Here is a 288,358-nt window from a genome sequence, read left to right as displayed (position 1 = left end):
TCCTACACATCCCCTCCACATCTATCCCTGCACACCCCTCCCTCACACCTCTGCCCCTATTCCTACACATCCCCTCCCTATCTATCCCTGCACGCCCCTCCCCCACACCTCTCTCCTATTCCTACACATCCCCTCCCCATCTATCCCTGCACACCCCTCCCCCACCCCTCTGCCCCTATTCCTACAGATCCCCTCCCCATCTATCCCTGCACAACTCTTTCCCTTCCATTTCTATATGTCCCATCCCGCCATTAATGTGTTTTCATTACATCCTCCCATCCTAATCCTGTGATTCTGCCACATTCCTGTGACATCGTCCTATTCCTGTGTCACTATCCTATTCCTATCGCTGTGACACTGTCCTATTCATTCATCCCCCCCCCCACATCTCTGAATTTCTTCTCCCCACCCATGTCCACAAGCCCCTCCCTTCACCCATCCTTGCAACAGCAATATAATAACATCACAAAGATGCACAATAAAATACAATATAAAACACATAATAATACATTCCCAAAATACAAAGTAAAACATTAGCCCAGAAATTGTCCCAGCCTATTGTAACCCCTCTCTCAAAGAGAGACTGGAACAGGAAGTAAGACATTATAAACCCAATGAAGAAATTCTTACTGCATCACACTAATGTCCAAATAATACACCAATAATACAATAATACACCAATAATACACCAATGTACAATAATACACCAATAATACACCAATAATACAATAATACACCAATCCGCAGGCCCTCAAATGTCCTCGGGACTCCCTCATGGCCCAAACAGGGATATACCCCCTTAGTTTGTCCTTTTCGGGGACCCGCTTCTGGCGATCTGCTCATCACCAGGAGCACAGCCAATGTTTCTGTGCCTGCAGAGGCAAAGGGAGAGGGGCCTTTTCCATTCAGCCCAGCAACATCCTCCTCTCTCTCACCCCCACCCCTGCCCAGTAATGCATCTCATGTCCCCTTCACTATTCCTCCAGCAGCATCCATCTGTGTATCCACTGACACAGGAATGGGGCAGTGTCACAGCGACAGAACAGGGTCACAGGAATAGTACAGGGACATAAGAACATAAGAACATGCCATACTGGGTCAGACCAAGGGTCCATCAAGCCCAGCATCCTGTTTCCAACAGTGGCCAATCCAGGCCATAAGAACCTGGCAAGTACCCAAAAACTAAGTCTATTCCATGTAACCATTGCTAATGGCAGTGGCTATTCTCTTTGGGGCGGATTTTCAGAGCCCTGCTCGCGTAAATCCGCCCAAAACCGGGCGGATTTACGCGAGCAGGGCCCTGCGCGCCGGGAAGCCTATTTTACATAGGCCTCCCGGCGCGCGCAGAGCCCCGGGACTCGCGTAAGTCCCGGGGTTCTCCAAGGGGGGCGTGTCGGGGGGCGGGCCCGGTCGTCGCGGCGTTTTGGGGGCGTGTCGGCAGCGTTTTGGGGGCGGGTACGGGGGCGTGGCTACGGCCCGGGATGGTCCGGGGGCGTGGCCGCGCCCTCCGTACCCGCCCCCAGGTCGCGGCCCGGCGCGCAGGAGGCCCGCTGGCGCGCGGGGATTTATGCCTCCCTCCGGGAGGCGTAAATCCCCCGACAAAGGTAAGGGGGGGTTTAGACAGGGCCGGGCGGGTGGGTTAGGTAGAGGAAGGGAGGGGAAGGTGAGGGGAGGGCAAAGGAAAGTTCCCTCCGAGGCCGCTCCGATTTCGGAGCGGCCTTGGAGGGAACGGGGGTAGGCTGCGCGGCTTGGCGCGCGCCGGCTATACAAAATCCATAGCCTTGCGCGCGCCGATCCAGGTTTTTAGCAGATACGCGCGGCTCCGCGCGTATCTACTAAAATCCAGCGTACTTTTGTTTGCGCCTGGAGCGCAAACAAAAGTAGGCTATTCGCGCGCCTTTTAAAATCCGCCCCTAAGTGAACTTAATAGCAGGTAATGGACTTCTCCTCCAAGAACTTATCCAATCCTTTTTTAAACACAGCTATACTAACTGCACGAACCACATCCTCTGGCAACAAATTCCAGAGTTTAATTGTGCGTTGAGTGAAAAAGTACTTTCTCCGATTAGTTTTAAATGTGCCCCATGCTAACTTCATGGAGTGCCCCCTAGTCTTTCTACTATCCGAAAGAGTAAATAACCGATTCACATCTACCCGTTCTAGACCTCTCATGATTTTAAACACCTCTATCATATCCCCCCTCAGCCGTCTCTTCTCCAAGCTGAAAAGTCCTAACCTCTTTAGTCTTTCCTCATAGGGGAGCTGTTCCATTCCTCTTATCATTTTGGTAGCCCTCTCTGTACCTTCTCCATCTCAATTATATCTTTTTTGAGATGCGGCGACCAGAATTGTACACAGTATTCAAGGTGTGGTCTCACCATGGAGCGATACAGAGGCATTATGACATTTTCCGTTTTATTCACCATTCCCTTTCTAATAATTCCCAGCATTCTGTTTGCTTTTTTGACTGCCGCAGCACACTGAGCCGACGATTTCAATGTGTTATCCACTATGACACCTAGATCTCTTTCTTGGGTTGTAGCACCTAATATGGAACCCAACATTGTGTAATTATAGCATGGGTTATGTTTCCCTATATGCATCACCTTGCACTTATCCACATTAAATTTCATCTGCCATTTGGATGCCCAATTTTCCAGTCTCACAAGGTCTTCCTGCAATTTATCACAATCTGCTTGTGATTTAACTACTCTGAACAATTTTGTGTCATCTGCAAATTTGATTACCTCACTCCTTGCTTTATTTTTGGTGCCTGCACCAGGGGTCCTGGAGATTAACTTCTTCCCCGATCCGTGGCACCCCTGAATGGTGTTTGCAGCTACATAAGGCAAAGTGACATTTCCCACCTCACACTCACAGCCTTTAAACTGACTATAAAAGGCATCCCAAGAAAAAAAATCCCAAGTCACTTCTATGCAATACACAAACCCCCAGGACAGTCTCAACTCACCCTGTAAAACTACTTGACAGCATCATTTAACCCAGTCTTACATACTGGAATGAGGTCTGGAGTCTGTGCAGGATGGGACACAGCAGCTACGTCCGGCTAACTCTGAACCTCCCCGGAATCCCCTACCACCCGCTCCAGGAATGCCCCTGTCAAATCCGGCTTAATTCTAGTAAGAATTTAGGGAGGGAAGTTGCCAAATATCTCAACTAAGCTTTTCAGTTATCCATCTAAATGGCTTTTGAATATCTACCCCACTATGCATCCACAGAAATATCCCCAACAACGGATGGAAAGCAGAGCTAGGATATTTACCCTTACAACTCTCCATACAAATATATATACTGTATTCACATTCTGTTGTCACCTCAGTAACTGCAATACAGCAGCATCCCTCCACTGTCAGATACTTTGCAAAGTAACAGAAAACCCTGCAAACGAGACACTCAGAAGCAAACCTACCATGCCATAATGGCACCAACTCCCAGGATTCAGACAGTAACAACCCAACCTAGGAAAAGGCAGGCCCTAGAACACCAGCACACCTCCTATAGGAAAACAGAGCAAGTCAGACTCCCATAGATCTCTACATGTGGCAGAATTCCTCCCTTTGTCACACACACAGAAGACCCTTACCTAATACAGGAGAAAGGACCTCAAACTGCAGAGGAAAACTGAACCAGAAGCACTGAGAAGCAGTGCAGTACCAGAAACAGAAATGCATTCCTCCTCCACTGAGGAAAATAAAATGCACATTCCCACATTCCAATCACTAAAAGGCATTTTCCTACCCCTTTTCAGCGTTTTATTTGTGTAATCCGGGTGGTTCCATTGGTCTTTGACATCCTTTCCATTTCCTCTATCTTCTCTCCTGTCCTTCCCCACATCTTTCCCATTCATCTCTTTCTCTGTTTCTTTCTTCTCTGCTTCTCTATTTCCTCTCCTCCAGTTCTCAGTCTCCCTCTCACCTATCCACCACTCATCCCCTCCCCAATCCTCCCATTCCCCCTTCTCTCCCTCTCCAGCCTCTTTACCCACTTCCTATTCCTCTGTTTCCTCCCTCTATGTTCACCCTTCCCTAGCCTTCATCACTGGTCCCCTCCCCAGCTCCCCCTCTGACCCCCTTCATTCACCTGTCCCTCTCAGCATACGAAGTGCCCGGCTGGATCAGAGCAATGGCTCGTCCTGCCCCGCATCCCAGCTCTGACAGTGGACGGTGACGGGGTCACTTGGAAATATCAGAAATATCTTGTACGTTCCCAGATTCCCTCTCAATCCCTCCAGGTCCTTCCCATCTTCTCTCCACTCCTCCTCACACTCCCAGCCCACCTAACACATCCCCACCATGATGCCTCTTCCTTGCATCCATAAGCAGCCTCTTCCACCCAGTCCCTCACGCCACAGTTTTCCAAGCTCCCATCCAATCCCTTCTCATCTCTCCCCTCGCCTTCCCTCCTGCCTCTTGCCTTCATCCTCCCCATTTTCTCCTTCTCTCACCTTCCCCTCTCCTAACTTCTCCTAACTTCTCCCTTCTCCCTTACTACCAACTCCTTCCCATCTCTTTCCTCCCCATCCCCCTAGCAGGCCCCCCCACCCTTCATTGCTTTCATCCCTCCCCTTCCTCATCCTACCAACCCCACCTCCCACTCTTTCATCTCTTTCTCTCCTCCCTGTCATCCCCTCCCACTCATCCCCTGTTTCCCCCCTCCATTTTTCTCAGTGTCTCCTTAGCCACTGCGAACTCCTGACCCCTGCACGGGGGGGGGGGGGGGGGGGGGTCACCAGCGCAGGCAGTACTAGCGGCCCTCCCTACTGCCTGCTCTCCAGCTCTATCGATGCAGTGATCGATTGCACAACTAAGGTCCAGGGAGAGCTTTTCCTCCAGGGAGGAATCCTGAGACCTCAGATTATTCTTGTAGTGAGAGTGGCCGGGGCCCGAGAGCTCAGACTGATGAGGAAGAAGAGGAGATCCTGTCCGGGAAAGGTGGGGGGACCAGGTGTTTGGGAGGAGAAATGAATGAATGAATATAATTCATCTGGTTCCTGAGAGAGTTCTTCAGGATTTGGCCTTGCGAAAAGAAAAGCTTCCCACCCGAGGAAGATCCCCAAGAATTGCCCTGAGTGTCAGAAGAGTCAAAGTGAGAGACACCGGAGAGCTATAAGGAGAGCCGCTCTACTGGTGAGAGCCAAGGGAGGAGGGTTCCTGCCCCCTAGAGATGACCTGCCTCTCGGTGCTGTTGGAAGAGTCAGATTTTGTTTTTGTGCGTTTGGACGTTGCCTTGCTGTGTGGTGCATCATTAAGTGGACGGTGTTTGATCCTACGATCGGTGCCAATGAAGACGTAACAGTGCTGATGAGCAGAGTAGCCCCAGAGAGAAGAAACGCTTAGGGCCTTGAAAAGAAGAATCCCAGGGAGGTCATGGGCCCTGCCCTGGATCGGGGGCCTCCCTGCAAGCTCCTGTACCCTAGACCGTATCGGGACAGGGCTACAGGTCGGCAGATGTGATTATAGGGTGTAGGGTACCTCCATTGCTGGGACCACCCCTTTCAGCAGCAGAAGCTCAAGCCTGGATAGAAAGGATAAGATCTACTTAGTTTATTTATAAACGGTCAATCTAAAATACAATCTTGGCGGTTTACAATAAAATAAAAAAAATTACAAATACATAAAATCTATTTATACATAAAAGCTAAAAGAATGACAAAATCATGACAAGCCAATCATTTCGGTTTTCCAGAATCCTTCGAGCTGTTTAGATCCGATTATTAATCTTTGTTATTGACTGAAAATGCAATGCCAAATAACCATGTTTTTAAAGCCCTTTCATATTCTACCAAAAGAGGTCTCGCCCCATGCACCATGCACCATGGACCAGGCGTAGCACCCAGCAAACTTTAGAAAGTTAATCTTCATATTCTACCAAAAGAGGTCTCGCACCATGCACCATGCACCATGGACCAGGCGCAGCACACAGCAAGCCTTAGAAAGTTATGCTTCATATTCTACCAAAAGAGGTCTCGCACCATGCACCATGCACCATGGACCAGACGCAGCACACAGCAAACTTTAGAAAGTTATGCTTCATATTCTACCAAAAGAGGTCTCACACCATGCACCATGCACCATGGACCAGGCGTAGCACACAGCAAACCTTAGAAAGTTATGCTTCATATTCTACTAAAAGAGGTCTCACACCATGCACCATGCACCATGGACCAGGCGTAGTACACAGCAAACGTTAGAAAGTTATGCTTCATATTCTACCAAAAGAGGTCTCACACCATGCACCATGCACCATGGACCAGGCATAGCACACAGCAAACTTTAGAAAGTTATGCTTCATATTCTACCAAAAGAGGTCTCACACCATGCACCATGCACCATGGACCAGGCACAGCACACAGCAAACTTTAGAAAGTTATGCTTCATATTCTACCAAAAGAGGTCTCGCACCATGCACCATGCACCATGGACCAGGCGCAGCACACAGCAAACTTTAGAAAGTTATGCTTCATATTCTACCAAAAGAGGTCTCGCACCATGCACCATGCACCATGGACCAGGCATAGCACACAGCAAACTTTAGAAAGTTATGCTTCATATTCTACCAAAAGAGGTCTCGCACCATACACCATGCACCATGGACCAGGCGCAGCACACAGCAAACTTTAGAAAGTTATGCTTCATATTCTACCAAAAGAGGTCTCGCACCATGCACCATGGACCAGGCGCAGCACACAGCAAACTTTAGAAAGTTATGCTTCATATTCTACCAAAAGAGGTCTCGCACCATGCACCATGCACCATGGACTAGACATAGCACACAGCAAACTTTAGAAAGTTATGCTTCATATTCTACCAAAAGAGGTCTCGCACCATGCACCATGCACCATGCACCATGGACCAGGCACAGCACACAGCAAACTTTAGAAAGTTATGCTTCATATTCTACCAAAAGAGGTCTCGCACCATGCACCATGCACCATGGACCAGGCGCAGCACACAGCAAACTTTAGAAAGTTATGCTTCATATTCTACCAAAAGAGGTCTCGCACCATGCACCATGCACCATGGACCAGGCGCAGCACACAGCAAACCTGAGAAAGTTATGCTTCATATTCTACCAAAAGAGGTCTCGCACCATACACCATGCACCATGGACCAGGCGCAGCACACAGCAAACTTTAGAAAGTTATGCTTCATATTCTACCAAAAGAGGTCTCGCACCATGCACCATGGACCAGGCGCAGCACACAGCAAACTTTAGAAAGTTAATCTTCATATTCTACCAAAAGAGGTCTCGCACCATGCACCATGCACCATGGACCAGGCGCAGCACACAGCAAACCTTAGAAAGTTATGCTTCATATTCTACCAAAAGAGGTCTCGCACCATGCACCATGCACCATGGACCAGACGCAGCACACAGCAAACTTTAGAAAGTTATGCTTCATATTCTACCAAAAGAGGTCTCACACCATGCACCATGCACCATGGACCAGACGTAGCACACAGCAAACCTTAGAAAGTTATGCTTCATATTCTACTAAAAGAGGTCTCACACCATGCACCATGCACCATGGACCAGGCGTAGTACACAGCAAACGTTAGAAAGTTATGCTTCATATTCTACCAAAAGAGGTCTCACACCATGCACCATGCACCATGGACCAGGCATAGCACACAGCAAACTTTAGAAAGTTATGCTTCATATTCTACCAAAAGAGGTCTCACACCATGCACCATGCACCATGGACCAGGCACAGCACACAGCAAACTTTAGAAAGTTATGCTTCATATTCTACCAAAAGAGGTCTCGCACCATGCACCATGGACCAGGCATAGCACACAGCAAACTTTAGAAAGTTATGCTTCATATTCTACCAAAAGAGGTCTCGCACCATGCACCATGCACCATGGACCAGGCATAGCACACAGCAAACTTTAGAAAGTTATGCTTCATATTCTACCAAAAGAGGTCTCGCACCATACACCATGCACCATGGACCAGGCGCAGCACACAGCAAACTTTAGAAAGTTATGCTTCATATTCTACCAAAAGAGGTCTCGCACCATGCACCATGGACCAGGCGCAGCACACAGCAAACTTTAGAAAGTTATGCTTCATATTCTACCAAAAGAGGTCTCGCACCATGCACCATGCACCATGGACTAGACATAGCACACAGCAAACTTTAGAAAGTTATGCTTCATATTCTACCAAAAGAGGTCTCGCACCATGCACCATGCACCATGGACCAGGCACAGCACACAGCAAACTTTAGAAAGTTATGCTTCATATTCTACCAAAAGAGGTCTCGCACCATGCACCATGCACCATGGACCAGGCGCAGCACACAGCAAACTTTAGAAAGTTATGCTTCATATTCTACCAAAAGAGGTCTCGCACCAAGCACCATGCACCATGGACCAGGCGCAGCACACAGCAAACCTGAGAAAGTTATGCTTCATATTCTACCAAAAGAGGTCTCGCACCATACACCATGCACCATGGACCAGGCGCAGCACACAGCAAACTTTAGAAAGTTATGCTTCATATTCTACCAAAAGAGGTCTCGCACCATGCACCCTGGACCAGGCGCAGCACACAGCAAACTTTAGAAAGTTATGCTTCATATTCTACCAAAAGAGGTCTCGCACCATGCACCATGCACCATGGACCAGGCGCAGCACACAGCAAACTTTAGAAAGTTATGCTTCATATTCTACCAAAAGAGGTCTCACACCATGCACCATGCACCATGGACAAGGCGCAGCACACAGCAAACTTTAGAAAGTTATGCTTCATATTCTACCAAAAGAGGTCTCGCACCATACACCATGCACCATGGACCAGGCGCAGCACACAGCAAACTTTAGAAAGTTATGCTTCATATTCTACCAAAAGAGGTCTTGCACCATGCACCATGGACCAGGCGCAGCACACAGCAAACTTTAGAAAGTTATGCTTCATATTCTACCAAAAGAGGTCTCACACCATGCATCATGCACCATGGACCAGGCGCAGCAGACAGCAAACTTTAGAAAGTTATGCTTCATATTCTACCAAAAGAGGTCTCGCACCATGCACCATGCACCATGGACCAGGCGCAGCACACAGCAAACTTTAGAAAGTTATGCTTCATATTCTACCAAAAGAGGTCTCGCACCATGCACCATGCACCATGGACCAGGCGCAGCACACAGCAAACCTTAGAAAGTTATGCTTCATATTCTACCAAAAGAGGTCTCGCACCATGCACCATGGACCAGGCGTAGCACACAGCAAACTTTAGAAAGTTATGCTTCATATTCTACCAAAGAGGTCTCGCACCATGCACCATGCACCATGGACCAGGCGCAGCACACAGCAAACTTTAGAAAGTTATGCTTCATATTCTACCAAAAGAGGTCTCGCACCATGCACCATGGACCAGGCGCAGCACACAGCAAACTTTAGAAAGTTATGCTTCATATTCTACCAAAAGAGGTCTCGCACCATGCACCATGGACCAGGCGCAGCACACAGCAAACTTTAGAAAGTTATGCTTCATATTCTACCAAAAGAGGTCTCGCACCATGCACCATGCACCATGGACCAGGCACAGCACACAGCAAACTTTAGAAAGTTATGCTTCATATTCTACCAAAAGAGGTCTCGCACCATGCACCATGCACCATGGACCAGGCACAGCACACAGCAAACCTTAGAAAGTTATGCTTCATATTCTACCAAAAGAGGTCTCACACCATGCACCATGCACCATGGAACAGGCGTAGCACACAGCAAACCTTAGAAAGTTATGCTTCATATTCTACCAAAAGAGGTCTCGCACCATGCACCATGCACCATGGACCAGGCGCAGCACACAGCAAGCCTTAGAAAGTTATGCTTCATATTCTACCAAAAGAGGTCTCGCACCATGCACCATGCACCATGGACCAGGCGCAGCACACAGCAAACTTTAGAAAGTTATGCTTCATATTCTACCAAAAGAGGTCTCGCACCATGCACCATGCACCATGGACCAGGCGCAGCACACAGCAAACTTTAGAAAGTTATGCTTCATATTCTACCAAAAGAGGTCTCGCACCATGCACCATGCACCATGGACTAGACATAGCACACAGCAAACTTTAGAAAGTTATGCTTCATATTCTACCAAAAGAGGTCTCGCACCATGCACCATGCACCATGGACCAGGCGTAGCACACAGCAAACCTTAGAAAGTTATGCTTCATATTCTACCAAAAGAGGTCTCGCACCATGCACCATGGACCAGGCGTAGCACACAGCAAACCTTAGAAAGTTATGCTTCATATTCTACCAAAAGAGGTCTCGCACCATGCACCATGCACCATGGACCAGGCGCAGCACACAGCAAACCTTAGAAAGTTATGCTTCATATTCTACCAAAAGAGGTCTCGCACCATGCACCATGCACCATGGACCAGGCATAGCACACAGCAAACTTTAGAAAGTTATGCTTCATATTCTACCAAAAGAGGTCTCGCACCATGCACCATGCACCATGGACTAGACATAGCACACAGCAAACTTTAGAAAGTTATGCTTCATATTCTACCAAAAGAGGTCTCGCACCATACACCATGCACCATGGACCAGGCGCAGCACACAGCAAACTTTAGAAAGTTATGCTTCATATTCTACTAAAAGAGGTCTCACACCATGCACCATGCACCATGGACCATGCGCAGCACACAGCAAACTTTAGAAAGTTATGCTTCATATTCTACCAAAAGAGGTCTCGCACCATGCACCATGGACCAGGCATAGCACACAGCAAACTTTAGAAAGTTATGCTTCATATTCTACTAAAAGAGGTCTCACACCATGCATCATGCACCATGGACCAGGCGCAGCACACAGCAAACTTTAGAAAGTTATGCTTCATATTCTACTAAAAGAGGTCTCACACCATGCACCATGCACCATGGACCAGGTGTAGCACACAGCAAACTTTAGAAAGTTATGCTTCATATTCTACCAAAAGAGGTCTCACACCATGCATCATGCACCATGGACCAGGCGTAGCACACAGCAAACCTTAGAAAGTTATGCTTCATATTCTACCAAAAGAGGTCTCACACCATGCATCATGCACCATGGACCAGGCGCAGCACACAGCAAACTTTAGAAAGTTATGCTTCATATTCTACCAAAAGAGGTCTCGCACCATGCACCATGCACCATGGACCAGGCGCAGCACACAGCAAACTTTAGAAAGTTATGCTTCATATTCTACCAAAAGAGGTCTCGCACCATGCACCATGCACCATGGACCAGGCGCAGCACACAGCAAACCTTAGAAAGTTATGCTTCATATTCTACCAAAAGAGGTCTCACACCATGCACCATGCACCATGGACCAGACGCAGCACACAGCAAACTTTAGAAAGTTATGCTTCATATTCTACCAAAAGAGGTCTCACACCATGCACCATGGACCAGGTGTAGCACACAGCAAACCTTAGAAAGTTATGCTTCATATTCTACTAAAAGAGGTCTCACACCATGCACCATGGACCAGGCGCAGCACACAGCAAACTTTAGAAAGTTATGCTTCATATTCTACCAAAAGAGGTCTCGCACCATGCACCATGCACCATGGACCAGGCGCAGCACACAGCAAACCTTAGAAAGTTATGCTTCATATTCTACCAAAAGAGGTCTCACACCATGCACCATGCACCATGGACCAGACGCAGCACACAGCAAACTTTAGAAAGTTATGCTTCATATTCTACCAAAAGAGGTCTCACACCATGCACCATGCACCATGGACCATGCGCAGCACACAGCAAACTTTAGAAAGTTATGCTTCATATTCTACCAAAAGAGGTCTCACACCATGCACCATGCACCATGGACCAGGCGCAGCACACAGCAAACCTTAGAAAGTTATGCTTCATATTCTACCAAAAGAGGTCTCACACCATGCACCATGCACCATGGACCAGACGCAGCACACAGCAAACTTTAGAAAGTTATGCTTCATATTCTACCAAAAGAGGTCTCACACCATGCACCATGCACCATGGACCAGGTGTAGCACACAGCAAACCTTAGAAAGTTATGCTTCATATTCTACCAAAAGAGGTCTCACACCATGCACCATGCACCATGGACCAGACGCAGCACACAGCAAACTTTAGAAAGTTATGCTTCATATTCTACCAAAAGAGGTCTCACACCATGCACCATGGACCAGGTGTAGCACACAGCAAACCTTAGAAAGTTATGCTTCATATTCTACCAAAAGAGGTCTCGCACCATGCACCATGCACCATGGACCAGGCGCAGCACACAGCAAACCTTAGAAAGTTATGCTTCATATTCTACCAAAAGAGGTCTCACACCATGCACCATGCACCATGGACCAGACGCAGCACACAGCAAACTTTAGAAAGTTATGCTTCATATTCTACTAAAAGAGGTCTCACACCATGCACCATGCACCATGGACCAGGCGCAGCACACAGCAAACTTTAGAACGTTATGCTTCATATTCTACCAAAAGAGGTCTCGCACCATGCACCATGCACCATGGACCAGACGCAGCACACAGCAAACTTTAGAAAGTTATGCTTCATATTCTACCAAAAGAGGTCTCGCACCATGCACCATGGACCAGGCGCAGCACACAGCAAACTTTAGAACGTTATGCTTCATATTCTACCAAAAGAGTTTCACACCATGCACCATGGACCAGGCATAGCACACAGCAAACTTTAGAAAGTTATGCTTCAAATTCTAGCAGTTCAGCAAGCAAAGGCTCTGAATATATCTCTAGATCTCCCCTCTCCCCAAAACCTGTTCAGCCCAAGGTATCCACAAAAAGATTCTTTTACCCTTATGGAGCTGACAGTTCCTTTTCTAGTCTCTCAGTTCTAATGCACTACTGGACAGATGCAGATCACAAATGACCATCCTGCTCCATGGAGCTTTCAACCTAGTCAATAAGTTTCAGGAAATTATGTTATTACAGTGAACACGGGTAAAGTTGAGAAGACTGAACAGGAAGCTTTTCCTTTCTAAGAAGAGAAGGTTAAACCAGCTGAGATTCATTTTGCCGCATTCCCATGTGGATAGTTACTATCAACGCTGTGACAAAAGGTATGTGATTCTAGCTGCAGGAAGTTGATTTTCTGCAAATTGAATAAAGCCCCTACACATAAGAACATAAGAACTTGCCATGCTGGGTCAGACCACGGGTCCATCAAGCCCTGCATCCTGTTTCCAACACAGGCCAATCCAGGCCACAAGATCCTGGCAAGTACCCAAACACTAAGAAGTTCCCATGCTACTGATGCAATTAATAGCAGTGGCTATTCCCTAAGTAAACTTGATTAATAGCCATAAATGGACTTCTCCTCCAAGAACTTATCCAAACCTTTTTTGAACCCAGCTACACTAACTGCACTAATCACATCCTCTGGTAACAAATTCCAGAGCTTTATTATGCGTTGAGTGAAAAAGAATTTTCTCCAATTAGGCTTAAATGTGCTACTTGCTAACTTCATGGAATGCCCCCTAGTCCTTCTATTATTCAAAAGTTTAAATAACCGAGTCACATCTATTCGTTCAAGACCTCTCATGATTTTAAACACCTCTATCATATCCCCCCTAGGCCGTCTCTTCTCCAAGCTGAACAGCCCTAACCTCTTCAGCCTTTCCTCATAGGGGAGCTGTTCCATTCCCTTTATCATTTTGGTCGCCCTTCTCTGTTCGTTCTCCATCACAATTATATCTTTTTTGAGATGCGGTGACCAGAATTGTACACAGTATTCAAGGTGCGGTCTCACCATGGAGCGATACAGAGGCATTATGACATTTTCCGTTCTATTAACCATTCCCTTCCTAATAATTCCCAACATTCTGTTTGCTTTTTTGACTGCTGCAGCACACTGAGCCGACGATTTCAATGTGTTATCCACTATCATGCCTAGATCTTTTTCCTGGGTGGTAGCTCCTAATATGGAACCTAACATTGTATAACTACAGCAAGGGTTATTTTTCCCTATGTGCAACATCTTGCACTTGTCCACATTAAATTTCATCTGCCATTTGGATGCCCAATCTTCCAGTCTTGCAAGGTCCTCCTGTAATGTATCACAGTCTGCTTGTGATTTAACTACTCTGAATAATTTTGTATCATCCGCATATTTGATAACCTCACTCGTCGTATTCCTTTCCAGATTATTTATATACATATTGAAAAGCACCGGTCCAAGAACAGATCCCTGAGGCACTCCACTGTTTACCCTTTTCCACTGAGAACATTGACCATTTAATCCTACTCTCTGTTTCCTGTCTTTTAACCAGTTTGTAATCCACGAAAGGACATTGCCTCCTATCCCATGACATTTTAGATTTCGTAGATGCCTCTCATGAGGGACTTTGTCAAACGCCTTCTGAAAATCCAAATACACTACATCTACCGGTTCACCTTTATCCACATGTTTATTAACCCCTTCAAAAGAATGAAGCAGATTTGTTAGGCAAGTCTTCCCTTGGGTAAATCCATGTTGACTGTGTCCCATTAAACCATGTCTTTCTATATGCTCTACGATTTTGATCTTGAGAATAGTTTCCACTATTTTTCCCGGCACTGACGTCAGGCTCAGTGGTCTATAGTTACCCGGATCGCCCCTGGAGCCTTTTTTAAATATTGGGGTTACATTAGCAACCCTCCAGTCTTCAGGTACAATGGATGATTTTAATGATAGGTTACAAATTTTAACTAATAGATCAGAAATTTCATTTTTTAGTTCCTTCAGAACCCTAGGATGCATACCATCCGGTCCAGGTGATTTGCTACCATTTACTTTGTCAATCTGGCCTACTACATCTTCCAGGTTCACAGTGATTTCGTTCAGTTCATCTGACTCATCATCCCTGAAAACCATCTCCGGAACTGGTATCTCCCCAACATCCCCAAGTGGCCCACTTGGCAATAATAATCATAACATGATCAAATCTGACTTGATAACTGTAGGGAGGTTACTAAGGATTTCTACTGCAATAGCATTTAACTTTCAAAACTGAGACTGTGATAAAATGATGAAAATGGTTAGGAAAAACTGAAAGGAGCAACTACAAAGATTAAGAGTTTATATCAGGCATGGATGTTGTTTAAAAATACCATCCTGGAAGCCCAGACCAGATGTATTCCACACATTATAAAAGGTAGAAGGAAAGCCAAATGAGTACTGGCATGGTTAAAAGGTGATGTGAGTGAGTCTTTTCTAGCCAAAAGAACATCTTTCAAAAAATGGAATAGGGATCTGAATGAAGAAAACTGTAAATAGCATAAGTACTGGCAAGTCAGATGCAAAACAATGATATGAAAGCCAAAGACAGAATATGAAAAGAAGCTTGCTGTGGAAGGAAAAATGCATAATAAAAACCTGTTCAGCTACATTTGAAGCAAAGAAACCTGTGAGAGGTAAAAGGGACATTAAAAGAGGACAAGGCCAGAGCAGAGAGATGAAATGAAATCTTTTCTTCAGTCTTTACTGAGGAAGATGTAAGGCGAATACCTTGCCAGAAGTGATATTTAAAGGTGATGATTCAGAGGAGCTGAAACAAATGTCAGTGAATTTGAAAGAAATAATAGGGCAAACTGACTAAAGAGTACCAAATCACCTGGACCAGATGGTATATATCCCAGAGTACTGAAACAACTGAAAAATGAAATTGCTGACCTACTATTAGTAATTTGTATACTATCATTAAAATCAGCTACCATACCTGAAGATTTTCAACCGACATATAAGCCTTAATTAACACATAGTCTTTTCTTATTAAAATATGTTACTGTTCTATGTTGGCACATGTATAATTTGTAATCTATACCAATTATAGTTTTTTCTTATTGTGCCTTTCTGTAAACTGTTGTGATGGTGAATTAACTTAACGACGGTATAGAAGAGTTTTGAAAATAAATAAATAAATAAATAAGATTTGAGGGTGGCCAAGGTAATGCCAGTTTTTATAAAGGTTTCCAGGGGTGATCTACATTTTTTGAAGGCGTAAATAAACATGTGGATAAAGGTGGTAACACTGAGGGAAGCGCCGAGGGAAGTGCGTTCAACAGAGCGGCCAGCAAGGCAAACAGCCTTCACCGGCTGCCCCCACAGCAGCAGCATGGAGGATGCTTCCTCCGGATCAAGCAGGAACTCTGGTGCTACGAAAACTAGGACTCTCCAACGCCTGCCCACTGACGAAAGAACACTGTGGCAGTGACACCAAAGGCGCTTGCACCATGAGGTGTGCACACAAAGGAGCACAACAAAGGAGCTTGCCCCTTTGTGCGCCCCTCATGCAGGCTCGAAGTGCTTACTCCTTGTATCCTAATCATTACAGCTACAATCATGAATGAGATGCGCTTCATTGAGACTATGCTAGAACGAGGAACTAATGGAGATCTAAGAAGTGCCCCAAGAAAGAAGCTCAGAATGTTGTGATTGACCAATCCGGAAGTGGATCCTTGGGCCGACCGCCGGAGGGAGACGGACGGGAGGCAGACTAGATGAAACGATGAATCTTCACCTGGGAACCCGTGACCCCTCCAGAGGAGCTGTGGAGGCCCGGGTCACTAGGGCTTAGGAGTCTTCGCCCTGGAAGTCCGAGATCCCCCCAGGAGGAGCCTGTAGGGACCCGGACCGCTGGGTCTTAGGTGATAACAGAAGAATCCAAGGAAGCGATACGAACCGGGGTACAAGCAGGCAGAGAGCGGAGTCAGGCAGGCAGAGATCAGGAACCAGGCTGGCAAACGATATCGGAGTCAGGCAGGCAGAAGTCAGGAACCAGGCAGGCAGATAAACGATACCAGAGTCAGGCAGGCAGAAGTCAGGAACCAGGCAGGCAGATAAACGATACCAGAGTCAGGCAGGCTGAAGTCAGGAACCAGGCAGGCAGATAAACGATGGCAACTAGCACTCCGAAGAGAAACCTCGTTGCAAGGCGAATTGCAACTTCAAAAGTCCCGGCTTAAATCCCCTGCTCAATCAGCTGACGTCAAAAGAGGCGTGTCTGCACATCCGGGTGCAGACGCCTTAAAACACGGCTCTTCGCGCGCGCGCGTACCAGGGCTGGGGGGAGGAGTTTCTGACGACGTCTCCACGAGGAGACGCCGCTGCCATGCGGCCCTGGAGGCCAGAAACCCGGCGGTTCGCGGCGCCACGGAGGAAGGTAAGAGCCCGGTCACTAGGCTAGTGACCGGGATCGTAACAGTACCCCCCACTTTACGCCCCCTCTTTGAAGGACCGGGCCTTCCAGGGTTGTCCAAGTGAAATTGGGACAGCAGAGTCTTATCCAGGATATTCCACGCAGGTTCCCAGGAATCCTCCTCAGGACCACAGCCTTCCCAGGCTAGCAAATATTCCCACCGACGATTGTGAAATCGTACGTCCCGTACCTCGTGTACTTGATAGACCGGATCCCCAGGAGATGATGCTGAGACATCATCCGGAGTGAGGTGATGATAACGGGAGTGGACCACAGGTTTTAACAGGGACACATGAAATACATTGTGAATGCGCAATGATGATGGCAGTCGAAGTCTGTAGGATACCAATCCAATACGTTCTGCTACTGGAAATGGACCACAGAATTTAGGAGCCAACTTGCGAGAGTAGCCTGAAAGGTGCAAATTTTTGGTACTTAACCATACTTTAGTACCAGGTAGTAGTGTCGGAGCAGCCCGTCTATGACGATTCGCTGTTGTCTGTGCTTTCCGTGCTGCAGAAGAAAGACGATGCTGAAGAGATTGCCATAGGTGACGAAATTGAGTCGCTGCTGACTGAGCCGCAGGAGATGCCACCTCCACTGGAACTGGGACAGGAGGTTTGAGATGACGACCAAAAACCGTTTGAAAAGGTGATTGGCCCGTGACAGAGTGTTGCTGTAACCACGGTAGGCCAAGAACTATAGGATGTACCGACTTTTCCAAGACCAGGAAAGAGATCACCTCGCTGTGGAATAGGCCGGTCTGGAGAGAAATCGGAGCTGTAACCAAGGAGATACTCCCGGCCAATGGAGTCCCTTGAATGGAGGTGACTCGCAAGGAGGGCTCCCGAGGTTGAGTAGTTATTTGCAGGCGCTCAACCAGAGACTGAGCAATGAAGTTCCCTCCAGCCCCTGAGTCGATCAGAGCCCGAGTTTCAAAAGACTCCTCGGGAAATTTTAAAGTTACCGGTACCGTACATTGAGGAGCAGCGTTCAAACAGCCCAGGGGACACTCCTCCCTTACTCCTAGGCGTGGCGTTTCCCGGCCGTTCCTTGCAATTAGACAGGAAATGTCCTTTCCCGCCGCAATACAAACACAGACCTTGTGTCCTGCGGCGGCGCTTCTCCTCCTCAGTCAGGGTAGTTCTTCCCAGCTGCATTGGCTCATCAGAAGATGGTGTTGCGGTAGCCCCCGTAGACCGGGGAACAGAGGCAAGAGGTCTAGATGAGACCGGCGCTAGTGGCGACATGCGCCGTAGTGGGCGTAGCTCTCTAGCCCGCTGTTGCAACCGCTGATCAATGCGTCCAGCAAGCTCTATGAGAGCATTGAGATCTTCAGGGAGCTCTCTGGCAGCAAGAATGTCTTTAATCCGGCCTGCTAGACCTTCAAGAAAAACCCCCCCGAAGGGCATCATCTCGCCACCCCACCTCAAGCGCCAGAGTGCGGAACTCCAGAGCGTACTCTGCCAGTGTACGTGGTCCTTGGCGAATTTGCAAGAGCTCCGAAGTCGCTGAAGTTTGGCGAGCAGGCTCATCGAACGCGGCTCTGAACTCAGCCACAAAGAGGTCCAGACTCGAGAGAGCGGCATCATTCTTCTCCCACATAGGAGATGCCCAATTCAGCGCCTTGTCATCCAGCAGGGAGAAAATGTACGCCACCTTGACTGCATCAGTAGGAAACTGATTGGGAAGTAGAGCGAACCGCACATAGCACTGATTGAGAAAACCACGACAAGCTTTGGCATCCCCAGCATAACGAGAAGGAGCAGGCAGCTGGGTCTGAGTCTGGAATGTGACTACTGGAGCCGGAACCGGAGGCGGAGCCTGTCCAGGAGGTTCATTGTCCATTCGAGTAGCCATGCGCTCAACCGTGGCTACTAACGAATCCAACACCTGTTGCTGCTGCACCAGGCGTTGTGCCAACCCAGGAATGGCCTGAAGCCCAGCGAGATCTGCCGGATCCATGGCCTTGCAAACTGTTGTGATTGACCAATCCGGAAGTGGATCCTTGGGCCGACCGCCGGAGGGAGACGGACGGGAGGCAGACTAGATGAAACGATGAATCTTCACCTGGGAACCCGTGACCCCTCCAGAGGAGCTGTGGAGGCCCGGGTCACTAGGGCTTAGGAGTCTTCGCCCTGGAAGCCCGAGATCCCCCCAGGAGGAGCCTGTAGGGACCCGGACCGCTGGGTCTTAGGTGATAACAGAAGAATCCAAGGAAGCGATACGAACCGGGGGTACAAGCAGGCAGAGAGCGGAGTCAGGCAGGCAGAGATCAGGAACCAGGCTGGCAAACGATACCGGAGTCAGGCAGGCAGAAGTCAGGAACCAGGCAGGCAGATAAACGATACCAGAGTCAGGCAGGCAGAAGTCAGGAACCAGGCAGGCAGATAAACGATACCAGAGTCAGGCAGGCTGAAGTCAGGAACCAGGCAGGCAGATAAACGATGGCAACTAGCACTCCGAAGAGAAACCTCGTTGCAAGGCGAATTGCAACTTCAAAAGTCCCGGCTTAAATCCCCTGCTCAATCAGCTGACGTCAAAAGAGGCGTGTCTGCACATCCGGGTGCAGACGCCTTAAAACACGGCTCTTCGCGCGCGCGCGTACCAGGGCTGGGGGGAGGAGTTTCTGACGACGTCTCCACGAGGAGACGCCGCTGCCATGCGGCCCTGGAGGCCAGAAACCCGGCGGTTCGCGGCGCCACGGAGGAAGGTAAGAGCCCGGTCACTAGGCTAGTGACCGGGATCGTAACACAGAAGGATCACAAATTTAGTCTTCCCTATGATAAGTAACAATTCATCTGCTATTTCTTCTTTCCATTTGTTAACTCTGTTCCTACTAAATGTTCAGTCTCTGACAAAAAAAAGAGCTAAATCCCACTATTTTTTGCATCTCTGAAACTTGTCTAAATGAAAAAGATAATGTGCTGCTAAACCATATTTCACATCCTAACTATGAAGTATTCCATTTTCCTAGACCTAAACGAAAAAGAGGGGGCTTATTAATAATTAGTAAAAAAAAGAACTTAAGCTATTTCCTTACAAAATACAAATGAATCCTCCCAACATAAGAACATAAGAACATAAGAACATGTCATACTGGGTCACACCAAGGGTCCATCAAGCCCAGCATCCTGTTTCCAACAGAGGCCATCCAGGCCATAAGAACCTGGCAAGTACCCAAACACTAAGTCTATTCCATGTTACCATTGCTAATGGCAGTGGCTATTCTCTAAGTGAACTTAATAGCAGGTAATGGACTTCTCCTCCAAGAACTTATCCAATCCTTTTTTAAACCCAGCTATACTAACTGCACTAACCACATCCTCTGGCAACAAATTCCAGAGTTTAATTGTGCGTTGAGTGAAAAAGAACTTTCTCCGATTAGTTTTAAATGTGCCACATGCTAACTTCATGGAGTGCCCCCTAGTCTTTCTATTATCCGAAAGAGTAAATAACCGATTCACATCTACCCGTTCTAGACTTCTCATGATTTTAAACACATCTATCATATCCCCCCTCAGCCGTCTCTTCTCCAAGCTGAAAAGTCCTAACCTCTTTAGTCTTTCCTCATAGGGGAGCTGTTCCATTCCCCTTATCATTTTGGTTGCTCTTCTCTGTACCTTCTCCATTGCAATTATATCCTTTTTGAGATGCGGCGACCAGAATTGTACACAGTATTCAAGGTGGGGTCTCACCATGGAGCGATACAGAGGCATTATGACATTTTCCATTTTGTTCACCATTCCCTTTCTAATAATTCCCAGCATTCTGTTTGCTTTTTTGACTGCCGCAGCACACTGAGCCGACGATTTCAATGTGTTATCCACTATGACACCTAGATCTCTTTCTTGGGTTGTAGCACCTAATATGGAACCCAACATTGTGTAACTATAGCATGGGTTATTTTTCTCTATATGCATCACCTTGCACTTGTCCACATTAAATTTCATCTGCCATTTAGATGCCCAATTTTCCTGGCTCACAAGGTCTTCCTGCAATTTATCACAATCTGCTTGTGATTTAACTACTCTGAACAATTTTGTATCATCTGCAAATTTGATTATCTCACTCGTCGTATTTCTTTCCAGATCATTTATAAATATATTGAAAGTAAAGGTCCCAATACAGATCCCTGAGGCACTCCACTGTCCACTCCCTTCCACTGAGAAAATTGTCCATTTAATCCTACTCTCTGTTTCCTGTCTTTTAGCCAGTTTGTAATCCACGAAAGGACATCGCCACCTATCCCATGACTTTTTACTTTTCCTAGAAGCCTCTCATGAGGAACTTTGTCAAACGCCTTCTGAAAATCCAAGTATACTATATCTACCGGTTCACCTTTATCCACATGTTTATTAACTCCTTCAAAAAAGTGAAGCAGATTTGTGAGGCAAGACTTGCCCTGGGTAAAGCCATGCTGACTTTGTTCCATTAAACCATGTCTTTCTATATGTTCTGTGATTTTGATGTTCAGAACACTTTCCACTATTTTTCCTGGCACTGAAGTCAGGCTAACCGTTCTGTAGTTTCCCGGATCGCCCCTGGAGCCTTTTTTAAATATTGGGGTTACATTGGCCATCTTCCAATCTTCAGGTACAATGGATGATTTTAATGAAAGGTTACAAATTTTTAACTAATAGGTCTGAAATTTCATTTTTTTGTTCCTTCAGAACTCTGGGGTGAGGTGGCAATTCTAAAATCTCCTCTGCTAAACATAGGACTGGCCTATTGTTCTCTAGGGATACTACAAAAAGACTGCTCATAAGAACATAAGAAATTGCCATACTGGGTCAGACCAAGGGTCCATCAAGCCCAGCATCCTGTTTCCAACAGAGGCCAAGCCAGGCAGGGTTCCACATTGGAAGTCACCACCCATGGAAAGGATCTAGGTGTTGTTGATAAAACACTGAAATCCTCTGTCAGTGTGCAGTGACAGCCAAGAAAGCAAACAGAATATTAGAGATTATTAGGAAAGGAATGGAGAATAAAACAGAGGATATCACACTGCCTCTGTATCACTCCATGGTGCGACCTCATCTTGAGTACTGTGTGCTGTTCTGGTCAGCATATCTCAAAAAAGATATAGCAGAATTAGAAAAGGTACACAGAAAGGCAAATAAAATGATAAAGGGGATGGAACAGCTCCCCTATGAGGAAAGGCTGAAGAGGTTAGGGCTGTTCAGCTTGGAGAAGAGACAGCTGAGGGGGGATATGATAGAGGTCTTTAAGATCATGAGTGGTCTGACCCGCTCTGACAATTTCTTATGTTCTTATGAATGGAACGAGTAAATGCTAATCAGTTGTTTACACTTTCAGAAAGTACGAAGTTAGAGGTACATTTGCTAAGCCATTTATTGTGTGTATGGCCATCTCATGTGTTATTTAGGTCTCAAACATGCCCTATTACAACTAGATGCTTTGGAAATCCATGCAAAGCAGCTAATTCATAACTAATTTTATGTAAATAAATAGTGCAGCTAACTTAAAAAAGGTTAGCCCGGTTATTTTATGGCGTATGAAGGTATAAATATTTTACCGAGAGATCATTGGGATGCTAGTGCGGGTCCCCTAGCTCCCACAGTAAAATTTTAAGGGCCCTGAGGCCTGGAATTATATCCCTCAAAGTTTCAAAATAACTTCCAAGACCCCTCCCTGCCTGTCGAGGCAGAATGGACCCTGGAAATTAAAAAAAAGTACACATAGTCAGAAGGCGACACCCCCTTCACAAACCACCCTCCCCCCCCCCCCCCCCAGCTCAACAAATTACCTCCCTTCAAACCCTCCCCAGCATCTGACCCGGATCCCCCTTCCCAAAATACACATAATCCCGGATGCCTGTTGGGTGCTTTCCCCTCCATCATTACATAAAAAAGGGCCTAGGAGTGTAGAGGGATCCCCCAGACCCTTGTCCCCGACCCCACCCCCCCCTGCTCAAAGAAGGCTCACAGGTGGTATAGGATTGGTTCGAGCCACTCCCTAGCTCCGGGCTGGTCAATGTCATCTTCCAAAATGGCGTCGGCTGAGCCTTTGCTCCTGTCACCTGCTGTCTTTTTTGTCAAAAGGACGTGGAATGCAAACCCGAGTACCATAAACTCAGTGCACCTCAGTATCTGGTCGGTCCTAAGCGATTCACGGACACAGCCTGGAGTGAAGCCTGGTTCAGTTCCTCTGTTTGCACCTTCCTTTCTGTTCATGAGTATTACAGAACCACTCTAACCTCCCTTCCCAGCAATGATCAGGGAGTGGAAGGATCAGACACGAGGAGGGTGCAAAGCCCACATCTTCTTTCCTTCTACCATGTTGTATTATGTTTTGCAAAGGATTTGTTCTGCAAGTTGTGGAAGGAAAGTTGTGGAAGCAGAGCCTTGTGTAAAAGTGCGGTGGGAACTGTTACCTCACGCTGCTCCTTATGGACGGCTTTGATTTCGTATTTTTTTTTCCTTTCAAAGGTTACAGGAAATGAAAGCCTTGAGGAAAGACGAACAAACTGACTTTCATCCTTACATCTGGCCCTGATCAGACAAAGTCGGCATCAGTTCTGTAGAGGGCCTGCACCTTATTAACTCAGAGAGCAAGGGCTGAGACCTGGGCGGCTGCCCCTCGAGGATTCAAGAACCTTGCAACGTCCCTTACCTTTTCCAGCTCATTTTTAACTTCTTCACCACCTTTTTCCCCACAAAGAGAACCAAAGGCAGTTTACATTGCACAAATAACGTGACACATCACGAAAAATACGATACAGCAAAGCAACAGAATAAAACGAGTTACGGAGAATTCTTGCTAGCAAGCAGGAGAAACGTCTGAAAGCCGTTGAAGTGAGGAGAGAATGAGAAGCAGCGCACGGTGCGGGTGGCGGGAGGGAGAGCCCTGACTGTACCTGCTCGGCGAGGGGAGCCGCCTTCCTGCGCCGCTTCGTGCGACGTTCAGTCCGCCAGCCCATGATTCCAGAGCGGGCGGCTTCGCAGGCCTTCGCGATAAGCAGCAGCTGCTCCCGACGGGCGACCTAAAAGCTGCTCCCTAGATCCATGGTGAACAATCCGCACAGTAAGGGGAGAGAGTGCAGGGCTGCATTACCTCGGCGCTGACAGGCACAGGAAGCGCACAGCGTTGCCTGGAAACGCCAGGGTAAAGTGCAAATCCTCAACAATATAGAATTCATGGCCTTTTTATTAAAACAAACAGCGGGCTCTGCCTTCTGTACGTTAACACGATTGCAGGGATGCTGCTTCACTTACAGTGCCCTCTCTGCCACGGCTGCAGGACGGGGCACAGGGTTGTCAGGGGCTGGATTCAAAGCAATATACGGCATCAGTTTGGGCTTTTTCCTGTCGTTTTAGCACTTGACTGTAAAAGTCTTTGTGACCAAAACAGCTTTAAGCTCGCTAACTTATACAACATTTCCAGATAAGTGACAGAACAAGACCTCTGTGAGGGCACATTCCTCTACGGAGCAGGTAAAAAAGTAACTTAACAGATTTATGGCCTCAACAGGAACTCAACAGAGAAATCTTCTTTAAAAGATTCTGAAGAAGGGTCTTGTGTTGCTCTGAAAGTCCATGGGTTTGTTGTGTTCGTGGACCCTTAGACCAAGGCGGGGGCTGATGGAACCTGCAGGCACCCTCCACCGTCAGCAAGAGACCTGGACAAAGCAAAGTCCCAGCTGGAGTTTCCCCCCAGGTCCAGGTCTTAGGTGGAGGCCTCTGCTGATGGCGGAGAGATCCGTGGAGGTGGCTGGGTCACAGTGGGCATAGGTGAGGCATATCTGGTGGCAGGCAGCGATCAAAAGTATCCAGAGGTCAGGCCAAGGTCAGTATCAAGCATCCATACACAGGGAAAAGCAGGAGAGATAGGCAGCCAGGGAGGCGTGGAAGGACGGAAGAACCGGATTCAAGGAACGCTGGAACTGAGACAGGGCCCTGGAGCAAGACGCACTTCTACTGGAGCAGGACAATCCGTTGCCGAGGCAAGGACGCGAAGGGCTGGAGGGCTTTTTATAGGCCTGGCTGCGTGAGGTCATCAAGGTGCCAGGGGGTGTTTTCCCGCCGCAGGCTCTAGAAATCTGGCGACGTCGGCCGCATGCGCGCCTAGGGGGAGGCGCGGCAGCAGGCGTGTTGCTGCAGAGAGGAGCGAGGCCTGGCGCAGAGGAGAGCAGCGTCCTTCCACAACCAGGGTCTAGCCCGAGAGGAGTGGGTGGCGGTTCACGGAGTTAGCCCGCGGACCACCGCACCTAACAGGATTACAATATGGTTTCAGTAGTCCAATTTATACTATTGCAGCCTACAAAATTTCCCAATAACTCCAGGCCCAATATGCTATACATCTGCACCTTTATTTATTTATCTATCCACTTTTTGGATACTGATATTCGTGGAGCCTTCATATCGGTTTACACAAAAATCAAACAGTAATACATAACATAATAGGTTCCTCCCTAGAATATCACCCCTTTTACAGAGATGTATTTCTGCAAGCTGTTATTCATATTAGTTTAATTGTACCAATCATATTGAGGAACCACTCACCTCAATACGCAGATAACAGGTTTTCAAGTTCTGTTAAATTTTGTCCATCTCTTATGCTTTCTTAATGTGCAATAATTAATACACCTAGAGATATTAGTCCATTAATTCAATTTCATCAAATAGAGGTCCATGAGAATTATTCCTCTAGTTAATATAACATTGCCTTTTAATTTGGTAGTTTTCTTGTATTTAGCTTTCTTGTATGAAGTTACCTTCCACCATGTTAATCCCTTGCATTTATATGGATTTGTCATTACTCTCTTAAGTTTGAATGTTGTCTGTAAAACACTGCTGCTAATACCTATATTTATATAGCGTTATTGTGAAATATTGTTGAATGTGAACCGATGGGATGTTACTAAACGAACGTCGGTATATAAAAACAACAAATAAATAAATAAATAAAATAAATAAAAATAGATAATATAAAATAAAATAAAATAAAACAAATCCAGGGAATGAGTCTGACCTAAGAACATATGAAATTGCCATGCTGGGTCAGACCAGGAGACCATCAAGCCCAGCATCCTGTTTCCAACAGAGGCCAAACCAGGCCACAAGAACCTGGCAATTACCCAAACACTAAGAAGATCCCATGCTACTGATGCAATTAATAGCAGTGACTATTCCCTAAGTAAATTTGTTTAATAGCCGTTAATGGACTTCTCCTCCAAGAACTTATCCAAACCTTTTTTGAACCCAGCAACACTAATTGCACTAATCACATTCTCTGGCAACAAATTCCAAAGCTTTATTGTGGGTTGAGTGAAAAAGAATTTTCTCCGATTAGTCTTAAATGTTTTACTTGTTAACTTCATGGAATGCCAGGTTCTTATGGCCTGGATTGGCCACTGTTGGAAACAGGATGCTGGGCTTGATGGACCCTTGGCCTGACCCAGTATGGCATGTTCTTATGTTCTTATTATTCGAAAGTGTAAATAACCGATTCACATCTACTCATTCAAGACCTTTCATGATATTAAAGACCTCTAACATATCCCCCCTCAGCCATCGCTTCTCCAAGCCAAACAGCCCTAACCTCTCCAGCCTTTCCTCATAGGGGAGCTGTTCCATCCCCTTTATCATTTTGGTTGCCCTTCTCTGTACCTTCTCCATCGCAACTATATCTTTTTTGAGATGCGGTGACTAGAATTGTACACAGTATTCAAGGTGTGGTCTCACCATGGAGCGACACAGAGGCATTATGACATTTTCCGTTTTATTCACCATTCCCTTCCTAATAATTCCTAACATTCTGTTTGCTTTTTTGACTGCCGCAGCTCACTGAGCCGACGATTTTAAAGTATTATCCACTCTGATGCCTAGATCTTTTTCCTGGGTGGTAGCTCCTAATATGGAACCTAACATCGTGTAACTACAGCAAGGGTTATTTTTCCCTATATGCATCACCTTGCACTTGTCCACATTAAATTTCATCTGCCATTTGGATGCCCAATCTTCCAGTCTCACAAGGTCCTCCTGTAATGTATCACAATCCGCTTGTGATTTAACTACTCTGAATACTTTGTATCATCTGCAAATTTGATAACCTCACTCGTCGTATTCCTTTCCAGATCATTTATAAATATATTGAAAAGCACCGGTCCAAGTACAGATCCCTGAGGCACTCCACTGTTTACCCTTTTCCACTGAGAAAATTGACCATTTAATCCTACTCTCTATTTCCTGTCTTTTAACCAGTTTGTAATCCATGAAAGGACATCGCCTTCTATCTCATGACTTTTTAGTTTTCTTAGAAGCCTCTCATGAGGGACTTTGTCAAACGCTTTCTGAAAATCCAAATACACTACATCTACCGGTTCATGTTTTCCACATGTTTATTAACCCCTTCAAAAAAATGAAGCAGATTTGTTAGGCAAGGCTTCCCTTGGGTAAATCTTTGTTGATTGTGTTCCATTAAATCATGTCTTTCTATATGCTCTACGATTTTCATCTTGAGCATAGTTTCCAGTATTTTTCCCGGCACTGAAGTCAGGCTCTGTTCTATAGTTATCCGGATCGCCCCTGGAGCCTTTTTTTTTTATTATTTGTACTTTATTATCTTTTTCAAAATGAACATCAAAGTATTACACTTTGTACAGAAACATGGCATCATAACGCAATAATTATAATTATACATAAAGTAATATTTACCAAGCAATCTTCCTGTATTGTTACCCATTAGACCACAATCAAAGTGGGGGTGTGTGTGTGGAATGAACAGTAGGAATATATAGGTAATTATTTTAAATTCTAAAACAAATAACAGGGGCCCTGTATATTTATTTATTTATTTATTTAAAGACTTTTTTATACTGAAGATCATGTACAAGTACATATCGCTTCGGTTTACAGCGAACCAGCAGTTGGAAATTACAGCGAACAATATGAACATAATTTAACAATATGAACAATATGAACATAATTTAACAATAATTTAACAAAAAATTGAACAAGAATAGAATTAGAATTGATCAAGTATTACGAGAGGGGATTATGGGGAATAGTGAATAGGTAAACATGAGAATCAAAACAAGGAATACATGATAAGGAGTACGGGGAACTTCGAGCAGTTAAACACGTCTGAACCTAAGTTCTATAAAGTAGGGTCCGGTAAGGAACTTTAAGTAAATGCTCTTGAGAAGAGCCAAGTCTTCAGTTTTTTTTTGAACGTCCGCAGGCAAGGTTCTGTGCGGAGTTCCGAGGGAAGATTGTTCCATTGTATGAGTCCAGCAATTGAGAAAGCTCGTTTCTTGAGAGCTGACTTGGCGGGGGGAACATGAAGGGTACCTAGGTATGTTGTTCTAATTGGTCTGGAGGCTGAGTGATGTTGAAGAGGGCAGGATAGTTCGAGCGAGGTTAGAGAGTGAATAGTTTTGTGGATCATGGTTAGCACTTTATACTGAATTCTGAATTTGATAGGAAGCCAATGTAAATACATAAGGACGGGGGTGATGTGATCTCCTCTGCTGGTATTGGTTAAGATTCTTGCTGCGGAATTCTGTAGCATTTGAAGTGGTTTGGTGGTGATAGCTGGGAGGCCGATTAGAAGGGAATTGCAGTAATCTATTTTTGAGAATAAGATGGCTTGGAGAACTGTTCGGAAGTCCTGCAGGTGAAGGAGGGGTTTCAGATTTTTTAGAATAAGTAATTTATGGAAGCATTCTTTTGTTGTGTTGTTGACGAATCTTTTTAAATTCAGCCGATTGTCTATAGTTACTCCCAAATCTCTTACATTTGTGGTAGTAGATATTTGGAGTGAAGGGAGGTTGTGGAGCATCTGAGCATGTTTGTTGTCCTCTTGATCGATGAGTAGTAGTTCCGTTTTAGATGTGTTGAGTACTAAATTAAGGTTGGTAAGGAGTGCGGTTATAGACTGAAGGCAACTGTTCCAAAAAGTGAGCGTTTTAGCGATTGATTCTTTGACTGGTATCAGGATCTGAACATCATCTGCGTAGATGAAATGAATAACCTTTAGCTTTGTGAGAAGCTGACAGAGCAGAAGGAGGTAGATGTTGAATAAAGTGGGGGATAGAGAAGATCCTCGGGGGACTCCGAATGTGGCATTGACAGGGTGCGATTCTTTGTTGCTAATTCTGACCTTGAATTTCCTGTTATTGAGGAAGGACTTGAACCACTCCATGGCTGTTCCTGATATACCAATGTCTGAGAGGCGGTTGATGAGGATGGAGTATAACCCCAAATATCTAAAGATGAGATTCCCTTAATTCTCTAGCATCGACTGGACTCTCTTTGATTGTATAAAGTCCTTTAATTGTTCTGGTTGAAAGAAAATATAACTGTCTCGATTATACTTTACTGCACATTTGCAGGGGAATCTTAGAAAAAATGAAGCTCCCAACGCCAATGTTTCCTGCTTCAAAGCCAAAAAGCTTTTTCTCTTCATCTGTGTAATTTTCATCAAGTTCGGATATATTCTCAATTTTGCCCCCATAAACAATGATTCCATTTTTTTGAAATATGCTCTCATTACATCTGTGAGATCTTTCTCATTATAGAATGTTATCAATAAAGTACTTCTTTCAGTTATTTCAAATCCTGAAGTTTCTAGAAACTCCGTCAAATTGGCAAAGTCTCTTGGGATTTCTTGCACATTCTGTTTATTCCTACTTGGCAAAAAGTATACTTTGTCTAGGGGTGGGGTTTCTTGAGAAGGAAATTCCAAAATCTCAGTGAAATACCTTTTAATTGTACCACGAGGAAATTCCCCCACTATCCTAGGAAAATTCAGTATACGTAGATTTAGATGTCTTAAAGCATTTTCAATCATTTCTATTTTCCTATTGATGTTACCACAATCTTGAATTATCACATTTTGCACAGATTTTACTTGCTTGATCTCATTTTCCACTTTTTCAAATTTCTCAATTACTTCCTGCTTTGCATTTCAAAATTTTTATTCAACAAATCCATTTGTTGAGACAAGTTATTGATTTTATCAGAACAATCTCGACATGATTTTGCTATAGCAGACGTTAGATGCCAGAGAGCGTCTAGAGTCACCACCTCAGGCTTTTCTAAGCCTATCAATACTCCGGTGGAAAGAACGGGAGTTATTGCAGGCCTACCTTCACCACCTCCTGCCTGCACTTCTCCACCGTCCTGATTACACTCACTGGACTGTACCGCCTCTAGGTCTAAGAGGCTAGCGGCTAGAGGATCCTGCGACGCAGCTCCCTCCTCCTGCGAGTGATTAATCTCCACTTCGGAGTTCGTCCTCGAGCGCGGGGTCGAAGTGCCTCTAAGCTCCGGTGGTGACCTCTCATCAGGTGGGGATAATGATATTTCGTCCGTAGTTAGCTCCGCTCCTCCTACCGCGGGTCCAACAGCCGAAGCATTATTCCCCTGTTGTGCGGGGGTTATGGCGCACTGTAAGATGGTTTTTTGCCCGGGAGGCAGAGTGGTCACGGAGGGGTAGTTCCTCATCCTGCCCTTTCTTTTTGGCGGCATTTCAATGCAAGGAAACAAATTTTTAGAAGAAATCGCACGGAGCAAACAAACAGTGCTGCCAGTCAGGGCGCCATCTTAACTCCACCCCCGAGCCTTTTTTAAATATTGGGGTTACATTGGCCACCCTTCAGTCTTCAGGTACAATGGATGATTTTAATGATAGGTTACTCATTTTAACTAATAGATCAGAAATTTCATTTTTGAGTTCCTTCAGTACACTAGGATGCATACCATTTGGTCCAGGTGATTTGCTACTCTTTAGTTTGTCAATCTGGCCTACTACATCTTCCAGGTTCATAGTGATTTTGTTCAGTTCGTCTGACTCATCGCCCCTGAAAACCATCTCCGGAACTGGTATCTCCCCAACATCCTCATTAGTAAACACAGAAGCAAATAATTAATTTAGTCTTTCTGCAATGGCCTTATCTTCCCTAAGAGTCCCTCGGTCATCTAATGGTCCAACCGACTCCTTCACAGGGTTCTTGCTTCGGATATATTTTTAAAAGTTTTTATTATGAGTTTTTGCCTCTATGGCCAACTTCATTCTCTCTTAGCCTGTCTTATCAATGTTTTACATTTAACTTGACAATGCTTATGTTTTATCCTATTTTCTTCAGATGGATGACTTCAGCTGGATGACTATGAGAACGCTTGTTCGAATAGCCATGTCTTGAGTTTTTTCTTAAATGAATGTGGGAGTGACTCGATTTATAGATTTAGAAGCTGAAATTCAGCACCATTTAACCGAATAAGTGGTGACTTATCTGACTAAGTGGTGGGCTACTTATCTGGTTAACTTAGCTGGATAAGTAGCAATATTTAAACCTATCCAGTTACATTAACTGATTAAGTTAGACCTGCTCAATAGCAGGTCTAATGCTAACAGGATATGACTTATCCAGATAAATAGTGATTTTTACGGTGATATTCAGCAGTATAGCTGTGCTGCTGATTATCCCTTGTAAGTTAGCCAGATAAGTCTTGGGCATACAATTCTGCTGGCAATATATCGAGGAGAATATCACCTGCCAGATTTTCCAATTGATATGTGGTTCATGTCATTCCAGCCAAGGAACACCGAGAACGAGAGAATGTGGTGCTATGATGAGATCAAAGACTTTCCTGGTGGTTGTATATTGTTGTTAATACAAAAGGTTCTGTCTTAGTGGTTATAGGCGCCAATGATGAGGGTGAGCCATCAATGGTCTCTACCATGATGCTTAATCCCTTCTGTTATATGGGGACCTGGTGTTGCTGAGTAAAAGTGAGGTCCAAAAAACAAACCGATGTTCCAATCATGGCTAGAGCAAGAATTATTTTATTTTCCCAGGAAAGTTTGACTGGAATAGTAACAGGAGAGAGACGTGTCCCCAGAGCAGTGTTGATACTCATCGGGATAACTACCTCCTGACCTATTGTTCTCTGTAGTGGGACCAGGAGTCTGTGTTTCCCTGCTGGGGAATTTTGAAAATGCCCTGAAACACCACAATAGAGGCACAAACCTTCTTGATGGTGCCATTATTTTTCTTCCTCAGAGAGATGGTGTTTCATGGGCTCTTGAGAGGTTACCTGCCTGTTCATGGGGGCATCCTGTCCTTTCAGGGTTTGCAACTCTCTTTCCCTTCCTTGGCTCCACTTTCCAAGCATCTCTCAATTCTCGTGCATAAGGTGAGCAGGGCTTCTGTGTTGGTTGAGGGGCTCTAGACTGGCTTGATGTGGACCACTAAACCCCACCAGAAGTGAGCATGCAGGGCCAGTTCATTCTAGTCCAAATCATTTGCCAACTGCTTAAACTTCAAGGCATACTCAGTGATACTGCGCCAGTGCTGATGAAACTCCAGACTCTTACCTTCTGCCAACTGAATGAAATCTGGATCACTGAAGGCCTGGGAGAGGGCATTCATGAATGAAACTGCTTGGTTCAGGACTGGATCATCTGGCTCCAGAAATGGTGATACCCATGACAGGGCTTTCTTTATAAGGGGGCTGATCATAAAACCCACCTTCAATGATTCTGAGGGATAAGAGTGTGGGTGTAAATGGAAGCACAACATCCATTGATACAAGAATCCCTGCAACTCACCCCATTCCCATTAAGCTTCTCTGGAAGTGGTAATCAGAATTCCAGAGGTGGCAGATCCAGTGAGTCCCACCTTTATCTGGAGGTCATGAAACTGAGCCCACAACCCTTGTACTGCCTTCATAAAGTCCTTTATGCAAGCGTGAAGCTGCTCCACTTAGACCAACCACTGTTTTGGGCACGGCCTGCTCTGCTAAGGACAGAGTGAAGGTGTGATGGCTAAGCAAAGGTGCACCTTGAGACGCTGGGTGGTCTAGAGCTTCTGTCTTCTGCTTAAAGCAGCCACAGTTCCCCGTGAGTTGATCCCTTGGGTGCATCTGGCCGTCAGGACTTCCACGTAAAAAGAAGGAATTGGAATGGATGGAACACCAAGACTGGAGTAGGAGGCAGGAACGTAATCGAAGGCCAAGACATTAACAGGAACCAGGAACATATCCAGGCAACAGGACAACACAGAATAAATTCAGTATCGCAAGGTTCCACATGAAGTGTCACCACTCAGGAAAAGGATCTAGATATCATCGTTGAAAATACGTTGAAATCTTCTGCTCAGTGTGCAGCAGCAGCCAAGAAAGCAAACAGAATGCTCGGGATTATTAGGAAAGGAAAGGAGAATAAAACAGAGAATATCATAATGTCTCTGTATCGCTCCATGGTGCGACCTCATATTGAGCATTGTGTGCAGTAGTTCTGGTCACCACATCTCAAGAAAGATATAACCCTATAAACAAAGGCTAAAGAGGTTAGGACTCTTCAGCTTGGAGAAGAGATGGCTGAGGGGAGATATGATAGAGGTCTATAAAATAATGAGTGGACTGGAACGAGTAAATGTTAATCAGTTGTTTACTCTTTTGAAAAGTACAAAGACCAGGGGACACACAATGGAGTTAACGGTAATACATTTAAAACTAATAAGAGAAAATATTTTTTTACTCAATACATTATTCTCTGGAATTTGTTGCCAGAGGATATGGTAAAAGCTGTTAATGTAGCTGTGTTTAAAAAAGGTTTGGACAAGTTCCTGGAGGAAAAGTCCATAAACCATTATTAAGATAAAGTTGCAGAAATCCACTTCTTATCCCTGGGATAAGGAGCTGGGAATCTCTCTACTCTTGGGATCCTGCCAAGTACTTGTGACCTGGCTTGGCCACTGTTTGGAACAGGTACTGGGCTTGATGGACCCTTGGTCTGACCCAATATGGCAAGTCTTGTGTTCTTATTGACTGTTGGACCAGCAAAGGTGTGGCAGACTGGGGATCCTTCTATACTGCTCTTTATTAGGATCACACTAATGCTGGTCCAGTAGGGAGCCTCCAGAGACTGCTCGCTCTATCGTTGCTTCGCTTGATATTTAACAGAGGATTGGTGCTGCTTCAGAGTTCCTGTGGCGCCACTGCAAGATCCACGGGCCTTGAATACCAAGGGCCACAGATTTGATCACTGCAGCCTCTGACAGCCCATCCGTGCTACAAGTGGTTCAGTGCTCTGCAACTAATTCTTTCTAGCTGAAGTGTAGACCCTTTCTTGCGAGAGCTCAAACAGCAAAATTCAACTCAAACATCAAATCAGACTGAAGTGTCATCTGCTCAGTAATAGAGGGAAAGGTGTAAAATCCTCACAGATGCTGGGGGCACCTTATACACTAACAGATTTATTAAGGAATAGGCTCTTGAAGACAAGAGCTCACTTTGTTGGATGCAACATTTCAGTAATACACTGTGTGCTGTAAGGTAAACTCGCCTGTCAAGACGTTATAACAAAGGAGACGTCTTTATAGAACTTTACTCAAGTTTTATTTAATGGTATAAACCTGTAATTGAATTAGTAACTGGAGAAGAGAAAGGAGTGAAAAAGAAAATGAAATGGAAAAGGAGAGAAAAGAAACAGATGAAGGTGGAGAGAGGAGAGAGATAGGAGGAAAGAGGGAATAGACAAAACAAAAGGAGAGAGAAACCAACCTTCTCTTATCTCTCTGTAGCAGGGACTTGAGATATCGGAGTTTAATTATTTCCCTCATCACAGTGAATGGCCATCTGTTACCAATTTAATTTTGGTGCAATAATAACTCTCCAATATCAAGCACTTAAACAGGCAGCAGTGCTGAGAGAGCCTCCTCCTCTTCCCGGACTTTGCCTGAGCACTGCCAGGCTGCTGCAGTGCAATGCCTCTGTTTGGCCAACAGAGGGAGACAGTAACAATACACAGTAATTCTGCAGGCAGTTCTCTGCTTGCAGATCTGCATCATGGGGAACATTTTTATTTCTCCTTTAAAACAGGACAACTAAACATAATGCCTCTCTAGTTCTTGTTCAGCCCAGCTCTCTAGTGCTGAAATGTGCTTGCCAGTGGAAATAAGTGTGACTGGTGGATGGACATGAGAGGAAGAAAATGTCGCTACCCAATATCCGGATCAATGGGAGGAAGGTCCTGGCAGGCCATTTGGCCTAGGCCTCAAGCTCATAAGGGCCTCAACAGCTTTGTTGTTGGCTGAACCCTCCAGTCCTAGAGGTGACAGGCTCTGTATCCCTGCTCCCATCCCCTGATCCCTCCAGTCCTAGAAGTGACAGGCTCTGTATCCCTGTGCCCATCCCCTGATCCCTCCAGTCCTAGAGGTGACAGGCTCTGTATCCCTGCGCCCATCCCCTGATCCCTCCAGTCCTAGAGGTGACAGGCTCTGTATCCCTGCTCCCATCCCCTGATCCCTCCAGTCCTAGAGGTGACAGGCTCTGTATCCCTGCACCATCCCCTGATCCCTCCAGTCCTAGAGGTGACAGGCTCTGTATCCCTGCTCCCATCCCCTGATCCCTCCAGTCCTAGAGGTGACAGGCTCTGTATCCCTGCTCCCATTCCCTGCTCCCTCCAGTCCTAGAGGTGACAGGCTCTGTATCCCTGCACCATCCCCTGATCCCTCCAGTCCTAGAGGTGAGAGGCTCTGTATCCCTGCACCATCCCCTGATCCCTCCAGTCCTAGAGGTGACAGGCTCTGTATCCCTGCTCCCATCCCCTGATCCCTCCAGTCCTAGAGGTGACAGGCTCTGTATCCCTGCTCCCATCCCCTGATCCTCCAGTCCTAGAGGTGACAGGCTCTGTATCCCTGCTCCCATCCCCTGATCCCTCCAGTCCTAGAGGTGACAGGCTCTGTATCCCTGCTCCCATCCCCTGAGCCCTCCAATCCTAGAGGTGACAGGCTCTGTATCCCTGATCCCTCCAGTCCTAGAGGTGACAGGCTCTGTATCCCTGCTCCCATCCCCTGATCCCTCCAGTCCTAGAGGTGACAGGCTCTGTATCCCTGCTCCCATCCCCTGATCCCTCCAGTCCTAGAGGTGACAGGCTCTGTATCCCTGCTCCCATCACCTGATCCCTCCAGTCCTAGAGGTGACAGGCTCTGTATCCCTGCTCCCATCACCTGATCCCTCCAGTCCTAGAGGTGACAGGTTCTGTATCCCTGCTCCCATCCCCTGCTCCCTCCAATCCTAGAGGTGACAGGCTCTGTATCCCTGCTCCCATCCCCTGATCCTCCAGTCCTAGAGGTGACAGGCTCTGTATCCCTGCCCCCATCCCCTGATCCCTCCTGTTCTAGAGGTGACAGGCTCTGTATCCCTGCTCCCGTCCCCTGTTCCCTCCAGTCCTAGAGGTGACAGGCTCTGTATCCCTGCTCCCATCCCCTGATCCCTCCAATCCTAGAGGTGACAGGCTCTGTATCCCTGCTCCCATCCCCTGTTCCCTCCAGTCCTAGAGGTGACAGGCTCTGTATCCCTGCTCCCATCCCCTGATCCCTCCAATCCTAGAGGTGACAGGCTCTGTATCCCTGTACCCGTCCCCTGATCTCTCCAGTCCTAGAGGTGACAGGCTCTGTATCCCTGCTCCCATCCCCTGCTCCCTCCAGTCCTAGAGGTGACAGGCTCTGTATCTCTGTGCCCATCCTCTGATCCCTCCAGTCATAGAGGTGACAGGCTCTGTATCCCTGCTCCCATCCCCTGCTCCCTCCAGTCCTAGAGGTGACAGGGTCTGTATCCCTGCTCCCATCCCCTGATCCCTCCAATCCTAGAGGTGACAGGCTCTGTATCCCTGCTCCCATCCCCTGATCCCTCCAGTCCTAGAGGTGAGAGGCTCTGTATCCCTGCTCCCATCCCCTGATCCCTCCAGTCCTAGAGGTGACAGGCTCTGTATCCCTGCTCCCATCCCCTGATCCCTCCAGTCCTAGAGGTGACAGGCTCTGTATCCGCTATGCCAATTCCCTAAGCTCTCCAGTTGATGGGACGGTGCAGGATTCCATGAAGTAGAGAAGAAGTCACTCTGACTTGGCTGTTTTACAGCCTGGATGCTGTTTGCAGATAATGTGGAATAGAACGGACTGTTTAGTCTCTTACAGGAAACCATATTTCATAACATTAGTAAAAAGCTCTATAAATGGTACTTCCTAGATTTAACTTTTATTCTGTATCAGAAAATGTGAATGAAAAGTTGTAATAAGGAAATAGAGACAGGATAATAATGTTTGCTAAATGGAATAATAGTTTTACCTGCTGCTTTAAGCAATGGAGTCCCATTAATATAACTTGATTTGACAGTGCGAAATCTCTTTTGTCAGATATGAAGGGAACGTGCAGTGCCTCTTCCCGTTCCTAGGTTAGGCATTTTCTTGTAAAGCAGGATTAGCGTTTGCTGTTTTAATGTTACTCACGGACTCTTGGTTCTTCTCATTTTGCCCTGCATTTTCTGTCTCACTGGCTTGATAAGATCCCCACATTGTGGAAGGCCGGAGGGACGTTTCCCCTTCAGCCCACCCAGGTCAGCTTTGAGGTGCGCAACCAGCCCCGCTGCATGAGCTGAACCCCCCAGCACCGGCACATTAAAGTCTGGACTCGCGAGGACATTCAGATAAAGATAAAGCAGGCATGAACTGACCTGGCAGCCTCTGAGTCCTCGCCGGTGGTCCCATTCTGAGTGCCCCATCAGCTGCAAGGAGAAAGGGAGGGTGGTTGAGAGGCCCTGCAGATATCCGTGAGGACTACTCATTGCATGCAGGAGCCAGGGCGCCATCCCTCTGAGACATGGAAAGGGAGCCCCGATACCCAGAGCAACGGGAATGAGGATGGAGTGGGAGAGAGGAAGAACGAAGGAGGAGGCTCTTCTGGAAGGTTCTTACCCTTATCTAGAAAGCCAGAACCCGTTTTCCCCCTGCTCATTAACAATAAAAGCTGAAATGAATCTCAACCTGAAAACGAATCAGCCTTTCTGGACATTAAGTACCATCCCAACATAGAAGCAGAGACATAAACGGATTATTTATTTTATTTTATTACTCCCAATCTGATTACTCACCTTTCCCATTAGCATCAAGGCGAGGCACAGTAACAACCAATCCATTCCATACCATGAAAAATACTCAATACACCTACGCCAACGGAAATTAAAACTAAACTCATGTAAAGCTTGAAAGATACCCCCCAGAAAAGCAGTCCCAAACCACTCATCCCCCAAATAATATAAACTCTGCAAGCCCAACCCAGTACAACCTACCAGCACCCCACTAAAAATCATTACGCCCCCAGAAATACACAATCGTAGAGCGAAGCCTTCACGCTCTTCCTAAATTTGAATTAGTGCAACTCATCCACAGCCGTGTGGGAAAATAACTGGGGGATCTGCGCTAGACGCAGCTGATCTAGCAATGGCCAACGATGGGGACACTGGAAATGGCCGATGAGAAGACCGCAGTGCCCAAGCTGGCACGTGGCTGCAGAAAAGGGTAGCCAAACCTCCAGGCTCACCCCGGCAGATACACGTAAAGCCCAGGGAGAGCGCTTTGAATTAAACGCTGACTTCAGCGCCATGACCTCGCTTTTTACTCACTACCAGCAGCCTAGTGGTAATGTTCTGAATCAACTGCAGACGCCAAAGACTTAGCTATGCTTTCAACTATTTCCCCCGGTCTCTGTTAAATTTTGCCTGAGAAACTCATTATTTGCAGATAAAAAAAAAGAGTCAGTGGTAGGAATTCCACTCAGCACAATCCAGAGTTAGTTATTCATAAGGTAGCAGGCAGAGAGAGAGAGAGAGAGAGAGAGACTAGCCATAATATCCTCTCCCTAGATAGGTATTTGTATCCCTATGGGAGGCCCACCTAGTAACTCGAGGTGAGGTTTAGGTATTAGAGTAGGGGTTAGGGGCCACTTTGACATTCAACGTGAGATGTACGAACAGGACAGTGGTCTCTTGTGAAGATTTGATGACCCTCGGAGTGAGGAAACTCACCCAAAGATGAGATTTGTACAATGTTCTCTCAACCTAGCTTGATGTTACCCAGGTAGAGAGTCCATCAAGCTAGGTTGAGAGAACATTGCCCAAATCTCATCTTGGAGGGCCATCAAATCTTCACAAGAGAGCACTGTTCTGTTTGTACATCTCACGTTGAATGTCAAAGTGGCCCCTAACCCCTACACTAATACCTAAACCTCACCTCGAGTTACTAGGTGGGCCTCCCATAGGGATACAAATACCTATCTAGGGAGAGGGCATCATGGCTAGGCTTTCCCTCCCTCTCTCCCTCACCATAACAGTGGTCAAATGCAAGAAATACAACAGGTATGGCACTTATTGCAAAGTCTGAAAATGTTATCACAATTTGCACTAACTTAGCTCTTTGCATAGGTAATTAGTGCAAATTGCAATAAACTGTATATTAGCATAAAACACACCCCTTTTACTATCGCATGTTGATAAATCCAGGCCTCAGTAATTATGGATGGATTCAGGCCCTACAAGGGGAGAGGCATGGATATTTCTCACACACATTCTCAGACTCGCACACATAGGCTCCTTCCTACATATACATGTTCACACATGCTCCCTCTTACATACACACACACAAGATCCTTCTTTCTCACATATACATGTTCAGACACACACACACTCACAAGATCCTTCTTTCTCACATATACATGTTCAGACACACACAAAGAGAACACCCTATGCTTCAATAACTCAACCTTTCTAATATAAACTGAAGAATTTACTGCTGAAACAAAATTTACTACTAGTATTTAGACCTCTTATTCCATTATCCCTAGAGCTAGCATCTGTCTCAGTTCTCTCTCTCTCTCTCACACACACACACTCCTCTCACACACTCTGTTTCTGCTCAGACACACACACACACAAACCCACATATACACATGCTCAGACACACACACACACACACACACACACATACACATGCTCAGTCGCATACACCAAGGCCTCTCCCAGCAGCCCTGGCCCTCCACTTCTGCTGCGGGGCAGGTTGGGAACTGCCTCATGTTTTCCTTCTGTCGCCTGGGAACCACTTGGTCCTGCAGGCTGCAGCTTCTCATCTTGGCCGCGTGGCATGCTGGGAACCACTGCGTGACCAACTGCCCTGCAACTCTCTTATCTTTGCCGTGTGGCAGCTTGCAAACCGCCACATGGCTTTATGGCTCCTCCTCTTCCTCGCCGCGCAGCCCTGCAGCTCTTCATTGTCATCGTGTGGAGGTTTGGGAACTGCCGTTCCGCCCTGCAATTCCTTGCTCTTCATTGCGGGGCCTTTGGCTCCTCCTCCTTGCAGCGGTGCCAGCAGCTCGGTGGCGACCCTCCGGCTGCCGCCCTGTGCCATTGCACGGCTTGCACAGTGGGTTGCACCGGCCCTGATCAGGGACTAGGAGGAGGAAGGGCATGGATACAGGGACTACGAGGGGGAGAGGCGTGGATACAGGAACTACGAGGGGGAGAGGCGTGGATACAGGAACTACGAGGGGGAGAGGCGTGGATACAGGGACTACGAGGGGGAGAGGCGTGGATACAGGAACTACGAGGGGGAGAGGCGTGGATACAGGGACTACGAGGGGGAGAGGTGTGGATACAGGAACTACGAGGGGGAGAGGCGTGGATACAGGAACTACGAGGGGGAGAGGCGTGGATACAGGAACTACGAGGGGGAGAGGTGTGGATACAGGAACTACGAGGGGGAGAGGCGTGGATACAGGGACTACGAGGGGGAGAGGCGTGGATACAGGGACTATTGTAGTCTTTACTTTACTGTTCCTCTTGTTATTGGCTTGGATTTTCTTTTACAAACTAAATTGAACTTTTGTTTTCACACCAAGTGGACTCCAAGACTTGTTTGTTTTCTTGGACTTGGGTTGTTGGGAGGAAGAGAGAATGTGTGGTGTGGTGTTTTGTTTTTTCTTTTGATTATTTTGGGTCTTTGGGCCTCTCCTGTCTTATCCATTGGAGGGGCTCAATCCAGCAGAGCAAAGTCCAGCTCTGTCCCTGCTGGATGACTCCTGGCAACAAAACGCCGGGAGTGCAGCCAGCTGGACCTGGCTGGACCTGTGCACGAGCATTCGCACCTCCTTGTTCTTACTGGCTTTGTCTCTGTCTGTACAGCTCACCCTCCCCTCCCTCTGGCTTCAGCTATCTCCCTGTTATATTGCTTTGCTGCTCAGCCCTGACAAACTCATTTAGAAGGAGATTTTGGGCTAGCAGTCAGCAGAGAAAGGCTAAGCTGTGTTTTCTCAGTTGATGGAAGATGTTTTACAATAGGCAGCAAGATCAATAAGTACAGTTTATCATCAGGGAGCCTGCAGCACTGTGAAGACCCTTTCTCCCTCCCACTCTCCTTCCCCCTTTCTATCCCTGGCAGAATACCTTCCACTCAGGGCCCCTAGCCTCCCACAAAACCTGCAAACTTTGCTTGTTGCCACTTAATTTACAATCTGCCACAGAATCAACATTCCTGAAAGCTTTCACACCTCTTAATTCAATCCTTTGCACAGGGAGTCTGCCTTCCTTCAGTATCAGCTTTGCTACATAAACTCCCCTGGCAAACAATCTGCAGGGACCCTTCTTCTATTTCCCACCCCCACCCTCACTTCCTTCTATTCTGAAATATAAGGGAGGGGGAGGGGGAGTGGGAGTAGGAGTGAAGAGAGAAAGCAATCACAATGTTTCAACCTCAAATATCTCTTATATCCTCCTTATCAAATCAAAGACACATTTGATGTAATTCCTGGAGGGAGTGAAGTCCCTTTAGAATAATTTCACCTTTATGCAAAGCTTCTTGCACCTTCATGTGTGACCAATCATAAACCATTTACAAAGACATGGATGTGGGTTGTTTTTTTTAATCTAAATACTGCAAGCGCTGGTGTTTCACAGCGGGCAGAGAGGGCGTTAGTTTCAGTTCATAGAAGCCTTGATGGCTGACTCTATTACTGACAAGTTTCACACTTCTGCTAATTTAGCCCCTCTCTGTCTCTCTTACCATTTATCCAATATATGTGCAGATATCTTTCTGTGCAGTTAACAGCAGGGCAGGCCGCCAGTGCAGAGGGCGTCTGTAGCATGCATGAGCTCGTGAACGTGGAAAGGAAAGGACTTTTTCAAAAACATAAAGATCAATTCAAAGGTGAGATTTCACAGTTAAAAGTTTGTAACTTATGTCTTACCTTCATAAATTGTTGACTTTTTCACTCTGCACAATGTTTTATTGGTATATAGTTCAAATATTGTTTAAAAGCAAGCGATATGGAGGATTCTGGCTGTTACCTTGCCCGTGGCCTTCCGAGGTTCTTCTGGGACATTGAGAGACTGGGACGGCACATTGCAACGACATCATCCTTAATGCCCAAGCAAAGATCTCAAATTCAGTTGGCGTGTGGCTTCACATCGAGGAGTTTTGGCTGTTACCTTGCCCGCGGTCTTCCAAGGTTTTTCTGGGAGATTGAGAGACTGGGCCAGCGCATTGCAGTGACATCATCCTTAATGCCCGAGCAGAGCCTTCAAATTCAGTTGGCGTGCGGCTTCACATCGAGAATTTTAGCTGTTACCTTGCCTGCGGCCTTCCAAGGTTCTTCTGGGAGATTGAGAGACTGGGCCAGCGCATTGCAGCAACATCATCCTTAATGCTTGAGCGCAACCCTCAAATTCAGTTGGCGTGCGGCTTCACATCGAGGATTTTTGACTGTTACCTTGCCCACAGCCTTCTGAGGTTCTTCTGGGAGATTGAGAGACTGGGACGGCACATTGCAACGACATCATCCTTAATGCCCAAGCAAAGATCTCAAATTCAGTTGGCGTGTGGCTTCACATCGAGGAGTTTTGGCTGTTACCTTGCCCGCGGTCTTCCAAGGTTCTTCTGGGAGATTGAGAGACTGGGCCAGCGCATTGCAGTGGCATCATCCTTAATGCCCAAGCAAGCTCTCAAATTCAGTTGGCGTGTGGCTTCACATCGAGGAGTTTTGACTGTTACCTTGCCCGCAGCCTTCCGAGGTTCTTCTGGGAGATTGAGAGACTGGCTGGCACATTGCAGTGACATCATCCTTTGCGTCTGAGCACAGCCCTCAAATTCAGTGACTTGCGCCATGCTGCCGCCATGGATAACCATATTCATCGCCCTGCTATTATTACCTCTCAGGTAAATGTTTCTAATGGGTCTGGGGATGTCTCTCTAAGTCCACGGTTTCACCCTCTACCTATTTTGTCCCAGATACAGTCGCCGGTGGAGGTGGAGGTGAAGGTGAAGGTAGAGGTGAAGTTGGTCCCATGCTGCCTGGTGCTATAGAAGATTTTCCATCGTTTTCTACTAATCCTCTTCCTGGAGCCCCTGTGACTGCTAATTCAGAACCTACTGCCTTGCCTCTGTGCCTAATTTTCCTGGAACCTCATGTATTTCCAGGCTTCCAATTCCTCACTCTGTTTCTTTTGGAGTTAGACCACATAATGCATATTTGGAACCAGATGATGTCTCCCTAAAAGACATCTGTAAAGTTATTACTTGTAGGGAAGCTTCCTTAACACATACTGTTTCTCAGTTAAGTACTTATTCAATAACTTCCTCTAAATTGTTGGAATTTGACCAAAGATTTGAGAATATCGAGACCAAGGTTCAATCTTTCTCTTTTTCACCTCCTCTGCAATTAGAACCCATAATTAAGGATAATTTGTTTTTACATTCTAAATTAGAGCAATTGGAGAACAGGACTAGAGTTAAAAATATTAGATTTCTTAGTTTTCCCAAAACTAGACTTCTGTCAGGTATTGAATTATTTAAAATATATCTAATTAAACACTGCAGTTTTCTCCAGAAAAAGAGTTTCTTTGATCTAATTGGTATTATATTCCTGATGGGACGGCTTCTTCTGATTAGAAGTTCTGAAGTCATCCTTTTTGCAGAGATCCAAGAACTTATCCAAACCTTTTTTGAACCCAGCAACACTAACTGCATTAACCACATCCTCTGGCAACAAATTCCAGAGCTTTATTGTGCGTTGAGTGAAAAAGAACTTTCTCCAATTAGTCTTAAATGTGCTACTTGCTAACTTCATGGAGTGCCCCCTAGTCCTTCTATTATTCAAAAGTGTAAATAACCGATTCATATCTACTCGTTCAAGACCTCTCATGATCTTAAAGACCTCTATCATATCCCCCCTCAGCCATCTCTTCTCCAAGCTGAACAGCCCTAACCTCTTCAGCCTTTCCTCATAGGGGAGCTGTTCCATCCCCTTTATCATTTTGGTTGCCCTTCTCTGTACCTTCTCCATCGCAACTATATCTTTTTTGAGATGTGGCGACCAGAATTGTACACAGTATTCAAGGTGCGGTCTCACCATGGAGCGATACAGAGGCATTATGACATTTTCCGTTCTATTCACCATTCCCTTTCTAATAATTCCTAACATTCTATTTGCTTTTTTGACTGCTGCAGCACACTGAGCTGACGATTTTAAAGTATTATCCACTATGATGCCTAGATCTTTTTCCTGGGTGGTAGCTCCTAATATGGAAACATCGTGTAACTACAGCAAGGGTTATTTTTCCCTATATGCAACACCTTACACTTGTCCACATTAAATTTCATCTGCCATTTGGATGCCCAATCTTCCAGTCTTGCAAGGTCCTCCTGTAATGTATCACAATCCACTTGTGATTTAACTACTCTGAAAAATGTTGTATCATCCGCAAATTTGATAACCTCACTCGTCGTATTCCTTTCCAGATCATTTATATATATATTGAAAAGCACTGGTCCAAGTACAGAAACCTGAGGCACTCCACTGTTTACCTTCTTCCACTGAGAAAACTGACCATTTAATCCTACTCTCTGTTTCCTGTCTTTTAATCAGTTTATAATCCATGAAGGGACATCTCCTCCTATCCCATGACTTTTTAGTTTTCTTAGAAGCCTCTCATGAGGGACTTTGTCAAAAGCAATTCCAGTCATGGCTTAATATCGACACCTACTGGCCAGATGCAGTGTGCACAGGTGCTGGGTTCCAGAGGGAGTCCTTGCTGTAAAGCCTGGCAGGCAATGCATGTTATCCTGCCAGTTCTAACATGGATTAGTACAGACCTCAATATCAAGGTTTCTCAATCCTCTCCTGGAGGCACAGCTAACCAATCAGATTTTCTTGATATCTGTAATGACTTTGCATGAGATAGATTTGCATGTTTAGTTTATTTTAATTAAAAACTGGTATACCGGGAGATTCAAGATGGCCGCTGCCTAATCAACACGCAAACGCTGTCTCTCCAAAAGATTTCCTCATAGCTATTTCTATACCGTTATTATTCTTATATATTGCAATGCCGCATACAAATAGAAAAGCTAAGGTGAGAGATTCTTTGACATCATCCCCGATTCCTGATTTAAGACAACCTCAGATGGAAACGCTGTTTGCAGTTCTCCTACAAGCTACACTGGAGGGAGGGGCCGCAGGAAATGCCGGCGAGGAGCGAACGCCGAGCTTCCAGGCCGAAGAAACATCTCTTAGTCCCAGTGCGCCATTAGCCCCACTGCCGCCGTTTAAAACTACTGAAGTTTTTGGATGATAAAAGTACCAATCGGGGGAGGAGCAAATCGAATTTGCAAGGAGTTTTGCCCTGAGAAGGAATGGTGAGATACCATTACCTTCGGCGAGTCCTGTTATTCAAGGCTCCACGCGCCCCTTGGTGTTAAGACCTCCGGACCTCCGCCAAGAACCCTGCCTTCTGCTATTCAAAAAGAAGCTAAAGACTTGGCTATTCAGCCAAGCGTTCCCTGAGAGCTAAGATCTGATGAATCGAACTTTATAGACGCTGGTCCACCTACCCCACTGTATATATTTTTTGAATTTTTTGAATAGCTAATCGTGTTTGGAATGTTTCACTGTAAGTTCATTTTCAACCTGTTCCAATGTATTCCGCCCCAGAGGTGACAGTTCAGTTTCTCTGTAAACCGGTGCGATATGTATGCTATACAGGAACATCGGTATATAAAAATTAAAAATAAATAAATAAAGACAACTTCATTACGCCGGCAATGGAAACCCCATGGAAGAAGGAGGAAAAGAGCCAGAGGTATGTGTGACTTTTCAGCCTCCGTTAGTTAGACCACAAACTATTACCTTAGATACAATCTAGACTGCTTTAGTATCGATGGAAAAAGCTCTAAATTCCTTAACATGTATGTTGAAAGAGAATACCATCAGATCTCAGAATCTGGAATCTAAGTCCTCTCTATAGACTCTCAAATGAAAGATTTTGATACAAGGATTTCTCAAGTCAAATCTGTTCAGAATAACTTAGGGCCTCATTTTCTAAATGGATCGCACGCGATAAGGGACGTTTCGCACGCGAAATGTCCCTTATCGCGTGCGATACCAAAATGGGGGCGGAGTCGGCCCCGGAAGAGGAGGAGTTGGGGCGTCACCAGGGCAAACTCCGCGAAGACGCCGTGGACGACGAAAAGGTAAGGCTCTTTTCGCGTCCGAGTTCGCGCCCAATAGCCACACCTCCTATGGTGGCGCTATTGGGTGCGAAACCGGCAGCAACCGTGCGATCGCTGCAGGCTAGCACAGGCCCGCCCCCCGTTTTGGCCCCCACACCCCTCATTTCCTGCGATACTTTAGAAAATGAGGCCCTAAGTGCGATAGGAAACTATATTCCTGAACAAAATGGAGAGTTTAGAGAACGCATGAGAAGGCCTAATTTAAGAGTTCTGAATTTTCCTATTTTGAAATTGTTGCAACCAAGAGATTTATTTAAGAATTACCTGACGAAAATCTTAAAATTTCCAGATGAAGCAATACCAGTTATTACCAGGATATACTACCTTCCTGCATCTAAAGAAGTGAAGTCAGCTTTACAATCTCATGAGCAATTACAGGCCACTTTGAATATTTCAGAGGTTTTGGAATTAACACAAGAAACTGATATTCAAACAAGAGGTACGCTCTTGGTTACTTTCACATTTACTTCAGAATGGGATTCAGTACTGAGATTATATTTTCGAAACCAGTCTCAACACTTTTATGGCCAGAAAATATGGATATTTCCGGATATTACAAGAAACACCCAGGAACGAAGAAGGAAAGTCCTAATGATGAAGGCTGAAGCAATCTCGCGGGGGGCTAAGTTTAATTTGCGTTATCCGTGTAAATGCCTGTTAATATATCAGAATACTAAATATTTGTTCTCTGAACCTACCCAGCTCCGTTCTTATTTGGATTCGCACTCCTAAAGTTATGTACATGGGGGGCGCGGCAATTGGAATGAATATGTATGGGATTTCTAGGCAGTAAATATGGGTTTAATTTTTCTTGTTAGGATCGCTCTAATGTAACTTGATCTCCCCACTGTATACCTAAAAATAATTGAGATACGGTTTACTTATTTTTGGAAGCAATTTATTTTGGGAATTAATATTATACCTGCTATAAGCATCTAAACGTTTCTGAACAAGATTTTGTTTGTTTATATTTGAAAATTCAATAAAAAAAATTATAAAAGAAATAAATGACTGTTATACCACATGCATCATAAATGTCGAAGGAGTTAACAGTTGTGAACATGCAGTACATAATAAAACCAAAACAAACAGATTCAAAGTTCATAAGGCAAAGACAAAAACATAAGGAACAGTAGCACTGTGTTCACTGCTCTATAAAGGCGCTCTTAAAGGAGGACGTTTTTAACTCTTTTTTGAAGGACTTTACACATGGCTTGGTCCTAACTTCATTTGGAAGAGAGTTGCACAGTATTGGACCCATTGCAGAGAAAGCTCTGTCTCTGGAGATGCTACGATGAACCAGCTTTTCTGATGGAACTTCCAGCAAGTTCTCTTGGGCAGATCTTAGTGACCTAGACGGTTTATAGAGTCTCGAGGTAGAGCTTACCTTGCTGAGATGGTCCAAATTCAAAAGGTTAAAGATAATTATGACAAGCTTGTATAGTATCCACCATTTAATGGGAGGCCAATATAAATCTGCCAGGATTGGTGTGTGATATGGTTGAGCATTTTAGAACCTGACGAAATACAGACAGCGGCATTTTGAAGTTGCTGGAGTGGACGAATAGAGTTAAATGGAAGACTCATGTACGTGAAGTGTGTTACAGTAATCCAGGCAGCTAAGTACCAGTGACATAAAGACGGTACAAAAGTTGGCTTAACTTTTTCTTTTCTTTTTTTTATATTTTTGAGGTAACAATGTGATATAATAAAGGTCAGTGGTTACAGAATAATGCTATGTACTTAACCAGCATTCAGGCAGTAGTTAACATAACAATGGTTATTGATATGTACTAATACATTCTTGCTGGGTCAAATTTTCCTCATGTCGTAAAATCTCCTGCTCACTAGAAATCGCTGTATGAGGAATACAAATACAGATAGCCACTGATACACTACAGCAAACATATAAAATATGTAATAATGGAAACCATAGAATCAGATATAACAGTAATAGCGCTTAACTTTTTAACCATTTGTAACTTGAAAAACACGGTTTTCAGTCACTACAGCTTTGAACAATAGTTCAGAATCAAGAGTTACCTCAAGGCTCCATACCTACTGACTTATAGGAATATTATAGTTACTGAAGGAAACATGAGAAGGCACATTTTATTTTAGAGAGAACTTGCTCATGATGAGAATCTTATTTTTTTCAACATTCAACGTGAGTTTATTGTGGAACAACCATTTGTTTATCCATTGCAAACAGAGGGAAACATACTTAAAGGTATCTGACCATGAAGAGGAATACGGAATAAGAAACTGAAAATCATCGGCATAAAGTTTGTAATTTTCACCGAGTATTGAAGACTTTTTATGAGAGAGCAATGTAAATGTTAAAGAGTGGAGCAGACAAGGCATAACCTTGTAGAACACCTGTTGATACAGGTTTCCAGTTTGAGTATGCTTTACCCAGACATATCTCCTGAGATCTGATCTGAAGAAGGGATTTCAACCAACTAAGGACAGCTTAGATTCTAATCTGATGAGAAAGACATTTTGATTAATGGTATCAAAGTTTGTAGAGATGTTGAAAAGACTCAAAACATACTCTGCGCCTCTATGGTATCCATGCTAGATAAAACAGTGCCTGGGTACTATGCAATTTCCTGAATCCAAACTGAATTTTATCAACAAAAGCAGATAGTTGGGAGTGTCCAATAAATTCAATGAGTTTGGATAAGAAAGATAGGGATAAGATTAGCCTACCTAGCCAGTATGGTTGGATCAGCATTAGGTTTCTTTAAAATTGGACGGACAGATACTTGCTTTAAAGACTGAGGGAGAGAACCAGCTTAGAGGAGAGATTTACCACGTTGGTTAATGTTATCAATGAGATCTTCTATTAGAACTTTCACCAGTGCAGTTGAACATGGATTCATTCTGGCTACAATCTGAACAATCTCATTCCTTGAAAATTGTTCCCAGGAGGTGTCGGCCGATGAGATAGAGATTTCTGGGCCAAAATTACTACCAATATTAGAGATTTTGTCAATAAATAAAGGAGCTGTGGATGTGCAAAAAAAGAAAATGAGCATGCACTGTGCAGCTCATCCAGTATTTCAGAGCTCTTACAAAGATGATTGTCAGGAGACAAGACGAGGTGGTCTTAAGTGAGCTCTGTCCCTTTTCAATGTGCAAACTGGAGAGTAATAATGTTGTGTTTGTTGTGTTCAGGGCAGTGAGTGTATTTTTCCTACAGCAGACGGTGCACAATCAGAATCGTTCAAGCTTGATAATGCACAAAGTCCTGCAATAACACACTATTCCCCAAATGTCAACAGCAAAGTCCAAGCTATAAATACACCCTGCAGGGAATTCTCCGCTAACTGCTTCCAGTCCGTCTGCTCCATGTTCGTACCCTCTTTCCTGCCACTCTCCCTGACCCTGGTTGAATGCAGTCACTCTTCTGGCACACATCTAATGCCACAATCCAGGATCAGAGAGAACGCAAAGCTCAGCCAGGCACAGATACTGACACGGTTGTCCCCAGCTTGAGGGACAGTCAGGAAAGGGACTTCCTATTACACAGACCCTGAACTGAGGATTTCACTTCATCAAGGTAAAAAATCTTCAGCGGGATAGTTGTGTTAGCAAAAAATGACAGAAATTGAGTGGCACCGTATAAACTAAGCAATTTATTAAAGCCTGAGATTTCAAGGACAGAGTTCACGTCGTCAGATGTGAACATTATAATACAATGAAGGTGCAGGCACAAATAACGACAATAAACTCATGCAAAATGAGCTTTAAGTTTTTTTTTATGAAAAAGGATGTAATTGGACATTAAGCAAAGCATTTCACAGAGATGGACTGCGACTTTTGCTTGCAAAATCCTTCAGCATGCTGTTCAGCAGCTCGGTCTTGATTTTATTTCATCTCAAGCCATTCGTGATCCACTTCGGTCTGGTTTTCGCCCTCTACATTGCAAAGAAACAGTCACTGCCAAAGTCTCCAATGATCTATTAATGGCTAAAGTCAAAGGTCTTTCCTCCTCGACCTGCCTGGTGCTTTTCACACTGCTGATCACCACCTACTCCTAGATACTCCGTCCTCACTTGGATTTCAGGGATTCTCTTCTTCCAAGCGTCCCAAGGTGGCATCTGTAGGGCAGACAGAGAAGGAGGGTCCTGTGCCATCCTCTGTGTGTTTAATCCAAGACTTCAGCCCTCCCTCTTTCATGCACAGGACGCATTAGGGCCAGCTGAGGCCACATATGGTTCATTTGATAGTTGGATGCTTGATAACTTATTCTCCATTTGTAAATGAAGCAGCGAGAGGCTGCGACTGTTTGCCAGGGCCTACACAGTTAGAGAAGGAGCACTGCACGGTGGGGAGCCTATCCTTATCTGTCCTCCCCCCACTCTCCTCTGATCACTGGAGAGTTTAAGATCTATTCAAGTGCCAACCTGCCCAAGAAACAAATTACAATAGATTCCATGCAACAGAGACAGAGAAATAAGCCTCTTAGGCTTATTTCTTATTTCTTATTCAGGGGGACACACAGGCCGATAGAGTACAGTGCGCTCCGGCAGAGCGCACTGTTAACCCTCATTTGGACGCGCGTTTTCGACGCACTGTTACCCCTTACTGCATAACAGGTGAAATGATGTCTCAGCTGGCTGTTATGTATAAAGGGGCCCATGGGTGGGCTGCTCTGGTGCTGCCAGGCTGTACATGCACAGCTTCAGGAGCCTTGCACGGTTGTGTGTGCGAGCTCACTCGCCTCTCCCATTCCATGCCTGAGAGAGAGGAGGGGAGCTGGAATAGTAGAACAGGTGAAATGATGTCTCAGCTGGCTGTTATGTATAAAGTGACCCATGGGGTGGGCTGCTCTGGTGCTGCCAGGCTGTACATGCACAGCTTCAGGAGCCTTGCACCGTTATGTGTGCGAGCTCACTCGCCTCTCCCATTCCATGCCTGAGAGAGAGGAGGGGAGCTGGAATAGTAGAACAGGTGAAATGATGTCTCAGCTGGCTGTTATGTATAAAGTGACCCATGGGGTGGGCTGCTCTGGTGCTGCCAGGCTGTACATGCACAGCTTCAGGAGCCTTGCACCATTATGTGTGCGAGCTCACTCGCCTCTCCCATTCCATGCCTGAGAGAGAGGAGGGGAGCTGGAATAGTAGAACAGGTGAAATGATGTCTCAGCTGCCTGTTATGTATAAAGTGACCCATGGGGTGGGCTGCTCTGGTGCTGCCGGCTGTACATGCACAGCTTCAGGAGCCTTGCACGATTATGTGTGCGAGCTCACTCGCCTCTCCCATTCCATGCCTGAGAGAGAGGAGGGGAGCTGGAATAGTAGAACAGGTGAAATGATGTCTCAGCTGCCTGTTATGTATAAAGTGACCCATGGGGTGGGCTGCTCTGGTGCTGCCGGCTGTACATGCACAGCTTCAGGAGCCTTGCACGGTTGTGTGTGCGAGCTCACTCGCCTCTCCCATTCCATGCCTGAGAGAGAGGAGGGGAGCTGGAATAGTAGAACAGGTGAAATGATGTCTCAGCTGCCTGTTATGTATAAAGTGACCCATGGGGTGGGCTGCTCTGGTGCTGCCGGCTGTACATGCACAGCTTCAGGAGCCTTGCACGGTTATGTGTGCGAGCTCACTCGCCTCTCCCATTCCATGCCTGAGACTGAGAGAGGAGGGGAGCTGGAATAGTAGAACAGGTGAAATGATGTCTCAGCTGCCTGTTATGTATATAGGGACCCATGGGGTGGGCTGCTCTGGTGCTGCCAGGCTGTACATGCACAGCTTCAGGAGCCTTGCACGGTTATGTGTGCGAGCTCACTCGCCTCTCCCATTCCATGCCTGAGACTGAGAGAGGAGGGGAGCTGGAATAGTAGAACAGGTGAAATGATGTCTCAGCTGCCTGTTATGTATAAAGTGACCCATGGGGTGGGCTGCTCTGGTGCTGCCAGGCTGTACATGCAAAGCTTCAGGAGCCTTGCACGGTTGTGTGTGCGAGCTCACTCGCCTCTCCCATTCCATGCCTGAGAGAGGTGGTGGGCAGCTGGGGTTTCAGGAGTGGATCGCTGCTGCAGCCCCCAGCCTGGTGCTTGCGTTCCTGTCGTTCATTTTCAGCAGAGATTCAGGCCCAATGCAGCTGCGCATCCTGCATCTTCCCAGCTTGCTCGCAGTTTTCTTTCTCCCTTTCCCTTTTGTATGGGGAGGGAAAGATGTTTTACACAATCACAGCCTGTGTCCGGCTCCCATCCTTTCCTCCTGATGTGGGAGGGAGGGAAAGATCCCATGGTGCGAGGCTCCAGAGAGCCTCACAGTTCCAGCGAAATTCTTCCGGAAAGTGTTAGGAGTAAATCCAAGTTTCCTCCCTGCTGCATGGGCCTTCCAGCTCAGATGGATCCGGCATCCTCAGCCTTCATTCACAAAGAGCTGGGCCCGTTTCCCTGCTTCACATCCCCTCCTAACTCATGACAGCAGCGGGCTGCAGGATTGCTAGGAACGTCCTCTCCCCAGGGCTGTGAGCGCTGCCTCCGCAGCAGGGCCGACCTGGAAGAGTGAAGCCGCCGGGCCGGCCCACAAATCGGAATCTTTTACAACTCCTTTTATTGATCTCGGGTACCAATTATTCAGCAATTCATAGAAACGCGACACAAGGAATGAGAAAACCTGGGCAGCCCAAGGACGGCCTGACCCTTTCTAAGCAGCTGGAACATGCTCCTTTTTTCCTGTTTCATCTCTGTCAGTGCACATTAGCTTGCAATTAGTGCACATTAAAGAAAAATAAAACAAAAGTGGGAAATTTAAAAACAAACCGAACATTTTTCGACCGCACAGGGTTACGCCAGCGGCTTGTATGGGCCCGGCTGGTCTTTCACTGTTGTCATCTACTGCGTTGCTGTGCCACAAAGATAGAAACGTGATGCCCCGTAATATTTTGGTTTTCTATCATATCACAAACAAGGGCACAGGGACAACACTGGCCATCAGGGAGAGCGTGAGATTCACCCCCAGCCGTACCTTTAATGCATTGGAAAAAACATCTGTTCATCAGGGAAGATTTCAATTGCTGGAACGTGAAAACTAGCAGAGCTGCTGGGATGTCACTGACGGGCAGTGCCTCTCCCTCTCCCTCTCTCTCTTGCTCGCTGGTACTGTGATGTCCACTACTCCCACTTAGTGGCCCCGCTGCAGGCCCATAAAAGCTTAGAGCAGTAAATAGATCCTGGGAGCTGCTGCTGGCTGCCCGCCCCCACCTGCAGGAACTTAGCTCACCTCCGGTTATGCTGCCAGGGCAGGGTTTTCCTTGTATTCTTGCACATTTAATACGTAATCAGCTGAGAGACACGCAGGAGGGGCTCTGTCTTCTTCTTATTGCATTCCTGTGGCTGACATCTGTTTCACATCTGGAGAGGGCCAGCTCCACCTCCTAGGCCTCACCTTGTATTCAAAGCGATACAGAATATGGACCAGATAGGCTGAAACACAGGATATTAATCACCTAAAAGCGCTCCTGTCCCCAGACATCCGTTCAAAAGATGCGCTTTAACCACTCTTTTTTTCCTTAAAATGAAAACATGATATGCCATACTGGGTCAGACCAAGGGTCCATCAAGCCCAGCATCCTGTTTCCAACAGTGGCCAATCCAGGCTACAAGTACCCAAACATCAAATAAATCTCATGCTACTATTGCATATTAACTAATAGAGGTTTATGGATTGATCCTCTCTAGGAACTTATCCAAACCTTTTTCAAACCCAGTTACACTAACTGCTGTAACCACATCCTCTGGCAATGAATTCCAGAGCTTAACTATGCACCTAGTGAAAAATAATTTTCTTTGATTTGTTTTAAATGTGCTACTTACTAACTTCATGGAGTGCCCCCCTGGTCCTTCTGTTATCTGAGAGAGTAAATAACCGATTTACATTAACTTGTTCAAGCCCTTTCATGAGTTTGTAGGCCTCTGTCATATTCCCCCTTCCCTTTATAGCCTTCCCACTTCACCTTTTAAATGTTGGCAAGAAACAGGTTTAGACTGTAAACTAAATTTAAAAAGGAGGCTTAGGGGGATGATTAGAGGTTAGGGATCTAATTACACAACAGAAGATGAGAGAAGACGACCGACCGGCCTATCTAATCTGCCCTTTTACTGCTGCAAGGATACATCCCTACTGCCCAGCACTCCTTATCCAGGGCACTGTGCCCTCCTGAGATCCATCCAGCAGCCACCCCCACCCCCTCCATCTCTAAGCACGAGGTCCCCAACACCGCATTTACACTGGAGCTTCTGTGAGAAATGACCTGCTCCTCGCCCCTTCCCTCCTCTTCTGAGCACCATCTTCCCTTTCTCCACATCCCTCTGGAAGTACTGGCCACGGTATTTATGTAAGGATAAGGGCAGGGATTATCTCGTGCGTAGCTTCGAACCCTTACCAGACCGGAGCTCTCTTCCTGGAAGGCGCAGGGTTTCAGACTGCGCTGGCTCTGCTCAGGACTGAAGGGAGATTTGTGCTGGCAGAAGTGCTGGTGCTTGTTTTTCTATTTTTCCGGGAGAGGAATTCTTTTGGCCTTCACGTATCTGTCCCCCAGTTCTGAAGCACTACCTCCCTTTTTCCATCTTTTGGGAAAAGGACACTGACTCAGGCTGGGAGTCCTTATTCTCTTGTTTACTGATTTTGCTAGCCTTGCCTGCACGTAATAAACCATTTTCCTTTTGGGGGTTTCTTGCTGTAGCTGCCATTTGAGATCTGCTTGCTGGAGACGGCCCACGTGAGTACCATGTGGACGAGGAACGTGAGGAGTGAGAGACTGCACCCCCGGACGCTCAGATCCTCCTCCCTGCTGGGGCAACCCTGACACCCAGGGTCAGAAATCTGATGCAGGAGCAAAGGATTAGAGGGTGGGCACTGCTGGAGCCTCTGGAGAGTTACAAGGGTTTCAGGCATTTCTTGTCTAAAAAGCTGGGGATGTATAAATAATTCTTGCACTCCCCTGGTTGGCTGCTGGAAGGGAGGGCGTCTCCGCCATCGCTCAGTGAGGACACACAGTGGCCATGGTTAGGGTTCACATTAGCAGGATTTGTGGGTCCTGTCCAAGCACCCATACCATTAGGGAGGGGATATAAAAGTGAATAAAAACCACCCCAACAACTATTCTCTCAAGGCCCCTCCCAACAAATCATCAGTTCACAACTCCATCCACAAGCGAGCTTTTTCAACAGCAGGTCCCCTACATTGGAATTCGCTTCCTCAAGACTTACGCCAGGAACAATGCCATTTAACCTTCAGAAAAAAACTTAAAACCTGGCTGTTCACACAAGCCTATCGTTGAAGGATTCCATATTAACCAACTCTCTCTCAACCTCCAACCCACCCCTCTCCCTCCCCCGCACTCCCAAACTTTTTCACTTTTTTCCCTTTCCACTCGCAACCTCAACCCACCCTTTTCCCTTACCCCCGCCACTCCTCCCATCTGACATAACATGTATATTCCAGCTGTATATATTCCATATATATATATTTCCATGTATATTTCCGCTGATTATAATCCATGTTTTCTGTATTATTAATCTATTGTTTTATGTTAATTTATAGTTTGTAATTTTGTTAACTTATTGTTCAATTACTTAATTCTGTCCTATCTTCCGACATCCATGTTTTTACTCTCCCTGTTTTAATGTAACTTCTCTTTTCCACTTATACGTTAATTGATTTTTCCCCTTGTTCTAATGTAAACCGGTACGATAAGACCTGGTCTTGAGTGTCGGTATAGTAAAAGAAGTTAAATAAATAAATAAATAAATATTCAAACCCCGCACCCTCACAGGCCTCTACCCCTGGCACCTCCACCTCACCTTGCTCCCTCCAAGCACCTACCGCCCCTCTCCACACCTCTTATGCTCTCCTAAAGCAGCAGAGTGCGGTCCCTACAGGAAACAGCAGCATCACCTGGGCACTCTCAGGTAGTGTGAATCACACATTTGGGGACCGGCCAGCTACACGCAAATGTGGGACCGGGAAAGGGGCCTGGAAAAACGCACAGACTCTTTCCATGCAGGCCATGTCAGTGGCACATCATTCAGTTTTCGATGTGTGCTCTGCTTGTTAATTAGTCTACTTTGTGGGAGGATTGTTTTATCAGACTGACAAAATAGTCTGAATCAGCAAAGCAAAGCGAGCTCCAGAAGGGACGTCAGAATGACTTTTACAACCAGTTCTTTACTCCGGGGTTTCCACAACCCAACAGAGTTGGCCCTTCAGTGTCATTAGTCATCACAGGTTAATTAAACCCGCCGGCAGATTAATTATAAATAGATAAATCATTGTGAGAAGGTTTTCTGTTTTTAGATAAAAAGACATCCTATCTTGCTTACATTCATCCCACATTTACAAATGTTCTCCATGGAATGGCATCGCCAAACCGCAGTCAGACGCACAATATTAGGTAGCGTGCCAGCTCCCCTCTGCCAACGCAATGGCGCCTGCGCGCTGTATGATGCCGTCCTATGCTGACAGGGCACCCGGGCTGCTAAAGGGATCTCAGAGAAACACGAATACGTCATCTTCCTCCCTCCCAGGGAACAAAGACAGGACCAGACCCTGGGCGATGGCATCAGTGTGCTGCCTTTTCATTCAACTACTCTGAACAATTTTGTATCATCTGCAAATTTGATTACCTCACTCGTCGTATTTCTTTCCAAATCATTTATAAATATATTGAAAAGCACCGGTGCTAGTACAGATCCCTGAGGCTCTCCACTGTTTACCCTTTTCCACTGACAAAATTGACCATTTAATCCTACTCTCTGTTTCCTGTCTTTTAATCAGTTTGTAATCCACAAAAGGTCTTCATCTCCTATCTCATCACTTTTTAATTTTCTCAGAAGCCTCTAATGAGGGATTTTGTCGAATGCCTTCTGAAAATCCAAATACACTACATCTACCGGTTCACCTTTATCCACATGTTTATTTGTGAGGCAATACTTCCCTTGGGTAAATCCATGCTGGCTGTGTCCCATTAAAACATGTCTATTTCTGTTCTGTAATTTTGTTCTTTAGAATAGTTTCCATGATTATTCCTGGCACTGAAGTCAGGCTAACCGGTCTGTAGTTTCCTGGATCACCCCTGGAGCCCTTTTTAAATATTGGGGTTACATTTGCTATCCTCCAGTCTTCAGGTACAATGGATGATTTTAATGATAGGTTACAAATTTTTACTAATAGGTCTGAAATTTCATTTTTTAGTTCCTTCAGAACTCTGGGGTGTATACCATCCGGTCCAGGTGATTTACTACTCTTCAGTTTCTCAATCAGGCCTACCACATCTTCTAGGTTCACCGTGATTTGATTCAGTCCATCTGAATCATTACCCATGAAAACCTTCTCCATTACGGGTACCTCCCCAACATCCTCTTCAGTAAACACCGAAGCAAAGAATTCATTTTGTCTTTCCACAATGGTCTTATCTTCCCTAAGAGCCCCTTTAACCCCCTCGATCATCTAACCAACTCCCTCGCAGGTTTCCTAGTTTGGATACAATTTATTTATTTATTTATTTATTTATTTATTTAAAAGCTTTTACTATATCGACATTCGTAGGACACATCACGCCGGTTTACAAATAACTGAAGCAGGCAGAAATTAAAATGAACACGTTAAAAAGTTTTTATTATGAGTTTTTGCCTCTAAAGCCAACTTCATTTCAGATTCTCTCTTCGCCTGTCTTAACTTGACAATGCTTATGTTTTATCGTATTTTCTTCAGATGAATCCTTCTTCCAATTTTTGAAGGGCATTTTTTGGCTAAAATAGCTTCTTTCACCTCACCTTTTTACCATGCCGGTAATCGTTTGGCCTTCCTTCCACCTTTCTTAATGCAAGAAATACATGTAGACTGCACTTCTAAGATAGTATTTTTAAACAATGTCCATGCCTGTGGTACACTCTTAACCTTTGTAGCTGCACCTTTCAGGTTTTTTTTTATAACTATTTTCCTCATTTTATTTTCCTACTTTAATTTTTTTGGCTCACACAAGCTTAGTGCTGTCTTGGAAGCATAAATGCCAGGTACAAGTAACCAATCATGAGAAGCAATCCAGAGGAGAAACAGTACCTGAATGTAATGCGCTCTGAAGTGCCTGAAAAGCAGAATCTAAAAGAAAGCCATGAACAGAGGACGCCCTCTGACCCTCGTGTATAAGGAGCATCGGAGAGAGCGGTGCTGGAGGCTGCCAGCCCAGCAGGCTCAGTGCAAGGGGATCGGGCACCCTAGGCAAACCCTGCACAGCACCCCCCTCTCTCACCCCAGCATCCACCTCTGACTCTCTTCTCATCCACACAGCCCAGTACCTCTTTTATCTGTCTCCCTGCTCAGCACCCCCCTCTCTCACCCCACTCAGCACACCCCTCTGACTCTCTTCTCATCCACACAGCTCTGTACCTCTTTTATCTGTCTCCCTGCTCAGCATCCCCCTCTCTCACCCCACTCAGCATCCCCCTCTCTCACCCCACTCAGCACCCCCCTCTCTCACCCCAGCATCCACCTCTGACTCTCTTCTCATCCACATAGCCCAGTACCTCTTTTATGTATCTCCCTGCTCAGCACCCCCCTCTCTCACCCCCCTCAGCACCCCCCTCTGACTCTCTTCTCATCCACACAGCTCTGTACCTCTTTTATCTGTCTCCCTGCTCAGCATCCCCCTCTCTCACCCCACTCAGCATCCCCCCTCTCTCACCCCACTCAGCACCCCCCTCTCTCACCCCACTCAGCACCCCCCTCTCTCACCCCAGCATCCACCTCTGACTCTCTTCTCATCCACACAGCTCTGTACCTCTTTTATCTGTCTCCCTGCTCAGCATCCCCCTCTCTCACCCCACTCAGCATCCCCCTCTCTCACCCCACTCAGCACCCACCTCTCTCACCCCACTCAGCATCCCCCTTCTCTCACCCCACTCAGCACCCCCCCTCTCTCACCCCCCTCAGCACCCCCCTCTCTCACCCCCCTCAGCACCCCCCTCTCTCACCCCAGCATCCACCTCTGACTCTCTTCTCATCCACACAGCCCAGTACCTCTTTTATGTATCTCCCTGCTCAGCATTCCCCTCTCTCACCCCACTCAGCACCCCCCTCTCTCACCCCCCTCAGCACCCCCCTCTGACTCTCTTCTCATCCACACAGCTCTGTACCTCTTTTATCTGTCTCCCTGCTCAGCATCCCCCTCTCTCACCCCACTCAGCATCCCCCTATCTCACCCCCCTCAGCACCCCCCCTCTCTCACCCCACTCAGCACCCTCGCTCTCTCACCACACTCAGCATCCCCCTCTCTCACCACACTCAGCACCCCCCTCTCTCACCCCACTCAGCACCCCCCTCTCTCACCCCAGCATCCACCTCTGACGCTCTTCTCATCCACACAGCCCTGTACCTCTTTTATCTGTCTCCCTGCTCAGCATCCCCCTCTCTCACCCCACTCAGCATCCCCCTCTCTCACCCCACTCAGCACCCCTCTCTCTCACCCAGCACCTCCCTCTCTCACCCCACTCAGCACCCCCCCCTCTCTCACCCCACTCAGCATCCCCCCTCTCACCCCACTCAGCATTCCCCCTCTCTCACCCCACTCAGCATCCCCCTCTCACCCCACTCAGCATCCCCCTCTCACCCCACTCAGCACCCCACTCAGCATCCCCCTCTCTCACCCAGCATCCCCTCCCTCTCTCACCCCACTCAGCATCCCCCTCTCACCCCACTCAGCACCCCCCCTCTCTCACCCCACTCAGCACCCCCCCCTCTCTCACCCCATTCAGCACCCCCCTCTCTCACCCCACTCAGCATCCCCCCTCTCTCACCCCATCAGCATCCCTCTCTCACCCCACTCAGCACCCCCCTCTCTCACCCAGCACCCCCCTCTCTCACCCCACTCAGCATCCCCTCTCTCACCCCACTCAACACCCCCCTCTCTCACCCCACTCTCAGCATCCCCCTCTCTCACCCAGCACCCCCCTCTCTCACCCCACTCAGCATCCCCCTCTCTCACCCCACTCAGCATTCCCCTCTCTCACCCCATTCAGCACCCCCCTCTCTCACCCCACTCAGCATCCCCCCCTCTCTCACCCCACTCAGCATCCCCCCTCTCTCACCTCACTCAGCACCCCCCTCTCTCACCCCCTCTCACATCCCACTCAGCATCCCCCTCTCTCACCCCTTCTCTCATCCCACTCAGCATCCCCCTCTCTCACCCCTTCTCTCATCCCACTCAGCACCCCCCTCTCTCACCCCCTCTCTCATCCCACTCAGCATCCCCCTCTCTCACCCCCTCTCTCATCCCACTCAGCATCCCCCTCTCTCACCCCAGCACCCCCCCTGAATCTCTTCTCATCCACACAGCCCTGTACCTCTTTTATCTGTCTCCCTGCTCCGCTTCTCTCTTCTCGTTTCCTGCCTTCCCCAGCCACAGCCCAGTCTCTTTCTACCCCCCCCCCCCCCACTGCCAGTTTCACCCACAACTCTCCTACCCCTCAGGCGACACTTAAAACCTTCTGGGGGTTTTTTGCTGCCCCCCCCCCATGCATATTTTGGCAGCCTAGGTAAGTGCCGAGCTCACCCAATGGGAGACCCAGGCCCTGCAGCCCATGAGAGAGAGGAGAGAGTTGCACTGCCGATTCAGATCCAGGGGTGGGGGGCTCACACTGCGCCTCTCCCAACAGGCCACAGGCCAGTAACCCCCTCCCAGGGGCCTCCAGACTTGAGTAATACTGACCAGCGTGCCAGAGTGACCGTTCCAGTCAGGACCTCTGTCCACTCTCTCTTCCAAGGAAATGGGCTGTGCCTGTGGTTTCCTTATTACACATAGTGGATAACACATTGAAATCGTCGGTTCAGTGTGCTGCGGCAGTCAAAAAAGCAAACAGAATGTTAGGAATTATTAGGAAGGGAATGGTTAATAAAACGGAAAATGTCATAATGCCTCTGTATCGCTCCATGGTGAGACCACACCTTGAATACTGTGTACAATTCTGGTCACCACATCTCAAAAAAGATATAATTGCGATGGAGAAGGTACAGAGAAGGGCAACCAAAATGATAAGGGGAATGGAACAGCTCCCCTATGAGGAAAGACTAAAGAGGTTAGGACTTTTCAGCTTGGAGAAGAGACGGCTGAGGGGGGATATGATAGAGGTGTTTAAAATCATTAGAGGTCTAGAACGGGTAGATGTGAATCGGTTATTTACTCTTTCGAATAATAGGAAGACTAGGGGGCATTCCATGAAGTTAGCATGTGGCACATTTAAAACTAATCGGAGAAAGTTCTTTTTCACTCAACGCACAATCAATCTCTGGAATTTGTTGCCAGAGGATGTGGTTAGTGCAGTTAGTGTAGCTGGGTTCAAAAAAGGTTTGGATAAGTTCTTGGAGGAGAAGTCCATTAATGGCTATTAATCAATTTTACTTAGGGGTAGATTTTCAAATAGCGCGAATTGGCCTACTTTTGCTGGCGCATCAGGCGCAAGCAAAAGTACGCTGGATTTTAGTAGATACGCACGGAGCTGCGTGTATCTGCTAAAAACCTGGATCGGCGCGCGCAAGGCTATCGATTTTGTATAGCCGGCGCGCGCCGAGCCGCGCAGCCTACCCCCGTTCTCTCCGAGGCCGCTCCGAAATCGGAGCGGCCTCGGAGGGAACTTCCTTTTGCCCTCCCCTCACCTTCCCCTCCCTTCCCCTACCTAACCCACCCACCCGGCCCTGTCTAAGCCCCCCCCTTACCTTTGTCGGGGGATTTACGCCTCCCTCTGGGAGGCGTAAATCCCCGCGCGCCAGCGGGCCTCTTGCGCGCCGGGACGCGACCTGGGGGCGGGTACGGAGGGCGCGGCCACGCCCCCGGACCGCCCCGGGCCGTAGCCACGCCCCCGTACCTGCCCCCAAAACGCTGCCGACACGCCCCCTAAACGCCGCGACGACTGGGCCCGCCCCCGACACGCCCCCGACACGCCCCCCTCGGAGAACCCCGGGACTTACGCGAGTCCCGGGGCTCTGCGCGCGCCGGTAGGCCTATGTAAAATAGGCTCACCAGCGCGCAGGGCCCTGCTCGCCTAAATCCGCCCGGATTTGGGCGGATTTAGGCGAGCAGGGCTCTGAAAATCCGCCCCACAGGGAATAGCCACTGCTATTAATTGCATCAGTAGCATGGGATCTTCTTAGTGTTTGGGTACTTGCCAGGTTCTTGTGGCCTGGTTTTGGCCTCTGTTGGAAACAGGATGCTGGGCTTGATGGACCCTTGATCTGACCCAGCATGGCAATTTCTTATGTTCTTATGTAAAATTCGTATCTGGTTTCATCTTTATTTCTACAGCAGATTATCCATTCTCCTCTTCTAGGCATATTTGGGGGAAAAGAGAAGACCTTACATAGAACCGTGTCTTGTGCCAGTTTATTGTGTACTCCAATGTATGCATTGCTCTTTGCTTCTGTAATGTGACGCATGGGTGTCTGTCTGTGCTGCTGCTTAACTCACTGTTCCTAGCTGCTGAGTAAGAGTTTGGCTTGTAATGGTGAATTTGATTACAAACTATGGGGGTGGGGGAACTGGGATCAGGGTATACTGGGTTAGAGGCTGCTGTTCCCTGAGAATCGCTATTCCTAGGGGCACATTAAAAGTATGCACTGAACTTGAGCCCGTGCTTTCCTAACACACAGGCTAAGGCTAATGCACCGGGAGTGAAAACATGTGCACAGAGAAAAGGCTTTGTGCACAGGAAAACAGGATTTACGTGCTCAAAGCATAAAATCTTCAACTACAGGTCCTGAAAGTAGGATGCCTGCTTAACCCGTAAACTAGAAATAGCGCTGCAGCATTACTCCCTCTCTGAGCAGGAGTAAACTTTCCTCTGCTAAGAAAACACGAGTTAAGCATGGGGAGGTTAGAATAAACAATCCCTTCATTACGGGAGATTTCCATGCAAAGGTGCCGAGCACACTCGGGGGGTGCACAGAAAACACGAGTTAATTATGGGGAGGTTAGAATAAACAATCCCTTCATTACGGGAGATTTCCATGCAAAGGTGCCGAGCACACTTGGGGGTGCACAGAAAACACGAGTTAAGCATGGGGAGGTTAGAATAAACAATCCCTTCATTACGAGAGATTTCCATGCAAAGGTGCCGAGCACACTCAGGGATGCACAGAAAACACGAGCTAAGCATGGGGAGGTTAGAATAAACAATCCCTTCATTACGGGAGATTTCCATGCAAAGGTGCCGAGCACACTCAGGGGTGCACAGAAAACACGAGTTAAGCATGGGGAGGTTAGAATAAACAATCCCTTCATTACGGGAGATTTCCATGCAAAGGTGCCGAGCACACTCGGGGGGTGCACAGAAAACACGAGCTAAGCATGGGGAGGTTAGAATAAACAATCCCTTCATTACGGAAGATTTCCATGCAAAGGTGCCGAGCACACTCGGGGGTGCACAGAAAACACGAGTTAAGCATGGGGAGGTTAGAATAAACAATCCCTTCATTACGAGAGATTTCCATGCAAAGGTGCCGAGCACACTCAGGGATGCACAGAAAACACGAGCTAAGCATGGGGAGGTTAGAATAAACAATCCCTTCATTACGGGAGATTTCCATGCAAAGGTGCCGAGCACACTCAGGGGTGCACAGAAAACACGAGTTAAGCATGGGGAGGTTAGAATAAACAATCCCTTCATTACGGAAGATTTCCATGCAAAGGTGCCGAGCACACTCGGGGGGTGCACAGAAAACACGAGCTAAGCATGGGGAGGTTAGAATAAACAATCCCTTCATTACGGGAGATTTCCATGCAAAGGTGCCGAGCACACTCGGGGGGTGCACAGAAAACACGAGCTAAGCATGGGGAGGTTAGAATAAACAATCCCTTCATTACGGGAGATTTCCATGCAAAGGTGCCGAGCACACTCGGGGGTGCACAGAACTCCTTGCTGCATCAGACACTGCGAGTAATACCGCGCCCTCTGCAGAGCGCACGTCCTGACATCCTCCCCTGGCTTGTGGGTCACGGGAGGCCCCAGACAGGGCCATGCAAGGGGATTAGGCACGTTGCGGTCACAAACCCCCACCCCCACCCCCCCGATCGCGGCCCCGACTCCTACCTCTCGGTTTTCTGGGCCGCGAGCAGTGAGCGGCCCACCGAATCTCCACTCCTCTTTGCTACCGCCGCTTGTGGCCCCACAAGGCTCGCGCCCCCGGCCCAGGCCCAGCTCACGTAGTGTGTCCGCTGACCCTGGCCCCAGAAATGAACTTCCTCTTTTCTTATGCTGATCTCCCATCCTTCTGGTTAAAGATAGGACTGAATTTTCAAAAAGACATCCTCGTGTAAAATGCCGTATAACTCCCGCGTGGAGGCCCCGGGGCACGTGGAAGTAATTTCACACTCATTTCTACCCAGGGTGCGTGCGTGCAGATTTACACTTCCAGGTCACGTGGGCGTGAGTGCGCGTTTGTGTGCGCCGTGCAAGGATTCGCACACGTGCAAGTCTGCTTTGAAAATTAGGGTTCACGTGCACGTGTACGTGAGCCCTAAGCACGGATGTTCTATAAGTGCAATGACTGCACTCAGGCTGCTCCATAAAAGGTGAACTTTCAAAGGAATTACGCTGGTAAATGTAATATCCTATCCCAGAAATTTTCAAAAGCCAATTACTCGCATAAGTGCACTTAACGCAGGTAAAACCTTTGGGCAGTTCAATGGCATCTATTAGAGCAATTTTCAAAGGCCCACTTACACGTGTAAAACCCAGTTTTAAACATGCAAATGCTTTTTGTTTCTTTATATACTGCTTATGCAAAGCCCTAAGCAGCGCACAGCTAAGCATCCATAATATGAAGAAAACAATAAAAGAAATGCAGGCCCTGATGCTTCTTGGATGCAACCCATTCTGAAGTGTCCTGAGAGGCAGAATGTAAATAGGAAACTTTCCTTCTCTCTCTCTATCCCTCGGCTCATGCTTTGCTCTCAGAGTTCAGAAAGGGAGAGGAGCTGCGAGAGACGAAGGCGAGGAGGGGCTGGAAGTTGGAGAAGGGGACAAAGCACTGGAGTTGAGGTATTGCTGCTGGGCAGACCACCTGCTCATCTAAAAGTTAGGAGATCCGGCGGACGGCACAGTCACACTTATGGGTTCTTCATGCTTCTCACACAGGCCCCTAAGTGGCCCATCATTACTGCAAAATCTGCAGAGAGAGAGAAGCTTGCTGGAAATACTGCTTGGATTGCATTTAACCAAGCTGAAAGATGGTTTCTAAGTGATTAAGGAGTCATTTCCTAAAGGTTTTCTCCCATTTTGTGTCTATGGGAAAAATGTTTAGTAAGTCCACCCTAAGTAACTAAGTTAAGCTGCTGATACTTCTTGCATAAGAGGGATTTCCAGCTCGAACATGAAGCAACGATGTTTCCATGGCTGAACAGGGTGGCCAGGTGGCTCCAGATTTTCAGGACAGGTTGATCCAGTCCTGGTTTACTTCCCTGCACACAAGTACTTCTAGCCTTGATTTTCTGAGGGAATGCAATAGGTAAATCAGAAGAAGTCCCACCATGCAATGGGGTAAAACCAGGGCTGGATCAACCCTATGGCTGAACTTCCCACTTTCTGTTACTTACAGTAAATTAGATAGCGAGGTCCATAGTCACTCAGTCTCGTGACCAATTGCAAAGCTGGCTGGAGAAAGATATCTGGTAGTGATGACCATAGAGAGCCAGATAGGTTTATTCAGCTAACTTTAAGCCTGCTCTACGGCATGAGCAGAGGTTGCCAGATATGTTACCTGGCTAATTCTGAATATCAAAGTTAGCTGGATAACCTGACTCTGCCCAGAAATGCCCCCAGGACACGCTACATTTTAGCTGGATAAGAGCCCAAAATATTCAAAAGTTGGTATTTACTTGGATAACTCACAAATTATCTGGTTAAATAGCACTACATATGGACCCCATAAACTCACATAAGAACATAAGAAAATGTAATACTGGGTCAGACCAAGGGTCCATCAAGCCCAGCATCCTGTTTCCAACAGTGGCCAATCCAGGCCATAAGAACCTTGCAAGTACCAAAAACTAAGTCTATTCCATGTAACCATTGCTAATGGCAGTGGCTATTCTCTAAGTGAACTTAATAGCAGGTAATGGACTTCTCCTCCAAGAACTTATCCAATCCTTTTTTAAACACAGCTATACTAACTGCACTAACCACATCCTCTGGCAACAAATTCCAGAGTTTAATTGTGCGTTGAGTGAAAAAGAACTTTCTCCGATTAGTGACAAGTTTGCATCCATCACCATACAGGTCCATATTCAGTCTGTCTCTGGATAACAAGGTTAGCTGAATACATTTATCTGGCTAACATTTGAGATACATTAAATAGTGCAGCAGCACTAAAGGCTAACTTTATCTGGCTATCTGTGGGACAGCTTTTTGGTGTGACTAGAATTAGCCGGATAAGTTATACTGCTGCTAACTCTGAATATCGGAGCTAATGCCCTTAAGTTAACCTGCTAAATATTAACCGGATAATAAAAGAGCCAGAAACTCCCCAAATGTTCATTTACCTGCATACGTTTGAGTTATTGGACCTCGAGGACATTATGGAGATTTCCAAACATGAATGAGAAGTGTCCAAAATTACAAGCCCCAGAATTGAATCAGATGGAGCTAAAAGATGAACTGACAGTTTCATTGTCACTGATTTCCCAGAGCCAGGTAGGAGGGCCACATCCTGGGGTCATCTCGCCTGCCCACAGGTCAGCAGAATTCCCCCCAGTACTGGCCAGCTGGACCCCAAATTCCTTATCTCAGTACAAAGTTTATTTCCAGTTCTCAGCAGCTGAATAAGTGCCTAATCTCCTGCCTCTCTGCATTGGAACATCAAGGGTCAACGGCTGGTTTAGAAAAAGATCAGAAATATATTAGAAGTTATCGGGCCGAACTCTTATCAAAGTGCAACGCAATCATACACGAGGAAGCCTGCGATCAATAAATGTAAACGGTGATGCTGGGCTGGGACAGTGCTCATAAGTCAAGCTATTGATAAAGCTATTTCTGTCCCTGGATACTTCCATTAATCGCTTTTCACATTATGCTTACAGCTGCACTAGCCTTGCATGCTAGATTGTGACTGTAGTTAGTTTTCACCGAAGCTTCTTACAGAAGTGACTTTTTCAACCAATTCAGCAGCTGAAGTATTTTGTGCATGAAGTTGCTGCCCAGTAATAACTATTAAAGTCTAATGAGAATTGTTTTAAGGGCAACTGAAAGGTCTGTGGGACGCTGGCTAGGCAGTAATGATTTATAAGGAGGAGGATTTTGGAGCAGGTTAGACTAAAGAAGCTGATTCTGGGCCCACTCGGATACAGAAAGCCAGAGCCACAAGGCCCATGCAGGCAGTACTCCCTCTGCTTCTGGCCACTGCCTAGTCTGGGATCCCCCCAAATTACCCTTCCAGTGATCCACCCCTCAGAGCTGCTCTACTGCAAAACTTTGCTCTTTTTATGAGTATCAGTTCTCTACTCCTCAAGCTTTTTTTACATCGCTCCTCGTATTTCCAGTCTATCTGGAGTGCCCACTCTGTCACAGATCTTAGTATCAAGTGCATGAAGGCAAATCTTTCCTAAAAATAATGAACAGAACTGGACCCTGAGCAGGCCCAATGATTTTCTGGATCATGTTCTCCTACCTTGACTCACAGTCCCTCAAACTTCAAAGGAAGAGATTCTCTCCTTCCATCCTGGACATCACATTAAGGTGTGAGTGGCCACGTCAAGCTCATCCCAAAGTACACCTTATTCATTTGATAACTGATTCCCAACAGCCAGGGCCATCACTGAAAATGCCTAACAAGGCCTCACTAAGGAACCCTCTTCATGGGAGCACAATCAGTGACTCGGGGGTACATGGGGATAACTTATCCAGAAGATAACATGGGCCCAGCCAGGTAGGCCTCAGACCACAGACTTTCTTTGTGGTTTGGGAGGGGGAAGAGTCGTGGAGGCCCCCAGTTGTATTTCTTAGGAGCAGAGGGTGCTGGAAGGTCTCAGGGAGGCCTTGCTTCTTTTTTTGTTTTGGGGTTTGTTGGGGGAGGGATTTAATGTTTCTTCAGTTTGGTAAATGAACAAGAAAAAAATATTAAATGAACTGAAAAAAACAAACCAAAACAAAAATCTTGGGCCTGCATATCCCTAATAACTAGCCTTGAGCTCAGATTTGCAAAGGTGAGTAATTCAATCCAAACTCCATATAAAAAAAATCCTCCTAGCCAAGTGATAGGAAGAGAATAGTGTAATTCATGTGGAAGTGCACATTAATAGGGAAAAAATATTAATAATCACCTACGACTGTTCAGTTATTATACCAAGAATTCTGCCAACAGACCTTCACCAAACCTCAAGGTTCCTCACTTTCCGCCATCTTGTTCAATGTTTACTTACTTCACCTCTGTCACCTGGCTGGTCTAGGCATAGACTTCAAATCATTGATGACATTCAATTTTTCATTCCATATAATATTTCTTGGTCAAAACACATTATCCATTGTTACTCTTTACATTAAGTCTATTAGGGCTTGGCTTTCTCATAATCGTCTAAAACGTAACACTTCCAAATAGAAATCTTACACCTATCAATCATTCCACACTCCTCGAGTCGCCATCCATCTCATTTAATCTTTGATACCATTTCCATTCCCATAATAACCAGAGCCCGCAATCTCGGAGTCACCTTAGATTCAGAATTATCCATATCTTGCCATATTTCATCGGTGGTAAAAAGTTCATTTTTCAAGTTTCACTTACTAAAACATCTAAAGCCATTGCTATTCCCCAACGACTTTCGCACTGTTTTACAAACCCTAATGTTTACTGGGCTAGATTACTGCAATAATCTATACTTAGGGACTTCCGATACTGCTCTCCACCCTCTCCAATTAGTACAAAATGTTGCTGCTTGAATCCTTGTCAATGTAAAATCTAGAGATCATATCTCTCCAGTTCTTAGCTCATTGCACTGGCTCCCTGTGCGATTACAAATTCAATACAAAGTCCTTTCGATCATCCATAATCTTTTACTTAAGACTTCTGCTATCTGGTTATGCTCAGCCCTGCAGCTGTACCAAGCTACATGTCATCTTCGCTCTATAAATAAAAATCTTCTAGACGTTCCCACCACCAAAATGGCAAGGCTTGATCTCACCAGAAGGCATGCTTTCTCAGTTGCAGGCCCTATTCTCTGGAACTTGATTCCCGATTCCCTCAGGCTTCTGTCTAATTCTAAAGAGTTCAAGAAACACTTAAAAATTGCATTGCTTTTAATTGGTCAGCAGCTGACTGATTCCATCTAGTCCCCTTTATGAGGACTTATAGTTTTCCAGTATTTCTATGTTTGTTATGATTTGATTTGTTTGACTTTTTAATTTTGTTTTATGACTTATGTTTTTATTATGAATGTTTTTATCTTGTAAACCGCTTAGACCCACTCCCATTGTATAAGCGGTATATAAAACATTTTAAATAAGTAAATAAATAAATAAATAAATAGAGACTGGTTCCAGCCAAGAGATAACTTCCAGCATCAGCTGTGCAAAGCTCTAGTCTAGAGAGCACAAGAGCAGCAGGGATATCCTCATGAGCTTTCACTTCGGCAGGAGGGCGACATCCTGTCTTTTTCCATTTTAGACGTTCTTAGATTGGCAATTTTCTCCAAAGACAATGTCTTACATTTTTACATTTCCAGAAAATGAAGGTACACATTTGATGCCTATATTCCCTGCTCCTGAGGGCCGCCCAGTTATCGGCATCCTCATCGTTAATATTGGTCCCTAAGTTTGAGATCTCATCCAAGGGGCTGATTTATGCCCTAATTCAAGGACAGGCAACGCCTGTCCTCGAGGGCTGCAAGCTGGCTGGGTTTTCAAGGTCTCCGCAGTGAATATTCATGAGATGCATTGGCAGTCACTGCCTCCATTGTATGCAAATGCACATCAGCATATTCATTCTAGATATGCTGAAAACCTGCTCGGCTCAAGGTCTCCGCAGTGAATATTCATGAGATGCATTGGCAGTCACTGCCTCCATTGTATGCAAATGCACATCAGCATATTCATTCTAGATATGCTGAAAACCTGCTCGGCTTGTGGCACTCAAGGACCGTAGTTGCCTACCCCTTCACTGACTCCTCTGAAAACTTCTCTTTCACTCACATTTCTATGACATGACTTTTCCCTCACTATCTTATATATTTTGGATATTAAATCTTTGGTTGAAGAACATTTAGTAGAGATGTCCTTAAGTGCAGATCTGGAAGAGAATAAACCTCCTTAATTTCTGTACTATGCCTCACTTTCAGGCCGATATAGTACAGTGCGCTCCGATGGAGTGCACTGTTAGTCGGCATTTGGACGCGCATTTTCTACGCGCTAGCTTTACCCCTTATTCAGTAAGGGGTAATAGCGCGTCCAAAACACATGTCCAACCCCCCCCCCCCCCCCGAACCTAATAACGCCCGCAACATGCAAATGCATGTTAATGGCCCTATTAGTTATTCCCGTGTGATACAGAAAGTAAAATGTGCAGCCAAGCCGCACATTTTACTTTCAGAAATTAGCACCTACCCAAAGGTACTCGTTAATTTCTCCGGGCACCGGGAAAGTATCATGGCGATATTAAGTCAGATGTCCCGAAAGTTTAAAAAAGTAAAAAAAAAAAAAAAAAAAATTTGAAATAGGCCCGCAGTGGATGGGTTGAAAACCCGACGCTCAATTTTGCCGGCGTCCGGTTTCCGAACCTGTGGCTGTCAGTGGGCGCTTGAGAACCGATGCCAGCAAAATTGAGCGTCGGCTGTCAAACTCGCTGACAGCCGCCGCTCCTGTCCGAAAAGAGGCGCTAGGGACGCGCTAGTGTCCCTAGCTCCTCTTTTTACCGCCAGGCCTAATTTAAATAAATTTATTTACTGTGTGCGCGCCAGGAGAGCGGGCACTCACCCGCTCTCCCGTGATTTTTACTGTATCGGCCTGTTTGTAAGTAGGGCAAAATGGACTGATTGCAATAAATTAAACGTTTCAGCCAGCTTGGAGGCACTAATAACCAAATGACCATCTTTAAATCGGTTTAGTACCTTCAGTGCAGCGCTGCTGTTCTGCCGGGTCACACCGGGTCGGGACAGAGGAGGAATTCTGGAGGAGAGGGGGCTTGGGGGCTTCCCCCAGTGGGACATTTTAGACATTGCAGGAAGAAGAAAGATGTAGGGGGCTGGCCACATTTTCAGCCAAGACTAAGCCCCTGCTAATGAAAATAAACTGAATAAGGTTCAGGCCAGCACCAAAATAATCAATTTAAGCAGCCTAGAACCTAGGCCACGAAAACCAAGGAAGAAAAGACCTGGTGACTGGAGGCAAAGAAACTACAAGCAGCACTGCAAGGGCAAGACGAGAGGTCACAGCCCTCCCGCCAGGTCTAGACAGGACACCTCTCAATGCCACGCTCCTCATCCCCCAACAAGGATCCCTCTCCCAGCCCCTCCTCCCTTCCAATGATCCCCACAATATCCTCACCACCACCAGCAGCCAATTGCTTTTTCTTTTGCAGTACCACGAAGCCTTTAGTGTGAGCTGTGCATTGTTTCAAAGCCTCTCACGAGTACAGCAAGGAGATTTGGAGAATACGCACCTCACGCGCTCTCAGAGAGCCGGTACCGGGATAGGAAAGGAATCAGTTGTTCTGGGGCTTCTCGGCGGTTAACAAGAAGACAGACGGCTCCTGGTCCTGGTACTAATAAGGCACAAGAGGGCCTTTGCCACGTCACACCATCTGTATGGGCAGACTGGGCAAGCCCTGCGGACAGCTTCCCTGTGCCTATTTACTTCACCGGGTACGTGAGGACGTCGCCATCCAGACACCCAACACCAGACAGTAAAAGGCTCTGAAGCATCCGAGTCTCCTGCTCATAACTCCAGGGGACTGGAGATTCAATTTGTAGAGTCTGGTTTTCTCCCATGGGCTTATTGCTTGCACTTTCCTAAGGAAAGAAACGACAGCAACGCATGCAAAAAGCAAAACCAGGTCTGGCTCGCCTGTCATTGATGAGTTGGGACCATTTGGTAACCAAAAAAATCAACTGCAAACTGTGAAAGATGGAAAATCCTTAGAACTGTACTGTTATAGTTCTGGTGCTGCCGTTCATTACAAGTGAAGGAAATCGTACGCTGCTCTCAGCCCCTGGCTGACTGCATCAGTCCATCTTTAACGAATTAGGAGCAGCTCCGCACGTAAGGAGCCTGCCAACCGGAGCAGTGACGTCACCAGAGTGATTTACGGGCGGCACGGTTCATGTTTTGATTAGGAGAATTTACTAAAGATGGACAAAATAAACTCTGCAGGCTTCGCTTAGGATCCCTTCGTTTATGAAACTGTCTCATTAGAAATAAACAGAAATGTGCTGATACAATCTGTTCAATGCAAAGTTACTGAAGTGCCACAGAGGTACTGCCAGGGCCCGCTCAGCTACCTCTTCCTCCCTTTCGTTTGGAAGATTTCAGAAATAGGGTTTCAGTGTAACTGCATGAGCGGCTCCTCAATGAACTCCATTAGGTGAATCTCAGAAAAGGCCGACGATCTGTCAGAGTCCTTAACACGAGTGCAGGGCGAAGATGAACTGAATGAGGCCCTGCAGAGAAATTCAAACTCTGCCTACATAATCATCCTGGCATTGACTTTCAAAGAGACTTATGTTGGGGGTTTTTTTTTTTGCATAAATACCACTCTGAAAATCAACTGAGGCATTATAAAAGTACAAGTAAATCCTGATTTAGGAACGCAGACATCATGGGGGTGGGGAGCACATGCATGCAGACGTTACTCCTGCTACGATCAAGATGTAATTTTCTGTGTCTGTGTGCAATTTGGGACAATCTGCCAATTTTAAAAGTGGACTTAGGGCATAAGCATACTTTGAAAATCTGGGCTAATGTCTGCAGATCAACAGTACCCACTCTGAGAGCCCAAAAGCCTAGGCCACGAAAACCATGCTCCTACCATGTGACAGGGGCTGACCAATGGCACCAGTAGCCCCTGTGACATAGTAGGTCAAAGGCTATTGGCGCCATTTTGATGCGAGGCAGGCCCAAAAGCCCGATGGCACGGAGGGAGAAATCCCTCGCGGGACCCCGCTGGACCACCAGGGATGTTAGTAAGTCTTGAGGAGGGATCGGGATGGTGGTGGTGGGAGGGGGGGGGGGGGGGTGTTGTATTACAGTAAATTTTAATGCTTGGGGTGGTTTTTATTTAAAAAAATAAAATGTCCCCCTCCCCCCGTACAAACCTGAAAAACTAATTTTCCTCGTAGTTCGGGGAAAATCAGTTTCAGGGTTCAGGGCTCCCAACCCATGACGAATTAGGCAATTTTGTTGAAATTGCCTAATTCATGATAAACGAATGCACATCTCAAGTAAATAACCAATTTACATTAACTTGTTCTAGACCTCTCATGATCTTAAACACTTCTATCATATCCCCCCTCAGCTGTCTCTTCTCCAAGCTGAAAAGTCCTAACCTCTTTAGTCTTTCCTCATAAGGGAGCTGTTCCATTCCCTTTATCATTTTGGTTGCCCTTCTCTGTACCTTCTCCATCACAATTATATCTTTTTTGAGATGCGGCGACCAGAATTGTACACAGTATTCAAGGTGTGGTCTCACCATGGAGCGATACAGAGGCATTATGACATTTTCCGTTTTATTCACCATTCCCTTCCTAATAATTCCCAACATATTCTGTTTGCTTTTTTGACTACCGCAGCACACTGAACAGACGATTTCAATGTGTTATCCACTATGACGCCTAGATTTTTTCCTGGGTGGTAGCTCCTAATATGGAACCTAACATCGTGTAACTACAGTAAGGATTATTTTTCCTTATATGCATCACCTTGCACTTGTCCACGTTAAACTTCATCTGCCATTTGGATGCCCATTCTTCCAGTCTCGCAAGGTCCTCCTGCAATGTATTACAATCCGCTTGAGATTTCAACAAAAGGGACTCTTAGGGAGGACAAGGCCATAGCAGAAATACAGAAAACCTAAATGAATTCTTTGCTTTGGCTTTCACTGCTGGAAATTTTGGGGAGAAATGCACACCAAAACCATTCTTTGTAGGAAATAATTCAGAGTAAGTGAAACAAATTATTGTGAATCTGGAAGCAGTAGAGCAAACTGACAAACTAATAGTAGCAAATTACCAGAACCTGATGGTTTTTATCCCAGAATTCTGAAGGAGTGCAATATGAAATTACCGACCTACTACTGGTAATCTGGAATGTATCATTCAAACCTATCACTGTACCTGAGGACCGGTGAGCAGACAATGCAACAACAATTTGTAAATAGGGCTCCAGGAGTGATCCCAGAAACTAAAGACAAGTGAGCCAGACATTAGTGCTAGGTGAAATGGTGGAAACTATTATTAAGAAGAATATTATGTGGTCATGTGATGTGCTGAGAGAGCAAAATGCAGACCGTAAGGGCTCCGAGGGGTCCTCGTCTTTAAAAAAAGTTTGGGGTAAAAGTTTTGGATCTTGTTTAGTTTGGTGCTCATCCTTTTCCTCATAAAGACTTGGAGATGAGAAGCACTGTCTTTGTGGCTTCTTCTTGTGTCATGATCAGAAGATGAACAAGAAAGAGAGAGAGAAAGGGAAAACCATCCAAGATGGCTGACGCACTGGAGGACGAGTCTGAGTGAGCCCCAGGTGAACGAGATGGTTGCAGTGAGGGCGCTGGCACTTGAAGGTAAATTTGAAAGGATAGATGAAGAATTTGAAGGGATTAGTGGGCAGTATTTTGAATTTACTTCGCAGATGTAAGAGGCAGGTAAAAGAATCTCGGAGTAACTGGACTGGAGGCTGAAGTGCACATAAAAGTTTCTATGTCTGAGAAGCTGGAAGATTTGGGAAACGTCCCTGAAACAATTTCTGACTCCAGCCTTGGAGGTATTTTGGAAACTTGGAGGTCAATATTCAAAAGGCATTTAGAGAGATAACTCACAAGTTATTCATCTAAATGGCAAATGTGACTTAGTCACTTATCCATGTAAATGATAGGCAGATATCAAAGGGGCATTTCAGGGGCTGAGATATCCAGCAAACCTGGCAAATGTCGGGTACATCCGGCTCGTTTAGTCAGATATCAAAAGCTGGAAAATAAAGGGGCCAGCAGGTCAATCCCCCCCCCCCTCCTCTGGGGCTGGGGTCTCCTCACCACCAAAATCTTTTAATGGCTCAGATGCCCCCCCCCCCTCGCCTGATTTTAAAAAAATTGGCATAAGAACCTGCCCCCTCCCTTCTCTTCCCCCCCCCACAAGGAAGCTTAACCAGTGCAGATCCCACCCTTCCTCCCCGACCCTCCCCACCCCCCTCGATACCTTCTTTTGACTTGCCGGGAGCGAGGGACCCTCTGCCCGACCTCGGCGCCTCCAGTGCTGCTCTGAGAGAGGCCAGAGAACTAAAATATCTGCCCGGCTACTGTCAGTCCTACCCCGTTAGGTTATGCGGACAACTTTAGGCTGCATATAAGGGACAAGCTAGCCGGCCTCCTGAATGGCTAGCAGAGGTTACTTACGGCCCTCCAAGGCTGGAAACAGGCCACAGATTTGGGCACGAGTTGTGACTGCAACATTTTAAACTTTGCCCATAAATCTGCCACTATGAGAGCCTCCCAGCAGAGAGCAGGACTCACATACGGAGCCCAAGGATTTTAATCTTTCAGGATTGCTCAGCATTTGCACCACTTCCTTTGTTTGTCTCTTTTCTTAAGAACATAAGAACATAAGAACCTGCCATACTGGGTCAGACCAAGGGTCCATCAAGCCCTGCATCCTGTTTCCAACAGTTACCAATCCAGGCCACAAGAACCTGGGAAGTACCCAAACACTAAGAAGATCCCATGCTACTGATGCAATTAATAGCAGTGGCTATTCCCTAAGTAAATTTGATTAATAGCCGTTAATGGACTTCTCCTCCAAGAACTTATCCAAACCTTTTTTAAACACAGCTACACTAACTGCACTAACCATATCCTCTGGCAACAAATTGTGCGTTAAATGAAAAAGAATTTTCTCCGATTTCTCTTTCTGTACTCTTTGGTTATGGGTGGGGGAGGAGAGCATCAGAGACCTGGTTTATTTAAATTGTTAAGGGGGATGGCCCCCTTTGCACTGTGACTGTGACTGGCACTGAAGGTTGGTGGATTTAGTTTTAATGGAATATAAATCAAACAAATAAATAAATGACGGTGTTTGGGGATGCACCGGAGGGAGATTATAATGCGTAATTTTTAATTGTTTGTGGGGAGGGCGTGACTTGGGGGGGGGGGGGAGTGAAGCTGGCAAGCCACATGCTGCGATTTCATTTTGAAATTCCTGCACGTGCTTTGTGGTGTTGACTTTGTATTTGCAGGAGCAAAGTTTTTGAGTGTGCAAGCAGCGCCGGGTCCAGGTGGCTCCCAGGTTTTCGTAGAGAAACTTCGTGGGCAGTTTCCCAGCCTCTTACATTATGCACAATGAATATACCTGATGATACTGAATCCTCTCATCCATCCAATAAATACAAATACAACCCATGCTCATTATTCCAAACTTAGAATCTGGCTCATTTCTATATGGTGACAATATTTTATGTGTGTCTTGTTTGTGAAGCTTTTGATGGTTTTAAGTACTAATATGCATGGCGTTTTGTACCCTGCCTAGAACTGTAGATAGAGCAGGTTATACATTTTTATAAATAAGGCTCCTGGCACCGGGATCCCCATACTGGCTCTATTGAGCTGGAAGCCCAAAGGAACAAGAGGAATCCGCTGGGTAAAATTAGAAATTAAAACACCCTACATTTAACAGAGTCTCCCGGCTCGTGGTGTTGTGTGCTAAGAGTGAGAACGCTCTTTTTCACTTACCCATGGGTGCCAAATGGCCTGGCTATGGCTCTGCCACCTTAATAATTATTTATATACTTTTTCTTTAGAAACGTGTCCAAATCTTTTTTAAACCAGCTACAATAACAGCTTTCATCACATCCTCTGGCAATGAATTCAGAGTTTAATTATGTGCTGAGTAAAAGAAGATTTTCTCCTGTCTTAAATGTATCAGCTAGTAACTTCATTACATGTCCCCTAGTCTTTGTACTTTTTGGAAGCGTAAACAAGCAACTCCCTTTAGATATTATTTCTATCACTACTAGAAAATGGGGAGATGTTCACAAATCTATTTAACATAGAAGACTCTATGAGGGATACTTTATCTGAGTTTAATCACAAACTGAATCAGATATAGCCTTTGAGGCTTTATTATTTTATTTATTTAGGGTTTTTATATACCGGCATTCATGATACAATCACATCATGCTGATTTACAGATAAACAGGGGGGTGAAAACAAAAAACTGAAAATTGGAACCTGTGAGAGGAAAGAATGCAGTTACAATGAACAAGGATGATCAAAACTGGGAGGAGAGAGAAAGGCTGTAGAAATTTAACATAAGCGAGAAGGATTATTTACAGTGAACTGCAATAGCTGCACTATAGATGTTGATGGAAACGAAGGTTTCTTGATTCAATGTTTCCGGCAGATTTCTGCGATTACTACTAATATGCTGACAAGAGAGATAGAATAGTAAGTTTAGAGAAGATATTAATTCTCAGAAAAGCGTGACTCAGTCACGTCTTGCATTAAATGTGAAAAGGAGATGGGAAACTTGGGTCATTTCTTCTAGATGTGGTCAGAAGTTTTGGGGATAGAACATTGCATTTTTGCTGGCTGTGTTGTGGGGTTCCCAGCACACTATTTATTCTATAGATGTCTTGTTTGGGGCTCCGTCTTCTCTTCCACCTGGTAACAGCAAAATTAGAGTTTGGTTAAAGAAAGGCTCTCTTTTGGCAAACAATTCAATTTTACACGGCTGGTGTAGCAAAGATTCCCCTAACCTGTTACCCTGGGGAAATGCTGTGCGGAAGATGTTAGTAATGGAAAGGATGCGGTGCCAGTACTGGTTCTTGGCTTTTTGGGATTTACCACACCGTTCCAGGGGTTTGATCTTAAGTGATGTTCATTCATAAATCATGGTGCGTACGGTAAGAGATGGGCTGGTGCTTTCTTAGTTGACCTTGTGGTGGTGTTTCTTGTAATATATCTGAGTTTATAAAAAGTTTGAAGAAGGTTCTGAAGGACAGGTAGATACCTGGATCACCATCTCACTCTTCCAGGAGAGAGCAGCCTGGCTCTTCAAGGTACTTCCAGTGCTGGAGAGTGGACGCTGGGCGCCATGGACCTTGCATGTCCTTCTCCTGTTTACTGATCATGGGTGGATTAGAGAGCATGAAAGGTAAAGCCACGGTTTTCTCTTCTACAACAACAATGGATAGATGATTTGTTCTGGTCCAAAACTTAAAATCACTGATATAAAAGCCCAATAAAATGTAAAACGTTTGATTCTCTTCATCACATAAGGTAAATCAGTTGAGAGCTTTTTCATTATAGAGATGCCTGCATGTCCCAAATCCCTCTGTTACAAATCTGCCTTATAAAGTTAAGTGAATTATAAATGCAGCAGAGGCGAAGATTTGCACGGTGCAATCTATCGTTATGTGTGGAGGGGGAAAAGAGAGTGAGCCATCCTGCAGGAAATAATCAGCTGCGATGGCCAGCGGCAGCCCAGTACCCAGAACTAAAACCAGTGGAAGCTTCGGAGAGCTAAACTGGAATGCGTGGCAGGTGAGGGGAAGGAACGAAACCAGGAAAACATCATTTAAAGCCTCAAATGATTCCACCTCTGCTTGCTGGAGAAGGGAGCCTGAATGAAAGACGGTGGCGGGAGGGCAGATCTGCAGGAAAAGGAAATGCCCCGACAGCCCTGATGCTGCTTTGCCATGCGGGAAGCCTGCTGGAGCTGCATTCTCTTTCTGAGCACGAAATGTAAAAGCACAAATCAAATAATTGCGCACTTGTTTTATGACAACTTTACGTAGGTAATTTGCCAAAACATGGCCATGCTGCATGTATTTCGCTCCTTAGCTTTCCACGAGAGTCTGGTTTCTCAGGCTTTCTATTTTGGTTTTGTGTGCATGTTTCTATTTCTAAATTGTGGTCCCTTATTTCTGGATTAGGTAAGGGCCGGTCTCTGTTTTGCCTGTGTGTGTGTGACTGGGGTGCAGTATTTCTGCTTGCGTGTAGTTTCTCTGTAGTAGTCCAGCTTGTTCTGTTATTCCCAGTAGGCGGTGTATTAATGTTCTAGGGCCTGGTGTAGTATTTGCATTGCTGCTTTTTCATAAGGTTGCTGTTACTCGAGTCCTGAGAGTCAGCGCTGTGACTGTATGGTATGGCAAGGTTCTAGGCGCCTTTAGGTTTTTTATTTGCAGGGGTTTGTATTAAATCACTAAATGTTTAGCAGTAGAGGGGATCTTTTCTTTCCTTTTTTTTGGCGAGGTGACCCCAGAATTTGAATACAGCTTTTTTTGATGTTGGGTTGTAATGTGAACTGTCGTAGTTTTGATCTGCACCTGTTCTCATGATTATTGCTGTTTTATTGCAGTTATGGTGCAGTTATCACCACATACATGTGGGCTGCTAAACATTGCTACATACATGTGCTCTGCTAAACACATCTACACACATGCACTGCTAAATATCACCTCATACATGTGGGCTGTTAAACATTGCAGCACACGTACTCTGCTAAACACATCTACACACGTGCACTGCTAAATATCACCTCATACATGTGGGCTGTTCAACACTGAAACACAGGTACTCTGCTAAACACATCTATACACATGCACTGCTAAATATCACCTCATACATGTGGACTGCTAAACACTGAAACACATGTACTCTGCTAAACACATCTACACACATGCACTGCTAAATATCACCTCATACATGTGGACTGCTAAACACTGAAACACATGTACTCTGCTAAACACATCTACACACATGCACTGCTAAATATCACCTCATACATGTGGACTGCTAAACACTGAAACACATGTACTCTGCTAAACACATCTATACACATGCACTGCTAAATATCACCTCATACATGTGGACTGCTAAACACTGAAACACATGTACTCTGCTAAACACATCTACACACATGCACTGCTAAATATTGCTACATACAGAGAGGCTGCTAAATATTGATTTGCACACACAGTCACATAGGTTTCAAGTACAACCATCCCAGATCCTTAGCAGATTATTGGCTAATGATATTATCAGAGAACACAGCATTGGCTTCACAATCCATGTTCACCAGGCAGTAAAAACAAGGATGAGATGGGGAATTTTCATCCCTGTACTAAGCAGGTTGTGACTCGTCCAAACCTGGCTGCTCCTAAGGTTCAGAGTATCTGCAAGGAAGCAGTTAAAAGTTTTCAATTTTAAGTAATACCGGGTGAGTGTTAATATTTGCCATATGTGCTTCTGAAACCTTACACTCTGCATGGACCTGGGCCTCCTCCCACGGCAGAGGGAGCATCTCTTACACTATGGAATAATGTAAGACCAGGAACCCGAGCTGTCAAGCACCTTCTCTCTCCTCTCGCTCTTCAAGGTGCTGAGGTGGCCACTTATTAGGAAAAGCAGGGCCTGGCAGCCTCAAACGTCCTCCGCAGGATCCTGCTTCAGACCATCCTGGGAACGAATGCTCTCCGCATCCTTCCTGGAGATCAGACAGAGGCAAAAACACAAAACCTGCGGTGGGAAGCAGCCAGAATTTGCCTTGTGGTCCTGCTGCCCTGAAGGGTCGGGCTGCACATTCCCGGCCTCCCTTGCAGCAGTGAATGCATTGCCTCGGTTTCACTCCTTTCTCACTGCAGTGCGTGCTGACTTCCAGAGCAACCTGGCAAAGAAAATAGACTCAAAGTGCCCCACTAACAGGGCCACCAAATCTTGCGCAATGACCCCCAAAGGAGGTTTGGTGCGAGCGAGCGAGCGGACACAGGGCGCACACTGTAAGAGGGAGAACATGGCTGTCTCCATGTCTCCCACTGTGAGAGGGAGAACATGGCTGTCTCCATGTCTCCCACTGTGAGAGGGAGAACATGGCTGTCTCCATATCTCCCACTGTAAGAGGGGCACTTTCAGCTCAGGGTGGGTCGGGCGAGAGGCTGGGGTAGTGGGACAGAAAGTGGGTTGCGTGGCTGTTACCTGCTCTCCTCCTCCCCGCTAATCCTGAGAAACCTCAGGGTGAGCAGAACTGAAAGGTTCCCAGGTAGGATCAGAGCTGTCTCAGGGGTGCAGGCAGCTGAGCGCTTTTCCTGCTTTCCGCTCTTGTTCCCTGCAGGCTGCCTGGGAGAGGAGGGGAGGTGCTGGATCAGGAAGTCAGGGGCAGGTTTCCTGCTGAAAGAGATTCAGCACTGCTGCCCCCAGATTTCTGCCCTCCTGGGCACAGGGCCTAGTGTGCCTGCTGAGGAAGCCAGCCCTGCCGCAGACGGAAAATCCGCCACCCCTCCGCAATCATCGCTTGCGACTCGCTGATGGGAAGGACATGGCCCAATGACCCGTGCTGAATGACAGGCAGGAGAAAGCAACAGGCAGGGAACAGCACAAAATCCCCCCAGGCTGTCAGCAGACAACTGTGCCGTGAGCTTTCTGTGTGCAGAAGGCTCGGCCGCTGGGCTGCTGGAAGGCACGAGGAGGGCAGGGTTTCTGCTGCTCTCGTCCCCGGATTGCACCATTTTCAAGGCATGTGGATACTAGGAAGAGGATTTTGTAAATAAAACTCTTGGTATGTGGAGGGGAGTAGAGTGTGCATACATCCCCTGCAGATCACAAATGAAACAAGTCTGCCGGATCTCAGCACCAGGAAAGTAATAAGTAGTAGGAGTCACAAAGTCTCCAGCGTGGCTGCTGCTTCTGCTCTCTTTGCTTTCCAGACTTGCTCAGTCACCACATTTCCAGGATTCCCCAGAAACATTGTGCTTTCTTCATTTCTACGAAGCTGTGCTGATGGTAACTTTTCACAAGTTATTGTGATTGGAGCGGAGTTGTGGGGTCTGCAATAGGAACCTCCGCCCCCAAACAGGCACTGCATTATTTTCTAAGATAGTTGAAGAGACCTGGAGTAGAGGAATAGCCTGGTGGTTACTTCCGCAGGCTGCACTCCAGGGTTCAAATCCCACGACTGCCTCTCTTTACTCTCCATTACCTCAGATTGTGAGACCTCTGGGGACAGGGAAATGCCTCCAGTACTTGACTAACTCATAATGAGCCTGGCTTTGGAAAGGCAAATAGTTACATTTGCAAATCCAGATACATACGTGGCATTCAGAGCGGGAATATGAAAGACTCTGGTACCCCCCATCTGCACATAACCTGCCTGATCTTGGATACTTTCAGCAGAATGTTTCCAACTGCATTCGGAAAAAAGGAGAAAGCAACATTTTAATCATAAATTAAGGCTGAATACAAATGCTCTTTCAAGAACCGTAATTGAAAAGCTGCACTTAACGATACAGGTTCTGGTAAGGTCAAATCCCCTCTAGGTGAAGAATCCCAACAAAACACATGATGCCGAGATATCGACAAATGTCAGACATAGAGCAGCCAAATACGGAAACATTGATTCAGTGTCGGGCCACCACAGAAGAGTAACCGAAGCTTTCACTTCTGAGATAAGGTTTTTATCTGCATATTTAAAAATAAACTAAAAGAAACAAAGAAGATAACACCTTACTCATATGACCTATGATTGTAAAGTTTGACGCATTGAAACTTGACTTCAGTCACTCCATTTGAAGAGTGCAGTCTGCGTCTCTAACGATATGAGGTCATGTACATTTTTGTAAAGTGTGTTTGATTATTAACAGGTGAATTTATAGTTAGTTTTGTTAGGTTATACTTAACAGCAACATAGCCATGTCATGCCATGCTGTAGCCAAATTATATTCTCTAAAAATAAGAAGATTATTATTCCACCAGTAAAAACCTATAGCATATTGTAAGATATCCCTTCCACATGGTAATATAACCCTTCCATGCAGCACCGTATCTGTTCCCTAAGATATTCCTTCTACGTGGTATGATAACCCTTCCATGTAATGTTGTGTCCATTCCCTACGGTATCCTCTTCTACGTAGTATGATAACCCTTCCATGCAGCACCGTATCTCTTCCCTAAGATATTCTTTCTAAGTGGTATGATAACCCTTCCATGTGGTGTTGTGTCCATTCCCTACGGTATCCTCTTCTACGTAGTATGATAACCCTTCCATGCAGCACCGTATCTCTTCCCTAAGATATTCCTTCTACGTGGTATGATAACCCTTCCATGTGATGTTGTGTCCATTCCCTACGGTATCCTCTTCTACGTAGTATGATAACCCTTCCATGCAGCACCGTATCTCTTCCCTAAGATATTCCTTCTAAGTAGTATGATAACCCTTCCATGTGGTGTTGTGTCCATTCCCTACGGTATCCTCTTCTATGTGGTATGATAACCCTTCCATGCAGCACCGTAGCTCTTCCCTAAGATATTCCTTCTACGTGGTATGATAACCCTTCCATGCAGCACCGTATCTCTTCCCTAAGATATTCTTTCTAAGTGGTATGATAACCCTTCCATGTAATGTTGTGACCATTCCCTACGGTATCCTCTTCTACGAAGTATGATAACCCTTCCATGCAGCACCGTATCTCTTCCCTAAGATATTCTTTCTAAGTGGTATGATAACCCTTCCATGTGGTGTTGTGTCCATTCCCTACGGTATCCTCTTCTACGTAGTATGATAACCCTTCCATGCAGCACCGTATCTCTTCCCTAAGATATTCCTTCTACGTGGTATGATAACCCTTCCATGTGATGTTGTGTCCATTCCCTACGGTATCCTCTTCTACGTAGTATGATAACCCTTCCATGCAGCACCGTATCTCTTCCCTAAGATATTCCTTCTAAGTGGTATGATAACCCTTCCATGTGGTGTTGTGTCCATTCCCTATGGTTTCCTCTTCTATGTGGTATGATAACTGCTCCATGCAGCACCGTATCCGTTCCCTAAGATATTCCTTCTATATGGCTTGATAAACCTGTGCAGTGCCATGTCTGCTCCTACACTAACTGTGTACCACCGAATCCGTTCCCTAAGATATCCTTAATACATGATATAACTCTTCTGGGCACACTTTATCTGCTCCCTGCGTTAATCCTTCTGTAATATAACCTGCCCCAGTCTGAGCCAGTTATGTAAGTACTGGCAGAGAGGAGTGTTGGAAATATTGTAAAAAGGGAGGGCAGTATTCAGTAAGGCGTTGCGTTAGGTTAGGTTTTCAGCTGAAGATTAATCGCCTTAATGTAGCCAGTCAAAGTTTTCCCGGCTAGATGCCCTGCCTACACTTAGCTCATCAGTGCTGAAAATCAGGCATGAACTGAGTAAGTCTTCTTCTTCCCCAGACCGTAAACTAAAACATGCCCATCCCATGCAACCCCCTCCTCTTCCCTCCCTCCCTCCCGGCCATGGTAACATTTTAAAAGTTGCCCCCGCAGCAAGCTCGCCCCCCTGAAAGAACATTTGAGGGTACCCTGAACCCCCACTTTCCCATCCCCTAACCTAAATGAAATGCAATTGGAGCTCCAAGTCGTCGTCCCCCCCCCCTTGGAGCTCCCCAAATTGTCCCTGAAGCCGGCAGGAGGCGGCGAGACTCTTACAGCACCCAGCACTCAGTCCTGGCTGAACAGATCACTCAGCTTTTCTTCACACCACTTAAAATCTGTTATCCAGCGCATGGACTGTCCTTGTAAGAACCATTATATTGCTAGGATTTAGATTAACCGAACCCTGGAGCGGTCTCTGTACGTCCATGGTCGAGCCCTGTATCCTAATGAAGATCTTGCAAGGCTGGGCAAAGACCAAGTGCTTGTGGTTTAGGGAGCTGAACAGACCCTTGAGGGTCTCGGTACAGAGATGATTGGGACATTTTCCTGGATTCCTCTCCTTACAGGCAGCGTAAGAATTGCATTTATTTATTTATGTAAAGCTTTTTATATACCGGACAGTACTAGTGTGAAACATCATATCGCTTTACATCATAACTGCAGACTGAAATTACATAGAACAGGGCCAGGGAGGAAACGGGGACTACGTAATAGATGACAGAGTAATTGGTTATAGGAAAGGAATGGGACAGATAATGCGCGATATGTAATAATAACAATAATAATGATGATAAACATGGTGATATCGTTACATGGAACTGATAATGCACGATATGTAATAATAACAATAATAATGATGATAAACATGATGATATCGTTACATGGAACTGATAATGCACGATATGTAATAATAACAATAATAATGATGCTAAACATGGTGATATCGTTACATGGAACTGATAATGCACGATATGTAATAATAACAATAATAATGATGATAAACATGGTGATATCGTTACATGGAACTGATAATGCACGATATGTAATAATAACAATAATAATGATGATAAACATGATGATATCGTTACATGGAACTGATAATGCACGATATGTAATAATAATAATAATGATGATAAACATGGTGATATCGTTACATGGAACTGATAATGCACGATATGTAATAATAACAATAATAATGATGATAAACATGATGATATCGTTACATGGAACTGATACAGGTAAAACTGACAGCAGGGGTAGTACGAGTGCTGGCAGAGGTTTAGGGAAATAGGACTTGGAGGGAGGAAGACTACTTTACGGGGGGTAAAAGTGTAGGAGTAGCATGTAAGATTAATGTAAGGTAAATATCACAAGTGGGATGATCAGGGGGATGCAGGGGATAGATAGGGGGTGGTCCTTTTCAGGGTCTGCTAGTTTAAAGAGCCAGGTCTTTCATTTTGTCCTGAATTTGTTGTTACAGGGCTGAAGGCGGAGATTCACAGGTGGTTTGTTCCATAGTGGGAGGGGCCTGCAGTGGACAGGGCGCGGTCTCTTGTAGAAGACAGGGTCTGCCTTTCTGAGGGAGGGGGTGTGGAGCGCGCCGTTGCGGTTACTTCTGGTGGGACGGGAGGATTGTATGAATTGAAATGGCTCATCAAGCCAGTTCGAGTTGTGCGTGTAAATAGATTTGTGAATGATGGTTAAGGTTTTAAATAGAATACGGGACGGGATAAGAAGCCAATGAAGGTCTTTTAATAATTGTATATGACATTTCATTTAGAAGATCATTAATCACTGTAAGGTTTGTTTTTTTTAAGTAGATTACATGTTTTAATGAATGTATTTTTAAGATAATGGAATCTCCAGCTTTACTGATAATTACACAATAGTAGTAAATGGCTTCTATACCAACGGGAGACAGGATGTTACCCACCAATAGGAATATAGCTTATGATGTTGCAACACAGGATTGGTCCCTTTAAAACAATACAAAACAATTTCCCTGGAGAATTTCAAGATATAATAAACCCTAAGACTTGTAAAATATATGTAGGACCATAACCACAAAGCAGTCTAATTATACTGAAATAGGACTGCATACAAAAATGCAGCCCAATTTACTATACTTTGTATAGTTTGTAATTCAATGCACTTAAAATGGATGAAAAACACAATCCAGACTAGAAGTCAAAATGCAACATTTAAATCCCAACAGACCCAAAAACTGATGGCTTCCTCCTAAACAGGCCGATACAGTAAAGTCCGCGGGAGAGCGGGCGAACGTCCGCTCTCTCGGCGCTCGCACAGGCCACTCACCAGTACGCGCAATGCAGTATTTAAATTAGGTCCGGCAGTAGATACGGGCAAAAGGAGGCGCTAGGGACACTAGCGCGTCCCTAGCGCCTCCTTTTTGACAGGAGCGGCGGCTGTCAGCAGGTTTGACAGCCAACGCTCAATTTTGCCGGCGTTGGTTCTCGAGCCCGCTGACAGCCATGGGCTTGGAAATGGGACGCCAGCAAAATTGAGCGTCCGGTTTTTGGCCTGACAGCCGCGGGCCGAATTCAAATTTATTTTTTTTTTACTTTTTTTTTACTCTTCGGGACCTCCGACTTAATATCACCATGTTGGGCACTTAATATTAATTTATTCACTCCTTCACTTATTGCCAATTGGTCCCTTTACTGTCACATAAGAGTGAAAGGACCAATCACCTTTCAGAAGGCTTTAAAAAAAGGGGGAGGGCCGTGGGCTGGCCGGGTTAGCACCATTAGACACGGTCCCGGTGAAGCGTGTGCTGGCAGCTGGCCGGCCCACACAAGTTACTGCTGCTCAGGACAGCAGGTAAATAAAGGGGGGGAAAAAAACCCTAGCTAGAGGGTTTTTAGGGGTCGGGGAGGATAGGGGAAAAGACAGACAGGGTTGGTAGGGGGTTAAGGAAGTTCCCTCCTAATCCATTTGTTTATTAGAGTGGACTGGGAGGGAACTGGAAAAAGGCCCTATTACGTCACCACACGCATGTAGCAAAATCCCCTCGCCGGCGTGTGAGAATCTGTACTCGGGCGTGCATGTGTGTATGGGCAACAGATTTTATAACATGCGTGCGTCGGCACATGCATGTTATAAAATTGGCTCATGCATGGACGTGCGCTAGAAACTGCGTGCACATGGATGCCCTCACTCAGGTCTGAAAATTCACCTTTAAATGAAGTCTCTGCTTCTGTGTTTACTAATGAGGATGTTGGGGAGATACCAGTTCCAGAGATGGTTTTCAGGGGTGATGGGTCAGATGAACTGAACGAAATCACTGTGGACCTGGAAGATGTAGTAGGCCAGATTGACAAAGTAAAGAGTAGTAAATCACCTGGACCAGATGGTATGCATCCTAGGATTCTGAAGGAACTAAAAAATGAAATTTCAGATCTATTAGTAAAAATGTGTAACCTATCAAAATTGGGTTGGACTCACAACAAGGCCCTTGAAGTCCCTACAGGGGCCACATTTACATTGGCACAGCCTCCGGAACTGTACACAGCACTTTTCTGCCGATGAGGCCTCTGCTTAGGAACCCAAGCACATTGTTAGTTTCCCCTGTTGCTTTATTATATTGACCGGCTAACTTCAGAATATTTGAGATGATTATGCCAAGATCTCCTTCTAGTTTCACAATTTCCCATTTTTGTCCTTCTAATTGGTATGTGGCAAATGGATTTTGCATCCCAAGTGCATGATTTTAGACTTTTTATCATTCAGGTTTAGTCACCAAATGCTTATTTATTTATTTAAAATGCTTGTATCTCACAGCTTCCAAATACAAACAATGTGTCCATTCTTCCAGTTTTTTTTATCACTTCTGCTGAGTCTCCTTTGCTACAGATTTCTCTATCATCTTCAACATCATATTTGTCTCTCAAGGTTTTCAGCAAAGTTACTAATAAAGATATTGAAAAGAGCCGAGCCCAGTACCAAGCCCTGAGGTACCTCACTCACCAGAGCGGGCTCCATTTACCCTATTCTCTGGCCTGCTACTCAACTAGTTCTTTGCCCAGTTTATACATTCCTGCCAACTTCTCATACTTGCTTTCTAGTCTTTTATGCCAAACACTGTCCGTCCTCAGAGTGGGCTCCATTTTTGACTACTTACTGTGGCCTGATAGAAATTGGCTTAATGACATGGACAGCAGGTACTTACTCTGAGGAGGGAAGGTGATAAGTGCAGTGCGTCAGGGACCTCGTTTCAATATCTTCCATCAAATCTCTAATTAATCTTTTACTATCTTAAGGAGTTTTCCCAAAATCTCTTAAGAAAACCTCGGATAAACCCCTTTTAAATAAACCTAGTCTTGATCCAAGATATTTAAACAACTATCAGCTGTTTAAGCAGGCTTTTTAACTAAACTATGGCACTATTGCAAGCATCTCCTGATTCGGCTGGTGCCTGTCCATGTTGAAGTTTATTTATTGATATACGTATGTAATGTATATTTATTATTTTATGTATGTTTTATGCTGTACATTGTCTAGGTTATTTTTTTAGGCGATTAATAAATTTAAATAAAAGATAAATACAAAATAAAAGATAAAAAATCTTTGTGAGTGATATTGCAGAAGGATTAGAAGGACAAGTTTGTCTTTTTGTGGATGATACTAAGATCTGCAACAGAGTAAATACGCCTGAAGGAGTAGAGAGAATGAAAAGTGATCTAAGAAAACTTGAGGTCTAAGGTTTGGTAGCTGGGATTCAGTGCCAAGAAGTGCAGAGTCATGAACCTGGGGTGCAGTGATCTAAAAGAGCTGTACGTGATGGGAAGAAAATGTCTGATGTGCACGGACTGGGAGAGAGATCTTAGGGCAAACGTGTCTGACAAAGCGAAGCAATGTGAGAAGCAGGTGGCTGCTAAGCTGCAAACAGAGGCATAACCAGAAGGAAAACAGGATGTGATAATGCTCCCGTACAGGTCATTGGCGAGGCCCCATCTGGAGTAAGGTGATTAGTTCTGGAGACCTTATCACAGGAAGGATAGAGACAGGATGGAGACGGGCCAAAGAAAGGTGAGCAAAATGGTGTGGATTCTTCACCAAAAGAGTTATACGATGAGATTTAAAACCTAAATATGTATACACAGGAAGTAAGGAGGGACAGACTTCCTAATTCCTGAAAAGTATTAATGAACAGGAATCAAGGGAAAGAAAACTGTAGAACAAGGGGTCGAAATCTGAAACTGAAAGAGGTTCGAGTCAGGAGCAATACCAGGAAGCATTTCTTCACAGAAGGGTGGAGTCAGGAGCAATACCAGGAAGCATTTCTTCACAGAAGGGTGGTGGATGCCTGGAATGCCCTCTCGGTAGAGGCAGTGAGGACCAGGGTGGTAACGGGGTTCGGAAGGGCATGGGGTAAACACACAGAGGAGATGAAGAAAAGAGTAACCCATGTTGACTAGGGTAACCTGCACAGAGCAACAATTAACCTAAAAAGAAAAAAAAGCATAAAGCTTGCTGGGCAGACTGGATGGATCACTTGGGGCTTTTTCTGCCATCATGAACTATGTCACTGTGAGGTCCAGACAGGCAACATCGACCACTTGTGTCACCGCATTAAGGAAGTCAATCAAAATCTGACAAAATCTTCCCTTTGTCAACCCGTGCTGTCTGGGGTCCTGTAATCTACTTCTTTCAAGGGGCTGAATCCTCCTTTTTGTTGTAAGCTTTCATAGTTTTCTCCACTATGGAAGTTAGACTGACAGGTTGCCCGTCCCTTTGTCCGTGCTTGCCCGTCCCTTTGTCCGTGCTTGCCCGTCCGTGGTTGCCCGTCCGTGCTTGCCCGTCCGTGCTTGCCCGTCCCTTTGTCCGTGCTTGCCCGTCCCTTTGTCCGTGCTTGCCCGTCCGTGCTTGCCCGTCCGTGGTTGCCCGTCCGTGCTTGCCCGTCCCTTTGTCCGTGCTTGCCCGTCCGTGCTTGCCCATCCGTGGTTGCCCGTCCGTGCTTGCCCGTCCGTGGTTGCCCGTCCGTGCTTGCCCGTCCGTGCTTGCCCGTCCGTGGTTGCCCGTCCGTGCTTGCCCGTCCCTTTGTCCGTGCTTGCCCGTCCCTTTGTCCGTGGTTGCCCGTCCGTGGTTGCCCGTCCGTGCTTGCCCGTCCGTGGTTGCCCGTCCCTTTGTCCTCTGCTCTCCTCCAGCTCCTCAGACCCTCCCCCGACATCAAGGGCCAGGTAGCAGAGTCCTGAGGGGCATGGGAAGCACAGCCGTCAGCTCCCATCATCCGCCTAAGCACTCCCCTCACCAGGGCCCTTTCTCTGAGTGTCCCCATCAGTTACAGCGCAGTCCTCGTAGACGGATGTACTGATATACCACACATCCATATAAACATGTAGGCGGTTTACAACTTAAAATGTGCATAATATAAAAACAAGCATCTGACAATTCATCAACAATAAAACTTACATAATAAAACATAAAGACATCTGAAATTTCACCAATAATAAAACAAAACCTACATAGCAATCCAATCATCACCAATTGTAAAGCTCCAGCTATCGGCCTTGGCTCACTCAAGTATCTTTGTCAATCATCAAATGCCTGAGTAAATAACCAGTTTAGTTTTCTAAATTTTAAATAAATAACTTCAGTGCGGATGTCAAGTGGCAATACAGTCCGTAAATACTGCGCCTGAGGAGTATACGTGAGCCTCATCTCTGCTGGGAAGGGCAGAGCACTCTGCGTCTGATAAGGGGTTAACAGATTTGACAAATAACTTGGAAGAAACATCCGTACAATTCCAAAAGCTAAGCAAAGGATCTTTAATCGTTTTTTATTGGACATTAGCCAAGTGGTACTGGTGCTCTCTGAGGAAACAAAAGACCAAAATAAGAGCCAGGTGCGCGAAGTATTTTCCCATAGACACAAAATGCGCGTAAGGCCCTTTGGTGCCTCTGCCCTAAGAGCATAGGATGTTTTTGGCTTTCTGTTCCAGTTTGCTGACATCCGAATCCTGAGAAGGTGATGGAAGCAACTGGAAAGATTTCACCCTTTTAGAACATCTGCACAGCACCTTCTGCGACACGAAATGCAGCGTTGCAGAGACTGCGAGAGAGGAGAGGCAAGAGTTACCGAAAGGCATCGCACATGACAAACCTTCCTTATTCAGATGTCTGTAAGGCGAGGGGAGACGAGCGAAGGAAAAGTGGACGCACTGGGGGTGGAAGGAGCGCTGGGGCTCAGCCCTGTAAAAGCAGATGGGACACGAGCAGGGAAAGCTGGAATTGCCGCAGACGCCAGCTCCTTGCCTGCCGGCGCGTGATCCCCCGGCGTAGCAGCCAATGGCCACGGTACCGGCCGCCTCCAGCCCCGCCCCCTGGACCGCCCCTTTTCTATGGCCCGGCTCTTGTGTGGGTAGCGAGGGTTACGGGCGCAGCCCGTCCCCTTTTAAAATGCACGCGGTGCGCGTAAGGCCCGTTTTTTACGCTCGCCGGGCATTTAAAATCGGGCGGATAGTGTATGCTATAGGAATCGTTTTCCTGCCCCTGAAATCTCCCTCAGCAGGACTCTCACTCCCTCTTCTGACCGGGGGCTGTTTCTGTGGGTTACAGCAGAAGGAGGCTGCCGAGGAAGGGCAGAGGAAGATTTTATTAATCCAGAAAGTGAGGGTAGGAGGGAGATGCAAGCAAGACCCAGGCTGAACGTGCATCAGTGTCAGAGCCAAAAGTAAGGTGGGACAGAGAGGGGAGAAAAGTCTCTGAGAGCCAGAAATGAAACAAATACAATCCAGTGCAGGAAAATGAATGTGGAGTCCTTAGCTGCCGACAAACGTCCCAGCACAGTCAGAGGAGGCCGAGTGTGCACTGCAAGTTCCTAATAATGAGAAGCAAGGCTCAGCTCTGAGTTTAGTATTCAGTAAGTTGATGGCACTTGACCTGCCATTCGTGCAGGATCAGCTGCGTCCCATGATCAAGCGCTGTTTCCTGACACTTTCCGCCGAGGAGCTCACACACAGGGCTAACGTTTTTAGCATCACTGGACAATCTCAGTTCTTACATACAGGGGAGGGAGCGTGGACAGCACGGACTATTAATTACCAAGAACGTACCCAGCACTGTACAAGATCAATTCTACACTACTGGGCCAAAACCGTTTAGGTTTGAGCAGGTTCTGAATCTTGAAGGAAAGAGGTCACATCATCAACCAGCAAAACAAGTAGTTTAAGTGCATTAATCCCTGGGGTTCATGGGTGCGCGATACACAGGTGTGGAAGGACCAGAATCAGTTTGCAGAAATGAAGGTAAGCAGGGCAAGCTCTCCTGGGCTGCAAGAGGGAGGCTGCTGCTCCCAGCACAGGGGACGTGGCTTCATCTTCTGCACCCCCAGCTTTCCTTTCCTGGAAGCAGCCTCACAAACTCTCATTCCTGGTGACTTTACTTACATAAATCCTTATTATGAGAAAACCACTTAGAGATAAATTGGCCGTCCCAGCTCCAGATCCCCCCAGACAGCGGAAAAGCGGGGAGTAGCTGGCTTGTTACGGCGGTTACTACCCCAAACCAAATGGGCCTGATACTTCACTTTCGATGCACATCCAGCATGGCTCTATGCTTCAACGGCATGGGAGAAGACTTATACGTCACGCATATCCAGCATAGCTCCCTGCTTCAACGGCAGGGGAGAAGAAAAACAACCAATAAGGGCTAATAACATAGTCTGGGTAAAACAAATAAGCATGGGTGCAGCATGGGGGGATCAGTACCAGGAATGGGTTTATAGAGGTGAAATGATGGATACATGATAGAGTGAGTCAATAAATATAGTGAGTGATAAATATAGAAATATCTCAATCCGGGGCCGGCAGGCACTTCCCTTCCAGATTCCTGCAGAAACTCCAGTCCTCTCTTTCCCCCGATGCAATCAGCACCAGGATCAGTCTCTGTGCCACCAGCAGGATGAGCGATGCAGAAACCTGCAGGCAGAGGTGTAACCCAAAGTGCCGCATCCCACAATCTACAATCCTTATCCATAGAAACAAATCCCCGCCCCTAAGCTGAAGCAAGGAAGGCAGATATAAAGGTGCAAGGATTTTAGGGTGAGAGAGAGACGCAGAGATAGAGGAATGGATAGAAAGATCATGCACAACGCATGCAGGAGGACATGTAACATGGCAGGGAGACTGAGAGCAGTCCAACATCGCTGACTCCAGGCCGATGGATCGTCTCAGATAAAAACAAATCCCCGCCTCTAAGCTGAAGCAATGAAGGCAGATATAAAGGTGCAAGGATTTTAGGGTGAGAGAAAGACGCAGAGAGAGAGGAATGGATAGAAAGATCCATGCAGAACGCACGCAGGAGGACATGTAACATGGCAGGGAGACTGAGAGCAGTCCAACATCGCTGGCTTCAGGCCGATGGATGGTCTCAGATAAAAACAAATCCCCGTCCCTAAACTGAAGCAATGAAGGCAGATATAAAGGTGCAAGGATTTTAGGGTGAGAGAAAGACGCAGAGAGAGAGGAATGGATAGAAAGATCCATGCAGAACGCACGCAGGAGGACATGTAACATGGCAGGGAGAGTGAGAGCAGTCCAACATCGCTGGCTCCAGGCCGATGGATGGTCTCAGATAAAAACAAATCCCCGCCTTTAAGCTGAAGCAATGAAGGCAGATATAAAGGTGCAAGGATTTTAGGGTGAGAGAAAGACGCAGAGAGAGAGGAATGGATAGAAAGATCCATGCACAACGCACGCAGGAGGACATGTAACATGGCAGGGAGACTGAGAGCAGTCCAACATCGCTGGCTCCAGGCCGATGGATGGTCTCAGATCCATGTCAGATGCTAAGCCTGGAAATGGGCCCTCCTGGGGAATGCTGCTCAGTCACAGCCTGATTTCTTTAAAGGCAGGTGCTATGTACACAGGGCACAGATTAGATTTTCATTTCCTGAATCTTCCATCCCCGCCAGCCGGCTCACTCACTCACCAGACGTTGCCGCCGCCGCCCGTTCAGCCTGCCGGATCTTCAGTCTTCCCTTCGCCCCCTTGGACTCACCATGGCCTGTGACCTGACCCCGGGACCTCCTGCGGCCTTCACCACAGTCACTTACTTAAGTCTTGCCCGTGGGGAAAGGGGCTGGTGTAGGTGACGCTCCAAACGGGTCCTGCCTGCTGGCGCTGAGAGGCTGTAGGGATCCTCCATGCAGGCAGATCCAGTCTCATCCCACCCAGAGCTCCACAGCCCAACGATTTCTGCTGCAGTAATTTCTCTTACAACAGCTTTCCCAGCCATTCCCTCTTGTCCTGGCCTTTCATTTTTTGTGACATAAACAACCAATGTAAATTTCCTTGCATTCCTGTCAATACTTACCCACAGCATTTCTACAGGGAGAACCCAATAGAAAATTCAGAGCCACAAACCTGTTTCTGCATTTTTTAGAGAAATCCTTTCAGTGTCCCCAGAGAAATTCAATGCATTGAAAGCAAATAATTGTAAAGTATTGCTCGCCTCAGCAGAACAGCCTCAGCCCCTCAGTATAGGAGCTGGAGGTTATACGAGGTTCAGCAGAACAGCCTCAGCCCCTCAGTATAGGAGCTGGAGGTTATACGAGCCTCAGCAGAACAGCCTCAGCCCCTCAGTATAGGAGTTGGAGGTTATGCGAGCCTCAGCCCCTCAGTATAGGAGCTGGAGGTTACGCGAGCCTCAGCAGAACGGCCTCAGCCCCTCAGTATAGGAGCTGGAGGTTACGTGAGCCTCAGCAGAACGGCCTCAGCCCCTCAGTATAGGAGTTGAAGGTTACGCGAGCCTCAGCAGAACGGCCTCAGCCCCTCAGTACAGGAGTTGGAGGTTACGCGAGCCTCTGCAGAACGGCCTCAGCCCCTCAGTATAGGAGTTGGAGGTTACGCGAGCCTCTGCAGAACGGCCTCAGCCCCTCAGTATAGGAGTTGGAGGTTACGCGAGCCTCTGCAGAACGGCCTCAGCCCCTCAGTATAGGAGTTGGAGGTTACGCGAGCCTCAGCAGAACGGCCTCAGCCCCTCAGTATAGGAGTTGGAGGTTACGCGAGCCTCAGCAGAACGGCCTCAGCCCCTCAGTATAGGAGTTGGAGGTTACGCGAGCCTCAGCAGAACGGCCTCAGCCCCTCAGTATAGGAGTTGGAGGTTATGCGAGCCTCAGCCCCTCAGTATAGGAGTCGGAGGTTACGCGAGCCTCAGCAGAACGGCCTCAGCCCCTCAGTATAGGAGTTGGAGGTTACACGAGCCTCAGCAGAACAGCCTCAGCCCCTCAGTATAGGAGTTGGAGGTTATGCGAGCCTCAGCCCCTCAGTATAGGAGGTTATGTGATCCTCAGCCCCTCAGTATAGGAGTTGGAGGTTACGCGAGCCTCAGCCCCTCAGTATAGGAGTTGGAGGCTATGCGAGCCTCAGCCCCTCAGTATAGGAGTTGGAGGTTACGCGAGCCTCAGCCCCTCAGTATAGGAGTTGGAGGTTATGCGAGCCTCTGCAGAACAGCCTCAGCCCCTCAGTATAGGAGTTGGAGGTTATGCGAGCCTCAGCCCCTCAGTATAGGAGTTGGAGGTTATGCGAGCCTCAGCAGAACAGCCTTAGCCCCTCAGTATAGGAGTTGGAGGTTATGCGAGCCTCAGCCCCTCAGTATAGGAGTTGGAGGTTATGCGAGCCTCAGCAGAATGCACTGCAGAGCGCTGCGGGTTACCGGGCATTCGCATCTCACAGAGGGAGCAGCAACGCATTCCCCACTCCTTGCTTCCCGGTCGCTGAACCAGGACAGCACGTGCTCTGTATCTTTCTGAAATTTCTTTGGATTTTGTTTAATTAATGCCTTTTGATTCTTTTTCCCTATTATCATTTTTAACCCCCCTTCATTAGAACTTTTTGCTCATGTGGTTTTCATTCCTAATTCTTTTTCTGTGATGATGGTTTTGGGACTTTATTCCTTGATTGGGTTTTCCACATCATGTGACTTACTGATTAAGAACATAAGAACCTGCCATACTGGGTGAGACCAAGGGTCCATCAAGCCCAGCATCCTGTTTCCAACAGAGGCCAATCCAGGCCATAAGAACCTGGCAAGTACCCAAAAACTAAGTCTATTCCATGTAACCATTGCTAATGGCAGTGGCTATTTATAAATCATGTTTCCAAGTATTACTTTGCAGTATTTATTGACCCCAAAATTGCATCGATGTTGATTTATAGGCTCTGAATGTCCTCCAGACAGTATTAATGCTTTCTTTTTCATGACAGGTGGTGAGGGTTAACTGGATTTCTTCTTCTTATGCTAAATGTTTTGGCTTGGCTCATGCAATCTGTGAGATTTAAGCTTCTTTCACTGTTGCGCTGTACTGGAAGCTGCATGGCTGCTTCCTGTTTAAATCCAACGCTTGCACGTTCCTTTCCCACTGGGTACAAGAATCGGCCCCTCTGTGTTTACTTTGCAATGATCCAAAAGTGAAAACGACTGCAAAAATAGCTAAAAATGTTACTATCAAGTCACGAGTTTTACAGTGCAAGCAATTCATCAGATTTCTTCCCTGAAGTTCTCCTGGACCGCTGGGAGCGGCCATCCTAGCAAGAGGGGCACAAAGAGCTGAGGTTTCCACAAGCTGATGCATCACGAATGGCATCATTCATGCACAAGGTTGGAAGAAACCCTGCCTACAGATGCAATAAGACGTGCATTGAAGACGGGCCCTCGTATTTTCCTCACGTGCGGCAGCCGCATCTCCTGGGCACCCCATGCAGTATGTAAATGAGGGGCCGTGCCAGGGGAGAACTGTGCGTCTCGGGCACTCAGATGCACCGGGTGCTGAAGACCAGCGTCTGCTTTCTCCTGCTTCTTCATGCCGATCTCTTTGTTATTTTGCTGCGGTGGCTGAAGATGCCCATAGCTAAGCGCCTCTTACTACAGGCGTCTAAATTGTGCAGCCCTAAGAATGTATTTGTTTAATCAAGCAAACAAATATACATTTATTTTTTGACAACGCAACCAGTTAATTTAAGTGTCAGAACTATACTAAGGAGGATTCACGGAGGACCGTATTTTTTTTTTTTTAAATTTCTCATGAACCCTTCCTCGTGAATTGACTTTATGCCACCTCTGGGGCTGGAGTTACATTTGCTATGTTAAAAAGCATGCGCTGGATGCTCAGTGATTTTGTGCATCCAGGGAGTAACAGCTAATATCCTCATCCTCGTGGACTTTACATGGGATGAGCGCTATCCGCTACGCATTTGTTTGGATGCTCATTTGGGCCGCACTAATCTCCTTATTGCATCGGGCGCTAGTCTAGCACATCCAAAACGCACGCTCGACCACGCGTAGACCCGTGCGCCAGGCTGAGCGTCCGCCCGTGAGTGTCTCCTATCAGGGTGATCATGATAAATCTCACCTGCTGGGAAGCCTCCGAGCTAAGCGCTCTCTGACCCGTCTCTAGAGCCAAGCAGGTCCCAGTATAACCTCCTGCTGGGATGTCTGACGCCAGAGGAGGCTGGAGAACAGGGTCTGCAGCAGCAGGGAAAGGAATAGGGGGAGTTTGTAACGCTGGGGCAATCCCCAGACTTTAAATCGAGAGGCTGGGTCATGACGGAGTGCATATTGCTGCATGCACGCTTACCTGCAGTGAGGTTTGCAGTGCACACACTCGGTAGCAGGTGCAAGGATCCTTATTGCACTGCAGGCCTGCCCAACCTGTCAGCAACATGAGCCAATCAAATTACTGCATTTCTTTTCCCCATGCCTATTGCAAATACATTTCCCAGCATTCAGCATAGGAAGTGTTGTAAAAGAAATTCATTCTCAGGTAAAATACTGATTTCTTAGTTCACAAATTGCTTCTTAAATCCATGAACATATTCCAAATAAGGCTGGGGCTACGCCTCCATCTCCGGTTGCTTTGGTCTTCCTGACAATCTCATTTATATCCTGCTCCAGCTGGATTCATGCATTCTTCTGCAGCAGTTACCCCAGTGACCTCGGCGGGATTTATTGCCAGGCTAGATGCAGGCATAAAAAAAAAGAAATTAACTGCTCTGATAAACCTGTCACTTTGGTATTAAATAAATCAGGCCCGTAAAGGCGTGGGCGTCGGTGAGAGTGTCCCTGCTGACGCCGAGCAATAGCACATTCTGTCCATTCTGTCCGGCAGGGGCTTGTATGCCAGGGCACTGCCCAGGGGGGGCGGGCACGGGAGGAAACCTTTCCGTGCAGAACTGCAAGGGGGCCTAGCATGCAGCCGGCCTTCCAGTCACAGGTCGCACGACTGATGGGAAACGCTGGACGACGAGCTGCAGCGCAGGGCTCACGGGGACCATTAAGAGGAACTGGAAAACACACAAACTTTTAATAGTCCTTTAAAAAAATAAACATGAATCCTTCCCTGACTTGACTAGGTTTCCCTCCTGCCCCCCTCCAACAGATGCTGCAAGATCCAGTTTAAACCAGAACCAGTCTAAAGACTGAGAAGGGGCTGCTAGGCCTGGCTCGCTGCTCTGGGCTAGGATTGTGCTGCAGATGCACCACAGCCAGAGAGAAGCCAGGGCTGCAAAGCACGGGAAGGGATGCACGGTTACATGGCCAAGGTACAGGGCAGGATGCACACACCTCTGCTACACCTAGGGCAATCCAGGGGGTTCGATTTAAAGTGAGCTAAAGGCCTTTTTTTTAACTTATCTCTGCCATGTGCCACTTCTTTTTATGAGTGAGAAGATGCTCCCTTATTAAATAAGAGCTGTGACCTGCGGTCAGTCACTGGGGGTCTTTGCCACTTCTTTTTATGAGTGAGAAGATGCTCTCTTATTAAATGAGAGCTGTGACCTGCGGTCAGTCACTGGGAGTCTTTGCCACTTCTTTTTATGAGTGAGAAGATGCTCTCTTATTAAATGAGAGCTGTGACCTGCGGTCAGTCACTGGGGGTCTTTGCCACTTCTTTTTATGAGTGAGAAGATGCTCTCTTATTAAATGAGAGCTGTGACCTGCGGTCAGTCACTGGGGGTCTTTGCCACTTCTTTTTATGAGTGAGACGATGCTCTCTTATTAAATGAGAGCTGTGACCTGCGGTCAGTCACTGGGGGTCTTTGCCACTTCTTTTTATGAGTGAGAAGATGCTCTCTTATTAAATAAGAGCTGTGACCTGCGGTCAGTCACTGGGAGTCTTTGCCACTTCTTTTTATGAGTGAGAAGATGCTCTCTTATTAAATGAGAGCTGTGACCTGCGGTCAGTCACTGGGGGTCTTTGCCACTTCTTTTTATGAGTGAGAAGATGCTCTCTTATTAAATGAGAGCTGTGACCTGCGGTCAGTCACTGGGGGTCTTTGCCACTTCTTTTTATGAGTGAGACGATGCTCTCTTATTAAATGAGAGCTGTGACCTGCGGTCAGTCACTGGGGGTCTTTGCCACTTCTTTTTATGAGTGAGAAGATGCTCTCTTATTAAATGAGAGCTGTGACCTGCGGTCAGTCACTGGGAGTCTTTGCCACTTCTTTTTATGAGTGAGAAGATGCTCTCTTATTAAATAAGAGCTGTGACCTGCGGTCAGTCACTGGGGGTCTTTGCCACTTCTTTTTATGAGTGAGAAGATGCTCTCTTATTAAATGAGAGCTGTGACCTGCAGTCAGTCACTGGGAGTCTTTGCCACTTCTTTTTATGAGTGAGACGATGCTCTCTTATTAAATGAGAGCTGTGACCTGCAGTCAGTCACTGGGAGTCTTTGCCACTTCTTTTTATGAGTGAGAAGATGCTCTCTTATTAAATAAGAGCTGTGACCTGCGGTCAGTCACTGGGGGTCTTTGCCACTTCTTTTTATGAGTGAGAAGATGCTCCCTTATTAAATAAGAGCTGTGACCTGCGGTCAGTCACTGGGGGTCTTTGCCACTTCTTTTTATGAGTGAGAAGATGCTCTCTTATTAAATGAGAGCTGTGACCTGCGGTCAGTCACTGGGAGTCTTTGCCACTTCTTTTTATGAGTGAGAAGATGCTCTCTTATTAAATAAGAGCTGTGACCTGCAGTCAGTCACTGGGAGTCTTTGCCACTTCTTTTTATGAGTGAGACGATGCTCTCTTATTAAATAAGAGCTGTGACCTGCGGTCAGTCACTGGGGGTCTTTGCCACTTCTTTTTATGTGAGAAGATGCTCTCTTATTAAATGAGAGCTGTGACCTGCGGTCAGTCACTGGGAGTCTTTGCCACTTCTTTTTATGAGTGAGAAGATGCTCTCTTATTAAATAAGAGCTGTGACCTGCAGTCAGTCACTGGGAGTCTTTGCCACTTCTTTTTATGAGTGAGACGATGCTCTCTTATTAAATAAGAGCTGTGACCTGCGGTCAGTCACTGGGGGTCTTTGCCACTTCTTTTTATGTGAGAAGATGCTCTCTTATTAAATGAGAGCTGTGACCTGCGGTCAGTCACTGGGGGTCTTTGCCACTTCTTTTTATGAGTGAGAAGGTGCTCTCTTATTAAATGAGAGCTGTGACCTGCGGTCAGTCACTGGGGGTCTTTGCCACTTCTTTTTATGAGTGAGAAGATGCTCTCTTATTAAATGAGAGCTGTGACCTGCGGTCAGTCACTGGGAGTCTTTGCCACTTCTTTTTATGAGTGAGAAGATGCTCTCTTATTAAATAAGAGCTGTGACCTGCGGTCAGTCACTGGGGGTCTTTGCCACTTCTTTTTATGAGTGAGAAGATGCTCTCTTATTAAATAAGAGCTGTGACCTGCGGTCAGTCACTGGGAGTCTTTGCCACTTCTTTTTATGAGTGAGAAGATGCTCTCTTATTAAATAAGAGCTGTGACCTGCGGTCAGTCACTGGGAGTCTTTGCCACTTCTTTTTATGAGTGAGAAGATGCTCTCTTATTAAATAAGAGCTGTGACCTGCGGTCAGTCACTGGGGGTCTTTGCCACTTCTTTTTATGAGTGAGAAGATGCTCTCTTATTAAATAAGAGCTGTGACCTGCGGTCAGTCACTGGGGGTCTTTGCCACTTCTTTTTATGAGTGAGAAGATGCTCCCTTATTAAATAAGAGCTGTGACCTGCGGTCAGTCACTGGGGGTCTTTGCCACTTCTTTTTATGAGTGAGAAGATGCTCTCTTATTAAATAAGAGCTGTGACCTGCGGTCAGTCACTGGGGGTCTTTGCCACTTCTTTTATGAGTGAGAAGATGCTCTCTTATTAAATGAGAGCTGTGACCTGCGGTCAGTCACTGGGGGTCTTTGCCACTTCTTTTTATGAGTGAGAAGATGCTCCCTTATTAAATGAGAGCTGTGACCTGCGGTCAGTCACTGGGAGTCTTTGCCACTTCTTTTTATGAGTGAGAAGATGCTCTCTTATTAAATGAGAGCTGTGACCTGCGGTCAGTCACTGGGAGTCTTTGCCACTTCTTTTTATGAGTGAGAAGATGCTCTCTTATTAAATAAGAGCTGTGACCTGCGGTCAGTCACTGGGGGTCTTTGCCACTTCTTTTTATGAGTGAGAAGATGCTCTCTTATTAAATAAGAGCTGTGACCTGCGGTCAGTCACTGGGGGTCTTTGCCACTTCTTTTTACGAGTGAGAAGATGCTCTCTTATTAAATAAGAGCTGTGACCTGCGGTCAGTCACTGGGGGTCTTTGCCACTTCTTTTTACGAGTGAGAAGATGCTCTCTTATTAAATAAGAGCTGTGACCTGCGGTCAGTCACTGGGGGTCTTTGCCACTTCTTTTTACGAGTGAGAAGATGCTCTCTTATTAAATAAGAGCTGTGACCTGCGGTCAGTCACTGGGGGTCTTTGCCACTTCTTTTTATGAGTGAGAAGGTGCTCTCTTATTAAATAAGAGCTGTGACCTGCGGTCAGTCACTGGGGGTCTTTGCCACTTCTTTTTATGAGTGAGAAGATGCTCTCTTATTAAATAAGAGCTGTGACCTGCGGTCAGTCACTGGGGGTCTTTGCCACTTCTTTTTATGAGTGAGAAGATGCGCTCTAACGGCCGGATTTTAAATCGGCCACGCACGTAGAAATAGCCACTTAAGCGCATAAATGCTGGGCCCTGACAAATGGGCCGGCCGGGGGGTCATGCAGGGCAGGCCGGGCAGCACCATTCTTCGCTGTACCGGAGCCTCGCACACCGGCCGGCTGCCGGCGTACGCAAGTTATTTCAGGTCGGGCCATGAAGTAATTTGAAGAATAAAAGGTAAAAAAAAAAAAGGGGGATTTAGAGGGTGGGGAGAAGAGGGGAATGGAGGTTAGGGTAAGGGGTAGGAAAGTTCCCTCCCATTCCGCTGCTCAATTGGAGCGGACGTGCAAATCTGTCGAGTACACTCCCCTCCTGCACTCCTCGACTGCAACCCCTCTCCCCTTATTGAATTCATTGTTGACTCGATCAATGCTGATATCCCCTCCATCATCCTCGGAGACTTTAATCTCCATGTAGACTCCCTACCCCCCTCCTCGTCATGTGAAGCCTTCATAAAGTTCCTCCACGCAATAGGATGTCAACAAATGATTACATCTCCCACCCACAAAGCAGGACACACACTGGATCTGATGTTCATCAACTCTGCTGTCCTCTCCACCACTACCCCCACCTGCACCCCAGTTCCCTGGTCCGACCACTATCTAATAGAAGGCCTTCTCTCCATCAAAGCCTCCCCCCCTCCCCCCCTCGCAACAATGCCCACTGCACTACTATAATATCCAGAAAATCTTGTCCCAGCGATGAACTAGCTGCTGCATTATCAACCGCCCTACCCAACCTAGTTTGTTCTGATCCTGACTCAGCGCTAGAATCCTGGAACAACCTCACGGCTGACATCACCAACAAACTCTGCCCTATCTCCAAACGTGTCATGAGCACCTCCTCCAAACACGCAAATCCATGGTACACATCTGAGCTAAAAACCCTAAGAAATGAACTCAGACAAAAAGAGAGAAAATGGCGTAAGCACCCAACTATTTATTTATTTATTTAAACATTTTTATATACCGGCATTCGTTGTGGACATCATGTCGGTTTACAATAAACAGGTTAAGATTGGAAAATTACATTGTAACAGGAAAGTCAAACTGGGGTGGGGGGTAACGACAGGAAGCTAAAGAAAAGATAGTGCAAACAAGAACAAAACAAGGTTATATATATAACAAGTCGTAGTTCCTCAATATGAGAAAAGGCAGTAGACGTATTGTGGTCTACTTTGGCATGGGTTGATGACTTTTATTCTGGGTAGGCTCGGTTCAGCATTCTGCCATCTACAAAACGGCACTACACTGCTACAGACTCACAACTCTAAAACACAAACGTGATTTCTACGCTATGAAAATCCATGATTACAGATTCAATCCCAAAGCGCTCTTCTCGTATGTCTCAAGTCTCACTAAGTCCATCCCTCCCACTATACCTGACTCTGCAGCCTCCAAATGTGAAGAACTTGCTACCTACTTCCAGAGCAAAATAACAAACCTCCTCTCCAGATTCCCCGCCTCCCCCAACCCGCCCCCCTCCTCCCTCTCCACCTACCCTGCACCCTCCCAGCCCACAATGACTGCCCTCGACTATACTTCTCCCAAAGAAGTAGAAACCATCCTCAAAAAACTCAAACCTGCCTCCCACCCCAGTGACACCATCCCCCCTAAAGCACTATTGGCCATCCCTAACTCCATAGCCCAAGCCATAACAGACATCATTAACTGCTCACTCTCCCATGGGACTGTCCCTGACATACTCAAACATGCAGTAGTTAAACCTCTCCTCAAGAAGCCCTCCCTAGACCCGAAAGACCCTTCCAATTTCTGCCCTATCTCAAACCTCCCATTTATTGCCAAGCTTATTGAAAGAGTCTACAACTTATGGACTATCTTGAAAACCACTCGATCCTCCACGTCTCGCAATTCGGCTTTCGGAAACATTTCAACACTGAATCGCTACTTCTCACCCTATCTGACCACCTCCTGAGAGGAATGGACCAAGGTCACAGCTACCTCCTCGCCCTCCTTGATATCTCTGTGGCTTTCGACACCATCTGCCATAATCACCTCCTTACCCGTCTAGAAAGCACTGGTATCTCAGGCCTAGCCCTTGCCTGGTTCAAATCCTACCTCTCGAACAGAAAGTTGTCTGTTAAAATTGGTAATGCCTTATCCGCCCCCCCATGCCCAACAAGGAACCCCACAAAGTTCATCACTCTCATCCACCCTTTTCAACATCTACCTCACCCCACTCTGCCAGCTTCTCTCTGAACTCAAACTAAAGTTCTATCTATATGCAGATGATGTCCAGATCATCATACCTATTCACAACTGTATCTCTGACGCCCTGAGGCACTGGGAAAACTGCCTCGCGGCCATCAACTCTCTACTCACCAACCTCCACCTCGCACTCAACACCAACAAAACTGAACTTCTACTTATTTCCCCCCCACTCTCCCCCTTCCCCCTCCTGTCTAATGACCCCAATCTCAACATCACCACAGCCCAACCCTTTGTAAGGGACCTTGGAGTTCTCCTTGATCAACAACTCAGCATGAAGAAATACGTCAGCTCCATACTTAAAGAAAGTTTCTTCAAACTCAATGTCCTAAAAAAACGTAAACCACTACTCTACACCCAAGACTTCCGCACAGTGATCCAATCCACTAACTCCTCTAAATTGGACTACTGTAACTCACTCTTCCTAGGGCTCCCCTACTCCACAATAAAACCCCTACAAATGTTACAAAATGCGACTGCTAGAATCATCTCAAATACCCGTAAATCTGAACACATCACCCCTATCCTTAAAGACTTACACTGGCTCCCTATCCCTTCCCGAATTCACTACAAAACCCTGACCATTGTACATAAATCCATTCACGCTCACAATTCCAACTGGCTAGACATTCCTTTTAAGACTCATCAGTCTACCCGGCCCACCAGAACTGCCAACAAAGGCACTCTACTAGTACCCTCCCTTAAAACAGCCCACCTCTCCTCCACACGCGACCGTGCCCTCTCAATTGCTGGCCCTTCACTCTGGAGCTCCCTCCCTCCAAACTTACGCCTTGAACCATGCACCATCAAATTTAAAAGGAAGTTAAGAACATGGTTATTTAAAAAAGCCTATCCGGATTAGCCCTCCCCTCCCTCCTACGATGCTATACTATCTCCCATATAGACTATCCTATATTCCTTATATTAAGGAGCTCTATGTTTGCCTGTTAAGCTTTTATGTTCGCCTGTTAAGCTACATTTCTACGCTGCTCTTGTGTTATCCCCCTCCCAGTTCTTTCTCCCTGTTAATATGTACTTTCAATCCTGCTGTTCAAATGTGAACCGGTATGATGTCCCTACTAATACCGGTATATAAAAGTCTCTAAATAATAATAATAATAATAATAATAATAATAATAAATAATAATAACCACATCATCTGGCAACAAACTCCAGAGTTTAATTGTGCGTTGAGTGAAAAAGAACTTTCTCCGATTAGTTTTAAATGTGCCCCATGCTAACTTCATGGAGTGCCCCCTAGTCTTTCTACTATCCGAAAGAGTAAATAACCGATTCACATCTACCCGTTCTAGACCTCTCATGATTTTAAACACCTCTATCATATCCCCCCTCAGCCGTCTCTTCTCCAAGCTGAAAAGTCCTAACCTCTTTAGTCTTTCCTCTTAGGGGTGCTGTTCCATCCACTTTATCATTTTGGTCCAAGTACAGATCCCTGAGGCACTCCACTGTTTACTCTTTTCCACTGAGAACATTGACCATTTAATCCTACTCTCTGTTTCCTGTCTTTTAACCAGTTTGAGATCCATGAAAAGACATCGCCTCCTATCCCATAACTTTTTAGTTTTATTAGAAGCCTCTCATGAGGGACTTTGTCAAACACCTTCTGAAAATCCAAATACACTACATCTACCGGTTCACCTTTGTCCACATGTTTATTAACCCCTTCAAAAAGAAGTTGGCTGTAGAGGCAAAAACTCACAATAAAACCTTTTAAAAATATATCCGAAGTAGAAAGCCTGAGAGTCAGTTGGACCGTTAGATGATCGAGGGGTTAAAGGGGCACTTAGAGAAGATAAGGCCATCGTGGAAAGATTAAATGATTTCTTTGCTTTGGTGTTTACTGAAGAGGATGTTGGGGAGGTACCCGTAATGGAGAAGGTTTTCAAGGGTGATGAGTCAGATAAACTGAACCAAATTACAGTGAACCTGGAAGATGTGGTAGGCCAGATTGACAAACTGAAGAGTCAATGCATAGTTAAGCTCTGATATTCATTGCCAGAGGATGTGGTTAGTGCAGTTAGTGTAACTGGGTTTAAGAAAGGTTTGGATTAGTTCCTAGAGGAAAAATCCATAAACTGCTATTAATTAATAAGCATTAGTAGCTTTAGATGTATTTAATGCTTTGGTATTGCCAGGTAATTGTGATTTGGACTGGGCACTGTTGGAAACAGGATACTGGGCTTGATGGACTCAGTATGGCAATGCTCATGTTCTGGCCATCGTGCGATGACACCGACACAGACCTGCTGGTCATCGTGCAATGACGACACTTATTGCCCAGTGACAGTGGTGCAATTGCACACAAGGAACGAATTAATAATTGTATTTCTTTTTTTATACTCTCTTTGCCAGACTTCACTTCTCAGTTGTCATGCTCTTGTGTTTGCACAATTGACATTTCCATCCGCTTCACCGATTCAGAAGAGGAGGACCAGGTAAGCAGGAGAAAATGTCTGTTTTGATGGTGCTTTTTATGCTTTGAGTGGTGCTTTTATTTATTTGTTCTCTACAGTGCCTTAAAAGGACCCGGGTGGCGGTATCATCATTTTTTTAAAATAAATACCTAAATAAAATGAATAAACTTCAAGAGTGAAGCAGAAAGCAAACTGAAGAGGGTGAGCGTTAATAGTTGTGGTTTAATAATCCCTGGCCTGTAAGCTTGCAGCCCTGGGAAAGTGCTGTGCTGAGGCTGCCTGAGACTGCGCAATGTTTTGTGTGCACTTCGGTTTCCAGGGCTGCCTGGCACAGACAGAGGACCAGAGCCTTGGAACAATGCAGTCCTGTGTCTCAGCAAGCGCTGGGAGATGAGCAGGTATCCCTCACACTGCAGGCTCCGCGGGGCACCCAGGCATCACAAGACGCCCAAAGTGAAGCACATGAGGAGCGCCATATTCCCGGCTAAATTCGTACTCAGACAGACAGATGACGGGATTGGAAAACTGCTCCGTGCTGACCGGTCCCAAGATAGCTGGATGTGGGTGCATTGTGCGGCAGAGGCAGCTGGATAAGTGCTGATTTATATTTGGATAACTTTAGGACAGTCGGAGGCAGCCGGATAAACTTATCAGCCTAAATGTGCATTCACCCGCGTGCCCTCACTACTGAATATCCTTGCAAAGTTATCCGGCGATGGGGCTCCCTCTGTCTGGGTGGAAATAATGGAGATGTGGGCAGACGAGCCCTCTCCATGACTGGCAAAACTCTTCCTATTGAGTGAGGAGGTCACAGGCTCACAGAGACCTTGAGAAGCGAGGCCAGGGGACACACGGTCTGCCAGACATTCGGCAGGACAAGTCTCCAGCTGAGCATACCTGGCTGACGGGATCTGCATAACCTTAATCTCAACTAGCAGCCACCTCCCCACCTGCCCCCCTACCCAAATCAATGACAAATCACTCTGGGGTCCAACCACCACAGGAGAAGAAAATGACGACACGGGCTACGCTGGCCTGAGGATCCCCCCAGGATGAAAAGTCTCAGGCTGGGAGCGCACGTCTGGCACCATCCAGCCCTGCCGGGGACGGGCATCTCTCAGCCCTGCCGGGGACCAGGATCTCTCAGCCCTGCCGGGGACCAGGATCTCTCATCCCTGCCGAGGACCAGCATCTCTCATCCCTGCCGGGAACCAGGATCTCTCAGCCCTGCCGGGGACCAGGATCTCTCATCCCTGCCGGGGACCGGGATCTCTCATCCCTGCCGGGGACCAGGATCTCTCATCCCTGCCGGGGACCAGCATCTCTCATCCCTGCCGGGGACCAGCGTCTCTCAGCCCTGCCGGGGACCGGGATCTCTCATCCCTGCCGGGGACCAGCATCTCTCATCCCTGCCGGGGACCAGGATCTCTCAGCCCTGCCGGGGACCAGGATCTCTCAGCCCTGCCGGGAACCAGGATCTCTCAGCCCTGCCGGGGACCGGGATCTCTCATCCCTGCCGGGGACCGGGATCTCTCAGCCCTGCCGGGGACCGGGATCTCTCATCCCTGCAGGGGACCGGGATCTCTCATCCCTGCCGGGGACCGGGATCTCTCATCCCTGCAGGGGACCGGGATCTCTCATCCCTGCCGGGGACCGGGATCTCTCAGCCCCGCCGGGGACCAGGATCTCTCATCCCTGCCGGGGACCAGGATCTCTCATCCCTGCCAGGGACCAGGATCTCTCATCCCTGCAGGGGACCAGGATCTCTCATCCCTGCCGGGGACCGGGATCTCTCATCCCTGCAGGGGACCGGGATCTCTCATCCCTGCCGGGGACCGGGATCTCTCATCCCTGCCGGGGACCGGGATCTCTCAGCCCTGCCGGGGACCGGGATCTCTCATCCCTGCCGGGGACCGGGATCTCTCATCCCTGCCCTGGGACCGGGATCTCTCATCCCTGCCGGGGACCAGGATCTCTCATCCCTGCAGGGGACCAGGATCTCTCAGCCCTGCCGGGGACCAGGATCTCTCATCCCTGCCGGGGACCGGGATCTCTCATCCCTGCCGGGGACCAGGATCTCTCAGCCCTGCCGGGGACCGGGATCTCTCATCCCTGCAGGGGACCAGGATCTCTCATCCCTGCCGGGGACCGGGATCTCTCATCCCTGCAGGGGACCAGGATCTCTCATCCCTGCCGGGGACCGGGATCTCTCATCCCTGCCGGGGACCGGGATCTCTCATCCCTGCCCTGGGACCGGGATCTCTCATCCCTGCCGGGGACCAGGATCTCTCATCCCTGCAGGGGACCAGGATCTCTCATCCCTGCCGGGGACCGGGATCTCTCAGCCCTGCAGGGGACCAGGATCTCTCATCCCTGCCCTGGGGACCGGGATCTCTCATCCCTGCCGGGGACCAGGATCTCTCATCCCTGCCCTGGGGACCGGGATCTCTCATCCCTGCCGGGGACCAGGATCTCTCAGCCCTGCCGGGGACCAGGATCTCTCAGCCCTGCCGGGGACCGGGATCTCTCATCCCTGCCGGGGACCAGGATCTCTCATCCCTGCCGGGGACCGGGATCTCTCATCCCTGCCGGGGACCAGGATCTCTCAGCCCTGCCGGGGACCAGGATCTCTCATCCCCGCCGGGGACCGGGATCTCTCATCCCTGCCGGGGACCAGGATCTCTCATCCCCGCCGGGGACCGGGATCTCTCAGCCCTGCCGGGGACCAGGATCTCTCATCCCTGCCCTGGGGACCAGGATCTCTCATCCCTGCCCTGGGGACCAGCGTCTCTCAGCCCTGCCGGGGACCAGGATCTCTCATCCCTGCCGGGGACCGGGATCTCTCATCCCTGCCCTGGGACCGGGATCTCTCATCCCCGCCGGGGACCGGGATCTCTCAGCCCTGCCGGGGACCAGGATCTCTCATCCCTGCCCTGGGGACCAGGATCTCTCATCCCTGCCGGGGACCGGGATCTCTCAGCCCTGCCCTGGGCCACCCCTGCTTGACCAGGGTAAAATGCAGGCGGAAAACCTAAACCTCGGACACAGGTCCGGACAAAGCCCTCGCAATATGGACCTCTTCAGGTACAACTTCAGCAATATTTGTACACAGCGCTTCCTGCTAAAGGTTTATAAAAATTACCACTAACCAATTATACCGCAAACAAAGTATTAAAGCACGTTCATTATTTCCTCCGGCGAAATCACTGAAAGCAAGGCAGGAGAGCAGATCCAAGCTCACTCACTTCAAATGTGAAAGCGTCGGCTCAGTGAGCTGCGGCAATCAAAAAAGCAAACAGAATTTTAGGAATTAATAGGAAAGGAATGGTTAATGAAATGGAAAATGTCCTAACGCCAATATAATGCTCCATGGTAAGAATGATCCCTGAATACTGTGTGCAATTCTGGTCACCACATCTCAAAAAAGATAGAGCTGTACTGGAGAAAGGGCGACCAAAATGATAAGGGGGATGGAATGGCTGCCCTATGAGGAAAGGCTGACGAGGTTAGGGCTGTTCAGCTTGGAGAAGAGACGGCTGAGGGGGATATGATAGAGGTCTTTAAGATCATGAAAGGACTTGAACAATTTAATGTAAATTGGTTATTTACTCTCTCAGATAAAATAAGGACCAGGGGGCACTCCATGAAGTTAGCAAGTAGCTCATTTAAAACAAATCAATCCTGGAGAGGGAGGAGCCAAGACGTCCACACAGAGAATACATGAGTTGGAGTAGCTCCGTGTGTAATTGATTATTTTTTTCCAGGAAATTGAAATGCCTTCCAAATGAAAGGGAAAGTACGGACATACCCGTCAGTTACTTTTCCCTCAACAAGTTCACAACAGGAGATTACAAAATTCATGGACTCACCAGCACAAAATGTTGAGAGCCGAGGAAACTGGTGCGCGGGTCGGCGTGGGAGAGCCTACTCCGCCTGCAGAGGAGACATCTCTAAGCCCCGAGCTGAGGCAACCGCCAGCTCAGAGGACGGAAGCGGAGACGCCAAGTGCAGGACCAGTAGTTTTCAAAGCTGGTCTTAATGCAGAAGGGTCACCGTGGATTCCTCTTGGTGTTGAACCCGGGCCATCGACATCGAGTCTGGAGGAGGAGGGACAAGCGCCCGCGGAAACCTCAGGTACTGAGGGGAATTTGGAAAGAGAACTAAATGCAGCGTCGGGCCCCAGCAGTGAATTATTTATGTTTAAACGATTTTTATTGATTTTCCAATACAAAGTACAACACTGAGGAGAGTGGAATCTGATCTCTCCTCAGACCAAAAATACAATACTTCACAACTGTACAGAACAACCCCCCCACCTCCTATCCACACAGAGTGACATATACCACCATCTCATTATTCAAGTGCCTACCTACAAAGTTAATCATTCACTACAAGACTTCGTGCTCTATGGGAGATTGATTGCAGATAGGCCTGCCACACCGACAGAAAACGACATCTGCCTCGTGCCGATGCATGAGAAGCCAAAGATTCCATAGTCATCATGTGAATTATTTAATATTCCAACTCGCCCTGAGCTAGTAACGCTCGAAGCTATATGGGACTTGATGGCTGGGATGGCTACAGCTTTAAATTCTTTACATGAAAAGATGGATCACTGTAATGTAAATTGTTCACAAAAATCAACAGATGTACAGAACCAGGTTGATACTTTGAAGAATAAAGTTACGGGACTGGAGGAGAAAGAAAAAAAACCTTCAGGAATGTAGAATTGCAGCAATTAAGGACCGAGATGTTCTATCAAGACGTATGGAGGACCGAGATGTTCTATCAAGATGTATGGAGGACCAAGATGTTCTATCAAGATGTTTGGAACATCTTGACAATAAGGCGAGACATTTAACCCTACGTCTGATTCATTTCCCAAGGGGATATACCCTATACAACCCTAAAGACATTTTTCCGTGAACAGCTGGGATTCGATGAAGGGAATTACCTTCAGTTAACATGACGCAAGAGCGCCGAGGAATGCCAACAATGCTCCCTTTCAAGGGAATTTGACAAATGTTTTGGGAGAATTCAACTCTTGAGGTGAGTGACAGAGGAAGATTGTTAGTATCATTTATTGCCGCTAAAGATTTAAACTTGCTCATGAAAACATATTTTAGGCATATCCTATTAATTTCTATCATTCCCCTGTTAAAATATTTCCTGACTTAGCCCAGACCACACAGAACCTTAGACAGCAGGTTGTTGGGTTGGGATATTCGTTTAAACTTCTTTTTCCTTGTAAGTGCTATGCAACAACGGGAGATGATCGTTTTGTTTTCTTTACATCTGACCAACTGAAAGAATTTGTTGATGCCAGGAAACTTACCAGTAAGATAGAAACGTGCTGCAACGTGCTAGTTTAACATTTTATTTCCTGTTTACTCCCATTTAAATTTTCTGTCTCCTCCTCTCATCTTTTTTCTGCTAGGAGTGAGGAATCTTTTCACCTTAAATGGATTTCGTTATTCCAATAGAGCAAATCTGAATGATTATAATTCTATATATTTTCTTTTCTTTATGAGATGAATGATACATAAGAACATAAGAACATGCCATATTGGGTCAGACCAAGGGTCCATCAAGCCCAGCATCCTGTTTTCAACAGAGGCCAATCCAGGCCATAAGAACCTGGCAAGTACCCAAAAACTAAGTCTATTCCATTTTACCATTGCTAATGGCAGTGGCTATTTTCTAAGTCAACTTAATTAATAAGAACTTATCCAATCCTTTTTTAAACCCAACTACACTAACTGCACTAACCACATCCTCTGGCAACAAATTCCAGAGTTTAATTGTGCGTTGAGTAAAAAAGAACATTCTCCGATTAGTTTTAAATGTGCCCCATGCTAACTTCATGGAGTGTCCCCTAGTCTTTCTATTATCCGAAAGAGTAAATAACCTATTCACATCTATCCATTCTAGACCTCTCATGATCTTAAACACCTCTATCATATCCCCCCTCAGTCGTCTCTTCTCCAAGCTAAAAAGTCCTAACCTCTTTAGTCTTTCCTCATAGGGGAGCTGTTCCATCCCCTTTATCATTTTGGTTGCCCCTCTCTGTACCTTCTCCATCGCAATTATATCTTTTTTGAGATGCGGTGACCAGAATTGTACACAGTATTCAAGTTGTTATTTCAAATGGAATAATCAGAACTAATGTACCACGTTATTTCAGTTTAAGCAAAATTGAATTTTCTTTATTAAATTGGAAAATGATAAAGAATTAAAAAAAAACAAACCAAAAACAAATCAAAATTCTTTTTCACTCAGCGCATAGTTAAGCTCTGGAATTCATTGCCAGAGGATGTGGTTTCAGCAGTTAGTGTAACTGGGTTTAAAGAAGGTTTGGAAAAGTTCCCAGAGGAAAAATCCATAAACTGCTATTAATGAATAAGCAATAGTAGCTTGAGATCTATTTAATGTTTGGGTACCGTACTTGCCAGGTACTTGTGACTTGGATTGGCCACTGTTGGAAACAGGATGCTGGGCTTGATGGTCCCTTGGTCTGACCCAGTATGGCATTTTCTTATTTTCTTATGTTACTCCATCTCCTCTCACCTTCCTTCTTCACCTCCCTTAATCTTCAGCATTCTTGCTCACGCCATGCCCTCTCCCTAACATAGAAAAGACACATGGAATCCATATGGGATGTGGCCTTTTGTAATATGCATTGGGTGTGGACTTGGCTCTCAGAAAGTCATGAATAATCAATTTTAATATAGTAAACCTCCCATAGCAAAACAGCACTAACTGCCAGTACTCAAACAGTAACAACCCTACCCATGAAAACTCAACACTGCAAATATAACATCAAGCCCTATAACACCAATACACTATCTATTAGGAAAACTGAACAAGTCAAGCTGCCTAAAAATACCATTAAAATAAAGAATACCCTGCACCTAAATATATTGTAGAAGAGATTTAAAAACTACATTTGTCCTTTTTTAGATGTCAGATCAGAGACATTCACATCTAAAGACAGGTCCTATATTGTCTCAATAGCTCATGTGCAGTATTTTTGGATAATCCTTACATAGATCCAATAAAAGCTATCACAGCCTGCCAAGAATACAAGTTTACCCCAAGAGACAAATCTGCCACATCAATACAGGACTCAAAACAGCAACAAGCGTACTCAGGAAAGAGCAGCACTGCAAATATTACATCAATAAAATATTGAAAAACAGCAGACACATCAAATAAACATCCAATTATATCTAATAAGGATAAAACAAATCTTCTGCTTTTCCTACCTGGGAACCTTTGATTTCCAATCACCCTGAGAGTACTCCAGGTGGCTTTTTCTTCTTCACACACACAGATATTCTCATAGTTAGTGGCACTCTCTCCCTCACACACAGATAGGCATTTTCACACTCAGTGGCTCTCTTTCCCTCATATTCACAGGCACTCACATACAGCAGTGCTCTCTTACACACACAAAGGCAGCCACACACACACCAGGCACTCTCACACACACAGTGGCACTGTCTCCCTCACACACACAAAGACACATGCACACACAGGCACTGTCACACACAGTGGCACTTTCTCCCTCACACACACAAAGACGCATTCACACACAGGCACTGTCACACACAGTGGCACTGTCTCCCTCACACACACAAAGACGCATTCACACACAGGCACTGTCACACACAGTGGCACTGTCTGCCTCACACACACAAAGACGCATTCACACACAGGCACTCTCACACACAGTGGCACTGTCTCCCTCACAAACCCAAAGGTGCATACACACACAGGCACTGCACCACACAGTGGCACTGTCTCCCTCACACACACAAAGACGCATTCACACACAGGCACTGTCACACACAGTGGCACTGTCTCCCTCACACACACAAAGACGCATTCACACACAGGCACTGTCACACACAGTGGCACTGTCTCCCTCACACACACAAACATGCATTCACACACAGGCACTGTCACACACAGTGGCACTGTCTCCCTCACACACACAAAGATGCATTCACACTCAGGCACTGCCACACACAGTGGCACTGTCTCCCTCACACACACAAAGACGCATTCACACACAGGCACTCTCACACACAGTGGCTCACACACACACACAGGCACTCTCAGATCCAGTGGAATTCTTACTCACTCACTCACTCACAGAGGCTCAGAGTCCTACTCTCTTCTCCAACTCTTCACCATGCCACCAAGGCACGGGGTCTCCTCTGCCTGTCGGATCACATGTCCTCGCCATGTCATGGGCCATAGCAGGAGTCGCATTGATGCCACATTATCTCCTGATGCTCATGATAAGAGCTGCGAGATCAGCCCTATGGCAGCAGGAGATGATGCTCACAAACACGCTGCCAGCTGTGGGGACAAGGAAGTGGATCGAGTGATTGAGTGCTGCATCGGCTCAGGCAGGAGTTTAGTTTGAAAGAAAAAAACATTGATTGAGGCCGGGGATTCACTTGATCCCTGCCACTGCAGCACAGTAAGGAAGGTGCCGGAGGGGTTCGGACAGAGTACAGGGAAGCAAACTGTATCCCACCCCCAGAAAGGTCTGGTCAGCCTTTCCACAGCTGAGTTTCATCCCCAGACCCAGATCAACTCCCAGGCATCATTACCAGGACAGGATACAGCTCCTGACCATCTGGTTACACACACACACGTCCGCCAACCGGATCAGGAAACTTGGACCCTGTGCAGGGAGCAGCCTATGTGAAGGTTACTAGAAAGCAAGGGGAAGCATTTCAAAGGATGAAGAGAAATTAGCTTAGGAAAGCTGCCAATGTGAGGAAAGATCCAAGATGCTAGTGAAAGAAACAGACAACAGCAGGCAAAGAGAAAGCAAACACTTCCTGCCCGAGATCCGACCTGCACAGCACAAAACAAAAAGGAATTAGCAGAGAGCTGATGAAGATAATCGGGCAGAGCAGCAGGCCATGCCGGTGCTGACCTCCCTCACGCTGGCAGACCCTCAGCATCCTATCATCTCCTCCGGGACCGGTTGCAGGTGCTGCGAGTCCTTTCTATATCCCCTGGGCAGAGTCTCATTCCCGTCTCTCCATGTCAGAATGGCTTCTGGGAATAAGAGCTAATGCAGAAAGGAGCAAGCAATTACAGTCCAGCAGCAAGCATTACAGCTAAGTCGTTCAAGAGAGCAGAAATCCAGGCACTGAGGCTGTCTGAACAGAAATGCGGCATCCACACGCTTCTGCCGGGCGAGGGAGGCCCATGTGGTTAGAGCAAGGTGGCCAACTCCGGTCCTACACACAGGCAAGGCTTCAAGATATCCACACTGAATACGCATGCTCTGCCGCCACTGCATGCACATCTCTCTCACGCGTGTCCTGGAAACCAGTCCTTCAAGATATCCACACTGAATACGCATGCTCTGCCGCCACTGCATGCACATCTCTCTCACGCGTGTCCTGGAAACCAGTCCTTCAAGATATCCACACTGAATACGCATGCTCTGCCGCCACTGCACGCACATCTCTCTCACGCGTGTCCTGGAAACCAGTCCTTCAAGATATCCACACTGAATACGCATGCTCTGCCGCCACTGCACGCACATCTCTCCCACGCGTGTCCTGAAAACCAGTCCTTCAAGATATCCACACTGAATACGCATGCTCTGCCGCCACTGCACGCACATCTCTCTCACGCGTGTCCTGGAAACCAGTCCTTCAAGATATCCACACTGAATACGCATGCTCTGCCGCCACTGCACGCACATCTCTCTCCCGCGTGTCCTGAAAACCAGTCCTTCAAGATATCCACACTGAATACGCATGCTCTGCCGCCACTGCACGCACATCTCTCTCACGCGTGTCCTGAAAACCAGTCCTTCAAGATATCCACACTGAATACGCATGCTCTGCCGCCACTGCACGCACATCTCTCCCACGCGTGTCCTGAAAACCAGTCCTTCAAGATATCCACACTGAATACGCATGCTCTGCCGCCACTGCACGCACATCTCTCTCACGCGTGTCCTGAAAACCAGTCCTTCAAGATATCCACACTGAATACGCATGCTCTGCCGCCACTGCACGCACATCTCTCTCACGCGTGTCCTGGAAACCAGTCCTTCAAGATATCCACACTGAATACGCATGCTCTGCCGCCACTGCACGCACATCTCTCCCACGCGTGTCCTGGAAACCAGTCCTTCAAGATATCCACACTGAATACGCATGCTCTGCCGCCACTGCACGCACATCTCTCTCCCGCGTGTCCTGAAAACCAGTCCTTCAAGATATCCACACTGAATACGCATGCTCTGCCGCCACTGCACGCACATCTCTCTCCCGCGTGTCCTGAAAACCAGTCCTTCAAGATATCCACACTGAATACGCATGCTCTGCCGCCACTGCACGCACATCTCTCTCACGCGTGTCCTGAAAACCAGTCCTTCAAGATATCCACACTGAATACGCATGCTCTGCCGCCACTGCACGCACATCTCTCTCACGCGTGTCCTGAAAACCAGTCCTTCAAGATATCCACACTGAATACGCATGCTCTGCCGCCACTGCACGCACATCTCTCTCACGCGTGTCCTGAAAACCAGTCCTTCAAGATATCCACACTGAATACGCATGCTCTGCCGCCACTGCACGCACATCTATCTCACGCGTGTCCTGAAAACCAGTCCTTCAAGATATCCACACTGAATACGCATGCTCTGCCGCCACTGCACGCACATCTATCTCACGCGTGTCCTGAAAACCAGTCCTTCAAGATATCCACACTGAATACGCATGCTCTGCCGCCACTGCACGCACATCTCTCTCACGCGTGTCCTGAAAACCAGTCCTTCAAGATATCCACACTGAATACGCATGCTCTGCCGCCACTGCACGCACATCTATCTCACGCGTGTCCTGAAAACCAGTCCTTCAAGATATCCACACTGAATACGCATGCTCTGCCGCCACTGCACGCACATCTCTCTCACGCGTGTCCTGAAAACCAGTCCTTCAAGATATCCACACTGAATACGCATGCTCTGCCGCCACTGCACGCACATCTCTCTCACGCGTGTCCTGAAAACCAGTCCTTTAAGATATCCACACTGAATACGCATGCTCTGCCGCCACTGCACGCACATCTCTCTCACGCGTGTCCTGAAAACCAGTCCTTCAAGATATCCACACTGAATACGCATGCTCTGCCGCCACTGCATGCACATCTATCTCACGCGTGTCCTGAAAACCAGTCCTTCAAGATATCCACACTGAATACGCATGCTCTGCCGCCACTGCACGCACATCTCTCTCACGCGTGTCCTGAAAACCAGTCCTTCAAGATATCCACACTGAATACGCATGCTCTGCCGCCACTGCACGCACATCTATCTCACGCGTGTCCTGAAAACCAGTCCTTCAAGATATCCACACTGAATACGCATGCTCTGCCGCCACTGCACGCACATCTATCTCACGCGTGTCCTGAAAACCAGTCCTTCAAGATATCCACACTGAATACGCATGCTCTGCCGCCACTGCACGCACATCTCTCTCACGCGTGTCCTGAAAACCAGTCCTTCAAGATATCCACACTGAATACGCATGCTCTGCCGCCACTGCACGCACATCTATCTCATGCATGTCCTGGAAACCAGTCCTGCTTGTGCCTCTCACGGACTGGAAGTGGCCACCCCTGGGTTAGAGCAATGAGGTGCGATCCTGGACATTCCTCGTGACCTTGGACAAGTCACTTTGTCGTCTCTTGCATCAGGTACCCACGTACTTGTTGATTTTAAAAGCACTGTCGTGCAAAAACAGGCGCCTATGCAGGCCTCGTGCGAGCAAAGCGCATTTTAAGAAGCTGCAGATTCGCACGCACAGACCCATGAATGCGTCAAGGGGTGGGGCCTGGCCAAGACTCACACACGAAAGTCTGCATTTGAATGAAGGTGACCATGGCACGTAACTACGTCTGATCCTAATGAGAAGCAAGTCCGGAGAGCTCACATTTTAGGGTGTTCAGCACAGTCTGAGGGTTTGGGGGTCAAGTGGGGGGGGCTTGCTGGATGAAGAAACAGAGGGGTCTTGAAGACCTCAGTATGAAGTGGGCAAACTGGTGGCCTGCTTGGTAAAACTGTTTCCCCCTGGCGCGAGCATGTTTTACAATCCCCCTGCATTCGTGCATAAAAGCAGAAATACATGCGGGAGGGGTCATTAGATGATTGGCGTGTTCTTGTGACCCCCATCTCTCCGCTTGCATGCTCCATGTCAGACTGGCCCGTCAGAGGGCAAGCTTTCCTGGCAGGGACATCACAGTCAGATACGGCTGATAGGCTCCTGCCCATTCATTCAAGGTGTTCTTCCATTTCCTGCTTTTCAGCACATCCAGGTACGGTGGGGGTATTCCCTGCCCCAGAGGGCTGACAAGGTAAAATTGTACCTGATATATCGGAGGGTGACGTCACAGCAGGCGGCTGTGCATCTATGGAAAGAAAGCTTAATGAATCCAGCCCCGAGTCTGTACGCAAGGCAATGGTTCAGAGGCATTTACTGTGCCTGAGAAGAAAGCTGTGCAACCCTGGGCTGAGGCCCCATCAGTCAAGTCCTGATTTCCTAACCTGTTGTATTATCCACGTAGCTGGGGGGGGAGCTTAGTTTCTAGGTCCTGAGCATGGATTACCTTTAATATTAAAGTATATGGTATACAGCACTAATAATCACATTACGGTAAATAGCAGTAAGAACACAGGAGGAAAGTGGAGGTTTGCAGCTTTACTTTTCTAGCAAAGATGGCAGATTGATGAACATGAAACGGTCAGTTACACGTTCTTATTCTCGGCAATCCAGTCACAGCTTCAGTTCTATTTCATAAATATGAGATTTTAAGCTTCCAGTTAATGTATGAAGTCACTGAAGTCAACTGAATATTGTATTCCTGATCCTGACCAATTAATGGGGAAATTTTGGAGCTTCCTTCCTAGGAAGATCATTTCCCGAGTGAGATTTCATTAAAGTGAAGACCCGTTTTTCAAAGCTTTACGCTGCTTGTTTTCTTATTGTCCTTACGTCCCTGTTGGTACCTGGTGGACGGTACCTGCATGCGCCCCCTTTCCAGGTTATCTCTTGTTTTCTTACCGTCCTTACGTCCCTGTTGGTACCTGGTGGACGGTACCTGCATGCGCCCCCTTTCCAGGTTATCTCTTGTTTTCTTACCGTCCTTACGTCCTGTTGGTACCTGGTGGACGGTACCTGCATGCGCACCCTTTCCAGGTTATCTCTTGTTTTCTTACTGTCCTTACGTCCCTGTTGGTACCTGGTGGACGGTACCTGCATGCGCCCCCTTTCCAGGTTATCTCAATGAGATGGGAGCCTCAGGTCTTCGCATTCTCCTCCACAGGAATGAAGAATGAGCCATTCCTCCTCAGCACTTCCAATAGTCCACACCAGTGCTCTTTAACTGGCAGCGCCGCTCCTCTAGGATGTTACCACCCGGAGCCCCTGGATCCTAGGGGACTCGGGCAGGTGGCAACAATAAAATCTTCAGGAAAAAAAAGGGAACCAAAAATCAAGAAAGGAAGGGTGCGCCAACTTGTTCCTCAACACAAAGTTCCCAATGGATTGTCTTAACATTAGGCGAAGGCACCCTTACTGCTCTTTCTTTAGCTAAGCCTCAGCCTTAGAGGCCCTGGGTCCTTCGCTAGCTAAGGCAGGCAAAGGGGAAGAGCGTAGCAACTCAAAAGTCCGCACCCTAAATTGGTGGCTGGGGTTTAGATACTCAGAGCTCACACGAGGGAGTCACAGCTCACACTGATTATCCTTCTGTTCTCGCCACACACCAGTGCTAAACTTCTTCTGCTGGAAACTGCCTTGAGTTAAAATGAGGAAGGTGGTCTAGAAGTACAAAATGGTAATCCTACAATGATTCTGATAGACTGCTGAGAGGCCAGAGAGATGCCATGGAGCAGGGCTGCCCTCAGGCGTCAGCGGATCGTACAGAAATGCTTCCAAAGGCTCCGATTTGATTAGAGCTTTTCCTTGCTGACTGGGTCCCTATTCTCTGCTCAGCTGAGGACAGGAGACACATTTTGCTCTGGCAGGGAAGAGAATAATATTACAAGAATCTGCACAGAAGCTTTCTGCATGGCGAGAGCGCTGAAACCTGCTCTCTGGAGTGCAGGAAAACATTTCTAGCTCTTTGGAGGGCTGCTAGTGCCTTACAATATTGAGCCACAGCATAAGGAACGTTAAAGAACAGAACTGCTTCTGCTAGCCTGCTTTTCTAATTCAGATTAACAAACAGCTCATTACGCTCAGCCCAGGGAACAAGATTGCATTAGGAACAGCACCTACAGGGTTCAGACATCTATGAGTCTGTTTCAGGAAGTTGTGAGTACTCAAACTGTGTCTTATCAACTAATGTTAGGTTCTGCACGCCAACTCAACATAAAGGAGGTAAAATGCAGATCCGTCGTCCAGTGGTAAACGGTATGAAGGAATGGTTACATGGGTGACTGTGTCTGTTTGGTTTTTGCTCATTTCTGTTTTTTTAGTTTCATTTTTAATAATTTTCATTTAAAATTCTAAGTTTCATTTTTAGTTCGCACTAATTCAAATTAATGTGAACTAAAATGAAATAGCGTGTACAAACTCAAAATAGTGCTTGCTATTTGAGTTAGTGAAATGATATAGATAATGTCACTGTCTGTGTTTATATGGGGTGGGGAGAGGGTCTTAAAATGGGGAATGGGAAGCCTACAAATTCGTCTCTCCTCGCACCCCACTAGCACCTTCTGTGCATGCACACGGGTAATGACAGTGAATACCCAACCCTCATCCAAAACAGCAAGTGTGGTGGTCACCCTATCTCCTCTCTGTTCTAGCTCTTCTCTCCCAAAACTACATCCCAAGCAGCTGCAAGGCTGACGCCAGGCCCTGATGTGAAGGTAACATGGGAACTCTCGAGGACTGGAGATGGCCACCTCTGGAATACAGACACAGATGTATTATAAGAGCTAAAACTGTAAAACAGATTGTAAAAACGAAGAATTTGTAACTTAATAATGTCATCACATTTCCACCTTTAATTAGTAAAAGTTAAGTTGGAAACCAGCGGATTATTACTGCTTATACAAGGAGAATTTAATATTGGATTAACTATTGACCAACACTCAGCGCCTAGAAGATCATCTTCCCTCAACCAGGGTCCTGTGGAGGGTCACTAGCCAGGGATTACACATATACAGTATATATATATACGTATATGGTTTATATATAGATCCATGTACATGCATCCACCCCCACGCAGAGACACATCTTAGAAAGCGCCTCCGTTGTGAGCCAGTGGCAACACATAGGGGATGCCTCTGCCTGATAAATTCCACACGTTGGCTTATTTAAAGGGGACCCCGAATTTGCCCCTTAGTAATGTAGAGTCAGTGATCTGCCCCTGTGAGTGACGTCAGAGTGTTTAGAGAGGTTTGGCATCCCCCCAGTGGGAGGGATCATAGTTTTAAGAAAATCCCTAAGCCCAGATGAGTTCAGGAGAGCAGGAGGGTGACTTTCCAACAGGACAGTGCTAGCTGTAGGGCTTCTCTCGTCAGAGAGAGGGAAAGGTCCTGGAGTGGGGCCCTCTCTCGTCTCCACAAAGGGCTGCCTGAAGGAGTGTCCTGGGGCCCAGATCTCCAGGAGTGGGAAGAGATTCCCGACAAGAAATGTTATCAAGGAAGAGAGTTGATTCGTATTCCTCACCTGTCCCAGGAGAGTGCTTCAGGACCGACCTTGCAGAGATTTCAGAGACTAAACTGCCCGGCTACCTTGAGTTACTCTGCCAGGGACTCATTTGCTGAGAGATTTGGAAATTACAGAGAGATAGGAGGAAAGCCGCATTCAGAAACAGGTACCGGGAAGATGCAAAAGAGGTGGGTTCCTACCCCAGAGAGCTTACCTGCCAGAGTGTGCAGCATTTTGCTAATGCAAAAGACCAAGTGTATTTTTTCTTGCTATTGGACTGTTCAGTGCAGTAAACCTTAGTGGATTTGGTAAAGAGTATGTTTTGAACAGCAGCTTTTGTACATAGTGGGATGTTTTTGCTGACTGTGATTGGACTGGTGTGCAGAAGAGCCCCAGAGAATATCTAAAATCCTAAGAAATTTGAAAAAGAGATGTTCCTCCGGCACCACCACCACCACCACACACTCAGGCGTCCATGCATGAAGGATCTGAGAGGAGGGCATGGGATCTGCTCTGGCCAGTGTCCCTGCCGGTCAGTCCCTGTGCCTCTGCTCAGTTAATATCTATTTATTTATTTTTAATTTTTATATCCCGATCTTCCTGTATAAGATACATATCGCACCGGTTTACAAGAAACTGAACTGTCGCTCATGGCGGATACAATAAAACATGATTTACAAAGAACATGTGGAACAGCAGAGAGGTGATAGAAGAGAATGGTAATAATGTCAATTACTGTAACATTGATAATGGCCCCACGTTAAAATAGTATAATACTAGAGAAGAAAATAGTAGTGAAATAAGGTAAGAATAGTAATGACTAATGATATTAATAATAATAATAATAATAATAATGACTAATGATATTAATAATAATAGCAGTGACAATGAGTGGAAAACAGTGGCATCATAGGGCAGTCCTAATTGGACTTCTTAGCTGGTCCAAGGGGGATGAAATGGGACAGGGGGGAGGAGTAGCCAGTGGGCCACTGAAGAAGCGTGCCGGCCTGTTAACTGGGATAGGATGCTCTCCCAACTCCAGACACCGTGGCCCTGGCTGCCCTTAATATTCCTGGAGCAGGAGGGCAAAAGGGGAAAAGAAAAGCCTGTATCCCAGTCACAGCATTAGGCTTTCTACACGAAAGCCAAGGGAACGGCTGCTTATGCAGTGAATGCTCCACTGGCTGCAGCAGCGCCGGCTCGTGTGTCCAGGGACCGGAGGGCTTTGCTCACACATTAATTCAATTTAGATGGAAAAACCTCCTGAAGAAGAAGGACGTGATTGTCTGGTTCTCAGCACACTGCCGCTGTGTGTGCGATCGGGCCACTCTGCCCACAGAGGAAGCTTTGTGCGGGGTTAAACAAGCTGCAGATTTGCTAGTCTGTGGCAACCATATTTTTGCCCTGAAATCAATGGGCAAAGCATTCTTCATTTATTCATACAGATACTATAAAGTAGTGTTCAGTCATGAAAACATGTTTATGAAACAGCTCCAAGCTTAAACTGAAGGATAATGAGATGAATGGAGACCCAGCTCTCAGTTACTGCTGGGTCAGGAGCCCTGCAGGGCTGCAATGCTCTTAAAACAGAAGCTCTGCAGGGGGAGGTTGGACTTGTCTTGTCCTGAGATGTGGTTCAGTGAAAATCTTTCAGGTTTTAATGCCAGCGGCAAGGTAATTGTGCGGCAGAGCAGAAGCTCCGAGCTCTCAACAGCAGCACAAGAACAGGGGGGAAGTACAGGCGAAGTTAGAAAGAGTTGTATTTACTGCTTTTAATTGTAAATCCCATGGGTCCCCCTCCTGGGGTGACTGCTACTCAGGACCTCTCAGCGGTGACTGAGCGATAGGGATCTGCTCTGCTTTTGAAACATGAAAATAAACAGGGGACAGTGACACAGTTCTAATGTCAGGAGCCTGACGGGCCGAGAGCAGAGAAGCTCACCCGGCTAGACGAGCCACACAGGTGTCTTCATGCCTTCTACTCCTGTTCCTGCCCATTAGGGCTTGAGAAGTTGGGTAAAAGACATGGGAAGGGGGAACGGATGTGCAGCTGAATATGGAAATAGTTGCAGATGGGGTCTGAAAGACTGGGAGGTGATAGCGAAGCAAAGTGACCAGCCTGAGGGCTGCCGGGCTGCACCTGTAGGAGAACGGCGGTGATGATGCTCCTCCTGTACAGATGTTAGGGGAGGCCTCACCAGGAGTACCATGTTCAGTTCTGGAGGTCCAGATAAAGACAATCAGAATGGTGTGGAGTCTGCACTAAAAGACTTATGAGATGAGACGAGAAGATCTAAATACATACACCCTGACGGAGAGGAGAGACAGACTTTTAAATACCTGAAAAATCAGTAATGCACAAGAATCAAACCTTTGTCTTTTTTCCAATACGTTTATTGAAGTGAGAAACATAAGAACAGCATCACAAGAAGACATAACCTCAATATTACCAATAGATCAGTTAAACATGAGTATCATAGTAGTAGTGTAACTCAAATTTTTGACACACCACATGCACACACACCCCTCATACATGCCACATACATACACAGACCCCTAATACATACCACACACACATGCCTCATACATACCACATGCATACAAACACACCCTCCTCATACATACCACACACACACACCCTCATACATGCCACATTCACACACACACCCCCTCATACATGCCACATTCATACACATACACACACACATGCCTCATTCATACCACATACATACAATCACACACACACCCCTCATACATGCCACACACACACACACACCTCATACATACCACACACCCACCCCTCATACATGCCACACACCCACCCCTCATACATACCACACACCCCTCATACATACCTCACACACATGCCTCATACATACCACATACACACACACCCCTCATATATGCCACATACATACACACACACCCTTCTCATACATGCCACATACATACACACACACACACACCTTGTACATACCATACACACACACCCCTCATACATACCACACACACCCCTCATACATACCACACACACACGCCTCATACATACCACACACACCCCCCCTCATACATACCATACACACACACACACACGCCTCATACATACCACACACACCCCTCATACATAATACCACAAACACACACCCCTCATACATACCATACACACACACACACACACGCCTCATACATACCACACACACACACCCCTCATACATAATACCACAAACACACACCCCTCATACATACCATACACACACACACACACACACACATGCCTCGTACATACCATACACACACGCCTCATACATAGCAGTTTGAACAGATGAACTTGTAGGTCTCAAAGCACATACTAATGACAATATTGGAACAAAGGGCAATGTTAAAGAAAGAATGATAGCCAGGTTATTCCATGTAACAAGAACTTTCCTATAATCAAAAATATGCTCTTTGAGTCAATAAAGGTCCTCTGACCATGAATATGTTTCCATCTTGACAGTTACAAAGCTGCATCTCTTAACATTGCTGTTTTCTTTAATGGTCACTGTGCCAAAAAGACAGAACAATTTTCCTTGCCAGTGTAAGAGAGACAAATACAAACCTTTTGTCACCACTTGGTAATATTATAGCTCTGATCAAATGAGTGTAAATACAATATTTTGCCAGCATATCAATAGATCTTTCCAGCAAGTTTTCCAGATAAGCAAATATTTTTCTGCAAAAGGACTGTAGCTTGTGACATTCTGCAAGCACATGACATAGAGTTCCACCACGGCAATTACTTTCTAGACAGAGATCAGAGACTCACAAGTGCATCTTAACACCCAATGTTCGAGTAATAGGAATATGATGTCAAATTTTGAAGTGGGTTTCTCTCAGATTTGCTAGTAATAGTTACCTATAAACAGCTGAAAATGCAGAGGTAATATCAGTATCATCCAACGTAAGACCTAAATCTACATGCCATTGAGAGGACAATTTAGAAAGGTGAGCAGTTTTAAAACATCTTTTAGGGAATGAGGCCCAATTTCCGATCTTATTAAATTTAGGGGTGGTGTTGATAAAAGTCTCATCATCTTCAGAAAAGGTGACACAGCGGAAGTCACCCTTACTCACCATTAGACAATGTCTTGCCTGAAGGTAAGCAAAAAAAATGACTTGCTTGAATTGAGCACTGTGATCTCTCATATAAGCAACCCAAATCTCTCATATAAGCAACCCAAGTCCGGATGCATTAAGTGGCCCAGGCAATACAGACCTTTGTCTCCCAAAGCTGGAATATTGAATTACTAAGCTCTATAGGAAAATCCATGAGACACTGATTACTATGCGAGCTCTCTCTCGCCACCATGTCCAAGCTTATCCAAAAGCTCGATAAGTTCGACAATTGTATCTTTTTTCCCTGAGGAAGTGTCGCAGAGTAAGGGGCTTATTCCAAGGAGGTACATTCCTCCAGCAAACCCTCTACATCAAATTTGGTATGTAAAGCTACCCAATCTTGAATAAAAGGCATTAAACAAGCTACAGCATATGGACACAGATTAGGCAAAGCTAAGCCTCCATTAATTTTGTCTCTCTTTGATGTATCAACGTTTATTCTTACTCACTTGTTGCACCAAACAAAAGCAGATGATATTGATCTTCCGATCTTTCTATCCGGGGGGAGGTATCATTTGTAAACAATATAGTATTTTAGGCAGAACCACCATCTTAACTGCTGCACATCTGCCCATAATAGATAAGGGGAAGGACATCCATCTACTTAATAGAATATTTTAAATTATCCAAAACAGTAATCACATTACGAGAGTACAAATCACTTTCTGTACGCGTTAGCCAAAAACTCAAACACCACATGGTGCTCAAGGTCCAAGGAAAATGCTTCAGAATTACTATAATTAATTTTTAAATGATGCAAAAATTTGTATAACTTTGATTATATCCATGAGACCATTAATATGATTACCAATAAATAATAAGATATCATCAGCACATAAGCTTAACTTGATTTGTTTCCTCCTGATTGGAATTCCCTGAAATATGGAAATACTTCGCAGTTTAATAGTCAGAGGTTCCAGTACTAAGACATACAGTAAGAGGGACAATGGGCAGCCTGGTCCAGTTCCTCTCTTCAAGGGAAGCTCGTTAGAAAGGCTGCATTAACCAGTATTTGAGCAGTAACTATACCCAGCGCATGAACTTGTCTCCAAAGTTATACTGGATTAGTACCCATGAAATGTATGACCACTCTACTCGATCAAAGGCCTTCTCAGCATCCAAACTGACCAGAAGACTGTCCATGCCTTCCTTTTATTGGGGAATTGAAGACTCATCAATCATTTCAGTAGATTAGAAGAAGAAGGACATCCTTTAATAAAAACCAGTGTGATCAGGGGTAATGGTGGACTGGATTATTTCATTAACCCTACTGGCCAGGATGGATGCCAACATTTTTATGTCTTGATTAAGAAGTGATATAGGTCTGTACGATTCAGGGAAGAGTGGGTCCTTACTGGGTTTAGGGATCAATACCACAGAAGCCAAGCTGGGGCCTTTCCTGGGCTATTTGGAACATTCCTTTGAGAGGAATGAGAATAGTATCACCCAATATTTTATAAAGCTCCGCTCCAAACCCATCAGGTCCCGGGGCCTTGCCTAGTTTTAACTCTGTAATGGCTCTCCAGATTTCCACTTCCTGGATCAGAGCCTCAAGAGCTGCTTTATTAACTTGAAGAGTGGAGGGAGATTGACATCCTGAAAAAATTGCTGCTGAGTTCTTGAGGAGGAAACTTCAGCAGTGTACACTGTACAGCTGTTAAAAAAAAGGACTGAAACACTGTTAATATTGAAGAAGATTTAGTGTGAGTTTTGTTTTTATACTGCAATCAGGTAATAAATGTTTTGGGTTTAGAATTCCTCAACAAGTTAGCAAGTAGCTTAACAGATTTGTTACCCCTCTGGAAAAGTCTGTACTGTTTTGTAATCTAATAAAGCATCCAGTTCTCTTCGAGTGTCTGTCATCTGTTTTCTGATATCAAGGGTCATGCTTGTACATGTACATTTTTTAAAGTTTGTCAATCTTTGATGGAGTTCCAACATTTATTTATTTTTTATAACTTTTTATTTATAACATCATCCACAACACACTTAGAGGTAGGTTTCCCATTCCACAGTTCCATCCATCGTCACAGCTGTACAGATAATACCCTTCACCCACTACCCTCTGTCGGGCATGTCTATCATGCCAGTTGTTTTTTCCTCTATATGTATTAGCACGGGTCATCTCATTTGGCTTCCCAACCATGGATATGAAAGCCTACTCATTCCTACTTGCCCAATAAGACCAGTAGGGTGCCCAAATCTTGTTGTGCAACATCCTATGCTGCTTGAGCATTTGGCCAAGCTTCTCAATCAGAGCTATTTCATGTATCAGCTGCCTCCAGCAATCATCATGGGAGATGATTTCCATAAGAGAACAACCAAACGGCGCTTAGCCGTTCTCATAGTATGTACTTCCCACTTTCCCAGTAAGCACAATGCAGGCATAAACTCCAATTCATCACTGCCCAGCTCTCAACTCTTGTGGACACATCCACCACATATGCAAGTACGTTCCTACCTGCTCACACCCCGTCCAGTACGGTCCTGAGGAGTTAGGGAGAAAATCTGGAGTACAAAAGTGGAAACAGATATGCTCTGTGGAGAAGCTTTACATAAACTCTACCCTGCGGTTACATATCGAAATCTTATGTGCTGCCTTCCATATTTCTTGCCAATCCTTAGTGATTAAGTCCAACTCAAGATCTCTATTCCAGTGTGCTATCAAACCTAGGGGTGGATCTCGCTCCATTAACACTCTTGCAACGCTTTATACAATTTCAAGATTCCCTTGCGTTCCAAAATTTTACTAGCACGCTCATGGCGTTTGCACACTTGATATAATATGATTCGGCCTCTTAGGACAGTTTTGGCAGAATTCCAGAAGGTTATAGCATTAACGTCCGGTGTAAACTTAAATTGTCTGTACTCCTTCCATTCCCCTCTCCAGAAGTGTACAAATTCTTTATGATGATACAATAACAGAGACATTTTCCACTCTGTTCCCCCTCTGCTGCCAAGTTCAGCTGTGCAAACTTCAAAGAGTGATCAGAGAAAGGCACCTCTAACATTTCACAGGAAGAAATGTTGTCAGACCAAGATTATGCAACAAGTAAATAATCCAGGCAAGAGCAGACATTAAGTACACGGGAATAAAAAGAATATTCTTGATCCTCTAAGTGTAAGATGTGCCAGAATCCACCAGATGCTATGCTTGGTAGGGTAATCCAATTCTAATATCAGCCTAATTCTTCCTGGGTGTTTAAGATGTCTTACATTCAATTAAGGGATTATCAGTAAAGTTGAAATTCCCTCCAATTACACGAGTATAACCTTCCCACAAAGCCAGTTTGGTACTAGGGTGGCTGAGAAATTATGAGAATATTGATTAGGAGCATACAAATTGACAAGTGTCATCTTAGTACCATAAAGGGTTCCTGGAATAATGATAAATCGAAGAATCAAACTTTTTCCAGTAGAAAGGAAGCTGTAAAACTAGGGGATCACGAAATGAAATTCCAAGGAGGTACATTCAGGAAATATTTCTTTATGGACGGGGTGGTGCATGCATGGACTGCCCTCCCAGAAGAGGCCATGAAGACAAGAATGGTCATGGAATAAACCTAGGATCCCTAATTGTCATAGGATGTTAATGAAGCCGGAGTGGCAGTATCTTCACTGAAGAACTTGCTGGGCAGACTAGATGGGCCATTTGGCTTTGATCAGTGCCCCAGCTTTCAGCTCATGAGGTTCTTCAGATAGGACCTACATAATCTTGGAAGCTGATTGCCACAACATCTCTTCAGATGGTTAGCCCTAGAAAGACTCACCATATTTGACCTCTCTAGCAATGTGTTCAGCACTTCTCACTAGAGATGTGCTTCGTTTAAACATTTCGGTTCGGGCTTCGGATTGGGCGCTCCACGGGAAATTTAGGTTTCCCACAGTTCTTTTTTTTTTTCCGGCAATTTTCAACGAAGTGCGTTAGTGCACACTAATGGGCCTTACTGCGCACTAACAACCGGTTAGTGAACACTATTTCCGCATTAGTGCGCAGTACAATGAACGAGATAGTGCGCACTAGCTAGATGTTAATGCGCATTAAGGCCCATTAGTGCGCACTAACAGGTTAGTTCGTGTGCCCTAATAGAACTTACAGCACACTAAGGGGCAGATTTTTAAAAAGTATGCTGGATTTTAAAAGATACGCGCATAGCCACGCGTATCTTTTAAAATCCGGAGTCAGCGCGCAAGGCTGCGCAAAATTGACAGCCTGCGCACGCCGAGCCGCACAGCCTGCCTCCGTTCCCTCAAAGGCCGCTCCAAAATCGGAGCGGCCTCGGAGGGAACTTTTTTGTCCCCCCCCCCCCACCTTTCCCTCCCTTCCCCTATCTAACCCACCCCCCAGCCCTAACTAAATCCCCCTCCCCTCCCTGCCCCGGCACAGGCCCCACTCCCAGACCGCCGTCACGCCTCCTGCCCCGCCCCGGACCGCCACCACGCCCCGGACACGCCCCCTGACATGACCCCCAAGCAAGGCTGCCGGCGGGCAAGTGCCCTGCGCGTGTAAATCCGGCAGGATTTACACGTGCAGGGCTTTTAAAATCTACCCCTAAGTATGTAGTAGTGCGCTGTAAGTAATGTTAGTGCGCACTAAAAAAATGCTACTTAAAAATTAAAAAGTATCAATTCATGAGGAGTTCATTAGCTAGAGAAACAGTGTGCACCAATTGTTATTACTGCGGACTAAGAGGCGGATTTTTAAAGGGTTTCACGCGTAATATATGCGCGTAACCCTTTTAAACCCACTCCTGCAGACGCCGAGCCTATTTTGCATAGGCCCGGTGACACGCGCAAGCCCAAGGGACACACGTATGTCCCGGGGCTTGAAAAAAGGGGCGGGGAGTGGGTGGGGCGATCGGGGGTTGGGTGGGGTGGGCCAAGGCGTACGGGATTTAGGTAGGACTGGGGGTTGGGTTAGATAGGGGAAGGGAGGGGAAATATCGTTGACATTGTCTAATTCGTGAAAAACGAATGCACGTCCCTACTTCTCACCAGTTGCAATATTTTTCTTTTTCTCCAGGGTTCATGCAAGAACAATTCCTGAAGGATCTCCAGCAGGCTTAGCAAGAAAGAACATCTCTATTTCAGGAAAGCCGAGCCCATTTTAACAGAATTACAATTTATTTAATAGGTGGTTGGTTCCAGAAATGGCCCGGTTCCTTCATTTATGGACCTCTGAATGCAGAAAAATCCCCTTTGTGCCTGTAATTTCCTACAAGAGGAGCCAGGAGACCCCCAAGGAGGCAGGTTCCCGGAACGTGGGAGGCTTTCCCCCCACCACGAGCACAAGATCCTGTCAAACCTCGGCCCCCAGCCCTGAACACCTTGGTTTTCTGCCGGTTACCTGCAGAAGATTTTACTGGGGACTTTCTCCTCCATATTTACGCTCAGCTTTGTAAGTGGCAGAGAGCTGGGTTTTACCATGGGCACATGTGGGGACCAGGATCCCGGCGCTGGAATGCCAGCCAAAAGAAACCCAGTATCTCTTCTGGATAGGTTTTTACTTCCTAACTTTCCCTGCATGGATCCTCCTCACGCCAGCTTGGGGTCTCCTTGTATGAAATCATTTGCACCACTAATCCATGGATGTGTGCGAGTGCCTTTCAAATGACAAAACTTTACAGAACTTGCTCCATTTTATCCCTTTAATGCAGGCAAATTGCCTTATAACACACAGAAGCTTTGCACAACATCCAAGCACAACGCGTGCAATCTTTTACCCTTGCCTTGTCAGTTTCTGGGTGTCTGAGATTTGAGGCAGGATCCCCTGGCAGTCCCTGGAATCAGGGGACAGGCGACACTCTCTGGCTACGAGGGACTGGCCGCCGTCTTCCTGGAAGGGCAGCTCGGGCTGGAATAGGTCTGTCAGATCCATTAGCAAAAGCACGGATGGGAAAAGAGAACAGACCAAGACTCTAACAAGAATTTATGATTGCCAAGAATTACAAGGTCCGCCCACAGCAAACCTCATCCCAGTATTAAAATAAAATGACCCTTTCTGGAAAGGTCGTTCTCCAGGTCCTTCTTTTCCATTACACTTTGGCCCTAAGCAGATTTGTCATTCCTCCCCCATTCTCCAAAGCAGAATTCGACTACTTATTTACGCAGATGTCCGCCTTGCGGACCTTGTACAGTTTCATAAGTAAATAAGACCTCATTTATCATCACAGCATAGCAAGTAACAAACTAATGAGCATTTGCTAGTTAACGAGTGCCTGTGCCAGTTCCAGCCTGGGCCCCGTGTGGAGGCAGAGCTTGCTCTATCACTGGGAAGGAAGCAATGTGCTCCAGCAGCTCTCTCCTGGGGCTACGGATATCTCCCGGGCCGGGCCTGCCTGGCAGGGATCCTCTCCTTCTCTCCTGCAAATGCAGGGGGAGTTTCTTCCATTGCCTGCAACGCCTTCTCCACTCGGCCCTCTCTCGGCCTCGCACAAACTCCCGGTCAGCTACGTCGTCTCCTTCCCCGACCAGTTCTCCTCATCAGACAGCTCCTCGCCACATTATTGTGGGATCCTCTTATTTCTGCGTTCATTTGCCATTCATTTTCTACCTTTCTGGCCACAGTCAAATCTCTTCACAGGTGTTACGCAGTCACCATAAATGCACCTGGTAATCATAACCACTAACACATCACTAGAACAATAACTAGAAGCTGTAGTAACTACCCTCCCACCGGTTATTACACCCATCAGACATCTGACAAGGTCAGCAAGCTCCACGATAAAACGGAATTAAAATAACCAGGCCTGGAGAAAGCAGCTAAAACTCAATAAAGGTCTTTGCCAGTCGAAGCTGCTAAGGCCACAAGTGCCACAAATGCAGAGCAGTGGTAAAGTTAGCCGGATTTAATAAATCATAATTTTGTAAAACTTTCACAGGTAAAAGACAGGAATGTAAGTCACAGAAATGAACAGTGAGGAAAGAACTCTTTTAATGATTTATGTCAGGAAACTAATAGCGCACCCCGTGAGCTGGCGCACTGATACTGCACGTAACGTGCTGCCACTAGGCACATCTGAAGCAACATTATAATGAAGCCCATATTTAGTGGATAAATGGAGACTTGTCCAGCTAAGGCCTGGATTTATCAAAATGCACTAAATATCACATGTGATAGGAAAAGGGGTGTGTTTTATGGTAATAGGCAGTTTATCACAATTTGTGCTAATACCTATGCAAAGTGCCAGAATTAATGTATTTCCTACATACTTGTTTAGTGTGGGGGGAAGGAAGGAGAGAGAGAGAGGGAGAGAGAGAGAGAAAACACCTACCTGTAATGCCTTCACACTAGATTGGTATTTCTATCTCTATGGGAGGCCCACCTAGTAACTCGAGGTGAGGTTTAGGTATTAGTGTAGGGGTTAGGGGCCACTTTGACATTCAGAGTGAGACGTACGCACAGAGCAGTGCTCTCTTGTGAAGATTTGATGACCCTCGGAGTGAGGAAACTCAGCCAAAGACGAGATTTGTGCAATGTTCTCTCAACCTAGCTTGATGGACTCTCTACCTGGGTAACATCAAGCTAGGTTGAGAGAACATTGCACAAATCTCATCTTTGGCTGAGTTTCCTGTTTTGTCTTTTTGCTGATGATACCAAAAGCTCTAACAGGATGGACAGCTAGGAAAGGATGGAAAATATGAGGAGGGATCTAGTGAAGCTTGAGGAATGGTCTAAGCTCTGGCAGCTAAGATTTAATGCTAAAAATGCAGAGTAATGCATTTAGGATGCGAAAACCCAAGAGAGAGTTACAGTATTAGATGTGAAATTCTTCTAAGCACAAAGGAAGAGCGGGATCTGGGGTGATTGTATCTGATGATCTTAAGGAGGCCAAACAGGTGGATAAAGCGATGGTAAAAGCCAGAAAGCTGCTTGGCTACACAGGGAGAGGAAGGGTCAGCAGAGAAAGGGAGGTGACACTGCCCCTGTATAGGTCCCTGGTGAGACCTCACTGGGAATACTGAGTACAGTTCTGGAGACCCCACCTTCATACGGATATTAACAGGATGGAGTCGCTCCAGAGGGGGGCTACTAACATGGGCAGTGGTCTTCCTTCTAAAGCACATGGGGAGAGACTTAAAGATCTAAACCTGTACACCCTGGAGGAAAGGGGAGCGAGGGGAGATAGAAATTAAAAAAAAAATTGAAAACCTTTTCACTAACCTGTGGGTTTCTACTTGTGTGCATTCTATACAGTCTATGAAGATATATGCACGCACATATCTATAAATAAAAACCTGGACTCTTGGAAAGGTCTCATCAGACTTGCTGCTAGAATAGCCCCGTGGCAGACGTCTCCCCCAGGTCTGCCACTGTTCCTTATTATAACTCTCTGGTAAGAAGCCACCCATGCCCCTCAGCCCCTCCACCTGCAGGCTCGGGATTGCCTGCTTGAATACCTTCTATCCCAGCCGTTTGAAGACACTTTGAGATCAGTTTGAGAAAGCTTTGTAACCGTGAGGATGTTTAAGTCTTACACTCTGGGGAGGCGCTCCCCAAACGCAGTTTCCGTTAGGAGTGACCCCTCATCGGGCACTCCCTGCCGGAGGGTCCTTCTCCTACAAGGGACGAAAGAGCTGGGAGCCCACTCTAAACCCCAACTGGGCAAGCACCAGTCACGGATCCTGCTCCAGAGACAGCGAGGGCACAGGATGTATAAAGGTTTTTTTTTGGACTAGAGAAGCGTTGGGCAGGCTTTTGGGTCCCCCTTCTCCACTGGGTCTGCAGAGCTGAGAACGAGCCTGACCCCACTGACCTTTCCCCTAGAGACGTCCCCCAGAAATATCAATAACCAAAGGATGGAAGAACAAGACTGGGCAGCCCCAGCAGGGACCAGGACAGGCTGTGTGTCTGAGGAAGAAGATGGACTAAGGCAGGATTTCCGCTCAGCCACTGGGAGAGTTTGGGCATCAAATATCAGCACTGGGCTCTACCCAGACGTCTGAACAAAGGACTCCTACCTACAGAGGAAAGTCGATGTGAATTCACACTTCTGGACAATGGACTTTCATTTGTGATTAGCAATCAGTAAACTTTTATTTAACACCCAGAGCCTGGTCCTGTCTGATTTATCATAGCCTCTCCCTCCATGAGAAGCACCTACAGTTCACACACACACTGGGAACCTCATAACATCGTCTGGGGCACAAACGAGACCTTCCCCCCATAAAAAGAACCCCCCAGGGATTAAGAGTCAAGCACGGGATGGACTATGCTAGCCGGAGCAGCCCCGAAGATATAAATCACTTATGTGCCCTGAAGGGAGTGATCACGTCTAACAAAGAGGAAAGGGGTTACATCCCTAGGGAAAGCACAGGAAATTTCTACCCCATGTGCATTAAGCAAAAAGCCGGATGTAATATAAGCCTTTATAGAAAAAGGGTGCATCTGCCAACAATCTCTAGGATTTCTGTTGGTGGTTTACTAATCCCTCCTTTGTAGCAGGTTATTTATAGCAGGTTTGTATAGGAAAACGTTTCAGATACTAACAGGCATTTAAATGATTGTCATTGTAATGAAATCTTTACAGCTTCTTATCTGCAGATTGGAATAAAATAGAGAAGCTGTAACAGAGAGCCCCAGCCTCCTGTACAGGCATCTAACAGACCTCTCTCCAAAACACGTTACCCAATGCAGCCTGGCCACTTTACTGGACATGAGATGGGCTCGGTAGAGCTCTCTTCCACAGAGGGAGGAGTGTAAATCAAGACATCAGGTGCCACATGTACTTTCCAAGGAATTACAGCAAAGGAGGATCAAACATCGAAAGAGCATGCATAATCCATCTGCAGTCCATCCAGTAGCAGTTATCAAGATATCAGCAAGTCACCTTCACCTTCACACTATGCACGAACAAATCAGACAGCCTAAGGATACTCCCAGCCTCCTGTACAGGCATCTAACAGACCTCTCTCCAAAACACGTTACCCAATGCAGCCTGGCCACTTTACTGGACATGAGATGGGCTCGGTAGAGCTCTCTTCCACAGAGGGAGGAGTGTAAATCAAGACATCAGGTGCCACATGTACTTTCCAAGGAATTACAGCAAAGGAGGATCAAACATCGAAAGAGCATGCATAATCCATCTACAGTCCATCCAGGAGCAGTTATCAAGATATCAGCAAGTCACCTTCACCTTCACACTATGCACGAAGAAATCAGACAGCCTAAGGATACTCCTAGTGCCAGCTGTGGTAGGGTTTTTAGATCCCAAATAGGTGTAAAGCAAGCAAAGGGGTGACATTAGAACACTGCCATAAGAAATTCAAGCAGAATCTCAAAACTTGGCTGTTTGAACAAGCATTCTCCCAATGAGCATCCGTTTCCCGAAATGCCTATTACCTAACCCTGTTTTCTTTGATACATATTTTTACTTGCCTAGTAATCACCGCACATTGACTTATACCGCTGCTAATTAATTGACTTTATACCGCTGCTAGTTTTTTACCTTTCCGACCTCTTACCTCACATTTATCATTTAAAATTGCCAGTAACTCTTACCTCTCAATTATCTCTTACCTCACAATTATCTCTTATCTCTTACCTCACATTTATCATTTAAAATTGCCAGTAACTTTTAGAATTTATTATCTTTAGTTGAATTGTTCTTTGTTTTTTAACCTGTGTTTAATTTATATATGATGTGTCTTAACTTGTTTTTAATTTATCTATGATGTGTTATGATATATGATATGTTCACAATAGTTAATATTGTCTGTAAAGCTTGTTGCTAATTATTGTTTATTGTAAACCGAGGTGATGTTATTAACGTGCCGCGGTATATAAAAAAAAATCACTAAATAAATAAATAAATAAAATAAATAACCATCCTTGTAGATCAGTATCTTGGTTCAAAATCAGTAAAGAGCAGGCTGATCCGGGTCTCTGGATTCAGGTGACAAATATCCCAACCACGGCCATGACAAGGGCAGCCACCCAGGGTGCATGCAAACCTGAAAGGGAAGAGGAGAAGGGACAGAGCCCTCACCTAGGGTGCTATTTTCTCCATCGACTGCCTTGACATGAATGATCCCATATCCTTGGATCTTTCTGTAATAACTCAGTAACTGGGCTTAACCCACAAGGTGGCAGGTATGACACAACGATTAGAAGTGTTTGAATTGATTTAATCAATCTCTCTGAAACAAGTTTTTTTTTTTTGCAGCTGTTCACTGTCACAGCATCCCAGGCAACTCCTTACTCCTCAAAACCTAGAAGCAAATTCAATGCCTCTCCAGCGATCCTCAACCCCTTGGCTAGCAGACACCAAAAATTGCAAACAGGAACAGGGACGCATGGAGCTGAGGATAGCAAACATCTCAGATTCAGAGCACGGACTTAATATCCATTCAGTAAGGGAGCACAGGGTTCTTACAGAAATCCTCACTTGCATGCTTTCTTATAGATGATGGTGTTTTATGGAAATTCATGTCAGGATTCTGAGAAGGGACGTACATACGCTAGTGTCCAACAACGCTGAAAGCAAGACTGAAGTTAGTAAGGGTAGAGATAAAAAAAACCCCAACAAAAACCAGAGGTCTTCTTTCAACCCAACAACCAGTCCTGTAATTCACTGAAAGCCAATACCCAGAAGATGGTCAGGGTGGCTCAGGAGCTGGTGATTGATTTCTAACCTTAATATTGGTGCCTAAATGTAACTTTAGGGACCTTAACTTGAGGCTCCTGCAGTTACTAAAGCTATTGGGCCGTTGAGTGGTGAATATCAGCACTGAGCTTCTAAATTGATGTCCCTTTGGCCTGCTCCTTGATGCTGAGGGAATCTGGAATCGAGTTCCAGAGAATAGGGTCAGATGGTGAGGTCAAGCCTTGCCGTTCTAACTGTGGGAACCTCTAGAAGAGTTTTGTTCATAGAATGAAGATGTCATGTAGGTTGTTAGAAGGTGTAGGGTTGAGCATAGTCAGATAGCAGAAGACTATGGATGATCGATAGGACTTTATAATGAATTCGTAGCCACACAGGAAGCCAGTGTAATGAGCACAGAACAGGAGAGATATGATCTTTGTGTTTTATATTTACAAGGATTCGAGCAGAGGCATTTTGCACTAACTGTAGCGGGTGTAAAGCAATGTCAGGAAGCCCTAGTTATAGAACATTACAGTAATCCAACCCCGTGAGGATTAGGTCTTGTAAAACGGTTTGAAAGTCATCAGGGTATAATAAAGATTTTAAATATTTCAGTAGATGAATCTTGTAAAATGAGCTTTTTACCACCGATGAAATGTGATGAGACATGGATAATTCTGAATCTAAAGGAACCATCACTTACACACAACGTGCTTTAAAGTGTCTAAATTTACACACAGAGTCCATTGTAAATTTTTAAATTAACGGTAGAGGTACCTAGCTCAAAATTAGGCCTCTATGTCTTTGGAAAACTGGGCTCAGAGAAATCATGGGTGGTAAAACCAAAGCCAAGGGAGCTTGTGAAGAGCTAGAATAGGTGGGGGAGAGGGGGAGGCATGGGAGAAGAGAGTGGTGTGCTAAGTTACCCTGAGAGCCTAATAGATGAGACTATAGGAGGCGGAGCTTCCTCCCTCTCAGGAGGTGCAGCTCATTACGTGATAGAGCAGGGAGGCGGAGCTTCCTCCCTCTCAGGAGGTGCAGCTCATTACGTGATAGAGCAGGGAGGCGGAGCTTCCTCCCTCTCAGGAGGTGCAGCTCATTACGTGATAGAGCAGGGAGGCGGAGCTTCCTCCCTCTCAGGAGGTGCAGCTCATTACGTGATACAGCAGGGAGGCGGAGCTTCCTCCCTCTCAGGAGGTGCAGCTCATTACGTGATAGAGCAGGGAGGCGGAGCTTCCTCCCTCTCAGGAGGTGCAGCTCATTACGTGATAGAGCAGGGAGGGGGAGCTTCCTCCCTCTCAGGAGGTGCAGCTCATTACGTGATAGAGCAGGGAGGGGGAGCTTCCTCCCTCTCAGGAGGTGCAGCTCATTACGTGATAGAGCAGGGAGGCGGAGCTTCCTCCCTCTCAGAAGGTGCAGCTCATTACGGTTTAGAGCAGGGAGGCGGAGCTTCCTCCCTCTCAGAAGGTGCAGCTCATTACGTGATAGAGCAGGGAGGCGGAGCTTCCTCCCTCTCAGAAGGTGCAGCTCATTACGTGATAGAGCAGGGAGGCGGAGCTTCCTCCCTCTCATGAGGTGCAGCTCATTACGTGACAGAGCAGGGAGGCGGAGCTTCCTCCCTCTCATGAGGTGCAGCTCATTACGTGATAGAGCAGGGAGGCGGAGCTTCCTCCCTCTCAGGAGGTGCAGCTCATTACGTGATAGAGCAGGGAGGCGGAGCTTCCTCCCTCTCATGAGGTGCAGCTCATTACGTGATAGAGCAGGGAGGGGGAGCTTCCTCCCTCTCATGAGGTGCAGCTCATTACGTGATAGAGCAGGGAGGCGGAGCTTCCTCCCTCTCATGAGGTGCAGCTCATTACGTGATAGAGCAGGGAGGCGGAGCTTCCTCCCTCTCATGAGGTGCAGCTCATTACGTGATAGAGCAGGGAGGGGGAGCTTCCTCCCTCTCATGAGGTGCAGCTCATTACGTGATAGAGCAGGGAGGCGGAGCTTCCTCCCTCTCATGAGGTGCAGCTCATTACGTGATAGAGTAGGGAGGCGGAGCTTCCTCCCTCTCATGAGGTGCAGCTCATTACGTGATAGAGCAGGGAGGGGGAGCTTCCTCCCTCTCATGAGGTGCAGCTCATTACATGATACAGCAGGGTGTACTTCTCTTTTTTCAAGGGCCATCCTTTTCTGCTTTTATAGGAGGAAGAGGGTATGCTCTACGCTGTGAAGAGCTGCAACGAAGCTGCCATGCACAGCCTACACTACTCTTCCCACATTCCCAATTCTGCCCCAGTGGAGCGTGAACACAGGTGGTGAGGCTGCCAAAGAGCGTGTTTACATGGGAATAACTATTTTCCACAGCTACAGTATTTGTTTTGAGATGGGAACATTTTGATCCTGCCAAGAGGATGCAATTTACTGTATGATAATACTGACACAGTGAGCCCCAGGCTTTGTGCCGTAGAGGGAAGCTCCAGTCATTATGTAATATTTCATGAAATGATGCAAACCCGACTCAGACAGCAGTGGCAGAGCAAACACAAACTGGCTGAGAGAAATAAACTCTCCCTTAATACAACTATTTTCTGTATTTCAAAAAGTTCCGTACTGTATGTTAGATGTTTTCAGGGCCGGTGCCCTGAAAACACACACACACACAATCCCTCTCTCTCTCACACAATCCCTCACACACAATCCCTCTCACACACACACACACACACACAATCCCTCTCTCTCTCACACAATCCCTCACACACACACACACACACACACACAATCCCTCTCTCTCTCACACAATCCCTCACACACACACACAATCCCTCACACACAATCTCTCTCACACACACACACACACACACACAATCCCTCTCACACACACACACACACACACACGAAGAGAGATGTCACTCATGGCCCGCCGAGTCTCTGCTCCTGTTGGCTGTGGGCAGGATGGGCTCCACGAGCGGCCCACTGACTTTCTACTCCTCTCAGCCAGGAGTGGGATGTGTTCTGCTGGCAGCTCCACATGGTTGCTTTTTGCCGCCCCCTAATGGCTGGTGCCCTAGGCAACCGCCTAGTTTGCCTCTTGGGATATACCAGCCCTGGATCTTTTCAATCTTCATAAAGAACGGGGTGAATATCTGTAATTCATGTATAGAGCAAAGCCCCTATAATTTAAATACAACAGCCATAAAATTAATTATAAATAAAACAGCATTTTACAAACCCCCCCCCCCCAAAACTTTACCTCTACAAGTGCAGTGTGCAGTTGTTTACTGAAGATGGTCAGAGTACATGCAGGCTACTGCTTCCTCCTGTGCTGCAGCCCAACTACCTTCACGTCTACCTGATTTGCCTAGGACTAATCGTGACGCTGTGTGCAGCCTGAACGGCCACAGAATAGACACAGGCTAGGATCTGGCTACTTACTAAGAACATAAGAAACTGCCATACTGGGTCAGACCAAGGGTCCATCAAGCCCAGCATCCTGTTTCCAACAGAGGCCAAACCAGGCCATAAGAACCTGGCAAGTACCCAAACACTAAGAAGATCCCATGCTACTGATGCAATTAATAGCAGAGGCTATTCTCTAACACGCCGATACGGTGGAGCGCACTGTTAACCCGCGATTGGACACGCTAGCTTTACCCCTTATTCAGTAAGGGGTAATAGCGCGTCGAAAATGCGTGTCCAACCCCCCCCCCAAACCTAATAGCAACTGCAACATGCAAATGCATGTTGATGGCCCTATTAGTCATTCCCGCGCGATTCAGAAAGCAAAATGTGCAGCCAAGCCGCACATTTTACTTTCAGGAATTAGCGCCTGCCCAGATTTCTGCCGGCACCAGGAAAGTGCACAGAAAAGCAGTTAAAAAAAGTAAAAAAAAAAAATTGAAATGGGCCCATGGCTCGCGGGTTGAAAAACGGACACTCAATTTTGCCAGCATCCGGTTTCCGAACCCGTGGCTGTCAGTGGGCTCGAGAATCGACGCCGGCAAAATTGAGCATCGGCTGTCAAACCCGCTGACAGCCGCCGCTCCTGTCCAAAAAGAGACACTAGGGACGCGCTAGTGTCCCTAGCGCCTCTTTTTACTGCCGGCCCTAATTTAAAAACATTAATTTACTGTATCTCTCTGTTTCCTGTCTTTTAGCCAGTCTGTAATCCACGAAAGGACATCACCTCCTATCCCATGACTTTAGTTTTCTCAGAAACCTCTCATGAGGGACTTTGTCAAACGCCTTCTGAAAATCCAAATACACTACATCTACCGGTTCACCTTTTATTAAATCAGAAAAAAAACAACAACTCTGTCGCTCTTTGCAGCTTATAAACAAAAGTAGCAGTGTTTCAATGTACAGTCTCACGGTCTGGGCTTCCTAAGGATTCTCCAGAATCCCTGGGGCCTCCTATTCCTTCCAGATCTACACCTTCCCAGCAAGCTCCACCCGGACCGTGATTCCCTGCTGCCTGAGGGAATCCAGTCCTTCGAGGTATTCTGGGGTTTTCTGTGTATACCTCGTCACATAGAAACATAGAAACATAGAAATGACGGCAGAAGAAGACCAAACGGCCCATCCAGTCTGCCCAGCAAGTTTTGCACTTTTTTTTTCTCATTCTTATCTACTACTCTTGACTCTTAGTAACCTTTTGATTCTATTTCCCTTCCACCCCCACCATTAATGTAGAGAGCAGTGTTGGAACTGCATCTAAGTGAAATATCTAGCTTAATTAGTTAGGGGTAGTAACCGCCGCAATAAGCAAGCTATACCCATGCTTATTTGTTTACCCAGACTAAATAATTCAGACCTTGTTGGTTGTTGTCTGTATGTAGATCTACTTTTCTTCATTCCCCTGCCGTTGAAGCAGAGAGCCATGCTGGCTATGCATTGAAAGTGAAGTATCAGTCTTTCTCCCCTGCCGTTGAAGCAGAGAGCTGTGCTGGATATGCGTGAAGTATCAGACTTTCTCCCCTGCAGTTGAAGCAGAGAGCTATGCTGGATATACTTGAAGTATCAGTCTTTCTCCCCTGCCATTAAAGCAGAGAGCTATGCTGGATATGCGTGAAGTATCAGTCTTTCTCCCCTGCCGTTGAAGCAGAGAGCTATGCTGGATATGCGTGAAGTATCAGTATTTCTCCCCTGCCGTTGAAGCAGAGAGCTATACTGGATATGTGTGAAGCATCAGTCTTTCTCCCCTGCCATTAAAGCAGAGAGCCATGCTGGATATGTGTGAAGTATCAGACTTTCTCCCCTGCAGTTGAAGCAGACAGCTATGCTGGATATGTGTGAAGCATCAGTCTTTCTCCCTTGCCGTTGAAGCAGAGAGCTATGCTGGATATGCGTGAAGTATCAGTTTTTCTTCTCCCCTGCCGTTGAAGGAGAGGGCTATGCTGGATATGCGTGAAGTATCAGTTTTTCTTCTCCCATGCTGTTGAAGCAGAGAGCTATGCTGGATATGCGTGAAGTATCAGTTTTTCTTCTCCCCTGCCGTTGAAGCAGAGAGCTATGCTGGATATGCGTGAAGTATCAGTTTTTCTTCTCCCATGCTGTTGAAGCAGAGAGCTATGCTGGATATGCGTGAAGTATCAGTTTTTCTTCTCCCCTGCCGTTGAAGGAGAGGGCTATGCTGGTTATGCGTGAAGTATCAGTTTTTCTTCTCCCATGCTGTTGAAGCAGAGAGCTATGCTGGATATGCGTGAAGTATCAGTTTTTCTTCTCCCCTGCTGTTGAAGCAGAGAGCTATGCTAGATATGCATTGAAAGTGAAGTACCAGGCTTATTTGGTTTGGGGTAGTAACCACGGTAACAGCAAGCTACTCCCTGCTTTTTTGTGAATGCAAATCCTTTTTTCCACATTTCCTCTTACCGTTGAAGCTTAAGGCAATGTTGGAGTCGCATTAACCGTGTGTATGTTTATTGAATAAGGGTATTATCTCCAGGCAGTAGCCATCATTCCCGCGAGCCACCCACTCTTCATTGGCAGCCTCTTGACTTTATGGATCCACAGTGTTTATCCCACGCCCCTTTGAAGTCCTTCACAGTTCTGGTCTTCACCATTTCCTCCGGAAGGGCATTCCAGGCATCCACCACCCTCTCCGTGAAGAAATACTTCCTGACATTGGTTCTGAATCTTCCTCCCTGGAGCTTCAAATTGTGACCCCTGGTTCTGCTGATTTTTTTCCACCTCAGCTCAAGTTTACTAGGTTTGCCCGTAGCGCATACACACGTAAGGAAACCCCTATTCCGCTTTTCAGTTCCTGCTCTATGCTGGGGCTGTACAACCAAGTTATAGTTTCCCCTCTCCAACTCATTTGCCAAACTGGAGCCGGACTCGAGGGATGATGACAAGCCCTCTCTCATTGTCTGATTGCCCAGGAGCTGACCTCACCGTGTTTTGAACTGGGGACAATGGACAAGGGAGTGAGGACAGTGCGCCACTTCCATGCGTTTGTCCCGCTGGGGTTGTCACCAGGATCCGACTGGTGGAGCCAATGGCGTCCCAAAGGTCTCCAGCGCCCGGGCGCCAATGCACTTGTGTGTTTCTCCATCGCCCCCACTCTTCTTATACTAATGCCTAAGGTCACAGAAAAACGGTGGCGCCTCTGGACAGAAGAATTTTTTTAGGGGGGGGGGGGGGGAATGCCAAAATGACATTTCCTCATACAATACTTGCCTCCATAGCATGGCCCCCTGCTTTAAAATTGGCTATAAAAAAACTTAATCTAGGATTCTTCTGCTGAATTTTTAAAATCTGGCTACTTTCACACTTCTAGTAAACTAACATTACAATTATTTCATAGCCTCATTTAACTAAAACTATATAACATTGAGCGTGAACTCTGCATTGTATACAGGAAGGGACAGAAAGTCAATATAAACCCTGCACCTCCATTTCTGTAACTCACTGCGCATCCACAGAAATTCCCCCAACAATGGAGCTTGGATGTTTCCCTTAATATAAACCCTGCACCTCCAGTTCTGTAACTCACTGCGCATCCACAGAAATTCCCCAACAATGGAGCTTGGATGTTTCCCTTAATATAAACCCTGCACCTCCAGTTCTGTAACTCACTGCGCATCCACAGAAATTCCCCAACAATGGAGCTTGGATGTTTCCCTTAATATAAACCCTGCACCTCCAGTTCTGTAACTCACTGCGCATCCACAGAAATTCCCCAACAATGGAGCTTGGATGTTTCCCTTAATATAAACCCTGCACCTCCAGTTCTGTAACTCACTGCGCATCCACAGAAATTCCCCCAACAATGGAGCTTGGATGTTTCCCTTAATATAAACCCTGCACCTCCCGTTCTGTAACTCACTGCGCATCCACAGAAATTCCCCCAACAATGGAGCTTGGATGTTTCCCTTAATATAAACCCTGCACCTCCAGTTCTGTAACTCACTGCGCATCCCCAGAAATTCCCCAACAATGGAGCTTGGATGTTTCCCTTAATATAAACCCTGCACCTCCAGTTCTGTAACTCACTGCGCATCCCCAGAAATTCCCCCAACAATGGAGCTTGGATGTTTCCCTTAATATAAACCCTGCACCTCCAGTTCTGTAACTCACTGCGCATCCACAGAAATTCCCCAACAATGGAGCTTGGATGTTTCCCTTAATATAAACCCTGCACCTCCAGTTCTGTAACTCACTGTGCATCCACAGAAATTCCCCCAACAATGGAGCTTGGATGTTTCCCTTAATATAAACCCTGCACCTCCAGTTCTGTAACTCACTGCACATCCACAGAAATTTCCCAACAATGGAGCTTGGATGTTTCCCTTAATATAAACCCTGCACCTCCAGTTCTGTAACTCACTGCGCATCCACAGAAATTCCCCCTGCAATGGAGCTTGGATGTTTCCCTTAATATAAACCCTGCACCTCCAGTTCTGTAACTCACTGCGCATCCACAGAAATTCCCCCTGCAATGGAGCTTGGATGTTTCCCTTAATATAAACCCTGCACCTCCAGTTCTGTAACTCACTGTGCATCCACAGAAATTCCCCCAACAATGGAGCTTGGATGTTTCCCTTAATATAAACCCTGCACCTCCAGTTCTGTAACTCACTGCGCATCCACAGAAATTCCCCCTGCAATGGAGCTTGGATGTTTCCCTTAATATAACCCCTGCACCTCCAGTTCTGTAACTCACTGCACATCCACAGAAATTCCCCCCAAAAATGGAGCTTGGAAGTTTCCCTTAATATAAACCCTGCACCTCCAGTTCTGTAACTCACTGCACATCCACAGAAATTCCCCCAACAATGGAGCTTGGATGTTTCCCTTAATATAAACCCTGCACCTCCCGTTCTGTAACTCACTGCGCATCCACAGAAATTCCTCAAACAATGGAGCTTGGATGTTTCCCTTAATATAAACCCTGCACCTCCAGTTCTGTAACTCACTGCGCATCCACAGAAATTCCTCCAACAATGGAGCTTGGATGTTTCCCTTAATATAAACCCTGCACCTCCAGTTCTGTAACTCACTGCGCTTCCACAGAAATTCCCCCAACAATGGAGCTTGGATGTTTCCCTTAATATAAGCCCTGCACCTCCAGTTCTGTAACTCACTGCGCATCCACAGAAATTCATCCAACAATGGAGCTTGGATGTTTCCCTTAATATAAACCCTGCACCTCCAGTTCTGTAACTCACTGCGCATCCACAGAAATTCCCCCAACAATGGAGCTTGGATGTTTCCCTTAATATAAACCCTGCACCTCCAGTTCTGTAACTCACTGCGCATCCACAGAAATTCCCCCAACAATGGAGCTTGGATGTTTCCCTTAATATAAACCCTGCACCTCCAGTTCTGTAACTCACTGCGCATCCACAGAAATTCCCCAACAATGGAGCTTGGATGTTTCCCTTAATATAAACCCTGCTCCTCCAGTTCTGTAACTCACTGCACATCCACAGAAATTCCCCAACAATGGAGCTTGGATGTTTCCCTTAATATAAACCCTGCACCTCCAGTTCTCTAACTCACTGCGCATCCACAGAAATTCCCCCAACAATGGACCTTGGATGTTTCCCTTAATATAAACCCTGCACCTCCAGTTCTGTAACTCACTGCGCATCCACAGAAATTCCCCCAACAATGGAGCTTGGATGTTTCCCTTAATATAAACCCTGCACCTCCAGTTCTGTAACTCACTGCGCATCCACAGAAATTCCCCAACAATGGAGCTTGGATGTTTCCCTTAATATAAACCCTGCACCTCCAGTTCTGTAACTCACTCTGCATCCACAGAAATTCCCCCAACAATGGAGCTTGGATGTTTCCCTTAATATAAACCCTGCACCTCCAGTTCTGTAACTCACTGCGCATCCACAGAAATTCCCCAACAATGGAGCTTGGATGTTTCCCTTAATATAAACCCTGCTCCTCCAGTTCTGTAACTCACTGCGCTTCCACAGAAATTCCCCCAACAATGGAGCTTGGATGTTTCCCTTAATATAAACCCTGCACCTCCAGTCCTGTAACTCACTGTGCATCCACAGATATTCCCCCAAGAATGGAGCTTGGATGTTTCCCTTAATATAAACCCTGCACCTCCAGTTCTGTAACTCACTGCGCATCCACAGAAATTCCCCCAACAATGGAGCTTGGATGTTTCCCTTAATATAAACCCTGCACCTCCAGTTCTGTAACTCACTGCGCATCCACAGAAATTCCCCCAACAATGGAGCTCGGATGTTTCCCTTAATATAAACCCTGCACTCCAGTTCTGTAACTCACTGCGCATCCACAGAAATTCCCCCAACAATGGAGCTTGGATGTTTCCCTTAATATAAACCCTGCACCTCCAGTTCTGTAACTCACTGCGCATCCACAGAAATTCCCCCAACAATGGAGCTTGGATGCTTCCCTTAATATAAACCCTGCACCTCCAGTTCTGTAACTCACTGCGCATCCACAGAAATTCCCCCAACAATGGAGCTTGGATGTTTCCCTTAATATAAACCCTGCACCTCCAGTTCTGTAACTCACTGCCCATCCACAGAAATTCCCCCAACAATGGAGCTTGGATGTTTCCCTTAATATAAACCCTGCACCTCCCGTTCTGTAACTCACTGCGCATCCCCAGAAATTCCCCCAACAATGGAGCTTGGATGTTTCCCTTAATATAAACCCTGCACCTCCAGTTCTGTAACTCACTGTGCATCCACAGAAATTCCCCCAGCAATGGAGCTTGGATGTTTCCCTTAATATAAACCCTGCACCTCCAGTTCTGTAACTCACTGCGCATCCACGGAAATTCCCCCAACAATGGAGCTTGGATGTTTCCCTTAATATAAACCCTGCACCTCCAGTTCTGTAACTCACTGCGCATCCACAGAAATTCCCCCAACAATGGAGCTCGGATGTTTCCCTTAATATAAACCCTGCACCTCCAGTTCTGTAACTCTGTGCATCCACAGAAATTCCCCCAACAATGGAGCTTGGATGTTTCCCTTAATATAAACCCTGCACCTCCAGTTCTGTAACTCACTGCGCATCCACAGAAATTCCCCTAACATTGGAGCTTGGATGTTTCCCTTAATATAAACCCTGCACCTCCAGTTCTGTAACTCACTGCGCATCCACAGAAATTCCCCCAACAATGGAGCTTGGATGCTTCCCTTAATATAAACCCTGCACCTCCAGTTCTGTAACTCACTGCCCATCCACAGAAATTCCCCCAACAATGGAGCTTGGATGTTTCCCTTAATATAAACCCTGCACCTCCCGTTCTGTAACTCACTGCGCATCCACAGAAATTCCCCCAACAATGGAGCTTGGATGTTTCCCTTAATATAAACCCTGCACCTCCAGTTCTGTAACTCACTGCGCATCCACAGAAATTCCCCCAACAATGGAGCTCGGATGTTTCCCTTAATATAAACCCTGCACCTCCAGTTCTGTAACTCTGTGCATCCACAGAAATTCCCCCAACAATGGAGCTTGGATGTTTCCCTTAATATAAACCCTGCACCTCCAGTTCTGTAACTCACTGCGCATCCACATGTTGTCCAGGTACCATAGGGCACGCGTGCTGCGCGGCCCTGCTTCTTATTCTCTCTTTTGCACGAACCTCAGGGGCGTCCCCCTGTGATGACGTCACGCATCCCGGATACAAAAGCCTACACATTTTGCTAGCTATCAAGTTAGCAAGGGATCTCCTTACGTATGGGATTCGCTCTCCGTACCTAGCTACTCTGCCTCTCCAACTTTTGGACTTTATCCTAACAGGGTACCCGCTCCTCGGGGGTCTCTCTCATTTCTTTCAGGTCACTATCAGGAACTGGTACTCACTCCTCGAGGGCCCATGTTTCCTGACTCGCTGCCTGAACCTATCGCTTCTGCTTGGAAGAAACCGCTGCCTACATCAGTGAGTTACCAACTTTATTTCCTCAGAGCTGTTCCCTGGAACCAGGTACTCGCGCCTCGAGGGCCTGCCTCTATTCCAGCTTCTGTGTCGCCTTCCGGGAAAAACCGCTGTGTGAGTAACTTTACCAACGAGGCTCTATACCAGAACTCCACTGTACTCACTATCTCAGTTTTCTCCACTACAGCACAGCCATAGAGGGAATCGCTGTTCCAGTGTCCTGAGGAACCCTAAGCCCAGCTGGGCTTCATCTCTACTCACTACGGCCACCTCTGGTGGCTTCTCAACTCTGTCTAATAAAAGATATAATTCTGTGTTGTGTGTCCCAAAGCTGAGCCTGACCTGTGGCCCCTCACTGGACGTCCCCCTGTGGGAGTGGTCAGCTGCCACAGTGTCCAAGGGTCCACCCAAACCTTACAAACAATAACACATACTTACATGTCCATTCTCTCTCACACGTACACTGTTATATACACACACATAGATGGTCTTATACACACCCACAACCTCTCACTCTCTCACATTCTCGCATGTCCATTCTCTCTCACACGTACACTGTTATATACACACCCACACATGCTCTTACATATACCCACAACCTCTCTCTCTCACACATACTCGCATCTCCATTCTCTCTCACATGTACACTGTCACATACACACCCACACATGCTCTTATACATACCCACAACCTCTCTCTCTCACACATACTCACATGTCCATTCTCTCTCATGCGTACACTGTCATATACACACACATAGATGGTCTTATACACACCCATATCCTCTCTCTCTCACACATACTCGCATCTCCATTCTCTCTCACACATACACTGTCACATACACACCCTCACATGCTCTTACACATCCCCACAACCTCTTTCATTCACACATACTTGCAGGTCCATTCTCTCTCACATGTACACTGTCATATATGTAGTTATAATTTGGGTTACTCTTCCCTAAGTGCATCACTTTGCATTTATCCATATTAAATTTCATTTTCTATTTGCATGCCCAGTCTCCCAGTTTTTCAATGTCCTCTTTCGATTTAACAGCTTTGAATAATTTTGCGTCATTGGCAAATTTGATCACCTCCCTTGTTGTTCCCAAATTTGATCACCTCATCTCTATCTTATAGATGTTTATCCCACCACTGGGTGACAACCCTGTCTATTCTAGCTGAGATCATCCTGTGTCTACATCTACTGCCACATCTCTGTACTCCTATGTACCATACCTGCTACGCTCAACTGACTCACGCACCACACGCCTCCTATCCACTCCATGGACAAGTGCAAAGTGATGCACTTAGGGAAGAGTAACCCAAATTATAGCTACAAAATGCAAGGTTCCACATCAGAAGTCACCATTCAGGAAAAGGATCTGGGTGTCATCATTGAAAATACACTAAAATCTTCTGCTCAGCGAGTAGTGGCAGCCAAGAAAAAAAATAGAATGCTAGGGATTATTAGGAAAGGAATGGAGAATAAAACAGAGAATATCATAATGCCTCTGTATCACTCCATGGTGCGACCTCATCTTGTGTTCATATATCATACACAAACAGAATGCTGGGGATTATTAGGAAAGGAATGGAGAATAAAACAGAGAATATCATAATGCCTCTGTATCACTCCATGGTGCATCCTCATCTTGTGTTCATATATCATACACAAACAGAATGCTGGGGATTATTAGGAAAGGAAGGAGAATAAAACAGAGAATATCATAATGCCTCTGTATCCCTCCATGGTGAGACCTCATCTTGTGTTCATATATCATACACAAACAGAATGCTGGGGATTATTAGGAAAGGAATGGAGAATAAAACAGAGAATATCCTAATGCCTCTGTATCACTCCATGGTGTGACCTCATCTTGTGTTCATATATCATACACAAACAGAATGCTGGGGATTATTAGGAAAGGAATGGAGAATAAAACAGAGAATATCATAATGCCTCTGTATCACTCCATGGTGCATCCTCATCTTGTGTTCATATATCATACACAAACAGAATGCTGGGGATTATTAGGAAAGGAATGTAGAATAAAACAGAGAATATCATAATGCCTCTGTATCACTTCATCGTGCAAACTCATCTTGAGTCTTGTGTTCAGTTCTGGTCACCACGTCTCAAAAAAGATATAGGTACAGAGAAGGGTAACGAAAATGATAAAGGGGATGGAACAATTCCCCTATGGGGAAAGGCTAAAGAGGTCAGGACTCTTCAGCTTGGAGAAGAGACGGCTGAGGGGGGATATGATAGAGGTCTATAAAATAATAAGTGGAATGGCATGAGTAAATGTTAATCATTTGCTTACTCTTTCGAAAAGTACAAAGACCATGGGGTACACAAAGTTACTGGGTAATACATTTAAAACTAATAAGAGAAAATATTTTTTCACTCAACACATAATTAAGCTCTGGCATTCATTGCCAGAGGATGTGGTGAAAGCTATCAGTGTAGCTGTGTTTAAAAAAGGTTTGGACAAGTTCCTGGAGGAAAAGTCCATAAACCATTATTAAAGTGGAGTTGCAGAAATCCACTGCTTATTGTTGAAATAAGCAGCTTGGAATTAGGGATGTGAATAGTTTTTTGATGATTTAAAAAACTCGTCTGATATTTTTTAAATCGTCAAAAATCGTTAGAGTGCACGATACAATAGAAATTCCCCTGATTTATCGTGACAAATCGTTAATGGGTTAGTGTCCACTAACGGGAGTTATTTGGGGGGAGGGTGGGAAAACCGGCACACCAAAACAACCCCTAAACCCACCCCAACCATTTAAAACTAAACCCTTGAGGCTATACGAGATTTGTCTTACCGCGGTGAGACTTTTGAAATTTGTTTCCTGGGTTGCCGGTGGAGAGATCGGGACGCCGGGTTCCCCCGAAGTCAGAGGGAGGCGCCGGAAGAACGCTAGAAAAAGTGCCCCCACAAGAGATCCCTTGAGGCTATACGAGATTTATCTTACCGCGGTGAGACTTTTGAAATTTGTTTCCTGGGTTGCCGGTGGAGAGATCGGGACACCGGGTTCCCTCGATGTCAGGGGGAGGCGCCGGAAGAACTCTAGAAAAAGCGCCTACCTCCCGGCGCGTCGCCGAAGCCACGTGCGCCAAAGGGGCGCGCGTGACTTTGCCCGACTGAGCCCATATATGTTTCCTACAATCTCAATATAAGGAACGAGCTGCATAGTCAAGTTTAATCTCTTTAAATTTCTATTTGGATTATTATTATGCCAGCGAAGAGGAAGGGGAAAATTCGGGTTTTCCCTCCGGAACCCATGCCCTAAGCTTCAACGCAACTAGAGATTCACAAATTCTTGACCCAGCTGGGGAAGCAAGGAACCGATGACACCATTGGAACCCCTCTAGAAGGAGAGATGAGGAGTTCCCGCGATGAGGCGTCCTTAAGCCCGGACAGTAGACCACCACCAGCCCAACGCGCTTCCGAGGAGCAGACTGCTCAGCCATTGACCCAGTCCAGGGAAGAAGTGACTGAGCAGGAGGGAGTCTCTTCCCCGAATATAGAAGATCTATCGCAGATGACAACTAGGCTTGAAAAGGTAACCCTTGAGGCAATTTGGGATGCAGTGAAAAGTTTGAGCGGCGCTGTGACTAGGTTGGAAAAAAAGATGGACACAATAACATTAGAATATCAAGGGAAGTTACAATTAATCCAGACTAATTTTTCAGAGATATCCAAGAAAGTTAATAAAAATGAAGAAGATATTCAAGCGATTCAAAAGTTAAATGTAATGGTAGTTAAAGATCAAATTGCCATATCTCATCGCTTGGAATTATTAGAGAATAAGGCTAGAAATTTAAATGTCCGAATTACCAATTTTCCACAGGTGTTGGGTGAATTACCTTATATCTCTTTTAAAAAATATCTTAAAGATGTATTGTTATATACAGATGATGAAATGCCATCTATAAATTCGTGCTATTTCTTATTAAAAAAATCTCCAGTACCATCTAATTTATCCAATTTCTTGGAAGATTCAACCTTGGATGTGTTACATAGGAATACTTTGATAGTTTCCTTTATTGTGACAAAAGATATAAGTAATCTTATGAAAAAATATTTTCAAAAATTTCCAACTAGTTTTCATGGACAAACTGTAAACATGTATCCTGATCTAGCTCCCATCACTAGGTTACGTCGAAGAGAATTTCTTAAGTTGAGACAAAGAGTAATTGCATTGGGTTTTACCTTTTTTCTACGATATCCTTGTAGATGTGAGTTGAAGAAAGGGGACTGTGAGTATGTGTTTTTTCAAATTGAACAGCTTTTGCAGTTTGTGGAAGCTCAACAACCCACTGCATCTACTCCATTGCCTAACAGTATGTCAGCAAATGAGGTTATACATATAAGTGAGTAACTACTGTAGCTTTAGCATTATATAAATTCCAGCTGGTACTATGTAAAGCTATCGATATTTATTTTTCAAGATTTAATCTCCTTTGTAACCTGCTTCCTTAATAGCCTCATTTTTTCCTTCAAGAAAATGTTTTTCTGTTTCTTCTTATGTTCAAATATGCAACCTTATAATGTATTTCTGATAAATGTATAAAAGATTTCTTTTTTTTTTTTGTGCGTATAATTGAGAGAATTTGTTTATATAATGGAGAGAATTTATGGAAGAACCTAAGTTTAATTTCTGTATATTTGAAATTTGAAAAATAATAAATAAAGAATTTAAAAAAAACAAACTAAACCCTTACCTTCCCCCACCCTCCCGAATCCCCCCAAAAACTTTTTACGAGTAACTGGTGGTCCAGTAGAAGCCCCGGGTCCCATCTCCTGCTCTCGGGCCATCGGCGCCATTTTGGCTGCCACTAATAAAAATGGCACCGATGGCCCGATAAAAAAAAAACCCCACCGACCCTTTAAAAATGACCCCTTTGCTTCCCCCACCCTCCTGAACCCCCCAAAACCGTTTTAAAATTACCTGGTGGTCCAGTGGGGGCGCGGGGAGCGATCTCCCGCTCTCGGGCCATCGGCTGCGCTAATAAAAATGGCGCCGAGGCCCTTTGCCCTTACCATGTGACAGGGTATCCGTGCCATTGGCCGGCTCCTGTTACATGGTAGGAGCACTGGATGGCCGACGCACCCTCCACTGATCAATCACACACACACATATACACACACACACACCTCACTGATCAATCAATCACACACACACACTACACTGATCAATCACACACACACACACACACACACACACACACACACACACATACACACCTCACTGATCAATCACACACACACACACACACACACACACCCCAGAGCAGTGAAAGAATGATCACCCCCTCGACAAAGCGGTGAAGAAATGATCTGCTCTTCCCTCAGCCCCAGAACAGTGCAAGAAAGATTTATTTCCAGTATCTTTATTCATTTATTTGATTGGTTGCGTATTACACCTTTCAGGCACTTCAGAGTGGATTACATTCAAGTACTGTGGATATTCCCCCACCTCTCTGGCCTGCAAGCCCACGGATCATTCCTGTGCAGGACACGAGAGGAGTGTGCAGGAATGCTGGTGCATGCACACCTTACACTAAGGGAGATACTGTGCACACAGGAAGCACTGCAGCTGGATGTCTGTGACCCCAGCCTCAGACGTCAGCAGGAGGTATTCCTAGGGCTGGCAGCGGGCCCCACCTCTCTGGCCTGCATGCCCACGGATCATTCCTGTGCAGGACGCGAGAGGAGTGTGCAGGAATGCTAGTGCATGCACACCTTACACAAAGGGAGATACCGTGCACACAGGAAGCACTGCAGCTGGATGTCTGTGAAAGTGTGTGTGTGTGACCCCAGCCTCAGACGTCAGCAGGAGGTATTCCTAGGGCTGGCAGCGGGCCCCACCTCTCTGGCCTGCATGCCCACGGATCATTCCTGTGCAGGACGCGAGAGGAGTGTGCAGGAATGCTAGTGCATGCACACCTTACACAAAGGGAGATACCGTGCACACAGGAAGCACTGCAGCTGGATGTCTGTGAAAGTGTGTGTGTGTGTGACCCCAGCCTCAGACATCAGCAGGAGGTATTCCTAGGGCTGGCAGCGGGCCCCACCTCTCTGGCCTGCATGCCCACGGATCATTCCTGTGCAGGACGCGAGAGGAGTGTGCAGGAATGCTGGTGCATGCACACCTTACACTAAGGGAGATACCGTGCACACAGGAAGCACTGCAGCTGGATGTCTGTGACCCCAGCCTCAGACGTCAGCAGGAGGTATTCCTAGGGCTGGCAGCGGGCCCCACCTCTCTGGCCTGCATGCCCATGGATCATTCCTGTGCAGGACGCGAGAGGAGTGTGCAGGAATACTAGTGCATGCACGCCTTACACTAAGGGAGATATCGTGCACACAGGAAGCACTGCAGCTGGATGTCTGTGAAAGTGTGTGTGTGTGACCCCAGCCTCAGACGTCAGCAGGAGGTATTCCTAGGGCTGGCAGCGGGCCCCACCTCTCTGGCCTGCATGTCCACGGATCATTCCTGTGCAGGACGCGAGAGGAGTGTGCAGGAATGCTAGTGCATGCACGCCTTACACTAAGGGAGATACCGTGCACACAGGAAGCACTGCAGCTGGATGTCTGTGACCCCAGCCTCAGACGTCAGCAGGAGGTATTCCTAGGGCTGGCAGCAGGCCCCACCTCTCTGGCCTGCATGTCCACGGATCATTCCTGTGCAGGACGCGAGAGGAGTGTGCAGGAATGCTAGTGCATGCACGCCTTACACTAAGGGAGATACCGTGCACACAGGAAGCACTGCAGCTGGATGTCTGTGAAAGTGTGTGTGTGTGACCCCAGCCTCAGACGTCAGCAGGAGGTATTCCTAGGGCTGGCAGCGGGCCCCACCTCTCTGGCCTGCATGCCCACGGATCATTCCTGTGCAGGACGCGAGAGGAGTGTGCAGGAATGCTAGTGCATGCACACCTTACACTAAGGGAGATACCGTGCACACAGGAAGCACTGCAGCTGGATGTCTGTGACCCCAGCCTCAGACGTCAGCAGGAGGTAGTCCTAGGGCTGGCAGTGGGCCCCACCTCTCTGGCCTGCATGCCCACGGATCATTCCTGTGCAGGACGCGAGAGGAGTGTGCAGGAATGCTAGTGCATGCACACCTTACACTAAGGGAGATACCGTGCACACAGGAAGCACTGCAGCTGGATGTCTGTGAAAGTGTGTGTGTGTGACCCCAGCCTCAGACGTCAGCAGGAGGTATTCCTAGGGCTGGCAGCGGGCCCCACCTCTCTGGCCTGCATGTCCACGGATCATTCCTGTGCAGGACGCGAGAGGAGTGTGCAGGAATGCTGGTGCATGCACGCCTTACACTAAGGGAGATACCGTGTACACAGGAAGCACTGCAGCTGGATGTCTGTGACCCCAGCCTCAGACGTCAGCAGGAGGTAGTCCTAGGGCTGGCAGCGGGCCCCACCCTCCTCTTGCTGTTTGCCTTTCAGGTCACTTACTGGGTTTTAATTATTTGGCAGCTGGCAGTGCTGCTGGCAGCTCAGTTCAGAGCCAAGCCCAGAGGTTTGCGTGAATGCGGTGTCTGTTCCCATTAGCAGGCACATACGTGCTCAGATGCAGCAGTGACACGGAACAGCAGTGCCCTCGGGGCATGGGCACCCAGACACCAGCTGCCCCCTTTCTGATGATCAATAGTAATACAAATAAATAATAAAAGAGCCCATGTTCACTAACAGACAGAAGCGCACAGCAGGAGGCTCTCAGCAACAAGCTTTCTCACAGACCCGTACGGTTTCCTCAGCTCCCTTTCTGGCTGGTGAGGCCCCCAGATCATTCCCTCCCTTCTTGCTGGCGAGACCCTGAGCTACCCCCCTAGGCTTGTGCTGGCGAGGCTCCTGGTTGCTCCCTCTCTCCTCCTTTCTGCTGGCGAGGGACGCAGTCGTTCCCTGAGATTAAAACATGCCCTGCATCTGGACTGCCCTGATATCACAGAGCCTTTTTGCGTTTGCCCGAGTGTCTGCGGCCGCCTGCGCGTCATCCTCGCCCTATCTCGCAGCTGCAGCCGCCACAGCCCAGCAGGCCTGATAAGGTGCTCGGGCCACTCGGGCCTCAGGAACGGAGGTCTGGATATCTTACAGTGCTTTCCCTCCTGCTGAAGGAGAGGGGGGGTGCAGCTTTAAACCTCCACTTACAGAGAAAAGCAATTTTATTAGATGACTGGTACTAAACGTCAAAGGCTAAGGATTTCAACCAGACAGCACTGCCAAGCAATAGCAGAGGGCCCTCTCGTCTGCAGCACCAGTGACCCTGATCACCAGCTTTACCCCTCACTGCCCCACCTCCAGGACCAGTTTCTGCCCTAATCTGTTTCACAGGACGGCCGATTCATGCATGCAAGGCGCTTACTGGTTCAGGGTTGGGGGCCGTTGTGTAATTTCACTCCTCTGTCTGCCCTTCCTGTACCACAAGGGGAACAAGGGGGCAAAACCCAGTGCCTCTGCTTTTGTAAAGGGCTCTCTGGACAAGGGCAATTAGCACTGAATGGAGGTCACCAATCCAAATCCAGTAGCAAAGTCATTAGCATAGAAAAGCCATTTGGCCCATGTAAAATATAATCAGCGGCCTCAGCTGAGAAGTGTCTGCATCACTTCAAAATCATTATCTGCCACTAATTAGCACTAACGCAGACAATGTCAGTGGAGGAGCGGAGAAGATGTGTGTGTGAGAGAGAGAGAAGGCCGCACGGCGCGTGTGTGTGTGAAGAGTTCTTGCCACAAGAGGTGCAATGAATTTGCTTAACAGATTTGTTCAAAACGGGATATTCCTCCAGTGAAATAATGTTTCTGCTAGTTTCACCCAACAAGCTTTCAAAAATACAAAACTAAGAAAATACAGTTGATAATGGGACAATTTCTACATTTTTGGACTCTATTTAAAACAAATTTTGAAGAAAAATGGCACAAAAATACCCAACAAAATTAATAAGCAAAAGTAGTAAACAAAGAATCCTTTTCCCATATTTGGGTCAGACCAAGGGTCCATCAAGCCCAGTATCCTGTTTCCAACAGTGGCCAATCCAAGTCACAAGTACCTGGCAGGATCCCGATGGGTAGAGAGATCCCAGGCTGCTTATCCTAGGAATAAGCAGTGGATTTCCCGAACTCCACCTTAATAAATGGTTAATGAACTTTTCCCCCAGGAACTTGTCCAAACTTTTTTAAATGCAGCTACACTAATAGCTTTCACCATGTCTGGCAACAAATTGCAGAGCTTAATTATGTATTGAGTACAAAATATTTTATTAGTTTTAAATGTATCACCTGGTAACTCCATTGTGTGTCCCCTGGTCTTTGTACTTTTTGAAAGAGTAAACTACTGATTGTTTACTTATTCCATTCCACTCATTATTTTATAGACCTCTACTTCCAAGGCCTTGATGTGGTACTGCCTCTTAGAGACCTTTAGGAGCCACTGAGTTTACAGAACAGAAATTCATTTTTCTTTTTTGCTTCTTGCAACTAAGAAGCAAGTCTTAACAGGGCTGCTTCATGAGCTACAAACACTAGGGATGTGCATTCGTTTTTTACGAATTAGACAAAGTCAACAATATTGTCTAAATCGTAACGGATCGGATGCGCCAAAACTTTTGCCGAAATTTCGTATTTCGTGATAGTGCGCACTAACGGAGTTACTGGGCACTACATATCTGTTAGTGCACAGTAATACCAATTAGTGCGCACTATTTATCTAGCTAACGAACTCCTCTGAACTGATACTTTTTAAGTTGCATATTTTAGTGCGCACTAACATTAGTTACAGTGCACTAACACATACTTAGCGCACTGTAAGTTCTGTTAGGGCGCACTAACTAACTTGTTACTGCGAATTAACGAGTCTTAATGCACATTAACATCTAGCTAATGCGCACTATCTTGTTCAGTGTACTGAGCACTAATGCTGAGATAGTGCACACTAACTGGTTGTTAATGCGCTTTAAGGCTTGTTAGTGCGCACTAACGCACTTTGGCAGAAATTGCCAAAAAACCCGAAATTTTTTGTGGCGCGGCCAATCCGAAGCTCAACCCAATATCTTTAAATGGAGCACATCCCTAACAAACACTAAAACGTGGAAAATCGTTCCCGAACCTGGAGTAGGAATGGCGCCTGCTCAGCAGCCAGCTCTCTCATACCATGGAGTCGCACTCTTCTTGTTTACTAATACGTCACAGGCACCATGAATTTGAGTTCCCAGAAAAAAAACAACTGGTTGTATCAGCATCAAAGCAGTTCATAGCAAACAGGTGGAACTGTCTCCAGCAGGCTTGCTCCAGTCCAGGGCTGCGAAGGCCCGACATTGATGGGAAATATTGTAGCTGCGAGTAGAGCCATAAAGCAGAGTCCAGAGAGCGCATCCTCTCTCCTTCCTGCCTTGGCTTCTTTTGTTTATTTTAGGTTCTAGGGCTGTTAATCTCCACAGGTTAAGAGATTCTTTGCTCCTGTGGAGTTTGCGGGCCATGCAACTATGCCACAGGATTGCCTTCCAGTAGTTTAAGATGGAGACGCTGCGGGACATTGAGAAAAGCAATGCATTTGTGGTAAGTAAATGTCAATGGAAACCCTGCCAGATACCTACGGACAGTTTTTTCTAGAGACTTCCAGATGGGCTTTGCTGCCATTCTTAGAAAGGTCAAGAAAAACGATGAAGGCAAGACATGAACTCCGGTTACTTGCCGACAAATTGAACTGCAGTAGCTGAATTAAATAAATGAGAGCGCGGCCCCCCCCCCCCCCTCCCGACGTGCCTATGATGTCAATGGCCTGCGACGCGCTCCAAAGAGCGCCGATAAAAACCTGCCTCGCTGCTACCATCTCCCCTTTTTAGCAGCGTCGACGGCAAGCAAACTACAGGCCACACTACAGGACCACAAGTATTGCGCTTCCGGGCACTGGGGGGCTGGGGGGGGTGGGGGGGGGTACTCGGAACGCCTTGAAAACACGGCGATACGAGGAAAAAGGGCTGTTAATCTCCCCAGGTTAAGAGATTCTTCGCTCCTGTGGAGTTTGCGGGCCATGCAACTATGCCACAGGAATGCCTTCCAGTAGTTTAAGATGGAGACGCTGCAGGACATTGAGAGAAGCAATGCATTTGTGGTAAGTAAATGTCAATGGAAACCCTTCCAGATGCTTAGGGACAGATTTTTCTAGAGACTTCCAGATGGGCTTTGCTGCCATTCTTAGAAAGGTCAAGAAAAACGATGAAGGCACGACATGAACTCCGGTTACTTGCCGACAAATAAATAACCAGGGATGCCTGTTCATTGTGTGTTACAAAGCCTTTCACAGCGCTCCCTAATGCCATTTTACTCAAAAGTGCAGTGGGCATGGGGGTCATCAGAGGCAGCCCCCGGGTTCACCATTAACCCGTGGCGTTCACACTCTTCACAGATCATCCCGAACAGTTTGGCAATGAATCGTAACATTTGGAAGAGAAGCATCTGCGCCGCAGGAAGACAAAAACTTTCAGTTTCTAAACTGTTAAAACTGTTGGGAGCGCACAGTAGTGAAGGATCCCCTCGTAGATCAGCTGAAGGCCTCGGGAACAGACGCGCCGCAGTTACAGAGTCACACCCGTCATGAGGCTAAGAGGAAAAAAGAAAGCCGTCCAGTCCAGCCAGAGCCTGCTCCCCCCTGCCCCCCAGAGCTGCCAGCGAGGGTCCTGTGGAGGAAAGACACAGCCTGAGCGTGGCTGCACGAGCCATGGACGCGCTGGACTTTTCCATCCTGTCAGAATTTATGGAAATGTGATATTAGTGGAGCGCACAGTTTACGATATTTATCTTAAGTACTATAAAACCAAGGACTCTAAAATAAATAGCATAAAATGTGGATCCTTAAATAGTCCAATCTCACTAAAAATAAGTGTCATAAAAGGAGCCTCGGCGTTGACAGCTAGGAAAGGCCTTTAGAAAGCTGCCAGCAGCCAGAGCAGACCCCAGCGCCTGCCAGAGCACGAAGCAGGTCAAGCACCCCGTTTTTAAAGATTGCTCTGACAGCTGGATTCCTACAGCAAGCAATAGGCCAACATTTCAAAAAAGAAGGATCAATTTGAAAATCTGAATTTGACTGTTAGGCAGTTTGGGGAACTGCATCCAGAGGAAGAACGTAAAAGTGAATGAAACACCCGGGAGGTTCCTGTGGAAACCAGAACCCCCAGTGCAAGATTCTGCAGACACTCTACCTTCCATTCCACATCTGGGTCACGTGTACGAGAGGGAACCTGCTTACTCACCAGGGATCTCCAGTCACTGCACACACAAACGTAGCCCTATCAGTGATTTCTATTATTCTGCAGGAAAGACCACATCGTACCCCTTCAGGCTTACAAGAAATCAATCTTCGCAATAATTATTTTATTTCCAAAACAATTTCCTTCTCCAAGTGCACAGCATAGCTCTGGGGGCGCCGATGACTGAATTTGAGGAGAAACATCCATATCTCTCCAAATGGCATGGATACACGTTAACGTGGAAAACGCACTGTGATGATGTGTTCTTCGCTTGGAATCGATTGGTACAGGAGTTTCCTCAGCTTTCCGCATGGGTCAATTCTTTGGACCCCATCTTAGGTTCACCATGGACTACAGTACGTTATCTTTTTTGGTAAAAACAAAACAAATAGATGCCAGATGTCCTTTAAACCTATTTATTATGGTGGAGACGTGTTAAAAATGCCCGACTCAGCCGAGTTTCGCCACTCGTTAAGTGGCTGCCTCAGGGGCTTTGAATGTTGAGCTTGGACCTGGTTTATTCATAAGCTAATCTTATCTGAAGTGCATACATTTGTAGTAAAACGTCCGCAGTGGGGGTTTATTGTTTACGCCGTAACCGCATGTGCTCTCTCTCCTCTTGTTTGAAAAAATGTATGCGCTTCAGATAAGATTGCCTTATGAATAAACCAGGTCCAAACAACAATTGATAAAAGACACCTCTCATTCTTGGTGGGATGAGTTTTTCGGACGTTCCTCTACTGCCACAATGACTCTGAATTGGATTTTTCATCCTATCCTTATTGTAATGTGTGTAGTGTGTACATGTTATCTTACCTATCGAGTGCATAAAATAGCATGTCAAAGTAAATATACCACTACAGTGGCTTCGTATGCAGTGGTGCCTGCATTGGAGAATGATTGATCAAGGGTGGAGTGAAGGATAAACACGTTCTTGTTAAACAGGTTGTGCAGCTCAGCTTTCTGGCTCCCTGTCAGGAATACGGTGGTCTGATCAACCGCCTACATGCCAGGGACAGGATGAGTCCAACTGGGTAATAGCAACTGTTGATACATAACATGGGGGGATGTTGATCAATCATTTCTCTCTCGCACGCACACTTGTTTACGGCACGGTATAAAAGAGCAGGACTTTCCAGTGTCCGGCGGGAGTAGGAGATATTGCCTCTATAGACGTATAGAGTGCTGGACACTGAAAACCCCCTTCTCGCCTTTGCTGACCTGACGACTCCTCGATACAAGGCTGATGACACAAAGGGTGCTGGATGGCATAATCATGTGGTATGTAAATAACTTTCTGTAAATAACATCTATTACCATGATGTCACATTAATAAATGATGTCATAGATATTGTGTCAGAGTACCTTACTCTCTCATTCCCAACAGCCACCCAGGAGTTTAGAGGGACATTGAGTTTTGCCTGCAGGATCTCAGAGTAAAAAGCTGCAGAAGCTGATTTCCTGAGCATTTCCTGGCTGTAAAAGCTATTCTCAAAGAGCTTGATAAATATATAACTATGGATCTCCAGTGGTGATGGTGATGATGATGGTGGTTTACCTGCAAGTTGCTGATCACCCAAAAGTGGCACATATGAGGTGGAGGAGTAGGCGAGAACCAGAGAAGCCAGGATTCACTTCTTCCTCCATTGCCTCAGGTAAAAAACAGATTGCAAGCCATATGAGGACTTGAGAAACTCCTCCTGCACCTGAATGTAACTTGCCTTGAGCTACCAATGAAAAGGCCGGAGCTAAATCTAAATCAATAAAAATATATCTGGGATCAAGGAGCTGATCCTTGAGTACTGCTTGGAGATGTAAGGGAGTTTCCTGTTGATTCCACGTCTTCTGTTGGAAAAAGGTGGCAAGCGACCACCAGAGCTGGTGCAAGGGTCTGCAGCCACCCTAAGCGGCAATGACATAACGGTATCACGGGATCTCTCTCTCTCGCAGCAACCTGAACCCCTCAGATCACACACCGCCACCTTTCCCAGCTCCAGGCCTCTCCACCCCCTTCAGGTCAGTGGCCACAAAACCTTTTCTACTTTCTGCCAATACTTCTGTATCTCAAGGATAAATCATTTCCTGCCAAACGTAAACAAAAGACTTTGATGTTCTCAAACATCTACAGGAGGAGCTGAAGGGCAGTGGTGGCTCCCTGGTCAAGCCCAGAGGATTATGGAGGTCCCTAGGCCCTCTTTAAGGGGCTGACTGAGGTGGGACATGACCCTGCTGCTAGAGGTGGAGGCCTGGGGCTCCCAGGGCAGCTGCTGTGCTCTATCTGTGGGTCCCAGAGTCAGAGGGGAAGATCCTCTCATCATAAAAGCAGAACCTTGCTTAATTATTCTGGGGATCAGAATTTCTTTCACTAGAATATTTGGAATAAAAGAATTTGCTCTGAGGGAAAATCGTAAGAGCTCTTTAATACCAGCGGCCATGTGTAAGATTTCCAATTGCTTCTCACTCTGCCCTTCCAAACTCTTCAGGTAGATTCTGAGCTCTTCGCACCATAAAGAGCTTCAGTGCCAACGCCTCTAGCAGACTTCCTGCTTCCTTCACGCTGCCCTCTCTGCTCAGGCTCTGTACTTCATCTTTGCGCCTGAATGTGGAATGGAGTGGATCTTAAATGCTCTCATACAGCATCATCTTTGCACAATGCTGCAATAAGTTATTGCAGCCTGCCCTGTCCCTGAACTAATTTGCAAATCCCTGAACATAAGAACCTGCCATACTGGGTCAGACCAGGGGTCCATCAAGCCCAGCATCCTGTTTCCAACAGAGGCCAATCCAGGCCATAAGAACCTGGCAAGTACCCAAACATTAAACAAATCTCAAGCTACCATTGCTTCTTATTTAATAGCAGTTTATGTATTTTTCCACTAGGAACTTATCCAAACCTATTTTAAACCCCGTTACACTAACTGCTGTAACCACATCCTCTGGCAATGAATTGCAGAACTTAACTATGCGCTGAGTGAAAAATAATTTTCTTTGATTTGTTTTAAATGAGCTAATTGCTAACTTCATGGAGTGCCCCCTAGTCCTTCTATTATCCGAAAGAGTAAATAACCGATTCACATCTACCCGTTCTAGACCTCTCATGATTTTAAACACCTCTATCATATCCCCCCTCAGCCGTCTCTTCTCCAAGCTGAAAAGTCCTAACCTCTTTAGTCTTTCCTCATAGCGGAACTGTTCCATTCCCCTTTATCATTTTGGTTGCCCTTCTCTGTACCTATGACACCTAGATCTCTTTCCTGGGTGGTAGCTCCTAATATGGAAGCTAACATTGTGTAACTACAGCAAAGATTATTTTTCCCTATATGCATCACCTTGCTCTTGTCCACATTAAATTTAATCTGTCATTTGGATGCCCAATCTTCCAGTCTTGCAAGGTCCTCCTGCAATTCATTACAACCAACTTGAGATTTAACTGCTCCCATACTTTTGTGTCGCCCGCAAATTTGATCACCTCACTCATCATACCCTTTTCCACTGAGAAAATTGTCCATTTAATCCTACTGTTTCCTGTCTTTTAACCAGTTTGTAATCCATGAAAGGACATCGTCTCCTATCCCATGACTTTTTAGTTTTCTTAGAAGCCTCTCATGAGGGACTTTGTCGAATGCCTCTATTCCAAGCAAGGCTTCTGCAGAGGTTTGGACCTTTGCAGTCCAAAGATTTAAAAAATAAAATGTATAATAGTAACGTGCAGATACTCTCCAACAGCAAAGCCTAGAGCAGTGGGTGAGCTGATCTGCCCCCAATAAAGATACGTGAGAACTAGAAAGACCTCACCTTCCCTCAGCCCTTGATAGACAGGACGTGATTCTCTCCGCAGTCAATGCCACATGCACTCTCAGCTCAATTGAAAACAGAAGGAAGAGATGCTTATGTCAGGGTTAAGTAAGTTTTGGACAGCTGAATGCTGTAAAGGACACACACTGCATATTCAGTGTCGCTTTTCTGCCATTATACAGACTCTAACACTATATTCCAGCTCCTGACACTGTCCCCTTACTGTTTATAGCTGCGGAAACTCAGACATGATCCAAGAGTTGAACAAAGTCTCTGAAAAGCTGAACGAAGCCACACAAGGATATCTTGACTTTCGCCCCTAAATCACAGTGCTGAAAAGGCAAGAATATTCCATTCTGCAAACTCTTTGTGAAATGGGAATACGATACCCGTTCAGGAAGGCTCCTGGGCCTTTTGGTCCTCATTTGCTATCACGTCAGCTTCGATGCTGCAAAATACAAGTAAATGTGAAAGATTCCCTGCTATCCTGAACGTTTGCACTGCATTGGGAGAAGTCCAGGACGCTGGTACTTACCTTGCAGGCCACCAACGAATTACCCAACTCTGCATCCTCTAGGAGTCTGCGTGGAAACTATTTTGGTTTGGTTCAGATTTTCAGTTTGATTTCCTGGTTCATTCAGCTTGACTCACAAGCTCGTTTTTTTCCCCCATTAAAGTCAATGCACCATATTTTTTACTCTAACTTTGGGGTTTTCCATCAAAGTTTTCTGAAGCTTGTTGGAAGGCATAATCAATAGAGGCAGCTCAGGACACCAAGCATAGGAAGAACACCCCATGGCACCAAAACAGGGGCAAAAGCCACCCTGAGAGGGTCAACGTGGCACAAATAGTACCATGAGAAGCTCAACATGTCCAAAATGGGGCAAAACAGCACAAACCCTGGAATGGTCACCTGAAGGCATCAAAAGAGGTGCCCAGGGCACCAATGCTTAGAGTGAGGCACTTGGCCTCAACTTGCTTACTAAGCACACTAAGGACAGACACCGAATGAGTGCAGCATCAGGGACTCTTTTATACAGAGAAAGCAAAGTGCCTAAGCACATACAGGAAGAAAACACTAAGGACAGACACCGAATGAGTGCAGCATCAGGGACTCTTTTATACAGAGAAAGCAAAGTGCCTAAGCACATACAGGAAGACAAAAGTCCGTCTCTCTCTCTCACACAGACACTGTCCACCTCCTGCTATACAGATACAGGTTAAAAGTACGGCATGGCCTGAAGGAGCCACAAAAGGACTGGAAACCAGCTTATAACATCTCTCCACCAAACCTGGCAAACTGCAAACATCGTTTGATCCGACAGCCAGAACTAACTCCAGGAATAACACTTCTCCTTCCAAAGAGAAATCACCTGAAAACGTGTCTGGCTGAAGAATATTATAACATAAAAGAACTTGCGCAGGAAGGTATTTACACATTTATTTATTTATTATTTTTATATACCGACATTCGATCTGGGATATCACACTGGTTTACATTCAGGTACTGCTCTAACCACTAGGCTATTCCTCCTCCCAATAGGAGTAGAAGAAGAGCCAACAATCCAGTACAAACTGAGCGAAACGATCAGCGATGAATAGTAAGGAAGACTGAAATAGATACCGAATGCAAATGTCTACCAAGAATGTGAATACTGATTTTGTAAACCGTTGTGATCTCCTTTTGGAAGGACAAAATCAGTATTCACATTCTTGGTAGACATTTGCACCCTGATTCAGCATTCATTCGACATTGTAGCAAATTCATATTTTGGTGCACATTCAGACATCTTCTAGGTCAACATGACTGTGAAGGAAAAATCGAATTCTACCATCATCTTACACTACGTAATTCAGTTCATGCTGCTCGTTCTGCTATCATGTCTGTTATTGGTAATTTAGGCTAAATCATATGCATTTCTAAAGAGCCATGTTTTCAGCTCATGTTTGAAACTCTTGCTGTTATCAGATGTAATGATTCTGCTTCGGAAAACGTTCTGTCTGTTATTTGTGTTAGCTGTGTTTTCCATGCTCTGGGCTCCTTTGTTTTGTGATCTTAGGGGTCTCGGTGGTGTGTATGGTTGAAGAGTCACTCCAATTAAGCATGGGTCGATGTTGTTGATAATATTAAAAGTTAGAGTTAATACTTTGTAATGAATTCCTATTGTATAGGAAGCCAGTGCAGTGCTACAGTGAGGGGATGATACTTGTCCCTAGTATGAGTCTGGCAGAGGCAATTTGTAATAGCTGTAGTGCTTTTAATAGTCCTGAGGGTAGGCCTAATAATAGGGAGTTGCAGTAATCTACGTTTGAGAATATTAATGTTTGCAGAACAGTGCAGAAGTCTTGGGTTGTTAGTAATGTAATATTCTCAGCTTGGAGTATCCTGTTTTTATTAATTTGCTAATATGCTTTTTCATTGTTAAGTTCTCATCGAGCTGTATTCCTGGGTCCAGGACTTGATCTGAGGGAGTAATGTTAACGCTTCCCAGGTTGGTGGATTGATGATCATGGAATTTCTCCGTAATCACACATTTTCAGTTTTTTTGGGTTTAGTGTTAATTTCAGTTGAGAAAGTTTATTTTGTAATGGCTTCATTAGTCCTGGGGGACTTCTGCGCTACTGCGGAGAATTCCACCCCCCCCCCCCCCGGTGCAGAATTGCCATTTTCTGTGCAGAAAATAGCAGAGGAGACCCCGGCATGCCGTGAACGGAGCGCATTCTGCATGTGCCGCTGGACGCGCTCCGTTTGCAGCAAAGATAAAGGCCCCAGCGCGCTGTTTGCGGTGAAATGGAAGGCCCCTGTGAGCCGTGAACGAAGTGTACTCCGCTCGTGGAGAAGAAGGAAGGCCTCGGTGAGAGAGAATGTGTGTGTGTGTGTGTGTGAGAGAGTGAGGGAGCCTGTATGAGAGTGTGTGTATGTGCACTAGAGAGAGGGAGCATGTGTGTGAGAGAGAGGAGAGGAGGAAGGGAGGGTGAGAGAGAGCAGGAAGGTGTGAGAGAGAGCATGGAAGGTAAGGGGGGTGCTTGAGTGTGGGTTTCAGAGAGAGGGAGCCTATAGGAGGAGATTGTGAAGGAGTGTGTGTGTGTGTGTGAGAGAGATCGGGAGCTTGTGTGTATGAAAAAGGGATTGTGTGTATGTGAGGGTGCGAGCCTGAGTGAAGGGATTGTGTATGTGTGAGATAGAGCCTGTGTGAAGGGGTGCGTGAGAGAGAGACATAGGTAGCCTGTGTGAGGGTGTATGTGTGAAAGAGAAAGGGAGCTTGTGTGAGTGTGTATGCAAGAGAGAGGGCCCTGTATGAGGGGATGTGTATGCGTGAGAGAGTGAGGGAGCCTGTGTGAGGGTGTACACGTGAGAGAGAAAGGGAGCTTGTGTGGGTGGGTATGCAAGAGAGAGGGCCCTGTATGAGGGGATGTGTATGCGTGAGAGAGTGAGGGAGCCTGTGTGAGGGTGTACACGTGAGAGAGAAAGGGAGCTTGTGTGGGTGGGTATGCAAGAGAGAGGGCCCTGTATGAGGGGATGTGTGTGTGTGAGAGAGTGAGGGAGCCTGTATGAGAGTGTGTGTATGTGCATTAGAGAGAGGGAGCCTGTGTGTGTGTGAGAGGGAGGGACAGAGGGAGCCTGTGTGAGGGGCAGTACTGAGAATGGGGTCAAACTCTGGGACTGGCGATAGAGTGGAAGGGGTTGAGCCTAGAGGTGGAGGGGAGAGATACTGGCAGGTGGAGGAGTTGGGTCCTGAGAGGGCAAAGTGGCCAGGGGAGTAGGGTCAGCGAGTGGAAGGGACACTTATAGTGAATTTCTAGGGAAATTCTGCTCAAAATATTTAAAATTCTGCATCTCTAAGTAATAAGTAGTAATTTTTCTGTATTAATTTAAAATGTAAGTACTTAAAGACTGTCATGTAAATTGTGTTATTTTGACCAAGTTTGCAAAATAGAAAATATACAGGAAAGGCAGAAGAGCACAACACACACAACCTACATAAATTTAGAGATGTGAATCGTGTGATTGATCGTCTTAACGATCGATTTCGGCTGGGGGGGGGAGGGAATCGGATCGTCGCAGTTTTGTTTTTTTAAATATCGTGTAAATCGTAAATCGGGGAGGGCGGGAAAACCGGCACACTAAAACATCCCTAAAACCCACCCCGACCCTTTAAAATAAATCCCCCACCCTCCCAAACCCCCCCCCCCAAATGTCTTAAATTACCTGGGGTCCAGTGGGGGGGTCCCGGTGTGATCTTCCACTCTCGGGCCACGGGTGCGTTGATAGAAAAATGGCGCCGGCGCTACCTTTGCCCTGACAGGGCAAAGGTAGCGCCGGCGCCATTTTGGTTCCTGTCCCCCGACGTCACTAGCATAGGAGATCGCTCCCGGACCCCCGCTGGACCCCCAGGGAGTTTTGGCCAGCTTGGGGGGGCCTCCTGACCCCCACAAGCCTTGCCAAAAGTCCAGCAGGGGTCCGGGAGCGATCTCCTACGCTTGAATCATGTTGCCATATGGCCGTACGATTTTTGACGATTTAAAATATATCGGACGATATTTTAAATCGTCAAAAAACGATTCACATCCGTAATAATTATATAATACAGAGAATATGAATTTTTACCTGTAAATAGTACCTGACAGGTACACTTGGTCATGAACTACATTGCTAATCAATCGATTGTTGTTTTATTATGATATATTGTAACTGAACCTTTCGGCACCTGTTAGAATGCACGATAGTACCATTCACCAACCTTAATTTATGTGCCTACACGTAAACCGCTGCGATGGTATAGAAAAGATGTTAAATAAATAAATAAATAGAATTTTGCAGAATTTTACGTTTTTGTGCGCAGAATTCCCCCAGGTGTACTTCATGTATATTGACAGAGTTGATGCGTTTTTTGGAAGGGGATGTAGAATTGAATGTCATCTGCACATAGGAAGAAGTTGATGCCTAGATTTGCTGGTAGTGAACACAGCGGTAGCAGAATAAATGTTGAATAGAGTAGCTGAGGGTGCTGAGCCCTGTGGGACACCTGTATCGATATCGATTGGGAAGGTGTCAGAAATATGACTCGGAAAGTCCTGTTTTCTAGGAAGGAAGAGAACCATTTGTTAACATTTCCGTCTATTCCTATTTTTCTTAGTTGAAGTATTGGGTTTAACTTTATGGAATACTTTAGAAAGGGAAGATATTGATTAACTGCATTTCAGAGAGAGAGAGACTCAGGGCTGAGCTGTTCAGGCAGGGGTATAATAGACGGATTTTATGAATGTTTGCATTTTGTGAAAGATCGTGTTCGTGTGTTATAAAGATGTTTTATTGGAATCCACAATGAATAGACTTTTTTTTTGAATACAGTGGGAAATGCAAACAGTGACTTCAGCAATCACTTGTAGATCAAAACCTGACACAGGAACAGCTAAGGAGAGGTGAACGTAAACCTAAAGATGAGAGACTGATAATGGCAGGACAGGACGTGCCAGCCTGCACAGAAATAATGGGAACAACCATGGCCGGATTTAGGATCTGGGAGAGCCTGGAGCTCAGAGAGTGAATGAATTCCCTGTACCTCCACACCCCTCCCCAGAGTGCCCCAGGAGGGCGGTGGAAGCAGGGTCCTCTTTGGCCTGGATATTTAGCGCCTATGTTGCCTATTCCTAAATCCAGGTCTGGTAACAAAGGCGAGATCTGTTCCACATCCCGTCACTGGGTGTGATACGCTAACGTCAGAATGCCTGTATACAGAGAGGCACAGGAAGGTGCCACAGCTCCTCCCTATAACATTGCTGCACTGGGATCACGACCCTGCGAGAACTGCAGAGAATGAAGAAGTTGTGATCACCTGGGACACTGCATAGTTCAATGCAAGAAAATCTGACATTGTGGTAAAGGAGAAACGTGCAAGAGCAGCATTGCTAAGTTACAGAAGTGTCAGTAGCACGTGACTATTCTGTGAGAGAGATAGAGAAGACCCTCGTGATTCAAATGATGCAATCGGAGACCAAGAAAATGTGGCAGAAAGATGCAAAAATAGTTCAAATTATATCAGACACCACTGGTTTGATTTAAAAGAACTTCCAGGCATGTTGAAGTCCAAAATCAGCACCCAGATTAACACTTAGCTGGACAAATGCTGGAATCTGAAAATCCCACCAGTCTGATCGCCAGCTATGTCAGTGAGATCTGGGGGCATTCCAAGGCTAAGCAGCATTATCCAGCTAAATTTGATAGATAATGCTGATTTTCAGCTGGTTAACTTTAGGGCAGCTGAAGAACAGACCTAAAGTTATCTCGATAAACTTAACTAGATAAGTTTGTATGACTTAACTTTCCAGCAGCTGAAAAGCAACCTCATTATGTCTAATAAACTGCAGGAGGCAGTTTGGTACAATGCAAGTGTTAGGAAGAGCATTAGCGGTAAATTTGAGAGTTTGAGATTCAATACACCCTGGCTTACGTGTGAGGTTCATTTCTATCATGGTATTTGACAAAACTAATCTATTTGGAGACATTAACCCTTTAAGAGAGATTATAGTTTCTCCTGCTGCTAGCAGTACAGCTAGGACACAGTGACAGTGAATGTAAGAGCACACCTTGCTTTTGCCTCTAAATCTAAAGCTTGTTTTCTATTCTAATCTTTCCTGTTACCCTGGGACTTTGAAGCAAATGGCTTCAAAATCTCTGTTTCTCTCACAGAGGAACGACTGAGAACAAAATGGTCCCTGGCCACTTAAAAGTATTAAACATTAATTCACTAATTTGTTTGATCAGTTTTAGACTACAGAAATGCGCTGTATATAGGTTTACCTCATTACAAATGTTATTAAACCCAGCCACTCGGTTGGTAGCAGGGTGCCGAATGCATTCTCACATTACTTTGGTTCTAGGAGAGTTGTCCTGGCTCCCGGTTGAGTTTTGTATAAAATATTTGGTAAGTGGTAAGTGTTCTCAGTATTTGAAACAGTTGGAGATACAGTACACACCTCAATTAGACTTGTGCTCTGCTGACCAACTACTGTTAACTATTCTAGGACCCAAACATGATAGATTAGTAACCACGAGCAGACGTTTTCTCTGAGGTCGCACCTGGACTCTGGACTGCAATCCTGATTGTTTTGGGCCAAACTGCAGGTTATAAATGCTGCAGGAAGGCTTTAAAGACACATTTTTTTTTCAAATTGAAGCTTATTTTAGATGAATGTAGTTATTTTGTCCTTTTGTTTGTGGCAATCCCCCCGGGTTGGCCACCAGATGACACTGTCCCTGTATAGCCTTGCGTTCCAGACCACTCCCTCCCTCCCACCTGGAGGGCTGCGGTTGGGCGCCTCGACACCATTTCATTCAGTCACTGTGGGACACTTTGGGATCAGTTTGAGGAAACCTTGGAAGAGAAAGGATGTCTACGTTTTTCAGTCTGGTGAGGTCTCCCAGCTTCGCCCAGGAGGAGTTTCTGATAGACGTGTTGCCTCCTCGTGCTCTCCCTGCCAGAGGGTCCTTCTCCTGCTAATTTACAGAGGGAGAGATTTTTTAAGCCAGATACCCTCTTGGGGTGAGAGGGCTCTCGTCCAGGGTCGTGAAGACCTGCAAGTCCACTCTAAACCCTAGGTGGACAAGCACCCGTGACAGATCCTGCTGAGAGACGGTGATGGCTGAAGATATCATCCAGTTTACCATTAGAAGTATTTTATGAACTTGAACAGTGTAGGGAGGTTTTTGGATTCTCCCTCCCCACTGGGAGGTAGCCTGATCCCCCCTGACTTTTCCCCAAGAGAAGTCTCCAGAAATATCAACTAAGGATGAAAGAACAGATCTGGAGACCCTAACCAGATCTCCACCCTTGAGATCAAATTGGGCTGGGGGTCCAGGAAGGAGATGGAGCAAGGTAGGATTCATGCTGTGAAGTGGGACCTCCGGGTCAGCCATTGGGTGAACTTTGTCCAAGGAAAGTCACCATGAGAGCTCTGAACGAAGGACAGCTACCTTCAGAGAAATGCACAGGCACCCACAGTCAGATGTAATTTCACTACTTATGGACTTTTATTTAAGGATTATAAACTTTTCCTCACTACCCCTGCCCCGTACCTCATGGGATGAAGCTACACTCTGCTTACACTGAAAGCAAGACGCCATGGTCCAGGCCAATCGCGAGAGCTTCCCTCCATAAAAAGAATCCCCACCCCAGGATTAAGAGTTTGAGCACGGGAGGAACTTGTTAGCCGGAGCATCAATACGTTTGTGTGCCCTGGGATTAACCCCCCCAGGAAGGGTTACACGATGCGTTAATGCCACCTCTATCCGCCATGCACAGGACCTGGGTTACAACTCATTGCAAAAAGAGTGCTCTTAGCTTCACTTTCATCTAAAAAATGATGTTCAGATGGGTTAAGCTGCTTGAAAAAGAGATGAAGCCTGATTGGTCCTGCTCCTTCCTTGTCCCGTCTGCAAGCGGCTCCACCCCAGCTTGCTGTGCTTCTCCCACAGACTTTAATGGGACCATAGTGACTGGGCTGAAAGGATTCCCATCCACTCAAATTTCAAATTCAGATCATCTGCATGCACGTTCCTAACGTAGCTGGGCCTGACTGTGTGCCCGTGGATGCAGACCCTGCCGGGCTGTAACCCCACACCGGGGTCTGCCAGTTGGAAAGATGATTTCTGTGGTCGAGATGCCCGGACCACCAACAGCATGAGGAGTCCCCATCCCGAAGAGCAGCCCCACTCAGACCCCTCCGGCGACGGGGAGCTACGTCGACAATCAGAAGGACAAGTCCCTGCGTGTGTGGGGCAAAGCCAGCACTGGACCGGCCTGCCCAGAAAAATATTCCCAGAGCAGACCCCAGACCCGAGCTGCCATCGCCTATGTCCCATGCGGGAAACGCCAAACTCCCGCTCCAGCAGCCTGGCGCTTCTGACAAGCACTAAAGTTAACCACAAAAAAAAAAAACAAACAAACCAAATATTATCCCCCCCCCCTCCCCAAAAAAAAAGTCCCAAGTCATGTGCAGTTCTTCCTGTTGCCAGTGACCTGGCTTTCCCTATCTTTTGCTTGCGAAACCACAATGAAATTGCGCTTATCTACGGCGACAACGTTTGAAAGAGGGCTGCCCATGAGAGGCTATGACAGCTCCAGAGCAGCGTCCCGGGGGGGGGGGGGGGGCCTGCTTATCAGCCATCTTCATGCTCCTGTTTATTATTTGCAACTTCAATGAACCATTTAAGAGCCCGCAGTGCAAAGAAACGTCAGGGTCCAAATCAAATACTTAAAAACCAAATCCATAGTATGGCCCAGTGCCAGGTGGAGCCATCACTGGGGGAAAGTTTCGCTTTTACTACCTGAACGACAAGAAACAGCAGAGGAGGACGCGCTCCCTGACCTCCCCTGAGCTGCTGGACAGTCCATGCTTCACGTCGCCATTGCTGAAGCGGATAGAGGGGACCTGGGATAGGAGCAGGAGCTGAAGATCTTGCAGCCCCGGCGTGGGGGGGGCCAATGCTAAATTCAGTATAGAGGACCCCCCTTCCTGGACCCTCAATCCTGCGCCCCCAGGTCCGCAGCTCTGCGCGCTGACCGGGCGCAGCTGTCACGCCTGACACTGTTTTCCTTCCTCGAGACGTTGCTGACATCGTGAAAAGATCAGGGCAGAGTTAGGACTGCTCTCGAGGTCCCATGCAGGGTCCTGCTGAGGTCTGGGCTCTGTTTATTAGAGCGAATTCTTAGGAGGTGACTGCAGTGCAAGTGCTGTGTTGCTTTAACCTCTGCTGACGCAGGCTGCCTGCCCCACGCTGGAGCTTCTCCATCGGCCCGGGAATCAGCCACTGGGAAGCCAAGCGCGCAGCAGACTCCTCGCCAGGAGGAGCCGACTTGTTTGCTTATTCTAGAAATAGCTACAAGCAGAATAAATCCGCTGCAAGGGGCAGGAGACCTTGGACGGAGGGGATAAGATCTCAGAAATGCTTCTCCTGGACTAGGAAGGAGGTCAGCGATGATCTGCCAGGTCCCATTCCTGCCAGTCACATCCGAATGCCTGGGTCGGGCAGCTCCAGGATCCCTGGCCTTGCTAAGGGTGGCCAGGCCCTTGCAGAAGGCTGGCGAGGAGCTGAAGACTTAACAGCCCTGTGGGTAGGGACCAGAGCGGCCACGTCAGACTCTTTCCTCTGAAGGCCCCCGGGCGTCTTTGCCAGCTTTCTGGCTGATGTTCCTTTCCCGTGCCGCTGACCCACACTGATCTCTGAGCTCCCCTCACACAGCACTCTGGGTTTTGTAGTCCTTTTCAGAGGACAGTGCTGAGGACGCCTGCTTGCAGAGCCAGAGGCAAGTCAAAGGCAGCAGTGTTTCCGTGTTATTTTATTCCTTTCCATTCAGGTGTCCCCAGAGGACTTACAATCCAGGTTTGTAACTGTCTGGGCACCACCCCGAGCTGCCGTACAGAAGTTGCTGCTGCTCACTGAGGCGCTTTTGACATCGTCTCAGAAATAATGCTTATTGCTACCAGGCAGGTTCTTGGAAATAAGGAAATGCTAAATGTTAAATAAACACAGGAAATGCTTTAAAAAGATCTTCTTCCAGCCTGCTCGGAGTAAATCATTGCAGAGCAGGGACCCTGCTCTCCAAAGCTTTCTGACATGTCTCGCTCTCAAAGCAAACTGTACCCAGGAACGCTCTGACTTTATTCTCAGAAAGCTGCCAGGCGCCAGGTGGCCAAGCACGGCAGGACGTAAGCTGCTCTGCCACCCTCTGCCTCCCTTCACTCACGCTGGCCACTCATGCCACACAGTCCTTTTGATTTTGTAGGTAAGGGCTGGGTGCAGCTTGATCATACTGGGGGAGGCGTGAACGTCGGACACCTACGTGCACACGTTCTAGCAATGATCACTCTCAAATTTACACGTCTATGTTCAGCACGTTTCAAAAATTCACCAATGTGCAAAGGCTCGCCAGCTACACGGCCAGGAGTGACCCCTCACTCCAGCTGGACAATGTCAAACCAGGCCTTTAAAAATGACCTGCCCTCTCTCTCCTGAGGATCCCAGATCTGCAGTCCAGGAGCATTTCATGCCTGCATGCACTTTTGTATCCGCTCCACCATATGCCACAGTCATCGCCTCTTAAATTTCCAAGCAACGTGTAAAACTGGAGAAAAATCAGCCAAAAGTAAAAGCGAGCCCACCTGGTGGCAAGAAGGTGTGAGAAGGTTTGAGGAACACTACAGGTCCCAAAGATTGAGCCAGCTGCCAAACAGATGTTCCCCTCCCCCTCCCCCAGCTGCCACTTACCCAGATAACACAGAAACATGACAATAAAGACCTTATGACATGCCAGTCTGCCCATCCACACCAACTGCTCAGCACTGCAATGCCTACCGCTCCCCCCTCCCCCGTGCTCCCCCTCCCCTTCTTAAACTCAGACACTGTCATTGCCTTTAGCCGGTCCATGCATCCACCCAGGGCTAAGCTCCTCCCCCACCCCGTCACTCTCCCCAAACGCAATAAAAAATGCTGCATTTATAATAACAAGAACATTGAACGTTCAGTCTTCTGAGGTGAAAATATCCCACGTATATTTTATTTACATGCAAAAATGTAAAAAAGACCCTTGAAATGTATATTAGGTCTATTGTAATGTGTAAGGGCTTGGAACTCAGATAGCCATGAGTAACTCTCCCATACCAAACCTGCAATGATTATCAGCAATCAAACATTAACAACTCCAGCTATGAAAAGGCAACAATGCAAATATTACACCAGGCCCTAAGACGCCAATACACCTCATATTAGGGAAACAGAAAAACCCAAGCTGCTATAGATCCTTACACAGAACCTACACATTAGCAGAATGTTAACTTGGTCATACATGCAAAATACAAATAGACCCTCACGAAATGGGAATTAATAAAGGAGATTTCAGTTTCCCCAATATTGACTGGGTAAATGTAGCATCAGGGCATGCTAGAGAGATAAAGTTCCTGGATGTAATAAATGACGCTTTTATGGAGCAATTGGTTCAGGAACCGAAGAGAGAGGGAGCAATTTTAGATCTAATTCTCAGTGGAGCACAGGATTTTGTGAGAGAGGTAACGGTGGTGGGGCTGCTTGGCAATAGTGATCATAATATGATCAAATTTGAATTAATGACTGGAAGAGGAACAGTGTGCAAATCCATTGCTCTAGCGCTAAACTTTCAAAAGGGAAATTTTAATAAAATCAAAAAAATAGAAAAAAAGTGAAAGGTGCAGCTACAACGGTAAAAAGTGTGCAAGAGGCGTGGACATTGTTAAAAAATACCATCCTAGAAGCACAGTCCAGATGTATTCCTCATATTAATAAAGGTGGAACAAAGGCCAAACAACTGCCAGCATGGCTAAAAAGTGAGGAAAAAGAGGCTATTTTAGTCAAAAGATTTTCATTCCAAAATTGGAAGAAGGATCCAACAGAAGAAAATAGGATAAAGCATAAACGTTGGCAAGTTAAATGTAAGACATTGATAAGACAGGCTAAGAGAGAATTTGAAAAGAAGCTGGTCAGAGGCAAAAATTCATAATAAAAACTTTTTAAAATATATCCGAAGCAGAAAGCCTGCAAGGGAGTCAGTTGGACTGTTGGATGATCGAGAAGTTAAAGGGGCACTTAGAGAAGATAAGGCCATCGCGGAAAGATTAAATGATTTCTTTGCTTCAGTGTTTACTAATGAGGATGTTGGGGAGATACCAGTTCTGGAGATGGTTTTCAAGGGTGACGATACAGATGAACTTAACCAAATCAAGGTGAACCTGTAAGATGTGGTAGGCCTGATTGACAAACTGAAAAGTAGTAAATCACCTGGACCAGATGGTATACACCCCAGGGTTCTGAAGGAACTCAAAAAAGAAATTTCAGATCTATTAGAATTAATTTGAAACCTATTCTTAAAATCATCCATTCTACCTGAAGACTGAAAGGTAGCCGAAGTAACCCCAATATTTAAAAAGGGCTCCAGGGGTGATCCGGGAAACTATAGACTAGTGAGAATGACTTCAGTGCCGGGAAAAATCGTGGAAACTGTTATAAAGAATAAAATCACAAAACGTTTAGATAGACATGGTTTAGTGGGACACAGCCAACATGGATTTACCTAAGGGAAGTCTTGTCTCACAAATCTCCTACATGTTTTTGAAGGGGGTAAATAAACATGTGGACAAAGGTGAACCGGTAGATGTGGTGTATCTGGATTTTCAAAAGACATTTCAGAAAGTCCCTTATGAGAGACTAAGGAAACTAAAAAGTCATGGGATAGGAGGCGATGTCCTTTCGTGGATTACAAACTGGCTAAAAGACAGGAAACAGAGTAGGATTAAATGGTCAATGTTCTCAGTGGAAAAGGGTAAACAGTGGAGTGCCTCAGGGATCTGTACTTGGACCCGTGCTTTTCAATATATTTATAAATGATCTGGAAACAGCTACGATGACCGAGGTGATCAAATTTGTGGAAGACACAAAACTATCCAGAGTAGTTAAATCTCAAGCAGATTGTGATAAATTACAGGAGGACCTTGTGAGACTGGAAGATTGGGCATCCAAATGGCAGATGAAATTTAATGTGGATAAGTGCAAGGTGATGCATTTAGGGAAAAATAACCCATGCTATAATTACACAATGTTGGGTTCCATATTAGGTGCTACAACCCAAGAAAGAGATCTAGGTGTCATAGTGGATAACACATTGAAATCGTCGGCGCAGTGTGCTGTGGCAGTCAAAAAAGCAAACAGAATGTTAGGAATTATTAGAAAGGGAATGGTGAATAAAACGGAAAATGTCATAATGCCTCTGTATCGCTCCATGGTGAGACCGCACCTTGAATACTGTGTACAATTCTGGACTCCGCATCTCAAAAAAGATATAGTTGCGATGGAGAAGGTACAGGGAAGGGCTACCAAAATGATAAAGGGGATGGAACAGCTCCCCTATGAGGAAAGGCTGAAGAGGTTAGGGCTGTTCAGCTTGGAGAAGAGACGGCTGAGGGGGATATGATAGAGATGTTTAAAATCATGAAAGGACTTGAAAAAGTTAATGTAAATCGGTTATTTACTCTCTCAGATAATAGAAGGACTAGGGGGCATTCCATGAAGTTAGCAAGTAGCACATTTAAGACTAATCGGAGAATGTTCTTAGTAGAGAAAATCATTAAAAGCCATCTCCATTTCATGTATTATGAGAAAGATTTCAAAACTCCTGCAGCATATTTATTCCCATATCCATCAGAGATCACAGTCAGTCACTCACAGTATGAACACAGCACAAACAGCTGAAAAGAAACCTCAGGGGTGGAGCCGGCAGAACACTGGGACACCCAAACTATGAATCCATGAAGAAGAGAGACATCAGAAAGGGATGTAGCAGTACCCAAGAAATCCTACACTAAGAATACAGCATAAAGAAAGAGCTGAGAGGAGGAGACAGCAGCACCCTGAGATGTACACTGTATGAATACAGCACAAACAACTGAAGGGGGAGGTCAGAGGAGAAGACAGCAGCACCCTGAGATGAACACTGTATGAATACAGCACAAACAACTGAAGTGAATGTCAGAGGAGGAAACAGCAGCACCCTGAGAAATCCTACACTAAGAATACAGCATAAAGAAAGACCTGAGAACAGGAGACAGCAGCACCCTGAGATGTACACTGTATAATACAGCACAAACAACTGAAGGGGGAGGTCAGAGGAGGAAATAGCAGCACCCTGAGAAATCCTACACTAAGAATACAGCATAAAGAAAGATCTGAGAAGAGGAGACAGCAGCACCCTGAGATATACACTGTATGAATACAGCACAAACAACTGAAGAGGGATGTCAGAGGAGGAAACAGCAACACCCTGAGAAATCCTACACTAAGAATACAGCATAAAGAAAGACCTGAGAGGAGACACAGCAGCACCCTGAGATGTACACTGTATGAATACAGCACAAACAACTGAAGGGGGATGTCAGACGAGGAGACAGCAGCACCCTGAGATGTACACTGTATGAATACAGCACAAACAACAGAAATGAATGTCAGAGGAGGAAACAGCAGCACCCTGAGATGTACACTGTATGAATACAGCACAAACAACTGAAGGGGGAGGTCAGAGGAGGAAACAGCAGCACCCTGAGAAATCCTACACTAAGAATACAGCATAAAGAAAGACCTGAGAACAGGAGACAGCAGCACCCTGAGATATACACTGTATGAATACAGCACAAACAACTGAAGAGGGATGTCAGAGGAGGAAACAGCAGCACCCTGAGAAATCCTACACTAAGAATACAGCATAAAGAAAGACCTGAGAGGAGACACAGCAGCACCCTGAGATGTACACTGTATGAATACAGCACAAACAACAGAAATGAATGTCAGAGGAGGAAACAGCAGCACCCTGAGATGTACACTGTATGAATACAGCACAAACAACTGAAGGGGGAGGTCAGAGGAGGAAATAGCAGCACCCTGAGAAATCCTACACTAAGAATACAGCATAAAGAAAGACCTGAGAGGAGACACAGCAGCAGCCTGAGATGTACACTGTATGAATACAGCACAAACAACTGAAGGGGGATGTCAGACGAGGAGACAGCAGCACCCTGAGATGTACACTGTATGAATACAGCACAAACAACAGAAATGAATGTCAGAGGAGGAAACAGCAGCACCCTGAGATGTACACTGTATGAATACAGCACAAACAACTGAAGGGGGAGGTCAGAGGAGGAAACAGCAGCACCCTGAGATGTACACTGTATGAATACAGCACAAACAACTGAAGGGGGATGTCAGACGAGGAGACAGCAGCACCCTGAGATGTACACTGTATGAATACAGCACAAACAACTGAAGGGGGAGGTTAGAGGAGGAAACAGCAGCACCCTGAGATGTACACTGTATGAATACAGCACAAACAACTGAAGAGGGATGTCAGAGGAGGAGACAGCAGCACCCTGAGAGGTACGCTTTATGAATACAGCACAAACAACTGAAGGGAATGTCAGAGGAGGAAACAGCAGCACCCTGAGATGTACACTGTATGAATACAGCACAAACAACTGAAGAGGGAGGTCAGAGGAGGAAATAGCAGCACCCTGAGAAATCCTACACTAAGAATACAGCATAAAGAAAGGCCTGAGAAGAGGAGACAGCAGCACCCTGAGATGTACACTGTATGAATACAGCACAAACAACTGAAGAGGGATGTCAGAGGAGGAAACAGCAGCACCCTGAGATGTACACTGTATGAATACAGCACAAACAACTGAAGGGGGATGTCAGACGAGGAGACAGCAGCACCCTGAGATGTACACTGTATGAATACAGCACAAACAACTGAAGGGGGAGGTTAGAGGAGGAAACAGCAGCACCCTGAGATGTACACTGTATGAATACAGCACAAACAACTGAAGAGGGATGTCAGAGGAGGAGACAGCAGCACCCTGAGAGGTACGCTTTATGAATACAGCACAAACAACTGAAGTGAATGTCAGAGGAGGAAACAGCAGCACCCTGAGATGTACACTGTATGAATACAGCACAAACAACTGAAGAGGGATGACAGAGGAGGAGACAGCAGCATCCTGAGATGTACACTGTATGAATACAGCACAAACAACTGAAGTGAATGTCAGAGGAGGAGACAGCAGCACCCTGAGAAATCCACACTAAGAATACAGCATAAAGAAAGACCTGAGAAGAGGAGACAGCAGCACCCTGAGATGTATACTGTATGAATACAGCACAAACAACTGAAGGTGGAGGTCAAGAGATGGAGAAAGCAACATCCCAAAATCTCCAAACTAGATGCAGCATAACGAGAGACCTTGGGAGAGAAGACAGCAGCAGGGGAGGAGATGGAAGCACCTGAGGCACAGCATGAAGAACGGAAGAGAGATGTCAGAAGAGGAAATGATAGTGCCCCGAGACATCCAAACCATGAAGATAGCATGAAGAGAGACCCTTATCCCATGATTAAAACATCTTCCCAAACTTAGGAAGGTGAAAGGAAAGCTGTCAGGTATTTAAGAGATTTCCATTTCACATTCAGTGGTTGCTAACGTCTCTCTCTCTCTTGTTTCCGAGGGCTTTTCTTAGTGTGCAAGTTTTCTATTCACCCTTCCTAGCCTAGAGAGAAGAGTGAAAGGTTGAGATTTATTTTGTCATCCAGGGGTCACATAAGGAAAAATCTGTACTCAAAATAAACTAATGCCACAGCACTTTGTGTTCCAGCAGTGTCCATCCCCAGCAAGCAGAGATGATATCTGGCCTAGCGCTATGTCCATTCCAGGCCTGTGATAAGGGCGGCAGCAGTCTCAGGGGGCAGCAGTGCTATCTGCCATCTGTGCTTAATCTCACTCAGCAGAGAACATTCCCGCTCCAGCCCCTCCTCTCCCAGTGCACAGAACAGGAGGGGAGGGGGTGAGGCTGGAAAGCACAGAGCAAAGAATGGCTGCTCTGCTCTATTCCAGCCCTGTCCCGCGACACCAGAGCACACAGGGTGCAAAGAAAAGCCCCTCTGCTCCCTAATCCAGCCCCTCCTCTCCCAGTGCACAGAACAGGAGGGGAGGGGGTGAGGCTGGAAAGCACAGAGCAAAGAATGGCTGCTCTGCTCTATTCCAGTCCTGTCCCGTGACACCAGAGCACACAGGGTGCAAAGAAAAGCCCCTCTGCTCCCTAATCCAGCCCCGATCCTTCTGCCACTCAGGGACCTGAGGGCAGGAGCTGAGCCTGCAGCAGAGAGGGTTATGTCTTAGACCTTCTGCTCTTCTGTCGCTTGTCCAGGGGGGGCGGCAGCACCAACAGTGCCTAGGGGTGGCAAAGTCCTGCATCAGTCACCGGTCCATTCAAAGAGCTTCCTTGCAACCGGTTGGCACGTGGCACTGACCAGAAACTTCCCTGCCTCAGCTCCTGGGAGGGTTTTCTCCAAAGGATCCCCACACCTGGAATTGCTCACACTACAGGCAAAACGCTCCTCTCTTCAATGGGATCAGGTACTCTGTTTTAATATCTATTTTTCTATTTATTTGCATTTCATATTCCACTTCTTTTTTTTTTAACACCATGAATGGCCTCAAAGCGGATTAGGAGAGATTTAAAGTAGGTTACAGTAGCATTAGATGAACGGACAGTATTGGCTGAGGATCTCTATATTTAAAGTCAGATTCATAGTTAGGTTCTTTTGTTGTTGCTGTACAATTAGGAAAACTTCCGTGCTATCTAGGTTGCTGGACGGGAAGCCTCTGTAGGTGATGCTTGGCTAAAAAGCCTTCCTGAAGGTGAGGTAGCTGGGCTCGTAGTGTAGGGATAATGGAAGCATGGTTATTTATTTATTTATAATTCTTGATATACCGAGTTTTTCATGCGAACATATCAGACCGGTTTACAGTAGGTAACAAATATTCATTTAATATTTGCATTTCCAAAAAGAAAAGGAAGTAAATACATGGTTTCATAATATAATTAAAGAGACTAATACTAACTAATTAGTATATTAAACTGTTCCAGATCTTTGGTGCGTAACAGCTACAGACCCGGTCTGGTGCAGAGGTCAGAGATGGGGTGGAAAGCAGAGCCAGTTAGGAAGATCTGGGGGGGTATAAGGGAGCAGGCGTCCGAGAGATATTCTGGGGCCTGTTTGTCTGTGCACTTGAAGACGAAGCAGAGTGTTTTGAATTTGATCCTGCTCTCTACTGGTAGCCAGTGTAGCTCAAGAGTTTGAGGGTTATTGGCCCAAGTGACAGACTGGGTTAAGAGTAGTAGCTTGAATGCTGATGTTGAGTAAGCGCTGGATCAGAAGGTGGTGGTCCATTGTGTCGAAGGTGGCAGAGAGATCTAGCAAGACAAGGAGGGAATCAGCACCTTGATCGGTGTGCAAGTAGATGCTGTCGGTGATGGCTACTAGAACAGATTCAGTTCCAAGCCCTTTGCTAAAGTTGGATTGTTGGCAGTGTAAAATTGTTTCCTAGAGATGGTTGAGGAGTTGGAGATGAACTACTTTTCATCTTAGCATAGACAAAAAGGGGAGGCTAGAGACTGTGGATAGTCTCTAATGTTTTTTGATCTGACCCAGGTTCCTTTAGAATCGGCTTGATGAGTGCACTTTTGAGTGAATGAGTGAGTGAGTGAGTGAGTGAGGGAGGGAAGTGCCTTGAGATAAGATGTCATTTACAATAGTTGTCAGGCAGGGGGTTAAGTCTTGCTTCAGTCTTGCTGGAATGAGGTCTAGTGGACGAGTGGATCGGCTGATTCGTTGGAAGATCTCTGTTTCTTGTTGGTGACTCTCCTGAAGTCGGTTAGTGGGAATAGTTTGGCTGAAGTTTGCTGGGAGGTAGTTTCTTTATTTGGGAGATGTAGTGCTGCGATCAGTGAAGCTGAGTGAAGTGCATCAAGGGAAGATCTAATTTTTTAGATTTTTTACTATGAAAACTGAGCAAACTCTTCTGCTGAAAGACCATCAGTTGCCGTTATGGATGAATGAACTTCAGGTTTAGAAAGTTTCTGCTCAAGTTCTCGGGTGATTCAGCGCTAGTTCGAGTTGTTCAGAAATGTAATCTTTTTTTGCTTGATGGATGGCTGCTTTGTATTTTTTGGAGAGTTGGAATATGTTTTCTGTTTTTGCCAAGCCCGTTCAAGTTGTCGAGCTTGTTTGAATAGATAGAATCAGTTTTGGACAGTTTTGGTGGGATTTGGCTTGAGAGGTGCGAGTGTCTCAATAGCAGAAGTAAAGGTCTCATTTCTTGATGGCAGTTGGTATTTTTACTCCTCTTAGTCAAGCTCCTCCTTCACTGCCTGGGTGTTCCAGAACAATCCTGGAGATGCCCTGATCTCCAACTGGAGGGGTTTCCCTCTTTTTGTGGAATAAGGTTCGCACCTCTCCTGGACAGCAAAGATCCTAATTCCTCCCTCTCCTATTCCTTGGGGGCCCTCGTTCTCTGTTTAGATCACCCGAGGGGGTGCACCCTGTATTAGGGACTGCAACAGTAGTGAGGAGCCAAGGACACAGATTAAAGCTGTAAAATTCTCTGTAACCCCAATCAACTGTTTGTCAGCTGTAGGAAAGCAGATTCTGCTCTAATTTGTGTAAAGCAGATGGAGACATGGAAGAGCTGCCCAGAAACGAGGAGGAGAACCTTCGGATCCTGTGCGGTCTCTCTCCGGGACGGACACTGCTTGCAGGGCTCTGCACTAACGGGCACTAAGCAGCTTCCACTAATCTGACAATCCTAAAGCAAGGAAGAGAACAATATTTATTCCTTGTGTGTTTCTTTGTGAACAGTGAGGGAGCAGTTGCTTTCTGGATCTGTACTGTCACAAAAGCAGCACAACGTCAGCCAGCATGAGTTTCAAAAACATTTTATTTCAGTTTTTTAAAGCTGCACTGAATGCTCAGCAGTTATCATAAGAACTGCCATACTGGGTCAGACCAAGGGTCCATCAAGCCCAGCATCCTGTTTCTAGCAGTGACCAATCCAGGCTACAAGTACCTGGCAGGAACCCAAACAGTAGACGGATCCCATGTTGCTTATGCCAAGGGATAAATAGTGGCTTTCCCCAAATCTGCCTGGTTAATAACTGCTTAAGGGCATTTCCTCCAAGAACTTATCCAAACATTTTTTAAGCTCTGCCACATCCTCCAGGAATGAATTCCAGAACTCAGTTGTGCATGGAGTGGAAAAATATTTTCTCCAATTTGTTTTAAATGTGCTACTTTGTAACTTCAGAGTGTGTCCTCCAGTCTTTTTATTTTTTTTGAAAGAACAAACAACTGATTTGCATTTATCCATTCCACTCCATTCGTTATTTTATAGCGTCTGTCATATCTCCCCTAAGTCACCTCTTCTCCAAGCTGATCAGCTCTAACCTCTTTAGTCTTTCCTCATAAGGGAAGCGTTCTATCCCCCTTATGATTTTGGTTGCCCTTCTCTGTACTTTCTGCAATGCAATTATATCTTTTTGAGCTGCGGCGACCAGAATTGTACACAGTATTCAAGGTGCGGTCTCACCAAGGAGTGATACAGAGGCATTATGACATCCTCCATTTTATTTTCTATTCCTTTCCTAATTATTCCTGTTTGCCTTTTTGACTCCTGCTGCACAGTGCGTAGAAGATTTCAACACATTATCCATGATGTCACCAAATTCCTTTTCCTAGATGGTAACTCCTAATAACCTAAAATCTTATAACTGCAACATGGGTTTCCCCAAATGTGGGTTACTTTTCCTTGTGTGCATCACTTTGCACTTGTTCACATTAAATTTAATTTGCCATTTGGATGCTCAATTTTGCAAGATCTTCCTGCAATTTCTCACAATTCGCTTATGATTTAAACAACTCAGAATAATTTTGTGTCGTCTGCAAATTTTATCACCTCACTCAGTGTTCCATTTTCCAGATCATTTATAAATATATTAAAAATACACATCTATGAGGCACTCCACTGTTTACCATCCTCCATTGAGGAACTGTCTGTTTAGTCCTATCTTTTAACCAGTTCTCAATGCACAATAGAACATCGCCTCCTATCACAAAACCTTTAATTTTCTAAGGAATCTCTCATGAGGTATTTTTTCAAACATCTTCTGAAAATTCAAATACATCACATCTACTGATTCACCTTTATCCACGTTTATTAATCCCTTCAAAAAAATGTAGCAGATTGGTGAAGTAAGACTTCCTTTTGGTAAATTATGTTGGCTGTGTCCCATTAAACCATGCCTTGTTATATGTTCTGTGATTTTGTTCTTTAGAATAGTTACCATGATTTTTTCCAGCACTAAAGTCAGGCTCACTGGTCTATAGTTTCCTGAATCACCCCTGGAGCCCTTTGTAAAGACTGGCATTACATTGGCTAGCTTCCAGTCTTCAAGTAGAATAGACAACATTAATGATAAATTACAAATTACTAGTATTAGATCTGCAATTTCATTTTTTGAGTTCTTTCAGAACTCTGGGGTATAAGCCATCTGGTCCAGGTTATTTGCTACTCTTTGGTTTGTCAATTTGCCCTATTATATCCTCACCATGATTTGTTTCAATTCCTCTGAATTAGCACCATTAAATACCATTTCCAGAATGGTTATCTTCCCAACATCCTCCGCCATAAACAGTGAAGCAAAGAATTTATTTATAGGTGAATTTTAAAAGCCCGGCATGTGGCACAGCTGGGAGATACCGCGCTCAAGTGGGGCTGGTGTACGCCGAGAGGATTTTAAAAGCCACCTGTGTATGCACTGCTATGTGCACAAATGAAAAGTTCCAAAAAAAGGAGGGGCATGGAGTTCCTGAATTTAAAATAGAAATTTGCACGTAAATACTTATGTGCACTGGTGTGCACTGGGGCCCGCTGCTGTATAACTTTACTTCTGCTGTGGATGATTTGTAACTTAATAACACAAAAAAATCTAGGTAGATCAGTGGGATTTTAAAGGTCAGGGCTAACAGGGGAGAAGGGAGGCTATTAATCTAGGGGGGGTTTGAAAGTCCTATCCCTTACCTGGGTGAACTGGGAACGAACTGGGAAAATGGTAATGGTGTCCGCGCATGTGTCTATTAAAATTCCCCTACTTATGCAGTAGAAGAGGCTTTGGTGCACATTGTCAGTCTATATTATGACACACGTGCATATACATGTGTATGTTATAAAATGGCCTTGTCACTGGGTGCGGGCCGACGAATGCGCACAAGTGCGCCCATGCACTGGTTTAAAAGTTACCATCTTAGTCTTTCTGCCAAGGCCTTGTCTTCTCCAAGCACCCCTTTTACCCTTAATCATCTAATGGCCCACCTGACTCGCTCCCAAGCTTCCTGGTTCAGATGCATTTGAACAAGTTTTCATTATAAGCTTTTTGCACTGTGGCATGTTCTCACCTTCTCAAGGCTTTACATCTAACTTGCCAGTGCTTCTGCTGTTTCCTTTTTTCTTCATTTGGATCCTATTTCCATTTTTTGAAAGAAGCCTCTTCCACCTCACCTATTAACCATGCCAGCAGTCATTCGGCTTGCCTTCCACCTTTTTAATGTGTGGACTACATCTTGTCTGGGCTTCTAAGATGGCATTTTTATGTTTACATCTGTTTTATTAATTTTCCAACAACAATAAACACATTATACTTGACAAAGTGAAGTTTGATTTTTTACCCACTCTACCAAGAATGACACAATGAATATTCAACGTGACTCAGGAATTCCCACTCCATTTACTGCTATCAGCACATTGAAGAGCCCTTTCTATCACCATTAAAGAAAATCAACAGACTAGCTAAAATAATATCTAAATCTCATTAAAGAGCTTTCAAAATTTAGTGTCCAGTTATGAGAGGAAAAAAAAAAAAAAGAGACCAAATTCTTAAAAACTCCTTTTTCTTCTGAAACGAGGTCACTCATGCGCCCAATTTCTCCAGGACAATAAGATGGGGAAGCGCATTTCTCCAGTACAAAGCAATAGGAGGGTGAATATTTCTCCAAAGATTTAGAATGGGCTTTTTGCTTGGCAAGAAAACAATCACAATATTACATGGCAGAACAAAGCCAGAAACGCTGGATTACTATACAGAACCAGAACGTGTGACCCAAAGGCCACACTGCCACTTGATATTTCACATAGGTTTCAGAATGTGTCAGTTTAGCAAAAAAGATAGTAAAATAGCAACGACGGCAGAAAAAAAGACCAAATAGTCCATCCAGGCTACCCAGCAAGTTTCTAATGTAGTAACTGCTACTCCATGCTGGTCACTCACTCACCCTTCTGTTAAGGGTAGCAACTGCTGCTCCATGCAGGTTACCCCATGCTTTCTTTGGCAGTATGAGCTCTAGCCCAGCGCTCCCTCCTACTGCCAGCAGTGGCTCCAGCGCTCCCATTTTTGGCAGTATGAGCTCTAGAACAGCGCTCCCTCCTACTGCCAGCAGTGGCTCCAGCGCTCCCATCTTTGGCAGTATGAGCTCTGGCACAGCGTTCCCAGCTACTGCCAGCAGTGGCTCCAGCGCCCCCATCTTTGGCAGTATGAGCTCTGGCACAGTGTTCCCAGCTACTGCCAGCAGTGGCTCCAGCGCTCCCATCTTTGGCAGTATGAGCTCTGGCACAGCGCTCTTCTGGATCTTATGCTGGCAGGATTTTGCCATCCCCAAAACCTTGGCACTCTAGGGGACTGCCTAGTTTGCTGCTTCTCCCGGGCCAGCTTGAATTCTGATAGCTTGGGCTTTTCTCATCTTTACTGGGAGGATGTTCTATGCATCTGTCGTCCTTTCTAGGAAGAAATATTTTCTTGTGCTACATCTGAATTTTCTCTCTTGGTGCTTTGGCAGTATGAGCTCTAGCCCAGCGCTCCCTCCTACTGCCAGCAGTGGCTCCAGCGCTCCCATCTTTGGCAGTATGAGCTCTGTAACAGTGTTCCCAGCTACTGCCAGCAGTGGCTCCAGCGCTCCCATCTTTGGCAGTATGAGCTCTGGCACAGCGTTCCCAGCTACTGCCAGCAGTGGCTCCAGCGCCCCCATCTTTGGCAGTATGAGCTCTGTAACAGTGTTCCCTCCTACTGCCAGCAGTGGCTCCAGCGCTCCCATCTTTGGCAGTATGAGCTCTGGCACAGCGCTCCCTCCTACTGCCAGCAGTGGCTCCAGCGCTCCCATCTTTGGCAGTATGAGCTCTGGCACAGCGCTCTTCTGGATCTTATGCTGGCAGGATTTTGCCATCCCCAAAACCTTGGCACTCTAGGGGACTGCCTAGTTTGCTGCTTCTCCCGGGCCAGCTTGAATTCTGATAGCTTGGGCTTTTCTCATCTTTACTGGGAGGATGTTCCATGCATCTGTCGTCCTTTCTAGGAAGAAATATTTTCTTGTGCTACATCTGAATTTTCTCTCTTGGTGCTTCATATCATAGCCTCTTCTCTAGAATGCCTTTGCCACTGAAAATGTTACCTTCTTCTGCAGTATTTATACCTTTGAGGTGTCCGAATGTCTCTGTCACATCTTCCCCTCTAGGCTTTCATGGAGCTTTTGGTCGTGCCTCTCTGGAAGATGTCGCCAGCAGCACCTCCAGGGAAGCTGTCAGCTGCCTCAGTGCCTGTGCATCTCAATCATCCTTCTGGCACTGCTCGTAGAGTCCTTCAGCTGCTCTTTCTAGCCCAGACCCAGCCAAGCTGCAGAGTATTAGGCACCATGGGGTGCTGCAAGTCTCAGAAACTACGTCTGCAATATACACTGGCAAAGTATTAATTCCCTCAGCCTTTGCCAAATGCTTCAGGCCCTTTTAACGAGGATCTGACGGAGGAGGTGACGCCTTCCTGGCACAGCTCTCCCCAGATGAGGAAAACACCAGCCGACAGAGCTTTATAGCCTGGAGTGTCCCGCCCGCTCCTGGTCCAGGCCACAGGGGACACAGCCCGGGTCACGGCCCCATCATGATTCAATCTCAGGCCAGGCTGAAAGTCTCGTGGGAGGAGGGGAGGAGTGGGGGAAACCTCAGGGGGGGGGGGGAGTGTCTCTCAACCAAGCTGCGGTTTGGTTTTTGGGAGTGGGGTTTGCAGATTTCATTTTTTTCTTAATTTGGCAAGGATTGGAATTAAGAATTGTTTTGGGGGAAAAAAAAGGTATCCAGTTCTGGAATATCATGTGTTTAACAGCTAAGTACATTTTTACAAGAAAACGATTCCCCTCCCCTACAGGACTTGCACCTTAGCTCGTCTTCCCAGAACTGAGGCTGAAGGAGCCATGGGCAGGATCAGACCTGCTCCATCTTATTATCTGCCCTGCAGGCTTTCTCCTTGGCACACAAGCTGCCATATCTGTTACACAACATGGGGGGGGGGGGGGGGTATGACTTGACCCCCCACCCAATCACCTGTACTTATGCTCCATTTCCAGTGCATGTGGTGGGACGGCTGCTGGAATCAGGCCTGGCGCGATCCTCTGTGTAAGTCATGCGCTTGCACACACTCCCTCTCTCAGGCACACACTCCCTCTCTCAGGCACACACGCCCTCTCTCAGGCACACACTCCCTCTCTCAGGCACACACGCCCTCTCTCAGGCACACACTCCCTCTCTCAGGCACACACGCCCTCTCTCAGGCACACACTCCCTCTCTCAGGCACACACTCCCTCTCTCAGGCACACACTCCCTCTCTCAGGCACACACGCCTTCTCTCAGGCACACATGCTTTCACAGTCACACACATGTTATAAAATCGGGCGTACCTTTTAAAATCTGCCCCATGGTGAGATTAGAGTTACAACACACAGCCAAGCCATTTAACTTCTTTTTCTGGATCAATTAAAAATCAAATGTGCTTTTCTGTTACATAGAGTTCGTTGGAAAAAATGTGCAGCCAAAAAACTAATGCAAAGACAGGAGAGCACTTTTTTTTTTAAAATTTTAAATTTTGAAATTTCAGAATTAAATACAGTATACATAATATCGGGAGTAAATAATCAAATATAGTTCACTATAAATAGTAAAGTAGATATACTATGAGTCATGGCAACAAATTCCAGAATTTAATTGTGCGTTGAGTGAAAAAGAACTTCCTCCGATTAGTTTTAAATGTGCCACATGCTAACTTCATGGAGTGCCCCCTAGTCCTTCTATTATCTGAAAGAGTAAATAACCGATTCACATCTACCAGTTCAAGACCTCTCATGATCTTAAAGACCTCTATCATATCCCCCCTCAGCCGTCTCTTCTCCAAGCTGAAAAGTCCTAACCTCTTCAGCCTTTCGTCATAGGGGAGTTGTTCCATTCCCCTTATCATTTTGGTAGCCCTTCTCTGTACCTTCTCCATCGTAATTATATCTTTTTTGAGATGCGGCGACCAGAATTGTACACAGTATTCAAGGTGCGGTCTCACCATGGAGCGATACAGAGGCATTATGACATTTTCCATTTTATTCACCATTCCCTTTCTAATAATTCCCAACATTCTCTTTGCTTTTTTGACTGCCGCAGCACACTGAGCCGACGATTTCAATGTGTTATCCACTATGATGCCTAGATCTCTTTCTTGGGTTGTAGCACCTAATATGGAACCCAACATTGTGTAATTATAGCATGGGTTATTTTTCCCTATATGCATCACCTTGCACTTATCCACATTAAATTTCATCTGCCATTTGGATGCCCAATTTTCCAGTCTCACAAGGTCTTCCAGCAATTTATCACAATCTGCTTGTGATTTAACTACTCTGAACAATTTTGTGTCATCTGCAAACTTGACTATCTCACTCGTCGTATTTCTTTCCAGATCATTTATAAATATATTGAAAAGTAAGGGTCCCAATACAGATCCCTGAGGCACTCCACTGTCCACTCCCTTCCACTGAGAAAATTGTCCATTTAATCCTACTCTCTGTTTCCTGTCTTTTAGCCAGTTTGCAATCCACGAAAGGACATCGCCACCTATCCCATGACTTTTTACTTTTCCTAGAAGCCTCTCATGAGGAAGGAAGGTAAAACGATTACCAGAATAGTTAAAAGGTGAGGTGAAAGAGGCTACTTTAGCCAAAAGATATTCATTCAAAAATTGGAAGAAGGATCCTTCAGAAGAAAATAGGATAAAGCATAAGCATTGGCAAGTTAAATGTAAGATATTGATAAGACAGGCTAAGAGAAAATTTGACAAGAAGTTGGCCATAGAGTCAAAAACTCACAATAAAAACTTTTTAAAATATATCCAAAGCAGAAAGCCTGCAAGGGAGTCAGTTGGACCATTAGATGATCAAGGGGTTAAAGGGGCACTTAAAAAAGATAAGGCCATTGCGGAGAGATTAAACGATTTCTTTCCTTCCGTGTTTACTGAAGAGGATGTTGGAGAGATACCTGTTCCAGAGAAGGTTTTCATGGGTGATGATTCTGATCAACTGAACCAAATCACGGTGAACTTGGAAGATGTGGTAGGCCTGACTGACAAACTGAAGAGTAGTAAATCACCTGGACCAGATGGTATACACCTCAGGGTTCTGAAGGAACTAAAAAATGAAATTTCAGAACTATTAGTAAAAAATTTTAACCTATCATTAAAATCATCCGATGTACCTGAAGATTGGAAGATGGCAAATGTAACCCATATATTTAAAAAGGGATTCAGGGGTGATCCGGGAAACTATAGACCAATGAGCCTGATTTCAGTGCCAGGAAAAACCGTGGAAACTGTTATAAAGAATAAAATCACAAAACATTTAGATAGACATGGTTGGGAAGTCTTGCCTCACAAATCTCCTTCATTTTTTTGAAGGAGTGAATAAACATGTGGACAAAGGTGAATCAGTAGATGTGGTGTATTTGGATTTCCAGAAGGCATTCGACAAAGTCCCGCATGAGAGGCTTCTAAGAAAACTAAAAAGTCAAGGGATAGGAGGCGATGTCCTTTTGTGGATTGCAAGTTGGTTAAAAGACAGGAAACAGAGAGTAGTAATTAAATGGTCAATTTTCTCAGTGGAAACGGGTAAACAGTGGAGTGCCTCAGGGATCTGTACTTGGACCAGTGTTTTTCAATATATTTATAAATGATCTTGAAAGAGGTATAACGAGTGATGTGATCAAATTTGAGGAAGACACAAAATTATTCAGAGTAGTTAAATCACAAGCGGATTGTGATATATTACAGGAGGACCTTGCGAGACTGGAAGATTGGGCATCCAAATGGCAGATGAAATTTAATGTGGACAAGTGCAAGGTGTTGCATATAGGGAAAAATAACCCTTGCTGTAGTTACACAATGTTAGGTTCCACATTAGGAGCTACCACCCAGGAAAAAGATCTAGGCGTCATAGTGGATAATACTATAAAATCGTCGGCTCAGTGTGCTGCAGCAGTCAAAAAAGCAAATAGAATGTTAGAAATTATTAGGAAGGGAATGGTGAATAAAACGGAAAATGTCATAATGCCTCTGTATCGCTCCATGGTGAGATCGCACCTTGAATACTGTGTACAATTCTGGTCGCCGCATCTCAAAAAAGATATAATTGAGATGGAGAAGGAACAGAGAAGGGCAACCAAAATGATAAAGGGGATGAACAGCTCCACTGTGAGGAAAGGCTGAAGAGGTTAGGGCTGTTCAGCTTGGAGAAGAGACGGCTGAGGGGGGATATGATAGAAGTCTACAAAATCAAGAAAGGACTTGAACAAGTTAATGTAAATTGGTTATTTACTCTCTCCGATAATAGAAGGACCAGGGGGCACTCTATGAAGTTAGCAAGTAGCTCATTTAAAACAATTCAAAGAAAATCTTTTTCACGCAGCGCATAAACTCTGGAATTCATTGCCAGGGGATGTGATTTCAGCAGTTAGTGTAACTGGATTTAAAAAAGGTTTGGATAAGCTCAAGGAGGAAAAATCCATAAACTGCATTTACAGTAATTAATAAGCAATAGTAGCTTGTAATACGTCTAATGTTTGGGTAATTGCCAGGTTCTTATGGCCTGGATTGGCCACTGTTGGAAACAGGATGCTGGGCTTGATGGACCCTTAGTCTGACCCAGTATGGCACATCTTATGTTCATATATTTCTTAAATTTAGGAAAATGTTAAAGACTTTTTGCTTTCTCAGGCCTTTTCTGAGTAGTGCATGACTCGATGGTCTGTTTCCTTGCCACAGAAAGAGCACAATTAAACAAAAATATTTGTATCCATCATAAATGGTGCTTGTAGCAGAAACCATAGATGAAGCAATGTATAGACCGATATCTTTTGTCAGTTGAAATTAAGATATTATGAAAGTTAGGGTGATAAGGTTAGGGAGTAAAATTATATCAGAAAATGAGTTTTTACTAATACGATGGATGTGTCCATGAAATCTGTGTGATTTGTACTGTTTTTTTGTAAACCGGAACCGTGAATGCCCAACTGAGAACCACTTAGAAATGATGATTTGCACTACACAAACTTTAAATAAACTAAATAAATATGGGCCAGATTTTCAAAGGATTTACACGCGTAACCGCTCCTGCGCGCGCCGAGCCTATTTTGCATAGGCCCTGGGACGCGTGTATGTCCCGGGTCTTTGTGAAAGGGGCAGGGCGGGGGCGGGGCCGAGGCGTCCGGAAGTGCCGGCGCGCGCAACCTACGCCTGCCCAGAAGCAGGCGCAACTTATTAAACAAAGGTGAGGGGGGGGGGGGGGGGTTAGGTAGGGGAAGGGAGGGGAAGGTGGCGGGGCGGAAGGAAAGTTCCTTCCAAGGTCGCTCCGGAGTGGCCTCGGAGGGAACGGGGAAAGCCATCGGGGCTCCCCTAGGGCTCGGCACGCGCAAGGCGCACAAGTGTGCACCCCCTTGTGTGCGCCGACCCCGGATTTTATAACATGCGAACGGCTGCGCACACAAATGTACGCCCGCGTGTACCTCTTAAAATCCGGCCCTAAACATTTAAATGAGACACAGAGCTTACAAGGGTCCTGACCTTCTGTCAGTGGCAGCTCTGGCTCCTGTCTTTAACCTCTGAGGGGGTGATATTCAGCCACTGGCCGGTTTGCCGGATATAATTACCGGTGATAGCCACTGCCCAGCTATCTTAAAGTTAGCTGGACGAGTTATTCAGCTAACTTAATTCTGCCCCCGAATACCCCTATGTAATCCAGCTAAATTTTAGATGGATAAGTGAGAAAATATTCAAAAGTTAGCATTCAGGCAGATAACTCATAAATTATCTGGGTAAATGCCACTGAACTGGACCCCCTCGTGTCCGTTTGTGCACAATAACAAACTCAAGGAAGGCGTGTGGCCCGCCCGCCCATCCACACCGCGACCCTGACTGTGGTTTCGAAGTGGCTCGAGCCTTGATGAGGCTCAGACTCGATTCCTTACCTGTTCATTTTACAGCTGGGATGCCGACTTACAAAGAAATATTTCCACAGGATCCTGAGCAGATTCACTACCATGGCCTGGAGGAGTTTTTTCTGAAACACATGGACTGACGCCTTGCAGCAGTTTAGCGCCCCCTCCGTGTTAAGCACGCCCATTTCCTCTGGCCTCGGAGACGATTAATGCCCCACACTAAGCATGCACACTCCCAGGGCCAGGACTAGAGGAGGGCAAGGGGGCACGGCTGCCCTGGGTGTCGAACCCCATGGGGGCATCATCAGCTGGGCTGCTTTTACCTACAGGCATAGGCACCCGGTGCTCTACCCAAAAGACTATTGGCCAGTGCCCAAAATCTCAGGCAACAGAGATGAACCCTCTGCATCTTGCTCCATCTCCTCCCCTCCCAGGCAGCATGCGAGGAACAGGATGAAGGGTGAGGGATGAGCTGGGAACAGACTGTGCATACTGCAAAGCAAAGAGGAGCCCTCTGCTCCCTAATCCATCCCTTCCTGCACTCTTGTTTGTCTGCAGGGAACAGGAATGGAGAGGGGTGAAGCAGAACGCAGAACTCAGTTTGTGTCTGTTTGTAATACGTGAGCCCTTATTCTGCATTTGGTGAGAGTCAGTGCGCTGTGTGTGTGTGACAGAGGTGAAGGATTCTGCCAGTGTCAGTGCGCTGTGGTGTGTGACAGAGGTGAAGCATTCTGCCAGTGTCAGTGCGCTGTGTGTGTGACAGAGGTGAAGCATTCTGCCAGTGTCAGTGCGCTGTGTGTGTGTGTGACAGAGGTGAAGGATTCTGCCAGTGTCAGTGCGCTGTGTGTGTGTGTGACAGAGGTGAAGGATTCTGCCAGTGTCAGTGCTCTGTTTGTGTGTGACAGAGGTGAGCATTCTGCCAGTGTCAGTGCGCTGTGTGTGTGTGTGACAGAGGTGAAGGATTCTGCGAGTGTCAGTGCGCTGTGTGTGTGTGACAGAGGTGAAGGATTCTGCTAGTGTCAGTGCGCTGTGTATGTGACTGAGGTGAAGGATTCTGCCAGTGTCAGTGCGCTGTGTGTGTGTGATAGAGGTGAAGGATTCTGCCAGTGTCAGTGCGCTGTGTGTGTGTGTGTGACAGAGGTAAAGCATTCTGCCAGTGTCAGTGCGCTGTGTGTGTGTGACAGAGGTGAAGGATTCTGCCAGTGTCAGTGCGCTGTGTGTGTGTGACAGAGGTGAAGCATTCTGCCAGTGTCAGTGCGCTGTGTGTGTGTGTGTGACAGAGGTGAAAGATTCTGCCAGTGTCAGTGCGCTGTGTGTGTGTGTGACAGAGGTGAAGCATTCTGCCAGTGTCAGTGCGCTGTGTGTGTGTGACAGAGGCGAGGGATTCTGCGAGTGTCAGTGCGCTGTGTGTGTGTGACAGAGGTGAAGCATTCTGCCAGTGTCAGTGCGCTGTGTGTGTGTGACAGAGGTGAAGGATTCTGCCAGTGTCAGTGCGCTGTGTGTGTGTGACAGAGGTGAAGGATTCTGCGAGTCTGTAGGTTCTATGTAGAGATCTGTCGCAGTCCAGCATTTTTGTTTTCCCACTACAGGGTGCAATGGTGTTTAAGGGTCCAATGGAATATTTTTAGTGTTGCGTTTTCATACAGGATTGTTATTGTGCGAGTTCTGGGAGTTAGTGCTGTTTTGATTGGGCAGAAATGCTATAGGTTCTAAGTGACAGGGTTTTGTATTACTTCACAAAGTACCTGGTGATGGAGGGACTTTGTGTCACAGGTTCTAAAGTGACAACATAAGTTGTTTTTAACTATGGCGAGTAATAAAGGAGAAACATCCCAGTTCAGCCCCCACTGCCATTCCAAAGATTACCTTCAACCAATGTAGTACGAATTTATTTTTAGTGAGAAATTTAGGAGGGAGAGCAATTCTCAGAGAGCTGATTAACTGTGCAAGATGCTTTTTACCCATTGAAATCATTTTGAAAATTGCCCTCTTAAAGTCCATTACTTGCACATATATAAGATGAAAATCAGCATATCCTGAGAATGTCACTTCAAAACCCCGGTGAAATAAAGAGCAAACAACGAAACGTGTTAAGTGCTCAGCCCTGCTCCAGGGCGTTGAGTTAGCATTACCTGGAAACACATTGCCGAGCTTTCCTTGTAGCACAATATTTGCATTGAGTATTCTCAGTCTGCAGTTGTGCAATCAGAATCCATGACGTGTGCGAGATTTCACGGCTTCACATACATGCAAGGAGGGTTTAGGTTTCTGGTCTTCTGCTATTCAAAAGTGAATTGCAGACTTTCATACAACAAAGAAACAAATAATTGGGCAATTTCTAACTATTGTATAACAAATAATTGGTGGCACAGAAGGAATGAGGCCTTGATGAGGATCTGTTGAGGGCAGCGACTCGGGCAAGCCAAGAATAATGAACATTTCCAAATCAGCTTGAGAAAATTCTGGATACAGCTCTGCTGTACCCTACAAGGAAAGAGACGATTCCGGCTCTGTGTCTGATAACTCTCCGAGCTACAGCTTGGTGCCAAGGGAAGATTAGTCATATCGTCGGCCTGGCTACAGTACTAAACGTGGAAAGGAAAAAGTGGCATCGCCTCACGTCTGGTCAGCGACCTCTAAGGGTGAAGCAGGAACGGCCAAAGTGAAGAGCAGCAGAAGGGAATGGAGTCAGAAGTCAGAGGGGGCCTCACTTTGAGTTACTGACAACGTTGCTCTGCTTTCCTTCAGTTCCATTCACCTTGCACATTTTCCTTTCAAAAGGTTAAAGTGTCCCAACGTTTTCAGCGAGTCGAGGCAATTCCTCTCTCACTCTGCTCTGTAATTTTACTTTTTCTCTCTTTTTTTCAAGTTGTCGCTTCTCTCTTTCTTTCATTGTTTTTAAAGGTTACCCTACTATTTTGTTTCAGTCTGAACCTAATATCTTCAGCTCTTCTGGCCTTTAATGTGAAACAGACGCATTTCACACTGGTTCAGGGCCGTTGCAGGCCACTTCCAGCCTAGAGAACAAAGGGACTTCTGTCTTCTTTTCTATGTGTTTTTGGTTTAATGTTTAATTCATAGATGAAGATTTATGTCTTGTGGTCACCTTCTGTGCTGTGTGAAATTCTGCTTTCTTGTACTTGCTTTATCTAGTTTCTTAGTAATATTCATTAAAAAAAACAATATATATATATATATATATATGATAGAGTGGAAGTGTGGGCTCCATTATCCACGTAATCTCTTCATTCACTACTGGATACCCAAAATGATCGTGATAATCCGATTGGATACTCTTTCGGATAGTAGAAAGACTAGGGGGCACTCCATGAAGTTAGCATGGGGCACATTTAAAACTAATCGGAGAAAGTTCTTTTTCACTCAACGCACAATTAAACTCTGGAATTTGTTGCCAGAGGATGTGGTTAGTGCAGTTAGTATAGCTGTGTTTAAAAAAGGATTGGATAAGTTCTTGGAGGAGAAGTCCATTACCTGCTATTAGGTTCACTTAGAGAATAGCCACTGCCATTAGCAATGGTTACATGGGATAGACTTAGTTTTTGGGTACTTGCCAGGTTCTTATGGCCTGGATTGGCCACTGTTGGAAACAGGATGCTGGGCTTGATGCACCCTTGGTCTGATCCAGTACGGCATGCTCTTATGTGCTTATGTTCTTATACCTTGTCATACTGGTTAACTATGGGTGATAGAAACGTCTAATATATTAACAGTGATCTCTGTGCACCCAGTCACAAGCCCGTGCCAATAGCCCTGCCCACCTTTTGGGATATTTAAGGAGGCTTCCTAGCTGGTTAAGCCGTGGGCCTCATAACTGGGCAGGTGTACTAGAGCCCGCCGAGGAGCAGAGGGGAGGGACTTTCAAGATGGAGCCAATAAGTGGGCCTGGAATTTTAATACATAATCAGGGCAGCCGGACACCAATGGGAAGAGGAGCAGCAGGAGGAGGGTCCCAGGAGGAGACAAGAGACACAAGGAGGAGTAGGGGAAGCACAGGGCCTGAGCCAGGAGGTGCCATTGACGGCAGGTGGGGGCTGGGGAGCAGGCCATAAAGGGTGGCCTGGTGTAAAAAGGACCCAAGACCTCAGTGGGAGTGGTCTGGGGAGGCCAAAAGGAAGCTTCACCAAAGAAATGAGTGGCCTGCAAAGGGTGGACAGGGTAGGCGAGACAGTGGCTCACTGTATGGAGCTCAGTCAGGTGGCATTCGCAGAGCGGGATGCTGACGGGGTTACAACCTTCATGGCGCGGAAGGCTGGAGGGCCTCAGCTTGTGCGCTCAGTAAGAAAGGTTAGCTTTCTTATGGAAGCGTGTTGTTGAGTAATAGATTGGATTAGGTTTAAAACTGTGTGGCTTGGCCATTTCACCCACTCAGTAGAATGAAGACAGTATCATTATTGTGAACAGGGATGGTGGGAGGTGTAGCAAGGACGTAAGGCCTGCCGCCGTTATGTAGAGCCCTAATGAGGAGTGTGGCTCATGTAGCTTAGTGTAGAGCAGAGGAACAGTGCTGAGTGGTCCCCTGGAGCATTGTGAGCTGTGGGGCGCTGAGGGTGCCACTGGCATCACCAGTTATGCTGGTCTGAAAATTTCAGTGAGTCAGTTTTCACCCAGGGCGCCATTTGCCCTAGATTCAGCTCTGCAGTGAAATATACTATTGTTTCCACGACTCCCTCTTGGGAGTCTGATGCTATGGTCTTTTCCTGCTTCTGTGTCATAGAGTGGCCCCTAGTGTCTATGCAGATATCTGACTTGGATTTTTAGACTGTAGGATGCTTCACCTTCTGCTCTTATCTTCTGAGTTGTAGGCCCAAAGCCTTGGCGAGTAGCCTAGGTGTTGGGTGAGGAGATTTATTGCTAGCTCACACTCTGTGGCTGGTTAGTTGCTTTTTCTGTTTTGTGGTTTTGCTTGGAAGGAGGTTTTAACACCCTTGTTTTCCACAGGACGAGGAGAGAGGATTGCCTAAGATCTGGATGAAAACCTTAGTTACTTCCAAGTTTTGCCTCTTGTGAGAAAAGATCCCGACAGTATTTTGGAAGAGAGGAGTTCTGCTTTTTTGTGGCTGAAGGCTATTGTGAGGCTTTTGGAAAGTGGTCAGTCACCCCATGTCTCTCAGTCTGAGATACTCAGGTGCTCATTCAGCAAACAGTCGCAGAAGGAGTCAACTCCCAAGCTTGGGTCAGGGCCGGTGCTAGGTTTTTTTCTGCCCTGCGCGAACAATTACTGTGCCCCCCCTCACCCCCCCCTCGATTCATTCAGTCTCTGCCCCGGCCCATTATATAAAGTCCAGCTCCCTCCTGCAATCTATATTTTTAAAAACTGACATTCCCCCACCCCTCACCTCTGTGCAGAGCACAGAGAGACCCTCCCCAAATAAAGAATGAAGAGATCAGAAAGTATAAACAGAAACATGCTGAGAAGAACTGAACTGGAACCCACAACAAGCCAACCTCTACATGCAGAGCAACAATGGAAAACCAGAAACATAACCATTCTTCATAAAACATTAAATAATAAAATCAAGAAATATAAAACATCAATCATAATAGTAAAATCACATTCATAAAAAGAACAAATATTTCAAACCAGTTAATGAATAGAATATCCCAAATTTCCCAAACACCAATAAAATATTTCAAGGCACCTGATGAATAAAAAATCCAATAATTAAGAAATGTTCTATTTTTCCCCCCAAAATTAAAATATTTCAAAAGAACAGAAACATAGTAACATAGTAATGACGGCAGAAAATGACCAAAATGGTCCATCTAGTCTGCCCAGCAAGCTTCCCAAGATAGTAACTGCCGCTCTGTGCAGGTTACCCCCATGTTTCTCTTAAGGGTAGTAACTGCCACTCCGTGTCGGTTAAGCTTTTCTATTTATTCCCATCCTCTAGCCAACAAGGACTGAGCTGCACAGGCTGGATAAAACATGCATGGAAGTAGCTTGCTATGACGGCGGTTACTACCCCTAAACAATTAGCTAGATACTTCACTCAGATGCAACTCCAGCACTGCTAACTACATCGATGGTGGGGGTGGAAGGGATATAGATCGATGGTGGGGGTGGAAGGGATGGCAGGGTGGAAGGGAAATAGAACAAAAAGTCAGTTACAAGGGACAAGAGAAACAGATAAATATGGGGGGAAAAAAGTGAAAGCTTGCTGGGCAGACTGGATGGACCGTTTGGTCGTCTTCTGCCGTCATTTCTATGTTTTTATGTTATGTTTCTATGCTTTAGGGATCCATAGTGTTTATCCCATGCCCCTTTGAAGTCCTTCACAGTTTTAGACTTCACCACTTCCTCCGGAAGGGCATTCCAGGTATCCACCACCCTCCCCGTGAACAAATATTTCCTGACATTGGTTCTGAGTCTTCCTCCCTGGAGTTTTAAATCGTGACCCCTAGTTCTACTAAATTGTTTCTAATGGAAAAGGTTTGTTGACGACCATGGATCATTAAACCTTTCAAGTATCTGAAGGTCTGTATCATATCACCCCTGCTCCTCCTCTCCTTCAGGGTGTACATATTTAGATTCTTCAATCTCTCCTCATAAGTCATTCGATGGAAACCCCCACCATTTTGTCACTCGTCTCTAAACTGCCTCCATCCTGTCTCTGTCTCCTTTGAGATACGATCTCCAGAACTGAACACAGTACTCCAGGTGAGGCCTCACCAAGGACCTGTACAAGGGGATCATCACCTCCTTTTTCTTACTGGTTATTCCTCTCTCTATGCAGCCCAGCATTCTTCTGGCTTTAGCTATCGCCTTGTCACATTGCTTCACCATCTTCATATCCCTAGACACTATCACCCCAAGATCCCTCTCTTGGTCCATGCACATCAGCCTCTCACCCCTCATCACATACATCTCTTTTGGATTACTGCCCCCAGACTTATGACTCTGCACTTCTTGGCATTGAATCCCAGCTGCCAAATCCTCAAACACTCTTCAAGCTTCCTTAAATCACATCTTATTCTCTCCTTCAGGCATGTCCACTCTGTTGCAGATCTTAGTATCATCCACAAACAAACTTTACCTTCTATCCCTTCCGCAATGTCGCTCACAAACAGGCCGATACAGTAAAGCGTGGCCGCGGTTACCCTGTTTCTAACCCGCTTTGAACGCACAATTTGGACGCGTAAGGCGAACCCGCGATTCAGTATCCGGTTTTACGCGTCCTTACCGCTTGCCAAAATGGATGCGTATCCGTCTCCGCCCGCCGCATGTATATGATATGTTAATGATCCATTTAGCTATTCCCTCCCATACAGTAGCGTGCGCCCAGATTATCGCCTTTTTAACCTGCTTATTTGCCGCGTCTTTAACCTGCATATTTACCGCCTACCCTGACCCTGGCGTTAGTGTGATGTTCAGTCAGCTTCCCGCTGCCTTGAGCGCCCAGCTGAAGCCCAGCAGCAGTTCTCTGAATCTGAATCCGTTCTGTCGCACTGCAGTTTATGCCACCACTCGAAGAGTCATCACTGACTACTGGTTGAGTTGCCCGCAGCAAAGAAAAAAAAAGCACCACATGCCAGCAACAAAGAGGACTGCTAGAACTTAGCTGCCCAGTCCCAAACCAACCCAATCCACAGAAAAAAATGCTTCTCGCACAAGGGGGAAAAAAATAACCCAACCTGGCACCACCGCGCTTAACTTCAGAGTACTTCGGTTCCGTAGGGTTTAGTTTCTGTACGGAAGAACGGACACCGTTTCCGGGGGCTCCTCTGGCCTTCTCGTGGGTCTGGGCTCCTTGTTGCCGCTGACTTGCAGTGGGCACGAGCTCCTGTATCAGGCCCTACCCCTACACACCCTACGCCACGACCTCGGACGTCCAGTCGGGCGCTCAAGGCAGCAGGAAGGTCCATGAACGCACGCCGCGACCTGACCGGCTACGACAGTGGCATGTCAGCCCCCGCTTCAGCTACTCGGACTTGCGCTTCAGAGCCCCGGGCAACCCTGAGGCTGACGGGGCCGGCCTGCCGCGGGCCAGTCCACGCTCCAGCCTGTGCGGTCAGTCCCTGGAACTGGAGAAGGAGCTGGAGCTGCACATGAAGAAAGAGTATTTCGGTGAGTAACTAGTGTGTGGTACTTGCTTCAGTGCGGACAGACGCTCATGGGCCTTCCCCCTGCCTTGAGCGCCCGGCTGGACGTCCAAGCTGCGACCTCGGACGTCCGGCTTGGACGTCCAGCCGGGCGCTCAAGGCAGCGGGGTCTGTAGGAAAGAACCATCCACTTCCCTGGTGGAATGACATTTCAAATGACAGGTACCAGCGCACCCTGGATACTTATAGGCGCTGTATACTGCTGTATACAGTAAGATGGATTGCGAGCGCCTACCGCCTCATTGACGCGCTTTGGACGCTGCTTGGATTTGCATCTAATTTGAATACTGAATCGAGCGGTATGTGAACCAAAATATGCGCACGGCAAACGAGGGTGCGCCCGGCTCTGCCGCACTCTTTCTTACGCGTCCTTACTGTACCGGCCTGAAAGATGTTGAACAAAACTGGTCCCAACACTGATCCCTGTGGCACTCCACTTAACAGCGGTCTTTCCTCAGAGTAGGATACATTCACCATCAGACACTGTCTTTCTGGTCCGGTAATCAGTTTGTGCTCACTCCCAAGCTTCTCATTTTATTCACAAGCCTCTTGTGCGAAACCGTATCAAAAGCTTTGCTGAAATCCAAGGAAATCACATTGCGCGCTCTTCCTTGATCCAGTTCTTTAGTCACCCAATCAAAAAAATCAATCAGATGTGTCTGACAGGACTGGGGGTTACATGGGAGGACATAGACGGGTCCAAAGCCTTCTCACTCTTAATGTAGTTTTCTCTGTGTTTTTAACTCCGTGATTCACCTCTCAAAGTCTCAGAGCAGCACAATCCATGAAATTTCAAAAACATTCGAACACAATCACAACCCAGTCCCTGTGTATGAGTGCGAATCGTTTGAGTTTTAAACAAATTTGGCTAAAATCTGCTTGGATATGAATGTATGGACATAAACACATAATTATACTAAATTTACATATTAGCTCGTATTTCCTGTAAAACAAATGACAGCTTTCATGCTTTGTTGACTGAGAGATGCTGGGGAAATTGTATTTCCATCTTTTATATTTTAACAAATGAAGGTAGTCAATAATGTCTAGTTTTATTTGGATGGCGTTTGGCAGGAAATCATTGAGGTAGGTAAGAATACCTTTCTTCTACACGCTTTATAAAGAATTTCCTCTGCAACACTAGCATAATATTTGCTTGCACGTCAGCCTTGATACATTCCAGCTGTGGCACTGGATTTCCTCACTGTGTCTCTGCCTCTGATATTAATAGAAATGTGTGCACATAACTTCACTTATAAGAGCCCCTTTCTACTAACTTCACTTTAACTGAGAAGGAACCATGTCTCTAGACACTATTTGGGATGGATCTTCATGTCACCTTACTCATAACTTCTAAAATTTGCAACAGTAAAAATATTGTGCCTAGCTCTACGCACAAGTATAAACTGTGCACTGAATGTACATGTAGGCATACCTTGTACGGGACTCTACGCATGAGTACAAGTCGTGCACTACACGTACATGTAGGCATACCTTGTACGGGACTCTACGCATGAGTACAAGTCGTGCACTACACGTACATGTAGGCATACCTTGTACCGGGCTCTACGCATGAGTACAAGTCGTGCACTACACGTACATGTAGGCATAACTTGTACCAGGCTCTACGCATGAGTACAAGTCGTGCACTACACGTACATGTAGGCATACCTTGTACCTGGCTCTACGCATGAGTACAAGTCGTGTACTACACATACATGTAGCATACCTTGTAAGGGACTCTACGCATGAGTACAAGTCGTGCACTACACGTACGTGTAGGCATGCCTTGTATGGGACTCTACGCATGAGTACAAGTCGTGCACTACACGTACGTGTAGGCATGCCTTGTATGGGACTCTACGCATGAGTACAAGTTGTGCACTACACGTACGTGTAGGCATGCCTTGTATGGGACTCTACGCATGAGTACAAGTCGTGCACTATTTATTTATTTATTTAGTGATTTTTTTTTTTTATATACCGCGGCACGTAAGAAACATCACCTCGGTTTACAGTAAACAATAACTTAGCAACAGGCTTTACAGACATAATGCAATTACGGTGGACATAATAAGAATCATATAAGAACAATTTAAGAACAAAAACTTAATATAAATGAATAACGTACACGTACATGTAGGCATGCCTTGTATGGGACTCTACGCATGAGTACAAGTCGTGCACTACACGTACATGTAGGCATACCTTGTACTGGGCTCTTTGCACAAGCACAACTTGTGCACTGCACAAACATGTACGGCGACCTTGTGCCAGGGCACTGCACATACATGTGTAAACATGTCTAGAAACTAATGAATCTGAGTAGAGTAACCAATATTCCACTGAATAGCAAACTGGTCCTTCACAAGATCATTCTGCAGCTGGATATTTGAACTTAGGTCACTGGAAAACCCAGAAACAGCCAACTGATATGGGAGATTCCAATTTTTGTTTTTATCAAATAAGCCCCAAAACATACTCACATCAAGTACATACAAGGATTCCACAATGGACCCTATGGATTTTTCTTCCAGTTTTGTGTGTAGGATCCATAGATCCTAACAGCAATGCATGGACTCGGCATACAGTGAACAATATTGTTTCCGGTATGGCTTTAAATCTGGAAGTATTTATTTATTTATTTTATTTTATTTATTAAAGGCTTTTCTATACCGAATTTCTTGATACAAATCAAATCAACTCGGTTTACATCAAACAATTAGGAACTATAACCAACCAAACAGTAAATACAATTTGAAGGAGAGAAAAGTTACATTATAACAAGGATGTATAACTTGGAGGAGGAAAAATAAGAGGGGGACGAGAGATTAAGATATACATTGGGGTATGCGAAGGTGCAGATAGAATACCTCATGATAAATTTGTAAACATTCTCTTAAAAATTTATATACACGGTTTAGAATTTGTAAAGTGTATAGTTGCTAGAACTGTTGTAAGTCAGGCTGTTGGGCTGGTGTCGGAGAAGGCTCGGCAGAACAGCCATGTCTTTAATTTCTTTTTAAAAGTTAGTAGACATGATTCCTGCCTGAGGTCCGGAGGCATGGTGTTCCAGATAGAGGGACCTGTGATGGAGAATGATCGGTCTCTGATATTTGAGTGTTGTATAGCTTTGATAGAAGGCACATGTAAGGATCCCTTGTAGGCGTCCCTTAAAGGTCTAGCTGTTGAGTGTAGTTTGAGGGGGTATCGTAGATCGAGGGGGGTCTGATGGTGAATGTATTTGTGGATTAATGTAAGAGATTTATGAAGAATCCTGAATTGTACAGGGAGCCAATGTAGATCCTTTAGAATGGGAGAGATATGCGCTCTTCGATTGGTGTTTGTCAAGATTCTCGCCGTTGCGTTTTGGAGTAGCTGAAGAGGTTTTACAGTGGAGGCCGGGAGTCCTTGCAAAATGGAATTACAGTAGTCGATTTTGGTGAAAAGAATGGCTTGGAGGACCGATCTAAAATCATAGTGGAATAGGAGCGGTTTGAGTTTTTTGAGTACTTGTAACTTGTAGAAGCACTCCTTTGTGGTGTGTTTTATGAATTGCTTTAGGTTCAGGTGACTGTCAATGATGACGCCTAGATCTCTAGCGTGTGAAGTATGTATGCTTGTATGCATCTGGTGTTGAAGGGGACTACTTTCTGGGGTGATTAATAATAGTTCGGTTTTGGTAGTGTTGAGCACCAGATTAAGGTTAGAGAGGTGATGATTGATCGTTTGCAGATGAGAGTCCCATAGCTTAATTGTAGATTCTAGAGAGTTGGATATTGGAATTAAAATTTGAACATCATCTGCGTAAATATAGAACTTGAGTTTCAGGTTAGAGAGTAAATGGCAGAGGGGCAACATGTAAATATTGAAAAGTGTGGGCGATAGAGAGGAGCCCTGGGGGACTCCGAATGGTGCATTAGTGTGAGAGGATTCCTTATTCTTGATTTTCACCTTATAGCCTCTATTGCTAAGGAAGGATTTGAACCAACTAAGGACTGATCCTGTAATACCTATGTCTATTTACCTATTATACCTATACCTATTTAAAAACCTATTTAAAAAATACCTATTTAAAAACGTTCTTGGCCGCACACTCCACCGATCGCAGCAGTATATAAAAAACATACAAAGTCGTAAACACACAACAAAAAATGCGATGTGAGAAATGCCGTCCCATGCATTGGTGGAAGTTAATGGTGCTAATGGGCCAGGGCCGGTGCAAGGGTATTAGGCGCCCTAGGCAAAGCTCACAGCTTGGCGCCCCCTCCCCCCACCTCCCCATACACAATTTTAAATTATGCATTTTAACGGCTTGTACATGAAAAATAACATTCTGAGTAAAAATAATATACACGTTGTTATGATAGTTACATGCACTGTTGGGATGCTAACAAGAAAACTCTGCAACTTGGAATTTATATGGTATTAGACCTATTGTAACATGTTTCATGTGGGCATGGTCCTCCCATATCAAGACAGAGCTATCTGCCAACACTCAAAACATCATTTAATCATTTAATTCATGAATGCAAGTGGACAATTTTGGAGAATGTGCTCCCTCACTGGCGAGGTGGGAATAGAGCTACTTTTCTCCATCAACGGGAGAGAAATGATCTTTAAACTCCATATTGTGGTCCCTCAAGGACTTAACAAGGAGATCAAATGGATGGCGTTCCGTTGAGAGATCCATTTTACTTTGAAATGATTCATTGACTGTTCTGCTGATACCAACTTGGAGCAAGTTTTCTTTCAGGTAATCGTCTAAGTTTGGAATCATGTCTACGTCATCACGTGAGAGACTTGCCATAGTCCCGTTAAATCTCTCTGCATTCAGAGTCAATGCGTATACGTCATCACGTTGGAATATTCAAAAAGCCCATTTTGGCGCCACAGTTCAGGACGCCGAAACCTTGGCGGGTGAAAATACTACATGGAGAATTGATTAGTCCCTTCATCAAATGTAAGTTGTTTTCCCATTGAAAGTTTTCTTAGTATTGGCGAGACATTGAAGTATATATTCACTGTTTTTCAGAAGAGTAAAGCAGGACTGAAAAGAAGGAATATTTTGGACTGAATATATGCTGACTCCAGCCCCTGAAGCAGCAGTTTGGGAAACATGGTACTGTGTTGGGCTTGAATTAACTTCAAAAAACGGGGAAGTAGTGCACTTTTTTAAATACTAAAATTTTTTGTAAAAATGTTTCAAAAAAATGGTTAAAAATTTAGACCAATGATTAAAAGAATATCCCTTTGATTCATCGATAGAGCACAACGTAAGGCTCTAAAAGGTATCAAAGTGAGGGGTTTGTATGAAGGTCCCTTAAGATTATAAATTCTTTTTGGCAAATACGTCTTTCTGTAATTTGATTGTCAAATCGTATTGCTTGTTAAGGCTTTTTTCTACATTATTATATTACTAGCAACGGTAACATGGAATAGACTTAGTTTTTGGGTACTTGGCAGGTTCTTATGGCCTGGTTTGGCCACTGTTGGAAACAGGATGCTGGGCTTGATGGACCCTTGGTCTGACCCAGCATGGCATGTTCTTATGTTCTTATGTTCTTAGAATGCTTCACCTCAGTCTCACATGCAGAGCACAGACCCTCACCAAATACAGAATAAAGCCTACATAAAGTAAAAATAGAAATGTGCAGACAAAAACTGAACTCAGAATCTGTTTACAGTGCAACAATGGAAAAACAAAAATGTCACCATTCCTCATGAAACATCAAACATTAAAACCAATTTATTTTCTTGTATTACATAGAAACATAGAAATGACGGCAGAAGAAGACCAAACGGCCCATCCAGTCTGCCCAGCAAGCTTTCACACTTATTTTTCTCATACTTACCTGTTACTCTGACCACTGAGGTCAGGGCCCTTATTGGTAACTTTTAGATTCTAATTTCCTTCCACCCCCGCCATTGATGTAGAGAGCAGTGCTGGAGCGGCAGAAAAGTGAAGTATCAAGCCTAATTGGTTAGGGGTAGTAACCGCCGCAATAAGCAAGCTAATCCCACGCTTATTTGTTTACCCAGCCTGTTCAATTTAGTCCTTGTTGGTTGTCTTAATATAAATCCTCTTTTCTTCATTCCCCCCTGCCGTTGAAGCAGTGAGCTGCTTTCTATATGTATTCAAAGTGAAGTATCGGGCTTAATTGGTTCGGGGTAGTAACTGCCGCAACAAGCAAGCTACTCCCATGCTTATTTGTTTACCCAAACTATGTAATTCAGTCCTTGTTGGTAGTTGTCTGAATGTAAATCCTCTTAACTTCATTCCCCCTGCCGTTGAAGCAGTGAGCTGCGCTATATGGGGCAGATTTTTAAAGTTACGCGCGCGGGGTACATTTGTGCACGCTACCCGGCGCACAAATGTACACCCAATTTTATAACATGCACGCACTGCCGCGCACATGTTATAAAATCTGGGGTCAGCACGCACAAGGGGCTGCACACGTGTACCTTGTGTGCGCCGAGCCCGAGGGGAGGCCCGATGGCTTTCCCCGTTTCCTCCAAAGTCGCTCCGAAATCGGAGTGGCCATGGAGGGAACTTTTTTTTTTTAGCCCCCCCAACCTTCCCCTCCCTTCCCCTATCTAACCCACCACCCAGCCTTAACTAAATCCCCCCTACCTTTGTTCCAAAAGTTTCGCCTGCCTGAGGCAGGCGTAACTTGCGCGCACCAGCCAGCTGCCGGCACGCCATGTCCCGGCACAGGCTGCTGTGCTGGAGCACTCGGTCCCACCCCCAGCCCCGCCCCCAGACCACTGCCACGCCCCCAGCCCCACACCGCCCATTTTGGAAAGCCCCAGGACATACTAGTGTCCTGGGGTTTGCGCGCGCGCGCGCCCCCGAGCCTATGCAAAATAGGCACGGTGCACGCAGGGGTAGGTTTTTGGGGGTTACGCGCTTAAGATACACGCGTAACCCTTTGAAAATCTACCCCTATATGTATTCCAAGTGAAGTATCAGGCTTAACTGATTTGGGATAGTAACCGCAGCAACAAGCAAGCTACTCCCACGCTTATTTGTGAATGCAAATCCTTTGTCCTACATTTCCTCTTGCCGTTGAAGCATAGAGCAATGTTGGAGTCGCATTAACCCTGTGTATGTTTACTGAATTAGGATATTAATCACCGGGTAGTAGGGATGTGAATCGTTTTTTGACGATTTAAAATATCGTCCGATATATTTTAAATCGTCAAAAATCGTTAGAGCCGCGATACAATAACAATTCCCCCGATTTATTGTCAAAAAATCGTAAATCGGGGGAAGGGGGAGGGCGGGAAAACCGGCACACTAAAACAACCCTAAAACCCACCCCGACCCTTTAAAATAAATCCCACACCCTCCCGAACCCCCCCAAAATGCCTTAAATTACCTGGGGTCCAGAGGAAGGGTCCCGGTGTGATCTTTTACTCTCGGACCTCCTGTGCATTGTAGAAATGGCGCCGGCGCTACCTTTGACCTGTCATATGACAGGGCAAAGGTAACGCCGGCGCCATTTTGTTTTTTTGTCCCCCGACGGCAGGAGCATAGGAGATCACTCCCGGACCCCCGCTGGACCCCCAGGGACTTTTGGCCAGCTTGGGGGGGCCTCCTGACCCCCACAAGACTTGCCAAAAGTCCAGCGGGGGTCCGGAACGATCTCCTACGCTCCTGCCGTCGGGGAACAAAAAAACAAAATGGCGCCGGCGCTACCTTTGCCCTGTCATATGACAGGTCAAAGCATGCCTGGAACGCCCTTCCGAAGGAAGTGGTGAAGACTAAAACTGTGAAGGATTTCACAATTTCTACAATGCACAGGAGGTCCGAGAGTAAAAGATCACACCGGGACCCTTCCTCTGGACCCCAGGTAATTTAAGGCATTTTGGGGGGGTTCGGGAGGGTGGGAGATTTATTTTAAAGGGTCGGGGTGGGTTTTAGGGATGTTTTGGTGTGCCGGTTTTCGATTTACCCGATATTTTAAAAACCCAAACTGCGACGATCCGATTCCCTCCCCCTCCCAGCCGAAATCGATCGTTAAGACGATCGATCACACGATTCACATCTCTACCGGGTAGTAGCCGTCATCCCCGCAAGCCACCCCCATGCCTCTTCTCTTCATTCACACCTTCTAGACTTTATGGATCCACAGTGTTTATCCCATGCCCCTTTGAAATCCTTCACTGTTTTAGTCTTCACCACTTCCTTCGGAAGGGCGTTCCAGGCATCCACCACCCTCTCCGTGAAGAAATACATACCTTTGTTTGTATTTAGTATTTTATTTTGTTTTTAACATGTATGTTCACCTTGTAAACCATTTTGACTATCTCCTAGTAAAAAAACGGTATATAAAAATTGTTTAAATAAATAAATACGATTTATAAATCATTAATCATATTTGTAAAATTATACTAATAAAATAATTTTAAAACAGCTGATGAATAGAATATTCAATAATTAAAGACTCATGCAAATTTTGAAAGCTTTCCCAAACACCAATAAAATATTTTAAAACAGCAGACACACCCAACACCGCCCAATAATTAAAAATAAGGACAAAAAAAACTCCCGCTCTCCATACCTGGGAACTTTTATTTTCAGTCTGAATTTGTCATAGATTAGAGGGAGGAGGCAGTGGCTGTAATACACAGACTTTGTCCTCTCTCTCACATACACACACTCCAACATATGCTCACACATATTCAAACACACACACCCTCTCCCACACATGCTCTCTCTCTCACTCACACACACACACGCACGCTCTCTCCTCGATATGCTTTCACATACACATGCTCTCTGTCGCCTTCATACTCTCTCACACACAAATGCTCTCTCTCCCCCCACAGGCTCTCACCCCACACGCTCTCTCTTCTTCACATGCTCTCATACAAACACATACTCTTTTCCCCCCACATGCTCTCTCACACACACACACATGCTCTCTCTCCCATTATGCTCTCACACACATGCTCTCTCTCCCCATATGCTCTCACACAAACACACATATATGCTCTCTCTCCCCATATGCTCTCTCTCACACACACACACACACAAACTCTCTCTCCGCATATGCTCTCACACACATGCTCTCTCTCACACACACACACACACACATGCTCTCTCTCCCCGTATGCTCTCACACACATGCTCTCTCTCTCACACACACACATGCTCTCTCACACATGCTCTCTCTCTCCCCATATGCTCTCACACACACACACACACTCTCTTTTTTTACTCTCCCTCCTAGGTGTAGGCAGTCCTTGGACTTCCATGGCATCAAAAGGCCTCCACTTTCTTCTTTGTTGAGCAGAGATGCTGCCTCTCTTCAGCTGCGCGACCCGACCGACCCTGCCTCTCTTCTAAAGCATGACCCGGCCAATCCTGCCTCGCTTCAGCCACACGGCCCGACTGACCCTGCCTCTCTTCTAAAGCATGACCCGGCCAATCCTGCCTCGCTTCAGCCACGCGGCCCGACTGACCCTGCCTCTCTTCTAAAGCATGACCCGGCCAATCCTGCCTGGCTTCAGCCACGCGGCCCGACTGACCCTGCCTCTCTTCTAAAGCATGACCCGGCCAATCCTGCCTCGCTTCAGCCATGCGGCCCGGCCGATTCTGCAAAGTTATTTCACAATTCTGAGCAGGTCTGATGGAAGCAGTAGATGGCCCTGGACTGCCCCCAAACTTGTGGCACCCTAGGCCGTCGCCTAATTCGCTTAGTGCTTCCAGCAATCCTGCCATGGACCACACCTCAAACCCAGGTTTAGCTGCTCCACTCCTCTCCTGATATGAGTTTATTCCGAGGGTCCAAAATCCCCTGACGGGGGGTTACTCTTCTAGGCCTTGTGCGTTGTTTACGGTTTTAATTAAACAGTAAAGTCAATTGCAAACAGCACCAATAATCACACTGGAAGCTGATGTGGTGTTCAACTTAAACATTAACTGATTAAAGATTAAAAAAAAAGAAGTTGATAAACAGGTTCCTTACAGGTCTTGATATTTACAGAGTCCTTGTTGCAGCTTTAGATCTTCAATAAATCTGTGACATTCTGCTTCCAGTAAGGTTATTCGATGTTTAAAGCCGCTTCAATAATTCACTTCCCTTTCTCTGCCACTCATAGAGGGAGATTTGTGAGCTGGTGGAGAAGATGCCCCATTTGTCCTGCAGTTAAGTCCTTGTTCTCCTCTTCCCTTTGCTTCCTGGCTGGGTGGTGCCCTCGTGCACCTCTCCTCTCATTCAGGTGGCCACTGCTCTTCTTCTCACTCCCCTTACTCTTTCTTCCTGGCAATGAACGTAGAGGGTCCTGAGGGTCCTCCAGATGTCAGAACGCGGAGGTCCTGGGCCCCAGGATGCTCAGGAATAAATCAAAAGAGAAGAAAAAGAGAAAAGCAAACAGGATGCAGGAGGAGGTGAAGAGCCACCCTCCTCACAAAAGAACGACTCAGGAAAGGCGTCCTGTCCTCTTCCCATAAACCAGGACTGCACCCCAGGGGTCCTTCCCTGGGAAAGGAAGCCAGAAGGAAGCAGGAAAAGGAGAAATGGTGGCAGGCAGGGCTTTATCCAGGCCCACGGGGAAGCTGAAACCCGCAATACTGCTCCTAGGAGGAAAGCAGCAGATTCCCCACATTAAGGAGGAGCGGCAGGGGCAGGGAAGAGGAAGAGGAGCAAGAATAAGGGCAAGAAATGCTTCTGTCAGGAAAGAGATCGGCACAAGGGATCTGAGACAGAAGAGCGCAGCGAGGAGAGGCAGAAAGTAACCAGGAGGGCAAAGGTGCAAGTGAAAGCAGAGAAAGAGGGCAGAGCCGGGATTGGAGAGCAGAGCTGGGATTGGAGAGCAGACTTTGTCCAGGAATGAGGGCAGAGCTGGGATTGGAGAGCAGACTTTGTCCAAGAAAGAGGGCAGAGCTGGGATTGGAGAGCAGAGCTGGGATTGGAGAGCAGACTTTGTCCAGGAATGAGGGCAGAGCTGGGATTGGAGAGCAGACTTTGTCCAGGAATGAGGGCAGAGCTGGGATTGGAGAGCAGACTTTGTCCAGGAATGAGGGCAGAGCTGGGATTGGAGAGCAGAGGTTTTCCAGGAATGAGGGCAGAGCTGGGATTGGAGAGCAGACTTTGTCCAGGAATGAGGGCAGAGCTGGGATTGGAGAGCAGAGGTTTTCCAGGAATGAGGGCAGAGCTGGGATTGGAGAGCAGAGGTTTTCCAGGAATGAGGGCAGAGCTGGGATTGGAGAGCAGACTTTGTCCAGGAATGAGGGCAGAGCTGGGATTGGAGAGCAGACTTTGTCCAAGAAAGAGGGCAGAGCTGGGATTGGAGAGCAGACTTTTTCCAAGAAAGAGGGCAGAGCTGGGATTGGAGAGCAGACTTTGTCCAGGAATGAGGGCAGAGCTGGGATTGGAGAGCAGAGGTTTTCCAGGAATGAGGGCAGAGCTGGGATTGGAGAGCAGAGCTGGAATTGGAGAGCAGACTTTGTCCAGGAATGAGGGCAGAGCTGGGATTGGAGAGCAGACTTTGTCCAAGAAAGAGGGCAGAGCTGGGATTGGAGAGCAGACTTTGTCCAAGAAAGAGGGCAGAGCTGGGATTGGAGAGCAGACTTTTTCCAAGAAAGAGGGCAGAGCTGGGATTGGAGAGCAGACTTTGTCCAGGAATGAGGGCAGAGCTGGGATTGGAGAGCAGAGGTTTTCCAGGAATGAGGGCAGAGCTGGGATTGGAGAGCAGACTTTGTCCAGGAATGAGGGCAGAGCTGGGATTGGAGAGCAGAGGTTTTCCAGGAATGAGGGCAGAGCTGGGATTGGAGAGCAGACTTTGTCCAGGAATGAGGGCAGAGCTGGGATTGGAGAAGGGTCGCTGATGGTTGGCAGGGCTGCCCAGGGGAGAGGACAGGACGAGACTTGAGAAGAGTGAGAGTGGCAGGAAGGACTGGAGAGGAGGTATTCAGAGTCCAGCGGGCTGCGGGATCCGAGGGAGATGGTGTCAGAGACCAGGATCGAGAGCTCGTGCTGAAGAGGTCGTAGCGCACCGCACATGTGAAATGGCAACGGGTGCTGAGGTTGCCACTTGCCAGAATGAATGGCAAAGAGAGATTAGCAAGAAAAGTTAGCAGCCCTAGCAGTGAGCAGGGATCTGCATGGCTGCGTTGTCTGACAGGCTGCAGTGGCAGAATCAACTAGAAGCCAAGCCGGGTCTGTGGAAATGTAGCCAGGTGTGTCCGGCAGCTGTGTAAGGGACCCCGAAAGCTGGCTAGCAATGGCAGCGTATTTGACCAGGCTCCGATGACGCAATCAAACCAGCGGCTGGCTCTGTAAGCAGGACAAGTACTGGTGGAAACGCTGGTGCCCACACAGCCGGCTCTGCCTGGCAGGCTGTGCAGGGGAAGGGGATGTTTGCAGTGCTTAGGCATGAGAGAGCTGGGGATCTTATATGGTAGTGAATTACACGGGAAGAGACTGTCCTGGATAAAGAGACAATCCTGCAGGTGCTGTGCAGGGGAAGGGGATGTTTGCAGTGCTTAGGCATGAGAGAGCTGGGGATCTTATATGGTAGTGAATTACACGGGAAGAGGCTGTCCTGGATAAAGAGACAATCCTGCAGGTGCTGTGCAGGGGAAGGGGAGGTTTGCAGTGCTTAGGCATGAGAGGGTACAGTGGGGATCTTATATGGTAGTGAATTACACGGGAAGAGACTGTCCTGGATAAAGAGACAATCCTGCAGGTGCTGTGCAGGGGAAGGGGAGGTTTGCAGTGCTTAGGCATGAGAGAGCTGGGGATCTTATATGGTAGTGAATTACACGGGAAGAGACTGTCCTGGATAAAGAGACAATCCTGCAGGTGCTGTGCAGGGGAAGGGGATGTTTGCAGTGCTTAGGCATGAGAGAGCTGGGGATCTTATATGGTAGTGAATTACACGGGAAGAGACTGTCCTGGATAAAGAGACAATCCTGCAGGTGCTGTGCAGGGGAAGGGGAAGTTTGCAGTGCTTAGGCATGAGAGGGTACAGTGGGGATCTTATATGGTAGTGAATTACACGGGAAGAGACTGTCCTGGATAAAGAGACAATCCTGCGGGTGCTGTGCAGCGGAAGGGGAGGTTTGCAGTGCTTTAGGCATGACAGGGCTGGGGATCTTATATGGTAGTGAATTACACGGGAAGAGACTGTCCTGGATAAAGAGACAATCCTGTAGGTGCTGTGCAGGGGAAGGGGATGTTTGCAGTGCTTAGGCATGAGAGAGCTGGGGATCTTATATGGTAGTGAATTACACGGGAAGAGACTGTCCTGGATAAAGAGACAATCCTGCAGGTGCTGTGCAGGGGAAGGGGAGGTTTGCAGTGCTTAGGCATGAGAGGGTACTGTGGGGATCTTATATGGTAGTGAATTACACGGGAAGAGACTGTCCTGGATAAAGAGACAATCCTGCAGGTGCTGTGCAGGGGAAGGGGAGGTTTGCAGTGCTTAGGCATGAGAGAGCTGGGGATCTTATATGGTAGTGAATTACACGGGAAGAGACTGTCCTGGATAAAGAGACAATCCTGCAGGTGCTGTGCAGGGGAAGGGGAGGTTTGCAGTGCTTAGGCATGAGAGGGGTACTGTGGGGATCTTATATGGTAGTGAATTACACGGGAAGAGACTGTCCTGGATAAAGAGACAATCCTGCAGGTGCTGTGCAGGGGAAGGGGATGTTTGCAGTGCTTAGGCATGAGAGGGTACTGTGGGGATCTTATATGGTAGTGAATTACACGGGAAGAGACTGTCCTGGATAAAGAGACAATCCTGCAGGTGCTGTGCAGGGGAAGGGGATGTTTGCAGTGCTTAGGCATGAGAGGGTACTGTGGGGATCTTATATGGTAGTGAATTACATGGGAAGAGACTGTCCTGGATAAAGAGACAATCCTGCAGGTGCTGTGCAGGGGAAGGGGATGTTTGCAGTGCTTAGGCATGAGAGGGTACTGTGGGGATCTTATATGGTAGTGAATTACACGGGAAGAGACTGTCCTGGATAAAGAGACAATCCTGCAGGTGCTGTGCAGGGGAAGGGGATGTTTGCAGTGCTTAGGCATGAGAGGGTACTGTGGGGATCTTATATGGTAGTGAATTACACGGGAAGAGACTGTCCTGGATAAAGAGACAATCCTGCAGGTGCTGTGCAGGGGAAGGGGAGGTTTGCAGTGCTTAGGCATGAGAGAGCTGGGGATCTTATATGGTAGTGAATTACACTGGAAGAGACTGTCCTGGATAAAGAGACAATCCTGCAGGTGCTGTGCAGGGGAAGGGGAGGTTTGCAGTGCTTAGGCATGAGAGAGCTGGGGATCTTATATGGTAGTGAATTACACGGGAAGAGACTGTCCTGGATAAAGAGACAATCCTGCAGGTGCTGTGCAGGGGAAGGGGAGGTTTGCAGTGCTTAGGCATGAGAGAGCTGGGGATCTTATATGGTAGTGAATTACACGGGAAGAGACTGTCCTGGATAAGGAGACAATCCTGCAGGTGCTGTGCAGGGGAAGGGGAAGTTTGCAGTGCTTAGGCATGAGAGAGCTGGGGATCTTATATGGTAGTGAATTACACGGGAAGAGACTGTCCTGGATAAAGAGACAATCCTGCAGGTGCTGTGCAGGGGAAGGGGATGTTTGCAGTGCTTAGGCATGAGAGGGTACAGTGGGGATCTTATATGGTAGTGAATTACACGGGAAGAGACTGTCCTGGATAAAGAGACAATCCTGCAGGTGCTGTGCAGGGGAAGGGGATGTTTGCAGTGCTTAGGCATGAGAGAGCTGGGGATCTTATATGGTAGTGAATTACACGGGAAGAGACTGTCCTGGATAAAGAGACAATCCTGCAGGTGCTGTGCAGGGGAAGGGGATGTTTGCAGTGCTTAGGCATGAGAGGGTACAGTGGGGATCTTATATGGTAGTGAATTACACGGGAAGAGACTGTCCTGGATAAAGAGACAATCCTGCAGGTGCTGTGCAGGGGAAGGGGATGTTTGCAGTGCTTAGGCATGAGAGAGCTGGGGATCTTATATGGTAGTGAATTACACGGGAAGAGACTGTCCTGGATAAAGAGACAATCCTGCAGGTGCTGTGCAGGGGAAGGGGATGTTTGCAGTGCTTAGGCATGAGAGGGTACAGTGGGGATCTTATATGGTAGTGAATTACACGGGAAGAGACTGTCCTGGATAAAGAGACAATCCTGCAGGTGCTGTGCAGGGGAAGGGGATGTTTGCAGTGCTTAGGCATGAGAGAGCTGGGGATCTTATATGGTAGTGAATTACACGGGAAGAGACTGTCCTAGATAAAGAGACAATCCTGCAGGTGCTGTGCAGGGGAAGGGGATGTTTGCAGTGCTTAGGCATGAGAGAGCTGGGGATCTTATATGGTAGTGAATTACACGGGAAGAGACTGTCCTGGATAAGGAGACAATCCTGCAGGTGCTGTGCAGGGGAAGGGGATGTTTGCAGTGCTTAGGCATGAGAGGGTACAGTGGGGATCTTATATGGTAGTGAATTACACGGGAAGAGACTGTCCTGGATAAGGAGACAATCCTGCAGGTGCTCAGTCTCTGTTGCTGGCAGCTGGGACGTATCCTAGCAGTGTGGACAGAACAAGCGGGCAGACTGGATGGCTCGGGTGGGCTTTTTCTGCTGTCACCTGCTCTGAGGTTACTGGGGATTTCTGTTGTAAATGAGCAGCTCCCAGCCCTCTTTTCTCCTGTGTCCCAGAGTCCGTGAAGGAAGACAGGCTGGGGGTAGCCCTGGCCAGGCCGTGCCACTCTTGCCCCGTGGCACAGCCCGGCTCTTCCTCCATCACTGCCTTCCTGCCCCCGATTCAAGCAGAACCTGCGCCCTCGGGACTCCCTCGATCCAAGCCTCCCCCGTGGCACTGCTGAGCTTCCTGCTTTAAATTCACCCTCTTCATACTGTAATAATAAAACGGAACAGAAATGCCTGCCCCAATGCTGCTGCTGCTGCTGCTTTAACAGGCTCCTGCAGTTGTTTTATTTGATTTAAATTCCGCCTTCCAGGCACTTCAAAGCAGATTGCATTCAGGGGCTGGAGGCGTTCCCCTGCCCCAGAGGGCTCTTGTACCTGAGGCACTGGAGGGCGAGCTGACTTCCCAAGGTCACCAGGACTGGCAGCAGTGGGATTTGAATGCTGGCTGCCCTGGGTCTCAGGCTACAGAGGTCACCACCTGGCGGCTACTCCTCTACAGTACAAATGGCCTTAAACATTTCCCAAGTCACAAATGAACATCCGGCGATATTTGACTTAAGGGATTTTCAGGAGCCAAAATGTATGTATCTCGCTTGCTCAGGGAATATCTGTCTCCATCCCCCGGAGACGCGCTCTTGTACATAATCTTATTGCACACGTGTTGGGTTTGGCTAATTAAGCTCCTGACAGCTGGAAGGACTCAAACAGCCATGCAACGGCAACCTTTACATTATTCCACAATCCCGGCACATACAACATTGCACAGCCCGGATGTGGGTCGCTGGGCCCGAGCTTGTTTTGTGAAGCGGGTGCTCCTTTTATTGTATCTGATATTATGTTTGCACCTCCCATGTAATAAATACTTATTCTCTGAGCCACTGTCCTAAATGCTGCAGGTGGTAAAGATTCACACGGGTGAAATTCTACAAAGAAACGATCAAGCAGCACCAGTACCAGCGACGAACCTCGGCAGCGAGGCCCACTCTGGTCCAGCACAGACCTCGGGGAGCAACCCCACCTCTGCCTATGGAAAACCAGTAACCAGCAAGACAGAGGACGTGGCACGGAGCCATCTCTGGAGCGAGGACTGCAGCAGGACCAAGCTTGCCCTCAATTTAAAAAAATAAAAAAATAATGCAGTTTTGGAAAAATGAGAGGAGAAAATAGTCTTGAATAAATGTCCCCATCTCCCACTGGTGCCTGATATCAGAGCTTTTCTTTAAGCTTTTACTGTGTGGCGTCTTTTCTCCTGAGGGGGACGTAGAAACATCAGGCCCAGGAGTGAACCTGAGCCGGACAGAGCCACGAAGTGCTGGAGCCAGCCCTCAGATCTCTTCTGCAGCAGGAGGACGAGCTGGGCGTGCGGCAGAGCGGGAACCCTGCAGAACTAAGACTGCAGAGCCAGAGCCAGGCAACTCGGCGCCTACGGCCAAGTGAAAAGCTGTGTTCAGTGTTTGTACAGCGATGCCCAAGGCTTGTACAAGCCTAGGACCCCCATCCCACCTTGTTACATCCCCCTACATACAATTAAAAATTATACATTTAGAACAACAGGTTTTACATGAAAAGGGATATTATGTTATATTTACATGCACTGCTGTGGTGCCAACCAGGAAATCCTGCAAAAAAACAAAACAGATACTTGGAAGCCATATGATATTAGGCCTGCTGGAGCACACCATGGGCATGACCTTGGCCCTCTGAAAGCCCCAAAAAACAGAATTACAATACAATAATCTTTCTATATCAAAACAGCGCTAACTGCCAGCACGTAAGCTAACAATGCAAGCATTATAACAGGCCCTAAAACACCAATACACCCCCTATTAGGAAAGCAGATCTCTGCACAGAAACTATACACGAGCAGAATACCTCACCTCAGTCACACAGACAAACCCTCTCCAAATACAGAATAAAGAGACCATAAAATATAAATGGAAAAGTGCAGACAAAAACTGAACTGCAAATTTCAAGAAGCCAGACTCTGTATGCAGCGCAACAATGGAAAAAAATAAACATTACCATTCCTCATAAAACAATAAAATCAAGAAATATAAATTTCATCAATAGTAGTAAAACCATTTAAATAAAGAGTAAAATTCAAAACCGCTAACAAATTGAATAACACCCAATAATTAAAAACTCAGATAAATATTTTCTGAACACCAATAAAATATTTCAACACAAACACATTAAATAACACCCAATAAAACACAGGTTTTTTTTTTAGAAACCCCTGCTTTCCATACCTGGGAACTTTTGATTTCCAGATGCCCTGAGATTGTCATGGATTAGCAGGAAGAGGTTTGTTGTACACAAATTTTCTGTTGTCTCACACACACGTGTGCTCTCTCTCACTCTCTTACACGTGCTCTCACACAGGCCCACACTCTTTCACATATACGCATGCACAAACATGCTCTCTCATTCTCTCATGCATGCTCTCTCACACATATACACACATTCTTTCATATACTCCCACATTCTCAGACATACACACATGCTGTCTTTCACACCCATGCACACACACACACACACTCCCCTTCTCTCTCTCCCTCTCTCACACACACACTCTAACTCCCTCCCCCCTCCCCCCCTCCATTGAAATAGCTGCAGCAACAGTCTACCTTCATCCCTCACAGCCAACTGGACTTCTTCTTGGGGTCGACCCAGTTGTGGCCTAGAGCTCCTTCCAGCAGAGCAGGTCAGACCTATCCCTCCTCTTCATAAGACCCCGTTGGCAATTCTGGCAGGGACAAGGCATTGCTCCTCCTGCCCAGGCTCTGTTGGTGACTCCAGCTGGGCTGCGGCATTGCTCCTATTCCCTAGGCACTGCCAGCCGGTGATTCCAGCTGGGCTGCGGCATTGCTCCTGTTCCCTCGGCACTGCCAGCGATTCTGGCAGGGCCGCAGGGTTGCTTCTCCTCAGGGTGACATCACCAGCAGTACTATGGCTCCCTTTAAAGTAGTGGCGCCGATGGCCAAGGCCATATTGACCATAGGCATGCGAGGGCTCTGCTTCCCTTGCTCCCGAGTGCTCTGCCAGGGGCTTTTCTCTACCTCATGTGGACTCAGCACTGCCACTCATCACCGAAGAAGCCCTGGGACAGCAGCACCAAGGCCGGACAGAACCTCCCAAGCAACAGGAATGGAAGTGAAAGCAGCTCGGACAGTAAAGCCAAGGGGCATCCAAAAGGGCCAAACCACAGCAGCAGGAGAACTGGGAAAAGCAACCACAACCCCATTTCATAAAGACTATTAAATGTTAATTATTTAACATCGCTGATATGTGTCAGCCCCCTCTTATAATGGGCTTACACGATCTCATCTGTAGCAAACACTGACCTCCATTCTGATTACATAATAAAGATGTTCTGAAGCGTCACATTAACCCAATACCCAAATGTCAGGAGCTGCAATTCTGTTTTTATTATTAATAATCATGTCTATAGCGCATAACCAGATGCACACAGTGGACAGTTCCTGCTCCGAGGAGCTTACAATCTAGTCATCACCAACAGACAAAGAAGAAGACTGGAGTTAGGTTTCCCCAAGGGGATTTAAAGTAGGTAGACAGAGTTGGGGATTAAATTAAGGATCATCAAATATGATGGCAGTCTACTCCTAATGAAGGAATGGTTTTATTTTACAATTTTATAGGCAGCACTATCCTAGGTTCCAGGTGTCTTACAAATTAAAGCAATCACAAAAAGAGGCAGAGAATATCAACCCCGCTACCGTGTGAATAAGTAGAGAAATGAACTTCCCACTCCTGACCACAGACTGACAAAATCCCTTCTGCATGAATGAAGAGGAGAAAAACTGCCTTGAAGTGAGGAGTCCATAGGCTGCATCTGCCTCTGCCCAGAGAAGGAGCCTGGTGTAGGGGTGTGCATTTGTTTTGAACTTAAATGTAAAACGCTACTTTTTTTTTTTTTTAACTTAAAAAAGTGATGAGGCGAAAACGATCGGATTTCCAACTTATTCAACATAGCTATGTTGAATACGTTGGAAATCGCGATTGTTGATCCAAAATAAAAATTTAAACCCCTCACCTTCCTAAATCCCCCCCAAAGACTTACCACAACTCCCTGGTGGTCCAGTGGGGTCAGGACGCCATTTCTGAACTCCTTTGCAAGGAGCACGTGACGTCGGCGCCACGTCGGAGTGACGCGGCGTCTCGTGATTCCCGCGGGTTCGCTCCGGGACCCTCGTTCGACCCAAAAGGAACTTTTGGCCAGCTTGGGGGTGTCAGGAGGCCCCCCCAAGCTGGCCAAAAGTTCCTTTTGGGTCGAACGAGGGTCCCGGAGCGAACCCGCGGGGAATCACGTGACGCCGCATTACTCCGACGTCACGTGCTCCTCGCAAAGATCAGAAATGGCGTCCTGACTCCCCGCTAGATCACCAGGGAGTTTTGGTAAGTCTTGGGGGGGGGGGGGGGTTTGGATTAAGGAGGGTGAGGGGTTTAAATTTTTATTTGCACGTATGGACATAGACTCAACTTATGGAATTCTCCATATGTCCATATTGACCGCAAATGGGACCCCCTTTCGACTTATGGACTTATGAACATAAACTTTTGCTCTGCACATCCCTAGCCTGGTGCATGTTTTCTCTTATTGTGATTTTTAAGTTTAATGGAATTTTATTATTGTTCTCTGTTTCAATGTAAAGCTCTTTTAGCTGCATTCTGTTTATTGTAAACCGATGAGATGTTCGCAACATTCATCGGTATATAAAAGCTTCTAAATAAATAAACGTGTTCAGAAGCCTCTTCCAGGCAGTCAGGGCAGCGCTGGCATTTGGAGATGGGTGGAGAAGGCCGCAGACAACTAAGGAGGTCATTTTCTAAGGCTTATCGGGCAGCGAGGGGAGGAGTTGGGGGCGGCATCGGGGCAGACTCCGCAATGACTTCGCTGGCGGCGATAAGGTAAGAAATGTTATCATCGCCAATAGCACACCCAATGGTGCCAACTTTCACGGTGGCGCTATTGGATGCGAAAGCCAACAGCAATAACACCGCGGTGGTGCAATGGCTGCCGGCTTTCGCAGGCCCGCCCCCCCCCCCCCCCCTTAGCCCCCTGTTTTCACTGGATTCACCATTCTGCGGTAATGGAGGGAGGTCATTCAGCAGAAGACCTGCGAAATGAGTGTGAGGTGAAAGGGATGTGCATTCATTAGATAAGAACATGCCACACTGGGTCAGACCAAGGGTCCATCAAGCCCAGCATCCTGTTTCCAACAGAGGCCAATCCAGGCCATAAGAACCTGGCAAGCACCCAAACACTAAGAAGATCCCATGCTACTGATGCAATTAATAGCAGTGGCTATTCCCTAAATAGACTTGATTAATAGCAGTTAATGGACTTCTCCAAGAACTTATCCAAACCTTTTTTAAACCCAGCTACACTATCTGCACTAACCACATCCTCTGGCAACAAATTCCAGATCTTTTTTGTGCGTTGAGTGAAAAAGAATTTTCTCCGATTAGTTTTAAATGTGCTACTTGCTAACTTCATGGAATACCCCCTAGTCCTATTATTCGAAAGAGTAAATAACCGAGTCACATCTACCCGTTCAAGACCTCTCATGATCTTAAACACCTCTATCATATCCCCCCTCAGTCGTCTCTTCTCCAAGCTGAACAGCCCTAACCTCTTTAGTCTTTCCTCATAGGGGAGTTGTTCCATTCCCCTTATCATTTTGGTAGCCCTTCTCTGTACCTTCTCCATCGCAATTATATCTTTTTTGAGATGCGGCACCAGAATTGTACACAGTATTCAAGGTGCAGTCTCACCATGGAGCGATACAGAAGCATTGTGACACTTTCCGTTTATTCACCATTCCCTTTTTAATAATTCCCAACATTCTGTTTGCTTTTTTGACTGCCGCAGCACACTGAGCCGACGATTTCAATGTGTTATCCACTATGACACCTGGATCTCTTTCTTGGGTTGTAGCACCTAATATGGAACCTAACATTGTGTAACTAAAGTCTGGGTTATTTTCCCCTAAATGCATCACCTTGCACTTATCCACATTAAATTTCATCTGCCATTTGGATGCCCAATTTTCCAGTCTCACAAGGTCTTCGTGCAATTTATCACAATCTGCTTGTGATTTAACTACTCTGAACAATTTTGTATCATCTGCAAATTTGATTACCTCACTCGTCGTATTTCTTTCCAGATCATTTATAAATATATTGAAAAGTAAGGGTCCCCATACAAATCCCTGAGGCACTCCACTGTCCACTCCCTTCCACTGAGAAAATTGTCCATTTAATCCTACTCTCTGTTTCCTGCCTTTTAGCCAGTTTGCAATCCACGAAAGGATATCGCCACCTATCCCATGACTTTTTTCTTTTCCTAGAAGCCTCTCACGAGGAACTTTGTCAAACGCCTTCTGAAAATCCAAGTATACTATATCTACCGGTTCACCTTTATCCACATGTTTATTAACCCCTTCAAAAAAGTGAAGCAGATTTGTGAGGCAAGACTTGCCTTGGGTATAGCCATGCTGACTTTGTTCCATTGAACCATGTCTTTCTATATGTTCTGTGATTTTGATGTTGAGAACACTTTCCACTAATTTTCCTGGCACTGAAGTCAGGCTAACCAGTCTGTAGTTTCCTGGATCGCCCCTGGAGCCCTTTTTAAATATTGGGGTTACATTTGCTATCCTCCAGTCTTCAGGTACAATGGATAATTTTAATGATAAGTTACAAATTTTTACTAATAGGTCTGAAATTTCATTTTTTAGTTCCTTCAGAACTCTGGGGTGTATACCATCCGGTCCAGGTGATTTACTACTCTTCAGTTTGTCAATCAGGCCTACCACATCTTCTCGGTTCACCGTGATTCGTTTCATTCATGTCGGTGACATGCGCAAGATAGCAGATAAGGGTTGTGGGGCTACGTTCAAACAGGAAGGGATGGATTTTGCAGTGGCTGTAGAGGAGAGAGTAACATTTAGCATCATTGTGGATATGTGTAGAGCGGACACCAAGTTTACGGGGCGAGTGGGCTGGGGATATACTGATGTTACGTACAGTGATTGAAAAAGGGGGGAGAAAAATAATGAAAACTATTTTGGCCACGTGGGACATCTAAACAGCAAAATGTTGATTAGTAAATTCTTAAACTATTTCCTATTACCTCCAAACGATCTGTAAGCCCAGAATGAAGTAGGGCTTCAGCGTGGTGCTGTTAAAGAAATAACCAACAGTCCCAATTCCTTTGTTGGTGTTTATATATTTTGTTATGAATATCTTAATATTAAGGACATATGCCCAATGTTTTTACAGTCCTCAGTGCAAAAGTTATATTAGTACTAGGAAAATGGGTCCCTAAAACTCAGCGAGACATGCTAACATGTAGGTGTAGGTGATATTGCTGTGTATGTCATATATTCTTGCTACCAAACCTGTTTCATTCTGTTGGCCACCTTGTATCAGTAATTCTTTATTCACGTGGCAGTGCCAGACATTACAACGAAAGCAGAGAATGAAAAACCATACAGGAAGATTAGAAATGAGAGAACCCAATGAAGGAAGCACCTCAGGCTTCCAGCTCCTGCTGCCCCCAGTACCCCATGGAAGAACTAGGTTAACAGAGGCAGGAATGAGGTTCTCAGCTTCGGGACGACTCTGCATATCCAACAATAAGGACAACTCCTGACCCCGGGCTTTAACATTTCCAAAGAAAAAAAGGGAATGCCAGCTTCCAATAAGAGGAAGCTAGGAATGAGTCAGACTAATAGGCCGATGTAATAAGCTGTGAATTAAAGCAGAGGCTGAATTCAGCGCATAGTTTCTGAATGCAGGCGCTTACTAACTCTTTACCCCCGATGCAGTCAGTTAATGGTATGTTTTATTTTTATTTGTTCATTTTTATATACCGACGTTTCAAAAATATATCGCATCGGTTTACATGACAATATTAAAAAATAAAACATTCAATGAAAGCAGAACAGGAGTCAAAAGACATTATAAAACATCATAATTCAATCAATTTCTAATGCATAAATCTATTACAACATAAGAAGTCATTTGTCATCATGAACTGTAAAATTCTAATAAATAAGGAATGTAATTAAATATTAAAGACTAAAAGAAAGTGCATAAAACTCCTAAAATACTGGTAAACAAATAACATATGAACAGGAATTAAAAAGGTAAAACTGAAATAATGCTAAGTGAAGGCTTATTTAAAAGCCACATTTTGATACCTTTTTTGAATATTTTAGTATTGGGTTCTGTTCTTAGTTCAAGTGGCAAAGAATTCCACAATTGTGGACCAGCTATAGACAGTGCTCTTTGTCTAACAGAGTTAGGTGAGCTGATTTTGGGGAAGGAATGGGTAACGTACCATTGCTGGCCGATCTGGTGCTTCTATGTGGTGTATGGACGTGAAGTGCCATTCCATATTGTCATTATATAAAGTTTTATGGATTAAAGCTAATGTTTTGTATGCAGAACGGTAGGTTATGGGGGAGCCAATGTAAGTTTTTTAAGACAGGGATTGTGTGCTCAGAAAGTTTCGGGTTTGTGAGGATTCTGGCTGCTGAACTTTGTAAGAACTGGAGGGGTCTTGTGGTAGATGCTGGAAGACCTGAAAGAAGCACATGGGAGCCAGGGAAACAGAACACGCCAACCCAAAAGTGTGCATGAAAGCATGAGCTATTCACATGCACCAGGTTTTCTGGCTACAACATCTGATTCAAGTGGATAACAATTGTATTCTGCGCAGAAAATGTGTGCACATAAATCCTTTTGTATGCATGATCAGTGCACATAAACCATGTTTCTGTGTGCAAACCCCAAGTATAGAACCAACACTGGCCCCAGGAAATTTAGGCCACCTCTGTCCATTTTTGAGCATTAACAAGACACAGGATCAGCCCATGCAACTCCCTGCACTGGGGGAGTAATAGCTAACGCCTTCATTAGCAACAGATTTCCATGCAAAGGCACGGACAACATGCAGTGCTTTACAATTACTTGCACATTTCTTGTGCACAAAACTTCTCACTGCATCAGGAGTAAAATTTGCACACAAAAAACATGGGGACAACTTCAGGTTGTGTCGAGACTGGGCCCTACCATGGGCACAAACGCTCTCTGTACAAAACCAGCTGCCCCCATCACTTGTCAAAATCTTCTCAGCGTATGAACACCCGGACCCGCTGCCGTTTGCCCCAGGGATACACTCATCGCAGCGAGCAGAACCCACAATAAGATCCGGAGTCACAAATTGATCAATTCATTCGTGTTAAAGTGCATTGAGCAGTTTGGCATAAAAGTGAAAGAGAAAAGAAACGAATGAGCACTGAAGTGCAGGCTTTAACTGAATGCAGAGCCTGCAGAGTCCTGCATTAAAGGCCAGGATCTGGCTAGCAACGTCTCAGTTTTAATCACCAGAAGGATGGCATGGGTGAGTTCCAATCTCAGGGTGACACAAAAAGAAACATCATTTATTTCAATAAATAGATCACCTAACCAAACATTTTGTAAGCGGTTTACAATCTCATTAAAAATCATCTCCTGCCCCACAACAATACACAACACAGCAATCATCACAATCCTCCATTAACCCCATCATTCCTATCCATCAAGACCATGGCAACCAGTAATAATCCCCAATCCCATCCCTCCACCACCCTCCTCAAGCCTTCTTCATGGTGGCCTCATACAGCCTCCGTCTCCAAAGGCTTCTATAAATAGTCGAGTTTAGCAGTTTGTGAAACTTTCCTGGCAAATCCAATCTTCAAAAAGAGATGGCCGAACGAGGAATTTCTCATCACCACTCATTTATTTGGGATGGCAATCGGACCTGAGAATTACAATAATATTAAATACTAGGGGCCTGTTTTTTTTTAAAACACCAAGCAAATCAACTTAAATGTTACTCTCTGGGTGACACAGGAGAGCCCTGATATGTCTCCTCTTTCACCCTGGCGTCAGCAGTGCAGCTGGACTTGCTTTAATGCAATACCTGCTGGCAGCCCTCCTTGAAAAGGAGCATCTAATAGTTTATGGACCAAGGACCAGAGCCCGAACGATAATTTTAAATCACCTAATTCTGAACAAGAAGAAAAAAGCACCCAGCACAGTACTGCTAACCGATTCTCCAATTGTCGGTTTCGCAGGCTCACGTTTGCATGCATGCATTTACCTTTAATTTTAAGAAGCAGTTGATGGTCCCTCCTTACCCATCAGTAGCCTCTTGCATGTTTGCCCTACAGCATTAATCAAACAGGAGGTGTTCCCCAAAGCAAGACCGAGAGTGCTGCCCTGAGGAAAGCGTGCAAGTCCCCCCTGCGGCTGCCTGCAGGAGCAGAGCTGGCTCAGCGCCCCTGCATTAGGACAGATCACACAGCCTGCAGTGCCTGGGGAGTCGCACATGTTACCTGACGTACAGTCATTCGCTTACATAAGTCCCACCAATATGATTTTCCCTAGCACAAACCTGCCAAGAGCCACCTCCTTCTGTCCATGAGAGCAGCAGGACAGAAAGTCACATCCCATAAAAGTATCTTGAAAGGGAGTTTAAGTAAACTCATCACTGACCATCAGTTGAATCTCATAAAAAAATAGTTTCACACTAAACCTTTACAAATGCCACATCCCTTCCAATAGAAATCACAAGTTTAGAAAGGGTCTACAGCCCCTCATGAGTGAGTCCTGCCCAGTGGCACTTGCACACCCCCCTCCCCAGGGCCAGATTTGGGCTGAGGCAACGCGGTCAAGTGTCCAGGAGGGGCCCCGAAACTGCTGCTCTCTGCTTTCCATCGCCCCTGCCCTCAGCTCCCCTCCCAGCGCCTTCCTCCCGACCGATTCGGGAGAGGCAAAGGACGAGCTCCAGGTCTGGGAGCGGAGCTGGGGCTCACCTTGTCCTCTCCGAATAAGGCAGGGCTCAGCCCGGAAAGCACTGGGAAGAGAAACATTCGCCGTGGCCTCTTTAAATCCACGGGGATCCACATTCCTTCTCAGCACAGACTTTGTTTTCCCTTCAGCCAGGAGAGAGCAAAACTGTTCCACTCTGAAGGCTCGGACTTTCCCCCAAACACTGCAGCAGCAGAAAACGCGCCAGATGTGCACAGCGGTTTTCCCTTTAATGCAGGAGGGGGGCGAGGGGATCCGCACAGGCCCCGGGTCCGGGGAAGCAGGAGGATCCCACGCGAGCTCAGGGGCCCCCCCCACTTCCAGCCCGGGCTGACAGCTCCCTCCCTATCCCGGGACAAGCCCCAGCGTCCCAAAGCAAGACAAAGAGATCGCTCCCTGCAGATGTTGCCGCAGCAGCAGCGGAGGAGGGGGGGGGAGCCCTTCCAGGAGAGAGAGAGACAGAGCCCCCCCCCCCCCCCCCCCGCACCCCCCACCTGCTCGGGGCCTTACCTGCTCGCGGGGGATGCAGGGCAGAGAGGTCCGCCGGTGGCACTTGCTGGAGCCAGGCTGCGCTCCGGACATGGCGGCTGCAGGGGGAGCCGGGGCTCGGACGGCAGGTTCGGGCTGCAGCCGCTGAGCATGAGGGACGCCCCGCACGGAGCTGTCAGAGCGGCCGGCGGCGAGGCCCCACCCCCGCCGGCAGAGGAGGGGCCACGGGAGCACCCCTCCCCCCACGGAGGAATCAGCTACAGCCCCCGCCCCACCGGGAGAGGAGGCAGCACAGGATCACCCCCCACCCACGGAGGAATCAGCTACAGCCCCCACCCCACCGGGAGAGGGGGCACCAGAGCATCACCCCCCCCCACCCACGGAGGAATCAGCTACAGCCCCCGCCCCACCGGGAGAGGAGGCACCAGAGCATCACCCCCCCCCCCCCCCCCCCACAGAGGAATCAGCTACAGCCCCCGCCCCACCGGGAGAGGAGGCAGCACAGGATCACCCCCCACCCACGGAGGAATCAGCACAGGATCACCCCCCACCCACGGAGGAATCAGCTACAGCCCCCGCCCCACCGGGAGAGGAGGCACCAGAGGATCACCCCCCACCCACGGAGGAATCAGCTACAGCCCCCGCCCCACCGGGAGAGGAGGCAGCACAGGATCACCCCCCACCCACGGAGGAATCAGCTACAGCCCCCGCCCCACCGGGAGAGGAGGCAGCACAGGATCACCCCCCACCCACGGAGGAATCATCTACAGCCCCCGCCCCACCGGGAGAGGAGGCACCAGAGCATCACCCCCCCCCCCCCACAGAGGAATCAGCTACAGCCCCCGCCCCACCGGGAGAGGAGGCAGCACAGGATCACCCCCCACCCACGGAGGAATCAGCTACAGCCCCCGCCCCACCGGGAGAGGAGGGCAGCACAGGATCACCCCCCACCCACGGAGGAATCAGCTGCAGCCCCCGCCCCACCGGGAGAGGAGACAGCACAGGATCACCCCCCACCCACGGAGGAATCAGCTACAGCCCCCGCCCCACCGGGAGAGGAGGCAGCACAGGATCACCCCCCCCCCCCCACGGAGGAATCAGCTACAGCCCCCGCCCCACCGGGAGAGGAGGCAGCACAGGATCACCTCCCACCCACGGAGGAATCAGCTACAGCCCCCGCCCCACCGGGAGAGGAGGCACCAGAGCATCACCCCCCCCCCCCCCCATGGAGGAATCAGCTACAGCCCCCACCCCACCGGGAGAGGAGGCAGCACAGGATCACCCCCCACCCACGGAGGAATCAGCTACAGCCCCCGCCCCACCGGGAGAGGAGGCACCAGAGGATCACCCCCCACCCACGGAGGAATCAGCTACAGCCCCCGCCCCCGCCCCACCGGGAGAGGAGGCAGCACAGGATCACCCCCCACCCACGGAGGAATCAGCTACAGCCCCTGCCCCACCGGGAGAGGAGGCAGCACAGGATCACCCCCACCCACGGAGGAATCATCTACAGCCCCCGCCCCACCGGGAGAGGAGGCACCAGAGGATCACCCCCCACCCACGGAGGAATCAGCTACAGCCCCCGCCCCACCGGGAGAGGAGGCACCAGAGGATCACCCCCCACCCACGGAGGAATCAGCTACAGCCCCCGCCGCACCGGGAGAGGAGGCAGCACAGGATCACCCCCCACCCATGGAGGAATCAGCTGCAGCCCCCGCCCCACCGGGAGAGGAGGCAGCACAGGATCATCCCCCACCCACGGAGGAATCAGCTGCAGCCCCTGCACCCCCCCCACAGGGAGAGGAGACACCACAGGATCACCCCCCCCCCCACACACACACACACACACACAGAAATCATCTACAGCCCCTGCCCTCCAGCATAGGGAGCCATGATCTACCCCACCCCTCTAACCTGAGAGGGGGCACCATCCTACCCCCCCCCCCCCCAACCACGGAGGAATCAGCTACAGCCCCTGCCCACCACTGGGAGAGAAGGCACCTTAGAAGCACTCCCCACCAACAGAGGAATCAGCTACAGCCCCCGCCCCACCGGGAGAGGAGGCAGCACAGGATCACCCCCCACCCACGGAGGAATCAGTCCTCCAGCATAGGGAGCCATGATCCACCCTACCCTTCTAACCTGAGAGGAGGCACCATCACCAACTCACCCCATCCACAGATGAATGAGCTACAGCCCCACACCATAGCCATGATCTATGAGGAAGCACATCCTATCTCCTCTCCCCCTCACCGGCTCACCCTCCACCCATGGAGGAATGAGCTATAGCCCTTTCTCTCACCAACAGAGGCACCATCTGTCCTCCCACCATGGAGTCTACATCACCTCCCCCAACCACTTCCGAGAGAGGAGCACCATCTTACAGCCATCACAAAGATGCATAATCTACCTCTCTGCCCCCATCCCCCCACACATCCTATCTATCTATTTATTTACCGATCTTCTTACATTATATGTAAATCAAATCAGTTTACAGAGAACAGTTGAATAGGCTTGCTTGTGGGCAATTACATATAACAAAGAACTTTTTTGAGTAACATTTAAACATAAGATCAAAAAAAAAAACATGGCTAAAAAACATGAACATAAGAACAAAATATACATGGCACAACAGAGTCTAATATGTCTAAATCCAAGGGGGGAGAGAAGAATAGAGGGAGGGGGATGGAGGGGTTATATAATTGGAGCGGAGAGGATGTAATAAGAGTTCGTTGAAGTAGCTTTTTAGAAATCATGGAAATGCTTGGCTGAATAGCCAGGTTTTCAGTTTTTTCTTGAATGACTGGTGGCAAGTGACTTGTCTGAGTTCTGGTGGTAGTGAGTTCCAAAGTGAAGGACTTGCTGTGGAGAAAGCCCTATTTCTTAGTGGAGTTTTGGTTTGAGGGATGATGAGGGTGTCTTGGTAGGCTTTTCTGATTGGTCTTGTTGATTTAATGGTACGAAGTTGATGGGTGAGATCGATAGGTGCTATGTTTAGGTATTTGTGAGTGAGGGTCAGGACTTTGTAGGAGACTCTGAATTTAATTGGAAGCCAGTGGAGATTGTAAAGAATGGGCGTGATGTGGTCTCTCTTGTTAGAGTTGGTCAGGACCCTAGCTGCAGAATTCTGTACCATCTGGAGAGGTTTGATGGTGGAGGCTGGTAATCCGATTAGCAGCGCGTTGCAGTAGTCAATTTTAGTCAGGATAATTGCTTGCAGGACAAGGCGGAAGTCGTGAGTGTGAAGTAATAGTTTAAGCTTTTTCAGGACTTGTAGTTTGAAAAAGCATTCTTTGGTTGTGTTGTTTACAAATCTTTTTATGTTCAGCTGATTGTCTAGAAGAACGCCTAAGTCTCTTACGTAGGATGTATTTTGGAGGCTGTCTAGGATTGGTGTAAGTGGATTTTGATGAGCGGTGTCTTTTTGTTGTTGATCTGTTATAATGGGTGTGATCTCTCTTTGGATGAAGTTATCTTCCTGTGAGATGAGGTATTCTGTTTTGTCCTTGTTGATGACTAGATTGAGTTCGGTGAGGAGAGTGCTAATTTTTTGAAAGCATTGTTCCCAGAACATTAGAGATAGTTGAAGGGATTTCCTTATAGGGATGAGGATTTGTATGTCATCCGCGTAAATCATGTGTTTCATTTTCAGTTTGGATAGGAGGAAGCATAGGGGTAGAAGATAAATGTTGAAGAGGGTTGGGGAGAGAGATGAGCCTTGAGGGACTCCCATGTTAGAGCTGATTGCCTGTGATTCTTTGTTATTGATTTTCACTTTGAAAGATCTGTTGTTGAGAAATGAACAGAACCAGTCTAGGGCCGTGCCTGAAATACCAATTGCAGCTAATCGGTCAAGTAAGATAGTATGATTGACCATATCGAAGGCTGCAGAAAGGTCGAGGAGGATAAGGAGGTGAGGTTGTCTTTTTTCTGAGCTTAGGAAAGCTGAGTCCATGAGGGATATCAGCAGAGCTTCTGTGTTTAGTGTTTTTCGAAATCCATATTGAGAAGGTGCCAGAATTTTGTGATCTTCCAGGTAGTCAGTGAGCTGTTTATTTACTATTTTTTCCAGGATCTTTGAGATGAAGGGAAGATTAGCAATGGGACGGAAATTTGCTGGTTCCTCTGTAGACAGATTTGGTTTTTTTAAGAGAGGTTTCAGTATAGCTTGTTTGAGGGAATCTGGAACGATACCTTGATTAAGTGAGCAGTTAATGATTTCTGCTATGGGTTTCGCTATGGAGTTGGGTATTGATATGAGGATGTTTGATGGAATAGTATCCAGAGGGTGCGAGGAGGGTTTGAGTTTCTTAAGAATGTTCGTGACTTCAAGTGAGGTGGTCATCTCGAAAGAGTTGAATGATGCTGCGGTCTCGAAGGATTCCAATCTGGTGTTCTGCTGAGTCTGCAATGGGGTGGTGGATGAGTTTGGCATGTGAAGTTTTTTGCTGAGTTTGATGATTTTTTCTTCGAAGAAAGATGCAAGTTCGTTTGCTTTGGAAAGCGCTTTGTCGTCTGGAAAGGATGGAGGGGGGGGTTTGGTGAGGGCGGAGACGTAAGAAAAGAGAGCTCTGGAGTCAAATATGAAGTGGTGTATTTTTTTTGCGTAAAAGTCTTTTTTTGTTTTGAAAATGGTGTTCCTGTACTTGTTGAGTGTGGATTTGTAGATTGCTAGGTTCTTGGAGGTGGGATTTCTGCGTCAGATATGTTCTTTGTTTCTAAGTTCTAACTTGATGGCCTTTAGCTCGGGTGTAAACCAGGGTTTTCTGTTGTCTTGATCTTTGTGTATCACCTTGGTGGATAGAGGGCAAGTTTGGTCGGCTACTTTGTTGGTGATGTCATGCCAGGAAGTGATGGCTGAGTTCACGTTGGAGAGATTGAGCTGTAGTAATTCTTTATCCAGAGAATTGGAAATGGTTTCTGCTGAGCATGGTTTCCTGAAGAGGATTTTGGATTTGTGGAGAGAGGGTGGTGGAAGCTCTGCGGTCTTGAGGTTCGTTGGTATAATAAGAACATAAGAACATAAGAAAATGCCATACTGGGTCAGACCAAGGGTCCATCAAGCCCAGCATCCTGTTTCCAACAGTGGCCAATCCAGGCCATAAGAACCTGGCAAGTACCCAAAAAACTAAGTCTATTCCATGTAACCATTGCTAATGGCAGTGGCTATTCTCTAAGTGAACTTAATAGCAGGTAATGGACTTCTCCTCCAAGAACTTATCCAGTCCTTTTTAAACACAGCTATACTAACTGCACGAACCACATTCTCTGGCAACAAATTCCAGAGTTTAATTGTGCGTTGAGTAAAAAAGAACTTTCTCCGATTAGTTTTAAATGTGCCCCATGCTAACTTCATGGAGTGTCCCCTAGTCCTTCTACTATCCGAAAGAGTAAATAACCGATTCACATCTACCCGTTCTAGACCTCTCATGATTTTAAACACCTCTATCATATCCCCCCTCAGTCGTCTCTTCTCCAAGCTGAAAAGTCCTAACCTCTTTAGTCTTTCCTCATAGGGGAGTTGTTCCATCCCCTTTATCATTTTGGTCGCCCTTCTCTGTACCTTCTCCATCGCAATTATATCTTTTTTGAGATGCGGCGACCAGAATTGTACACAGTATTCAAGGTACGGTCTCACCATGGAGCGATACAGAGGCATTATGATATTTTCCGTTTTATTCATCATTCCTTTTCTAATAATTCCCAACATTCTGTTTGCTTTTTTGACTGCCGCAGCACACTGCACCGACGATTTCAATGTGTTATCCACTATGATGCCTAGATCTCTTTCTTGGGTTGTAGCACCTAATATGGAACCCAACATCGTGATAAAGTGGTCCGACCAAGGTACGGGCGTGCAAATTGGAGGGGATGATGTGGCTATGCCTACGTTCACAAAGATCAGATCCAAAATGTGTCCGGCTTTATGGGTGGGGTTATCTATGATTTGTTTGAAGCCCATGTGTTTAAGAGCGGAGAGGAAATTTTCACAGTTGGGGGAGCGTTTGTTCGAGTCCACATGTAGATTAAAATCTCCCATTATTATAGCCGGGGAGTCATAATTGATGTGTTTGGATATGAATTCTATAGTGGGAGATGGGTCGGCCTCTACTTTTCTTGGGGGTGCATAAATGAGGCATATTTGAAGTTGTTTGGATTTAAAGCATGCCCCTTCAAGGTTTGAGTTTGAAAGGGAGTGTTGCAGTGTTATCTTTAGCTCTTTCTTTGTGGCTAAGAACAGGCCACCTCCTCTTTTTTTCGGTCTGGGGATCGAGAACATGTTGTAGGTTTGGGTAGGCAGTTGATTTAGAAGTACCGAGTCCGTGGGTTTTAACCAGGTCTCAGTAATGGCACAGATATCTGGTTTGGTCTCTGTAAGATGGTCATTAAGAATATGGGATTTTTTTGAGAGGGATTGGGCATTGAAGAGGGTCAGAGAGAATAATGAAAAGCCTAGTAGTTGTGTGACTGGTGAAATAGTAATAGGGATGAGTCTCTTCTGCTGTAAGGGAAGGGTTTTCTGCATTTTCTCTTTGTATTTGGTGGGCATGATTGGGATGGTAAAGCTGTACATTTTTGTGGGTAGGTCACTCTATCGAACGAGGAAGAAGAGTGATTGTGGACCTAAGGTTGATTAGAAGAGGCAAGGGGAGAGAGGGGAGGGGGTTCCAGATGAAGTGATCTGTGGCTGCCCTCCGGGGCTGCACAAAGGGGGCAGGCCTCTTTGTCGCGTTCATTCGGCACGCGACGCTCAGCGCCTGTCGGGTTAGGAATTTAAAGTTCCCCCTTGCTTGCCCGTGATTGGCCGTCTGATTGGTCCTCTGTGATTGGTTTTCGCTTGGGGGCCGGCTGTCAGGCAGAGGCGCGGCTGAGACGGCTCCGGAGGTCCGGCGATCGGCGGTGGCCCCCTTGTAGGAAGGAGAGTTGGTAAGTGGCCTTACCCCGACGGGACCGAGGCGCCGGTTGCACAGGCCAGAACACCACCGCTGGAGAGGCTGGAGTGGATGCTGGAGAGGCGGGATTGAGTGCAGAGTGGCTGTTGGGGAGGCTGGAGTGGATGCTGGAGAGGCGGGATTGAGTGCAGAGTGGCTGTTGGGGAGGCTGGAGTGGATGCTGGAGAGGTTGTATTGAATGCGGGGTGGCTGTTGGGGAAGCTGGAGTGGATGCTGGAGAGGTTGTATTGAATGCGGGGTGGCTGTTGGGGAGGCTGGAGAGGTTGTATTGAATGCGGGGTGGCTGTTGGAGAGGCTGGAGAGGTTGTATTGAATGCGGGGTGGCTGTTGGAGAGGCTGGAGTGGATGCTGGAGAGGCTGGATTGAATGCGGGGTGGCTGTTGGGGAGGCTGGAGAGGTTGTATTGAATGCGGGGTGGCTGTTGGGGAGGCTGGAGTGGATGCTGGGAGGGTGCTGGGGAGGTAAGTTGAGAGGTGGCTTTGTTCCAGCCTACGGAATCCCCTATCCTTGGACCTTACCTGGCCGCTACCTTTATTATGGCTTTAGATTTATCCAAGGGTATGGCTCAGGGCTTCTCGGGGCGAAACAAAGGGGCCTGCCCCTTTGTCACGCTCCTTCGGTGCGACGCCGGGCTGACTGCGGATTTAAAGCCCCTCAGGGCCTGCTCCTATTGGAGGAGCTGGAACGGTGGGCGGATCGTTTTCGGCACGGTTTCCCTTTCAGGTAGGCAAAAGTTTCTTACGTGGCTGCCGCCGCGTTGTTGTCGCCGAGTCCCCCCGGGTGCGGAGCGTGTAGCCCTGGCCTTCCCCCGGCGGGGCTCGGCGCCGATCGCACAGGCCTTCCCCGATCACCACCGGGGAAAAGAAGAAATGGCGCCGGGCCAGTGTTGCCAGGTTTTCATGACAGAACAAGCACTTTTTTCCAAAAAAACAAGCCCCAAAAAAGCCCAAAACACATGAGATTGAAACATTTTATTTTTTTATAGCAGTTAATGCCCTCACATACTCATTCCCCCCTCCCTAACCCCTCCGAGCACATCTCTGGCCCCCCACACGCACTCCTTCCCCCCCCGCCGAGCACATCTCTGGCCCCCCACACGCACTCCTTCCCCCCTCCGAGCACATCTCTGGCCCCCCACACGCACTCCTTCCCCCCCCCCCTCCGAGCACATCTCTGGCCCCCACACTCTCATTTCCCCCCTCCCAACATACTAACTCCTCTCCTCCTGATACCTGGCTGTAGCTGCACACTCGGGATTCCTTTGCTATTGCGCTCCAATGCTGCGCTGCTGACCTTCCCGTTCCGCCCACGTGCGATGCTGTGCCGTGCTGGCTGCAGTGTTGCCAGGTTTTCATGAAAGAACAAGCACTTTTTTCCAAAAAAACAAGCCCAAAAAAAGCCCAAAACACATGAGATTGAAACATTTTATTTTTTTTATAGCAGTTAATGCCCCTCACATATTCATACCCCTCTCCCCACCCCCCTACAAGCAAATCTCTGGCCCCCACACTCATTCCCCCCTCCCTAACCCCTCCGAGCACATCTATGGCCCCTCACACACTGATTCCCCCCTCCCTAACCCCTCCTAGCACATCTCTGGCCCCCACATACTCATTCCTCTCTCCTCAGCCCCCCCCAAGCACATCTCTGGCCCCCCACACTCTCTCCCACCTCCCTAACCCCTCCGAGCACATCTTTGGCCCCCACACTCTCTAACCCCTCCGAGCACATCTCTGGCCCCCACACTCTCTAACCCCTCCGAGCACATCTCTGGCCCCCACACTCTCTAACCCCTCCGAGCACATCTCTGGCCCCCCACACACTCATTCCCCCCCCCCCCCCCCCCAAGTACATCTCTGGCCCCCCACACTCTCATTCCCCCCTCCCTAACCCCTCCGAGCACATCTCTGGCCCCCCACACACTCATTCCCCCTCCCACCATACTAACTCCTCCCCTCCTGATACCTGGCTGTAGCTGCACACCCGGGATTCCTTTGCTGTTGCGCTCCAATGCTGCGCTGCTGACCTTCCCGTTCCGCCCACGTGCGATGCTGGGCCGTGCTGGCCGGGTCTGCCCACAAAATGTGCTCCTGACGTCTGCATCAAACAAGGCTTGCAGCTCCTGCTCTGATTGGCTTACTGCTGCACTATAGGGATAGGGTGCGCCTGCTATGGACAGGCTTCATCGCAGCAGCAGCCAATCACTGTAACATCAGAGCACAAGTCCCGCCCAAAAAACCGCGACTGGCAGAAAAAATAGCCCAATTAAAAGCAACCCGCGAACCGGAAAAAAAAACCCGCGAATGACTAGAAAAAGAAGCCCAATCTCGCGGTAAATAAGCGAGGTTGGCAACACTGCGCGGCCGGGCTGACTGCGGATTTAAAGCCCCTCAGGGCCTGCTCCTATTGGAGGAGCTGGAACGGTGGGCGGATCGTTTTCGGCGCGGTTTCCCTTTCAGGTAGGCAAAGGTTTCTTACGTGGCTGCTGCCGCGTTGTCGTCGCCGAGCCCCCCCGGGTGGGGAGCGTGTAGCCCTGGCCTTCCCCCGGCGGGGCTCGGCGCCGATCGCGCAGGCCTTCCCCGATCACCGCCGGGCAAAAGAGGAAATGGCGCCGGGCTGACTGCAGATTTAAAGCCCCTCAGGGCCTGCTCCTATTGGAGGAGCTGCATCGGTGGGCGGGCTATCGTTTTCGGCGCGGTTTTTCCTTTTCAACAGGTCGATCCAGTAAAGTGTGCTCCGTCGGAGCGCACTGTCACCCTGCTCTGGACGCGCGTTTTCCCTTACCCCTTATTCAGTAAGGGGAGGAAAACACGCGGCCCACCCGCGGCACCTAATAGCGCCCTCAACATGCAAATGCATGTTGAGGGCGCTATTAGGTATTCCCGTGCGATACAGAAAATAAAATGTGCTGCCAAGCCGCACATTTTACTCTAAGAAATTAGCGCCGACCTTTCTTCCGGCGCCAGGAAAGTGCACAGAAAAGCAGTAAAAACTGCTTTTCTGTGCACCCTCCGACTTAATATCATAGCGATATTAAGTCGGAGGTCCCCAAAAGTAAAAAAAAGTTAAAAAAAAAAAAAAATTTGAATTCAGCCCGCGGCTGTCGGGCCGAAAACCGGACGCTCAATTTTGCCGGCGTCCGGTTTCCGAGCCCGTGGCTGTCAGCGGGCTCGAGAACCGATGCTGGCAAAATTGAGCGTCGGCTGTCAAACCCGCTGACAGCCGCCGCTCCAGGCCAAAAGGAGGCACTAGGGACGCGCTAGTGTCCCTAGTGCCTCCTTTTCCTCGTTTGCACCGCGTCACCTCATTTAAATACTGAATCGCCCGCACCAGTGAAGGGCTGGTGCGTGCGCCGGGAGAACGTGCGTTCATCCGCTCTCCCGCGGTCTTACAGTATCGACCTGCAGGTAAACACAGGGCCGGCAGAAGCACTAGGCGGTCGCCTAGGGTGCCAGCTTCCCGGGGGCGGCACTGCCCCGGTAAAATTAAAAGAGCCGCGCTCAGCCGCCGCCCCCCCCCCCCCGATAAAAATAAAAGAGCCGCTGCCGGCAGCCCGCCCCAAAAGACCCATCTGACCTCCCCCAGCGGTTCGCGTGCTCCCGGTCCCTCCCGCTGCTCCTCCTTCCCTGCTGCCGTTGCCGCTGGGCTATCAGCACGTTCAAGCCCAGCGGGAACGGCAGCAATGAAAAAAAAAAAAAAAAAAAGCTGTGGCATCCGCGGCTGGCCTTTTCTTCCTCCCACCCCCCCCTGACCCGGAACAGGAAGTGATGGGCGGGAAGGAGAAAGAGCCGTGCTGCAAGAAAAAAATAGCGGCGACAGCAGCATCGGCCCCCGAGCAATTGAAGCAGCTGATAACAGGGAAAGGAGACAGCAGCACGAGCCTCCCGCGGCCGATGGGATTCTTCCTTCTTGGCCTGCAGGGGCTGGAGGAGGAGGAGACTGCTGCAGCTACCATTTGTGCTTGGGGGGGGGGGGGGGAGGAAGTGAGTGAGAGAAAGAGAGAGAAGCAGCCAGCCTGCCTGTGTGTGATTGAGAGCCTGTGTGTAAGTGAGAGAATGTATTTGATCGAGAGCATGTGTGTGTGATTGAGAGAAACTGGTCAGAGAGCTGATGTATGTGTATATGTGAGAGACAATGAAAGTGACTGCTCAAGGAGATGACTGATGTGTGAGACAGTCAGGGATGTGACTGATGTGTGTGTGAAAGAGAGAAAAAGCATGGAAGTGAGAACTCTGGGTATGTGAGAAAGCATGGGAGTAAGAAGCCTGGTGTTGTGGGGGTGTATGTGAAAGAAAGCATTGGAGTGAGAAGCCTGATTATGTGAGAGAGCATGGGAGTGGGAAGCCTGTGTGTGTGTGCATGTATGAGAGAGAGACTGGTTGGTAAGGTGATGGTGTGACTGGTGTGTATGTGAATGTGAGAGAGAGAGAATGTGATTCAGGGAATGAGAAGCCTGTGCACCTGGAGAGCAAGCATGGAAATGAGAGAGAGACTGGTGTGTGTGTGTGTGTGTGTGTAACAGAGAGAAAGTGATTATGGGAAAGAGAAGTCTGAGCATGTGAAGAGAGTGAGCATGGGAGTGAGAACCTGGGTGTGTGTGAAACACAGCATGGGAGGGAGAAGCCTGTATATGAAAGACAGAACAGGTGACTGGTGTGTGTTTGTGTGTATGTGAGAGAGAGAAAGAAAGTGATTATAGGAATGAGAAGCCTGTGCATGTGAAGAGTGAGCATGGGAGTGAGAACCTGGGTGTGTGTGAGACACAGCATGGGAGGGAGAAGCCTGTATATGTAAGACAGAACAGGTGACTGGTGTGTGTTTGTGTGTATGTGAGAGAGAGAAAGAAAGTGATTATGGGAATGAGAAGCCTGTGCATGTGAAGAGTGAGCATGGGAGTGAGAAAGCTGGGAGTGTGTGAGATACAGCATGGGAGTGAGAAGCCTGTATATCTGAAAGAGAACATGGGAGTGGGAAGCCTGTGTGTGTGTATGCATGAGAGAGATCAGGTGACTGGTGTGTGTGGTTTGTGTATGTGTGTGAGAGAAAGAAAGTGATTATGGGAATGAGAAGCCTGTGCATGTGGAGAGAACAAGCATGGGAGTGAGAGACTGGTGAGTGTGTGTGAGAAAGAGAAAGTGATTATGAGAGTGAGAAGCCCGTATATGTAAGTAGAACACGGGAGTGGGAAGTCTGTGTGTGTGTATGGCATGAGAGAAACTGTTCAGGAAGGTGACTGGTGTGTGTGTCAAAGACTGTTTGGGAGATGATTGGTGTGTGAGAGACAGAAACTGGTCATGGGGGCATGACTGGTATGGTGTGTGTGTGTGAGAGACATGGGCACTAAGGAAGAGGACCATGAGTATAGAGCTTAGCCACTACTGCGGCTTCTGGTGTGTACTACAGCCTGCATGGAAGAGGAGTAAGAGAGCTGCTGGAGGGGGTAAGTAAAGATGGCTTTTTAAGTTTATTTTTCTTGATTGACTGCCATTTTAATTATTTAATATTATGTGATGTGTCTGCTTTTTTTGTTTGAGCAACAAGTATAGCTTTGGTTTATGTTTATTTTATTTATGTTTATTTATTTATTTATAAAAGAGTTTCTATACCGTCGATAAGACAAATCATCTCAATGGTTTACATGGCATAAAAATGTCAAATAAGTGTTCTGTTATAAATACAGACTTCGTTATTTTCATTAATGCACAATGTAAGTTAATTGTGTGTGGAGGCGGGGGGGGGGGGGGCGGCATAGCTGACGTTTCGCCTAGGGCGCCTAATACCCTTGCACCGGCCCTGCAGAGGAGGCACCATCCTATCCGCACTCCGACCCATGGAAATGCATAATCTAAACCTGCTCCCTCTCTACCATGAGAGGAGTCACCATTTCACCACCCTACTAGACCACCCTCACTCATGGAGAGGCATGATTTACAGCCCCTCCTAACTTCTGGGAGCAAGGATTAGCTGGGAGATAAATCACCATTCTACCCCCAATAACCCCCAACCCTATCTAGAAGCACAGGACAGCTGGGAGAGGATACAGGGCTTTACCTACCCACCTCTGGGAAAATGAGGCTCGATCTATAACTCCTCCCAGTGGAGAGGAGGCATCATCCTACCATCCTTCCCTCACATACATCATCACCAGACCATCCCTAGCCATGGAGCATGGAACCACCAAGAGAAGAGGCAAGATCATACCTCTGACAATCCCTATCCATGGAGAACGATGATCTACACCCCCCTCTGAGAAAATGGGAGAACCAGGAGGGGAAGTACCATGCAATCACCCAACCATGGAGATGTATGATCTACATCCCCTCCCCAGCCTCCACTAGAAAAATGGAGGAACCAAGGAGAAGGAGCAAGATCCCACCCCCACCTAATGAAGAGGCATTATTTAGTCACTCTGGGATGGCTGAAAGTGGAGGCACTATCCTACCCCTGATAACCCCCACCCAAGGAGAGGCATGATCTTCATCTCCCTAGGACCATGGAATGGCTGAGGGTGGAGGCAAGATCTCAACCACCTGCAGGAAATGGAGGCTATTTACACTGCACCTCCAGGGATGAGAAGACTTCATCCTAGCCTGCCCCTCTCCACTGGGAAACAAGGCTTAATCTACATTCCTCACCCATCCAATATAAAGGAGGCTCCATCCCATCCTAAACAACCCCACCGATGACGAGGAAAGATCTACACCCCACCCTCAATGAGAGGACGGAGCAGCTGGAAAGAAGGGACAAAATCTCATCTACCGCTGGAAAAGGAGGCTCAGTCTAAGGAAGAGGAATCACAATTCTTGCAACCATTGGGGAAAAGAGGTTCAGTCTACCAGCCCTCCTACTGCATCGGGAAAAGGAGAAGAGAGGAGGCAGAATCTGCCCCCTCAAATGGGATGAGAAAAAGAGAGAGGAGGCATAATCTCCCCAGCACAGTGAGAAAAGCTAAAAGCTATCTACCTCTCCCCATCAGGAGGAGGCACAATTCTACCCCTTACACCTGCCCTCCCCCCAGGGAGAGGAGACACGATCCACCTCTCCCATCCTGGGAGCGGAGGTACAATCCCATCTTCATTCCCCCCCCCCCCCTCTATAGGAAAAGGAACCATTAACCCTTTCTCCTCACATCCCAGAGCCACATGAGTCTCACTCCAGCTCTATCCTCTCATCCACTGTGAAGAAGAGGCACAATAGCACACTCACATCGTGAGTGAAGGCTAGGCTAGATCTATCCCCTCCTTCACCTCCCCCAGCCAATCATGGAGAAGAGACACAATCCTACCCTCACCTCTGGAAAGAAGGTTAAATCTATCTCTCCCCCCCCCCCCCCCCCCCCAAGAAGAATCACCTAGATCTATCCCTCCCTCCACCTCAACCTGGAGCGTGAAAGCTAGACCCATCCCCACTCTCACCATGCAGAAGAGATACAATCTCATCACCCCCCCCCCACTTACCCAGTTCCCCAAGATGCACAATTCTACCCTCTGAACCCCAATATCCTTATTACACTAAAGACCCCATCATTCAACACATTTTTTTAATATACAAACATTTAAATGTATCAAAAAACCACACACATCAATGAAATGCACACTGAAATCAACCTTCATTCATACTCACCATAATCCACAAGCAGTCCTCATTCAACACCATACGCTGTGGGAAAATGTATATAAACACAGGTTAAAGCAATGGACTCTAACAATTTTTGGTCTCGAATTTTTCAGGTCCAAAAGAAAGGACTCTAAATTCTTGCCCATGATTCATCCAATGCAATATTAATCTTTTCAGTGCCCGGGAAGCAAAATACAGTCTCAAAATGTTGTTAACTCGTGAAGCATCAAACATTCACATTGTGTTCAAATCCAGCAAACTTAAGTCAAGATTGATTTAACCTGTGTTTATAAACATTTTTTCACAGTGTATGGTGTTGATTGAGGATTCTTTGTGGATTGTGGTGAGTATGTATGAAGGTCGATTTGAGTGCGCATTTCATTCATGTGATGTGTTTTTTTGATACATTTAAATGTTTTTTTAAACAAAAATTTTTTTTTGTACAATGGGATCTATAGTGTAATAAGTATATCGCTAATAAATGTTGGTAAAGAAACATATGAATGATTTCGGTTTTGTTTTACTCAAAAAAATCACAAAAGAGAGCTACGCAACTTCAAGAGGCAAACCCCCACTCCAAACCCCTCCAGTAATCCATTTCCAGTCTTTTCAATCATTAACTCTTTCTCTCCTTTTATGTCCTCCTCAATCGAGAGGAAAACACCTCAGCACTGGTTTAGACCCTGTTTTTCCTTAAGTCAACACCAGTTGTTACAATCATAGGTCTAAAAAATCCTCTTTTTTTAATTTTAGATTTCAAATTTTATTTTTTTTTAATTATCTCTTTATTAATTTTTAAACAATTTACAATAAGGATTATTCATACCTTACAATTCAGGTAGAGCATCATTTCAAAGAAAATACACAAAGTAAATATGCACAAAGAAAATAAGGAATATAAAGACATTTTGGAATTCCTCTTTTTTTTTTTTAAACACTTTTAAACATTTTAAACAACCTTGTTTTGACCTTAATCCCTTACTATGTGTTCTAATCCTGTTCCCACCATGAAATTGGGGAGAACAAAGAGAAAGATATCCCTTTTTCTTACATAATACTCAAAAAAAAAGTAGGAAGTGGTGGGGATAATAATTAAATACCTGAGCTGTAGACAAGATCTAGGCAGGTTCACTTTTAGAATTCAAAAACATTTCTAACTACTCTGGCTCCATGAAAACATACCTTGTGTTATCTACATTTACAGGGAAATTTTATTAATATTAGTGCACCTAATGAGCAGGCTCTAGGACAGAGATTCAGAAATTCCTTTCTACGTAATTGAGTTGATCTTATAATGTCCGGATACATCCAAATTCTTTCTCCCGAGTATGGTTTACTTCTATTTCTAAAGAAGCTTTTCAGGGCGTTGTCCCTTTCCGCTGGTATCAAAAATGTCACCAGTAATATTCATCTTCTCTCAATTTGTTCTTCCTGAGAGGTCTCCAAAAACCCAGACAAATCCTCAAGTGGGGATAGTGACTCTGGATTTTGCCGAGAGGCTTCTCCGTCCATATTCCTTCCTCCTCTCTTGGTTGCTTCAGGGAAGAAATACGCTTTCAAAATAGTAGGTAGATTAGCCAAAGGAAAAGACAACACCTCCTGTAGATATTTACTTACCTGTTCCTTGGGAGAAATGTTTACACTTTGGGAGATTCATCATTCCCAGATTATTATATCTGAGGTTATTTTCCAAATTTTCAAATCGTTTATCTGTCTTTGAATCCCCCTGAATTAGGCCAGCCTGTATTTCCTTCATCTGAGAGTCTAATTCCAGTATTTTATTGGAATTAGCCAAAACCACCGGATTAACAACAGTAGATTGGTCTTGGAAGCCTTGAATTGCACGAGTCAAAGAAATTATCGCTTTTTCAAACACAGACACTGCATTCCATAAGACATCTAGAGTCACTATCTCTGGCTTTTTTAACAATGTTATCTCTGGTATATTTACCGGTAACCTAGAGCATAAGAACATAAGAACAAGGGTCAGACCAAGGGTCCATCAAGCCCAGCATCCTCTTTCCAACAGTGGCCAATCCAGGCCACAAGAACCTGGCAAGTACCCAAAAACTAAGTCTATTCCATGTAACCATTGCTAATGGCAGTGGCTATTCTCTAAGTGAACTTAATAGCAGGTAATGGACTTCTCCTCCAAGAACTTATCCAATCCTTTTTTAAACACAGCTACACTAACTGCACTAACCACATGTTATAAAATCCGGGGTCAGCACGCACAAGGGGGTGCACACTTGTGCACCCCCTTGTGCGTGCCGAGCCCAAGGGGAGCCCCGATGGCTTTCCCTCCAAGGCCGCTCTGAAATCGGAGCGGCCTTGGAGGGAACCTTTTTTTTTAACTCCCACCCACCCCCCAGCCCTACCTAAATCCCCCCCCCCCCCCCCCCACCTTATCTTGATGAGTTACGCCTGCCGGCTCACCATCCCCCGGCGCAGGCCGCTGTGTCAGAGCACTCGGCCCCGCCCCCGGACCGCCCCTTTTTCAAAGCCCCGGGACATACGCGCCTCCCGGGGCTTGTGCGCGCTGCCGAACCAATGCAAAATAGGCTCGGCGCGCGCAGGGGTAGGTTTTCGGGGCGTAACCCTTTGAAAATCTACCTCTAAGTTTACTATCTACGCAATAAACACAAACGTAAAATGTAAAACTTAAATATCATGGCAACAGTTGTCAAACAGCTGGTTTAATTGTCAAACCTGAATGCCGCACATCGACATGAAATAATAAACGGCACAATTTATCATTGAAGAAGACAACGTCTAAAGATGAGTTTATCAGTGTTATCCAGCTAAATGAATATTCCAGCACTTAGAGGGCTATATTTTAGCCGGCTAATAAGTTAGGGGCATTCCAGGGGCATAACTGGGAGGGACTGAGTTAGCCAGCTGCGATATCCAAGGGCCAAAGAGCTGCCCTGAAGTTAAGCAGATAAAGGTAGCCCGCTGTATTCACTGGTGTGGCTGCTCTACTGAATAATATACCTCCAAAGTTAGCCGGATACGTTTATCAGACTAACTCTGCTCTCCGACAACGACTGAATATGGACCTCAGTTTGCTACTGTGAGAAATTGTGGGGGGTTTTTCACGAATGGACTTCATTTTCTGTGTCCAGGTTGTGCAGGAAGCTAGGTGTACTGGTGTGGATTTTGTTTTCCTGCAGTCAGTGACCAGTGTAACCCGACCACCCTGTCAGTTACCAGTAATAAGAACTGGGAAACGCCAGATAGAACAGGTGAGTGAATGGAGAAAGAATCCATTCAAATTCGGGGGTCTGGGAATAGCTTTGTATCAGCTCTCGCCTGAGAGTTTCTGGGCAGGCCCTTACAGTTTTGGAGAGTTAGGAGGCAGTCAGGAGCGTAACCTTTCTCGTGGTTTTTCAGCCGCAGTCAGAGGAGTTTCCATCCAGTCTATTCACTAGCTGCTCGGGATATCCCTCCAGGTTAGGATCCTTGCTGGATGCCTGGGCATGGGACGCCCAGGGATGGGGAAGACCTGCCCATCTGAGGGGGTGACCCCGCTGCAAGGGGTAACTCTGGTGGTATTTTCAGTTAAGGGAAAAGGACATCAAGTTGAGACATCCAGGAGGAAGATTGATTTGGCTGCCCCGTCCTTCCTGCGTTGGAGCAGGGTAGGGTAACCTCCCACCCATCGGGGGTCCAGAGACTGAGAATGTGATAAACCTAAGGAATTGGAAAGAACTCTTAAGATCATTGAGGACACCTATCCGGAGCCTTCACCCCTTCTTTAGAAGGGGTTCCCCCGACCATTGCCCTGTCCAACGGGATCATCAATTTTCCTAATCCAGGAGGCTGGATGGATCCCTTGCCCACTTACAGACAGAGGAAAAGGTCCGTAGAAAAGACAGGGGGACGCCCCTGAGGTTCGCCCCAAAGAAGGAATAAGAAGCAGGGCCGGCGGTGCGTGCGCCCTATGGCAGCTGAACAACATGGCGGGATGCAGCGCCCAAGCCGGACCAGGGATGCCGCAGAGGACGGCAGGCTGGATTCATGTGTATTGCGCCATTATTTTGGACACTAACCCAGTGACTCCAGCCTGTTCATTTGTGCCCACAGCGCACACAGCGAAGAGAAAATGGCCGCTCTCCCAGGGACAGCCAGAAGGAAGTCACCCCCCCCCCCCTGCACCGGGCCCTGAAAGTAAGCCTTTCCCCCCAACCAGGGGCCCAGAGACGAGCCAGTCAGGGTTCCTGCCCCAAAGACCTTATCAATTCTTTTATGGCCTCACCCGTGCAGGACAGGCACACCGGGGTGGGCTTACGCCAGTAAAAGATTTTATTTTTTTAAACAATAGTTACCAGGAAGAGTATGTTTTTTGTTTCTTACTGGACCGGTTACAGAGGAGCATCAAGCGAGAAAAACCCTTATGGGTCTTGAAAGGCTGACTTTCCCCCACCCCGTGTGAAGAACCTGGGAGTATGGGTCCAGTTCTGACCCGCGACCTCCCCTTAAGCCTCTGCATGCTAGGAGAGGTTGGGGCAGACCTTGTGCATGGATGATACATGGAGATGCTCTTATTTATCGATTATTTCCAGCTTCCACACAAGAATGCCTTGGTCACAGAGATAGGGCTACATCCCCCTGCAGGAAAACATTAAGAAAAGAGGAGATATCGCATGCAGCGCCACGTAAATCGCTGTCAAGTGATCACGCAAACACTCGGCGCCCGCTTTCAGCGTATGTTTTTCTAGCGGCCCCAAAATCTTTCCATGCCTGCCCCGGCTCCTTATGTGTTCTGGGGCACAGGAAAGAGAATTAACTTGAGAATACTTAACAAGGCATTAAGAGCGAGAGTCCTTGCTGTGCTGGATGCCCCTCTGACGCTCTTCCCATGTCACCCGCTCGAGCTCATTGACTTAAAAACGGAGGCAGATGAGTGAACTTAGAAGCCTGGCCATCGACAAGGGCAAGCAGAACGGGAGAGAAACTGGCCACGGGGTTGGTTTGCTTTTCTTAAAAGAGTTCCCTTTGGAGTCTGGACTGTAAGAGGAACACAGGGCGCTCTGTGCACGTCAGATGGTCTTTTGGCCAAGTACCAACATATACAACGCCGGAGCTGGGAGGGTTAAAGCAGTGTGCACGCCAGCCACCCCAAAACCAGGCTGCCTGCTCCAACCAAACAGGTCGGCCACTGTTTTCTGTGCTTCAGCGCTGCTGGAATCGCTTTCAAAGAAAGCAGAAAGAAATAAGGAGGCCCATGCACTATCCTTCACACACAAATGTTTTAGCACGCCATGCATGCGGCTACAGATTTATCATGCGCTCCAAAAGGGTCACTTCACAAGCCATGCACTTACTGTTATCATGAAATCTTTTGGAAAGGAGTGTGTTCGAAGGCTTATGTTCATCCCCAGACAACAATGTCTTAATACACCAAATACATGTTTTTATTGAGACCCAATTCAAATAGACAGGCAGTCTTATCTCATTATAAGCTGAAAAAAGTGCAGTTCAAGCAACCTAACAGCACTGTCGATCCCCCCGACACGGGCTGTGTCTCGCAATGGCTGTATCGGGACGGAAAGAAATGAGACCACAAGGATCTTCCAAAACAGTTGTGTAATGTGTCTGTGAATAAAACACAAATTACAAATGTGGATGAAGACAATAGGCAAAAGCCCCAAACAAAGGGAGAAAAAGCCCTTAGGCTAGCAAATAACCAGCTGCTAGGTTAAACTGAGCAAGACGCGACCAGAATCCCCCTGTGCAATAAGAGCATTAGTGCGTCCAAAACGCGCGTCCAAACAAGCGCACGGCTAATAGTGCTCATCCCATGTAAATGCCACGCTGATGAGACTATTAGCTATTACCCCCTTTTGTAAAAAACAAGCGGCAGATTTTTAAAATTACGCGCTACCTGGCGCGCACAAATGTGCACCTGTTTTTTAACACGCACGCGCTGCTGTGCGCATGTTATAAAATCCAAGGTCGGCGCGCGCAAGGGGGTGCACACGTGCACCTTGCGCGCGCCGAGCCCTAGGGGAGGCCCGATGGCTTTCCCCGTTCCCCCCAAGGCCGCTCCGAAATCGGAGCGGCCTTGGGGGGAACATTTTTTTTGTTCCCCCCGCCACCTTTCCCTCCCTTCCCCTATCTACCCCCCCCCCCCCCCCGTTGTGTCGGGGCACTCGGCCACGCCCATGCCACGCCCGTTTGTGCAAGCCCCAGGACATATGCGCGTCCCGGGTCTTGCGAGCGCCGCCGAGCCTATGCAAAATAGGCTCGATGAGCGCAAGGTTTTTTTTTAAGGGTTACGAGCGTAAATGTGGGCCCAATGCGCACATTTTTACTCTCAAAAATGTACGCCAGCCTCGGACTTAATCTTGTGGTGATGTTAAGTCGGAGGAACCAAAAAAAGGATTAACGAAAAAAAACATTTTTTTTAAATATCTTGCTGGCAGTCAGGTTAGGAAAATGGATCCTCAGTTAACGAGTGCTGTGCACAGATTAACTAATTTTACTTCCAGGAAAGGTGAGGAAAAGTAGGTTCTTTGGCAGGTCTTTCTCATTTCTTTCAACAGGTACCAGAAGCTGCCAACAACTGAAGGATGGCAAATCCTTATTTATCATCCCATGCATTCCCCGGTGACAATCACCCGTGTGTGAGTGTGTGTGTGTGTGAGTGTATGTGTGTGTGGTATGTGTGTGTGGTGTGTGAGTGTATGTGAGTGTGTGTGTGTGTGTATGTGTGTATGTGTGTGAGTCTGTGAGTGTGTGTGTGTGTGTGCCTGTGTGAGTGAGTGTGTGTATCTGTGTGTGAGTGAGTGTGTGTATCTGTGTGAGTGTGTGTGTGCCTGTGTGAGTGAGTGTGTGTATCTGTGTGAGTGAGTCTGTGTATCTGTGTGTGAGTATGTGTGTGAGTGTGTGTGTGTGAGTGAGAGTGAGTGTGTGTGTATGTGTGTGTGTGCCTGTGTGAGTGAGTGTGTGTATCTGTGTGTGTGTGTGTGTGAGTGAGAGTGAGTGTGTGTGTGTGTGTGTGTGTGTGGTGTGAGCGCCTGGCACCGTTTTTAAGGTGCTCTCCAGTGAGAGAAGAGTGAGATGTGATTGCTGACCTCCGATTGCTGCAGAAACACAGCTTGTCACTAGCCCAGTTACAGCTCAGGACGCGTTCTTCCTTCAATAAACAGAACACACCCTGGTAACCAGTGTAAGCCAGGAGCCCTCAGTGTAGCACTGAGGGGCAGAAAGCAGGCAGCTGTGCATGGGGGTGACTGCTCACCAGAGAGAGCTGAGGGGGAGTTAATCCTCCTCCTGTGCAGCTCCACTCCCTTTATCAGAATCCAGGCAAATACCTCTTTCTGAAAGGTCATTATCCAATTGTATAACAGTTGATATTCAACAAAACCCAACTAACCCACCCCCAGGCACCCCTAAACATAATTGGGGTGAATCAAGCCCTAAACAAACCTTTTTTTCCCCAGCTTGGCGTGCTTTGCTAGATCCCGTTGCACCACTCAGGTGGTCCGGTGACAGGAAATCCCTTCCATCTGATTTGCATTGCCTCCCAGAATCCAGAGTCCACATGATGCCAAGTTGCCTGTGCGACAAATTTCCAGAAATGGATAATCTAATATTGGACGAGAGACACTCTAGCTCTGTGCATCTTTAGAATTTGGAGCTGCCTTTGGGAAGCCATCCTAGTAAAAGTGTTACACAGACATCACAAAAGCAACCAAAGATATACTAAAATGGACATGCTTACAGGCTTGAATTGGCCCCTGCTTGCCAAATAATTTTACTGTTTGTAAGATCTTCTTGACTAAGGAAAATCTTATAATGTTTAGGTGCTTGTTTCATGGCTTTCACAGTTCAGGCTCTAAAGTAATACGAATCAGGGATGTGCATTGATTTGAAACAAATGGGTAAAATGCAATGAATGGGTCTATTTCATTTTATTTGTGGACCCATAAAATGAATGGAGGATCCCATAAATTTAAAAGAACATTTTTTTTCGCACATTTAAGTTTGCCATTCAAGTCTTTGACCCATTCACATCTATGGCTGTGCTGAGCTGTGAGCAAATGAACAACTGGTAACTACTGAAACCAGCTCCTACCTGTGTGACATCACAGCCTCCTGGGAGCCAAAGCAGAACAAGTTGACAAGGAGATCAGATGGAGGACAAATCAAGGTGAAACATCTTTTTAACTAGCTTATAGCTGCCATCTGGATCCATGATATTGATGTCCTCCCACTGAAAGGTCTGTGTATGTGCAAGAAACTATTTGCTCTCTGGCAATTAGCAAAGAAGGATCTCTTCAGAAGTAGAATTCTGAAAAAAAAAAAGGTAGGCTTTGGCACTGGTAAATGTTTCTTTCTGATTTTCTCTGATGCAGTTACTTGCCTGACACTTGTGACTTGGATTGGCCACTGTTGGAAACAGGATATTGGGCTTGATGGGCCCCTTGGTCTGACCCAGTATGGCAATTCTTATCTTCTTATGCATAGTTAAGCTCTGGAATTCTTTGCCAGAGGATGTGGTTACAGCAGTTAGTGTAATTGGGTTTAAAAAAGATTTGGATAAGTTCCTAGAGGAAAAATCCATAAACTGCAATTAATTAGTAAGCAATAGTGGCTTAAGATTTATTTAATGTTTGGATACTTGCCAGGTACTTGTTACTTGGATTGGCCACTACTGGAAACAGGGTACTGGGTTTGATGGACCCTTGATCTGACCCAGTACAACAATTCTTATGTTCTTGATCTCTCACTCACTATGACAGAAACAGAGAGGAAGTGACACTGCTTTCTATGTTCACTGGGGATAGGTTAGGAGTGGAGATTGAAGCAGTGTCAGTGATTTTGTTACGACTGTCATTGCCCGACGTCTCCACTCCGCCCTCCTTACCTCTTTGGCGACTCCTCCCGCGGTTGATGGACGCCTGGCTGCCGCGGCGTCTGCCTGCCTCTCTAGCGTCCTCGGTCCGGCTTGGGCGCTGCATCCCGCCATGTTGTTCAGCTGCCATAGGCGCAGGCGCGCTGCACGGCCCTGCTTCTTATTCCTTCTTTGGCGCGAACCATTTTCAAAATGGCGGCGCAAAATGGCGCCGGCCGTAGACAACACGATTCGACTGCAGGAGGTCATTCCGGACCTCCGCTGGACCCCAGGTAATTTAAGGCATTGGGGGGGGGGGGGGTTCGGGAGGGTGGGGGATTTATTTTAAAGGGTCGGGGTGGGTTTTAGGGTGTTTTAGTGTGCCGGTTCATGATTTTCACGATTTTAACGATATTTTAAAAACCCAAACGGCGACGATACGATTCCCTCCCCCTCCCAGCCGAAATCGATCGTTAAGACGATGGATGACAAGATTCACATCTCTAGTAAATATAATTTCTCATGTGGTACTCCCCACCCCATGCATAGGGGTAATTCATACTCTGGACCAAAGGCGGGGTGAGGCACATCAAGATAAAGCAACAAAGTGAAAGAGCAGAATTCGGGCATTTTCTCTAGTGAGCCCTTCCGTGTGGAACCTTTTACCATCTGAGTTACGAGCTATTAATAATATAAAATGTTTTCAGAAACAATGGAAGACTATTTTATTTTTAGAAACTTTTGGAGAAACTTGATGAAGTGATAAGAGTGAGTTTGATTATTTGTCTTTTGCTTTATTTTGTAATGGTTATTTATAATTTATTAAACATTGTAACCTGCCTAGCATAACAGGTTCGCTATAGGTGGCCAAGGAACGGGTTAAATTGCAGTGCTCTTTTCTATTTGTTTTAAGATTATTTTATTTAACAGCTTTTCTATACCGATATTAGTAGACACATCATATCGGTTTACATCAAACAATAGATGGAAAATACAATGAACAAGGAGGGGGGAAGGGGACACCATAACATGGTGCAGCAAAGGTGCTGCAAATAGATGAGGCTATAATGGAGAGCCTGAGAAGGAGAACGGATAGGTAACATATTAACATAGAGAACGTAGAGAATGGATAGATAACATATTAACGTGGCAACTTGCGGGGGATGGGATTAGCGGAAATGAGAGCATGTGAGGTGATGAGGTACGAGGGTTTAGTCTGGATATGCCTGGTGGAAGAGCCATGTCTTTAGCATTTTCTTGAATTTGAAGGGGCAGGGCTCAAGGCGGAGGGGAGGTTTATAGGTAGGGTATTCCAACGAATGGGGCCGGCAGTTGATAGAGCGTGATCCCTTGTTGAGGTGAGGCGGGCATTCTTGAGGGATGGGATGTGCAGGGTACCTTTAAGATTTGCTCTGGTTGGGCGGGAGGAGTGTGTGAGTCGGAAGGGTTCATTGAGCAGGTGGAATTGTTTTTGTAGATGGATTTGTGAATGATGGTGAGGGTCTTAAATAGGATGCGTGATGGTATGGGGAGCCAGTGGAGGTCTTTGAGGATGGGGGTTATGTGGTCGGATTTGCGTGTGTTCATGATGGTTCTAGCGGTTGCGTTCTGTAGCATTTGGAGTGGTTTGATTGTGGAGTAGGGGAGGCCTAAATACAAGGAATTGCAATAGTCCAGTTTGGACGAAAGGATTGCTTGGATGACTGTTCTGAGATCGTGGGTATGGAGTAGGGTTTTGAGTTTTTTTTTATGATATTGAGCTTGTAGAAGCCTTCTTTTAAGACAGAGTTGATATGTTTTTTCAGGTTTAAGTGTTGATCAATTAGGACGCCCAGGTTTCACACTGGAGGCTGTGAGGCAAAGTAGCTGGAAGCTGGGTCATTAGCTAGGGGGAGCTTGAATGTTTGGTGGTTGTGGATGAGGAGCAGTTCAGTCTTTGATGAGTTGAGGGCAAGGTGTAGGTTGGTGAGTAAGGAGTTAATGGAGGTGAGGCATGTCTCCCAGAATTTTAGCATTTTGGATATGGATTCTTCTATTGGTATGATGATTTGAACATCATCTGCGTAGATGTAAAATTTGAGGCCGAGTTCAGAGAGTAGCTGGCAGAGGGGCAGGAAGTAAATGTTAAATAGGGTGGAGGATAGGAAGGAGCCTTGGGGGACTCCTTGGGTGAGGGAGATGTGTGTGGATTCTGAGTTGCCTAGTTTTACAGAGAATTGTCTGTTAGCCAGGTAGGATTTGAACCAGAGGAGGGCTGCGCCAGTTATGCCAATGTCGGTTAGGCGGGAAAGGAGCAGATTGTGGCTTATCATGTCACAGGCTGAGGAGATGTCAAGGAAGGCAATGATGAAACTATGACCTTGGTCTAGGCCCGTGAGGAAGATGTCAGTGAGGGAAAGTAAGAGTGTCTCGGTGCTCAGGTTTTTACGAAAGCCAAATTGCGAAGGGTGGAGGATGTTGTTGTCTTCAAGGTAGTCCATAAGCTGGGAGTTTACCACCTTTTCCATGATTTTAGCGATGAAAGGAAGGATTGAAATGGGACGGTAGTTGGCTGGGTCTTTGGGGTCTAGGGATGGTTTTTTGAGCAGGGGTTTGACAACAGTATGCTTTAAGGAGTCAGGGACTGTGCCGATGGAGAGGGAGCAGTTGATGATATCTGCTAGTAGTTTGGCAATGGTGTTGGGAATGGTAAGGAGGGTTTTGGTAGGGATGGTGTCAGAGGGGTGGGAGGCAGGTTTAATCTTTTTGAGGATAGACTCAATTTTCTTGGAGGATGTGAGTTCGATAGAGTCTAACGTGGCAGTGGGGATGGTGGAATGGGGTTGGGACATAGGGGGGATGTGACAGGGAATCGGAGGAATTTTGTTATTTTATTATGAAAGAAGAGGGCGAGTTCCTCACATTTATTGCTGGCTTCGTTGTCAGCTATGGGAGGGGGGGGGGGCAGACTTGGTGATGGCAGCAACAAATGAGAACAGGGCTTTGGGATTGTACATGCATTCATGAATTTTGGAGGCATAGTAGTCTCATTTAGTTTTTAGAATTGAGAGTTGGTAAGCGTGTAGGGTCGATTTGTAAGAGGTAGCGTGTTGCTGGGTCGGGTCTTTACGCCAGATTCTCTCTTTCAGTCTGAGGTTGATTTTCAATTGATGTAGTTCAGGGGTGTACCATGGTTTGAATTCTGCGGCTTCATTTTCAGGACTGTAACTAAACATCCCTTTTATTCCACAGCATGCAAGTCTCGGTTTTAAGGAAGGCCAATATCTGCTCCTACTGCTGGGTTCACAGAGAGCTGTGAACCATGGAGGTATTACTAAGGGGTGGTGTGTATTGCTGCAACTCTGTGCAAAGCAGGCTTGCAAAGATAATTTATCACGTTAATGTAAGCAACACTCCAGAGAGAAGAGAACGCAGCTTACTGTGCATGAGGAAAGGATTACCATGTTTGTCAGGCAGAAGGGGACGCTTTATTAGATATCTGCAAACCAGCAGTTTATCACTCAACAATTTATGGTTCCTTATCCGAAGATGAATGAAAAGAAGCACATCACTTTCCATTTCAGCCTCTCCCGCATGTTTATGGCCAAGAAAAGCAGGAAGGGAGGCTGCATCGTGCAGTTTCGCTCAGTTTGACAGAGAATAGAATTACTCCCACCAGAGAGATTTTGCTCACATTTCCAGTTTTCATCTCCAGAAAGCTGAGGCAGGCACCGAATATATTTATTGCATCAGCTATTGATCATAACCAAACTATTGTGGTGTTTGTAGAGAGAGAACAAGAAGGAGTGACATCAGAAATCAGAGGAAGGTCTGCGAATTTCCAGCCCTCAGTTTAGTGTCCATCAGAGCAGTAAATCCCAAGCTAATAGGACGGCAGAGAGGGGACGTGAGCCAGAAAGCCTAGAGATGAGTCCTGGTCTTACGTCAGGAGGGATGAAAGTAGTGCAGATAAACACTGGGGTTGCCATGGCACCGGTAAGACGGTGGTTAAGTGGTCCTTCTGTGGAAAAGCTGGCTGTGATAGCATGCAGAGCTGTGCATGAGTCTATCAAAGGCCTCAGCAGCCACAGTGCTGTCGGGGCTACAGAAAGCCTGATAGAAGGTACTTTTACCCAGTAAGAAAAGCCTCATCTAGGCAGGCAGCAGTAAAGCCCTGTGACCTTTAGCTTAGGGACCTGCTTTAAACGTGAATTACACTGTGCTGGCAGGTGGCATGATGAGCACACATTGGGTGTACATAGTGGGGAGCGCATGGGTGGATATAGCAAACAATCATGTACTCCTGACAAGACGTGAGTGATGCAATCTGTTTGTTATTACCTAAAGAAATGAATGTGGACTGCATTTATCCCGCAGAGTGCAGTGTGTGTGTACATGTATGGCAACAGCAGGCAAAGAATAATGTGTGCATGCATGGAGGAATTAGACAGAATGCAGTTTGTACTTGTGGTGCAACAGAGGGCAGAGTGCAGTGTTTATATGGGATGCAGAAGGCAGAGTGTATCATGTGTACATACATGGATACAGCAGGCAGAGTGCAGTGTGTACATGGGATGCAGAAGGCAGAGTGTAGTGTGTGTACATACATGGATACAGCAGGCAGAGTGCAGTGTGTACATGGGATGCAGAAGGCAGAGTGTAGTGTGTGTACATACATGGATACAGCAGGCAGAGTGCAGTGTGTACATGGGATGCGGAAGGCAGAGTGTAGTATGTGTACATACATGGATACAGCAGGCAGAGTGCAGTGTGTATATGGGATGCAGAAGGCAGAGTGTAATGTGTGTACAAACATGGATACAGCAGGCAGAGTGCAGTGTGTACATGGGATGCAGAAGGCAGAGTGTAATGTGTGTACATACATGGATACAGCAGGCAGAGTGCAGTGTGTATATGGGATGCGGAAGGCAGAGTGTAGTATGTGTACATACATGGATACAGCAGGCAGAGTGCAGTATGTAAATAAAAGACAGCAGGCAAAAAGCAGTGTATATATGTAATGCATTAGGTAGAGTGCAGTGTTTCAACTTGCACATATGAAGCAGGCAGAGTGCAGTGTGTGCACATATTTGGCTGTAACAGACAGAGTAGTACTGTGTGTGTATATGTTTGGCAATAGCAGGCTGCATCAAGCAGGTACACATGTATGGATGTAGCAGGCAGAGAGCAGTATGTGTACATTTCTGGGTACAGTGGGTAGTCTCTATATAGATGAATGAAGTAGGCCAGGGTGGCCAATTCCAGTCCTCAAGTGCCACAGATGGGCCTGGTTTTCAGGATATCTACAATGAATATGCATGAGATAGATCTTCATGCACTGCCTCCATTAAATGCAAATCCATCTCATGCACATTCATTGTGGATATCCAGAAATTCTGGCCTATTTGTGGATCTCAAGTAATGGAGTTCACCATCCCTGAAGTAGGCGAAATAGTGTGTGTACATGTTTGGATGTAACAGGCAGCTTGAAACATGTACATCTGATGCAACAGACAGAGTGCAATGTGTGTGCATGTATGAATATAGTATGCAGAGTTCAGTGTATACATGTGATGCAGCAGGCAGCATGCAATGTGTGTACATCTCTGGATGCAGCAGGCAGAGTGCAATGTGTGTGCATATATGAATGTAGTATGCAGAGTGCAGTGTATACATGTGATGCAGCAGGCAGCATGCAATGTGTGTACATCTCTGGATGCAGCAGGCAGATAGCAGTGTATACTTGTGATGCAGCAGGCAGAGTGCAATGTGTGTCCATGTATGAATGTAGTATGCAGAGTGCAGTGTATACATGTGATGCAGCAGGCAGCATGCAATGTGTGTACATCTGTGGATGCAGCAGGCATATAGCAGTGTATACTTGTGATGCAGCAGGCAGAGTGCAATGTGTGTGCATGTATGAATGTAGTATGCAGAGTGCAGTGTATACATGTGATACAGCAGGCAGAGTGCAATGTGTGTACTTCTCTGGATGCAGCAGGCAGAGTGCAATGTGTGTGCACGTATGAATGTAGTATGCAGAGTGCAGTGTATACATGTGATACAGCAGGCAGAGTGCAATGTGTGTGGATGTTTGAATGTAGTATGCAGAGTGCAGTGTATACATGTGATACAGCATGCAGCATGCAATGTGTGTACATCTCTGGATGCAGCAGGCAGATAGCAGTGTATACTTGTGATGCAGCAGGCAGAATGCAATGTGTGTACATGTATGGATGCAGCAGGCAGAGTTCAGTGTATACATGTATGGATGCAGCAGGCAGAGTTCAGTGTATACATGTGATGCAGCATGAAGAGTGCAGTCATAGTAACATAGTAATGAAAGCAGAAAAAGACCAAAATGGTCCATCTAGTCTGCCCAGCAAGCTTCCCAAAGTAGTAACTGCCGCTCTGTGCAGGTTACCCCCATGTTACTGTTAAGGGCAGTAACTGCTGCTCCGTGCAGGTTACCCCCATGTTTCTCTTAAGGGTAGTAACTGCTGCTCCGTGCAGGTTACCCCCATGTTTCTGTTAAGGGCAGTAACTGCTGCTCCATGCAGGTTACCCCCATGTTTCTCTTAAGGGTAGTAACTGCTGCTCCGTGCAGGTTACCCCCATGTTTCTGTTAAGGGTAGTAACTGCCGCTCCATGCAAGTTACCCCCATGTTTCTGTTAAGGGTAGTAACTGCCGCTCCATGCAAGTTACCCCCATGTTTCTGTTAAGGGTAGTAACTGCCGCTCCGTGCAAGTTACCCCCATGTTTCTGTTAAGGGTAGTAACTGCTGCTCCGTGCAGGTTACCCCCATGTTTCTGTTAAGGGTAGTAACTGCCGCTCCGTGCAAGTTACCCCCATGTTTCTGTTAAGGGTAGTAACTGCCGCTCCGTGCAGGTTACCCCCATGTTTCTGTTAAGGGCAGTAACTGCTGCTCCGTGCATGTTACCCCCATGTTTCTGTTAAGGGTAGTAACTGCCGCTCCTTGCGAGTTACCCCCATGTTTCTGTTAAGGGTAGTAACTGCCGCTCCATGCAGGTTACCCCCATGTTTCTGTTAAGGGTAGTAACTGCCGCTCCGTGCAGGTTACCCCCATGTTTCTGTTAAGGGTAGTAACTGCCGCTCCGTGCAGGTTACCCTCATGTTTCTCTTAAGGGTAGTAACTGCCACTCCGTGCAGGTTACCCCCCTGTACATTTGATGCAGCAGAGTGCAATGTGTGAACATGATTGGATGCAGCAGGCAGAGTGAAGCATGTGCATGTGATGCAGCAGGCATAGTGCAATGTGTGTATATGAATGGATGTAGCAGGCACAGTGAAAAATATAAATGTGACATAGCATGAAGACTGTACTGTGTGTACATGGGCGGATGCACATAGTCAGTCAATAAGGCAGCTAGTAAGCAGTAGGTAGTGTGTTTATTTTTAATAGTCTGTAAGGCAGCTAGTAAGCAGAACTGAGTGTTTGTATATTAAAAACAAAAAAACAAACAAACAAAACAAAAATGTAGCCAGAAGCGAGAAATAAGCTAGGAGCAGTGTATACCTAAGTAAAAAGGTTGAAATTTCAGTTCAGTTACTCACCTTGGAAAGGTGTTAAGGTAGTGTGATTTGGTTTGATTAGGTAAGAACATAAGAACGTAAGAACACGGCCTGTAAGAAAGTTGGGTAGATTCAATGGCGCACCCCTACCACTGAATATCCCAGCTAAGGTTGCTGAATAACCTCATGCCCCCAGGGGTTAAATATGGACTCCCGTCTCCAGATTTCTCTGTTTTTTTCTGGCCCAGCGGTTTCCTCCTGCTCCTTTGACCTTTTAGCTCAATCTGAACCGAATTCCTTTGGTTACAGCATTTGCGATTTCCCAGGGATCTTTCCCCATTTTGTATCATTCCCTCCCCCCACAAAAAAAATGTATTTCAGTTGTCATTGCGATGACACCAGAGATCCTTCCGGGACCTTGCAGTCATAGATTGTAAATCCAACACCTAGGTGTCGCCAATGCATGATAACCAGCGCCCCAGGGGCTGTGAGCGCTGCCTATGCAGCATCTCCAGTCCTCCTCAACCCGGGAACAGAAGACCTGAGCCAGAAATCAAACCCGATTCCATCAGGCTGGGCTGAAGACTGATATCTCAGTGGCTTGTACTGCAGTGAGACAATCTATGTCGTTGATGATATCACTAATAAACAAAATGGCTCCCTCCATGCTGGTTGGATTGCTGAAGTGAAGTCTCCCAGACTCTTTCCAATAGGGAATTTTCTGGCAGGGGTTGTAACAGTAGCACAATTTGGTGCCCTTAGCTCACCCCCACAGAGAAGGTCCTTTCTATTCAAATGTACGAGTCCTCAAAGGGTCGCTGGTGAGGTAGGGAGTAGAGTAGGGGTTGAGTTGGAGGTGCGAGTGGAGAAAGGGAGAGGCAGCATTTCCCCGTGCTCCCTCCCTGAGCTGGTGAGAGAAGAGGAGAAAATAGGAAGAGGTTCTCCTGATTGGTGCTACAGAAGAGGGGATGTGGGGTAGGGATGTGCTTTCATTTGAAACGAAAGTTCAGCCATATTTCCTTGCCTTTCAGTTTGAAAATGAAACGAAAGAATGAACAAAAAGTAATTTGTTTTTGTTTTGTTTCATTTAAAAACATTTTTGAAGAACATTTGTGCAGGCAACCCAGGTCCTCCTCTGGCACTAAAAAATTGACCCTTGGCTCCGTCCAATCCTCTGGACACCCCCCACCCCATAAGGAAGGACCGTGAGCCCCAGTCGCTTCTCCCCTCTTCACTACTGTTTTTCAGAATGGTGTTGGCTGACCTGAGGGGAGGGGGGGGGGGGGGAGTGACTGGGAATTGTTCTTCTGCTATTTAAACCTACAGATTGGAGAAAGGGTGAGGTGGGGAGTCATGGGGGACTTTTATTTTAAACTTTGACAGCAGGGGGTCACCGGAATCTAACAGTTATTTTTCCTATTGTTTTTCATTTCTTTTTTTTGTGTTTGTTGTTTGATTTGTTTTAAAGAAACAAACAAAATGATAAAAAAAGGAAAGCAAAATGCTGTGGGGTAGATTTTTAAAAAGTGCGCCTTCACGTACTTTTGTTGGCGCATCAGGCGCAAACAAAAGTACGCTGGATTTCAGTAGATACGCGCGTAGCCGCTAAAATCCTGGATTGGCGCGTGCAAGGCTGCCGATTTCGTGCAGCCGGCGCGCGCCGAGCCGCACAGCCTACCTCCATTCCCTCCAAGGCCGCTCCGAAATCGGAGCGGCCTCGGAGGGAATTCTCTTTCGCCTCCCCTCACCTTCCCCTCCCTTCCTCTACCTAACCTACCCCCCGGCCCTGTCTAAACCCCCCCCTACCTTTGTCGGGGGATTTACGCCTCCCGGAGGGAGAAGTAAATCCCCGCGCGCCAGCGGGCCGCTAACGCGCAGAGACGCAACCCGGGGGCGGTTCCGGAGGGCGCGGCCACGCCCCCGGACCGCCCCGGGCCGAAACCACGCCCCTGGGCCCGCCCCCGAAACACCGTGTCCCGCCCCAAAACGCCGCGCCGATTGGCCCCGCCCCGACACGCCCCCCTCGAAAAACCCCGGGACTTATGCGAGTCCCGGGGCTCTGCACGCGCCGGCAGGCCTATGGAACCTAGGCGCACCGGCGCGCAAGGCCCTGCTCGCGTAAATCCGGGCGGATTTACGCGAGCAGGGCTTTTAAAATCCGCCCCTGTGTGTACACATCTAGTGCGGGGCTGCGTTGCAGGATGCTGCATCAGTTACTTCTGGGGGAATTCTGCGCACAAAAATGTAAAATTTTGCAAAATTCTGCATATTTTATGTTGGTCAAAATAACACAATATATAATCCCAGCCTTTGAGTAATTAATGTAAAATGTAATACAGAAATGTTATTACTCAATATTTTAAGCAGAAATACACAGTAAGGGTATCCCTTCCACCCGCTCTCCCTACTCCTGAGGCCAGATCCTTTTCACTATTGCTTTCTCGCAGGGTCAGTGGAGGCATTAAGTGGCTGCCTAGAGCGCCACCAGTTCAGGGCTGACCCCGAAGAGAAGCGCCATGGCGTGGTCCCATGTGGGTGGGAAGGAGGAGAGACCATGCAATTGCTAGCAGAGGCAGCAGAATAGCAGTATCAGTCCTGGGCCATGCAGCAGTGAAGAGCAGAAGGAGCGAGGAGCAGCAGCACAGCCCGGGGTAGGAACAAGCAGCAGCAGCTGAGCAGCATGGCTCCCGCCCACGCTGAAAGGAGTAAGATCAGCCTCAGTTCCTGCTCAGCTATAGGAAGAGCAGGTAAAGCACTCCACGAAGTTAGCAAGTAGCTCATTTAAAACAAATCGCAGAAAATTCTTTTTCACTCAGCGCATAGTTAAGCTCTTGAATTCATTACCAGAGGATGTGGTTACAGCAGTTAGTGTAACTTGGTTTAAAAAAGGTTTGAATAAGTTTCTAGAGGAAAAATCCATAAACTGCTATTATGGTAATTAATAAACAGTAGTAACTAGTGATTTATCTAATATTTGGGTGCTTGCCAGGAACTTGTAGCCTGGATTGGCCACTCTTGGAAACAGGATGCTGGGCTTAATGGACCCTTGGTCTGACCCAGTATGACATTTCTTATATTTTTATATTCTATGAGGCCGCAGAAGGTAGAGAAGCATCAGTCCTCGTAGGCCTGAAGAAAGAGGGCTGAAGGGGCTGAAGGAGGAGGCTGTTGCTGTAGGTCTTATGCTTCGGAGGGAGGGGCAGTGAGAGAGAGCCTGAGTTGTGTGTTTGTAGAAGAGAGAAAGAGAGTGTATGTCTTTGTATGTGTATATATGAGGAAAAGCGTATATCTGTGTATTTGTATATATGAAAGTGCATGTCTGTGTGTGTTTGTATGTATGAGAGCATGTCTGTACTGTATGTGTGTGTAGAGAGAGTGCATGTCTATGTATGTGAATATGTGACAGAGTGTGTATGTCTGTATGAGAGAGAGGGCATGTCTGTGCGTATATGTATGTATGAGAGCATGTTTATATGAGTGTATATGTATGAGAGAGAGGGCATGTCTATGTGTATATGTATGTATGAGAGCATGTCTTTGTGAGTGTATATGTATGAGAGAGAGGACATGTCTGTGTGTGTTTGTATGTATGAGAGCATGTCTGTACTGTTTGTGTGTGTAGAGAGAGAGTGCATGTCTGTGTATGTGAATATATGAGAGAGTGTGCATATCTGTATATGTATGTATGAGAGAGAGGGCATGTATGTGTGTGTTTATATGTATGAGAGCATGTCTATGTGAGTGTATATGATTGAGAGAGAGGGCATGTCTGTGTGTGTTTGTATGTATGAGAGCATGTCTGTACTGTATGTGTGTGTAGAGAGAGAGTGCATGTCTGTGTATGTGAATATATGACAGAGTGTGCATATCTGTGTATGTATGTATGAGAGAGAGGGCATGTCTGTGTGTATATGTATGTATGAGAGCATGTCCATGTGAGTGTATATGTATGAGTGAAAGGGCATGTCTGTGTGTATATGTATGTATGAGAGCATGTCCACGTGAGTGTGTATGTATGAGAGAGAGGGCATGTCTGTGTGTATATGTATGTATGAGAGCATGTCTATGTGAGTGTATATGTATGAGTGAGAGGGCATGTCTGTGTGTATATGTATGTATGAGAGCATGTCCATGTGAGTGTATATGTATGAGAGAGAGGGCATGTCTATGTGTATATGTATGTATGAGAGCATGTCTTTGTGAGTGTATATGTATGAGAGAGAGAGGGCATGTCTGTGTGTATATGTATGTATGAGAGCATGTCTATGTGAGTGTATATGTATGAGTGAGAGGGCATGTCTGTGTGTATATGTATGTATGAGAGCATGTCCATGTGAGTGTATATGTATGAGAGAGAGGGCATGTCTATGTGTATATGTATGTATGAGAGCATGTCTTTGTGAGTGTATATGTATGAGAGAGAGAGGGCATGTCTGTGTGTATATGTATGTATGAGAGCATGTCCATGTGAGTGTATATGTATGAGTGAGAGGACATGTCTGTGTGTATATGTATGTATGAGAGCATGTCCATGTGAGTGTATATGTATGAGTGAGAGGACATGTCTGTGTGTATATGTATGTATGAGAGCATGTCCACGTGAGTGTGTATGTATGAGAGAGAGGGCATGTCTGTGTGTATATGTATGTATGAGAGCATGTCTATGTGAGTGTATATGTATGAGTGAGAGGGCATGTCTGTATGTATATGTATGTATGAAAGCATGTCCATGTGAGTGTATATGAATGAGAGGGCATGTCTGTGTGTATATGTATGTATGAGAGCATGTCCATGTGAGTGTATATGAATGAGAGAGAGGGCATGTATGTGTGTGTTTATATGTATGAGAGCATGTCCATGTGAGTGTATATGAATGAGAGAGAGGGCATGTCTGTGTGTATATGTATGTATGAGAGCATGTCCATGTGAGTGTATATGAATGAGAGAGAGGGCATGTCTGTGTGTATATTTATGTATGAGAGCATGTCTATGTGCGTGTATATGTATGAGAGAGAGGGCATGTCTATGTACGGCTGTGTGAGAGAGAGTGAGTAGGCATGTTATAAAATCATTGTGCCATGCGCACATGCGTGCCGGATTTTGTAATCCACACGCACAAGGGGGGAGGAATTATGCAATATTCACGCGGCAATGCGTCGCGGCCTTCTCCAGTTCCCTCCCAGTCTGCTCCAATTAAGGAACTTTCCTACCCCCTACCCTAACCTCCCTTCCCCTTTCCCTCTCCTCCTCAACCCCTAAATCCATTTTTTTTGTTGCTGTTACCTTTGTTGAGTCTAAACTCAAATCTCAAGAGGAAACTGTGACCTGTTCAATAATCCACCACTTTAATTCAGCAAAAGAATGGGATTTTTCCAAACAATGGAGACCCATTGGAGCTTGCAATCTCCTACTGGCCAAACAGCTCTTTTGTTCCAACAGCCGTGTTCTAACCTTGCATTTAGTATGTCCAACATACAGCAAACTGCAAGGGCAGCATATTGCATAAACCACCCGTTTGATCAGCAATCTGTATGTCCTTTAACATAAATAGGTTTGCCTGAATTAGGATTGATCCAAAATGATAAATTTGAGGTAGTACTGCACACTGAGCACTGACCACAAGGTCTAGAAGAGGATTCAGTGTTTATCGTACTAAAGAAAGATTTTACTAATAAGTCTTTTAAATTTCTGCCCCTCGTATAAGCAAAAATTCGACGATTCTTGAAAACCGCATGTAGTAGTGATGGTGAAATTCCAGCAGTTTGGAAACAAGCCACGGTAATAGATCTGAAATTTCATTTTTTAGTTCCTTCAGAACTCTGGGGTGCAGATCGTCTGGTCCAGGTGATTTACTACTCTTTATTTTGTCAAACTGGCCTATTACATCATCCAGGTTCACTGTGATTTGTTTCATTTCTTCAAATCATCACCATTAAATACCATTTCTAGCACAGGTACCTCTCTAATATCCTCTTCAGTAAACACCAAAGCAAAGAAATCATTTAGTCTTTCTGCGATGGCCTTATCTTCTCTAAGTGCCCCTTTAACCCCTCGATCATCTAACGGTCCAACTGACTCCCTCACAGGCTTCCTTCTTCGGATATATTTAAAAATCTATTTGTTATGAGTTTTTGCCTCTAAGTCTAGCTTCTTTTTAAATTCTCTTTTTACATCTAAATTGCTAATGCTTCTACTTTTTCCTGGTTTCTTCAGTTGGATCATGTGGTAGTGAGAGGTTTTGGGATTCCCTGCCTGGACAGATGATACATGAAGAGGGTTTAGCTGACACATAGCAAGAGAATGGGTGGAGTCCTAGTGATGGACCACGAGGGAGAAACAGAAGAGAATTGGGTACTGCAATTTTGGGGTCACACATTTCAGCAGAGATGGCGGCTTTTGTAATGTGCAATGCATGCCCTCGCCCCTGGTTTGCTCTTCTCCTTTGGTGTACAGTAGTGATAGTGGTTTGGATGCAGAGTCGGATGAATCTTCATTGATTAACTCTTGTAATCGGGTGGTGCACTGTCTTAATTTAATTTCTAATGGATCTTTGAAATTCTAGTGGGATATTTCATGATCCAAACACCTCAGCTCATAAAAGCAAAGGTAAAGGCAGATGTTTGTGTGAGAGATTCCCGTTTCTAGGGTTCTTCCATGCCTTGGGGCTCTGTAAACAGTCACTGGTTTTTGTAAGGAGAATGGGATCCAATTTCATCTACTGTGAAGCGAATGTTCTTGCTAACCCAAACACCCATAAAACCTGTACTGCTTGCAAAGTATCTGACAGTGAGTGTGGAATTAACTGAGTTATTTTTTCTGAAAGAGAATTGTTGTCTGTCCCAGAGGTTCTCAACCTAACAGATGATGCTCACACGTGTGACGCACTGAACACGTGACCAACATGGGGCTACATGAAAACAGACACTCTGCATCCACAGGAACCCCAGACCCCCAACAACAGGTGCAGAGCAGGACCAAACATCTGTACAACTCGCTACACAAAGAAGATTTTCTGATTCTGGTGTCCTCTCAGCAGCACAAACTCCCCTGCCACCAGGTGCAGTGTAAAATACAAACCTGGCAATCCGAGGACGCAAAGAGCAATCTCCCTACCTATGGAAAGGCACCGCCAGTGCACCACCTGTGCATGTCCTGTCGCGTGGAGGAGTGGCCTAGTGGTTAGAGCAGAGGGCTGCAAACCAGGGAAGTCAGGGGGGAGGGAAACTCACTTTCTGCCACGGCTGCCATCTTGGAATCCAAAGCCCTGGATTTTTCTTTGATTTTCTTTCCGGTTTTGGTCGTCATCGAGAGTGGCGTCTTGCTCCGGATTCGGACCGCGGACATAAGCTCTATCTCCTCCATTGTCTGTCTCTGCAAGATAGGTCTTAATGCGATAGGATGGCTCTCGATTGATGAGGCTGGCCTGGAGCTGGGAAGAAACGCGTCCTCCCAGCTACCACATCACATGACCTCTCTCTTGTTTATCTTTTATTATTTATGTTTTTATGAATGTTTCTTGTAAACTGCTAATTTTGATTTGCAGTATATACATTTTTAAATAAATAAATAAGGAGAGAGAAGAAACAAAGAATAAAAGAGACCCTGAAAAAGGAATTAGGGAAAGACGGAAAAGGGGAACAAAGAAACTGGGACCAACTGATTAGAAAAATAAGATCAGACAACAAAGGTAAAAAAATGTATTTTGACTTTCAGTGATTGAAATATGCCATCTTTGGGAATGCATTTCTTATATATTTGTGAAGAAAATAGGAAAAAGCATAAACTTTGTCAAGTTAAGTGTAAAACATTGATAAGGCAGACTAAGAGAGAATTTGAAATAAAGTTGGCCATAGAGGCAAAAACTCATAATAAAAACATTTTTTTTAAATATATCTAAAGCAGGAAACATGAGAGGGAGTTGGTTGGACCATTAGATGACCAACGGGTTAAAGGGGCTTTTAGGGAAGATAAGGCCATTGCAGAAAGACTAAATGAATTCTTTGCTTCTGTGTTTACTAATGAGGATGTTGGGGAGATACCAGTTCCGGAGATGGTTTTCAGGGGTGATGAGTCAGATGAACTGAACCAAATCACTGTGAATCTGGAAGATGTAGTAGGCCAGATTGACAAACTAAAGAGTAGCAAATCACTTGGGCCAGATGGTATGCACCTCAGGGTTCTGAAGGAGCTCCAAAATGAAATTTCAGATCTATTAGTTCAAATTTGTAACCTATCATTAAAATCATCCATTGTTCCTGAAGACTGGAGGGTGGTCAATGTAACCCCAATATTTTAAAAGGGCTCTAGGAACGATCCAGGAAACTACAGACCAGTGAGCCTGACTTCAGTGCCAGGAAAAATAGTGGAAACTATTCTGAAGATCAGATTTACAGAGCAAATAATATAAAGACATGGTTTAATGGGACACAGCCAGCATGGATTTACCCAAGGGAAGTCATGCCTCACAAATCTACTTCATTTTTTTTGAAGGGGTTAATAAACATGTGGATAAAGGTGAACCGGTAGATATAGTGCATTTGGATTTTCAGAAGGTGTTTGACAAAGTCCCTCATGAGAGGCTTCTACGAAAACTAAAAAGTCATGAGATAGGAGGCGATGTCCTTTCGTGGATTACAAACTGGTTAAAAGACAGGAAACAGAGAGTAGGACTAAATGGTCAATTTTCTCAGTGGAAAAGGGTAAACAGTGGAGTGCCTCAGGGATCTGTACTTGGACTGGTGCTTTTCAATATATATATAAATGATCTGGAAAGGAATACAACGAGTGAGGTTATCAAATTTGCGGATGATACAAAATTATTCAGTGTAGTTAAATCACAAGCAGACTGTGATACATTATAGGAGGACCTTGCAAGACTGGAAGATTGGGCATCCAAATGGCAGATGAAATTTAATGTGGATAAGTGCAAGGTGATGCATATAGGGAAAAATAACCCATGCTATAGTTACACAATGTTAGGTTCCATATTAGGAGCTACCACCCAAGAAAGAGATCTAGGTGTCATAGTGGATAACACATTGAAATCGTCGGCTCAGTGTGCTGCGGCAGTCAAAAAAGTAAACAGAATGTTAGGAATTATTAGGAAGGAAATGGTTAATAAAACGTAATATGTCATAATGCCTCTGTATCGCTCCATGGTGAGACCGCACCTTGAATACTGTGTACAATTCTGGTCACCGCATCTCAAAAAAGATATAATTGCGATGGAGAAGGTACAGAGAAGGGCAACCAAAATGATAAAGGGGATGGAACAGCTTCCCTATGAGGAAAGGCTGAAGAGGTTAGGGCTGTTCAGCTTGGAGAAGAGACGGCTGAGGGGGGATATGATAGAGGTGTTTAAGATCATGAGAGGTCTTGAACGAGTAGATGTGAATTGGTTATTTACACTTTTGAATAATAGAAGGACTAGGGGGCATCCATGAAGTTAGCAAGTAGCACATTTAAAACTAATCGGAGAAAATTTTTTTTTCACTCAATGCACAATTTGTTGCCAGAGGATGTGGTTAGTGCAGTTATTGTAGCTGGGTTCAAAAAAGGTTTGGATAAGTTCTTGAAGGAGAAGTCCATTAATGGCTATTAATCAAGTTGCCTTAGGGAATAGCCACTGCTATTAATTGCATCAGTAGCATGGGATCTTCTTAGTGTTTGGGTACTTGCCAGGTACTTGTGGCCTGGATTGGCCTCTGTTGGAAACAGGATGCTGGGCTTGATGGACCCTTGGTCTGACCCAGCATGGCAATTTCTTATGTTCTTATGTTGTATTTTGCTGTTTTGTGAGTATTCCATGGTTCACAGAGTCTGGTTTCTCAGGCTTTTCATTTTGGTTTTGTCTGCATGTTTGTTTCTAATTTGTAGTCCTTTATTCTTATTGGGTAAGGCTCTGTCTGTGTTATGCTTGTGTGACAGAGATGCAGTATGTTTGCTAGTGGGTAGTTTCTCAGTAGGGATTTGTAGCAGTTTGGCTTGAGTTTTTTTGCCCACTAGGTAGTGTATTAGTGTTCTAGGGCCTAGTGTAATGTTTGCCTTGTTGCCTTTTCATAGATAAGGTTGTTGCTATTTGAGTCCTGAGAGTTACTGCTGTTATGGTATGGTAAAGTTTTATTTATTTGCAGGGTTTGTGTTACTTCACAATCAGGCCGATACAGAAAAGCCCACGGGAGAGCCGGCGAGCGCCCACTCTCCCGGTACGCGCCCAGGACACTCTCCTGGGTGCGCGATTCAGAAAGAAAAAATATGTAAATGAGGGCCCACGGTAAAAGGAGGCGCTAGGGACACTAGCGCATCCCTAGCACCTCCTTTTTGACAGAGGGGCAGTTGTCAGCGGGTTTGACAGCTGACGCTGAATTTTACCGGCTTCAATTCTTGAACCCGCTGAAAGTCACAGGTTCGGAAGACGGACGCCAGCAAAATTGAGCGTCCATCTTCCAACCCGCGGGCCATGGGCAGATTTAAATTTATTTTATTTATTTTAAAAAAAAATTTATTTTTGGGGCCTCCGACTTAATATTGCTATGATATTAAGTTGGATGGTGTACAGAAAAGCAGTTTTTTCTGCTTTTCTGTATACTTTCCCGGTGCCGGCTGAAATTAACACCTTACCGCGTTAATTTCTGAAAGTAAAATATGCGGGCTCTGTTAGTTCCGGGGGGGTTGGCCGCACGTTTTCCACGCGCTATTACCCCTTACTGTAGTGGATGGAGTTTGTTTTGCTTTCAGTGAGGTGACACCAGAATTTGAATCTTTTTTTTTTTTTTTCATGTCCTTGTTCTGTTCTGCATCTGTTGCAAACCTTATGATGATTGTAATTATGATATTCCCTGCATTTTTGGAAAGAGGATTCATAAAAGATAACATTGATATTGTTTTATTAAGTGATTGGATCCGATGTTTCTGTTAAGTGTGTTGCATGCCCCGACTGTGCTAGGGCTGCGACCAGCCCTGCTCACCTTCCAGACCCAACCTCGACTGCTCCCCTGGTCTCTCCCGCGGTCGTAGTTAGCCGCCTGCGCCCTCTGGCTCCTAGCTCCTCGGCCTCCTCAACTCTGGACCCGGTTCCCTCCTGCTCCGGTGCTCCGTGTCCCTCGTGGCACGGAGAGGCCCACGCCACGCCTTCCTGCAGTTGGCCCCTAGGCACGCGCGCACAGTGCCGACCTTTAAAGATGCTGCGGTGGGAAACCGCTCCGCAGAGCCCACCAATGACATCACCTGAGCCCTGCGTAAAAGGCAGGGCTCAGCCCTCCATTCCTTGCCTTGGCAAACGGGTCGTCACCTTGTGTGAGCTAGTTGCCGTCCTCATTCCTGAGTTCCTGTGCTTGTTCCAGTGTTCCAGCGCCTGTTCCTGTGTTCCTGTTCTCGTTCCAGTGTTCCTGCGTTGCTCCTGTGTTCCCGCATCTGTTCCTGTGTTCTTGTTCTCGTTCCAGTGTTCCTGCGTTGCTCCTGGTTCTCGTGGTCCTTCCTGTGTTCCCGCATCTGTTCCTGTGTTCCTGTTCTCGTTCCAGTGTTCCTGCGTTGCTCCTGTGTTCTCGTGGTCCTTCCTGTGTTCCCGCATCTGTTCCTGTGTTCCTGTTCTCGTTCCAGTGTTCCTGCGTTGCTCCTGTGTTCTCGTGGTCCTTCCTGTGTTCCCGCATCTGTTCCTGTGTTCCTGTTCTCGTTCCAGGGTTCCTGCGTTGCTCCTGTGTTCTCGTGGACCTTCCTGTGTTCCCGCATCTGTTCCTGTGTTCCTGTTCTCGTTCCAGTGTTCCTGCGATGCTCCTGTGTTCTTGTGGTCCTTCCTGTGTTCCCGCATCTGTTCCTGTGTTCTTGTTCTCGTTCCAGTGTTCCTGCGTTGCTCCTGTGTTCTCGTGGTCCTTCCTGTTTTCCCGCATCTGTTCCTGTGTTCCTGCGTTACTCCTGTGTTCTCGTGGTCCTTCCTGTGTTCCTGTTCTCGTTCCAGTGTTCCTGCGTTGCTCCTGTGTTCTCGTGGTCCTTCCTGTGTTCCCGCATCTGTTCCTGTGTTCCTGTTCTCGTTCCAGTGTTCCTGCGTTGCTCCTGTGTTCTCGTGGTCCTTCCTGTGTTCCCGCATCTGTTCCTGTGTTCCTGTTCTCGTTCCAGTGTTCCTGCGTTGCTCCTGTGTTCTCGTGGTCCTTCCTGTGTTCCCGCATCTGTTACTGTGTTCCTGTTCTCGTTCCAGTGTTCCTGCGTTGCTCCTGTGTTCTCGTGGTCCTTCCTGTGTTCCCGCATCTGTTCCTGTGTTCTTGTTCTCGTTCCAGTGTTCCTGCGTTGCTCCTGTGTTCTCGTGGTCCTTCCTGTGTTCCCGCATCTGTTCCTGTGTTCCTGTTCTCGTTCCAGTGTTCCTGCGTTGCTCCTGTGTTCTCGTGGTCCTTCCTGTGTTCCAGCGCCTCTTCCTGTGTTCCTTCATTCCTGACTTGTTCCACGTTCTGCAACCCAGGTTCTACCTTCTCGGACTGATATCTGGAACTGACCTCTGCTTGCCTCTGACCACGCTCGGACCGATACCTGGAACCGACCTCTGCTTGCCTCTGACCACGCTCGGACCGATACCTGGAACCGAACTCTGCTTGCCTCTGACCACGCTTGGACCGATACCTGGAACTGACCTCTGCTTGCCTCTGACCACGCTTGGACTGATACCTGGAACTGACCTCTGCTTGCCCCTGACCACGCTTGGATCGATACCTGGAACTGACCTCTACTTGCCTCTGACCACGCGTTAACTGATACCTGAACTGACCTCTGCTTGCCCCTGACCATGCTTGCACTGATACCTGGAACTGACCTCTGCTTGCCTCTGACCACGCTTGGACCGATACCTGGAACTGACCTCTGCTTGCCCCTGATCACGCTTGGACTGATACCTGGAACTGACCTCTGTTTGCCCCTGACCATGCTTGGACCGATACCTGGAACTGACCTCTGTTTGCCCCTGACCACGCTTGGACCGATACCTGGAACTGACCTCTGCTTGCCTCTGGCCACACTTGGACCGATACCTGGAACTGACCTCTGTTTGCCCCTGACCATGCTCAGACTGATACATGGAACTGACCCTTGCTTTGGCTGACCATTCTCGGATGGATTCCTTGGCTTTGACCCTTGCGCTCCATTCGGACACTTCTTTGCTTCTCCTGAGACCACCAGGTCCACCTGCCTTGATGCTGTCTGTGGCCTTCCTCGAGGTAGACCACTAGGCGCTGCCTACCCTGCCCGGAGGACCTTCAGTTCCTGCCTCGTACCTGTGGTCTCCGGTACTCTCTGTTCCGGTCTAGCTCATCTGTTCACCCTCAGCCGCTCACCTCTACTCCCTGTGGGCACACCTCTCCATCATCTCTCCGGGAGACCCCCAGAGGCCCACTTATGCCCAGGCAGTCCGGGAATCCAAGGGCTCAACCCGCGGAGCCCCCGGGCCGTTATTGGTGAAGCTCCAGCTTGCCTCCGTCTCCTTGTGTGCTCCGCCTCCTGGTGGCAGGCGCCCTCTGGGATCCTTCAGAGAGCTGAACCAATCCTGTGCCAGGCCAAGGGTCCACCTCCAGCCCAACAAATGTTTACATTTTACATGATGTGTGTTTATAAACTGCAATAAATATAAAATAAATCAATACAGATTAATAAGATGTTTTTAATATAAATAATAATAGAATTAAAATATTTTAAAAGCATCACTCATGAGGAGACTTAGAAACCCATTGTCAGGTGCACTCTAAGGCATTATTTATCGATAAGAGTGCAACTAGTAGGGCCCAGACTTGTAGGTCAACTGCTCACCCATGTGAACCTTGGGCCCCCCAAAACATTCATTTCTGGCTATGCCACTGCCTGGAGGGGCTAGTGCACTGTCTACGATACTGTGGCCTTATTCGAGTTCCTGCTGAGAAGAATTCAGTGATGGGTTGTGACTTCTAAAGACCTTGGGTATGGGAAATGACCAAGGCAGCAGCATCGTTTGCAGAAAAAGATCAAGATCTAAACGCTGGAGGAAGAGGAAGTGTAAAGCGTATTTATTTTGTTCTTGTTGTTGTTTATCTCTGCTATGAATTTTGTTAGGAGTCCAATTTTGGTGAATTTTTTTTTATTGTTAATTGACTGCTGACATCCCCCAGAAGAATACAAGTTTATAATTTTGAAATATAACCCACTGGGTTAAATTCTGTTTGCTAAAACCCAGGGTTGTGGGTTGAAGGAGTGAATGTGCCAAGGTAAGAAAGAATTTTGTTTTTGTGTCGGGTGCAGTCTGATGGTAATTTCCCTCTCCAGCAGGACAAAATCGACCTGTAACCCAACTCCAGTCTACCGTCTGCTCAACCAAATCTTTTACTGTTTCAGCCCACAGAGCTGGTGCCGTGAGCACAAAACCCAGCATGAGCTTTCTTTTGTTTTAGGGTGGCCCGATCTGTGTTCATCGTGCTTGCATGCAGACACAGCTAAATCGTAGTCTATTTAGCCTATTTCCAATGTATGTTACAGATTGCAAGGAAGCCAGAGTGACTAAGGCCAGGCCACAGAGCGAGCGTTGCACGGCCCTCCTTGGGGCAGGCCATTTCTTGTAAATAGTGTGGGAACAGCTTGTGATAACATCCCGAGGTATGTGAGTGAGTTCACACAGACGTCATGTAACAGGCATGAAAATGCTCTGCGCTTTGTTACTTGTCGTGGAGAGTCCTCCTCGGATGTTGGTTTACTTGCCCTCGGCCTGTAGGCCCTCCCACTTCCTGCCACAATAATGAGGCATCATTAGAGGGTTTGGCTGCAGTGTGCAGGCTGCCAGGAGAAAACATCCCCAGCACACAGAGTTATCATCTCTGGAAATGGCTTACAGATGTGCAGATGCGCTGAAGTCCCTCATGGGCTATAATGAATGGAGGGACTGAGCTAAGCACTGCAGACCCCTGACAACGTGCCCAGTAGAAAATGAAACTGTGAGAGTTTTGCACCAAGGAGCGGATCCTCTTCCATCCTTGCTCCGCCCGGCTGCCACTTCACGTGATGTCGCTGGGCTTCTTACAGGGGGCGTTCATTTCATGTCTTGCTCTATGGAGCAGAGCATCCCGGGTTTCGTGGGCCAGCAGCGAGCAGGCACACGTGTCTGGATTGCGGGTAACAGTACTCGCAGAGCGAGGGGACACAGTTTGGGTGCCGGCCTGTGAAAATCCCAGGGACACGCATGGTTTCCAAGAACACCTCTCTTCTCAATAGCCCAAAGTCCACTCATCCTTTCACGTGGCTAAAACTCCCATTACCCCAACGTGGCTGACTCAGACGTGGCCTATGGGAAAAGTCACCCCACTGTGTATAAGAACTGCAGGTCCGAATCAGCAGCGTGCTGAAATATCTGGATTATAAAACGCAATAGTGCAGCAGCAGAAGGCCACAGAGGATCTCAGCTTTTAATCTCGTTGCCTTTTTATGTCTGTGTGAGATTAGGGAAGTGGGTGCTTGACAAGAAGAAGAGAAGATAAAGAATAGAGGATGCCCCCTGCCCGATTCTGCACAAATCCAGGGGCTTATGAGGTGCAAGATAGGGGCAACTTTTCCCAGGGCTGCAAAGAAGACATTTGCATTTCTTTTTCGGCAATAGAAACCGCTCAGTGCTTCTGAGTCTTACTCGCCTTGAGCCAAGAAATGATTCGGCCACCTCCTTTCACCTGCATTTTCAGTTCTCTAGTGGAAGGCACTTCCCTATAAACCCCCAAAATGTCCTCAACTCCAGCCCATGACCATGGTTAAACAATTATTGCAAGGGTCTCAGCAAACAAATGTGTGAGAGCTGCTGGTATCATAAACAGTGTGGATAGCCCAGGCTTCAGCTCTAGGGTTCAATCATGTGGTAAGCACACCCCGGGCAGGAGCAGAGCAGGATGATGAGGGGGACGGGACCCGTTCCTGACTCCCTAATACATGAAAAGCTTCATTCATCAGCCCCCTAGCACCTCGCAGTCCTTCCTGTTACCTCTACCCGTCTCCAGCACTTTGCCATTTCCAGATGTCATTTGCACACTTTTTCCATAATCACCTCTGTAATAAAGGTGCAGGTCACAACTCATTAATATCCTGGATGTTTATTCCTCTGACAACTCGCTCTTTCCTCAAGCTCTGCAGTTTCAGAAATAGTTTAATTTTTCGCCTTTTGGCAGACCATTTTGCCCACATTAGTTACTTCTAAAAGAAACAATCCCGGGATGGTATTACTTGGGAAGGGGCTGGGAGCAGAGCCTCAGTTTAACAATGGGATGTCAGTGAGAAGCCCTGTAACCCCCGGGGAGGTGTCTGAAAGCCTCACTGACATGAGGGATTTACACCAGCGCTTGCAAACTCTCCGCATGGAAGACCAAAATATTACAATCCATGGAAAAAAGGCTGGCACTGAAGAGATATCCCAAATATTTATGCTATCACTATGGAAGTGGCAGAGAGATCAGGGGACACCATTTAAAAAGCTTTGCAAGCTGGATTTTTACCCTCTGGAACAGCTTTCTGCTGTGCTGAAGGAAGAAGTCGCAGCTTGTAATTATAGATCGGGAACAGATGGGCCCTGCCAGTGCCGTGGGATGCGCCCCGCACGCCGTGAGAAACTAAGCTGTGCCACTCAGCTTGGAACAAGGCCTCTCCCGCAACCTCTAGTAACTGATTGTAAATACAAAGAATAAGAATTAAGTAAGTCATTTAGAAAAAGGAGTTTGACAGTTTGGCTGAATTGCAGTTTTAAAATGTAACTTTTGCCCTGCGGTCAGCACAGCCCCAGTTCTGCGTAATACAGAGGCAGGGACACCGGACTGCCCGCGGGAACACATCTGCAGGGCACAGCCCAGTTGCCTTTCAGTGCTACCTGTGGGGATTACAGTTTTTGTGGCTGTGGGCTGAGTATTTCAGGACTCAGCAGTTTTGTTGAAGTGGCCCTAGAGTGGTGCGCTCTCATAATATTTAGGTGATTGAAACAAGGTAAAAATGTTCCTTGCATGAGACAATATCTCGTTCCCTGTTAGGTGGTACCGGAATAGTTCCAATAAGGAGGATATCTTGTCTATAGGGAAGTGGGAAACCAACTCTTGTCTACCAGTGCCACTGAATTTGATTTGCAGAATAAGTGTGAAGAGTAAATTACCCTTTTCAGGTCCTCTAAGCAGGGAAATATTTTGTAACCTTCTTTGAATGTCTTCTTACCTGAAAGAAGATGCCAAAAAGCTTACGTGTTTTTAATCTAAATCTTTGATGCTGATTTATGGCAAGGACAAATCTGGAAGCCCATGAGTAACTTCTCTTCTACCTTCATTCTTGACTTTTTGTTTTCTTTTCTTTATTTTTAAGAAACTTCCTAATGCTGCAGGGACCGAGTAATCCTTGCCAGTCAGAGTGTATCTCCCTCATACAGAAGTCCTGACTTAGTCTAAGAGGTGCCCTCCACCCCCCGTGGCAGAGACCTTTTCCCGCTGTCGTGGCCAAGGCTGCTTAGGTTCCAGGTGTTTCTGTGTTGCAAGGTCTCTGGCTGGAACCTCTCAGGGTGTCCTGTTTGATGCCCTCTTACTAACTGGGTCTCCGGTGCAGAAAAGAGGTCCAGAACCACCCAGCAGAGTCTCCCAAGGGTCAGCAGGGGAAGCAGAGATAAACTTAGGAACAACGCGCTGAGGACCACTGAAATGAATAACTCCTAAAGGAAAAGGTTTAGCAAACTCTACTTTTCTATAAAGAAAATAATTAGGAGTTAACTTGCAGTAAACAATATGAGGTAAATTTTATAATTTTGCGCGAGCATGTACTTTTGTTCGCGCCGCTGGATTTGATAAGATACGCGCGTAGCCGCGTGTATCTTATCAAATCCGGGGTCAGCGCGCACAAGGGGGTGCACATTTGCTCCAGGGTCAAGGACAATTTATCTCCCAGGGTACAGCATCCATTAGAGTAATAATTTATTGAGTGGGTGCATTCATGGATCTGGGTTTATCTTAACAATGCTACATACTTGCACTTAAAATAAATTAATGTTTAAGAAAAAGGTGAAGGGAAGTGGAGGCTGCATGATATGACCTCTGATCCTCAAATACAGAAACTAGAAGGAGGGTGTCTGAGGTTTCCATGTCTAGAGAAAAACTAAAGGTGAACAAAACTGTAGGTCCTGATGGATTACACTTACGTTACAGACCAGCCACCCCTAGAACCCCATAATTCTGCGGCCACTGGGGGAGAAATTAGCCTGTTTTCAGATAATTTATAAACTCTCATACAATAACGAACGTGAAGCTCTCCCATGCTAATTCAGTCGTATGAAGGAAGCTTCAGTACCTGCAGAGCTGATTCAGCAACCTTCTGTCTCAGCCCCCTGCAACTAATCTCTCTGCTTTGTGCTCCGGCCACTCCCCTGGGAAGCAGCTTGCAGGGAATTGGAGACAAGAGGTGAGGTTGAGGGTGGAACAGGCAAGAACCAGGCCACTCTGTGCCCTAATCTAGTCCCTCCTCTTCTGTTATTTTCCCTTCCCCCTGATCTGGAGGGGGGGGGGGGAGTGAGGTTGAAGTGGACAGAGCAAGCAGTCAGTGATTGATCCCACAATGATCCCACATCTTTTAAAAGTCAAACTAAAGATGGTTTTGATATACTTTGGAAGAATGCAATCTTTACACAAAGGTTCTTGCACCTGCATTATATGGCCAGCCATACACTAGGGATGCGCTTTCATTTGAAACGAAAAAGGGGAACTTCCTCTTTTGCTTCGTTTCATTTTGAAAATTAAAAAAAGAACAAAAAAAATAACATTCTGTTACTTAAACAAATTAAACAGGATCAATGATCTGGTCACCTTTCCAACTGTCCTGATTTGGGAGAATCGTCACAATTAAACATTCTCCTTCATGTTTGAAATGCTGCCTATCCCGTGCCATCCTTTTATTTTAAAGAACTTAATAGTTCACGCAGGAAGAAGGCACGGACATCTTATAGTGTCCTTATGGGACTGTGCAGCAGAGATGGTGTGGGTCTTCCAGATCTCAGAAACTATTTAAAGGCAATTCAGCTTACCAGCATAATAATGTGGTGGAGGAAGCTTTCTGATAAATATTGGGTATCTTTGGAGAAAGACTGCTCTCAAAAAGGCTGCCCTACAAATATCAAAATAAGGCAGAAAGAAATCAACATTGTATAACAGGAATATTAACATCTTGGCAGAGTTTTATGTCAAATGGAAGGGTTTCTAATTGCCGGTATCCTCTGACTCTGCTTTGGAGTAACCCAGAGTTCCCTAATCACTTTAATAAAAAATAATTTTGGATGACCGTATTCTTGTAACATTCAATTCACAGATCAGGTATTCTATGGTGGTCATTTTCTTTCCATTCAACAAATGAATGAAATATTTGACATAAATTATTCATCAATATTCAAATATTTGTAACCAAAGGGGTAGATTTTCAAATGGGTACGCGCGTACGATACACACGTACCCCCCAAAAACCTACCCCAAACCCCCCCTGCACGCGCCGAGCCTATTTTGCATAGGCTCGGCGGCGCGCGCAAGCCCCGGGACACGCGTAAGTCCCGGGGCTTGCATGGAGAGGCGTGTCGGGGGCATATCGGGGGGCGTGCCGCGAGTGACGTGGCGTTTCGGGGGTGGGCCCGGGGGCATGGCGCCGGCCCGGGGGCGTGGTCGAGGCCTCCGGACCAGCCCCCGGGTTGGGTGATGGCGCGCCGAAATCGGAGCGGCCTCAGAGGGAACAGGCAGCGCGCGCTGGGCTCAGCACGCGCAGGTTGCACAAATGTGCACCCCCTTGTGCGCGCCGACCCCGGATTTTATAAGATACGTGTGGCTACGCGCGTATCTTATAAAATCCAGTGTACTTTTGTTCACGCCTGGTGCACGAACAAAAGTACGCCCGCGCGTACATTTATAAAATCTACCCCAAAGGGTGTAATGGCTGGAGAGTGGTTAAGGTCGCTAGGTGACTCTTTCTTAATTCCCACAGATGCTAACAGAAAATAACTTCTCACTGTACTTAGCTGATTTTCACATTTATTGTCCCAGTAAATTGAGTAAATATAATAATTTAGGATTAATAAAAATTGCAATGCACATAAGAATAAGGTATCATATAAACAAGGGAAAATACAATTGTATAGAAGATACAAGAAAGTATTTGCATAGAACAAGTAAATCAAACCAAATTTTGCATGGAACAAGTAAATCAAACCAAATGTTCTCACTTCCCTGAGGTTGTCCCATGAATCTCTGTAGCTCCTAGGACTCAGTGCATTGCAGTATGGCATGTCATCGAACGCCTTCTGTTACTGCCAGTACTAAGCTGTTGGTCTTGTGAGGTGGAATATCTTGTTCTTTGTCGGATATTTCCAGACAATACTCAGCCATGCTGTGTCCCCTTTCATTTCCCATGCATTCCAGCCATAGGGCAGAGGGGGCCTGCCGGGTGTTGGCTCAAAAAGGTCAGGAGAATGTGACCTATAGGTTTCCTGAGATCCTTAGAGACTCATCTCTAGCACACAAAATTCAGTGGTTTAGTTTTCCAAAGAAGACAAAGAGTTTAACAAAAAAGAAAAGCCAGAAGTCTTAAGAAATTCTGAATGCATATATTCACAATTTCTACAGCTCAGTCAGTGGTTCCATTTTTCAGGGGCCTAACTTGCTCTGTAACACCAAGATTTTTTCACATTGTCGGTCCCTGTCTAAAACAAAGGGCCTCCTCAGTAAAAACCAAGGAGGTTTCAAATAGGGTAGGAGCTTCCTATACTGAATGCCCCACTAGTAAACAAGGACCTTACATGAAAGCTACATCAGATAATAGTGAAAGGGGACAGGGGTCCTATCAAAAGTTCAGATAAGCATGGGGAAATGATACTGAGCAGGAAATAAGAGGTCTTGAGAATTGCATGTATGTAATGACAAAGCAAAATAGGTTGGTTTAGTTTGCCATTTAAGTCCAATTGGAGTAGAAAGAATGGGAGGAAGATCATGTGATGAATTCTGGAGAGGATGCAGAGGCATGGGCTCTTTCTCCCATGGATGCTGGACTTGCCCGTGGAAGGAAATAATATCTTGGATACATACTTGTGTGGGATTTCTTTTGCCCTGCAAGCCAGTAAAAGTTTTGTTAGGTTTGCCTGTTCGAGGTATTTTCCTACAAAGCAAAAGATGCACTCCCCTGACAGGTCACCTCCTGTGGCTAATGCACTGGACGCCGCCACTCCAGAACTATCTACAGTTACCTGGAAGGGGTTCCCAGTGGAACTGATCACTTTTTACGTTAAAGTCTTCCCTATTCAGGACGTAATGATAACTGTGCTGGAAAAAAAACAGTTTACTCTCGTCTTAAGTTAGCCTTCCCTATTCAGGACTTAATGATAACTGTGCTGGAAAAAAACAGTTTACTCTCGTCTTAAGTTAGTCTTCCCTATTCAGGATGTAATGATAATTGGGCTGGAAAAAACAGTTTACTCTCGTCTTAAGTTAGTCTTTCCTATTCAGGACGTAATGATAACTGTGCTGGAAAAAACAGTTTACTCTCGTCTTAAGTTAGTCTTCCCTATTCAGTATGTAATGATAACTGTGCTGGAAAAAACAGTTTACTCTCGTCTTAAGTTAGTCTTTCCTATTCAGGACGTAATGATAACTGTGCTGGAAAAAACAGTTTACTCTCGTCTTAAGTTAGTCTTCCCTATTCAGGATGTAATGATAACTGTGCTGGAAAAAAACAGTTTACTCTCATCTTAAGTTAGTCTTCCCTATTCAGGATGTAATGATAATTGGACTGGAAAAAACAGTTTACTCTCGTCTTAAGTTAGTCTTTCCTATTCAGGACGTAATGATAACTGTGCTGGAAAAAATAGTTTACTCTCGTCTTAAGTTAGTCTTCCCTATTCAGGACGTAATGATAACTGTGCTGGAAAAAACAGTTTACTCTCGTCTTAAGTTAGTCTTCCCTATTCAGGACGTAATGATAACTGTGCTGGAAAAAAAAGTTTACTCTCGTCTTAAGTTAGTCTTTCCTATTCAGTATGTAATGATAACTGTGCTGGAAAAAACAGTTTACTCTCGTCTTAAGTTAGTCTTTCCTATTCAGGACGTAATGATAACTGTGCTGGAAAAAACAGTTTACTCTCGTCTTAAGTTAGTCTTCCCTATTCAGGACGTAATGATAACTGTGCTGGAAAAAAAAGTTTACTCTCATCTTAAGTTAGTCTTCCCTATTCAGGATGTAATGATAATTGGGCTGGAAAAAACAGTTTACTCTCGTCTTAAGTTAGCCTTCCCTATTCAGGACGAAATGATAACTGTGCTGGAAAAAACAGTTTACTCTCGTCTTAAGTTAGTCTTTCCTATTCAGGACGTAATGATAACTGTGCTGGAAAAAACAGTTTAGTCTTAAGTTAGTCTTCCCTATTCAGGAAGGGTAATTCTTGTTGAAGAAAACAGTGTAAGAGGATAGTTCAGGGAGTGTGAATGTAATAATTTAAAAATAAGTTAGATCTTAATGTATCTTGTAACATGTTATGTGTTTCTATTAGATATGTTATTTTTATGGGAGATTGCTCTGCATGTTTTCTTTTAAAATTGTAACTTTCAACTTTTCTTAATAAAGGAATTTTAAGAAGAAGAGAAAGAAACAACGGTGGCCTGCCTGAGGTCTGCACCATCGTGCTGTGCATGGATAGGGAGGCACAGGGCTCTTCTGCACAAGCACATGGCATTCTGAGACATGCGTAGGGGAAGTGGCTGGAGAGGGCTTCAGAAGAGTCTGGAGGGGGGGACGCTCTGAGGAGCTTTGACAACGGCGGCAGTGAGAGAGGTGAAGGTGTGGGGTGGATTTCTCTTTTTTTCTTTTTCTATTCTTTTTCTCTTTGATTAATTCTAAAGAGATGAAATTAAACAAATAGACAAAGAAAATAATGAAATGAGAAAGAAAACAAGCTGACAGAGACCTGGGGCAGAGATGGCCTTAACTTCAATTACCAGGAAGACAAACTCTACTGAAGCAGACGTGAGATACCAGAGCTTTCTCAAGGAAATATAAAAAGGATGCTTGTACCTCGTTTCAATGTAAAACCATTAAAAGTTTGTAATCTATGTGCCTTCATTAGATATAAGGTTGATTCTTGTACAAGGTACATTTTGTATTTGTATGTGTTACGCTTGAGCTATGGTCCGGTGTCGTGAACACCACCCAAAAGGGTGGCTCCAGGTGGAGAGAGACAGGGATGGCTGTGAATATGTGGAGCAGGGAATTGGCTGGGACAAAGTCCAAGTCCAGGCTGGGTCTAGGCAGGCGGCAGACAAACAGTGACAGGGTCCAGGCCGGGTCGGGGCTGGTGGCAGGCAAACAGTGCCAAGTCCAGGCTGGGTCAGGGCAGGCGGCAGGCAAACAGTGTCAGGGTCAAGGAACCTTATAGCAAGGTAGAAAGCCAGAAGGCCACACACACACACACGACAGGGCAGAGGGCCCGAAGGCCACACACATACAGCAAGGTAAGGCAAGGTAAGGCAGAGGGCCCGAAGGCGACACACACATGGCAAGGTAAGGCAAAGCAAGGCAGAAGGCCCGAAGGCGACACACACACGGCAAGGCAAGGCAGAGGGCCCGAAGGCGACACACACACGGCAAGGTAAGGCAAAGCAAGGCAGAAGGCCCGAAGGCCACACACACACAGCAAGGCAAGGCAGAGGGCCCGAAGGCGACACACACACGGCAAGGTAAGGCAAAGCAAGGCAGAAGGCCCGAAGGCGACACACACACGGCAAGGTAAGGCAAAGCAAGGCAGAAGGCCCGAAGGCCACACACACACGGCAAGGTAAGGCAAAGCAAGGCAGAAGGCCACACACACACGGCAAGGTAAGGCAAAGCAAGGCAGAAGGCCCGAAGGCCACATGCACAGCAAGGCAAGGCAGAAGGCCCGAGCAGGGAGCCCAGGCGAGCTCGATGCCAAAGCACTGAGGGAACTGCCAGGCAGGGTTATAAGGGGAAGTCCAGAACATAGAGAAAACAAGGAAGATGGACTGGGCCAGTCAGGAGAGCCTGCTCTTGAGGGACCCCTGGTGGTGAGGCGGTTGCACAGCAGCCAGAGCCGTAACAGTATGGAGTTAAAGGTTGTTTAAAAACAATGTGAAAGATTCTCAATAAATTTTTTTGCATAGCAAGAGGCATGAAAGCTTATGCAAAATTATGCAAATCTGCCACAGAATTTTGAAAAAACTTCAACAGAATTTATTCTTTCCACAGAATCTTGAAACATTTGCCCCAAGAAATCGGGGGCTGAGATCTAGCTACCTCAGCTTACTTGTGTATTTTTCAGAAATTCTTTCATTCAGGATTCATGCCGTTTGACCGACTGTTGGATTGTGCACTGCCTTAATTAGGTAAAGCAAGACCTGACATGGTCAGTGGAAGATTCTCAGTTACCGTGTCTTCTCACCAAGGCAGGAATAAGGAGAGAGATTCGTCATGGCACATCCATGCCTCTCACATCTTTACAGTCCATCCAGCCCTGTTCTCTAACTTTCAGAAACACAAGGCAAGGCAACCTTCTGCATTCAGCTTCAGCAATAGCGTTTTCTTGAATGAAATTCAGAGCTTAATGGTTGCATCAGTTTATTCTGAATTACGCACTGTTACATGACTCACCTAAATTGATTCGGACTCCTGGCTTTTGGTAGAAACTGATGCTGATTCCTGTACCCTGTCAGCTGCCGGGCCCTCCTCTGAAATCATTTTGACAGTGCAAAACAGCTGGATTGTCCCCAGAAATCTCAGTTTTGAATTATGTTTACTGTTATTCTTCCCGCCCTGATTCAGTCCTTCCATCCCCTCCTGCGCGAAGGCACTGGGGTTGATCTTGGGTTTTGCCTTTGCAACGCTCCCGTGTGCCCCTTCACAAACATAAACCTAAAACCATCGGGGGACTTTTGGTGATGTGAAGGAGTGCAGATTGGAGCAGTGCACGGATTTCTGGCCAGAAGAGTCACAGTCAAGTGAATTTCACCTCCTATTGTAGGAAAATTAGGGTCTAGTGTTTATTAA

The 288,358-nt window shown here is 46.6% G+C and overlaps 1 protein-coding gene across 1 annotated transcript; it reads left to right on the top strand.

Annotated features, from left to right (window-relative positions):
- The first annotated feature begins 108,647 nt into the window (after positions 1-108,647).
- Positions 108,648-110,630, top strand: LOC115089455 (formin-2-like). The gene has a single exon (XM_029597545.1). It carries the CDS (start codon positions 108,648-108,650, stop codon positions 110,628-110,630), a length of 1,983 nt encoding a protein of 660 aa, XP_029453405.1.
- The last annotated feature ends 177,728 nt before the right edge of the window (positions 110,631-288,358 follow it).

Source organism: Rhinatrema bivittatum, chromosome 4, assembly GCF_901001135.1.
Source record: "Rhinatrema bivittatum chromosome 4, aRhiBiv1.1, whole genome shotgun sequence".
Classification (NCBI taxonomy): domain Eukaryota; kingdom Metazoa; phylum Chordata; class Amphibia; order Gymnophiona; family Rhinatrematidae; genus Rhinatrema; species Rhinatrema bivittatum.
Note: the sequence above shows the minus strand (reverse complement) of the source record. Positions and strands in the feature narration are given on the sequence as shown.

What these genes read in the sequence shown, in the direction of transcription:
- LOC115089455 (XM_029597545.1), top strand. Translation starts at nt 108,648, where the DNA reads ATGAAAAGTCTCAGGCTGGGAGCGCACGTCTGGCACCATCCAGCCCTG.